We start from the raw sequence: 279627 nt of genomic DNA, 5'->3' as shown, positions 1-279627 counted from the left end.
GATGGCGCCAGTCCAGCATCAAACAAAAACTCACTTCGTCCTCCTCTTTCATGCAGCCGTGTTTAGCGGCTGTTATGTATCATAACCCCCGGCGGTAAAAGAACCGTCCCGGTGAGAAATCTACGCAGATGATGTCGAAGGGGGTAATAGGGCTTTAGCCGAGCCACGTGAACGGTGTCGCTCAGAGCTGACGATGACTTTGTTGGATCGGTTGGAACAATCTCGTACGTGACGTCTGTCACTTGGCGAACGATACGGAACGGTCCAGTGTAGGGCGACAGCAGTTTTTCAGGCAGTCCCACACGCCGAGGGGGTGACCAGAGGAGCACGAGAGAACCCGGGGAAAAGTGCATGTCCCTGTGGTGAGAATTGTAGAGCTGTTGTTAGTGCGCCTAGCTGTGAAGCCTGTAGACGGTTACGGGCGACTTGGCGCGCGTTGTCGGCGCGGGAAATGGCTTCCCCGGCATATTCAGTGGCCGCAGGTAGCAAAGTGTCTAAGGGTAGTGTTGTGTCCCGGCCATATAGGATGTAGCGGCGAGAGAAGAGAGACGTGAGATGACGTCGAAGGCGGCCGATGGGGCCGTGCCGATTGCGCCACTTTATTCCAGGCCTGAAGCAGAGCCACGTCGTCTACCAGCGTCCGCCACGCCAGGCGTGTGAGCTCGTTCTAATCCTCGCGCAGCTCGAGCTAGCATCAACTGCGCGAGAGGCGCGGCGCGGTGATTGAGAAATGATGATGGTGATGATGGCACTACAAGGCTCTCCCCCTAGCGCTTTGCGCGATTTGAAGGCATATGAAAAAAAGAAAGATAGTGACAAAAGCTATATACATGAACGACAATCCATAAAGTGTTCATTTGGAAAGTCCAGGTTGTCAACGTTGATGGGCCATCGGTAAGCAGCGGGTCTCTGGCGGGCGACACTGGGAGAAGCGCAAGGGACGAAGAAGGAAGTGCCGGGTCGCTGTGTTCATAGACACGTCCATCCCACAATTACGCGGCGGGACTATTCGAATGTGCACCCGCCATTTCGAGTAGACGCGGCTGACAAACGTGTCCACAGCTGGAACTGTGTACAGGCGCTGAAGAGCTCGCGCCGGCAATGTGGGCGAAATAGTGTGAAGGATCGGAACGCACCCATGATGACCGAGCACTGAAGTTTCACAGCCACAGCGGAGTCTCGGACAGCGCCCAGGGTGCCGAGCATGCTGTCGACAAGGAGCAGCGTCGCGGTTGTGTGGGTGCGGACGTCTCTGTCGATGAAACACCGGCCTCCGTGTAGCACTGCGACCGGCATGCCGGGGCGTGTGGCCGAGTCGACGGGTGCGGAAACGCCGTGCATTGCGGCTAGTCATGTGCACGGCAAGTGGTTGGCCCTTGCGTCGGGAAAACCTCGTAGGTGTTTGCGCCGTCTTGAAGGCCAAGGCTGCAACACATGACTGTTTGGCAAGAGGCTTGAAAAAGGGCCTCTCTGTATTGTGCCGAACGTGATGATTTCGTTGGCATACTATCAAGGGCGGCAGATATGCAGTTGGACCGCACGTCGTCGCTGTTGTTACCAACGAGCCTGTGTGGCGGACTGCATCCGGCACCAAATGCTCTGGGGAATAGTTGTGAAGCTCAGAAGACGTGAGCTTTGATGGAGGATCGGGTGGCACACCTGAAAGACCATCGGTTCTCCGCGCATGAGGGTTGGTGTGCAGGTCTGCATGATCGATGACAACCTCTACAGCATGTGTGGCATATGTAGTCTGCAGTGCCATAGGCGCGCCAGGTACGTCGTCTTCAGCTGCGTCAGTCGTAGTCGCAGCCTCTCGGAAGTTTGGCTGTGGTTGACGGCTTATGACTTTAACTTCGGCTGCGGGAGACTGCGGGGCTGAAGATGGTCGCTGCTGGCAGGACGCAGAGAGCGTCGAGGTGGTTGGGGAGGCGCCTTCGGACATCGTCGACGCTGAAGTCTCCGCGACCAAGGGGCGAATAGTGAGCGTGAGGATATTCGTAGTCTTGGCAGACTCCGGGGCATGCGGCGATGAAGCCGTCGTGGAGTCTGACATGTCTGAGAAATCGTGGTCTGTGTAGGCCGGAGAAGACATGCGGGTGGCGAGAGTGCCCGAGGGACAATCGGCCGAGGACTTCGAAAAAATGCACCTCGTGGCGACCCGGTCGTTGGCTACAGGAACGTATTGAAGAAGCTCGTCGGATTTCGTGGCTGACTGGTCGCGTGCAGAACGAATGTTCTGAACCTCGTCGGATGGGCATTCGTACGCGGGACTCGCGTTGATAGTGGCTGGACGAGATGATGTAGGAGACGTAGTCGGGGAAGTTAGGTCCCGGTCAGTGAAGACTTTCGGGCCGGAGGGTACCGCACGCTGCGACGCAGACGAAACCTGTAAGTCGCGGGTGAACGGCAGCGGGTGGTAGGTGAGGCCATAGCTGGCAAGCACCGCAGAGCAGAGGTCATCGTAAGGCTGCTGGCTGGAGGTTGAAGTGCCAGAGAGATGACGCAACTCTACCGGAAGGGCGTCTTGAAGAATGGCGTGCATCAGCGGCTGGTCCGTGACGCCATTCAACGCCAGAACGGCATCGAGCTGCATGAACCATACCTTGGGGTAGGTCGATTGGAACGGCGGCACTGGCGGGCAGAGTTGCGGGAACATGGCCGCGGGCCGGTCGGCGAAGGGCGTGTTCTCCGGGTCACCAATGTAGCGGCGAGAGAAGAGAGACGTGAGATGACGTCGAAGGCGGCCGATGGGGCCGTGCCGATCGCGCCACTTTATTCCAGGCCTGAAGCGGAGCCACGTCGACTACCAGCGTCCGCCACGCCAGGCGTGTGAGCTCGTTCTAATCCTCGCGCAGCTCGAGCTAGCATCAGCTGCGCGAGAGGCGCGGCGCGGTGATTGAGAAATGATGATGGTGATGATGGCACTACAAGGAGATAGAAGGGCGAATAGCCGGCAGTGTTGTGACGAGATGAATTGTAGGCGAACGTCACATACGGCAAATGAATGTCCCAATCTTGGTGGTCTGGCGCAACGTATTTGGCAAGCATATCGGTTAGGGTCCTGTTGAGGCGCTCCGTGAGGCCATTTGACTGGGGATGGTAGGAAGTAGTAAATTTGTGCTTTGTATGGCAAGACCTCAGGATTTCATGAACGACAGCTAATAAGAACGTGCAGCCACGGTCGGTGAGAAGTTGTCGGGGAGCACCGTGCACTAATATTATGTCGTACAGCAGAAAGTCCGCAACGTCGGTAGCGCAACTGGTCGAGAGTGCTCGTGTGATTTTAAACCGCGTCGCGTAGTCTGTGGTAACAGCAATCCATTTATTTCCGGCTGGGGAGAGTAGAAAAGGGCCCAACAGGTCGAGACCAACTTGAAAGAAAGGTTCTGTGGGAACGGCGATCGGCTGAAGGTAGCCGGCCGGTAGGGCAGACGGCGTTTTGCGACGCTGACAGAGCTCACAAGCGGTGGCATAGCGTCGAATAGAGCGGGCAAGTCCAGGCCAAAAAAACCGACGCCGTACCCGATCGTATGTGCGAGAAACGCCCAAATGTCCCGTCATGGGAGCGTCATGAAGTTTATGCAGAACAGTAGAACGCAGGTGTGCTGGGATGACATATGTTCGATAACGGCGAAAAGAACGACAGTGCTTCTCTCCCCAATAGACACTCGCTCAGAGCACATGCCGAGAATTGCGGCAGTTTCTCCATCGGCGACTCGTACAGCTCGGTTAAGGGCGGGCGTGACAACTTTTTAAAGTCGGCGGCGAAGATTAGCACTCATAATGGACACATGCGCGCCAGTATCTATCAATGCACTGACACGAACATTGTCGACAGTAACGTCCAAAAGGTTCCGGTTGGTCGTTAACGTTAAGCGAGGACTTCTTACGAAGGTCGTCAATGCAGCTCCACCTCCAGAAGCTGCACGGCCTAGTTTTCCTGTCGGAGGTGCTGCGAATATGTCGAGGAGGTAGCACGGCGTTGTGGGGGCGACCGGGACTGACGACGAGCAGGTACGGTGACCGGTCGTAGCGAGGTCTGCTCAGAGGTGCTGCAGGAGCGGAAAATGTGGTTGGCGTTGATGGAGAAAGTGATGGGGACGACTGGTGGACAGAAGTGGCGTGATACTGAGGTGCATAATGGTACGGTGCAGCCCAGCGGCTGCGGCAGCGGCACTGACGAGCGATATGACCAACGCGTCGACAGTTCAAACATATAGGCCTAGCTGTCATCAAGAGTACGCCATTCGGACAATTACATTGTATGCGATGAGCAGAAGGGGGACGATAAGAAGGCTCAGCAGAGTATACGGCAAGAACAGGATGTAAGCCGACATTCGATAGCTCTTGACGAACGACGGCTTGTATCAAAGAGATCGTGGTCGGGGAAGGCGCAGGCGTCGGTAATGGCGTGGCTACCGGTTGTGCTGCCTCAACCTCTCAACGGATGATGCGTGTGAGGTTATCACATCTAAGGGCCTGGTGGCAGGCGTCGTCACACGAAGAAGTGGCCGCCATGTTCGGAAAGCGCACGATGCTTTGGGCTACGCGGCGGGCTTTAGCTTGTTCGAGACGTCGGCATTCTTTAAGGATGGTGTCGATTCTCGAGACGTTGTTACCAGCAGGTTGAAAGCATCGTCGGCAATGCCTTTCAAGACGTGGTTAACCTTTTCGTCTTCCGACATGCACTGGTCGGCCTTGGAACAAAGGGCCAAGACGTCAAGAATGTAGGAGACGTAGGATTCGGTAGAAGACTGGGCCCGTGTGGCAAGAGTCTTCTTCGCAGCGAGCTGACGACCAGATAAATTGCCAAACAGGTCGCGTATCTTTTCTTTTAAGAGATCTCAGCTCGTTATGTCGGCTTCGTGGCTTTCAAACCATGTTCGGGGAGTGCCGTCTAGGTTTAAAAGCACGTTGGCGAGCGTGAGCGTGGGATCCCAGCGGTGAGTAGCACTGACGCGCTCGTACCGGTTCAGCCAAGTGTCAAGATCGATCGTATCATTACCGGAGAAAGTGCCGGGATCCCGAAGGTGCGAGAGTGTGACGTAGGTGGTGGCTTGGACTGATGAGGGCGGCGTAGAGGAAGTACCAGCAGTCGAAAGGTCGCCGATAGTGTGACCACTGCGCGTCTCCATCGAGGTACGGGGGTCGTCCACCTCCACCAATAATGTTACGAGTAACTTCTTTAATAATCTATTTACAACGCGCAGAACTTAAGTGGATACCTAAGGGCTTGTTTTTCCGTGTTTTAACACAATATTAATGGGATATAACAGACAATAACGCCAAGGAAAGTATAGAAGAAGTTATTAGACCAAATTGTAAGGTGAATGTGAAGAATGAAAAGCGGTTGAAAAGATAACTTGCCGTGGGCAGGAACCGAGCCTGCGACCTTCGAATAACGCGTTTGATGGTCTACCACTGAGCTGCCACGGCGGCTATCCTCCCAGCCACTTTATTGGGTATATATGTGGATTTAAACGTGGGAGTGTCAGTCAGCGCCATCTGTAGCCATGGCGGCGAGTGTGGCACACTCTTTTATGAGCCTGTGCGGCGTCACGTAGCACGTGAACTTATTACAAGCTGGCAGCTGACCAATAGTCCCTCGTATACAACCTAAGGCACCAAGTCTGCCAGTACGAGACCCTCATTGATGAATAAGGAAAAGAAGTGGATACTTAAGGGCTCGTTTTTCCGTGTTTTGACACAATATTAATGAGATATAACAGACAATAATGCTAAGGAAAGTATAGGGGAGGTTATTAGACCAAATTGTAAGGTAAATTTGAAGAAAGCAAAGTGGTTGAAAAGATAACTTGCCGTGGGCAGGAACCGAACCTGCGACCTGTGTGTGTGTGTGTGTGCGTGCGTGCGTGCGTGTGTGTGTGTGTGTGTGTGTGTGTGTGTGTGTGTGTGTGTGTGTGTGTGTGTGTGTGTGTGTGTGTGTGTGTGTGTGTGTGTGTGTGTGTGTGTGTTACTCGTTTTAGGTTTCTCGACACCAGTACACTTAGCTACTCGTTCACACAAAAATCTTGACATGAGTAAATTTGATCAGTGCTCCTTTAACAATCCGAAAATTTTTAAAGTGCGTGTCAGTGCTCCTTTAAGTTCACTATTATCGCCACGGTGACCTAGTGGCTAAGACCCACAGGTCGCGGGATCGAATCCGAGCCGCGGTGGCCGCATTTTCGACGGAAGCGAAGATGCTTGAGGCCCGTGATCTTCGATTTAGGTGCACGTCAAAGAACCCCACGTGGTCGAAATTTCTGGAGCCCTCTACGTGTCACTCACATAATCATAAGGTGGTTTGGGGACGCTAAATTCCGACAATTATTGGTATCTTATTTAACTCACTACGTATTACGGCTATAGGTGGCGTGGGCCGTCACTGTCTCATACATCCATCTATTCCCTTTCTTTCAAAGTATATCTTTCTTATTTCATTGTTCATTGTGTGTAACAGCTCACCGTATACCTTTAATCTTTGCCTGACTGTTATTTTCTGCCTACTTCTCCTTCGACTGTTGCTGCTATATTTGTTGTCATTTAAATGCGAGCTGCCAGACTATTTCCCAGTTTCATATCCCATTCGCAGTGTTGTGTGTTAAGCCCCCATTTCTCAATTTATCATGAACTCCTTCTGTCATAAGACAATAAACAATATTCGATCGCCTGCTTTAAACTTTCCATGTCACACTTAAACCCCATGTCACAAGACTATGTTGCCCTCAGAGATCTATGAATAACTAGGTATACCCATCAATATCGCGTATATGTGTGCATTCATGCCTCTGAACAGGCACTGTTACTAGCTTTCTTAATTCAATCTCTCGATATTTTTCCCCACTTGCTGTGCTGGAGGCGCTCTTCAAAATGGTTGGTCTATTTTGAGGCACACAAGAAGGAGCGGGTACGCCTTATGCAGTGTTAAAATGAATCAATACCAAACTTTGGGGCCCTGTCTGGCGACGAATATTCCAGGTTGGTGCCATGGCTGGCTACATGAAACTTCTGCTTTGGCACATTTAGTAGCCAATAATTATTATTATTTGCAGGTCAAGTAAAACCAGCCTCTGCTTTCAACTTCGCATATGTATGTCGGCAAATGCATGGCCTTGGCTGATATTGTCACGGGGTTGTGACGTGAACGAAGGGAGCAGACTCCACGTGGAAGAAGAAACTGTTTATTCGGGCAGTACTTGTGGCCACACAAAAGGAAAGTAAGACACTGGCACTGATAGTGGCGAACGGAGCGTCGGCCGTCGATCAACTGACAAGCGACGAAGCGTGTTATACACCTGCCATCGAACATTTTAGCGTTATCGCTAGCGGCTACGTACGTTCCACAATAATCTGAAAGGTTCACGAGGTGGGTGTAATCTTAACAAAACGATCTACTACAGCCTCCGAGCTTCTCTAACACCGTAGGCGCGGATTGCGCTGAAACAAGGCGATAACTAAACTTGAGGAAAGGAACGTGGCAATATTTATTCTGACATAATTTCTAGTGCACAGCACAATTTCTCGTACTTGATAAAGATCCGCCCCAAATGTATTATTTTTCAATGAAATCAATTCCGGTGAGAGGCTTCAAGAAAATATTTCCTCCGTCTCAAAAGTTAGTCTGTCTCTGGCAAGAGCTCTGCCCTGCATCACTGTGTACTGAACTTATGCACACAAATCTGCTGCGCCACGAGCTGGTGCAAAATATGGTTTGTGGAACTAATTGTCAGACAGAAAATTCAGGATTATTCGTGCCTCCCAAAACAGTCCGCTCATGATTAAAACCCGTCACGAATATGTAAGAGCGTAATATTTCAACTAACAGCCACGCCCTTCCTCCGTCTTCAACAGCGCCGCGTGCATCTGAGTATGTCACGCGCGACGGATTTATTTTATCACTGCTTTATTTATTGCTATGAGGTAGGCACTCCATTTCATAGTAAAACATGAAGCTTTTATACCGCGCATATATATCCCAGGTAGCACCGACGGTATATAATCCGTCTTGTTAAGGTATATATCGTCTAAATGGCTGCATGCCAGAGTAAAGAAGTCAACTTCAAGACGGACTTAATGAAGACGAAATACCCTGCTACGAGACGGACTTTAGGCTTATATATAGCTTGTGTTTCTACAAATATATATCCTTATCCGTCACTAATTCGGATATTACAAGTCGACTTCAGTAAGAATATAAGAACTTGAAGTACCACTTTAGGCCATTTTTCAAAAGACTTTTTTTTTTTTTTCACTGTTACCGATCGGCGGCGTCAGTTGCGCTTCCGCTGGGAGGCGGCATTCACCAGCGACGAGTTGGCCGACCAGCTTCCGGCCGTCCGGCAAGCTGAAGATGCCGCCCGGAAAGTGAGCTAGAATAGGGTAGTGGGCTCACTCGCCGGCCGGCGCCATGTATTGCGGTGACGCCGCCAATGTCACACAAACGTGCTTCGGCGCGCCTCCGTGGCGTGGCGCTACCGCCGCATTAAATGTAGCGAGCGTTGGTGCTGGGGCAGTTGGAGTGGTGGTCGGTGTGTGCGAGTTTTATTACTTTGAGAACTCGTCGCGCTTTGCATCCTCAATCCCCTAGCTTCTTCGGCGAACAGTGATGTGGCCTGACAAGCAGTGACCGTCAAACGAGGTTAAAATGCTTCCGCGGCGGCAAAACCACTGTTTTGCGCCAGGCTGTCGTACAGGTTACGTCCACGGGAAGGGCAGCAAGAAGCCGTCTTTGTTGGGCGTTCTGAAGGATGCAGCCCCGAAGAAGCAACGGGAAAGAAATTTCCATCGAGCGGACAAAGCCCTGGACGACAAATCTGCCGTGTGTGACCTTCATTTTCAGCCGAAGTACGTGCTACGGGACTACGTGCATATAATCGACGTGACTGGACTGCGTGTGACTATAACCAGTGTGCTAGAAATGCTTTCTTATTTGACAGGGAAAGTAGCATTTAAATACATAATGACACCAAAGACCAGCCAAGACCCATAAGAAAATTTATTCGGTATTACACGTCAGTCATCCGCCAGCAACGGCCACCCCACGCCAACTCAGTTTTTGCTAACGATTATTTGTCTGTCATTCTATGGTCTCGTGAAAACAGTTAGCCAGGGAAATTTCGACCAAGGCGAGCTAGCATCATTGCTGGAGATCAATGCCGCTACTGACACACTGCCACAAGACGATTCAGTTGGCAGTGCAAGCACTGTGAATGAGCCTATAGTGCCAGCACCTATTGACCACAACCAGCATATTGCTAGAAGTGATTCCAGGCTGATCTTTTATGTTGCTGGCTATATTGCGCGAAAGTGTGTCATTAAAACAAACTGCGAAGTTTGCATAACACTACTCACGATGCCAGCTCAATGAGAAGATTTTCACCTCACTCATCTATAACCACCTTTCGTGACAAAGGTGGACTGTTGTATTCATCTAGCCACCTGTACAGTTTTGTGAGCAAGCTAGAAAACATGTTTACGGAGTGCTTTTCTTTCCACAAGTTGCATTCTGACAGCATTTTGGATGTATTGACAATCGCGAAAGAAAAGTTTTCTCAAGAAGTTGGGGGCGCACAACATGCCCCTGGCCTCTCAAAAGACGTAATCAGCTTTTATATTGTTACGCGGTTTTGTGAAAGGCATTAATTCTGATAGAACCGAGAAGCGGGAAAAGGCAAATCATCTAAAGTTGAGCCGCTGCTCCTGAAGAAGAAATATCCAGTAAGCAACTGTGCCCAATATATATCTGATGAATAAATTTTCATGTACTTGTGCCCAGTACTTGGGGAGAGTGGCTTCCTGTTTTTCTTATCTGTGGATTTTTACAGTCTTTGCATAGGAATATTCAGTGGAAAAATAGCGAAATTACACAGCCAAGATAGTGGAGATCTGCAGAAAGAATGAGCAGCTGAAAATTTTTAAATGCTGTGAAATGTATAACATTAAGAGCTCGTGGTAACCTCCCGAGTGTGTGCCAAGGTCAGCATCGCTAATAATTTCACACGCTCGTAAAAGGCGTGCGTGACGAAAGTAGGGCGCGAGAAATGCAAAGAATCTAGTTTACAATTGATAGCCGCGCAACGTAAGCTTTGAAAAGTTCGCCATCGCTGCTTATCACTTGTAAGAGAATTTAAATGCATTTCATGTTTGCACAGAATTCCTTGCATGCATCGAGTTCTGCATGCAGTTTAATCGCGGGAGTTACGCCGACAGAGTTTGTGAAAAGAATGCTTTCTACAGCTTTATTCGCACGAGTACTGACGGTATTCGGTGTGTTTCATTTAACATCAAATAACGAGCTAACAGTATAGCTGCATACACCGTGCTACAGTGTTGTAGATGGTTACCTACGCGCACATGTAGGCCAACGGCCTACGCACCTAGCTCCACGCTAGTTTTCTTTATTTATTTTTATTGTCTTAGCCACATCAGCATCACCGTTTACACTGCCGAAATTCGCGTGCATTTCTGTCCAGTGCATGGGATAACAGCGCACAAAAAGCATGATTTCAGTTGCGCACCAACGCCTCCGTCAGGCAGTGCCCTACATCAAAGTCACTGGTGGCGCCACCACACGTGTGACATCATACCCGGCGTCAAGCAGGGGACTCCAGCAAGCCCACTACCCTATTCTAGCTCACTTTACCCGGGTGCAAGGACTTCGAGCGGTTACAGTGGCTAGAATAGCCACTGTAGAGCAGTCACCTGAGGCACCGCCATCATAATCGACGGAGAGTGGCAAGGGACAAGGGTTAATCCCCTCTTCACCCACCTCGCCTGGTGAAAACTGCCAGACTTCAAATAAAGCTTATTCATTCATTTTGCCAAGCAGAAGAACGGCGTGATTTGATGAATGCTTGCACGGGCAAACATGAACCGCCGTGAATAGGAATTTGAACTGGAGCCTGCGCACGCCGTCGCTCACTGCGATAAAAAAATGTAACACGTGAAATGATATATCCGTGTGGTGTTGACATTGCTTGAGCAATCTCGAAGGCTTCAACTTTACGCAACATGCTGCCAGCGATAACCGTCCACCTTAATAGGTGACCAGTAAAAGAGCGAGGGATTGTGGGATGCACCGTCTGCTACCGGCTTGCGGTTCGAGAAGAGTAGACGACGGTGAACCGTTTCGCCGCAAGCCTCGGATTATTCGGGATTAGCGCGCGCGGTTTCACGTTTGTCTTCGCCCTGATAAACCATGGTCGGTTGTTGAGCCGTTGGCTGCTCCAACTCGAGCGTGAAAGGCAAACGCATGAATCGATTGCCACGAAACGAAGAAAGAAAAATGAGGTGGGCCGCGGCTGTGAAGAGAGCCACGGCGACTGGTAGCCTTTGAGCATACACGGAACGTTAAATCCAGAGTGTGCAAAAAGAATTTTATCACAGATACATGTGTATTACACAATGAAAAAAGCTTACGTATGAATTTGCTGTGAATATTATATTGAGAAATAAACTGTCGCGCAGGCGCGCCTAGCAAAGATATTATGGGAACGTGCTGGTGAAATCTACCCGCCATACGAGATGAGCGCCGGCCATTGCACCCGTATATATGGTAAAAAAAAGGGCAAAAGCTTCACTCAAGAGTAAGTTTGCACGAAGCGCTGGACGAGTGCATTTGCGTTTATCTTGGTCAAACTGTGCGCCAGGACGGCAATCAAAGGAAGAAGTGCGTTAAACAAGCGCAGGGTTTAGATTATTCGGCACCGTCTATGTCCGACTGTATTGTTTATGTGCCGCCATGCCGCGCAGGTTAATCAAGATCAGCGTTTTTATAAGTATCTGGCTTCGACCGAGAAATGCATCTTATAGCGCTCAGAAGAAAAAAAAGAGATATCTCAATTCGCTCAATAAGTGCTGCGCTTCATGCCAATCGACCGACGATGTCGGCCGAAGCAGCGACCCCGAAATGAACTTTTAGCACACTGCTACAGTCATCCCCATCCCCCAAGATCTTTAAAATAGTGATTTTTTATCTGCAGTAACCTATTATACAATGAAAACTGTTTTCTGTATAGACTGATCTGCTAGCCAAACTGACAGCATACCCCCGAGCAGCATAAATGCATTGCAGATCATCTTAGTGCGATAAAAAGTTTCCCTACTGTTCATAGCTTTCGTAGCTTGTCATTGTCAAAATTACGGTTAGCAAAAACAAAAAAAAACAACTTCTAAAGCACTGAAATTACACGCAGAGGTTTTTTTTTTCTTTTTTTTTTTCAATCGAGTGGTACAAAAATGCGCGCGTGCCGCTGCTAACCAGCGCGGTGCGTCGAACCGGAAGCCGTCGTATCCCAGAAATTCCCTGCGATTGCCCATATCACCGGTCACCTATTCCTCCCGATCGTTGATCTTATGCTTCTGCGATGCCAGCTCGTCGATTCAGCGGTCGCGCCCGTCATCCTGCTTTGCGTTACTTTGTGTCGTGACTTTTGAGAGGTAGCTGTGAAAAAGTTGTACTTCACTGCACGTACAACTTGTGGGCCCGATTGAATGCAAGTATGTTTCGGTGGAGTTGCGCCGACGGATGCCCACCAAAGAAGTGCACGCGTCGTCTTGTGAGTCAGAACTTCCTTTCTTCTATGCCGTGATTACGTTTCTTTTGATTCGGTATAAACGACAGGCTACTCTGAAGGTAAGCAACTTTCGTTGCGTTGTACTCGCTATTCGAGTCCCCAAAAACGATAAAATAAGAACCAAATAAATGGGTGGCGTTGTATCAAGTATTGCTAGTGCGACATGTTTCAGCAGTGTGTAACAGATTCATTTGTGCAGAGAAAATAATTTGGCTGGTGAAACATAAATGTACGCCATAGTTTTCATTCGTCTTTGAACGCACATGAACAAAACTATTTTTACTATAGCTGACCTGCATTCACTAAATTGACCGCATCTAATCTCATTAGCCACTTGATGGAGCTATTTTAGATCTGTAAATCAGCTTTAGCTGTTTGTGCCACGTAAGAAATTTCAAGTTACACATCACGTGCTCTTCGTGTCCCTGCTACAAATTTGCGGATAAGAGAACCTTGATAACGACAAGAGTGGAAGCTTGGGCTAGTTGGTGCGTAGTCATATTTGCAAGATTGTTTCAGCGCGCGAACAAAGAAAAAGACAGGGTAGACAGAAAGTCCTTCTGTAGACTTTCTGTCTACCCTGTCCTTTTTCCTTTGTTCGCGCGCTGAAACAATCTTGCAAATTCGATAACGACGTTCCTGGCACAGGTATTTGACGAGGGCCTGGGTGCGCTTTTCAATTTCGAATATTTCAGGACATTATATTTAAAGGCGCTTTTTAAGAGGAGGAGTTGTGTGTTTTTTCTCAATGTTGTGATGAGACTTCGCCGTCTCGACGCGCGCGTTGAATCCTGTGGCATATATTTTTCCATCTTTGTTGACCTCTTCCTTTCTTCTTCAAACCTGCCACTTCATGCAGAATCAAAATATTTTCTAACACGACGCTCACTCCCGGTTACTTGCTCTGTCGTCGTTTCGCCTTTTCACGCGGCCATCTAATGGTAGATATAACAAATGAAAATTCTCCTTCCTCCTATTTTTAGCACTTTTTAGTTACCGGCGTGCAACAGCCGAAATTTTTGGACCAGCAAAATCCAAATTTCGAGCAGGTTACGGGGAAAAAATCATACATCATTTTTATTTTGAAGTACTAAATTTGAAGCGGTATAAATAACAAGGCTTAAATTTAAAACATTATGTATCACCCACTCAACACCACCGAAATCATGCAGTGTAACATGAGCACTACTATTTAAATTAATGTTGTATTTTTAACCATGCCACTGAGCAAACGGTGATAAAGTTCATATTAGTATTTGCTGGGCCTGTCAAATCATTCAACAGAGTCTGCAAATTTAAAGATGGATCTGTCAAGCTCGCTACGCTGAAATTTGGGAGATCTGTAGAACCGAGGAGTAGGGGCGCTGAAAAAAAAAACTGGTGCACAACTTAGTTCTTTTAAAGAAGCATAAATGTCATACACATGATTGCCAGTAGCTTATTAAGACGTACCCGGAATCATGCGGCGTACAAAAGCATGTGTAACCTAACAAAATGTACACAGCTAACAGCCCCTTCGAAATGTTACTACACTCTTCCGCTGGGCGCCAGCGTACTGCGGCGATTGGCGGCTTAAGCAGCATTTTCTGCACGGGTTTTAACCAAAGCCAAAAAATATTCTAACCACTACTACAGTGGCTAGATTAGGGAAGTGTGATGAACGCGCCGGCTAGCGCGTAACGCCTTGGGAGGGCCCCGCCAAGTAGCGCTGGCACACGTTTGCACGTTCGGTTCGGGCTGTCACGGTGGATGGACGTGTTTTTGAGCGCTCCCGAACGACTGCGCAGATAAGTGTTTTTGCATGTTTTGAGCTTGTTTTTATAATTATAAGGCAGCAATTGAAATATTCGTAGCACTTATTTTATGGTACGGCTTTTTCGGGAGCCAGTCACCAGGTATTTATTAGTTAGTGCGTGTGTGTATGTTTGAATTTTTTTGTTTTTTTCTTTTGCCACCCCGTGGGGGAGGTGTGCGTACATTGAACACGCAATTTTTTGTAGTAGAGCTTAGACTTTCTTTTTTTTTTTTCGTAGGGCAGGGATCGAGTTTAGTAATTATCGAGTTAAGGAACAATTGGTGTCAGAAAGACATGGTTAAAAAGACTGTAAAGTGCTCAGGATGTGGAGTGGGTTTGAAAGTGAACCCAAGTGCAGAAGCAGATGGAGAAGAGGCTGACGCGAAATTTAGGCAATGTGAGGTCGAGGCAAAAATGGAGAAAATGATGGTTGCCCAGAGTGAACTGTTGATGAAAATCGCCGAGCTCGAGACTGCGTTGGCGACAGAGCAAGAGAAAACGAGGGCAATGGGAGAAAGACTGAAGTTCGCCGAGGAAGCACTAGCGAAGCTGAACAAAGAAGCGGCCTACGGAGAGAACAGTGGGGAACCGGCAACCAGAACGGTAGAGAAGGAAGAGCAAGCAAGTTTGGAAAAAACAGGTTTAGCCGGTTCAACTGTCGCAAGGCCCAGCTTCAGCGAGGTAGTGGTGGGGCTGGGAGGGGACAAAGCAGCCGGCGTCACAGGTGCAAGTAGCCCCCAGGTGCAGGACACTCCAGCTGAAAAGTCACAGCATGTGATAATCGCCGGGGACTCGAATTTAAATCGATGCACAGAAGCCATCAAAGAGAGGGTAAGAGGTGACAAGAGGGTTGCAGTAGGGACGTTCCCAGGACGCAAGCTTGAAGCAGTCATGAGGCAAGCGAGCGCAAAACTCAAAACTACAGCTGATAGACGAAACCTCGTGATAATTTCAGGCGGTTTAAACGATGTCTTAAATGAAGATATAGCAGGACTAGCAGCGACACTGGCGAAAGGCGTCGATGACATGCGTGCCACTTCTCCTCAGGTACAAGTAGCGATATGCACAATACCTGAGGTACCGGTGCGTGATAGCAACCTGCAAAGAGCGGTTGTCAACGCAAACCAAGAAATATGGCGGATGAGTCGAGAGAAAGGCTTTGAGGTGGCGGAAATAAACAGAGAGGTGCATAGGTGGGGTGGTTTTCGACGAGACAGAATTCACTTTGATGGGCGGCTAGGTCATGAGGTGGGTTGGCGACCTGCAGGACGCGCAGTAGCTTTTTTTTGGGGGCAAGCGGGCCCTTCGGGGTGCAGGATAGCTAGTAAAGAGGAACACAACCAGGGAGACTCTTTGACAGGTGGTATGAACAGATACGATTCCAAAGTGGCACCAGTATCTAAGATAGGTAGAGTCCGGGGCAGAAATAAAGGTAGCCACGAGCGCCGAGCCATTTCAGACATGGCGTATATTAACATGCAGGGTGGCAGGAACAGGCTGAAGTGGGAAGAGATAGAACAGCTAAGAGAAGAGAGGCCGATGGTATACGGTTTTGTAGAAACACATCTCGGGGTCATGGAACAACCTCCGAACAATCCGGACTACGCGTGGGAATATTGTATTAGAACACAAGGCAGCAGAAAGGGGGGTGGTATTGGGGCATTCATTCATAAAAGTACAGACTGGCAAAGGGTCAAGCAGGAGTGCAAGGAACATTTATGGCTAAAAGGGAAAGTGGCAGGTCAAATGACACTCCTTCGTTTCGTGTACTTGTGGACGGGAGCAAAGGCCAGAGAAGAAAACCAGGCAATGGTAGAGTGTATATGAAGGGACATTCAGGAGTGGGGAAGAGAGTGCGAGATAATTATACTAGGAGATATGAATGCGCACATGGAAGATATAGATGGGTATACCGACCCAACAGGCAAAATGATCATGGATATGTGCGAAAGGCTTGATTTGATCATTTGCAACAGTACCGAGAAGTGTGAAGGGCAAATAACATGGGAGGTAGGAAGGCTGCAGTGGATGATAGATTATGCACTGATGTCACATAGGATGTATGATAAGCTCAGGGGAATCCACAGAGATGAAGGTGGCTCCAGAAGTCTGGGTAGTGATCACAAATGTATCAAGCTAATTTTTGGAAGAGCAGTGAAAGTGGGAAGGAGACATGATGAGCAACTACAGGAAAATTTTTATCCAGAAAGGCAAATTGAAATAGCCACTAAACAAATTGAGAAAGTAATCACGGAGGATAATAAGACAGTGTGGACATACACGAATCTAATTAGACTCTTTGAGCTATAGCTTGCTAAGACGCGTGACAAGTCACCCCGGAAAAGAAGACACAAACCCAAAAGTTGGTGGAATGAGGAAGTCAAGAGAGCCATAGCAAAACGTCAGGAAGCCTATAGGGAACACAGACATGCTAAGCAGCGGGGTGAACCAACAGATGATGTTGAAAGAAAATGGGAAACTTTCTAAGCTGTAAATGGAATGCATCCCTTCTGATCAATGAAAAGATCAGAAGAAAGGGAGCTCAGTGGCTGGCAGAAGTACATAAGAAAGATAGAAAGGCAGCTGCGAAATTTTGGAACCATCTAAACTACCTAAGCAATGAGACGAGCCTAGAGCAGAGGTTTACAACTACAGCCCAAGGTGCTAGGCTAGAAGGGGATGAAGATATTGAATATATAAGAACAAGGGTGACAGAAAAATTTCAACAAAGAAGTGCTTTATGCACCACAATAGACAAGGATGAATCAAGTGCACAATGGCTCCATTTTCACAACGAGAGTGGGAAAGGGCTGAGAAAGGGGTTCCTAGTAGTATATTAACAGGCCCAGATGGCATTCCAATTATGCTGATAAAGACATTAGGTCCAAACTCTAAGCAGGCTTTGAGAGAGGCAGTGAGCACAATAATAATCGATGGTGAAGTTCCCGATGGATGGAAACTTAGCAGGATGAGCATGATCTATAAAGGAAAGGGGGACAAAGCTGACATAAACAACTACCGTCCTATAACAGTGACATCACTGGTCTACAGGCTGGCGATGCAGATTATAAAGGAAAGACTGCAGGCGTGGATAGAGGATGAGGGGGTGCTGGGGGAACTGCAGAATGGGTTTCAGAAACACAGGAGGTTGGAAGACAATCTGTTCTCACTGACGCAGTGCATCGAAATAGCAGAAAAGGAACACATGCCCCTGTGGCTAGCATTTTTGGATATCAAGGAAGCGTACGATAGTGTGGTTCAAGAGGAATTGTGGGGAATACTGGACACACTAGGCGTGGAACATGTAATCACTAATCTTTTAAAGGATATCTATAAAGGTAACAAGGTAGTTATAAAGTGGGAAAAACAGGCATCCAAGCCTGCAGAGGTCAAACGGGGCTTAGGCAGGGGTGTCCCCTGTCACCCTTATTATTCATGATGTACCTACAAGGATTAGAGGCCAAATTAGAGGGAAGTTGATTGGACTTCAACCTTTCTTTCGTCAAACAAGGAAAACTCGTTGAAGGGGCACTACCAGCATTGATGTACGCAGATGATATAGTGCTAATGGCCGACAACAAGGAAGATTTGCAGAGATTGGTGGACATCTGCGGTAATGAGGGAGATAGGTTAGATTTCAGATTCAGTTAGGAAAAATCGGCAGTCATGATTTTTAATGACAATGAAGGTATTGAGCTTAGAATACAGGAGGTCACGCTAGAGATAACAGATAAATACAAATATCTGTGCGTATGGATAAGCAATGGGGCCGAGTACCTAAGGGAACATGAAATATACGTGACGACTAAAGGTAACAGGAGTGCAGCGGTGATGAAAAACAGGGCACTGTGGAATTACAATAGGTATGATGTTGTCAGAGGAATATGGAAAGGGGTCATGGTTCCTGGTCTGACGTTCGGCAATGCGGTCTTGTGCATGAAATCAGAAGTTCAAGCAAGATTAGAAATTAAGCAACGTGTAATAGGTAGGCTTGCCTGAGGAGCTCACGGAAATACACCAAATCGGGGAGTACAAGGTGGTATGGGATGGACATCATTTGAGGGCAGGGAAGCTAGCAGCAAGATAAAATTTGAGAAGCAATTGAGAGAAATGGGGGAGGAGCGTTGGGCTAGACAGGTATTCAGCTACTTGTACATGAAGAATGTCGATACAAAATGGAGGAAGCGAACCAGAAAATTGACTGGTAAATACTTAGAAAACAGCAGGGGGCCAAACCAAAAAGAATTATCAGTTAAGAAGAAGGTGAAGGAAGCCAAGACCGATATGTGGAGAATTGGCATGATTAAGAAGTCTGCACTAGAGGTCTATCGAACTTTTAAGCAGAAAATTGCCAAGAAAAGGGTCTATGATAATACTCGGGGTAGTTCTCTTCTGTTTGAGGCCAAGACGGGAGTATTGCGAACGAAGACATATCGGGCCAAAAACGAAGGGGTAGACACGGTATGCAGTGCGTGTGGAGAAGAAGAAGAAACTGCTGAACACTTGATAATGTTCTGTAAAGGGCTTCACCCTATAGTTCAGGATGATGGCGCAGAGTTTTTCAAAGCAGTTGGGTTTAGGGACAGGGAGGGCAAAATAGACTTTAAGCGGGTAGAATCAACTAGAAGGAGGTGATATGATTGGTGGCTAAAGTCAAGGCACGAGTGAAAATAAACGCTTCACTGCAAAGTACGAATCCTCAACCTCACTTCTTAAAAGAAAAAAAAAGTAAATCTAGTTTTTGGTTCATTAAGTATTACGGCCTGGTGGCGCTAGCCACCGCCTGATCTACATGGTAAAGCCATATCCATCCACCCATCCATCCATCCACCCATCCATACGACACCTAAGGCGGCATGCGCTGCGCAGAGACGAGAATCAACCACGGGCGTGGGCAATGTGAAACATTTAAAGTATATTTTGTTGCTCGTGCATGGCTTCAAATGGCAACTGGTAAAATACGTTAATTAGGTTCGTGAATAAGAGGTTGCCTACGCGGGTGCGCGACTGAACTGAAGTATTGACAGGGTGCCGAAAGTAAGTGCATGACGGCACTGAAACATTTTACCAATGTGAAGTGGTGGAAGATTGGAATGATGAACTCCGTTTTGAGCCATTGCTTGCAACACCTTTCACGGCGAACCATCATTACCTCAAGCACGAATCTGTAAATAAAGCTCCACCATTCGTAACGTCAAACTCAGAGACGAGAATTATGAGCGATATCTGAATGAAAACCTTTCATTTTCTACACACAGGCCATACAACTCGTTTCCGAATAGTGACTCACTATCTGTTTACAACAATGCATTATTCATAATTGGTCGCGCACCTTTTTTTTATCCCCAAGAAAAAAAAAAGTTTTATAGTGCGCTAGCGCCCAACAGAACATTGGGCTGCAAGCCTGAGTGACGCGCCTAGGCTTCAGGTACTTCCTCTGTTCACGTTAAGACGCTCGCTCCTTGTGCAGTGCCTTATGTAAAAATGCAAATGGGTGAGCACAGAAAACTTGGTCATTTGATTGGTGAGGCTCAGGCTATGTTGTGCGCAGCCCAGTGTGACTTGACTTCTTTTCTTTAAGAAAAAAACAACTTTTCAAGTTCTTCCTGTGAAGCTCGTTGTAGCTCTAAACCACTTTGAAAAGTGATTTCAAGGGCGTCTACAAATGTGAAGAGCTTCTCCGAAAAAGGCCTACCGAGAGGCGTCCGCACAAAGGGGGAAATGGGGTGGGCGGCCCCCCCTAGTCACCTGGGAGGAGGGCGCTAAAGCTGCTCTATACATTGACTAAGTGGCGGGGCACTTCTTTAGTTATCTAAGGGGGGGGGGGGGCGCAAAATCTGTCTCATACTTAGAAGTACTTGTTGTTGGGCTAGTTGGTTCATCATACTGAGGGGTAATTCTAGACGTCTAAAGCACCACAGGAAGAAAATAATCACAGAGATAGAGCGTCAACTCGCAACTGATTTATTTGCAGGAGAAACGCAGGAAATATATAACCGCACACGCATGTGAAGAGCACACTACTTCACCTAGTCACATGACCACAGACATAAACTGAGGACGTTCAATCGGCATATCTAATCAAGCAACGAAGCCCAAAAATCAGACTCAGACTTGCGTAAGACGACTGACGTGTCACTTATGCACAAGTCACCTTTTTTCTTTATCTAGAACGCTTCCATTATTTCACGGGCCAGAGCATCTGGGCTTTCGGCGAGGACAGAAACGCTTGAAAACCTCGCCTCGCAAGAACAGGAACGGCAATGCGCAGGCAAATGTGCTCCGGAATTATTTCGAATTGAAAGCTCATGTTCCTTATTTCTCACGTTCAAACACCGTCCAGTTTGGCCGATGTAAACACGGCCATAACTAAGTGCGATTAAGTACACCACACCCACTACGCAAACTACATACATCCAAGCATGTATTTTTCCACAGGTGGAGGCGCTCGGTGTTTTAGAAATACGTGGGCATAGGCCAGCCAGCTTTCGTGGCGCAGAAAAAACAACAGACACATTGTACCTGCTCACCACATTCTTAAGGTTGTGCGTTACTTTATGAACATATGGAACAACCATAGGTCGTTTATCCCTCGGCTGCCTGCATTTTCGTTTGCCCTTGAACTTTTGAAGGAGGGTTTCCGAAATGGATACAATGACAGAGTTAGGATAGCCAGCTGAATGCAGCCGTCTAACCTGATTCAAGTAGCTACCCTGCATCCAGTGATGGCAAAATTTCACTAGCGCTCCCTCAAAACACATGGTTGCAATGGCTCTTTTTACAAGTTTAGAATGAGCTGCATCAAAAGGTAAAAGCTCTTTGCGGGAACGTGGATGATACGCCCAGCACACGTGTCGCTCCGAGAACATGATGCTCAAGTCTAAAAACTGCAATTTATTGTCAGCGGGAAGCTCATGCGTAAACGAAAGGTCATTGGCATGTTGTCTGAAAAGTGCTAAAATATCATCCACTGAACTAGTGGTGGTCGTCAGAGGATTAGCGTTTAAAATGACTAAAAAGTCGTCCACGTAACGAAAGACTTTCAGCACCTTTGCATCGTCAATTGCTTGAGCTAAAGCAGTGTCTAAGGAGGATAAGAACATGTTACACAGCAATGGAGCGACACAAGAGCCAATGCAGATCCCTTGTCGCTGAACGTAAAGATTGCCATCATGTGATACAAAGGTTGAGATAAGATAAAATTCCAACAACATCATAAAGTTATCTAGAGATACGCCTGCGGCCCTCTTGAACGTCCGTTCGTTTCAATACAGGTTCTAACGATTTTGAATAGCTCCGAGTGCGGCACAGAATAGAAAAAGTCTTCAACTACAACTGAAAAGCCAGGGTGGTGCGTATGAAGATTATTGGTCTATTGCTTTATGCAGTGTTCTCCCATGCGACTGAATGGGTAGGATACACTACCTTTTCGAGGAACAGTTCAATAGGTACGATGTAACTAAAGCAGCTTTACTGCGGTGCTTCAGCATCAGAGTTGAGAGAAAGCGAATTGCTCACGAACGCTCCCGTGAAGAACGCGCGACGGTGTGCTGGTAGTAAAACCAAGCCTGAGAGAGGTCCGCGTGTCGCTTATAGCACTAAGGTGGATAGTGAGCGAAAATGGGAGAGAGAGAAACGGGAGCGAAGTGAAGAGCGTGAGCGAGCACTCAGCCTAGAGATTGAACTATCGGAACAGAAAGTCGAGGCAATGCGGCGGAAGATTCAGCCATCCGTAAGTGTAGCACACGAGAAGTGTGAGAAAAACACCAGTGAGGTGCAGTTGATAGCCGTAGATAAGGCTAGCACGTTTAAAGACAGCAGCATGTTCGATGAAGAACCAAATTTGAGTGCTGCTAAAGATGCTACGCTGCGTAGAGAGGCCGACGAAGGCCAGAGCGAGTGCGACGAGGTGCTGTGCCAGTTTAATGCTAGCAAAACAGCTAGGATAGCTGTAGAAAAGCTGGGACAGACCTCAACTGTGGTTGTCGCAACGGTGAAACTGGCGAACGACGTCAAAAAAGTCAAGAACACCGGAAAAAGCTCAGGAGAAGCAACAAAAGTAGAGAATGAGAATAGTGCGGTTGCAGACAGCTCCCAAGAATGCGAGCGAGATTGTTCTGTGAGAAACAGTGGCATTGTTCTTCAGTGTGTTACCCTGTCCGCCAGTCTAGAATGTGAAACAGATGAAAATAATTTAGACAGCTGACAAATGCTGTGAGCGAGTTTGAGATGCGAGCCGGAAGCTCCGAAACGAGTCGCAAGAGACGTCGGAGAGCCGCGAGACCCTGTTGAAGGAAGCTCAAAACATCTGAGTGTAGCAGGCAAAACGAGGTGTTTCGCATCGGCGTTAAAGCCGGTTTGCATGGGCCGCCGGACGAAAAGAGAAAGAACAGCAGGTTCTTCGCGAATGGAATCGCGTGGAGAGCACCGGTCTTCCCATTGTGCTATCCACAGAACGTTGAGGGGCGAGCGTGAGTACAGGGTTAGCAAAAATGAGTCGGCCCCACATGGCATCAATGCTAAGAAATCAAGGTTGGAAAGTTGGTTATGAGTTTGCTGCTGGAGGGTCCAAGCCAGGCCATCGTGCTCGCCACCAGCCATTCTCTTCGTGCCCAGCGGTTGGAAGCACTGGCCAGCCGAGATTCTCCGGGCGGTGGAGGAGCTGTTACGTTTGGCCCGGAAATTCGTCTGGGCAGACGCCATTGTGCGTAAGCCGGTCTACTAGGGAGGCTTTCAACCTCATCGGCGCCCAGTCCGCAAGTCGCTGTCCAGTAGATGTTCCAGGAAACAGTCAGGTCTCAACGGAAGCTGAACGGGTTCGTACAGCCGGGGAACAGCGCCACTGTGGCGGGTCTCATTAAGTCAATCTCTTGACTCGTCTTTTGTCATCTACGCGAGGCCACCTCAACGCACCAACAGCCCGGAAGTGTGGGAACGCGTCGAAGAAGCCGTTCACCGGATTCAAGCGTTTGGACTGCCTGAAGCTGAAAGTAGCGTGGACCGCTGCTGACGTCGGGTTAGCGGCCATCTCCTCGGAGGAGCTCAACTTTCCCTCTCCGGACTCTACCTCCTCGCCCTGCGATGCCTTCAAGGTGTGGGCCGGGTGCGTCTTTGTGTGGTGCATTCCTGTTACCATTGGACCGTTTCGCTCAGCCGAGTGGTGAAATATCTGCACCCTTTCTGGCAACGTTACTAGATCTTTAACGTTGCTTTCTGGTGGGTGGACCACAAAGACTTCGTTCCCTGCTGTGTGGCAAGAGCGATCAGCTCCTCCTTCGGACAGCGGGCTATAAAAGCCGAAGCATTTTTGTAAATAGAGCGGAATCTTGTACAGAATCATGAGCTGAACCTCTGTTGTGCATAATGCGGGATCTTCTGGATCCCTGTAGAGTTCCTATCCTTCTTCAATATTGTAAATAAACCTTCGTTCTACCTCTTACGAGCGGGTCTCCTCACTGGCGAAGATCAGCAATGCCGACGATGGTGGGAAGCCCGTTACCCTAAAGAGAACCCGCCGTACCTACCATGCCATCATCAACCTCCTATTCTTAACAACTGCTGGCAGCGGTAGGATGCCATCAACTTCCTTCACCCGTAACAGCCGGCGTGGCGGGACGAAACGAACGCCGGCACACATGCTCGCCCTGTCATGTCGAAGTGTATTGGCGCCTTGACTGTGGCATGTGGTCATGTTTTCACATGGCACTCATCTCATCATTATCATGTTTGCACTAGTCACATACCTTCGTCATCCATTGACGTCCCGTAATATCAAATTTGGCATGAGTGAAGCTAGCGAATTGGCCACAAGTGCATCATGAGCGTAGCATGTAGTCATGTTGTTACATGACACACATCTCATGATTATCATGTTTGCACCAGTCAAATACCTTCGTCATACATTCACGAACCACAATACCAAATTCTGTGCATGCGACACTAGCGATATGGCCGCGAGCGCATCATGAGCGTCATGTTGCATGTCATGTTGTCACATGACACGCATGTCATAATTTTCATGTTAGGGTCTGTCGCTTGCGTTCGCCACGCAATGATGTCATACCATACCAGTTTTGCAACATGTCATGTGAACGAAACCACTGCAAGAGCAGCAAGACCATGAAACGTAAATCATGACATACATGTCGTGATTTTCATGTTATGACTAGTCAAATATGATCGTCATAGTCATGCCATACCAAGTTTGGTATTGATACCATTATCCTAATGGCCAGGAGAGCTAAAAGTCATAGGCGGCTAGATAGATAGATAGATAGATAGATAGATAGATAGATAGATAGATAGATAGATAGATAGATAGATAGGTAGGTAGGTAGGTAGATAGATAGATAGATAGATAGATAGATAGATAGATAGATAGATAGATAGATAGATACGCTCAGTCGCCTAAGTTCGCTAAGAAATGCTTCGCATTTAAAACATTAGCACATTTTACTTCCAAGCATATACACGACACTCCCGCTATAATATAATTGTGACGTTTGCCTGTATTTAAAATTTTTGTTCCTTTTTTCAAGGTACCATGGCTTAAGGTGAAAACCAGAGCAAAAAAGTCGGCAGATCCCACATACCTGGGAATCGACGTTATGCGAAGCATGCGGAGGGAAAGAGACCGTGTTGCAATTTTTATTATTGAGCGAAACGTCATGAATTGATGCTAAATATTTGCACAAATGTTACACACATATGTTGAAGAGTTGCAGATGTTTATATAACCAGTTGTTTGCACTTGCAAAACGATGTCAACTGGAACATACGTAATAGGAACACCAGAAGCTGATATGAAGCGGTGATGCTCGCGAAGATGCTGGCCCTGGACACTGCTACAAACATCAACTTCAGCGCATGGCACCTAACAACAATTTACGATAACCCGACGTGACGGCTGTATTAAACGAGTACATATGTAACGTTTATAAAATTCGGTAGGCAGCACTGCAGTATTAACGTTTCACGAAGATTGGCATCTATTTTAAAAGTTTACAAGACATGGCGTAACTCTGTGGTAGAATGCTTGACTGCCATGCTTAGGTTCGATTCCAGCTGGGACCCTGAAATTCATTATTTGCATTCGTCGGGGGTCAAAGCTGCCTACATCAGGTTTTTCTTAACACTGACATTTATTCTAGGCGTTCATTGGATAGACGCTACCGATATCGGGTATTGGTTAACGCTCATGCCTTAAAATTGCGCACGTGTGTTCTCTTCGTTTCTGGGTAGATGCTAAGTGTCAATCACCTGTGGCACACACCCACATACCAGTGGCACATACCTGCCCATCAGTATGTGACATTGTCTTGTGAGAAGTGTTTGACGACATACACGACAGGATTGTGACATAATTCATGTCTTGACCATCGCGTCATATTCGTCAAACCATCTTACTTTCCCATGCTAATTTTGGTTCACGCCAAGTTAAGGGGGTGACTACGACGGCACCCAAACGTAAGCGGCTAGATAGATAGATGGATAGACGGATGGATAGATAGATACGCTCAAAGTCACCGAAGTTCACTAAGAAACGCTTCACAATTAAAAACGCTTCATTTTAAGTACATTGTAGGCGTAGCTAAGGGTCAGCGCGCTTCGACAGATGGCGCAAACTGCAGGTGGCCGAGGTGGCCTGCATTTCTCGCCGAAATTAGCGCACCTGAGAAAATTTGAGACTGACTGGGCATTTTGGCACAGCGTGGCGCATTTTCAGCAAGTTTCACGGTTTTGGCGCAGCTGTTGCACCCCTGGTAGTTACCCTAGATGTTTATAAACAAGCGCCACACCAACCAAAGTATGACATCTCTTGATGAGGTTATTTGCCGTATGACTAAAGATAAATGCCAAAACATTCTAGCCTTTGTATTTTTCTTGGGGACCTTTAAGCAAACGAAAGGTCACTCTACATTAATAAGTTGTGTGGTCTACAACAATAGTCTCAAGCAGTTGTGGAATTCTTTGAGTCTCTGCGGGCAACGTCGACAAATCACACCGCAATGCGCCCTGGTGAGCCGTTTTGACCAATTATCGGTGCGTTTTGTAATTTGTCGTAGATGCTATGCGTCATTCATTAAGATGTATTCACGTAACGTCATCCGCAAGGGGTGCTGGCGAGGTGGCTATATCTGTGCTAGCCGGCTTCAATGTGTGCAAGATTTCTTTTGTTGAATGTTGGGACATGTGCTTTACGGCCATACAATAAAGCATTTGTCACTTATTTGCCCCATCGTTCTTTCGTTTAATGTTTCTACATAGCTACGTTTCCACTGCTACTATTTCTGTGGGAACAGCATCGAAATTGCTGTTGTGTATTTTGCTTTAATGTTCTATTGATAGATTATGAAGGCTGTGCTTGTGCAACATGATTTCTCGTTGTGCGCATTTGGTGTGTGTGAACAATGCAGCTGTGCACGAACAGTGAGCTTATATCATTCTCCCTTGAGTCGCATCAATTTTGTGCAACATTCTCCACACGAGCTCATTACAGTATATACAAATCCAGGCAGATCGACTGTCCTTTTCCTGCAGTGAAAAGTGGCCCCACAACGAGTTTTTCATGGTCATTCTTGTAATTTCATTTGTGAAGTAACAAAAATATTGTCGCTGTGCCTCTCACATCATTTAATTTCTTACAAACAGGCATCATTTATTTAGCTGCGAATAACCTGCCAGCAGTCACTCATTCTCCTATACCCTGAATATGTACTAGAAAGAAAGGGTTCTCCTGTACCCTGAATATGTACTAGAAAGAGAGGGAATGTTCAGGAAGCGACAAAACTATAGAAGCATGGTGAATAAGGATGTTGGTGCCACCACTTCTGCGGGAAACCATGGCGATAGCAGCAATAAGTCGAGCACTAGCAAGCCCCATGAACGCACCGAATTACATAATCGAACTTTACTGGATATGGATGTGGCCGCGTCCTTACCTTGGTGTAGCCAGCGTTAGTAGTTCACTATAGTAACTATAGTGTTGGTGTAGCCAACGCTCAATGTTACTCAGTAAACAATAATAATCGGATAAATTTGGCTGTTTGCACTTCCGCAGGTCAAATTGGCGCAGCACTTCCACTGGCTTATTTCAAGTCTACCTGACGGGAACCTGTTCTTCACACATTTGGTTCCTGCACTCACGCAAAGCCTTCTGTCGCACAAACACAAAGTTTACAATACTTGGTGGCCCAAGCAGTGTTTCATTGATCACCACGTAAACACTCATACGTTTTTTTTTCTTTTGGTTTTTTAAAGGGACCCTGAAACGGTTATGACGATTTTTTTAAAAACACATGTGGCCGGTAGACCAAGTCCCAAGGGTAATTTAGAGACCGATTTGAGCTCTCTGCGTAAATTGTGTAATTTATTACAACACTTTAAAGATGCGAATCGCTCCAGATTGCTTCGACTCGGCCAAACGCGTTTTCAACCGCCCATACACCAAGCGACACGCTCTGCGCCACTGACGTCATTGTTTACAGCTGATCTGATTGGCTGTGGAACACGCAGCACAGACTGCCGGTATCGAATCGGCGGCAGGATTTAAGTGTGTGTGATTTCACGCCACATCGCGACGCAGGCGCCGTGAAGGCAAAGCTTAGCCCTAAGCGCTCGAAAGAAGAGTTGAGGGCAGTTGAGGTTGACAGGCGGAGTAGGGGAGGACGGTATTTTTTTAGTACTCGTAGCTCCGTTAATAATGGCCGTTTGGATTGAATCGGGCAATGATTTGTACCAGTAGTGGTTTAATCAAAAACGAAATGAGGGGCCATGACACGGTCACCAAACAATTAGTGGTTTTTGGTGAAAACTACAAGTAAAGGGTGTGTTATGACTATACATATATAACAATTGGGCTGTAAAAATTATTTAAGTGCAAAAGAGGCCCTAGAAGCCGCCGGCTGTAAATCTCGCCCACCACCGGGGACCGCCATTTTGCCATTGTACCTGTGACGTCACGTACCGCAAAGGTGACACTATAGTGGCTAGAAAGGTTTCCTTTCATTTTTTTGTTGTTGTTGCGAGCCTGGGGACACACATGTCACCGCCCCATCATAAAGGGGACACTTATAGCATCCACCCATTCATCCACCCACCCATTCATCCATCCATCCATTTATCCACCCATTCATCCAGGATTACTTAGTGTCGTGAACGCGCGCTTTCTCCCAACATTTATAGATTACGTTGCTTTGTCCAGCGGCAGAGGAGAAACCGGAATCCATGCACGGCGCGATGGCGCTGTTCGTTGCTGGCGAGTGGAGGTTGACGGCAAGGTGCAGCAGGTGGCAACGCAATGCCATTTTCCCAGAAATGCTACCGAAAACATGTACCTTTTCAGAATGCTCACTGTTAGCTCTGATACCTATGCACGAGAGAGACAGTGACAATTCTATTTTTGAGAGTTATATTAAATGTCATCTATCGCTACGCTTATGCAGGCGCTAGCAGACCAACGTATTTTTCGCTGTGTGTACGTAATTTTAGCTGTCTTGACATGACGTTTTATTCACAATGCAGTTTTAAATGCGCAGAATTTTTTTGAAGAGCTTGAATTGCGAACAAACGTGCTTGGAGTGTTTCCATCTATCATCTAGCCGCTTACGTACGCCTGGGTGTTATAGTTGTCTTCTTCTTAACCTGGATAAACCAAAATTATCATATAGGTATGTGAATGTATGACGAATTCAAGTGACAGATCGTGAAATGTATAGCATGATATTCTTGTTGCGTACGTTGTTAAATCCTTTTCTTCGATCACGTGCGGCACATACCCGCATGCTACGGGCCATAGAATGCTAGATATGTGCGCCACACACACATTTGAAGGATAACACTAGATGCCAGTTTTTCGGAAGATGTTTATACGCAAAAAATGAAAATTATGTATCCACCCGGAGTGTAAACCAGGCATTCTGCTGGGGACGCCTGGAAAATTGCAATCACCAGCTTGGACCAGGAGGTCCAGAGGGCCCGCAATTTGGGGGAGGGGCATGCCTTTCGTGTCCCAATGTAGGTGCGGCCCGAAGCCAACCTGCCCTCTTGGAGGCATCGGCTCCTCATGACAATTTGTGAATAAAATTCGTTGACTGACTGCTTGGGCAGTGAGCTATCACAGAGCCCCACCGATGCTTGAAGGTTCTGTGGAAAAAAAGAGTTTAGTAGTGATGTATGAGATGTATGAAAAAGAGTTTAGTAGTGATGTACTTCAATTGTCCTTGCGGTGTTGGCTAACCGCCTTGATAACAATTGAATAAGCATTACACGTGCACTGCGATGACTCAACTTAAGCGTTGCAAGTACCATAGCATGCAGTTCATTCGATGATACTTGCATATGTGCTCTAACGTTCGTAGCGTTCGTACCGTTCACTGACACATAGGATCATGCGCCAGTGAACTCCACGTACCTTGTCAGCGCTCGATGGGCCAAACTACTCAACGTGCTCGTAGCGCTTCGCTCAAAGCACAAAAGTTCATCGTCTCTGACTGCTTCGCAAGTACTTGATTGATTCCCGCTATGCGTAAAATCTACCAAAAGTTTTTTCTACCGCTTTCTTTACTCGCCTACGATCTACCTCCCCCCTCCTCCTGCAAACACGCCCTCCTATGAAGGCGGTTGTTTTCAGTTTGTAATTAAAGGCTGGTATGCCCGAGTGCCGGAGGGATATAGCAGCGAAAATGAAAAAAAAAAAAAGCAGATGAGAAACATGCCCCACCTATTTTGCGCACTTGAAAGCTGTCTGTATATTTGTTAATTTGGAGAGGGACCCGCCTCATTATATCCCTGCTAATAGTATTTGAGGTTTTACGTCCCCAAGCCACGAAACATTATAGGAACGCCGTGCTCCAAAAATTTTGGTCATCTGATGTCATACATCGCACAGGCCCTCTAGCATTTCACCTCCATCCTCCCACGTCCAGCAGCGTAACTGCTACGCATCGTATCCCTACACAGAACTAACCACGCAGCGACAAAGTTCTTTATGCCTCTCAAGTGAGCTCATAACTAAATGCGTGGGGTAGAAAATGGGGGAGGAGTTGTGGGTCCCCTGTTGAGCTTGGATATTTTGGTAACTGTTGCAATTTTATTCCGAGCTGCGTCGAGAAATTCGTGTTACACTCGCGTGCAACAACTAAACATTTTTTTAACCACTCCAACGCACACAATACCTAAGAAAATAGCGTGTTTTGAGCCGTTAAGCAAAGGAAGTTGTGCAAAAAAATTAAAGATTCTTTGCACGACTCTTCAGAACTCCTATACAGAGCTCTTACGAAGCCAGTAGACTTGCAAGAGTGGGCGTAGAACATCAAATGAGGTTCTGAATAATTACATAAACTACCGGTAGATTTCATTTTTTCATTCTTAATTTTTGTTTAATTTTTAATTTATATATGTCTCTTTTCTTTTTCCACTGTTTACTCACGTCTGTGCCAAAATGTCTGTTTTTTCATCTGTTTCACGGGTTACTGTGTTTTATATTCTTGATGTAACCACTATAGCTGTCTGTGAGTATGATGTTAAGAAACAGCAAACTGGAACCCCACATATCCTACATATGTTCTGTGCGCGCTGTATATGCCGTCGGCATGTGGTGTTCTGAAGACACTAACCTGCCCGCATATAGTCCCCAGACCACTTTTTACTTGTTTGAAATTTATCGGCGCCATGTGGGGGTGAACACAACGCGCTTATACTGCTACCACAATAGGGGGCTTGCGTGAACCGTGGCCACGCTATGCACTCTGGGTAGGCAACCATTTTTTTGTCAAAGGCGGCCGGGGAGTGTAGAAGCATGAAGAAAAAATATAGAAGAGGCCATGATTTCATATTCATGAAGCCGCCACATTGCAAACACCCGCACTACCTCCTAGCGGAGAGGCAGATACATCGCGATTTCCGGCGAGCAGCCGCCGCAGCGGCCTTGGAAGCGGTGTTCTCTGCTGGCAGCCAGTCAATCCACGAGGTCGCAGGCGTGATCAAGAGCGACGAAAATTTATCTCCAAGCAGTGTCGTGAACGATGTCGGCCTCACTGGAAGCCTACACCGCAACGCTGTTCCAGAAAGACCTCGAACGGTACGAAGAAGAGACGAGAATTCGCTCTGAGTGGACCCATTCACGCTTCGTCCTCCGGAGGCTGTATCGTAAACATTTAGTCTCGCCGTCTCGTTCGGACACTAGGAAAGCCTTTCTAGCCACAGTTTCAGCCGCTGCAAATTGGTTATCTTCAGTGCAAGCAGAAGAAAGCTTATCTCAATTTCACGCACAGCCGACAACGGGACAATATCGCTCGCCGGAACGCTCATACAGCTAGCTGCTTCACGGCTAGCCAATGTGGCTCGACTCTCGGGCTGCTCAAGGGTTCGTAAAAATATTCAATTGTAATTAAGTGCACGACCAAGTGCGCTAAAATTACGCCAGCTTATTTGTGAATGCTTGAGAATTAACCCACAATACAAAGATTATGATTGAAAATAGGTGTCATGGCCCCTTTTACTGTAGAGCGCCACGTGTTAACAATGCTATGCATGCTGACCTTTCTTGTGCATGAAAATGAAGCCACTTATTTCAGCTGCCACTGTTTTACTTTCCCACTACTTCACACGCGGTGCAAGCAATGAGGAAAGCCACCGGACCGCCCTGCTTTTAACTAAATGTATTTGAGGAAACAAAAGCCAGCTTTTTTAACTGTTCCAATCTTCCCTTATTTGATTTGCCATACATTCAATTCAGATATGGACATTTTTTTTTTGTACAGATGAATGTCATGCATGCGAAAAAGGGTGTACATTTATTTATCAGTGCTAGTACGTGGATGGCTTGAAGGGACACTAGACAACTATTAATTCAACGTTGATTGTGGAAGTAGCGGTCCAGAAACATCGTAGTGTTACTTTTGTGCCAAGGAAGGGCCTATTTTAAATAAAATCAGGTTTTAGTGGTTTGCATCGGGTTAGCGCTCTTCGAATTACTCGCCTCAAGAAGCGGACCAATTCAAGTCGCACACTGTTGCCGTGCACAATGTTGCCCAGCTTACTGCGCTAGTAGCAGCACACCGAAAGCAGCGGGAGCCACAGCAGCAACAACCATGACCTACGAGATGGCGGGTGTGTGCGCCTGCTGTCTCGGAGGCCATAGCAAACGTTTTTTTGGTTTAACTGCACCCTCCTAGATGGCATTACCTGTCCAATGTAACTACGCGAAAATTGAATTTTTGAGTTGCTTGCACCATTCTCCATAGTAATGCCCGGCGGTTCTTTTTTCCTGGAGTCAAGCAAAAAAGAACAGGCAGCATGTTATTGCATCTCTTGATGAACGGAAGGTTCTTTATTTAGTGCAGCTAAATCAATTACTAGTGATTAATTGTAGGCGGTCCGTCTGATGTCAACGCGATAATTTTGAGAATGTCCTACTGCGGCGCTTGTGTTCTTGTGCGTTTACCTTAATTTCTCAGTAAGTAGGGCACTGTTTTTGATAACATTGTCGTTTTAGATGTTGTCATACATTGAGCTATCACTCCCACGTAAATTTTTATTTGACTTTAGTGTCCCTTTAAAAGCAGCAGCACGTAAATTAACAAACAGTGGTGAAATGATCAGACTGGGCTCGGCAAGTAACTTGTGCTGCAAGCTGAAAACCATATGAGTCAAGCTTTTGTGAGACATGTTCACTGCTAAGCAAACCAAAGCGCTTAGAAGAGATTTGCCAGAGAGAGAATCGAGTATTTTAGTGACTTGTATTCTTTAAAATCCAAGTTTCAAAATTTGTTGCCTGATGGGGAAAAAAGCATCCATCCAGATTGTCTACTGTTGTTGAGGCATAAAATAATTACAACTTTACATTGATGGGCACATTATAGCCTTCGCATCACCTAAGCAAACTGAAAACGCATTTCAAGCCCTGGCACATGTAACACCGCCCCGTAAAGATCTTAACAGGGTCTCTCTTGTTTGCCAGTGTGTAATCAACATTGCGCCCGACTACATCGGCACTGTGCATCATGAAATTTTGATAAAAGATGTCGCATAATGCATTGCCATTTCATGACCAGATGAACAGTGCATGAACCTGGGACCAGTGCTTTAACAAGCAATCTCTTCTTCAAGGCTGCCCACCTGCCTGCATGCAGTACTGAAGGAGACAAAGGTGCTTGTCAAAATGATGGCGTCAGCAATTCATAAACTATTCATCTCTTCAGTCTTCCATCGTCCCTAGAACTTCTGCATTTCTTGCATACTTTTGCAGTAGACTGGTGTCATAAATGCTTGTCAGTCTAGTCACCTTAAAACTGAAGAAACTTGCAGAACTTTAATGCAAATCAATTTTAAAGAGATTTGCTTAAGACAGGATGTCTCCTGCATTTGCGACAGTCTTCAATGCCCATCCTAAATGAGTGTGCATTGAAAAGATATGTCTCCAGCAGCTCTAGTTGCATGCAGATGTAATGTGAAATGGTAGAGTTTCCTGTCTCTTTACAGGACATGTAGTTTCAATATCTAGTTCACAATTGCAATAATAAATCATTGCTATATTGTGATGCCAGAACATTTTAGATGTTTCACACTTCTCCTCGACAATGAATTCCTTGACACCTTGCTTAAGTTTCGAGTCCAGGCTGCTTTCGTAAAATGGTTCGGCAGAGATTTTAGGTGGCAAAAAGGCATGCTTTCTACAGCTGCCATCCGGATGAGTTTTAAAGGGGCACTGCAACCCTTTATGAGCGTGGTCTAAAAATGCTGCCGTCTCAGTTGTAGAGGCTCCCGATAACACGCGAGTCAAATATTATAGCAAAGCATGCAGGCTGGAATTCATAATAAATTATCAGTCAGCTAAAAATTGCTTTCCCTTCTCTCGACAAATCACCGAATATGCTAAAAAATCACACGCAGCAAGCCCATCTATCAGCCATTGGCTGATTTGAATGTGCCACGCGCGGTCTTTACAGAGATGGCTGAGAGAGGCCGCTACTTATCCACGCGTGTGCGCAATTACACTGAAAAAGCTGCACATTCGAAGAAAAAAAGATGCTCAAGGTCACGAGGTGCGCGTGACATTTTTATGTGGCCCTGCCATCCTTCCTTGCTTAGCTTGCAATGATTTCGTCGGGACGAGAGAAAAGAAAATGCAATTGCAGCACCCGACAAACCTCTGTAACTCCACTGGCACTGGACGGATTCTTAAAATTTTTGCGGCATTGAATTCGTGAGGCAATAAGCTCTTCCAGTGAATTCATTCCATGGTTGGTTGAAAAAGTGTTTCAGAACCCCCTTAAGTTTGCATAGAAGTTTTGACAGTGAAGTGCGCGAATCCCTCGCTTCTGAAAGGAACAGCTGCATTTTTTTAAACTGACATCACTACTAACGACTTCCACTTAGCGTTGCTTTTTCATCTCCTTATTGCAGCAATAAGGAGATGAAATAAATAAGGAGCAATGCCCGGCAAGAAAAAAAAGTTGGTGCTGCCTATGCTGAAAGCACCCTATCATGCGCATAGTGTAGGAAAGCACGCTATGCGCACGATCCAACAGCTCACATTGATATGTAAGGGGTGCATAGGATTTGTATAAAGGATGTAATTTTCACCAGTCATCAAGTGAAGAGCAGTCTTCATTATGAAAGTTGGCAACCAAGCCAGCAAAAAGGAGGCTTTAAAGCATTCTGTAGACCAAAGTGTGTACTTACAAACTAACCACTCATGGAAAATTGTTTTCTTTTGCAGATTTTCAAGTAAGAAGGGACAAAGTTTGAACATTTGCAAGTGTTCAGACACTCTGCTTTATTGCCGTAGTTGTTCCTTTCAAACTTTTTCCTGGCATCAAATCCACAGCAAAACTAAGTACATTATGTCCGCAGAGCAATAAAAAGGTCACTGTAAACACTACACGAATGACAGTTGTGTGCTGGAATTGTGTGCGGCTTTTATGCCGTTGCACACGGCAAGTGAGGTTGAATCCGAGAATAAGGGCTCTTGTTTCAGGTGATGCAAGTTCAGTGGTGATTAAAATTCATGGGAATACTTTTTCAAGAGGTAGCTGGATTTAGTTTATATGCACCTGTGCAAATACACACACTCGGAACTATCTATTTATCTACAGGCTTTTGCAATGAATTTTTCCTTTTGAGGTGTGAGCTGCAGTGGAAGTGAAGGATGATCTTGTTATTAGCTGAAAATTTCACAGGGTGTCTCTGTTATAAACAAACTTGAGAATCCTTATCATATGAACGTCCAAGATAAAGGAAGTTTTCGCCTAGATTACATGAGTAGTAATGTGATGAGGGCACTTAAATAAGTATGTATAAATAAATAATGGCGACACAAGGCGACATTCAAATCGCACCATTTTGCTCAGAGTTCGAGCTAGGCAGTATTCCACAATGTGTGCATAGGAATGTACATCACAGTCCAGTTCTGCTCATCGTAGTCTTTCAAAGCAAACACTAAGCGGATGCTATATTACACGTGTATGTACATGACCACCCCTACCCAATTTGTCACCACCAGTGAGTACAAAACGAAAAGTTCGTTGAAGATGCTTTTTTTTACCTGCGACTTGACTTAGATGAAGGGGGCCATCGGGGTAATCCATGAGGCACACGCACACACTTTGCTGTAGTACACACACTCACACACACAGCGGCGGCGTCAAATGTGCACGCTGGCGACATCGCTGCGCGCGGCTACCTTGCGATGCCGCGTGTCCGGCATGGCGTAGCGCAACTTGTCCCAGAACCTCTTCTCGCCCCAGCGCAGGAAGGTGCTAGACTTGAGCCAAAGCCTGATGTCCGGGTCCAGCTCCTTGAAGGAGACCCGACCAAGGAAGATGACGACAAGGTTTCTTCGCCGCACCCCGTGGTGGTGGGTGGACTTGAACTCGTAGCGGCACCACTCGCTCTTCAGGAAGTGCTCCGAGAGGATCACAATAGTCCGCCGGCTGCTCTCCACGGCCTCGCTGATGGCATCCGTCAGGTACCCGCCGGCCATGGGCAGGTCACGATAGTGAAGGCACAGTCGGTATGCCGGGATGCCGCACTCCAACTCGGGCGCCAGAATCTGCGCGACAAACGACTCGTCCTTCTTGCTGTAAGAGACAAATGCATCGAACAGCTTTTCCTCCTCAGCCTCGGCGCGCAGGCACACGCGCACTCCACACCGGGTGTACAGCCACACGCTGACAGGGCGACGGTACGCCATGGCCAGACTCACTGTGCACACCAGCACGAGCAGCAGCACGCCCGCCACCACCAGCGCAGGCAGCAGCAGTGGCTGGCGCTCGTGGCCGCTCACCTCGTCGGAAGATGACGCGTTGGTGCACAGGGTGGCGTTGTTCCACAGGAGGGGCACCACCGTCGTTTCGTTGTGCATGCAGTGAACACTAAACAGGTCACGCACCCGATGATCCCCGCCGGCCGCGGCGACGAAGTCCGCCAGCTCATGCGCAAAGTGGCACTCGCACGTCCACGGGTTGTCGGCCAGCCGCATGTCGCTCAGTTCGGCCAGCTGCGCTGGCAGGGCCATGTGGACAATGTAGTTGTGGTCCAGGTGCAGCACCCGCAGAGACCTTAGTGGCACGAACGTGGCATTGTTGACGCTCGTGAGCTGGTTGTACGAGAGGTAGAGCTCCCTTAGCTCTCCAAGCCCATCAAACTCGAATCCATGCAGTGCGGCCAGTCGGTTGCGGTCAAGCCGCAGCACTCTGAGCGTGCGCAGGCCGCTGAACGTCCGGTTGTGGATGGTGTGCACGTTACTGGCGTTCAGGTGGAGCACCTTCATGTTCTTGCGGCCGATGTAGGTATGGCTGGACAACGCGGGTATGTCATTACCGTCCAGGTACAGCTCGGTCACGTCCATCGGCAGCTGCTTCGGGACGGCACCGTTTGCTCGGCCGCCGCTGCAGTCCACGATGTTCGTGTTCCAGCTCTGGTCGTAGTAGCAGGTGCAGTTGTCTGGGCATACCATCTCACAGTCGCATGCGTCGAAGTCGCAGCAGTGGCAGAGCGCGAAGCAGTGGTTGCGGTAGCGGCATAGAAACTCTGACGAGTGCGCCTGCACTAGCGGCAGGGCGCGGCGGCGTCCGAAGCTGAGCCGGCACACCACGTCAGCCAGGTCGACCACACGCGGGTACTGCCTCGAGTCATCCAGGAGGCTGCTGCCTAGCCGCTGCAGCCACTCCATGCGGCAGTCACACAGGTACGGGTTGTCGGCCACCATGAACTGTGGCAGGGGCCGCCCGGATGGCACCTCGCTCAGCCGAAACATGGTCATGTCAAGCGTGTCCAATCGGTTGTCAGTCAGGTCGACGCGCGTCAAGTTCTGCTTTCCGAGGAATGTGAAGGGCTGGATGCGACGCAGCTGGTTTCCTTTCAGGAAGACGATCTCGATGCCGTTTGGCAGCGAGGACGAGTCAAGCTCGGTGAGCCGGTTGTGCGACACGTCCAGCGTCCTCAGCTTCAGAATAGACTCCAGCTCAAAGTAGTTCCCCAACGCCTCCACCTGATTATCGTGGATGTCGAGCCACTGCAGGCCGATGGGAATGAGCGCGTAGTCGAACCATCGGACGCGGTTGGCCGATATGTTGAGCATGATGAGGTCGTGCAGGTTACTAAAAAGGCCATTCACGTCATCCAAGAAGTTTGAATCCAAGCGCAGCGCATGCAGGTCCGGGATGTCGTCGAATGTGCCTTGTTCAATGGACTGGATTCCGTTGCGAGCCAGGTTGAGGATGCGCAGAGACGGCAGCTCGCGGAAGACGCCTTGGCTCAGGTTGCCGATGTGGTTGCCCATCAGGTTCAGGCCATACAGCTGGCGCAGCCCCTGGTACGAGGCATTGTGGATGTCTGTGATGACGTTGTCGGCCACGTCAAGCGAGCGAAGCGACTGCAGTGTTTGCACCACGGGGGGCACGGCCGGCAGCCGGTTTCCGGCCAGGATAATCTCCTGCAGGTTGGATGCGTTGTGGAAGGCGTCCGCCGCCAGGGACTCGAGCCGGTTGTGGTCCACATACAGCCCGCCGAGCGCCGACAGCCCGGAGAAGGTGTGGCCTCCCACGCGCGTGAGCCGGTTGTGGCTGAGGACGAGCGTGTGCAAATTGTAGAGCGAGCCGAAAGCCGAGTCAGCCACGGACTCGATCAGGTTGTGCTGCAGGTCGAGCGTCTGCAGGTTGTGCAGAGAGCGGAACGAGGCCCCGTCCAGCCGGGTGAGGCGATTGTGCGACAGGTCGAGCGCCGCGAGGCGCGTCAGGTCGGCCAGGGTTCGGGGCTGCGCGAGCCAGGCGGAGGTGAGCTGGTTGTGCGCCAGGTCGAGCATGGTCAGTTGGTGCAGGCCCGCGAACAGGGTCGGCGGCAGAGCGCTTAGCGAGTTGTTTCGCAGGTAGAGCTCGGAGAGCGAAGCCTCGGCCGGCTGCAGGAAACGCGGCGGCAGGCTGACCATCGCGTTGTGCGCCAGGTCGAGGCTCTGCAGCCGCGCCAAGCCTGACAGGGCCCCCTGCTCGGCGCGCGCGATCAGGTTATGGTCGAGCCTGAGGTGGCGCAATTGGCGCAGCGGGGAGAACGCCTTTTCGGGCAGCAGGCGCAGCTCGTTGTGCGCCGCGTCCAGCCTATGCAAGGGCGGAGAACACTCGGCGAACCCCATCTGGCTGGCGTCCGCGAAACGGTTGCGCGTCAGGTTGAGCAGCGCGAGTTGGACGAGCGGACAGAGGATCGATGGCGGCAAGTAGTCCATGTTGTTGCGGCTCAGGTCTAGCGCGACGAGCTGCCGCAGGGGCGTCAGGCTGTCGGGCGCGAGGCGCAGCGTCCTCGTCCCCCACTCGTCGTTGTGCGTGCGCAGGCTCAGGTTGTGCAGCTCGGCGAGGCCGGAGAAGGCGAGCGCAGGCAGGCTGTCCATCTTGCAGCGCTCGATGGCCAGCGAGCGCAGTCCGCTCAGGTGGCCGAACGAGCCGTTGCTCAGCTCGCTCGGCACGAGCAGGTCGTCGCATCGCACCGTGAGCCGCGCCGTGTGTCCCGGCTGGATCAGGCTGAAGTTTGTCGGCTCGGGCCCGCCGCTGAGGGAGCGCACGGCGCAGGTGAGCGCAACTCCGGCGGCGTCCAGCGGCTCCCAGCGGCAGTCCTCGGGGGCGACGTAGCGAGCCGCGACACCGGGCCGCACGGCGCCCAGCCACCCGAGCAGCAGTAGCAGCGGGGGGGCCAGCACGGGCCGCCTCCTCATCGCGTCGGCCGCATAGTCACCCGGCGGCGGCACATCACACTCCTCGGCTGGCCTCCTCCGCGACGACTGGAATGACCGGTTGGCGCGTCGCCGGGGTGCTGGGTCGACCTCACTGCGCCCGCCCGGGGGGAGGCCGCCGCCGGCTCAGCCCGCCACCGCGCACCCCTCGTCGACCTGCGAGAATTTCTTTGTTCACCTCTGTGACCACCGATCCCCATTTGCTCCATTGTGCGACTCGCTCCTCCTGCAAACGTCTGGTCGTGGTTATACGATCGAAAAAATGGGGGCTCGGGCGAGAAATCCCGCTTCAGAAATATCATCTATGGGTCACACCGCAGACTCCAGCCCACACGTCACAATTATTACGAGAAACATTTAAACACGGAACGGGTCAAAGCAGGTGACTGTAAAAGAAAATCGAAGAACAGTGTTAATCGGTATCTGTGCGTGGGAAAACGCGAGCTCACGGCTAGCTTTGTCAAAGGACGTTTTATAAACTCCCAGTTCGAGTCGGTGAAAGATAATTTCAATAAGGAAAGATGGATTGAGTAATTTCAATTGCTTTCAAAAGCTTCTTTGTATTTTTGCATTGAATAAAGCTTCATGTTTGGCCTAATGAACACTCTTTTATTCGTGGAAACAACATAAATAGAATGAACGGCTCTTATCCATAATAAGGTTTACGCTGCGTTAGCGTTGCATACATTGAAAGGCGTGTTTGCGTTGCTGTGAGTTATGGAATTTGACGAAGGACTCCCAAAAACAAGAGGTAGCAAGGCTCATGCAATGTTGTAAATATTAACAGTGTGTTAGTTTCATAAGGAAACTATCGTCGGCAACAAGGTGCATTAAAATCTTTCTCATTACAGCGATAACGTCACAGAATACAAAATGTAGTCATTTCGATGTATTTATTTACTTTAATGTATCTTACATGGGCATTGAGTAACGGGTGCTAGACAGAAATCGTACAAGTCAATAGTTGCTAATTGACCTTATTTATACTGTGGACCATTCTTCTGGTCCAAGAAGGAGGGGCAAAAGAAACATGACAGCAAGAAAACATGAATTCGTTGCAAAAAAAAAAAAAACATGTATCTATACGAGCTCACACTATTGTGCAACAGTGATGAGATTTATAATACATTTCAACACTAAACACCAAAGAGATCATTTTCCAGTGATGTAACAAAATTGTCGGTCGAAAAAATCTTCCGGGGCAGTGAATTCCAGTCATTAACTGTTGTGGGAAAACAACTGTGTTTGTAAGCATTAAAACTGATTGATATGTGGTGTTGAAAGTCCCAAAACCACCACATGATTATGAGAGACGCTGTTGGGGAGGGCTCCGGAAATTTAGACCACCTGGAGCACCCAAATATGAGCCCATGGCCCTACAGCAGTTTCGCCTCCATCGAAAATGCAGACGCCGCAGCTGGGATTCGATCCCGCGATCGGCGGGCCAGCAGCCGAGTACCCACACCAACGCGGCAGGGTGGTTCGTAAGCATTAGTTCATGCAAATATGGGTGCTAAAAATTGATCATGTTTACGGTGGGTTAACATAGCAGTGGCTGGTTGGACACTACGAGGTACATTTAAGGCAACTTTCCCGGACATAATTTTGTATGAGAACGTTAAACAAGTCACCTTTCTTCTTGTTTCTAACAAACGTATTTCATTAATTTCATTAACATGCTCAGTGAGTTCAGTCTTCGATACTTGTTAAAAATAACTCTACTTGCCTTTCATTTTATTTTTTAAAAAGACATAACATCTTTTTTTTTTTTGTAAAAGGGTCCCATATGACTGCAGCATAATCTAGTTTAGATAGAATGACAGTTTTGTTAGCCAAAACCTTTATGCTAGAAGGAGCACATTTTAACTTCCTTCTTAGGAACCATAATTTACGAAGCGCCTTTGTGCAAGAATCTGTTATGTGTGGTGTCCAGGTAAATTGCTGCTGAGAGTATTTATAATTATTTACAAGCAATACTAAACTACCATAAAGGATATATGGAAAAGCTACGGTAAGTTTTTTTCCTCGTCACGCGTTACAAAACAGTTTTTTTCCCCTGAATTTAGCACTATATATATTCCACTTACTACACCAGTCATCAATAGCCATAAAAGCGTTCTGCAATACATTCTGATCAGCTGTATTGACATAGGCGTACCAGCCGGGGGGGGGGGGCAAAAAAAAACGCAAGCCCCCCACCCCCCCACCCATCCCACTGAGAAAAAATAGTCGCCACACTTTCAACAGTCCATGGTCTCTGTTGGCTAGGGAAAGCAACAATTAAGGCGAAGTTTTTCTTCACCTCCGTAATCACTCAAATATGTTGTTACGAGGGAATATTGCAACAGAGTGAAATTTCTCGCAACATTTTTGCTGTGATGATTTTCCTTGTATACGCTCTTGCGGTGCGGGCCGCCTATGCGGCTCTTTCGCGCCTTGTGCATTGCAGAGCAGGCCAGCGCTGAACAGGGGCCATTGCATAACCTGTCCACGCTTTCATTCTGCTGTGACTGGCCGATGCAGTTACGGATGCGAACGAGCAAACATTTTATGGACTGGTAAAACCATCTGCTGCTTCAGGAAAATTATTTTCTTTGATCGAAAATGAATGTCATCACCGATGCTTTGTCGAAGCTGATGTGAGCTGATGAGTGTTACGATTCTTCTTTATTGTTCTAGTGTTATCTGGAAGCGCGAAAAAAGGGTTTTTGCTTTAGTTTCCGATAAACCTGATCAGCCTTACTTATGGTAACTTGGAGCGATGGTGGCAGCTTGCAAAGTGGCGACGAATAAAGCGGTTGACTCGAGCACAGTGGGGAGCTCAGCTTTTAAGCTTGCCCCTTTGCTTGACCCACCGGGCCAAGGAAGGTGAAAAACTATGGTTTCCAGCACCATGTAGGCTTAATTGAGAGTGGGGCTAGTAAATTTCCATTCAACTTGAATTGTCTTTCGCAGCTCAAAATACAACTTGGGCAGCCAAGAAGCACACACGTTCAACGCTGTTTATTTCTCCGTCTGTCTCTCAACAAAGACGAGCTCAGAGATGTGTGCGCGCACAAACTACTAAACGTATTGATGCGGCAAGTAAAAATATTTTATTATACTCATATTATTTCATCTCGCCAGCTGCTATAAGTAGCCGTTGATAATGTGACCAGCGGCCAGTCTACTTGAATAATATTTAGAAGATGCTCTCCGACTACCTTCAAAAGTTTTAGGTATTGTTCAGCACATGAATGCCCTGTTTAATATGCATGTGCTGTAATGAACACCACGACATTTCACAGATTCGTGACGTCATATAACAAGCAGGTGATCTTATGGCACACAGACAATTTTAAATGCCGAAGAACCAATGGCAAACAATATGCCGTATTATGTAAAAATAGTTGATTCTCTTATTTTTTACGTGGTCGTTTATAAGTGGACCTTGTATATGTATTCACAGTGCTCCATGTTTGCTCTGGTATTCCCCAGTAAAGTGTCCTGAGTGCATTGTTTTTTCTAATCTATGTGAATGAATTGGTCAATATCGCGCCCCAGGAAATTTCGGTGCCTTCATTTTGAGACATCGCCAGAGAGATGTATTTGATGCGATGTGTAATTTCATTCAAGCCACTAAACGTATTTCAACATACTACCCACTTTAACAAATGCTCAAAAAAAGTAGCCGGGAAGTGATTTTTAATATGTGGATAAATACTAGACATACGTCGCAAATCATTCGTGTTTGGCAAACTCAGCTGTCTGGTCGGCTCCAAAAACCAAGTTATGGTTATTATATTAGTGATGTTAGTACGCCTTTATCAGTGAGCTGAAGACTCTTTTATTGGGGGAAACGCAGAGGTAAAGCCGACCAGCTGTCAAGCGGAGCGAGCAGCAACAACACTCTCCCTTCTCTTCTTTCACTGGTGCTCCTGCCTGTGCCATATATCAATGCTACAGTGATTATTTTCTCACATTTTAAAAAATTTCCCACTCTCTAGATTTTCAGTTTTTTGTCTTCCTTTTTGTACGTAATTTTTTGTGGGGTAAGCAATAGTACACGTAACGTCCATAGGATGCTAAATGTTTTCTTGGCCTATTCCCCAGAGTGGGCATGTGCCATGGATTCCAGGCTAAAACAAACAAACAAGCTCGGCCGCTTCTTAACCGGTGACGCCGCAACTTCTGCTTATAATATATTTCCTACACAGCCTCGTCAAACAGTCTCTATTGGCCCGGTAGAAGGGCCAGCGCCTTAATCGGAGGTTACGCAAACGCATATCTCAGCTGAACAAGACCATGATGGACCACTGCCGCATCCTTTCAAAACAGCAGTGGGACGAAATTTGTAATTCGATTGATGGTCAGGTTCGAAATGGCAAAACGTGGAACTTACTCAAAGACCTCCTCAATGAAACCAACACCCGCACAAATCAGCGTCATTCGATCGTGAAGATACTTCATCAGGCTAAACGGACAGTGTCACCAGAAGATGTTGTCAAGAACCTCGTGGGAAAATATCTCCCGCTTCCCACGGGCCCTGTGACCCCTCACCCTGATTACTCTGGCAGCGACAACACTAACTTAGACGCCGACTTCTCTATTGAAGATGTGCGCCGAGCTCTCCATGAGCTCAATGGCCGCTCAGCCCCTGGCCCCGATGGCATCACCAACAAGCTGCTACGCAACCAGGACGATTCCTCCGTCACTTACCTCACTGACACTATCAACGAGATATGGAAAAAGGGTGAGATACCCGATGCTTGGAAACTAGCTCACACGGTTCTCATACCCAAACCGGGAAAGGCGCCGAGCCTAGATAACCTACGCCCCCATATCTCTCACGTCGTGCGTAGGCAAAGTGGCTGAGCACGTCGTCCTCAACAGGGTTGGTCGATACCTCGAAGATAACGACTGCATCTCGCACCACATGATTGGCTTCCGACCAGGGTTATCCACTCAAGACGCCATGTTACTCCTAAAGCATCAAATTCTAGATGGCGGAAACACTCGGGACACTCGTGCAATACTCGGTCTCGATTTAGAAAAGGCCTTCGATACAATAACGCACTCGTCAATCTTGAAAGCGATCGCAGCCCTCGGCCTAGGTCACCGATTTTACTACTTTATCCGCTCTTTTCTCACTCGACGCAGAGCCGTCCTCCGCGTAGGAGACCTAGTGTCGGAAGAAGTGGAGCTCGGACAGTGGGGCACTCCTCAGGGATCCGTCCTTTCACCCACGCTCTTCAACCTCGTGATGATCGGCCTTTCCGAACGACTTTCAAAAATAGACGGGCTAAATCACACTATCTATGCGGATGATGTAACCATATGGTGCTCCACAGGGTCGGATGGCTTCATTGAGTCCGCCCTGCAAGAGGCTATCGACACCACCGAGTCTTACCTCGACCACACCGGTCTTAGGTGCTCACCTGCGAAGTCGGAGCTGTTGATATATTTGCCCAAACGCCGGGGTGCCAAGCCCAAAGGGTGGAAACCTCCGGCGGAACGCAATATCACCCTCCACACCAGAGATGGTCGTACTATACCCAGGGTAGACCATCAAGGTCCTCGGCATGATCATCGAGTCCCGCGGAACCAACACCCAAACAGTACACAAGCTCAGGACTAAGACTGAGAATGCCATACGACTCGTACGTAGAGTAGCCAACAGGCACCATGGCCTCAAAGAAGACAACCTGCTGCGTCTCGTACACGCGTTTTTGTGCCATTTTACCTACGTCGCTGCTATACACAAGTGGCTACGTGCTGAGCGCGATCAACTCAATGCGCTTATTCGCAAGGTGGTCAAACTAGCCCTTGGCCTCCCTATCACCACTCCAACGTACAAACTCCTCGAGCTTGGCGTACATAACACGCTAGAAGAGATTGCCGAAGCTCAGGAACGTGTGCAATTGACCCGACTCACTACCACCAAGGCGGGCCGCCATATTCTGAGCGATCTCGGCTTCTTCTCCTCGAGGGCCAGGGACCCCCCAGAGTTGACTCTAATTCCCCGTGAAATCCGCGACCTTATCACGATCGCTCCCATACCACGAAATGTACACCCCGAATACAACAGAGTCAGGCGCCTTGCGCGGGCGACCGCCATTCTCAAGCGCATAGACATGGAAGCGGACAACGTCTCGTTCGTGGACGCCGCTGCCTATCGCAACAACCAAGCCTTCGCCGCGGTCGCGGTATCATCCGCGCAGCAGACTCTTAACTCAGCCACAATCCTCACCCGAAAACCCGAAGTAGCGGAGCAAGTAGCTATAGCTATAGCTATGCTCGACAGCAAACGGGAATTCATCTACAGCGATTCCAGGCCGGCCATCAAAGCCTTCGAACGCGGAGTCATCTCCGACCAGGCGTTACGTATCCTGCGCAATGCGGACCCGAGTGCCCTGAAGCACCACACTGTCATCTGGTTCCCCACCCATCTCGGCCAGGTGCCGGGTGCCCTATCCAACCTCAACGAGATCGCCCATGATGCAGCGCGCGCACTTACCGACCGCACTGCCACAGGGCAACCTCATCTTGCTGGGTTAGATACCAATCGGGATGCACCAATTACGTACAGTACAATGAAATTACAAAGCACTTTTACTTGGAACGCCGCATTTTTCTACCCCCACATCCGAAACTTAACCGACCGCAGGCATTAACCCTACGCCTATTACAGACACACACGTACCCAAACTTTGCAACGCTTCGCGTTTATTATCCCGATGCATACCCCAGCGACACATGCCCATCATGTGGACACACAGCGACACTCGCACACATGCTCTGGGAGTGTAGAACAACTCCTCCCGACTCTACCTCAAGCAAGTGGGAGAGGTCCCTCAGGAGCTCACTTCTCGCCGACCAGCAATGGGCCGTCCAGCAGGCCCACGAAGCGGCCGCCAGGTACTCCCTGTCGGTCCCTACGTGGGAGACGCCCGCTACGCGCTAAGCGCGTCCTGCAGGACTGAAATAAAGTTTTTTCATTCCATTCCTCGTCGATCGTCTCTTCTTACACGTAATACATTTGGCGGAAGTGAAACGTTCTCCGACCTCGCTACGAAGGTTTGCACTGTTCGCACCGTTCAGCCTCCGGCCATGACTACCCATGACAAAAAACCGTCTCCGGAGCGCCAGCCACTACATACCTAATGATGTCCCACCCCCGTGATCCCGGTGCATTCTCAGCACAATCTGGCCTTGACGTTGACTACTGGATCCGCATGTACGAGCGTGTTAGCCAGAATCACTGATAGGACCCTAACATAATGCTCGTAATCTTTTCTTGTGTGTATGCTGTACATTTATTTATTCTACAAGGGTTCCAAGCCTACCGCTTGGTACACTGGTATGCTGTGACTTGTTTTGTATGTTGTTGGTATCCACTCTGCTCTCTTCTTGTCTCTTAAGGTTACACTTACCATTTTTCTTTCCATAACTCGCTGCGTCGTCCTCAATTTAAGCTGAACCCTCTTTGTAAGTCTCCAGGTTTCCGCTCCATAGCTAAGTACTGGCAAGATACAGCTGTTATATACGTTCCTCTTGAGGGATAGTGGCAATCTACCTGTCATAATTTGAGAGTTCTTGCCTAATGTGCTCCATCCCATTCTTATTCTTCTACTTACTTCAATCTCGTGGTTCGGCTCCGCAGTTATTACCTGCCCTAAGTAGACATAGTGTTTTACAACTTGAAGTGGACTATTACCTATCTCGAAGCGCTGCTCTCTTCCGAGGTTGTTGTACATTACTTTCGTTTTCCGCAGATTAATTTTAAAACCCACCTTTTTGCTCTCCTTGCCTAACTCCGTAATCATGAGTTGCAATTCGTCCCCTGAGTTATTCAGCAATGCAATGTCATCGGCGAAGCGCAGGTTACTAAGGTACTCTCCATGAACTCTTATCCCTAACTGTTCCCATTCTAGGCTTCTGAAAACCTCCTGTAAGCATGCGGTAAATAGCATTGGAGAGATTGTGTCCCCCTGCCTTACACCCTTCCTGATAGGTATTCTATTGCTTTCTTTATGAAGCACTATGGTAGCAGTTGATCCCCTGTAGATTTCTTCAAGGATGTTTATATATACTACATGACGGCTGATATTTCTACTGAATCAAACGCCTTCTCGTAATCCATAAAGGCTATGTATAGTGGCTGGCTATATTCTGAGCATTTCTCTGTTACCTGATTGATAGTATGAATGTGGTCGTTTGTTGAGTAGCCTGTTCGAAATCCCGCTTGTTTTGTTGGTTGACTAAATTCTAATGTTTTCTTAACTCTGTCAGCAATTACCTTTGTAAATAGCTTGTATACTACGGAGAGCAAGCTGATCGGCCTGTAATTCTTCAAGTTCTTGTCATCTCCTTTCTTATGTATTAGGATGATGTTAGCATTTTTCCAAGACTCTGGTACTCGTCCAGTCAGGAGACACCTCGTAAACATGGTGGCTAGTTTTTATAACACAATCTGTCCTGCATCTTTAAGCAGATATGATTTTACCTGATCTTCACCAGCAGCTTTACCTCTGTGCATGCTCTCCAAGGGTTTTCTGACTTCTCCTATCATTACTGGTGGTGTGTCATCTGGTTACTGCTATTAAAGTCGTGGTTGTCCTGGCTACTGTACAGTGCTCTGTAAAACTCATCTGCTATTTTAACTGTCCTATCCACATTGGTAGTTATTTTGCCTACTTTGTTCTTTAGTGCATACATCCGATTTTCGCCTATCCCAAGTTTCCTTTTCCCTGCTTTGATGCTTCCTTCGTTTTTCAGAGTGTGTTCGATTCTCTCCATGTTATACCTTTTTACATCGGATACCTTACGCTTATTAATCAACTTCGAAAGCTCTGCCAGTTCTATTTTGTCTGTTGTACTTGAGATTTTCATGCTTTGATGCTTCTTAATGAAATTCTTCGTTTCCTGGGAAACCTTGCCAGTGTCCTGTCTAAATGCCGTGCCTCCAACTTCCACTGCACACTCCGTAATGATACTCGTCAGATTATCATTCACTATATCTACGCTAAGGTTGGTTTCCTCAATAAGAACCGAGTACCTGTTCTGAAGCGAGACTCTGAATTTCTGTACTTTCCCTCTCAGTGCTAGCTCATTGATTGGCTTCTTGCGTATTAGTCTTTGTCGTTCCTTTTTCAAGTCTAAGTGAATTCGAGACCGTACCATTATTCTATGGTCACTGCATCGTACCTTGCCAACCACTTCCACATTCTGCACGATGTCTGGGTGTGCACTCATTATAAAATCTATTTCGTTCTTGTTTTCGCCATTAGGGCTCCTCCATTAGGGCTCCTCCTACAGTTTCCGCGTTTTTTGTAGAAGGTATTCAAAATCCGTAAATTATTGCGTTCTGCGAGTTCTACTAGTAGCTCTCCTCTGGCATTTCTAGTACCGATGCCACATTCTCCTACTACCAGGACTCTAGCCTGCTTCTTACCTACCTTTGCATTAAAGTCTCCCATCAGTATAGTATACTGTGTTTTTACCTTGCTCATTGCCGATTCCACGTCTTCATAGAAGCTTTCAACTGAAGCGTCATCATGGCTGGATGTAGGCGCGTAAGCCTGTACCACCTTCATCTTGTATTTTTTATTCAGTTTAATTACGATACCTACCACCCTTTCATTAATGCTATAGTATTCCTCTATGTTGTCAGCTATGTTTCTGTGTATTAGAAACCCCAATCCCAGTTGTCTTCTGTCAGCAAAGTTCCGATAGCAAAGGACGTGCCCATTCTGTAGTACCGTATAGGCCTCATCTGCCCTCCTAACCTCCCTGAGCCCTATTATATTTCATTTAACACCCTTTAGCTCCTCGAATAGTACAGCAAGACTTGCCTCGCTAGATGAGGTTCTAGCGGTAAACGTTACCAAGTTCAGGTTCCAGGTTAAGGTTAAGGATTCAGGTTAAAGATATCATAGTTGAAATCAAGAAGAGGAAATGAACATGGGCCGGACATGTAGCGCGTAGACAGAATAACCACTAATTAATTAGGGTAACTAACTGGATTCCCAGAGAAGGCGAGCGGGTTAGGGGGAGACAGAAGGTTAGGTGGGCAGATGGGATTAAGTTTGCGGGTATACATTGGCAGCAGAAAGCACAGGACCGAGTTAACTGGCGGAACATTGGAGAGCCCTTTGTTCTGCCGTGGACGCAGTCAGGCTGATGATGCTGCTGCTGCTGATGATGATTATATAAGCGCTTTCAGGCATGGTGCGCTGTGTACATAGCTATATTTTTTCTCCTTCTTATGCAGCTTCTATCTTCTTCAATTAGTTACTTTACGACGAAAGGAGAGGGATGTTAAAGGGGTATTAACAGAAAAAATTTGGCCTCGAGTTTTTCTGCTGCAATGTGTTGTTGGGGGCCTGTTAGTCATGACATGACACATCGTTTGCTGCAGCACGGGACAGATAATAAATTACAGGCCCCTAATTATCAATCAGTCTTAGTTTCAGTTTAAGAGAGTTCCAAAAACTGGGTGCAACTGTCACCACCTAGCGTGTGCAACTCTTGACACGTCAGCACACAGAACTGTAACGCACTTCTGCAGAATCCGCATCAAGAATTAATTTCGAATAGGAAACGGGACTGGAATGTCGCCAAACACAAAACTTTCCAAGTGTGCGCCACGGCCACGCACTCGCAACCAGCCGCCGAGAAATATAGACTACGAGAACTAACGCGGCAAAGGAAAAATGACGGCTATGATGTCATCATAACTTGTTTTGTTGACCACAGCGTGGTGACGTGAGGGAAGTAGGGGGTCACCTGGGGGTCACCTCCATGGGTGTCTATAGCGCTATGAAATCAGTTGCTCGCGCGAACTTCAAAATTAATTTAAAGTACCGTCCAAGCTATATTCGCTCTTCATATCTTGCAGATGATATACGAATGTTCACGAGAATGGACCCCGCAGGCTATCTCGGCCCCTAAATATTGTGTCAGTACCCCTTTAAAGTTGTAAATAAAGTAGTTTTAAGGTTGTACAAGTTCTATGTGTCATAACACTCTTCTAAAATTGTACAAGGTCATAAAAGGTGTTTATGTGCCCTTTTCATTGTAAGAAGGAGATGATGTAGTGTGTTTATGTTTCGGTTTCACGCAAAGCTAGTTTCGGTTTCATGTAAAGTATTTTCGCCTTTGGGGAGCACTACCCTGTGTACATATGCACGGCATTGTATATAATAGAAGGGTTCCTGCTTGGCTACCGGCTGCTGCGTACTTCTTGTCGGCCGGTGCTTCAGCGCCGTGCCCTGTGTTCTTCGTGCGGCGCGTCTGCCGCACGATACTACATTTTGGCGAATTTCTCGATGGTGCGTCTGGCTGTTTTAATATAACTATTCCATGCAATATTCCCTGCTTTTCTGTACAATAGAAATTTCCTGTACAATAGCACAGGCGCCGGAAGAAGAGCTATTTTTTAGCTGCATGCTTAAATAAGGACGATTTACAGGCAGCCACTGCTAAAGATGGTGCCTTCCAGCAGCTCATTCAATACATTGCTGAAGGTTGGCCTCCAAAGAAGCATTTGAATTTCAGTATCTTCAGTATCTGTACCCTACTTTGTAGTGAAAGACGAACTGTCTTATGCCGATGGGCTCATTTTCTGAGGGGAACGTGTTACAGTTCCAGAAGCTTGCAGGGGGCAATTAGGTAATTCAATTAGCCCACAAAATTATCCAAGCCTAATTTATACAAAGCAGCTGCTTCGTGACAGATATAGGCAGCCGTGCCTTGACAAACAAGTGGACAGTACGGTTCGGAACTGTTACATCTGTCAGGCTGCCGACGAATCAGCGAAACCTGTCTTTTCACCCCTACAACCAGTTTCTTTTCCTGAGACACCGTGGCAGAAGGTGGGCATGGACATTACTGGTCCTCTTTCAAGTGTTCCCCCAGATTGTCGCTTTGCAGTCACTTTGATTGACTGTTACTCCAAATGGCATGAGGTTTGTTTCGTTCTAGACGTTGCGTCTGATGCAGTCATCAGCTTCCTGACTTCAGTCTTCTGCCGTGAAGGTTTTCAGCATGCTTAGTAACATACCCGGTCACCAGTTTAAGTTTCGTCAGTTTGAAACTTTTCTTTTCGAACGAGGTATTCAACACCTCTGTTCTTTCAACCATTATCCTCAAGCGAATGGGCAGGTTGAGCGGTTCAACAGGGTCCTCAAAGAGTACATTCAACTAGTCCAACTAGAACAACGTCCTTTAAAGAAGGCAATTACGGAGTGCTTGGGTACTTACCGTTTTTCTGCTCAGGCAACTACGGGATCGTCTCCCGCGATGTTGCTCCATAAGCGTCAAACTCGCACAGCGGTTGACTATAACTGATCTGCCGTTGCCTTCTACTTTGCAGTCATTTTCGGACAATACCATAAGGACGCGAGTTTTTCATAGGCAGAAGTACACGAAAAATTATGTCAATCTGAAGCAAAGAGTCAAACCTTCAGTCATTAAGGTTGGCCAAAGAGTCAAAGTACGTGTTCCAGGGAGAAAAAAAAACACAAGTATAGAGGTCCGATTACCGTTATGTCTGCAATGGGATCCCAAGCATTTAAGCTCAGTGATGTATCGGTTTGATTTGCTTCTAAACTTGTAATAATGCATTCCGAACGGGAACCACCTTCACGCTTGCACCCTTCAATACCTTTGCAGAACCAGTCGCAATAATCTGCCTCGGTTCAACGATTGGTTTTTATCCCTATTCCTGCAGCATCACCGTTTTTCCGGGGGGGAAATGGTATTCAGGCACCGGTTGCAAGTCCGGCTGTGGTGCCGAGCCACCATGAAGTTTAATCGTGCACCGAGCACACTTCAGAGTGCTCGGACTCTTCTCAGGCTCCGTCTCAATACTTGACTGACGAGCCCAGTCCTCATGCCAGTATACTTCAGGTTCCCATGTTTGACCATGTAAACTTCAGGTTCCCGTGTTTAACCTAGTAACCTTCATGTTCCCATGTTTCGCGTCAGGGTTCTCCGTCCCCAGCTACAACTGAGGGACGCTTAAGCGAGTCGTCGGACTCCTCAATACTCTCAGCTGTGCCTGAGCAGCCCGTAAGCGAGCCAGTAGGCTCACACTCATATACCGAACTTGCTGCTCCGCAAGGGAGCACTTCAGAGCGCCGTGCCCTGAGTTCTCCGTGCGCGATACTACACTTTTACTTGAACGGCACCCCGCGTGTTTGGTTCGACGCCCATGCTCACCAGCTGGGATATCTTCAAGGAGCTATTACGCGGCGGACCCGTCCGGTCGCCAAATGGTCACTCGTGTGCAGTCCTCAACCGAGTCGCACACACAGGACGTGCTCGCGTTGTGCCGGACAGTGGACGACAGAGAGTGACAAGGTGGGTCACATACTCACGGGCATCGCGGATGACGCCTTCAACTTACACCAACGTCATGACCATTGATATCAATAATAAGGAAATCCGCCGCTTCGAAATGATCAAAAGCCGCCGTGTTCTGCTTCAATTTTCGCGGCTACCAAACACGACTGTCCCATCAACCTGCACCAACGTCGGTGCCGCACCACCCCTGCAGGAGAACGTCTAGCGACTATAGGCGGCGCAGCGGTAGGTTAAAATGGCGGACGAGACGGTGATGAGGCGATCTCGCAAGTGTGCGCGTCTGGACAAGCAAAGTACGTCGGGCCCTCTAGTTTCTCTTCGCCACATACCATACTTTCTCTCGATGAAGAGACGCTGACATGTTTGAATGAAGGAAAAGCAATCAGTCACATCCTCTGCCCGGCTGCTAGATTAAAAAAAATGGTGTGGCTTGTTGTGTGCCGCCGAAGCGAGCGGTGTCTCAGGCCAATAGTTCACCTAGGGCTCGCTCTGTATCACACAAACTTGCACACTTGGCAGGTATCCATTGCAATTTACAACATCACTTAGAGGGTATTTTAAAAAAACGCGAACGAGCTTACCACGCTACAAATACAATCACATATATTACAGACAGCTTCGAGGCTGTAGAAACTGAACACACGCAGGTTCAGTTTCTACAAGCTGCAAGTTATCTTTTCGTCCGCTTTTCTTTCTTCACACTTACAATACTACTAACGGCACCCGCTATATACTTTCCCTGATATCATTGTCTGTTAGTTCTAATTAACATCAGGTAATGACACAGGCACTGAGCGGCCAACTCCAAATCACCACATTTCGGTGGGGGCGATATGCAAGAACACTTGTGTAATCATATCTATACTCGGCGACAACTTTCTGTGGCAGCACAGCCAAGGCTACGACGCCCAAGCACGCCCTTTTTTACTACGCTTCTGCACGTAGTCCACGAACGCTAACTTATGCATACTTCGCATAATGTAAAACGTAAAAAGAAAATATGTAAATAATATGTTGAACATTTTTCGCATTATTATTAAAAATCATCACCCGTGTATGTTTTTTTTTTTTGCTGTTTCTAGTTTTCTGATTTCCTGGTGCCGCTTAACCTTTTCCCTGCCCCGGTAAACAACGATGGCGTCGCTCGTCGGTTGTAGCAAGTTCACATCGAAGCTTATGAGCGAGCATCAGTGCGTCGAGCAGGGAGAAACGAAGACAGCGCTCCGTCGTGAAACACTTTGCTTCCTGCACATGCAATTACCGAGAAGTTGCGTGCCAGTGATATAATCAGCGAAAGTGGGACTGTACTCTCTATAGCCGCCTTGAAAGTGACGCCGGTGACCTGCCAGTCTTCAGCAACATCAGTTGCTTGGAAGAAAAATTGCGATTGGAAATTGTACGTAAAACCAATGACATTAATTGCGTTGTATACGAGATTGTTTCGGCTGCCTAAGATTGTTGATGCGATAACGCTGAAGATCGCGTACCGTAACACCGCTCCCGTCGGCGTTTACAGAGGGAGTCGTTCCTTGCGCTTTGCCTGGGTAACAGACGCGTTTATGTATGTTACCCTGCTGACTTTGCAAAAACACCGTTCTTAGCCGAGTAAAGATAATGTTTCGCCCATTTGGATATACGAACGTCAGACGCACACTCATGACTGATCGGCACCAAGATTTCTGCTTGCAATCGCTGCCTTCACGTCCCATAAAAGAATAATGTGAGCGTCTTAAGAAATTTTTTGCCTCTCTAAAGGAAGGAAAACAATGATGCTGACCAAGTCTGCACTGAAATTTAGGAAATGGTTTCTTTTTTTTGCGTTTTTCCAACTGCCCAGTACCTTTTTTTTTCTGAAATAAATCTCAGCGCTTTAAACAACCGTCGTGTTCTTTCCCATAAAACATTAACATTTTATACAGTTTTCCCAAATAACAGTAAGATATATTGCGTGGTGGTTGTACAAAAATACATCTTGGATGCGCTTGTGAAACCAAAATCACACAAAAACGGACTACTTGACGTAGTATAGTACATGTGCAGAAGCTGTGCCCACGTAGCTTTGGCTGTGTTTCTACAAGAAGTTGTCATTAGAGAACACCTCGAGGCCTTGAATATTCATCACATGTGTGTAACCCACAATTCTGATTCATTTATTGATTGGTATGTGGGGTTTAACGTCCCAAAACCACCATATTATTATAAGAGACGCCGTATTGGAGCACTCCGGAAGTTTCGACCACCCGAGGTTCTTTAACTCGCACCCAAATCTGAGCACACGGGCCTACAGCATTTTCGCTTCCATCAAAAATGCAGCCGGGATTCGATCCCGTCACCTGCGGGTCGGCAGCCGAGTATCTTAGCCACTGGCCACCGTGACAGCAGCCCACAATTATCCGAACGCTTCTCAAGTATTTCTGATCCAGGAAACACTCAAACAAACGACAGCGCTGATCGTCATCTCGGCGACTCTCTTCAAAACAGTGCACGGACGGTGTCATCACTCGATTCTTCAAGACCGACTGACCGCACTACACTACTCACTCGAACCGCTCGAACATCTAAACTTATTGGTCGAGTTCACCACTCGCCCTGCCCTCTGTCACCTCTCCTTCCTGATTTATATGTAGGGTTTAACGTGTCAAAACCACCATATGATTATGAAAGACGCTGTAGTGAAGGTCTCCGGAAGTTTCGACCATTTGGGGTTCTTTAACGTGCACCCAAATCTGAGCACACGGGCCTGCAGCATTTTCGCCTCCATCAAAAATGCAGCCGGGATTCGATCCCGTCACCTGCGGGTCGGCAGCCGAGTATCTTAGCCACTGGCCACCGTGACAGCAGCCCACAATTATCCGAACGCTTCTCAAGTATTTCTGATCCAGGAAACACTCAAACAAACGACAGCGCTGATCGTCATCTCGGCGACTCTCTTCAAAACAGTGCACGGACGGTGTCATCACTCGATTCTTCAAGACCGACTGACCGCACTACACTACTAACTCGAACCGCTCGAACATCTAAACTTATTGGTCGAGTTCACCACTCGCCCTGCCCTCTGTCACCTCTCCTTCCTGATTTATATGTAGGGTTTAACGTGTCAAAACCACCATATGATTATGAAAGACGCTGTAGTGAAGGTCTCCGGAAGTTTCGACCATTTGGGGTTCTTTAACGTGCACCCAAATCTGAGCACACGGGCCTGCAGCATTTTCGCCTCCATCAAAAATGCAGCCGGGATTCGATCCCGTCACCTGCGGGTCGGCAGCCGAGTATCTTAGCCACTGGCCACCGTGACAGCAGCCCACAATTATCCGAACGCTTCTCAAGTATTTCTGATCCAGGAAACACTCAAACAAACGACAGCGCTGATCGTCATCTCGGCGACTCTCTTCAAAACAGTGCACGGACGGTGTCATCACTCGATTCTTCAAGACCGACTGACCGCACTACACTACTCACTCGAACCGCTCGAACATCTAAACTTATTGGTCGAGTTCACCACTCGCCCTGCCCTCTGTCACCTCTCCTTCCTGATTTATATGTAGGGTTTAACGTGTCAAAACCACCATATGATTATGAAAGACGCTGTAGTGAAGGTCTCCGGAAGTTTCGACCATTTGGGGTTCTTTAACGTGCACCCAAATCTGAGCACACGGGCCTGCAGCATTTTCGCCTCCATCAAAAATGCAGCCGGGATTCGATCCCGTGACCTGCAGGGTCAGCAGCCGACTACCTTAGCCACCGCGGCGGGGCTTGAATCCTTCCTGGTTTCACGAATATAATAAATGATTGCTCGGCGCGTAGCACGTACCACAGTGACAGCTATATAGGAAAAAGGAATTCTTCTCGGTAGTTGGTCTTCTGAAGCGGTCGGCCCGCCCAACTATATCTCGAATTCTCCCGATCTGCGTGGGCGCCTGTCGCGTGTGTAGAGGGCATGGTGTACGGTATAAACAATTGTTTGTATCTTACACCGTGCTAGAAAGTAAAGGTACGCCCTGAACGCCTTTTTGTTTTCGTTGCGAACGCTCGTTCAGGGGGAACGGTCAACGTGGTGGCTTGATGATATATCGTCTGGATACGGCGAAGCTCGCCTGTGTTAGGGCTTGTTTGTGAGAGAAAAAAAAGCCTCTATTACGAATTATACGATTGATTTTCCGACAATGTATGTCGCAAAGGAATACGTGGTCGTGGGCCCTCCACAATGACTTACACTAGACTGAACCACACCGAACCGCGTTGCAGATCTGCCCCGCCATGATGGTCTAGTGGCTAAGGTACTCGGCTGCTGACCCGCAGGTCGCGGGATCAAATCCCGGCTGTGGCGGCTGCATTTCCGATGGAGGCGGAATGTTGTAGACCCGTGTACTCAGATTTGGGTGCACGTTAAAGAACCCCAGGTGGTCAAAATTTCCGGAGCCCTCCACTACGGCGTCTCTCATAATCAAATGGTGGTTTTGGGACGTTAAACCCCACAAATCAATCATCGCGTTGCAGATCGTTATCAACTTATCACCGTGTGTGAGCTTCGAAGGCGGGCCATGTGGCGCCGCCTGCGTCGCTGGACTGACCAGGCGTCAAGTCCGGCGCTGTTTCATTCACTTCCATTCGACCATATGGCACCATCCAAGCGCCTCCGGTGGTCTTCTTTATTCAAGCCGTCGTGAGAAGATAGATAGATAGATAGATAGATAGATAGATAGATAGATAGATAGATAGATAGATAGATAGATAGATAGATAGATAGATAGATAGATAGATAGATAGATAGATACGCTCAAAGTCACCGAAATTCGCTAAGAAATGCTTCGCATTTAAAAAGGACGGCTGCTGCGATTAAAGCCTTCCGGGTCGCTGATGGTGCAACTGTGGCTATCACTGGAACGTGTACCGCCCATGAGGGCATTGCCGGTTGCCATGCTCCCGTTTTATTTTCGGTGCTCGAAAATTGTCCTCACGACCTGATCTTCGGCATTGACTTCCTATCCACGCATTCTGAACTGATCGATTGTGTGTGTGTCACCGGTACTCTCTGCCTTCCGCTTCTTCCGGATTCTAGCCCCGAACAGTCTCTGCATCACTGACTTCTTCCGGATACTGCTCTCACATTCGTCGATTGGCAACAACATTCCCCCCCCCCCCCCCCGTGCTTGACGGTGATGATCATATCGTGACGCCCATTGACATCACTGAGCCCGTCGTAACCATGGCCTCTAACCGAACATATTTACCTGTTTCGGTTTCACAAAGCAAGTGCTACCTCAAGGAATCTCGGTCGCCTCGCTTAGGCCTTTGGTAGGCGACCACGTCACCAGTTTTACGGCAGGTAAATTTCTCGATCTCCCATGTCACCCGCAAGATGCCACGTGCCTAAATGTGGCTTTACACCATCGTCTGCTCTCCGGAGAAATCAGAAGTCCTGAGAGTCTACAGACGAGGATACGATCTGCAAAACTCCATAGACTTCTATATGGGGGGAAGACGATTCCAGAAGATCGCCGCGGACCTCGAACCTGAGCAGTCAGCCGCTCTATGCCGCCTTCTGGCTTCTATACCGTCACATATTCGACATCGACAGCCGTACACTCGGCCGGACTTCAACATCAGCTTAGCTCGCAACCTCGAAAACATTGAAGGATTCAGACATGCCATATACGCAGACGATGTTACAATCTGGGTGACTAGAGGATTTCTATGACAAAAACAAGATCTTCTGCAATGCGCAGCTGATACAGTTCACGACTACGTGCGTCAATGCGGCCTCGTCTGCTCTCCGGAGAAATCAGAAGTCATGAGAGTCTATAGACGAGGTACGATCTGCAAAACTCCATAGACGTCTATATAGGGGGAAAAGATTCCAGAAGTGCCCGCATTAAGATTCCCGGCATGTGGATACAAAGCATCTGTAGTATAGACCACACCATCACACAGCTCTCAAACACTACAGCACAGATCACGAGGATGATCACCAGAATCTCTAACAGAAGACGGGGTATGAAGGAGGAGGGCACTTGTAGGCTCGAACAGGCCCTCGTGGTCAGTAGGATTGTATACAGTGTCCCCTACCAAACACCACTCCCACAGGAAAAAGAATAATGAGAGACAATCCTTAGAAAAACCTAAAAGTGCGTCCTTGGTCTACGTGTCAGCACCTCGACAGAGAAATGCCGTAAACTCGGGATAAACAACACAGTGCAGAAACACATCGAGGCGCGTCTTCTTGCACAGAAAACGAGACTACTGCTGACTGCTACGGGCAGGTACACGTTGCAGACGTTGGGCATGAGGGATGCTTGCGGAGAAATCAATAACACGGCGAGCATACCAAATGACATTCGCCAGATCATTGAAGTCAGCCCAATACCTCGAAACATGCGTCCAGAAATCCATAAGGCTCGAAGAAAAGCCAGATCAGTAGCACAAGAAAAAAACTTCAAGACGAGAACCAGCGTATCGTACGTTGACGCGACCACATACAGAGAACACTCCGGGACAGTTGTAAGCGTTGTTGATCACCAACTTAGGGAAGTCAACAGCACTTCGCTCAAAAGCAACAACATCCTCGAGGCTGAGAAAGTAGCGATCACGCTCGCCATCACACACCAGAGCGAAGAGTCTACTACAGAAATAGTTACTGACTCGCAAGAAGCGTGTCGACGGTACAGCAGTGGACGCATATCCAGTGCTCCCATCCGCATACTCAAGGGAAGAAAAATCAACTTCTCGAGCTGCTCCATTACGTGGACACTATGCCATGAAACTGTGACAGGGAACCAGCGTGCCGACACCATTGCCCGAAAATACGCCGACCGGGGGGCGCACAACAACGAGGAACCAGCCACAGTTACTAGACGCTATGGATTAATTTTAGAACACCAGAGAGCCCTGAGAAGGATATACACCCTCCCCACAAAGACCTCAGCAGAGAGCAGTCGGTTGCCTGCAGACAGCTGCAGACTAATACGTACCCCAATCTCTGTCTTCTGAGTAAAATCTATTCGGGAATATACGCCAACAAATGCCCGCTATGCAGAGAACACCCCACACTTTACCACGTGACATGAGCCTACCTACACACACAGGTAGTGCCAAGAAAGTGTACACCAACACCGGAGCAGTGGGAGGCTGCGCTGTCCTGCTCTAAGCCTGAAGAACAGCTCAAGCTGATCGACAGAGCTTGCAAGATGGCAAATGCCACAGGATCCCTGGACTGAGGGCTGCACCTTCACCGGAAAAAAATATTTGTAATAAAGTTTTGCATTCATTCATTCATTCATTCGGCCAGACTTGACTGGTCAAGCACCACATTAACACGGGTGATTTTCTTCCCAATCATCGCCGATCATATGGGGTGTCTGCCACCTAGCGTAAGGTAATTCAGCAAGAAGTCAGCCAAAGGGATTATTGATCCTTCTTGGAGCCCTTGGGCGTCCCCCGTTGTGCTCGTTAGAAAGAAAGATGACATGAGGCGCTTGTGCGTTTTTCCTGTGCCCCGCATTGATGACGCTCTCGGTTGTCTCCATGGTGCCCGATAGTGTTCTTCAATAGACCTTCTCTCCGGCTATGCGGATTGCTGTCGCCAAAAAAGACCAACAGAAGACGGCGTTTGTAACCTATACCAGTTCAAGGTTATGCCGTTTAGGCTATGCAACGCCCCAGCCACGTACTAGCGCATGATGGGCTCTATACGCTACAAGCTTGGTTCAAATGGTCAACATGCCTTTGTTGCCTGGACGATGTCCTTGTATATTCGCATACATTTGAGACCCACCTTTAGCCTGTGTTAGCTATTCTCGACACCTTCTGCACTGCTGGCGTTCAAATAATCTCGAAGTGTCACTTCGGACGCCGGCAGTTTGCAGTGTTGGGCCACCTTGTCAACGCATTAGGTGTGCAGCCGGACCCTGATAAAATTCGTGCATTCATTAGTTTTCCTGCACCCTAGTCAGTCAAAGACTTTCTCACTATTTTACAAGGTTCGGGAAAAATTTGCAACCATCGCTCGACCCCTCACTGTCTTTCCGAAGAAAGACGTGACATTTACGTAGGGTACCACACAAGCTGTCGCTTTTCCCCATCTCATCACACTGGTGACGACTCCACCTATATTGGCTCACTTTGACCCATCCGCTCCGACAGAAGTACGAACCGATGCTAGTGGTCATATAATCGAAGCTGTCCTAGTCCAACGCCAACGGGGACACGACCGAGTTATCGCCTATATATGTATACGCTAGCCGCGTCCTCATAGTTGCTGAGCGTGACTGTGCCGTTACAGAGTGTGAATGTATCGCTCTTGTTTAGGTAGTCTCAAAGTTCCGCCCATATTTACATGGCACAAATTTCACCAATAACATGCGCTATGTTAGCTTTCGTCACGGAAGGATCCTGCTGATCGGCTCGGGCACTGGGCTGTGCGGCTGCACCTACACGGTGACTACAAGCCGGAACGCCTACATCAGGACGGAGACTGCCTGCCCCGCAACCCCGTCGATGAATCGAACACCATCCCTGACACCGACATTTGCGTCTTTTTCTTTTTCGCTAATGACCCGGATCGGTGGCGAGCGACGCCGTGATGCATCCTTACGTGCTATCGTCGAGCGTCTCGAATCACCATCTTCCGCCAACGTTCACTCGTCCTCCACGATGGTGTATTATACCGCCAAAATTTTGAGCCGGAAGGACCGGCCCTGCTGCTTGTCATTCCGAAACACCTTCGCTCGGCAGTTCCACATGAACTTCATGATCTTCCAACTACCAGTCACAATGGTGTGTCACTCAATTACAACCGCATACATCGACGCTTCTTTGGCCAGGGCTTGCATGCTCAGTCAAAAGATACGTTGCGACTTGTGAGAAATGTGGACGCCTTCAACCACTTGACAATTCAAGAGCCGCCCTTTCACGTTGGCTTAGACCTACTTACCCTTTCCCATTGTCTTCTTCTGGCAACAGGTGGATAGGTGTGGCCACATACTGCGCCACTCGCTACGCCATCACACGACCACTTCCAACAAGCTGCGCCACAGATGCTGCCGACTTTTTCCCACACGGCGTGATTTTGCAACACGGAGCTCCACGCCAGCTGCTTACAGACCACGGCCGTTCCTTTCTATCGAAGGTCATAGCCGACATTTCACAGTCCCGTGATTGATTGGTTGATTTGTGGGGTTTAACGTCCCAAAACCACTATATGACTATGAGAGACGCCGTGGTGGAGGGCTCCGGAAATTTTGACCACCTGGGGTTCTTTAACGTGTTCACAGTCCCGTGAAACAAGGCACAAGCTCACTATGCCATACCATCCGCAGACCAATGGTCTCACGGAGCGTCTGAATCGAACACTTGCAGACATGCTCGCTTTTTTCAACCACTCCGACTGGGATCTTGCTTTGCCGTACGTGACATTTCTTCGCGACATGGCACTGCCGGTTACTCTCTGTTTTTCTGTTTGTTTGGCTATGAACCAACATTGCCTCTAGACAACGTCATCCCGTCCCCTGCAGTACCCACCAGCGAATATGCCATGCCATGGACGCTATCACTCGGGCCGCCCACGCACGCAAAATCACCCGTACTCGTTGAAGCAACGGCAGATCAATGCCACCGCGACCTACACCTTTCACCCGGTTCTTTGGTCTTGCTGTGGTCTCCGACCCGTCTAGTTGGCTTGTCGGAAATCCGCTTTCTCGCTACAAGGTCCACATCGAGTCCGGTTATTCCTGTCACATATAAAATAGGCCCTGTCGCCCCGCCGCCTTGATCTGCCCAGCAGGCTACCGATATTGTACATGTGGGGCGCTTGAAGCCCTACCACTCTCCCAGTAATGTTGACATTTAGATGCGCCGAGACGGCGCTTCTGCCTTCGCTCGTGCACGCATATTGACATTTTATGCGGCTACGCGCGTGTGTGCCTGAACTGCTGCTTATAATTCTTATATACAGCCTCGTCGATCCTCTCTTCTCGCATGTAACTATATAATTAGCTACCACATATTCAAGCAGTTTACAGCAGAAACAAGTAATAGAAACTGGTCTATAGTTCGAGACCAGTAATTACCCGAACTCCTTTTCTGTGTATAAGGACAACCCTATAGCTTTAAAGCTAAACCCCACAAACGCGAAAATGCACGCGACAGCGACGAGCGATGTTATGAGCGACGAAACATGGCGTTCGCTCGACGTGTCGCGTGGTAGTTTTCGCGTGATCACTCGGTTCTCCAGATTCGGAAACCGTGGCCCATCGCCCGGAAGTGCTGTGCTAAAAACGCCGGAACGGGATGTATATGACTGACGTACTGCCGGTTCTCTCTATGTGCCGGGAAACCACCACCTTCTCTCATGCTCCTCTTCGCCCAATTCACGTGTGCACAACGAAGAATTAACACATTGTTTATGCACGTTCATGTAAAAGAAGTGCTGCAAGGTAATAATAAACCCCTCCCGTTCTATTATACAACAACACATTTTATTTCTACATTGGATACTGCCGACTACGCGGAATTATTGGCACGAGTAGGCGGCCTCACGCCAGCCACAGTGGAGCTCGCTCGCCGAAGCCGTCGCGTGAATGAGGTTTGCCTGCGCTAGCGACAGCTCGCGCGAAGGCAATCTACGTCGCGTCGCTCGTCGCTGTCGCGAGCATTTTCGCGGTTATAGGGCTTGGCCTTTAAGCCAATCAGCCGGAGCCTCACCAGTAGTAGTAGACTGGCTAAATAGATAATCCAGCGACCGCGATAGCTGTTCGGCGTAACGTCTTAGAAATGCATTGGGAGTTACATTGGTCCCTACCAATTTTTATCACTGAAATTAAGCAGCATGCTCATTACACCCTCACGATTTACTAATTAAGTCATAGTCAGAGTCGGAAACGCACCAAGTGGGTCCATTTCTATTGGGTTCAGAGAAAACCGACTGAAACTAATTATTAAAGGTATTGGAGATAGCCGTGGGTTTTGTTATAACATTAATGCACACTTCTATATTTTGTCAATCTCTTCATTTCAATCAGTTAAGTGACGTAGACTTTTTTCGGATCAAATTGAATGAATTTGGCAAGTTGACTACTGAAGAAGTTTTGCCTTAGTGTAATCAACTTTGTCGAGAAATTCTGTTTAAGTTGAGCGAGCTCGGGTAAATGAGTTATGGGCTTCTTTAGTCCTAAGCCTTTTAATTCCACGCTTCAAATGGATTATTCCACAGATTGGCACGCTCCTTGTGAATTTTCTGTACAGGAATGTGACTTTAAATGCAATAATTGACCACCGCCAAGGACCGCTGCCATGATGCTTCTATATTGTTTTTAACTTAGTGTCAAGGTGTCTGTCCAAGTAATCAATGACTACAACATCGTCTGTCTTCCCAATACGCCTGTCACACGGCAACCACCAAACTCTGCTGAATTCCGTCAACGTAAATCTCCCCTAGAGAGTTCAACGCAGATAGAGTTGTGGCAGTGTCACACGGCAATGACAAAGTTGTAATAGTTGCCGCGAGAAGCTCAGCCGGCACTGCTTGGTTTTCAAAGATATATACTAATTTATCCTCTAGTTGATTTTCTCGTGAACATTCGTTATGCGGTCTTCTCAAAAACACGAACAAGGCGCGAACAAAGGATTAAAGTTCTTTGAAATTAAACCGCATTGGCTAAATGTAGCAATGCTGGCAACGACGCTGTCCACCTTGCGTCTAAAATGTCTTGCACGAAAGTTTTTGTTTTTCCTTTCTTCGTGAGCGCTGATAAACTTTCGCGATCTGAGACGAACGTAAGGATTTCTTTCATCACTGGCGTTTACGCGCCGACGTTAGAATTACAGCCAGAAGTGATCACATTGTCTATGACGCATCTCTCGCACATATGTCGGGCCCGTAGCCAAGGTTGTTGAATTAGGCCTCGACTATTTGAAGAGATTCTCGCGATTTGTTTTCGGTGGAACACCCTCCTCCATGAAAATTTCGAGAGTGGTAGATGGGACTTTTAACCCACCGTCCCTGACTGATTGTAATGATGTGGGTTATGAAAGTAATAACAATAAAAGAAATGACCATTCGCGTCAAAAATGCACGTGCGCAATGATAGTATTCAAGCAAGTCTAAAACAGTTTCGTTGGTCGAAAGCAGAGATTTGCAGTATCGTGATACAAGAGTATGGCGATAGTATTTTAGAGATACTTTTGAGTATCGGTATTGCTGTATCGAGATACTTTTCAAAAATATGTTTGTATCTCAGTAGTGAAATACTTTTACGATGTATCGCCCGTATCGCGATACTATCCAGGACACGGGTATCCCGTAACTTTTTTTTTCGAAAATGAGAGGAGACGTGTTTACAATGGGGAGATTTTTTTTTTCCTGCTGTGACCTTGGCAGTCCGCGGCGAAATATGCACCCACCATTGTTGCCAACAATGTTATACTGCCATTTTGAATTCCGGCAGTGGTGTTTTCATTGTGAGGGGCATTGCATACTGCACAATGGGCGCCAACCAACAGCGTCGTTTTTAAAACATATTTCCTCATGCCAATCGAATGAGCAGTGCTTTTTTTTCTCTCGTTTTTGTTTCCTTTTTTTTTCGGCGCTCGTTTGAAAAACCAGAGCTTACCAGGGAAGCCACAAACCAACCAAAGAATTTAGTATGTGGTGCCGTGTGCCATCAACGATACTTCATTCTCCAAAACATTTCTGGAAGACTCCAGCGTGGCCACTTGGTGATTGTAAGGAGGTCTTTTTGCGTTTCCGTTCGCATTTCTTGTTTTGTTTGCTCCTCTTTCTGCTTTTTCTATGTTTCTAGGAAACACTAAGCCTTCAACTGGCGCTCGTCTTCATTGTTTATGTGTTCACCTCCCGCTTCGCGCTAGGCCACTTCAGCAAAACTGGAAGCCAACTGGCCTGAACCTGTTGTCTACTAAGTAGTAGATTGTTGAAGTAAGCGCCGCCATTACAGCGGCAGCAAGGAATTCAGGAGCCTTCATTTTTTTAGTCGGAGACATGCGCTGACCACCGTGAATAAAAGCATACCTTTTCACAATTCGTTTGTTTACGGTTCTAGCGCTTTGCTTGAAGAATGCTACTTCTAGCATAGCTAGTAGTGTTGCGCCAAGTATCCCGAATTCGGTATACAGTGCGTGTGACTCTTGTTCTCATACAGCATAGTTTTTATTGCAACTGATATCTGTAAGTATGTCGTTATGAACAATTATTTGCAGTGTAAGTGTCCTTTGCAATGTCCTAATGGCACTCAGAGTACGGTGATGAAAGAATGAATCAATTTAATAGCAAGTTTCAATGCGCTGCAGATTTTGAATATTATATATGCTGCACATATAACAAATGTCTGTACGGAGTATGACTATCTCCGACATATAGAGAAACGTATTTCAGTATCTGCATTGCTGTATCTGTATTCCGGTATACTTTTTTCGTATTTTTGCAAAACTATCTCGGAAATATCCCGTTAGGACAATTACAAATGTACCTCAGTATCTGTATTTTAGACTTCCAAACCGTGCATTTCGATATCTGTATTCCGGAATACTTTTTCGGGTATCTCTGCCCAGCCCTGGTCGAAGGTGCGCCTAAACGGTCATAAAGACTGCACAAAATGCTTCTCACAAAAGCATCGTGTGTTAAGGAAGTGAATAAATAAGGCAATATAATACAATAACAAAACAACTTATTCAATAGGCATAACAATATACCACGGAACCATAACAAAGGAAGGATGGCATCAGATCCTGTGTTTTATGTACATGGTGTTCGAAACATTCACTTCTGCACTGTGCGATTCTCCACTTTTGCTTGCAGATTAACGAACACTTTCTGTCACACAGATTTAATGCGGGCGTGTTCGCTTTCGAACGCCCGCAACTGCCGTTTTGCCTATTCTCTCTTGCTGCTGTTGTTTGTCATCTTTCTTCGCTGAGGCAGTGGCCATTTTCTTGTTATACAACTCTAGCTATTTTATCAGATTGAACGTCTACACAATCAGCGAGCACACCCGAAAAAGTCTGGTCCGAGCGACAAGTGAATGTGATTGTTTTGCGACGGCACTGGCACCGTACGTGAGATTGCGCAGCCATCCGCGAACAAACTAGAGGTCACATGAGTCGCTTACGTAAACGTGACAATGCTGAGAAAGCTGCTCCACCTGATCAGTGAGGTTACATGATGTGACATGTTTTAAGACAGCTGCTCGTTTTGACGATGAATCGGGCAACGAATGAGTATACCCCGTTAGCTGATCAGAATCGTTTCAGTCTCACGTCCAATCCAGTTGATTTGTGCTCATACAATATGACCGCAATATGTGCATGCTGTAGATGCTGGAGGTGGATTAACGATCGGCGGAAATAATGGAATGATCTTGGCTATTCGCAAGTCGCTAGAAGTATTTTAATTATACTTGTATTGCGCAACATACACTATAGAAATTCGTTCCCATGCGTCTGAATGAGATTTTTGTACTGCATTTGCGAAACTATGGATCTCTACTTCACAAGTAACTACCGCAGACATCTTCGTCACTGAATTCCGGAATAAATGTGCAATTTGACGAACGCAAACTGCGAAATACAACACCAGGACGAGAAAGATGCGGTGCTTCATCATCTTCATTCTCGCAACATTCAATTCATAGGCACTTATTTTCTTTGCTCGTTAGTTACTGCAATAAAGCTCGTTTTCCAGATATGACTGCAGCTGAAAAAAAGTGTCAGCGAATAAGCATTGTTTATAATAGCATATTAGGCAGGAGAAGACTTTCTTTTTGTTTTCGCATGGTTGTTTTGAAGAAAAGTAATACCCGAGCAAAAGGAGAGGTCAGGAACTTCGTCTTATGTGCGTACGAGCTCTGTATTTAAAAAAAAATACCTTGATCAGCAGCAGATGCTGCAATCTGAAGAATTACCATTGTCAAAAGGGGGTACGGCCAATTATTGACAACCTGAACAAACTTAATATGTGCAAATTTGCTTATCGGGTCGTAAGAAACCATAGCTTCCTAAAATTTGTGCTCATTGCTTATTTGAACATCACCCGCTTTTCCTCTAATGACTTTTGCTTTTCAAACTCATATTGTTCACAATCAATAGCTTTTGTTTTAATAAAATTTCGGAATCCTTTGCCGTGTAACATCAACTACGCCTTTTTCTGTATCTTCTTTCAAAGTTCACCTTCACAGCTTCATCTTTAACCAATAGCACGCTTTAGTTGATGTTCAACAAGCCCCGCCACGGTGTTCTAGTGGCTGTTCTAGTCGCTGCTGAACCGCAGGTCGCGGGTTTAAATCCCGGATGTGGCGGCTGCATTTCCGATGGAGGCGGAAATGTTGTAGGGCCGTGTACTCAGATTTGGGTGCACGTTAAAGAATCCCAGGTGGTCGAAATTTCCGGAGCCCTCCACTACGGCGTCTCTCATAATCATATGGTGGTTTTGGGACGTCAAACCCCACAAATCAATCATTGATGTTCAACAAACAGAACTACGACTCTGTTGTTCTGGTTAATACTTGCTTTGTATTCTGATACTGCTATTATTGTTAGATGTTTTGCATGTGTATTACTTTTTGCTTAAATATTTGAGTGGCCTTTGCATGCCTCTTATTTTTTTTTACTTTGTAATCTGGTTAGTTTGCTGTTATTTTAATTTTTTTATTTCTTGCTTTTTAAGTTGTGTTTTTCATACATTATAAGGCCTCCCTACAGTGTTTACACTATGGGACTTTCTTGCCTACTAAAATGTCTATATTTTGTATATGTACTCAATAGCGAATAAACTTCAAAGTAAACCTAACGCATTGAAATTGGTCATTCGGTGGAGCGACGACAACTTGTGCAACGCCGATCAAGAGTAAGAAAAATATAGGACAATTCCAACGTGAGAAGCTGCCACCTGGCGATCACCACAAAATGTCGGTAGTACTCTAGAGCGCATGTTAATCAAAGCAGGTAACGCAAGACAACAACGACGCGATCGAGATACTGGAAATGATTGGAATGAGAAGCTCTCGTACGGTGACACACGTGTATGCGACTAAATCAATTGATATGTATCTGCCTCGGGCAAACAGCAGCTGGACTAGTGTCCAGCTCCAATTATCGTGTTTAAAATGCCTCATAAAAAGCGACAATTCAGTGGCTCGCGATTGTAAGGACCACCGTCAAGCAGGAGAAGCAGCTCGAAATGTCTCCATTTCTGAGAAAAAGCTTCCTCGATGAAGCATCGCCGCTTTCCTTCTGCTGAGTTTGTTTTGTGCTCTCTCGATGAACGTGGACATTACTGGTCAAAAGCAAGTAGCTGGAGACACAAACAGAATCGATAAAAGAAGCAGGACACAGTACCATGTCTCCTCGTTGTTATCCGAGCAGTGGCGGAAAGAATCCAAAACGAGCCGTGGACGGAAGCATTGCTGCGGCGCTCTCACTGCTGGCGTCGGGGGATACCGATAACATCGAAGCGGCTCTTTGTCCGAGCGACCAGTTTTTCCAGTTTACCGCTTCGTACGCCGCCGGGGTCGACGGATCGCGCCAGCCGGCTTGCAGGTCGCCGATGGTCACCGAGGAGTGGCATTTCTGCTAGTTACTATATAACGTATAAATGGGGGATGAACAACTTTTCTTTTGTTTTTATGGTTACCTTCTGACACGTCACCAAACTTAGAATTAGAAACATAATGTTATTGGCAGCGATACAAGAATATTACACGCGTTCGTATACATGTAGGACTTCCCAAAGCCTAATAATGTACCCCATATTAAAGTCAGATTATGGCAATAATGTTTAAAGCATCGCAAGGATAAATATACACGAATGCGCAGCAGAGCAGTACAAAAACGTAATGATACTATCATAAACAAAAATACCGCATGAAACAAAATGAAGCTATGAATAATGCTACACACATCGCTCTCGCTTGGTGGATTCCGTGCTAAAAAATTGAGTCGTCCACGATTTTCGACGCCAACGTGGCTCTCGCCGAGCGGTCCCTCGTCCTCGGACTCGATCCTCCGACCATGCCCCAATTTCACTCTTTCTGAATTTTCACATCTCTCTCTATTCCTTTTAATCATTCTTCATATCCAATTCCATCGTGAGCTATTAGCTGCAGACATATGTGGGGCTCACTGGTCTTCTATTTCGAAACTGCGCCCCTCCCCCCACGCACAATAATCAGAAGAGCAGTGCAAAATACAAAGTAAAACTATAAATTATAAACAAAATATGCTAACCCCTAATCCATACAAAATGAAATTATAATTAAGAACAGTATCAGTAAATATATATGTGTAATCTGTCACTTTGGTTTCAAAGGGTATACTAACAAAAAAACTTTGACCACACGTTTTTTTTTTGTTGTTGTTGTTGTTGCAAAGTGCTTCTGGGAGCCTGTTAGCCACATTTGCTTCAGTGCGCGACTCCTAGTGCCAGTTTCGGTTTCAAGAACGACGAACCTTCGATAGAGTTGATAGTTATATAGCGCAAGAACAGTACGACGACAAGGGGACAAGAACTAGCCCAAACTGCCCAAGGAGGATTTAAAAAAAAAGTTCTGGAGTGGAAGCTTCCACAATGTTTTGCCAGCAGAAGTGGAGCCAGCTTTTGCCACTGCCAAGATGTCGGAAACATGTTCTTTTTTGATTGTGCCCACTTAGAGATCGAATGTGTTTTGATATGTAAGTGTAAATTCTGCGTTAGCTCTATTTAAAAGATAGTTGTTCTCGACGAAACAACACACAGAAACAAGTATAAGTGACTGAATCGCCAAAGAACTTGGCAGAGACTGCTGCGCCGCGCGGCGCACAAACCACCCCCACACAAAAACGGCTGCTGCACCGCACGGAAGTGACGTCACGCAATTTTTGGTTAAGCGCTTTGTTTTATTAGTTGGGAGTGTCTAGCGGTAGGTCTAGACATAACGATAAAAGCCGTTAAAATTACGCCCAAACAAAAAAGTGAACAAAAAACGTTAGTTAGGTTTAGCGTGACAACAATACATAGTCGGCTTGTTTGCCACCTCAAACTATCGGCAGCTGTGGCGTAGTTTGTTAAAGCAACACATCAACTAGTGAAGTCGGTGGTTCAAGTTCCATTGCAATTTATCTTTTTTTAGTTTCTCTTTTTTTTTGCTCACGCATGTAGTGTTTTAACATTTGCTCCTTCTCATCAGCCCGACTTGCTGCTGCTGGTGGTCCAAGGAGGATGAAAAAAATTGCTGGAGTGGAAATCATTGCCTAGGAGTGAAGCCGTACCTCTGGCAAGATGGCGGCTGCAGCGGTCATCTTACTAGGGGCATGATAAATTGTCACCGTTCAGCGATTAGGAACGGAGCGTTTCTCTCAAACGCTCGACGAGTGTAACGGGAAAATTTTTTCGGGTCACATAGTGCTCCAAGTGCGTCTTAGTGTTACTAGTTTTCCTTACTGAGCCTCCGATTGGGGGCAAAGTATTAGGGAAATTTCATCACCCATACTCGTTTCTGTGTGTTATCTCATCGAGAACAACTGTCTTTTAATATAAAACTATCGTAGAATTCGCACTAACATATCAAATCACCTGATCTCTAAGTGAACACTATCAGAAAAGAGCATGTTTCCGCCATCTTGGCAGTGGCAAAAGGTGGCTTCACTTCTGCTGGCAAGGCATTGCGGGAGCTTCAACTCCAGAAATATTTTTTAATCCTCCTTGTGGTGGTCCCGTCCGCGACATTACATTCCAGCACCATTGCAGACAGTGACTGCAGCGCCACGGCGAGTCATGGCGCGAACTATTACGAGTGGCCGCGCCCTAGGTGCTTTTCTGGCGACTGCACGCTGCTTAGGCCAACGCCTCCTTTAGAAAGATGCCTGAGGAATGGCTCGCGCTCCCAGCGGAGTTGGCCTGCCTTCAGTTTTAAACAAGCTCCGCGCGGTGGCGCTCGCGACCGACACTATTATCACGGCGACAGGCGGTACCAGCTAAGCGTTTTTCATCTGCAGCCCATAGGGGCGCGTCAGTCGAGAGTTGTTCAAGACCTGCAACTGTGCACTACTGTTTCGCAGGCTGTGCAAAGTGTTGCGTTGTTGCACCGTCTGCCACAGGTGACGCTAGCGACTGAGAACAATTTCAAAATGAAGGAGAGAAAGGGTATGGCAGCTGTTTTTTTTTCTCATGCGGCAGGCATCTTCCTAGAGGAGGCGTTGCCTAGGCACCCAAATCACGCGAACATCTCTAGGCGCTCTAGTCTCTAGCGGTGCGCCGACGTCGACTGTCAGCGTTTCCACTAGTTTGGTAAAGGTTGATTTTGGTGTTGTACGGCGGTGTGTATGAATTGCGGTATTATTCCTTGCGAATCTGGTGATGTGGCAGTGATTCTCAGCCGACCGATCCTTCAAAGGGGGAGATCGAGCGCCGTGGGTGTTTCGAGCAAGCGGTAGCGTTGAATGACCAACATCCCGCGTCGATGTGATATGCTCAAGTGCTGGCTGTCTTGTGTGTTCTGTGTGGTGGTTTGTTTGACATATTTAGTTTCCTGCTCATTTGATGATACGTAAGTGTTGGCTGGTTTATGCGAGCCGTAGCGTTGAATTACACCCGCGTAGGCGTGATCATGTTTGTGCAGACATATTTCTAAATGAGATTTAAGGTTTGTGTTACGTCTGTACAGCCGCTTGTGACTGTAGACGATTTATTAAAGGACAGGAAACGTGAACAAGTTCAAAAGCGTAGCCCAGGCGTTGGAGTCACTCCTGGCCAGCGTTCGACGCCAGGCTCGCGCTCGTGCCACAGCGCCAGTGCCCCGCGCGTACTTCGTTAATGTCGTCTTCTAAGGCGACATGTCACTCTTCCTCCCTTAGACGAAGTCTCCATAGCGGTCTGGAGGTCGCCTAACCTCTGGTGGTCGCAGTTGCCGAGTGGCCACTGCCTGTGACGTCGACGGTTGTGAGGGAGTGTGATCTTGCATCTCGGGCGATTCAGGCGGTTGAGCAGCTGAGCTCGATGGCGTCTCTTCTGGCGTTGCGTCCAAGAGATCGTCAGCTGCGCTCCAATCTGTCCGCGATTGGGTTGTTTGTCTGGTCTGACTCGTTTTCCTCATGTGATTGAGGTGACGCCGAACCTTTCCTTGGTCGCTTTTTACAAGCCAGGATCGTGGTCCGACGCGGCGCAGTATTTCGCCTTCAATCCAATCTGGCTTTTTCAAAAACTGCCGGATAAGCACTCTATCCCCTATAGCGAAGCGGCGTGATTTTTGCAATGCCTCCTGGCTCTCAGGACTTCGCTTATCCGTCTCCCGCTTAAGAAGATCGAGAGGGCAGAGCAATTCTCGTCCGAACATCGCTCTCGCCGGTGTCATACCTGTGGTAGTGTGTATTGTCGTGTGTTGCCGATACAGAAATCTTGCAAGTCGGCACTGTATGGACTTGTCTGCATCTTTCAACAGCGCTCTTTTCAGCTCCGCCACATAGCGTTCTGCCTGGCCGTTTGTTGCCGGATGATATGCTGGTGAGGTTGCAGCCTGTATGCCGTTCGACGCATAGAACTGCTTGATCTCGTTGGAGATGAATGCTTTTCCGTTGTCGGAGATGACCTTTCGGGGAATGCCGAACGTTGCAAAGAGGCTTCGGAGCACGTCGATTACAGCCGCGGATGTTGCTTGTGTCACGTGCCGGACTTCCACCCACTTTGTGTATGCGTCCACAACAACTAAGTAGGTGCGTCCGAGTAGTGGCCCCGCGAAGTCAACGTGCACCGTGTTCCATGCTGTCTGGGGACGGTCCCACGTAGGAATAGGAGCTTTGGGTGGGCTCTTTTGCGTTGCTTGGCATTCACGGCACTGTCGCACCGTTTCCTCGATCACCTTGTCCATTCCGGGCCACCATACGTAGCTCCTTGCGCACTTCTTCATGGCTACCATGCCTCTGTGACCCGCATGCAGAAGTGCCAGAACACGGGATCGTGCTGAGCTCGGTATGATCACTCGGGATCCAAGTGTGATGCACTCGCGCTGTAGTGCTAGTGCGGTCGCTCGTCGTCGGTAAGGAGCAAACTCATCTCCAGTGAGTTTCTCCACTGTACCATCCTGCACTGCCTTGTACAACCTCTGCATGATGCTGTCTTGTTGTGTCAGGCGTGCTATCTCGGCAGCAGTCAACGGAGGTCTCGATAACGCTTCGAACAATAGTACGTCACCTGGAGGCCAGGGTTCATCGAGACGTTCTTGTAATGGCAAACGGCTCAACGCATCCGCGTTTTGATGGTTCTTGCCACGCCTGTAGATTATGCTGTAGTCATACGCCGATAACTTGATGCACCATCTGGTCATCCGTGGAGAAAGGACTTGAGCCGTTGGCTTTTGTGGACCCAGTATGCCGAGCAGTGGTTGGTGGTCAGTGACGAAAGTCACCTTTCTTCCCGCAATATACTTGTGGAACTTGTGGGCTGCAAACACCACAGCAAGGCCTTCTCTGTCCAATTGAGCATATTTGCGTTCTGCCGGCCCTAGCGTCCGAGATGCAAAAGCGATTGGCGCCTCTCTATTCTGGTCATCACGTTGAGACAGAACAGCTCCTATGCCATATGGTGAAGCATCACAAGAGACAAGAAGCTCCTTCTGTTCGTCGTAGTGTGCCAGTACGGTCTGACTGAGCAGCAATGCCTTAAGCTTGTCAAAGGCTTCTTGATGCTTTGTCTCCCATCTCCACGTGGCGTCCTTCTGAAGAAGCTGGTATAGGCAGCTGGCAACTGTTGCCCTGTTCTTCAAGAATCTGTCGTAGAAAGCCAGCATTCCGAGAAATGATTGAAGCGCTTGTTTGCAGTTTGGTGCTGGAGCGTCCGTTATGGCTCGAACTTTCTCTTCGTTTGTGTGGACGCCTGTCTCGTCGATTCGGTGTCCCAGAAAGAAAACTTGTCGCACCGCAAAGCAGCACTTGTTTTTTCCGAGGCGCAGATTGTAGTTTCGTAGCCTCTTCAGCACTTCTTCCAGTCTCTCGGCGTGTTCCGTGGCGTCTTTCCCACTGATGATCACGTCATCTAGGTATGCGCACACGCCTGTGATGCCTGACAGCATTGTCTCCATAAAACGTTGAAAAATGGCTGGGGCTGCAGAAATTCCGAAAGGCAATCTCTTGACCCTGTATAGTCCCTTCAGCGTGTTCAGGGTCAATATCTCTGCTGTCTCTGGCGTCACGTGAAGTTGCTGGTACGCTTGTGCTAAATCCAGGGTGCTGAAGACCTTGCCTCCCCTCAAGTGGCTGAGCACTTCATCAGTTGAGGGAAGTGGGTAGTCTGCCTTCTTTGATACCTGGTTCACTGTGCAACGGTAGTCGCCGCATATTCGCAACGAGCCATTCTTCTTTCGAACCAGTACGAGAGGCGTTGCCCAATCCGAATGCTGTGCTGGCTCGATTATGCCTTGACTTTGCAGTCGATCCAATTCTGCTTCTACAGCTGACCGGAGCGCGAAAGGAACCGGCCGTGCTTTTAGGAACTTTGGTTTCGCTCCTTCCACGAGGTCTAGTTGTACCGCTGGACCGATGTGTCCTGATATGTCCTCGTCGAATACAGATTGGTACTTGTCGAGAAGCTTCGAAACAAGTTCATCGCCGGATACATCATTGATGCCCGTGATCTGTATACCCAGGTGAGGAAACCAGTTTCGTCCAAGGAGGTTACAACCTGCTCCCTTGATGACAACAAGTGGTAGTGTCATGGTTTTGTTTCCGTGCGTAACAATCACCGTTGCACATCCGAGAACTCGAAGAGACTGTCCTGACCATGTGCGTAGGAGCATGTTGTCGGTCTGAAGCCGTGGTCGATCATCTGTCCACGTAGCTTTGAACGTGACCTCACTGATGAGTGTGCAGGCTGCACCCGAGTCGACTTCAAAATCCAAGAACTTGCCATGTACGCGTAGCCGAGTCATGACCTTCTGTGTGCTGAACGCGTTGGTTACGGTGTTGAGCTCGTAAAGGGCCACGTCTGATGAGTCCTGCTGAGTCGACACTGGTGCTGAGGCAGCTGTCGAAGTTCCTTGTTGGGGATATTCGATGCTGTTGCTCGTTTTTGCTTCTTTCCGCTTTTTCAGACAGGCTTTTTCAATGTGTCCGCGTTTCTTGCAGTAGTTGCAGGAGACTGTCTGGAACTTGCAAGTGTCCGGATTATGTAGCGCGTTACAACGCCAACAGCGTTGTTTCTTCTTTTGGGCAGAGGCACTAGAGTGACCTTGGTTGTCTATCTTGCATGTGCTTATGCAGGATTCGTGAAACTCTTTAAATTCGGTTTTCACGCGTTTCTGGTCTTCGATGGCGTTTTCAACTCGCAGTGCAAGGTCGAAAGCTTTCTTGAACGTCAAGTCCTTTTCTGCGAAGAGCCGTTGCTGGACCTGCTCGTTCCGAAGACCGCAAACGAAACGATCACGCAGCATGACGTCCATAGGCAGCATTGTCGGATTCGCTGCAGTGTCTGCGCTTGTCCCGAAATTGCAATCTGCTGCTAGCTTCTTGAGCGCCGTGACGTAATCACTGACCGTTTCGTCGTGCTTTTGGTCACGTCGCTGGAATCGTGCCCTGCAGAAGACCTCAGACGGTTGTGGATCGAAGTGAGCCTTGAGCATCTTGACTATGTCCTCGTAGCTCACTTGGTTGGGCTGCTTGGGTTGAACGAGGGCGCAGACGATGTCATAAGTCTGTTCCCCGCACAGCGTTAGCAGATGAGCACGTTTCTTCGATGCGTCCGTAATCTCGTTAGCCTCGAAGAAGAACTGTAGCCTCCCATACCAGGATCTCCAGGAGCTGGGGCTGCCGCTGAATTCGGGTAGCCGACCGAAGTCGGGCGTCGCCATGTTATTTCCTTGACGTCGGTGGAGTGCCGATGCGTCGATCCAGTCTTCCTCGTCGCCAACTGTTACGTCTGTACAGCCGCTTGTGACTGTAGACGATTTATTAAAGGACAGGAAACGTGAACAAGTTCAAAAGCGTAGCCCAGGCGTTGGAGTCACTCCTGGCCAGCGTTCGACGCCAGGCTCGCGCTCGTGCCACAGCGCCAGTGCCCCGCGCGCACTTCGTTAATGTCGTCTTCTAAGGCGACATGTCAGTTTGACACACTGTACTGACAACACCACTGTCACACGGGTTCTTGTATGCTATGTCGTACCCTTTTATTTCGCAGTTAGATGACGGCCGCACCGTATTTGATCCGATTAGTTTGGGCAGTTAGCGGTGACTAATACTGGTGTCACTCGAATACTTCTGATCGAGATCGACAGGTCTGTCGCTGCTGCGCCGGATCGATTTGGCGCAGACGCCCTTGCTGATTGCAATCAAAAGTGCCCGTGCGACACCGGTATGATCGCACGTGCGAATGCTCAAACCCTTTCTGTGCGCTCTTGTGTCTCTAGCTTCTTGGCTGCTGGTTGCGTCACTAGACGAGCATGCAAGAAAAACAGTTTACTACATATACAAAGCTCTTCTATCAGAGTTATGCAGAAAAGGTGCATTATACTGGGTAGCTAGGTATGTAATAATGGGACGTCCGCAAATAAGCACATGTACACAGAAGGACTGAAAGCTGGACCAGTTGGTGACGGTACTTTAACATGTTTTAACACAGCGCAGCACTATGCGGGCACAAGAGCGATTTGTCCCTTCTCTAGTGTCTGTGTAGTCCTGCCCTGTGTTACAATATGTTCAAGCACATGTATGTGTTCGGTCTTGCTAAATCAAGTATCACATGTAAAATTGAAGGACATTTTATTCTTTAGGAAGTACAATGTCATTTTGGGTCTTATTACTAGTTTTCCTGCTTGTTATTTTTTAACCAAAAGGATGTGATGTTTACTTCACTATCAGATTAGCACATTTGTCCCCGCTTAGTAGTCAGTGCACGATACAAGCTTTTGGTCTTCGTTGGTGCGTGTGCGCAATATTAAATAGCGTCAAGTTACATTTCTCGGCTCCTCTATATTATAAATAACTTCATTTCTTGGGATAGGCACAATAATAAAGTAATATGGTTTTTGTATTGAACGAAATTTCTCAAAATTTTGTTGAGCCTTGTAAGAGACAAGTCCACTTGTCAAAACGTCGTCTCCAGCACCCACCCCCCGTTTACAAAATTTTCATGGCTCCCCAATGTGTAATTTTTACTAATAAATACTAATAAAACTCTATCTAGCAAACCATCTTACGAAGTTTCTAATTTAGTGAAGAATTTCCATTCACCAGCTAAAATATGTAGAATGTAATGTTGTCTTCAGACCGATTTAAAGTTTTTTTAAAATGACTATGTAAAAGAGCAGTGATTTTTTTGATAATTTTTCTGCAACAGATTTGAGTATGCGCTCTGACACTACCACATTGAAGCAGTTATGTGCCCTCGCTTTACTTTTATGGAGCTGCATGCCGTAAGCCTGTGCAGAAGAACAATGAATGCAGGCTTTGGTAGTGCTTTTACGTTCCAGATGGTTGCAGAGGTGACGGTGGTTGCTTTTGTTATTTCAAGGCTTATGCCACAGAAGGCACTAGTCACTCTTAGCCTTTTTCTAGCTTGGAATGCTGGCACAATCACTGCATTCATTCTCCTTGTCATTGCATATCGGTAACTTGTCATAGCCTCATGTCTTCCTAGTCTGCATCAACCAGACACGGTGTCCCTCTATGTGAAATTCGCCCCTACGGATTTTTAAGACACAAAGGTCAGGCTATAAGTACTCTTTGCTATTCTAATCGGTCCATGTTCTTGTAGAAGCCACAAAGATATGGCTGTTTTTAATGACCAAATAATGACAAAAGGGTCTAGGGGAGCTCAAAGTTTTGACAGTTTATTCATCATATCCTGCATCAAAAATTATAGGCACACATGTGTGGAGTAAGCTAGGCTCACATTGAGAGCATACTAACTAATCACAATCTGTGAACTTGTTCTCTACCTACCAGAAAGACAAAGTATCACTGATACCTAATGAACCTCGTGATTTTATACATAATGCATCCATGCATTCTCGAGTAGTTGTGTCCCTGCTTCTGCCAATAATCCAAACCTTATCCAGGTACGGCTCACACTTATGAGAATCGCAATGTGTCAGTAAATGTGCCCCATCTTTATCTTTTAACGAAAGCTCACGTTTCTGTGCATGCTCATTCATACATATTCTTGCCCGGCCAACGTTCATCTTTTGCCATAGGATAGTGCAAATTCATAAACAACCACGTTGACACATTTTGTGCAGGATTGGCGTGCCTTTGTTGCTTCGATCATATAGTATACATGAGAAAGCTGAGATGATTTTCGTGGCGCAGAAAAAAGAATCGGCATACCATCTCTGTTTGCAACCATATTTAGGTCGTGTGCAGCTCGGTGCATACACGGTACAACCTCAGGTCTCGCTGTTCTGCGCTCTTGCTCTACCCCAGTGCCGTGGTGTTCTTTCTTGATAGTCTGGTGGAGCAACTCAGCTACAGCGTTAAGGAGCATGCGAAGGAAACCAACCACAGACAACCTGTTCAATCGGTTTTGAAAAGTCTTCTGCATAACTTGTGAGCACAACCCTGCACATGCATACTCTGGGCATTGTTCAGCTATGGCCCTTTTCACAGTTTTGGAATGCGTCAACTCGTATGGAAGCAATTTTTCAGCACACCTAGACAAAAAAGCCAACAGCCGTGACGACTCTGTAAGGTAATGCGCTAAGCCAAGAACTGTAAAAAGACACAAGCCTTCAACTCGTGTGTAAACACCAATCCTTTTTCAGTCTGCAAAAGCCTGCTAGAACATTGTTAACAATGGACTAATATGTGACGGTGGTTAGTTTCTTCAAAATAATAAAAAAATTATCATCATACGTAAGAACTTCAAAACCTCCCACAAATTAAAATGTTGGTGGAATGTAATAAAAGCAGTTAAGGTCAAACATAAGAAATTTAACAACACAGGAGCAACATACGAGATACCTTTAACATAAAACTTGAGAAGGGCCATAAAAGCTTATACTGCCATGCCCGCGGCATTTCTGAAGGCAACCACACCACTCTTGTCTGCACAACTTATGTAGAAAAACAATTCACCGTGCAGGACAGAATAAAATGAGTCCTCTACATCTACCAAGAACAAGTACCCATCGAAAGATTCTTTGAAGAAAGAGGACGATGCATGAGAAATTCTCAGTTTAAAACGGGTCTCTCATGGCAACTGAGTCTAGCCGCTTCATTAAAAGCTGACTAATCATGTTCTGCCAGATACTTCAATCACTCACAATTGTCCTGAATGAAACACCCGGCTTATGCGTCTTGGCCGTAGCAAACACAGAAAGGGTGTTCTTTTTGCTAGCTGCAGTATGCAATAGACTCCGCTAGTTGTGCAAGTTCCAAGTCCTTACTCAGAGCCACTGCCTCGCTTTTCAAAACTCTTGTTTTGATGACATTTAACTTGACGAAGTTCATGTAGACTGCTTGTCTTGCCTTGAAAGTTACACAAATCTACATTCATTACTACGAAGCCACTACTTTTATCCACTTGAAATGGGCACAAATTGTTGCACTTGAAGAATGACAACACCCACCAACGTCTCCTACTGACGAAGAGGGTTTCGAAGAACGCTGACAGGGCATCGAAGAACGCTACATAAACATACTGGAAGAAATCTACTGTGGATGCACAGCCACCATAAAGAAAGCGGCAGAATTCCAATAAAGAAGAGTGTAAGGCAGATAGATACAATCTCTCCAGTGCTATTCATCTCGTGCTTACAGAAGGTTTTCAGAACCCTAGCTGGGGAAGAGTTAGGAATTAGAGTTAATAGAAAGTATCTTAGTAACCTGCGATTTGCTGATGACATTGCCTCGATGAGTAACTTAGGAGATGAATTACAGCTCACGATTACAGAACTGAACATGGAAAGCAGAAAAGTAGATCTGAAAATGAATGTCCACAAAACTAAAGTAATGTGCTACAGTCTCGGCAGAAAACAGCACTTTCACTTTTACGATAGGTGGAGAGACGCTGGAAGTTGTAAAGAAATATGTCTACTTAGGACAGGTAGAAGCCGCGAAGCCGAACCATGAGAGTGAAGTAACTAGAAGAATAAAGATGGTGTTGATCACATTCAGCAAGCATTCTCTAATCATGAATGGTAAACTGCCACTAACCCTCAAGAGGAAGGTATACAACAACTGCATCTTGCCAGTATTTACCTACAGAGCAGAAACCTGGAGGCTTACAAAGAGGGTTGAGCTTAAATTGAGGATGACCCAGTGAGCAAAGGAAAGGAAAATGATAGGTGTAACTTTAAAAGACAAGAAGAGAGCAGAGTGGGTCAGCGAACAAACCAGGGTTCAGGATATCAGAGTTGTAATCAAGAATAAGAAATGGACATGGGCCGGGCACATTGCGCATAGGAAGGATAACCGCTGGTCATTAAGGGTAATTGACTGGATTCCCAGCGAAGGCAAACATACGAAGGGGAGACAGAAAGTTAGGTGGGTCCATGTGATTAAAAAGATTGCAGGTATAACATGGCAACGAAAAGCACAAGACCGGGTGCATTGGCAGATCATGGGAGATGCCTTTGCCCTGCAGTGGGCGTAGTCAGGCTGATGATGATGACACCTTCAATGTACGAGGAGGTTTAGATTTAGGTGTTAAGCAAAAAGTGAGCATGCCAAAGTTGCGCTGAAGGCAAAGCACTTGCTTTTTATGCAGATCCCGATTTACAGGTGACCACTTGACACACCAATTATACAATATATGTATAATGCGGTAGCACACTGCGGCTCATGTCAGCAGAACCCTAACAACAAAATTTGCCAAAAGCATGACCAATAAGCTTGTTTGCAAGACCGAACATCTACATGGGCTTCTTTGCAGACGTTTTATATTTTCTAGAGACTTGCCTAAGTGTGATGGACCGTTTCTGAGTGATTTTGATGTAATTAGTAGACTGCTTTTTTCTTGCATTGTCATGTAAGCAGCAGCCAAAGTAGAGGCCACAAAAGTGTACAGAACTGAACGGTTGAACTTGGTATAAGCATTCACGTGCGATCACCGACAGGGGATATTGCAGTCACAGCTTTTTTTTTTTCTCTATGCTACTTGGACTACCTGTGCGAGTAGTGGAAATAATGCGATATTCATACCGCCGGTGTCACACAGACACTTGTTATCGCGGTCAGGGCATCTGCGCCAAACTCGATGCTGTACAGCGCAGCAGCGAAAAAGTTGTTGCGCGCAATCAAAATTTCTCAAGGAAAACCGTCATTAGTCACCGCTACACGGTCCGGATCAAATACAGTGCAGCGCGACCACATGCAGCAAGTACCGTGTGACAGCGTTCACTAAAGCGCGTCAGAGCGCACCGCGCATTCTGAACTAACGTCCATACAGAACAGTCAGCACTCAAGCATCACCATATTCGCAAGGAATAATATCGCAATAATACAAACCGCCGCACAACACCGAAATAGAGGAAGCGCTGACACACATAACACAGCCGGCGGCGCCTTTACATACCCGCACCTCAGAACACCCCGCACCGCTCCAGCCATCGCGGGCGAACCGCTAAGGACTAAAGTGCCTAGGGATGTTCGCGCAATTTGGCACCTAGACCGCGCGCGGTCGTGAGAAAAGCACCTAGGGCGCGGCCACTCGTATTAGTTCGCGTCATGGCTCGCCGTGGCGCTGCAGTCACCTGTCTAATGACTGCAGCGGATCGGAGCGGACATTCGGATCAGACCGTCACGGTGGATGGACGTGTTTTTTTAGCGCTCCCGATCGACTGCGCAGATAAGTTGCTCTGCATGTTTTGGGCTTGTCTTTATAATTATAAGGCAGCAGTTAAAATCCCTGTAGCACTTAGTTTATTGTACGGCTTTTTCGGCGGTCAGTCACAAGGTATTTATTAGTTTGTGCGTGTTGAATTTTTTGTTTTTTTTCTTTTGCCACCCCGCGGGGGAGGTGCACGTGCATTGAACACGCAAAGTTTTGTAGGAGAGTTTAGACTTTCTCTTTTTCGTAGGGCAGGGCTCGAGTTTTGTAATTATCGATTGAGACAAGTCATAGGGACAATTGGTGTCGGAAAGACATAGTTAAAAAGACTGTAAAATGTTCAGGATGTGGGGTGGCTTTGAAAGTGGACCCAAGCGTAGAAGCGGAAGGAGAAGAGGCTGACGCGAAGTGTAGGCAATGTGAGGTCGAGGAAAAAAATGGAGAAAATGATGGTTGTCCAGAGTGACCTGCTGATGAGAATCACCGAACTCGAGATTGCGTTGGCGACAGAGCAAGAGAATACGAGGGCTACGGGAGAAAGGCTGAAGTCCGCCAAGGAAGCACTAGCCAAGGGTGACAGAGAAGCGGCCTACGGAGAGAACAGTGGGAAACCGGCAACCAGAACTGCGGAGAAGAAAGATCAAGCAAGTTTGGACAAAACAGGTTCAGCCGGTTCAATTGTAGCAAGCCCAGCTTCAGCGAAGTAGTGGTGGGGCTGGGAGGAGCCAAAGCAGTCGGCGTCACAGGTGCAAGTAACCCCCAGGTGTAGGACGCTCCAGCTGAAAAATCACAGCATGTGCTAATCACAGGGGACCAGAATTTAAATCGATGCGCAGAAGCAATCAAAGAGAGGGTAAGAGGTGACAAGAGGGTTGCAGTAAGGACGTTCCCAGGACACAAGCTGGATGCAGTCATGAGGCAAGCGAGCGCAAAACTCAAAACTACATGAAACCTCGTAATAATTTCAGGCGGTTTAAACGATGTCCTAAATGAAGATACGGCAGGACTAGCGACCACACTGGCGAAAGGGGTCGATGACATGCACGCCACTTCTCCTCAGGTACAGGTAGTGATATGCATGATACCTGAGGTACCGATGCGTGACGGCAACCTGCAAAGAGCGGTTGTCAACGCAAACCAAGAGATATGGCGGATGAGTCGAGAAAAAGGCTTTGATGTGGTGGAAATAAACAAAGAGGTGCTTAGGTGGGGTGGTTTTCAACGAGATAGAACTCACTTCGATGAGCGGCTAGGTCATCAGGTGGGTTGGCGACTAGCAGGATCAATGAAAAGATTCTGATCAATCAAAAGATTAGAAGAAAGAGAGCTCAGTAGCTGACAGAAGTACATAAAAAAGATAGAAAGCCAGCTGCAAAATTTTGGAACCATCTAAACTCGCTAAGAAATGAGACGAGTCTAGAGCAGAGGCTTATAACTACAGCTCAAGGTGCTAGGCTAGAAGGGGACGAAGCTATTGAATATATAAGAACAAGGGTGAGAGAAAAATTTCAACAAAAAAGTGCTTTATGCACCACAATAGACAAGGATGAATCAAGTGGCGCAATGGCTCCATTTTCACAACGAGAGTGGGAAAGAGCTGAGAAGAGGATTCCTAGTAGTACATCAACAGGCCCAGATGGCATTCCAATTATGGTGATAAAGAAATTAGGTCCGAAGTCTAAGCAGGCTTTGAGAGAGGCAGTGAGCAAAATAGTAATCGATGGTGAAGTCCCCGATGAATGGAAACTTAGCAGGATGAGCATGATCTATAAAGGAAAGGGGGACAAAGCTGACATAAACAACTACCGTCTTATAACAGTGACATCAGTGGTCTACAGGCTGGCGATGCAGATTATAAAGGAAAGACTGCAGGCATGGATAGAGGATGACGGGGTGCTGGGGGAACTGCAGAATGGGTTTCGGAAACACAGAAGGTTGGAAGACAATCTGTTCTCACTGACGCAGTGCATCGAAATAGCAGAAAAGGAACACAGGCCCCTGTGGCTAGCATTTTTGGATATCAAGGGAGCACACGATAGAGGACTTGTGGGGAATACTGGACACACTAGGTGTGGAAGATGGAGTCACTAATCTTTTAAAGGATATTCATAAAGGCAACAAGGCAGTTATAAAGTGGAAAAAACAAGTATACAAGCCTACAGAAGTTATACGGGGGCTTAGGCAGGGATGTCCTCTGTCACCCTTGTTATTCATGATGTACCTACAAGGATTAGAGGCCAAATTAAAGGGAAGTGGACTGGGCTTCAACCTCTCTTTCGTCAAAGAAGGAAAAATAATTGAACAGGCACTACCAGCATTGATGTACGCAGATGATATAGTGCTAATGGCCAACAACAAGGAAGATTTGCAGAGATTGATGGACATATGTGGTAATGAGGGAGATAGGTTTGATTTCAGATTAAGTAAAGAAAAATCAGCAGTCATGATTTTTAATGACAATGAAGGTAGTGAGCTTAGAATACAGGAGGTCACGCTAGAGATAACGGATAAATACAAATATCTGGGCGTATGAATAAGCAATGGGGTTGAGTACCTAAGGGAACACGAAATATATGTGACGAATAAAGGTAACATGAATGCAGCGTTGATGAAAAACAGGGCACTGTAGAATTACAATAGGTATGAGGTTGTGAGAGGAATATGGAAAGGGGTCATGGTTCCTGGTCTGACATTCGGCAATGCGGTCTTGTGCATGAGATCAGAAGTTCAAGCAAGATTATAAATTAAGCAACGTGGAATAGATAGGCTTGCCCTAGGAGCTCACGGGAATACACCAAATCAGGAAGTACAAGGTGATATGGAATGGACATCATTTGAGAGCAGGGGAGCTAGCAGCGTGATAAAAGTTGAGAAGCGATTGAGAGAAATGGGGAGGAGCGTTGGGCTAGCGAGGTATTCAGCTACTTGTACATGGAGAATGTCGATACAAAATGGAGGAAACGAACCAGAAAATTGACTGGTAAATACTTAGAAAACAGCAGGGCACCAAACCAAAAAGAATTATCGGTTAAGAAGGTGAAGGAAGCTGAGACCCAAATGTGGAGAATCTGCATGATTAAAAAATCTGCACTCGAGATCTATCGAACTTTTAAGCAGGAAATTGCCAAGGAAAGGATCTACGATAATACTCGGGGTAGTTCTCTACTATTTGAGGCCTGGACGGGAGTATTGCGAACCAAGACATATCGGGCCAAATGCGAAGGGGTAGACACGGTATGCAGTGCGTATGGAGAGGAAGAGTAAACTGCCGAACACTTGATAATGTTCTGTAAAGGGCTTCACCCTATAGTTTAGGATGATGGCGCAGAGTTTTTCAAAGCACTGGGGTTTAGCGACAGAAAGGGCAAAATAATCTTTAAGGGGGTAGAATTAACTAGAAGGATGTTATATGATTGGTGGCTAAAGTCAAGGCACGAGTGAAAATATTAAACCCTTCACTGCAAAGTACCAGTCCTGAACATCACTACTTAAACGAAAAAAAAAATAAATCTAGTTTTTGGTTCACTAAGTATTACGGCTTGGTGGCGTCAGCCACCGCCCGATCTAAAGGGTGCAGCCACATCAATCCATCCATCCATCGTCATTGAGCTGAAGCAACATGGCGGCTGCTCTGGTAGCGGGTACAGGGGGGTCGCGATGCGTGCCCGCAGGTTTATGGGTGTTTATTCGCTGCTATTGCGGGGTGGTATTAGCAGACATGGCACCCTAAAGTTACTATAAATATTTCTGCTATGCCGCCAGGTCACCGAGAGGCCTCAACTGGCAAAAAACAAGCCAAGCAAGTAAGCTTACATTGTCTATTGACAATCGTGAATGCAGCGGTATACATGTAAAGAAGGAACACTATATCTCACAGAGTTGAACAATACATGCAAAAAAAAACAGTGATATATGTTCAATAAGATTACCCGCTGAAATTGTGCAACTTTGTCTCTTGGCTTGTTCAGTCAGACAACGATATTTACACTGGACACCTCTTGCACTGTGCTTGGTACTATGCAGCCCATTGGCTTTCTCACCACACATGCTCTCAAAAAGTGCAGTGTCAGTACAATTAGCCTGAGCCGCAATATGATATTTGACAACGAATTGGTGAGAAGCACATCGCGTTGAATAAAAAGAAATGACCTCTTGCTGTTGTGCTAGGTATCCCTGCATATAACATTGTTCTCGATATTGTGTTTAGAATCTGTGTTTTTACCTGCATGTCCGATCTTTTTACGACTAACTAGATCAACTTACAGTTTTCGTAAGCAAGTGCATCCTGGGAAAACAACATTTACAGGATAATGTTGAAAAGGAAACTTGGTTTACGATTCAAAAGAGGTAAAAGGGTTACAGTGACAGGCACTTTGATTGAGTAACAGTTGGCGAATAATGAAAGCCTGAGTAAAAAAATTTCAGCAAGTCAACATTCCTGTTAAAGTTCTCGAGGTTGACAAGAGAATTAGCTACCCGTGCCCTTACTCGCCTACTGTAGATCAGCTCACACACGAGATGTAAGATGCCTGTTGGTGCTCCCAAAAGCACTCATTCGTAAAAAAGAAATTATGCACCAGTGAATAGCACTCGCAATACACTGCACATGACATATACACATACAATAGGAACATTTGGAACACTAGTAACAATAGACAGCTGAGAAGTGCTGGAAGTCATGGTAGCAATGTTAGAAAAATAGGCAGTGAATAATCACTGCAGTCAAATCTGCATAATGAAATTTTCTATAATGTTTATTCACAAAGTAAGGGCCATTTCTTAATCTTTAAGTATTTGCACATCAGACTGAAGAGTTATGTGCACAGCAGAATCTGCCACTTCTCAGAGAAAGTACTAAAGTGATTGTTCTGGCTCAGTAGTCATCTGCTCGATGGGGAACGCAGATACCAATGTTGGCGAATATTGTTGTTCCCGCCTGTTGTGGGCTGCACACTGTATTTACATTTTCGCATGCAAAAGAATCAATAGCTTTTCCAATTTAGGAGGAGTTGTGCACAGTTCACGGACCAACTGTGAGAGGAGAAACAAGTGTCGGAACACGGTCTTGAGACTTCCGAAATGACTGTACAAATGCGTACGAAAAAGAGCGGAGCACCACGCCAGGCATCCAAACTGTTCAAGTGGACAGGATATCGCAATAGATTGAGGATTAACACTTACTGGTCTGTAAAACAAAGTTCCCCTTGTTGGCCTCACTACAATTTGCACAATTGTAGCCTATATGCCCAGATATCACAAAGCTAGGTTCTAAAAATGCTTACCGACCAATTCAAACACTAAAAGACATCAAGTAGATAAGCGTTTTCGGACTGCTACCGACAAAACAGGGATGATTTGTTTTCGCACATTGTTGCACAGGTGACGACGCTTCATAGTTTCCGCAATTGCAGAAAATACACAGCGGTGCCACCACTCCTTCTTTACAAAAACTGAAAAAAAATTGACGCAATCAGCTTACTCCAGTTTTAGAAAATGTTGACTACCATTTTCGAAGTCAAAAATGGAATTTTTAATGTTTAAATTCATAAAATATAGGCCACACTTACAGTTGACATATACTGTGAAACACTCACTACAGTAATAAGTACGATAAACATTGACGTCACGAGTTTTCATCCGAAATTGGCCTCCTACATGACAACATGCATCCTTGCACCACAATCAGAACCGATGGGAAGATCAAATATTTTCGTAGGGAACACTAATTGCTTGCCCTGCTGTCTTGTGCCAGCACCGTGTGATTATTTTCTTTTCTTTCACTCGAAACAGTGGCTTGGGGTACCATTTGAAGACAGTGAGAAATTTAAGATCATCGTTCACAACAGGTTCTATTACCAAGCGGTGTGATCTTTTATTCAGATTAACTAAAGAAACTACTGCGACGGTACGAGAAGCACTAAGAAGTTAGCAGTGATTCTGTAGAAAAGTGAAGTAGGCTTTTGCTAAACTAAGCCCACTAATAAAAACTTTTGCTAATGAATATTTACTTGCTTGGAACCAAATGGCCCTTACTTTTTGAATGACCCTCAAAGTTTTCATGCTTTGCATTGACAGATGAATAAATTAGTTTTTTTTTCCTTTTTTGTGCCAATGGTGCATAGTCATCAAAGACACTGCTCAAACAATGAACAATGGCAGAAGCTGATATCACATTTTTATTCTTCACTACTTTCTAACTGTCTGCCTCACTTTTAACACGAGTATCATACAAAACTAGTCCTTTTGGCTACATATTTCACAGCAATATCAAGAAAATAGCTGTTAGTAGACATTCGAATTATCAACATGTACAAACACTGGCCAACTTTAATTATACCTACTGAGTGCACTCAGTCATTGTTCTGTTAAAAATTAACATACCTTTAAAAATGTCTTGTCATACGTCAGGTATTTTACACAGAACAACTAATATTACAGTAAAAGGTCGTTATTTGAACTCTGTTAAGTAAAAGCACATAGCCCTATGTATTTCTATTGGGAGAAATCTCTCGACAATTTGAACACATTGGTATCCACAACAGGTAATTCAAACTGGGAGCCCCTTGTTTTCGTTGCTGCTCGCACAAGTCTGTCCAGAGTGATCCCAACATTTTGCAAAATCAAACCAAACTAAATTTACTAGAGGAGGAAAACAACCCAACAGTAGCGTTTCTCAGCAGATGAGATTTCGGATGCTGAACTCGAGCCCTTGCACGAGCTAGGAATGATAGTCATGGAGTAACAGTGAAATAAATGCAAGAAAATGCAAATTATTGATTACTTTTTATTTTGATTGCATTAACTCTGTCATGTAAACAAACATGTTTTTGATGCATAAGTATTGGCATACGTTTCAACATTAGGGTTCACTGCTTGTGTGCATGTCGGTGCTTGTTTTTGGCGTATCATCAGCCTGCTTACACCCACTGCAGGACAAAGGCCTCTCCCATGATCGGCCAATCAACTTGGTCCTGTGCATTCTGCTGCCACGTTATACGTACAAAGTTTTTAATATCATTGGCCCACCTAACCTTCTGTTTTTACTTCATGCGTTTTCCTTCTCCGTGAAACCTTTAATGACCAGCGGTTATTCTGCCTGCGTACTATGTGCCCAGCCTATGTTCGTTTCTCCTTCTTGATTTAAACTACGATATCTTCAACACCGATTTGTTCCCTTACCCACTCCGCTCTCTTCTTGTGTCTTAACTTTACACCTATTATTTTCCTTTCCATCGCTTGCTGCGTCGTCATCAATTTAAGCTGAACCCTCTTTGTAAGCCTCCATAGGTAAGTACGGGCAAGACACAGCTGTTATATATGTTCAGCTTGAGAGTTAGTGACAGATTATCATTCGTGATTTGAGAATGCTTGCCAAATGTGATCCACCCATTTTTATTCTTCCTTATTCTTCTAGGTATTTTACTGTCATGGTTCGGCTCCGCGATTGCTACCTCTGCAGGGCATGTCTTGCTTAATGAAGGCACGAGTTCTTGCACAGTTTTTTTAAGTACTTTGATAGTGTGACTCCCAACATGCACGCGGTATCGGTAACTGTTTCAACACTACTATAGCTCTACCTACCACTGCCTTGCACAGTCGTTACATTCACAGCAATCTATACACAATGTGAAAAAGAAGTGCTGCTAAATATGCACTACTAGAAGCCCATTTGTTACCTAGTTATATGTGATACTCTATCGAAAGTGCGAAACGTAGCGTGAAATACTGTATGTGCACCCCATGACATGCACTGTCCAAGAATTTTTAAGCCTGCACGTTTCCGGTAAACTGAGTAGTTCATAAAGCAAGAAACAATAATCTGTGCACCCAATGTCGTACAGCTTGAACATACCGTACGCTATCACTGCTTTTCGGCAAATGGCTTCCATTTGTCCGCCTGGCATATTGGTGGCGCATAGGATTGTCACTATGGCAACTGTAGAGCTTCTTACGACTGGATGTGGGTAGCTTGGAAATCAATGGTCTCTCTTTAGTCCAGTTTTCTGAGAAGAAAAAAAAAAACAGACTCATGAGCAGGGCACGACAGAAATGATTGAACAAATTATGTTCAATGAAATGACAAAAACTGTTGCGAATGCAAAAATAAAGAACCATGTTCAGATGCAAAGCAGCGTATTTTCATTCACCGGCGAACACGCCCACACTGTGCAAGATTATTCCGTCTTTGTAGGTAGTCTTCGAGCGATTTGCCGGCGTTGAATTCTCACGCTGGAGGCTGCGCAGCCGGACGTCGGTGAAGCGCAGCAGCTGACATGGTTCACAGCCTCTAGACACCTTCGCTTCGTCGTAGCGGCCCGTAAAGTCTGACACACAAGCTCGCATTGATATATCAAAGCTGAATTAAAACGGAGCTTCGCGATGCCGATCGCCAAAAAGTACGCGGATACAGTGACTAGAATTCTAGCCACTGTGCCGCGGACAATTTGAACAAATTAATCGACAGAAACGCAATCGATGCCAATGGGCTGCTGCTTTTCGAGCGTTAGGATGGTCTCAGTACTTGCACTAAAACAAACACCGCTCCTATATTAATTATAAAAATAAAACAAAATATTTATTCAATTTTTTATGTAAAATGACGGAGTAATTGCTTTTTAACGGTGTTTTGATACATCTTAGAATAAAAATTTTAGCCGCGTTGAGAACAAGGAGGATATAAAAACCTGCTTTTTTATATATCCTCCTTGGTTGAGAACCCCTAACGTTTTTATATCCTCCTTGGTTGAGAACCCCTAACAGGAAAAATGCACACTAACTTATCTTATCGCTAAAAGAGGAGTTAGTAGTTACACTATGTGCGCAAATGACGAAACTTGCCGCGGTCGATTTTTTCGCCCTCTACTGCCATTGCGGTAACTTGAGAGTTTCCGGGACCTGGTGCGGTTTAGCCTGGTGGCCTGGTAGGAGTTCTGTGGGCTGTGGCCCAACTAGGTGCTGTGTGGTGCTGAGGACAGGTGTTCTGTACAAGGTGCTCGTTCTCTACCGCCGTGTCAGATCTCTCGTGTAGGTGTTCTGGTGCTGAGGGCTACTACTGCTTTTCGGTGCTTGCTCTGCTCACTTTTAGTTTGTGGTCAAATTTGGTAACTATAAGCCTGTACAAAAGTCACTTGCGTCGTTGCTTCTCAGAAATTGGGACAGCCCGCGTTCGACGTGTCCCCTGTCGTTTGGTGGGTGCGTACTCCTGTTCACATCATGAACGTTAGTATCGCAGACATATGCCAGAACACCCGCATGGGTCGTGAATGCGCTCTCTTGGGCAACTACGAGTCGGCGATCGTCTACTACCAGGGTGTCATACAGCAGATACACCGACTTGTGCAGACTGTCACGGGGGATCGCAAGGAGCGCTGGCAGCAGGTGCGTGCTTTTTTTCCCCTCCTCCCGCCGTTCATTTTCAAGCGCCTTTTTTTCACGGAATGTGTGGTTAAGCACAACTAGGAGGAACAAGCTACCAGATAAAGGGTGCAGTGCGGATGACACATAGTGAGTGGGTTATTCGTTGTGCAAGCACAAAAACACGCCAGGCCTGCCCGGAAATCGCAGCCAGTCACAGCGGAAGCTAGAAGAGCGGCCTTTCAGAGCTTTTTCGAAACACTCATTGGGTAACTGCTGCAAGGACTCTTGCTGGGTACCCACTACGGCATTAACAATAATGGCAAGGTTCTGTTTGGCGAATAATAATTTCTAGGTAGTAGGTAGGCATTCGCTATGTCATCCTTTGTCATTCTTTTGAGAATTGTTGTATCCGCTAAACATTTGAAAGGAATTTTGTGGCAATTCTTCATGCAGTGTCTGATAACGATGAGGAATTATGCCAAAAGTGGGCATGTGCCACAGTGAATAGGTGATTAAGAACAAGCTTCTGTAATGGGTTGGAGCATTGAACGACCGACTTGTTGCGCTACTCGCATTGTGTGACGCCTAATTGTTATTTTGCTGTTCTGAAACGCTCTATTACTCATTATAGCGAGATTTCTTTCCTGACATCAAGCCTGCATCAAGTTTGCGAACAAGTCCCAAGCACCGGCGTGGCACAGTTAAGTTGGCTAAAAGTGGGAGGTGTGATGAGCGCGGCGCTTTTCGCTTGCCGGAGGAGGCACTTTGGCGCGCCGATGACGTCAAGCAGGGATGCAGGGAACGATTATGGTTAAAAGGGAAAGTAGGTGGACACTTCTTGATTTGATGTACTTGTGGGTGGGAGCAAAGGCCAGAGAAGAAAACCAGGCAATAGTGGAATGCATCACAAGTGACATTGAGAAATTAGGAGGAGAGTGCGAGATAATTAGACTAGGAGATATGAATGCAGACATAGAAGATATATATAGGTATACGGACCCAACAGGCAAAATGATCATGCATATGTGTGAAAGGCATGATTTGATCATTTGCAATAGTGCTGAGAAGTGTGAAGGGCAGATAACATGGGAGGTAGCAAGGCTGCAGTCGATGATAGATTATGCACCCATGTCACATAGGATGTATAATAGGCTCAGGGGAATGCACATAGATGAAGGTGGCTCCAGAAGTCCGGGTAGTGATCACAAACATGTCAAGCAAAGTTTTGGAAGAGCAATGAAAGTGCGAAGGAGACAAGATGAGCAACTACAGGGGAATTTTTTATTCACAAAAGCAAATAGAAATAGCCACTAAACAAATTGAGGAAGTAATCACGGATGATAATAAAACAGTCTGGATGTACACGAATCTAATTAGACTGTTTGGGCTAGAGCTTGCTAAGGCACGTAACAAGTCACCCCGAAAAAGGAGACACAAGCCCAAGAGTTCGAGGGATGAGGAAGTTAAGAGAGCCATAGAAAAACGTCGAAAAGCCTCTAGGGAACAAAGACATGCTTAGCAGCGGGGTGAACCAACAGATTATGTTGAAAGAAAATGGGAAACTTTCTAAGCTGTAGAAGGGAAGCATCCCTTCTGATCAATGAAAAGATTAGAAGCAAGGGGTCTCAGTGCCTGGCAGAAGTACATAAAAAAAAATAGAAAGGCAGCTACAAAATTTTGGAACCATCTAAACTCCCTAATGAATGAGACAAGCCTAGAGCAGACGTCTATAACTACAGCTCAAGGTGTTAGGCTAGAACGGGACGAAGCTATTGAATATATAAGAACAAAGCTGACATAAAAATTTCAACAGAGAAGTGCCATATGCACCTTCATAGACAAGGATAAATCAAGTGGCACAGTGGCTCCATTTTCACAAAGAGAGTGGGAAAGGGCTGAGAAGAGGGTTCCTAGTAGTACATCAACAGGTCCTGACGGCATTCCAGTTATGCTGATAAAGGAATTGGGTCCCAAGTCTAAGCAGACTTTGAGAGAGATAGCGAGCAAAACAATAATAGATTGTGAAGTCCCTGATCAATGGATGGAAACTTAGCGGGATGAGCATGATCTATAAAGGAAAGGGGGACAAAGCTGACATAAACAACTACCTCCCTATAACAGTGACATCAGTGGTCTACAGGCTGGCAATGCAGATTATAAAGGAAGACTTGCAGGCATTAATAGAGGATGAGGAGGCGCAGGGGAACTGCAGAATGAGTTTCGGAAACATATGAGGTTGGAAGACAATCGGTTTTCACTGCCGCAGTGCATCGAAACAGCAGAAAAGGAACACAGGCCCCTGTGGCTAGGATTTTTGGATATCAAGGGAGCGTACAATAGCGTGGTTCAGGAGGACTTGCGGGGAATACTGGACGCAATAGGTGTGGAAGATGGAGTTACCAATCTTTTAAAGGATATCCATAAAGGCAACAAGGCAGTTATAAAGTGGAAAAAACAAGTATCCAAGCCTACAGAAGTTATACGGGGGCTTAGGCAGGGGTGTCCTCTGTCACCCTTGTTATTAATGATGTACCTACAAGGATTAGAGGCCAAACTAGAGGGAATTGGACTGGGCTTCAACCTCTCTTTTGTCAAACAAGAAAAAATCATTGAACAGGCACTACCAGCATTGATGTACGCAGATGATATAGTGCTAATGGCCAACAACAAGGAAGATTTGCAGAGATTGATGGACATCTGCGGTAATGAGGGAGATAGGTTAGATTTTAGATTCAGTAAGGAAAAATCAGCAGTCATGATTTTCAATGACAACGAAGGTAGTGAGCTTAGAATACTGGAGCTCACGCTAGAGATAACAGATAAATACAAATATCTGGGCGTATGGATAAGCAATGGGACCGAGTATCTGAGGGAACACGAAATATACGTGACGACTAAAGGTAACAGGAATGCAGCAGTCATGAAAAATAGGGCACTGTGGAATTACAATAGGTATGATGTTGTGAGAGGAATATAGAAAGGGGTCATGGTTCCGGGGCTGACGTTCGGCAATACGGTCTTGTGCATGAGATCAGAAGTTCAAGCAAGGTTAGAAATGAAGCAACGTGGAATAGGTAGGCTTGCCTTAAGAGCTCACGGGAATACACCAAATCAGGGAGTATAAGGTGATATTAGATGGCCATCATTTGAGGGCAGGGAAGCTGGCAGCAAAATAAAGTTAGAGAAGCGATTGAGAGAAATGGGGGAGGAGCGTTGAACTAGGAAGGTCTGCAGCTACATGTATATGAGGAATGTTGATACAAAATGGAGGAAGTGAAACACAAAATATACGGGCAAATACGTAGAAAAGTGTATGGGACTAAACCAAAAAGAACTACCGGTTAAGAAGGTGAAAAAAAAAAAAAAACGGAGAGCGAAATGTGGAAAATGGGTATGATTAAGAAGTCTGCACTAGAGATCTGTCCAACCTTTAAGTAGGAAATTGCCAAGGAAAGGATCTATGATAATACTCGCGGTAGTTCTTTTCTGTTTGAGGCCAGAATGGGAGTATTGCGAACCAAAACTTTTTGAGCCTAATACGAAGGGGTATATGCAGTGCTTGTGGAGAGGGAAAGCTCCTCTGGAGGGTGTGTGGAGAGGAGGAAACTGACGAACACTTAGTAATGTTCTGTATAGGGCTTCACCCTATAGTTTAGGATGATGGCGCTTAGTTTTTCAAAGCCCTGCGATTTAACTACAAGGAGGGCAAAATAGACTTTAAGTGGGTAGAAATAACTAGGAGGAGGTTATCTGATTGGTGACTAAAATAAAGGCACGAGTGAACATAAATCCTGCACTGCTAAGTACCAGTCCTCAACTTCGCAACTTCAGGGAAAAAAAAAGAAAGATAAATCCAATTTTGTGGTTTACTAAGTATTACGGCTAGGTGGCGTTAGCCGTTGCCCGATCATAATGGTATAGCTATATCAATCCATTCATCCATCAATGCTAGGGGCACTGATGGCAGTGGCGCACTTCGCAGGATCTTCCTCAGGTGTGCGACTTATTATTATTTTTTTTTCACAGCCGGTAGCTGCTTTACAAGTACTTCATCAACCGGTGCTTGCGCTCGATTTCTCTGAAATGCCTGAAGATGTCAACGCCAAAAAAAAAAAAGATGCAGTGTCGCTGAATCGAGCCTAGCTGCAACACTTGATTCCTCAGCTCAGCCTCTTAAAGGGGCCCTGAAACACTTTTTTGAGTAGCCATGGAATTAATTCAGTGGAAAAGCATATCGCCTCACAGATTCTCGGCCTCTTAAAGGGGCCCTGAAACACTTTTTTGAGTAACCATGGAATTAATTCAGAGGAAAAGCGTATCGCCTCACAGATTCTCGGCCTTTTAAAGGGGCCTTGAAACACTTTTTTTTAGTAACCATGGAATTAATTCAGTGGAAAAGCCTATCGCCTCACAGATTCAATGCCACAATGATATTAAAAATTCGTCCAGTACTAGCGGAGTTTAAGATTTTTCACACGCTGCAATTGCATTTTCTCTTCTCTTGTCCCGCGAAATCGCTGGATGTCAAGCAGGGAGGGTTGGGAGGGGCAAACCAAGAACGTCACTGCACCTCGTGACCTTGAGCACTTTTTCTTTGAATACGCAGCTTTTTCAGTGCAATCGTGCGCACATGCGTAGACAAGTGACGGCCTCTCATGACAATCTGTCAGAACCGAGCGCACCATGTTCAAATCAGTCATTGGCTGATAGATGGGCAATCTACGTGTGATTTTTGAGCGTCTTCCGTCATTTGTCGAGAGAAGAGAAAGCCATTTTTAGCTCACTTTGGTAATTACTTTTGAATTCCCGTCCGCGCGCTTTGCTATACCATTTCGCTCGCATGTTCTCGGGAGCCTCTACTACCGATTGGCAGCGTTTTCTGACCATGCTCAAGAAGTGTTGCAGGGCCCCATTAAAGAGCCCAAAGGGTGCCAACGTGGATGACTCAGTGAAGGAGTCTCTTCTGTCTGTAGAAGAAATGCTGCATGTGACGTAATATGACGAGGAGACTACGATCTGACGTAGAAATGTAACGCGATTCTTTATTATTAGCGTAGCGAGTAACCTATCTGGTTACTTCTTTTCGGTAATGCATACAATACTGCTTGTTTCTAAAGTAAATGCGCCAAGAAATTTCCCGGCCCAGGCTCAAGTGGTATATCGGCGGAACTTTGTAGATCTTTCGAATTCTCTTGGTGCGATGTTATTGACTCACTCGGTCCCACTTCTTTTTTGAAAGGCATGACCCAAACATAAGATGAAAAAAAAGTGCAAACAGTAAAGCTATGAGCGTTGTACTGCATGAACACCTGACATGCATGCAAATGAAGTGTTTTTGTAGAAAGTGTTCTCATGTCTGCTGCTGGAAACATAGTTATTGCGCTCTTTGTGCTTCAGTAATACGAGTTGATGAGTAACTGTACGCTGCTAAAATTGTTACATTCGGTGGCTGATAATTGAACGCTGAGTTTTCAAGTTTTGGTTTCCACAAGATTATGTTAGGAACAGCAAAACGGGGCTCTGGTACCAAAGATTATGTTCGTGGTGGCATAAATTTAGCTTGCTCAAATTAGATGAAGACGTCCAGTGATTAACGTCTCTCGGCACACCTCCAGCTCCGCCGCGAATAACCGCTATATCATTAGGTCCACGAAAGCTGGCGCCGAGTCTCGCTCGTAGGCTTTTTCGAGAATCGTTTTCAGAGATGAGACTTTAAAGAGCTTAGGTGCCATGTACTGCCCTACACTTGCTCGATCAAAACAATTTTACCGAGAACGGGGAATCATTACCTAGCCTAGGAGCGTTTTTTGCGAATAGCAGCGAGTGTTCACTCATTTGTTGCCCGCGCAAGGCTACATGCACCGGTGCGTGCAGCGCCCCATGTGGCATCGGCGCACTTTGGAAATCGGTTTTCGCGGGCGCTTTTCACACCTTCTCATTCTAGCCACCCTAGCTCACTGGTATAATTCTAGCCACCCTAGCTCACTGGTACAATACTGGGCTGGCACGCAGCGGACCCTGTTCAAGCCCCACTGTGTCTATGGTACTAGGTTTTTTTCTTATTTCATGCGAAGTCCGCATAGGGATTCATACGATAATACTTAGCGAGGCATCTGGCGCTGCGATCGTGTACCTCCATGGGAATCATGGGAAATACAGGCTTTTGATTGGATAGGGTTAGCTAGAGAACTGCCTGGCAGACTTTTTTCTAGAGTTTCAGTTTCATTCTTCGCGCAGTGCGGGTAGTGGCTTGTGGTAAAAAGATCTGAAGCAGTGCCTTTTTTGTTTGAAAAAGCTGAAGACTACTAGATCTCCTGACTTGCTGCTACGTAGAGCTTTGTATTTGACAGTTTAAACAAAGCGTCGTCCACTCACCGCTGCGCATGATGTAGCGTACCATGCCAGTGCAGGATATTACATCGAGTTCATGTTTTCTCATGGGCGCGTCCTGTCTAAACTCGTTTAAAATTTACTGTATAATGATGATGAAGCTAAGTAGATGCATCCTCACACTCCGCTGACTCAACATCGCAACAAAACCAGAGGTGCGTTAGGAGCAGACCACTTGGACAGATGCACCTAGCATCGCAGAAGACGAAACGATAAGTGTTTGACGTAATAGCATACTGTTACTTTCATAATTAGATAATGCATACTTTTGAGAGAAAAACAAGCATGTTTATTTTCATGTGTTATAAAAAAATAATTAAATCTTGATGCCAAATCTGGAACACAATGACAGAGCAATGCATACCCTAATGGGTGAATTTGCCCAGGTTTTACTTTTGCCGCCTGGTCACGAAACCACGAAACCTTTTTGTAGTAAAGTTTGCATACAAATAAATGAAGCAAGTTTCAATTGAATATAAGTTCATATTGCTTTGTTTTACACTCTGAAAAGAAGCGTCGCGAATCTCAAGAGTGTAATCCACCAGAAGCAGATCCGAAGCCTGTACTTTCCATAATTCTCATTGGGGTACAAGCCCCCACTGAAGGAGCTCGCTTAGACACTAGCGCCAGATTTTCTTCTAGGTATTATTCAAAGAAACTCTATGGAAGTCTATATGCACACGCACTTTGTGTGAAGTGGTTACGGACACCAGCAGTTGTGATCTCATAACAGCTTTCGCAGTATAACAACTATTCATGATGCCATGTGGCAGTAGTCATTACTGTTGTTTGGTGGATGGCCACGTTTCCAGCCCATGCCAGCATTCAGTCGGCCTCACTGTGGCGGTTTACTGGTGCTTTCTATTTATTCGCTGGAAATTCTTACTGCGGTTACTCTTAATTCGGTAGTGAATTACCAAAGCCGGACAGGCGCTGCGAGTCGTAGTAACAATGATTTACATTTTATTGTTTGCTCAGTGTAGCTACAGGTACAAGAATCGCGCCTTGCAGTGAAAGACGACGTTTCCTGCTTTGCTCAAGCAGTAACCCTACAAGAGAAGGGGAGAGAAAAAAAATTGTTTGTACTCGCGGCATTTCAGTCGAAGCATAAGCACGCGCAGGGTTCTCCTTCAGGAGGGGGCAAAGGCTCGTCGAAGTGCCCCACCTTTTTATTATGCCATAGTATGTAGAACACATTCTTAGGCTGAGTAGAAGTGAAGAAGCACTTCTCATCATGTTTTTATTTATTTATATTTATTTATTTTAATTTAGTTTGTACTCATTATATATTTTCATCTGCTTATTAATTGGTTTTTATTGCTTTACATACACGTAAACCATTATGTGGGGTGGCTGACAGCGATTAGTAAAGCAGCCTATTCGTTAAACCCCATATATCAATCAAAGCAGCCCATAAATCGATTTTTTCGTTCTTGTCCTTTACCTGTGAAACTATGTGTGATGCAAATAAATGTTTTATTTGAAATTGATATGTCTATGGTGATGTAATCAGCCTCCAAGCCATAGCGTCAGGTTGCTCTATACCTGTGCCACTTTTTCTTCTGTGCAAGATGCCTTGGACGCATTAAGCCTCTGAAAGGTGCAGCCATCCGCTCGCAGGACCTAGCTAAGAGTGAACGACTGTGTGCTAATACGTCGTGTTACACACATCAGCAGCAAGCGCTTCAATCGTGTGCAGCGTTTGGGCCTAGTGAGCAACAGGTGTTTCTGTACTACCTGCAGGTATAGAAAGAGGTAACTACACTTCCATAAATGCCTGTCACACACGCGAAGTCAGCGAGATTACCCCATCGAAGAAAGATGTGTTTCCTCCCCCTTACGACAGTAAATAATTCAGTGCAGTATGTGAACTCTCCGTCATCGTTTTGTTGTTACTTCTGAATTCGAACCACTGCTTATGCGGGTATCTCATAGTCGACAAGTCAGCAGGCACAATACTTAGAGTTCACAAAGTTGTATGTGCATTCTTTCACACCTCAGCAAACGATGTGCCCGGCATTCAAAACTTCTTTTCCTTCAATAATACATCGCGCATGCGTTTATCAACACGAAGTGTGGGATACAATATATGCTAGTCAATGACCTTCTAAGCAAAGCATTGACAACAGGGTGGCTGCAGACGATAATACTACGCAGTTTGAAGTGACGGGCACTTCGGTGGCGTTTGCTGGCTGCACGATCCCCCAAACGACAGCGATGTTGAACTTGCACTAGTGCCCTCTCTAGGCGGTGAAAGTTGTGAATACTAGGGCATACTTCGAAGCGGCTTCTTGGTGAGCCAGTTGGTGTCGGTTTGGGTGGAGCCCCAGCTACACGTGCATGATGAACAAAGCCAGCATATTTTGTACTTGATCGAGAAACTAATCTCATTCTTGAGCGCACACAATCTCTCATTTATGAACCTTCGAATAAGGGTCAACATTATTTGCAAGTTTCGCCGCCTATAGGGGGCACATAGGGTGGTTCTATGTGGCGACCACAGAGAGTATCGGAGCCGCTGAGCACATGTGTGGCCTGCACTTCAGTGTTTTTTTTTTTTTTTTTTTTGCTTCGCGATGGCTCTATCGTTCTTGCAGTCGGATGTTATGCGCAACCTAGACGCTTCAGAAACTCGAATACAATGCCTTATTGAAGGCGGAGATGTTCTGAATGCCAAACACATCACTTGTTGTGGCGTGAAGCCTGTAGCGCATCATCTGTCATTGTGCAAAGACTGTACCTGTATTCGTATCATGTCTGCTAGAAGCTACACGAGGTGGAATTCACGTATGACTGGGAATGTTCTGTAAAAGCTAGTCGTGCTGGTGCGCGAGATATGCCTTTCGTGCGCTGATGTGCGGCGACACAAAGTAATTTTACCGTTCTTCAATGCTCTATGCGTGTGCCGTGGTAGTGTGGTGGTTATGAGGCTCTGCTCTGACCCAATAGTCACGTGTTCGATCCCAGCCGCTGCGGTTGCTTTGCGATAGAAGTGGAATGCTAGAGGCCGTTCAATAACCGTGCACGTTGGCCTACATTTACGGTGTGCCTCACGATCATTTCATGGTTTGGCACGTAATACCCTAAATAGCGTAGCATTCTCTACTTCCTTTTACGTCCTCAGTTTTTGGCGTATATTTACCGATGTAGAATTTTGCTAAGTTATCACAATGTCGATATTTCTGGTGCATTTTTGAAAAAAAATTGTGTTCCACAATACCAGCATTCATTTATATTCACTAGTGCAGCTGTTTGTCATTTCATTCAATTCACAGCACTGCAAGCACATCGTCGCGATGTGCATGCAGCGACTACTCTTAAACAGGTGAGCTCAAAAGCTTTTACAATATAGTTATATTATTATTTTGCTGTATTATTATTTTTTGATTTGTGCATGCAGTCGAACAGTGCTCATATGCATGCCCAGGCAAAATTTAAATCAGTTCTTTTAGACCTAAGGCAAAGGTGCTGCATTTTTTAGTACTAAACCTGGAGCTTCTTCTCCACCACACCTCATGAATGTATGGTGGTTTACATAAAAGCTCTTAGCTGTTTTGTAATTTTCATGCAATAATCACAGCACAAAAATTCCAAAAAAACCTTTATTGTACATGTGCCACCTAATGAACTAAATATTGCACAGTAATGCCAGTAATTGATACAAACCTGGTGCTTGTCGTGAGGCCGCCGAGGCAAACATTCAGAAGGCATAGCTGATGATTTCTGAGGCTTCCTTATCTGCGGGTCTGCATGCAAAAACACAAATTGCAGCTTTACCAACGAATATTCCTTCTAGGAGTAGCTTTAAAAGATTAATTATTTTTTACATCAGATGACGTCAAGTGGGTCTTTCACAAACTGTTACGTACTTCTAAAATATATGGCATAACCTAAGCTGCTCGTTCCCGTTACTCTGACGACAACTGTGCAGCTTGAGTTCATTCCAGTGATGGCATACGGGTGCAGGGTTGTGACGAGGCGAGATGTAACGGCGACCATAAACTGGGGCTTGACTCAAGCAAAACCTTTAGAAATGTTATATGAAGACCATAGCAATGTTAGTGCTACTGCAACACGCTGTCGCAAGCTCTGCTTCATTTTTCAATGAACACTTCAATTGTCGTCAGAAAAATCAATGAAGGCATGCACACAAATGATATATTCCCATTTTCTTACCTACTTTGCTCCAGAGATAGTTGGTGCTGACAAAGTGCGTGCTGCACTCTTTCATCGGCGGTGGAGCGACTTGCCGAATCTCAACTTCACAATCTCTTCTTTTTTCTTTGCTGCATTTCTTGGGAAGGCGTGGAGGCTTACTCTTGGCGATGCTCTGTTTGTACACTGCGGCACGCCACACATACGATTGCTTTTGAAGATTTTAAATTTGGTCATTTCGTGCAAACTGCTGCAGTTAAGGGGGCCGCGATAATGACTCGAAAAATAAAAAAAGCAAACGCACCTCTTGAGCGCCGCTGCCCCACCGCTACTCCGATACTCTTTGAAAAAATTACGCCGGTGGCCTTGGGACGACGTGACAGTTTACAGGACTTGCAAATTCATTTGATGGTTTGCGTTCTTTGTTGTAATCATTTATTATTCTATGTTTGACAGATATTGCGGGTCTTCTATGGACGATGGCTAGTATGAGTGCTGTTATAAATGGATGCAAATGTCCTCGTTGACAGAGAATCACAAAGATTTGTGTAAATATATCCAGCTAGCTTTAGTGACATGATCCGAAAGTGTATATAAAAGGGTTCCTGATCACTTTTCAAAGTAATAATCGAACGACCTCAGTTCATTGCTTCACGAATTCATCCCTTCAAAAATTCTTCGAATTATTGAAGAACTGCTTTCGGTCGTCTCCCCTCGAGTGCATTGGAAGGAAAAGAAGCTTAGTCACACATGGGTCACAAAGTGCAATGGCTCTCTCCGGGGGGGTTGCACTTGCAAAATGCAAAATTTTGTCAACACGGCCTCTAGCAGCTATCGACCTCTAGCAGCAATTTGCTGTATGGCGGCCTTCCAAAGACAGGCTCCTTCATAAATTTAAGCTGTGTACTGTGTTTGGTCGCCAAGGACAAGGGGGTGGTTTACTTGAAATACAGAGTGGTGGGTGGTGTTTATCGGAATTGCAAATTCACCTCCTATCAAATATATGACAACACATACTCATTGACTGTATTGCCCAGCTCTGATATCGTGTGATGCTGAACAGGTTTATAATCAAGCTGCTCTGGTTAATTGAACCTGTAATACGTTAAGACACCACATATTTCTTGGATGTACCATTTAGCTAAATAACACCTTGCAGTTCAATTGGCTTTGTGTGTAACATATGCGCACCTATGGGTGATAATGTGCAAGGGACACACTGTGGAAAAAGACGATATGCAAATGAAAATTTATTTTGCACGATGCAATTTTGTACGCTTGCATGAAGCGAATGTCTTATGAAAATGAAGTTTCTGCTGCAAAAGGCTAACAATGATTCACTTTCAATGAAATTTTTCCTTCCAGTCTGCAATCTTGAAATATGCTCAGCCTCCATGATTTGTATTGGGAACTTATCATGTATGAAGCTTACAACAGTTCGATCCACAGGATTTTTTATTTCACCCAAAATAGATATTGTTACGACCTCAGTAGGCGTCTGGGGGTTTATTGATACACGGTTCGAGGGACGAGCCGTATCGGCGCAGGCAGATGATGATGATCTTCTTCTTCCACACCCCTTGCTTCTTTTTCCTTCTTCGTCCGGCACATACGTGGCGTAACATTTCCCCCCTCGCAGACAAAGCGCGCCGCGCGTTTCATGCAGTGTCGCGTTGACTGAAAGGCTTCAGGCGAGCGACATGCGTGACCTCTGTCTTTCTGGAACGTCTCCCGCTAGCTGTAAGACGTGCGATGCGGTAGTCGACTGCGCTCAGGCGGTCAAGGATAACAAAAGGTCCGATGTAGTGCGCGAGCAGTTTTTGGCACAAGCCACGTTTGCGTAAAGGCTTCCACACCAACACGAGATCTCCCGGAATATATGTGGCCTGCCGGTGCTTGCTGTCATAACGAACTTTCGATCTGTCTTGCGAGGCTATTGTACGTAAACGAGCAAGACGACGAGCTTCTTCGGCGAGACAAAGAGTTTCTGCTAGGGAGATTTCTGATTGGTCCCGATCAGAGAAGGAAAATATTGTATCCAGAGTATAACGGGGGGGTCGAACATAGAGGAGGAAGAACGGGCTGTAGCCGGTGGTCTCATGTTGGGAAGTATTAAACGCGTATGTGACGAACGGCAAGACATCGTCCCAGTTCTTGTGGTTCGAAGCAACGTACATAGAAAGCATATTCACCAGTGTTCGAATTGTTCGCTCGACGAGACCATTCGTCTGCGGGTGATAAGGCGTCGAGTGTCTGAGCTCTGAGCCACACATACGGAGAAGTTGTTCGACAACGTCTGCCGTGAATTGACGTCCACGGTCACTTATGATGACGCGAGGGGGCCCATGACGCAGTATGATAGAATGGAGAAGGAAGGACGACACTTGACCAGCAGTCGCGGATGGCAGGGCAGCAGTCTCGCAGTACCGAGTAAGATGGTCAGCACATACCACAATCCATCTGTTGCCTTTCGATGAACGCGGAAAAGGGCCCACCAGGTCAATGCCAATTTGTTCGAACGGAGAACTGGGAGGCGTCACAGGTTGTAGATGTCCGGCCGGAGCTGCTGAGAGAGATTTGTGCGCCTGGCATTGCGCACAACTGGCCACGTACAACTCAACTGACTGGCGCATACGTGGCCAGTAGAAGCGTTCCTGGGTACGATGAAGAGTGCGCGTCGTTCCGAGGTGACCTGAAGTGGCGTCATCATGCATGGCGTACAAAACAGATGACCGTAGTGCCTCTGGAACCACCAGCAGGAAGCGGGAACCGGTGCCGGAGATGGATTTCTTGTACAGTAGACCATCACGGACGCAAAAGCGGCTTTCCGGAGTGGATGCTTGTGCGATCACGAATAACGGATTCAAACTCACGTCCTTCCGCTGCTCAGTTTCAAAGGTGGCCTTATCCGGGAACGCTGGTGCTACGGACGCAATCAGATGATCGAAATCGTCAGCGTCGCAAACTGTAGCATCAACTGGCATCCTTGAAAGGCAGTCTGCGTCCGCGTGTTTCCTGCCGCTCTTGTACGATACCGTGAAGTTGTACTCTTGCAGCCGGAGGGCCCAGCGTGCTAGACGGCCTGACGGATCCCGAAGGTTGATAAGCCAGCACAAAGAATGATGATCCGTAACTACTTGGAAAGGACGACCGTATAGGTATGAGCGGAATCGCTGCACAGCGAAGACGAGTGCAAGGCATTCTTGTTCGGTCACAGTGTAATTGCGTTCCGGCTTACTTAAAGTACGACTGGCATATGCGATTACGTGTTCCACTTGATTACATCGCTGTATGAGGACTGCACCTATGCCAATGCCGCTTGCGTCGGTGTGAACTTCAGTCGCCGCAGAAGGATCGAAGTGCCGCAGGATAGGCTGCGACGTGAGCAAGAACTTCAGTTGGTTGAAAGAAGTTTCACAATCAGGAGTCCATTCAAAACTAGCACCTTGGCGGAGAAGACAGGTCAGTGGAAAGGCAACTTCTGCAAAGGCGGGAATAAATCGGCGAAAGTAAGAGCAGAGGCCCAAGAAGCTCCGAAGCTCCTTCACTGAGCCAGGTGGTTTAAAAGCTCTAACAGCCGCCGTCTTATTCGGGTCGGGCCTGATGCCATCCTTGTTGACGAGATGTCCCAGCACCAGTGTTTGTCGAGCTCCGAAATGACACTTCTTTGCATTAAGAACCAAGCCAGCATTTCGAATACATTTCAAAACCAGCTCTACCCTTTCGTTATGTTCACTGAATGTACGCCCGAAGATAACAACGTCGTCAAGATAACACATACAGATGTTCCACTTCAGGCCGCGCAGAATGGTGTCCATGAATCTTTCAAATGTAGCGGGCGCGTTACATAGACCAAAAGGCATCACGTTAAATTCATATAGTCCATCCGGAGTAACGAAAGCCGTCTTTTCTTTGTCCATTGAATGCACAGGTATTTGCCAATAGCCTGAGCGTAAGTCTATGGACGAAAAGTAGGATGCTGAATGGAGGCAGTCTAGAGTGTCATCAATGCGTGGGAGAGGGTAGACATCTCTCTTTGTGACGGAGTTTAGACGGCGATAGTCCACACAGAATCTCCAGGTACCATCCTTCTTTTTGACTAGAATCACGGGAGCCGCCCAAGGACTCGATGATTCTCGAATGACACCCTTCTGCAGCATATCACGCACTTGTTCATCAATTATCTTGCGCTCAGACGGCGACACTCGGTAGGGTTTCTGGCGGATGGGCTGTGCTGTTCCCGTGTTTATCCTGTGGAGAATCCGAGACGCGGGAATCGAGGGCGCATGGTCATGGGAAAAATCGAAAATCGCCACGTATTTCGACAAAACGTCCAGAAGCATGCGGCGTTTGTCAGTAGTAAGTGACTTGTCGATCATAGGTAAAAGTTTTGAATCGGCCGTAGAAGTATTGGCTGAGGCCCCACCTGGAGCATCACTGAGGGCAGCCACTGCCATCGGTGAGTATGTTTTGAACTTGGCAAGCTTCAGTCCTCCTGGTAGAACCACCGACTCAGCTGAACAGTTTACCGCCCATAGTCCTGTGCGTCCTTGAACGAGTGACACTATGCAATGCGGCACCAATGTGTTCTTCTTAATGCAACTGAGATGAAAGGGCTCCACTAATGCGTCGAACGCACTGTCACTGTTTTCAATGCGTGAAGAGTATACAGGAACACAGACTGCAGAGAATGCCGGCACAATGCTATCTTCACTGACCCGGAGCGCACCGTGCTCCCTGTCTGAATTCTCTAATAGTTCTCCAGGGGCAGCATCACATATGTACACCTCTCCATTTCTACAATCAACAGTGGCGCCACACATTCGAAGGAAGTCAATCCCCAGGATTATGTCGTGTGTGCTCCTTGGAAGAATCGTAAACTCTGTGACAAACACTTGATCACCCAAGCACACTTCTGCGGTACAGACACCAATGGGACACAGCGAGTTACCACCAACGCCACAGAATGTTATTGCCTTCTCCCACAAAAACATCACCTTTTGTCCTAAACGGTGTTTAAAAGCAGCACTCATAATCGAAACTGTAGCACCAGTATCCACCAAAGCCATCGTACACACACCATCAACAAAAACTTCTACCTTGTTCTTGAACATCAACACAGACGGGGGTATTTCGTTTTGCAGCAAGTCACCAGCGACCTCACCCCCATCGGCCGCACTGTTTAGTTTTCCTGATGTGGTGACGATGGGCGGCGCCGTGGCGATGGAGACCGGTGGGATCGAGGCGCAGGAGGTGGCGTCACACTTCGATCAGAGGCAGGGGAGTTGTTGCGCCAGTGTCCGTGCCAGAAGCTGCTGCCGGGTCTTGAGTCGGTGGGCCAGTGTCCTTGAAAAGGTGGGACAGCAGGTTTATCGGTCAAGCTTGTCCACTGATCATAGCGTGGTATGCGCGAACGATCGCAATACCTCGATATGTGACCAGTCAGACCACAGTTGTAGCACACAGGCGCAGGACGAGGTCGTCGCCGTTCTTCGAAGTGTTCACGTCTGCGAGCGTTCGCGTAAGCCCGAGATTCAATGAAATCAGTTGTCGGTGGGTGGTATGGGCGTACGGAACGGAAACGTTGAGGGTACTGTGATCGCTCGTAAAAAACCGGACTTGACTGCTGAATACGCCGAGGCCCTGCAACCTCCGTTGCGTTGACGGATGGATGTTCATAAACTGTAAGCTGTGGGGCAGTGGTGTCCTGCGGAAAATAGGATGGAGACGTGGCAGCTGCCCGTTCACGTGTCATTTCGCCATGTCTGAGTAACTCTTCCCGAACAATTTGGCGGATGGTTGCCGAAAGGTCACCAGTTGAGGCCGCTTCTATGCTGGCTACTGAGGTGACATTTGCCAGACGACCAAACTTAGGCGCTATTCTGCGCTGCTTCAGGGTTTCAAACGTGCGGCAGTGCCGTACAACGTCAGACACTGAAGTCAGGCTTTCCCTGCTAATAAGGAAGTTGTAAACATCTTCTGCAATTCCCTTCAGCAAATGCCCCACCTTGTCCTCTTCCGACATGCTGGAATCGACTTCCCTACACAGCCTCAAAATCTCTTCAGTATACACGGTGCAGGTCTCACCGGATAGCTGGGCCCTCTGTGCAAGACTCTGCTCGGCAAGCTTCTTTTTTGCAGCTGAGTTGCCGAAACACTTCTTGATTTCTTCAACAAAGCGTTCCCATGTTGTCAGAATATCTTCATGGTTCTCATACCAAACGAGGGCAACATCAGTGAGGTAGAAAACAACGCGTGACAGTTGGGAGGCAGCATCCCATTTGTTGCAGTTGCTTACTCGCTTGAAATGTTTGAGCCATGAGTCCACGTCGTCATTGGCCCTCCCGGAGAAGGTTCGTGGCTCTCTGTGATACGGCCAAGAACTGCTGGGGACTGGTTCCCGAGCTTCTGTTTCGTCAGGCATGATGGCCAAAGAAGGAGGCAGGCCGGCGAGGCGACGACTCCGGCGAAATCCGAGGGGTAGCGGTCCCGTCGTTGGTTCCTATACCCAGCACCTTCCACCACTCTGTTACGACCTCAGTAGGCGTCTGGGGGTTTATTGATACACGGTTCGAGGGACGAGCCGTATCGGCGCAGGCAGATGATGATGATCTTCTTCTTCCACACCCCTTGCTTCTTTTTCCTTCTTCGTCCGGCACATACGTGGCGTAACAATATTGTTATAAGGCACAACGAAGGAAAAGGAATGCTCCATTGAGGCAGTAAAGACGATATAGCACTCGCGTTGTTCGTGTGCCGGCGTTTTGGCTGAAGGACTCCCAGTGAACATTGTGAATACATTTCTTTCCTTTTTTCTTTATTTTGGATGTTCTCACTCCCGTGACCTTTTGGTGGAGTAGCGGGGTACTGGCATGGTATAACGAAGCTCTTTAGCGGCCAAGGCTTGATGCAGCCCATGATAGCAGAAGGTTCGGCCCCTGCAGTGGCAACCACATTGACGATAGTTGTCCTTCCACAACTGAAAGACCCTGGCACATTCTTTGGGACAGACAACATTGATATTGAAGAGGGGTTTCCAATGTACGAACGCATCAGTAAGAATTACCACTGGGGTGACACTATCAGGTTAGCGAACATTGTATTCTACATGAAAGGTACAGCCAACGTGTGGTTCAAAAATCACGAGGCTGAAATCAGCAGCTGGGAGGAGTGCAAAGAAAAAATGCGTGTTCGTTTGGTAAATTGACTGGTCGAAAGATAGCAGCCAAGAAGTAGCTGGTCTCTTGTGCTCAATCATCTAGAGAATCCTATGTCTTATATACAAAACGTGGTCACTATTTGCTGCGGAGCAGGCAACAGCATAGAGGAGTCTAAAAAAGGGACGCATATCTTGAAAGGGATTGCCGATGATACATTCAATCTCCTGATTTGCCAGGCCGGTGACATGGTAGACGTCATAGTCTGTGAGCGCCAGTATTTCGAGACTGCCAAAAGCAGACATATTGCTCATCCCTAACACGGCAGCAGCGTGGTCTTGAGAAGGGGCCTTTCTGGCACAAGCACTGCTGAGAGCGGAGGATGTGATTAAGATAGTGCGACATGAACTCGAAGGTATCTCTCCTGCTTCCACATGCTCTCGTTCGTGTGATTCCGGCTCGCAAATGGTACTGCATGCCATCGTCCGCCAATAGTTCTCCAATACTGGCCTAGACTCTGTGTGCACATATAAAATAGAATGCACAAAAGAATACGGAACAAAAAGAGATCAGGACAAGCACTCACTATCAACTGAAGCTTTATTTCAGCATATATGAGCACCGATAGTAGCCGGGATAAAGAGAAGTAAGAAAAGAAAAAAAAAACAAAAAAGAAAGATCATAACGAAAAGGACATGTGTCTATTCCGAGAAGTAATGCTCTTTTACAGATAAGATGGACGGGACACTAACACATCTGCTACCTGCCCTTACTACATCTGCTGCCTCTATGATTTCTCTAGTAGTTCTTGCCTGGTGGCAATACAGTGCTACTGTCTGAACGAACAATGGAACACACTGTGGCCTTGCATCACACTTCTTACAATGGCCGGCAAGGTGTTCATCAATGGCATGCTCCTGCAGGTGAATGTTGAGACATCTGCCAGATTGGTCTATGTAATGTCTGCCACATTAAATAGAAATTCTGTACACTACATTTTTTGTACGGGAAACAGGCTTTTTTGTGTCAGATGGAGCAAACAGGTTTCTGCTTTCTTGTCGGACTGCTCAACTTACACAAGCTTAAAAGCTTGTTAGATGTTGAAAACACAACCTTTACTCCGGGTGCTTGACAGCCTCTATCTCCTTGTGTTGCGTTTCTATGTTCAATCAGACAGTTGTACTGTGTCGGCACCAGGTAAGAACAACCACAGAAATCGTAGATGCGGCAAAAATAGCAAGGACAGGTAACAGGTGTGTTAGTGTCTCGTCCACCTTGTTGTGTAAAAGAGCGAAAATTCTTGGTATAGACGCGTATCCTGTTTGTTCTGGTCTTTATTTTTCATTTTTCTTTTTCTTTCTTTTTATTGCGACTTCAATGGGTGCTTATACAGGGTGTCCCACTTAACTTGAGCCAAGAATTAGAAAATGAGACACTTCAGTGGTGAATCGAACGAAACGCGTACTACTCGCACTAGCCTGTAGGTACTCAGGCTATTTTTTATTTCTTGCCATACTCAATAATTAATAATTCTTAATTACTTATTTTTAAATTATGGGCTGAAAACCCAAAATATGAACACTGAGATGTAGAGAACTTTCAGAAACCACCAACTAAATTGTTTCCTGTATGTGTTATTTTTTTCACGTTGTAAAGAAAGCCCGCGAAATGTGAAAAGAAGCCGTGTGACGGACCGCGAGCGCACTGCTATAGTGCTGCTATAGGCGGAAAATATAACAGTGCTAAACGTATCGTACAGGAAACAATTTAGTCGGTGGTTTCTATACATCTCAGTGTTCATATTTTGGGTTTACAACCCATAATTACAAAATTAGGTGTTAAAAATTAACTTATTAGTATGGGGAGAAATGTAAAATTGCCTGAGTACCTACAGGCTAGTGCGAGAAGTATGCATTTGGTTCAATTCGCTTTCTAAGTGCCTTTCACTTTCAAATTCTTGGCTCAAGTTATGTGGGACACCTTGTATATGCTCCGATTCTGCAATAAAACATCAGCTGATAGTGAGCGCTTGTCCTGATCTCTTCCTGTCCCACCTTCTTTTGTGTGCTTTGTTTTATGAAGGGAGGAATAACCAACACGCCCAAACCTTCTCCCGCTGCTGGGCAGCGGTGCTGTGTGTACCGCTGCCCCCTCACGACTGATTGACCGTGGGCCACCGCTTTCGCCCACTCAAAACTCGAGGTTCCCGACTTTCTCTCACAATCCCACCGAGTGTAGGACTGCTCACAACCGGCTTATTTGTTTCAACTGCCGTCGTATTGGCCACATTGTCCGATATTGCAATAGCAGGTAGTATTGGCGTCAGGCATCCTATGGGTCCAACCGTTGCCCAGAGACTAATGATGGTCAATTCCTGCCTCATCATGAATCGCCTCAATCTATCAGTGATGACAGCTTCTCCAAAGCCATATCGTTAGTCACCATCACCATATGGTCACCAGCCCTGCTCGCCGCTACCTCGTCGCTCATCGTCTCGCTCGCCCCAATTCTGCCGTCCTGCATCTCCAACTTCTTTACACTGTTGAGAAAACTAGACGATGCAGTTACCAGAGGGGATGCTGCATCGACGACTCGTCCGCTAAATCTTCTCACCACACTGCAGACTCTACGCAATCTTATCGACGTGAAAGTGGATGACGCACTTGTTGCTCTTGTGGACACCAGCGCCCACATATCAGTGATGAATTTCGGAGCTTCGTCAATGCCTAAAGAAAGTTTTAATGCCAACCACAGGGCCACTTATCCAGGTCATCGGCAGTGGAACCTTTCCTGTGCTTGGGATGGGCTCTGCGCGCATTAGTGTTACTGACCGCACCACCACTGTACTACTTGCCGCGCTTGAAAAGTGCTGCCATGACCTCATCTTCGGCATGGACTTTTTATCCATCCACTAACTCTGCCCTTGTTGACTGTAGAAGCCAATTGCTTCAGCTTGACCTGGCTTGTTGCTATGACAGTCCAGCAGCATCTCAACCATGTTTGTGTTCAGTTGAATATGCTCACTTTGCTCCTCAAGCCGTTACATATTTGACCTTGAGCTCTTGCCGTCCTATTGCCGATGGCGACTGTCTTGGCTCCAATCATTGACGGTTGATTGGCCCAAAAATGTTGCTGTTCCTCTCATGGTTTTAACGTTCATGAATAATCGAACCTCTCTACTTCTACTAAACTTCAGCTGGTGTGCTTAAGTTATCTTGAATGGCATGACTCTAGCCAACGTCTCTTCTCTCGCAGAACATTCTGTTTCTGTGTTCATTTCAGACTCTTCATTTTCCCCTGTTTCATGACATCTTTTTTCTCACAGAGCTTAGCTGACAGCGACATTGACAAAATGATCGCGGATGACCTTGTTCCAGCACAGAAATCTGATATCCAGCGTATCTTCGAATTCTCGCGGGACATCTTCGGCTTTCACGACCACCCTTTAGGTCAGACTTCAGTTATAACTCACAAGATCAACACCGGTGATGCCGGCGCAATTCGACGTCTTTATCGCGGGTCCAATGCTGAGAAACAGATAATGGAGCGTTGAGTTGATAAAAGGCTCATGAAAGACCTCATTTAACCATCCTGTAGTAGTCCATGGGAATCACCAGTCGTAGTCGTAAAAGAGAAGGATGCAAGGACGTCTACCCACTGCCAAGAATTGACAATGCTCTCGACTGATACACGGGTCTGCCTACTTCTTGTACTTCTCCTCTATTGACATGAAGTCATGATACTGGCAGACTTATGTCGATGACCGAGACCGTGAAAAAACAGCATTTGTGATGCCAAGTGTATTTTTTCATTTAAAGTAATCCCATTTGGTTTAGCAATGCTCTAGGTACATTTGAAAGGATGGACTCTCTGCTTCATGGGTACAAATAGTCCACGTGCCTTTGTTATCTTGATGATGTCATCATATTCTCACGAACGTTCCAAAGCTTCCTCAGCTGCTGTTAAAGTTTTCAGAAGCGCACGCCTCCAGCTAAACTCTTCCAAATGCCGTTTTGGCCACCGAAAAATCACTGTGCTTGGCCACCTCGTTAGTGCTCAAGGCGTCCAACTTGATCCTCACAAAATTCTGGTCATCAGAGATTTTCCTGTACCACGCTGTACGAAAGATGTACGCTGTTTTGTCAGTCTGTGTTCTTATTTTTGACGTTTTGTCAAGAACTTCGCTGACATCGCTCGACCTTTGACACAACTACTGAGGAAGGGTATGTCGTTTTCTCGGGGTCCCCAAGAAGCTGATGCATTTTGCAAACTTGCTGCTTTGCTTATCTCCCCTCTCACTTTAGCTCTTTTCGACCCATCAGCACCCACTGAAGTTCGCACAGACTCCAGCAGATATGGCATTGGCGCAGTTCTCGCCCAGTGGCAACGAAGACGAAGTCGCGTCATCGCCTATGCCAGTCAGCTCCTTTTCTCGTCCGAATGCAAGTTTTCGATCACTGAGCGCGAGCACCTCGCACTTATTTGGCTACCCATTTTCCGTAATCACAGATCACCCCGCTCTGTGCTGGTTGTCATCCCTCGAAGATCCTACTGGACGACTTGGTCGTTGGGCTATGAAGCTTCAAGAATACAGCTTTGACGTAACTTACGAAACTGGCTGAATGCACCTGGTGCTGACTATCTCATCATCCCGTAGATTACCCTGACCTTTCAGAGTATGATTCCTATGCCTGCTTTTTTGCCATATCTGACCTCACCAACAAATGCAGTGAACAGCTCAGAGTCCAAACTGCGATCCATAAACCGTGATCTACGTTCCCACGACCCTGACCCATCCCTACATTTGTTTGTGCTCTATGATGGCATTCTAAATCGATGTCACACGAGTTCCGAAGGCTCAGAGCTCTTACTAGTTGTTCCCACAACGCTCCACTTCATCGTTCTCGAACAGCTTCACGATGCCCCAACTGCCGGACACCTCAGAGCAATCCACACATATGATTGTATATGGTGGAAAGTCTACTGACAGGGCTTTACTGTTTTGTGCACTGGTATGTTCCATCCTGTGAGCCCTGCCAACGTCTTAAGCGTTCTTCGTTGTCGCCGCCCAACCCACTTCAACTTTTAGATCTTCCTGTCGACTTGTCTTACTCATTGGATCTCATCGATCTCATTGGACCATTTCTTACGTCGCTGACGGGGAATAAGTGGATTGCCGTCGCTGACTACGCGACACGATACGCTATCACCCGAGCAATACTGACAAGCTGTGCTACTGACATCACGTAGCAGACTTTTTTCTCATCGTCATTCATCTCATTCCCACTCATCGTCATTCACTTTGTGGGGATGGTGCAATTTTTTGCATATTTGCTGCTGTGCTTTGTCATCAGTGGTTTGTTGACAAGGTATCGTATTCCAATTGCATGATACATTATGAAGGCCTACGCGGACCCCCACTATACAAGTTACTGGATTATGTCATGTAGAAAGCTTGTAGCTTCAGGGTTGTTCACCTTGTCATGGACAATCCTAATGTAACCATGAATTGTATAAAACTGCTTGGGAATGGTCTGCTTCTTTTTAGCAGGCTTCTTTTTATTAGTTGGACCAATGTCATGTTCTCAAAAGCGTGACTTCAGTTTCTCTCGTGGAATCTTGCCTCATAAGATGAGATCTCAGCTCCACATGTAAAAGGCCTTTACAAACTGCAGAAAGCATGTTTATCCGAGCAACATGAAAAAGGTGTACATTGGAAGAGCCGTCCAACTAATATGTAATTCCTGCCTTGGAACACCTCAAGCATCAGGCAGGAGACACTTGTGCCCGTTGTTTTCAGTGAAGGCCCAGCAATTATGTTCGTGAAGAACATTTATCGATGGATCATACTGCACGATGTCGGCAACATGACGCAGCGTACACACCACAATTTTTCGGATGCCCGCTAATTCAATAACTGCTTATCCATGGCTTGGATGGCTCAAACTCGCCTTCCCGTTGTTCTTAGTGGCTTTAAAGAGAATGTCTGGACATGCTTGATTTCTAACAGCTTAAACGTCTCAACCAATTCTACCAACATGTTATTTGACAGAGGCATGCGTCAAATATTTGTTGACTGAAGGAAAAATTCTTTTTTGTGCTGACACGAAAATTGGGTAACGATTTAGTTAAATTCCTATTTGAAAGTTTGCTAATGACATTCGGGTGCAACAAATGCGTTGCATGTTTGGGCTGCGTTAAATGCAGCCTCCAGTATTGCTCACAAAGAACATGTTGAAATATCGGGACATGAGCTGGATGGTACATTTTCTTTCACACAACAAACTTCTGGACATTTTAAGAGTCTTTGCTGATAGTGCCCTACGGGAGGATCAGACCTGCAAAAGCCTCTGATTGCCTTATTGGAGTACGTCGTCCCAGCTCTTTGTTCTTGAAAGTTGCTTAAAGGGGCCCTGCGAAACGAGCTAAGCGTGTTGTTTTCCTAGCTGCTTCAATTTTAGAATTCACTGATATCATTGTGCAAGTCTAAATGCCAAAAACAAAAACTGTTATAAAAAATTGGCCTCGTATCTGCACATTTCACTGCAAATGTCGTCGAAAGGGGATAGTCTTGTGTCTGGAGAGAGTGAACAAAATGTTTATTTTATGTTCTGCGTGAGAAAAATCGGTGAATTGTATTCTGGAGGCACTGCTTTAGAGAGTTTAGGTTTATGCAGCGAAGACAAATGAACGCATTGAGGCACGTTAGACATGAGCTTATCTGGCAGTTATCTTCGAATACAAAGGAAGACATAGGCCCCTATCTCAGAGGCGATAAGGTGTAGAATGCAAAGCGATAGGCTGGTGGGCCACCACTGTGTCGTCTTACCAAAGCACTGACAACACTTGCCTTTTTGAGCATTGCTTTGCAGTCATCCCAGCGTAATAAACGTTATGTATGCCTTCTCTCGTATAAAGACACACATACAAAGTATTCACATGTTTTATGATGCCTCAGATATGTGCAATAATTGCTTTTTAATTGACAATCACACAAGCATGAACGCTGAAACTTGAGCAATATTGGTGGGCGCTGCGAATGGGGTTGGCCGTTTTGGGTATCGTTTGAGGCAGTTTGGGGTATTGTTACGGCAGACAGACAAATATACAGAGAGACAGAAAGACAGACCACAAAGTGTGGTTTCTACAAAGAAACCACACTGTTTTCGCACTAGAGCGACACATAGGGTCTATTCTTGTGATTGGAAGTGACACTTCACCACGTAGGAGTGATGACATAGGTCATGTGTTTTAATTGGTTTAATGCAACATGTCGCGCGTTATATGGTCCCAGATAATGCACACTATTATGCCCCCAAAACTATAAAAGCACACTTTATACTTCTTTAGATAAAAGAGGGTTTCTGTTTCTAAATGCGCAAGTGTGAAAACAATTGCAGAATGATTTTTGGAGCTTTTCTTATTGGCCCCCACGAGACAAGGTGTCCGATATGTCTCTGTAAGAGGTGCGCGATGATTTGAAATTGCCTTTGACGTCAGTGGGAGAGTGAATGCAACAGAAAACGTTTCTTCTGCTGGGGTTTTGAAGTTTGCAGGCTAATAACTTCCATTACTGTGTATCGATTTCAATAATTCTTTTTTGCGTATATACCAGTATTCGGCACTACACGAATTCCAGACAAAGAAGCATAGCAGGGCCCTTTAAATTTAAGGGCAGCAACGACCGCAGCTAAAGCTCATGAACCTTACATCAATTTGTTTCCTGGGGCTGCTTCTATGCTATTACGCATTGAACATTACCGATACTGCTAAACATTTTGAAAAAATTGTTCCTTTTGCGGAACCGTGAGAGCGGCGTACACTTGAATAACATGAGTTTCATTTAGTTTTTCTTTTGCCCCCCCTTCCCTTGCATTTTTCCCTCTAGCTAAGCTCTTGCGCTTTTCTGTTCTCTACAGTACTCCTGTTGGGGAACTGAAGAACAGTAGTAGAATACGAAAGGAAGGACAAACACTTTTTGTTGCTTTCTTTACTGGTAAAGCTGACCCTTTTTCCACCTACAGGCTAGGAATGAGGGCGATACCAGCTTTATGCGCTCATCTTTTTTTTTACACTTATCTCGCTTTCTCCTTCCACATCCCGATTCGCTTTGAGTATTTGTGCCAGGCAATTTTTTTTCCCTTTTACTTTCTCGTGTTCTGTTGAATGCCCCCATTAGGACGTTGCACAGAATCCCCATTGTAGTTGGTAGCTGCGAGATTTCGTCTTAACAGAAGGAGTCCAGTTACGCAGTTCATCTGAAGCAGATATTTTATGCATTGAGTTTATAGGAAACGAAATAAACATTCTCGTGTTGAATGTAATCATTCCCGTGTTGTTCTTCTTAAGCGAAATTTCGTCTTAACAGAGTTCGTCTTCATGGGAGTTTACTAAAACAAGAAACATGAAGGTCTGCATCTACCAGTCTGTCTATACCCAGTGGTCCTCACTAGGGACATCATGGGAAAGTCACACCTCAGAATTTGTGTAAATAGGAAAAAGCACCAGGATAAATGATTAAGCACTTTTAAACAATGTGAAGCATACACTGCATACATTGTTCTTACAGAGAAGAGCCTGCCTAGCAACTGATATCACTCATGATGTGACGGCACTGTGGGGAAGCCACACACAAGACTTCTTAGGAGTAAGGAATTTAAAAAATACTTTTGTATTGATTTTGGGTAGATAATGGTGGTTTGTCACATATACCACCACCACCTTCATAGTCGGAAGGGAGCCCATGATTGTTCATATGCACATGTACGAGGACTTTGATGGGCTATAGAAGAAAACTTCATTAGTACAGGCTTTAATCTTTTTCTCCAATAAAATCGTGCTTTGTACTAGTAAAATGTTTAATATCAAATTTTAAAGAAAGGGAGAAACTTCTAGGTAAAAAAACTCTGAAAAAGCTGGGGGACCCTTGAGCTTAGCCTTTTAAAGGGACTGTCTACCGTTCGGCAAAATTTTTCTGATTGTGGTGAAAAAGAAAAGATCGTCCCTCACATTGGCGGCAACGAGCATGCCTTCGGGCCAGAAAAAAAGGAATTATAATTTCAACTTGATGTTGAAAGTCGATAAAAGGTGACCACTAGCGTCACCCGACAGTGAAAGGGGTCAATCTTGACAGTCTATCGGTAGGGCAAGAAATCCTCGCAGTAAAACTTAGTTTGTCTAAAAACAAACACGTATAACTTGAAATTGTACTTTATGCACTTGAGGCTGTTTTAGGTTGCGCCAGAGTGTAATGCTTGCTTTTTTTTTTCTTGCACGTTCAAATAGCTGCTTGGTGACGCTACTGGTGGTGTGTTCGCTTGGTTGTACGTCTGCCTGCAAGCGGTAGAAAAACGCGAGCGCGGCGCCTGCTGCCGCTCATGAGAAAAACAAAAATGTGTGTGCGTGCCGAAAACGACCACTGAGGTATTTGTTTTATAATAACCAAACAATGATGAAGCCTGCGAAAACAGCATGTGGTTTCAGTTTCCGACTTTCGCCAACACAGACAAGTGTTGTGGGCCTTCATCCCACCAATGGAAGAAGATACAACGTGGACAGAAAAAATCAATTTTGACAATTTCTAGGCACCTTCCTGAGAAACCGCTGCAAAGTTAGACACTTCGCTTAATACGTCTTTTATTGCGACACAAAACAGGAGAGCGATGAAGACCGGTAGACAGTCCCTTTTAGAGTTGAACGTGATAGCGAAATTCTGTTCGTAGTGCGTGCTTAGCGCATACGTGAATACTGCAACACTTGGTGCATACTCTTGTTTGTAGGATGTTACTCACGAAATTTAAATTGTAACATCAATATAGTTGAAAATGGCTTGTGTCAGTGAAGCTTCCGTGTATGGCTGCATTCTGTGTAATGAGTAGCATGCATTAAACGGTAAGCAATGATGTGTGTGAAATGTTTTCGAAGTTGCTATGCACCCACTACCTGGTCTTAAAGGGCCAATGAACAGGCACGAACATTTTTTTTACACCCAGCAAACAAGCTCGCCAGCTTGTACAATAGACCGTGGAAATTTCATTCTCCGAATATTACAGCGAGCACTCCGGGCACTTTCCATTTCGAAAAACAATCCCATGGCTGTTTCCTTTGCCTGACCAATCCTCCTTGTCGCGCACAGTGAGGAAAGCTTGGCCAGGAGCAACTTTACGTACCACTGAGCTCTTCAACTGATGCTTTGCCCTGCTGCTTTGCCCTGACCAGGTGGCATACTTGTCACATTGCCACCTGGTCAAAGCCTGACCCCCCCCTCCCTAAAGGCTCTCCTGTGACCCTAGTCATCTTGGTGTTCAAGCTCACATCTGTCAATCCGCCGTTCTGATTGGATTTAATTTTCCTCACCCCGCCACTACGCAAGTCATACCCGCTAGTTATAGCAAGCTGCAAGCGAATAAAGAAACGAGACGACCATCTGCGCACCTCGCGCTTCCAGCAGTAGCGGCTAGGGCCTCGTCAGCTCACGCCCCAAATGAGTCCGTCACCATGGAGTCTGCCTGTGTCTGCTCTTCCACCACGATGGATGTTGTCCCAGTCTTCTCAGCAGGACATTTTGTCGACTGCGCCAGTGAAGTTCGTGTGTGTGTCCGTTTCTTCATTGCAAATCGAGAAAGCCAGCTCTCGTATGCACTGCTGAGGTTAGACTCAGACTGGTTATATGCACTTGATGTATTCACAATGTGCACTCAGCGCGTTCCATTATTCGTCTCTCCAAACCTTCCTCGTGCGTCTGTTGTAAACACTGCTGCACGAGTTCTTCATAAGTTCATGCATGGTGTTCTTGAGCATTGGTCACGTTTTACGGTTCAGGCGCAATGCTCGAATGCCTCTGATGGTCAAAGTCTGCAACGCCATAGTCGTCGGGCCATTTAGCGCAGCACAGTCGCAGTTCGTGGTGAGCACTAGCAGTCGTAAATTGGAACCCCGAGCTCGTTGTGTAGACGCTCGTTGTGTAGACGCTCGTTGTGTAGACGCTCGCTGCCATCGCTGTCAGAGACCCCCGCAATGGCCTGCGCCCACAGCTCCATTGTGCACTCCGCTGACAGAGATGTTCCAGCCCACATCACTACGCCTTCCTGAAGGCGCGCTCCCCGGAAAACACCACCGTAGCCAGTCGATGTAGGTGTCGAGCATTGGCACTTGCCGGTTGCTCGTTTTTGTTTATCCAAGCTGCAGGCGCTTCGCCCGCCAGGGTTGTTTACTGGCCCCTTTAAGAGAATACACACGGTAACGTGCATGCTTTTTGTAATGGGTGGCTGGCTCTAAACCACGAAGTCATTATGATAATCACATATTCTGAAGCCCGATGGCATTGTGCATTTGTACCGCGTAATATTAACGTGATGGTTGTTATGGGAAGTATTTAATAATAAGTTGATCGGGTAAACACTGCACACAGCGCATAGGAATCGGGACAATGGGGCAGCTCAGACAGTTATTTTTGTGCCCGTGCCTGAGGTACCTTTCTATGATACCTGTGACATTACGGGGGAAATATCAGCAGAGCAGCAGAAATCTATGGACTTCCTGTGGGAATTCGCGTACAGCATGGACTTTATCAGGGTCTGCTTGGACGTCAGTAGCGTCAACAAGGTCGCCAAGTAGTTTGATCTGATGGCTTCCAAAGGTGCACCTCAACGCGTTAAGGTGGAGGCCAGCACAGTGAAAAACATCGAAAATGGTCGTCAGACATGGAAGATGACTTTCAAAAGGTGGCGAGAAAATTGTTTAGGTAGCGCAGGCATGTAGACCATCTGGAACCGCAAAGGAGAGAGTCGATCTTACGTTCAAAAGTTGCAGGTGCATTGCACAATCCAAAAGGCATGACCTTAACGGATTAGGTATAAGCGTTCTATATGGTCACGCTCTTTCTGACGAAAAATTGTAATTTATGCAGCTTTAGAAAACCTCTCCAGAGCACCAGTAGTATACCTGGCAATAGCCCAGGGTATCCGTTACAGATAAAATGTGGCCGAAGTTTTCTATGTTTATTGGGGACGTGCTAAAACAGGCGGGAAGTAGTGGTTCTGCATTTCACTGCACATGCAACTCACCTTCGTGTTAATGGCTTTTTCTTTTATCAGTTTTTCAGTAGCGTGGTGCACATGATCCTGAAGTTCACCTGCACTGGGGGATTTCCAATGAAAATTTTAAACAGATTAAGCAATGTCTCCTTTGCGAATAAGCATGTGATTTTACGGGTTACCATGTGGCCATGCAAGGTTCCTTATTTTGTACAAGTCTGTACATCGTTTCACGCTCCTTGTAGTGTGATTCTGCGGCTCTCATGCGCCAATTTATTGTATTTCCACATTTACTGTAAAGGATACAGCTAGAATACCCCAAGATAAATATGTGTGACGTATGAAGCGATGGTTGGTAGAGGCAGAGAAGGAAGAAGTGCAAAATGGAATAAACATGGCGTATGAGCCCAGCCACGTCGCCGAGTCGTCATAGCGTCGCACGAGTTGACAGGATGGAGACCTGCCTGCCCATTCATCAATCGCTCAGCATCGACGCAGTTCTCCGCAAGACACCCTGACCATACATGGACTACCGTACAAGCCCCTAGCATTACGCGTCGACCAGCATCATGTCAGAAACATCTGCTCATCTTGACATCCCCAAGTACACCGGATCAGCTGACGACAGATCCATAGAAGACTGGTTCAACCTCTTCGAGCTCCACGTTACCGCTGCGTCTTGGTCAGAACGGGAAATGGTTACAAACTTCAGCGACTACGTCACCGGTGAGGCATTTAAATTTTATCTTACCCACATCTTCGAGAATGACGAGTCATGGCTAAAGATCAAAGAGGATATGATTACTCGTTTTAACGACTCTGACCCAGACCTACTTATTGCCAATCATCCCAAAAAAATCCGACACTATCGTTAATTCCCTAAGCAGTCATCAAGCATTCGAAAGCCCAACGTGAATCGACAACTGCCACAAGACGAAGTCGCACATGAGTTTACTTGCAGAAGACCATGCGTATTTTGGGAAAAACCCAACCGTCAAGCACACCTCCCTTCTGCACGAAAGTCGGAATTTCCAAAGTCCTCGCTCCAGCTTATGACACGAGGCGTTGCTCACCCACCTGATGGCCTTCATTCTTCGTCTTGCATACGTGATCCATCACGCGGTTTTTCATCACGCGGCTTTTCAAGCGCTACTATCACTCACCATTTGCCTCATAAGGACGCCGCGATCACGGTAGACGACCTGACGCTTCGCGAAAATACCCTGTCAAGCCATGCTCTTTCAGGACAGGTTCATTCATCACCGTCCGGCGCACACACCCTCGACAGTCGAAGCAAAGCACCAGGCTCAGACGTATCGAACATCGCACACTGCCAGGCGCAAGAGCTCTTCGTAGTGAACAGTGTAGAAAAAGCTTCTAAAGAGCTTTCTCTCAACTCTGAAGCATTATCTTCACTGCCCGAACAGAATTACAACAACCCACAGACTACCAGCTGCCGTCTGGACTCTACATCAATTTGTAAAGAAAACCGACATGATGTTGAAGAAGCGCTCCCACCGCATTGCGTTCCATAGCAACATTAGCAGTGCCATCAAGAACTCAAAGAACTCCGGAAACTACTGCAGTTACATCAAGCACTACGACGAACTAAAATAATGTCACAAGCAGATTTGCAACTTAAGGATGGTTGTCATGAACGACACGAACTAAAGGAAAGACCAAGTCAACATCTGAGACATATTCGTTGAAGGAAACGTCAAGGAAGTCTTCTGCATTAGATATCAAGGCATCATGTACAATCCTACCGACAGAGATAGCACCACAGGAAACCATGAAACAGACTGAACGCTATCATTTGCAAAATGCAGAAACACAGACATCGTATCATCAACTTCGGTTCTCGCAAACGCAAGCTGGAAGCATTGCTTCTGTCTCAGCTACGACACAGAATACAGCGCCCGTGACAGAAAATTTGGCGCCTACGACGTCCGACCTTCAAAGGCTACAAGGACGTCCAACCTCGTTCGCTTTTCGCAGCTGCTGAAGCAGTGTCATAGTCAGTGCAATTGCGCAAGACGCGGTTATCTTTTCCAGAACGCCACAGTCAGCCTCGCCCTCCATAACTCCTGCGCTAACCGGACTGCTGCACTCTCTCCTGAAGTTTTCGAAAGTTTATGGAACTCCTCTGGAGTGCAGAACCAATTGTGAATTTTGACATTTATGACTTTTCAACATCTCCTTGTTTACTTTTTTTGTTCGTAATTCATGCCTTCTTTCAAGGGGAGGGGGAATCGTGTGACGTATGAAGCGATGGTTGGTAGAGGCCAAGAAGGAAGAAGTGTAGAATGGAATAAACATAGCCTATGAGCCAAGCCACGTTACCCAGTCATCATAGCGTCACATATGTATTGGTTATCTACATTTACTGGAAATCGGAGGCTACCACCGAGTTATACGAATATCTAGCAGATGACGATTTCGGTTGTTTCTTTTGAAACTAGAATATAATAACTCTTTGATTTTAACATCACAAAACCACAATATGATTATGAGGGATGCCATAGTAGAGGGCTACGAAAATTTCGTTGCTCGGCGTTCTGTGCACCTAAATTGTGGACAGCCTTATAGGCAGCTTAGAGCAGGCCCTGAACATGTACTTGCTGATGGCCGTCGCAATGTTAGATGCGACTGGGATGACAATGAAGCAGAGTATGGAGAACGAAACGAGGGATCACCAATCCAACTATTTTCTCAGGTGTAGAAGATGAAAGCCTTGATCCGAAGTTACCTTCAAGTGCGCAGAAAAGACAAGTTCCTCGCTCTAATGCAGTTACCCGATATAACTGCTTCACAAGAGTACTGAACAGGTGGATGCTAAGGTAGGCACCTACTGGATTGCAACAATTAAGAAAAAAAAAAAACCCTACTGGATAGCAATTTATCGGAAAAATGGTGATGAGTGACATTTACTTTTCAAGGTAGCCATAAGATACGTGGGGTGCTTATTCGCAACACAAGATCCAATGTCACTGAACTTGAATTCCAGATGTAAATCACTCAAAGCTGCCAGATAAGGTGAGATAACAAGCCAAATGGAACTGGCCGTCAAACAACATGGATGCTTGCTGAAAGTGCGTCCTGTGGGGTGCATTTTGAATAAAAAAAAACAGTCCACTTCATTGCAACTGTGCCTAATGGCAAAAGGCGCAGGTGCAATGGAGAGAACTGCAACAGCACAGTGATTACCCAGTGGAGTAAATGTGACGTTGACATATGTGTGCAATGCTTCATACCATTCCCCATTAAGTGCCCAAGGAATCCAGGTTCCTTGAAGGACCAGTAAACGACCCCAAGGTCCAAATATTGTTGTAACGAGAAATATGTGCACTTTTACTTCATGAATGTGCTGCCGCAAGAATTTTGCGAATACGCGCTGTATTAAAGAAGTTACAGGGGCTAGAACATCGCGTCCAGCATCTGGTTTCAAATTTTCACGCGGCCTCGCCAGCCTTCTCCTTCAGACGGAGGGGAAGGCTTGGACCGTCACGACTCTGCCTACTTCGGCAATGTGAGAAGACGTCGGCCATTGACGTAATCAGCGAATTCGATCAGTCGCAATGCACTTCCGCTTCCTGTGAAGCTTCGTTTTTTTACTGTTTACCCGCTGCCGATGCTTCTCTGGAGCTCAGTCGCTCGTTTGCAGCTGACAATAATTTGCAGCAAAACTGCTCTCCAAAATCTAGACATGAAGCCGGTTCGATTTTTCTGAAGTTTCATTTTGTGAGAACAGACTGTCGCACCATCTGAGAGTAGCAACACAACACACAAGTAATGCGGTTAATAGTGGGTGTGCTGATCAACAGGTGGCCCGACAATCTGCTCACTCCCAAAAACTGTATCGGTGAAGTGTCTCGATATCGATGCATGAAGCCTGTGAGGATTTTGTAACTCGTATAATTGAATAGCTCAGTCGTAGCTGTGGGTGGGGACAGGAACTGTTGTTGACTTCACTACCATTTATTGAGACCTGGTTCAGACCACAATCGACGAGCTGCATGCTGCGTCACATCGTCGAGTTGTTGTTACTGCGTGTGCAAGGAGCATTAATCAGGTGTAGGAAAGGAGTGCGGCAATTGTTTTTCGAAATGGAGGCTCTGCTTAGGGCGCATCTCTAATATTCAGAAAACGTGATCGCTGCGGTCTACTTTATGAATTACCGAGTTTGTTTGGGGGGGGCCCCGCCGCGGTGGTCTAGTGGCTAAGGTACTCGGCTGCTGACCCGCAGGTCGCTGGTTCGAATCCCGGCTGCGGCGGCTGCATTTCCGATGGAGGCGGAAATGTTGTAGGCCCGTGTACTCGGATTTGGGTGCACGTTAAAGAACCCCAGGTGGTCTAAATTTCCGGAGCCCGCCACTACGGCGTCTCTCATAATCATATGGTGGTTTTGGGACGTTAAACACCACAAATCAATCATCGAGTTTGTTTGGGGGGTGTAAAAAAAAAAAGTCTGAGCCTGTTGACTGGCTCTTTAAATTTATTTTTTGCAATGTGTCAAGGCCCAAGATATAATTTAATATTTTTAAATTTTTGCTGTAGCCTAAGAGCCCAATATGGCCAAACAGTCACGGGCCATACTAAAAGCTCGTTCACAATGAAATTTTCAGTCTGATGTATGCAGACACAGATACGATTAAAAATTGCATCTGTTTTCAGGATGGATACCCATAAAAAAAGAAACGGGTACCAAATGGGTTAACTTGATAAAAGCAATCGATTGTGATGAATGCTGTCTTCTCACTGTCACCGACAGAAATTCGCCAATATCCATAGTAGAGGCAGTCGAGCGCATCATCAATTTGAGGTAGCGGAAAGATGTCCTTCTTGGTGATTCGATTAAGATGCTTATAGTCGATGCAGAGCCACCAGCTATTGTCCTTCTTTTCAATATGCACAACAGGTGATGCCCAACGACTTGAGGAAGGCTCTATGACGTTTTTGGTGAGAATTTCTCTTACCTCCTGTATAATATGGTGCTCAGAGTGATCCACACGGTTAGAGTGCTTATGAAGAGGACTGGCGTCGCCAGTGTCGATACAGTGGGCTACGACGCTTGTGCAGCTTAGGAGACTCGTCGATATCAAAAATGTAGAGGTCAGAAAAAAGAAGACCATGGAGCACTTCAACTTGGGATGGTGACAGGTCATTTGATATCATTTTGTCCAGGAATGCTTCATTTTGCGCGGCTGCGACAGATTCGGCTGTGGTCTTGGTCGGGGGTGAAAGATGAAATTGTACATTGCTCCAGAGGACAGCTTTGCTAGGGCAATTCGCGGCGAGATCGTGCTATAAGTGGCAGCATCGTTCCCGCACATGTGTGGATAGGCAGTTGGCGGCTCGTATACAAATACACGCAGTGGCGCTTTGTTGCGTGCGGTTTGGGCCGATTGTCGGTAGATAAAATGCGTTGACTACAGTTTACTATTAATATCTACGCTCTTCTCTACTGAATTGGTGCACGACACTTATGCAACGTTAACATTACCCGCCACAAGTAAAGCGCATTCTGCCTTATATAGGGATGCTCGTCCTTGGTGACTCTCTTGAAGCTTTCGCACTAAATCACGCCTTTGCTGTGTTGTTTGTATGTGGCTAGCTTGTGTTCCCTTTGCTTTGCACTGCTGTAGCGTGACTGAACTACTTATTTACATCTCTGTCATTTGGATACTATAAAAAAGAGAGAAAGAAAGATCGTACAAAACCTGCACATCTGTGCGATTCATTCAGTACCGCTGTTCAACCCAGAATATGCCTGTGACATAGAGCAGTGGTGTTGAGAGGGGAGCGTGGCCGGCGACCCTGAGGTGAAGGTGAATGGCTCGCAGTGTAGCGTAGAATGGCTATGTGGGAGGTTCTCAAGGTGGTCATTGGTAAAACGAGGTGGCAAATACTGCCCTTGGTACTGTCGGTGGTTATTTCGAAAAAGGTGCCGGAAAGGCCATTTGATGCGGCAGTGGTGAGAAATGGGGCGAGCAAAAGAAGCATATCAGTTAATTGTGTGTGTGCACCACTCAGATGGATTTCGGTAGTGTAAGGGCAAATGCAGAACCGACGTTGCAGTAACAACAAGGGGGCTGGTGTGGTATTCGGCATTATGGGCTGGGATGTGTGTCTGGTGGTTTGGGGAAATAGGATTCCCATGTTGGCAAACTCGTCTCATAACGACTTGAATAAGAGAGATTGTTGCCAAGTTGTCTTGCACGGGGGCTTATAAATGGAGAAAGTCATGGCTTCCAGCCCCTGGCGAACAATCCTTATGATATTGGCAGAATTTACGAATGGACGCAGCGCCACAGGATCTTCGTAGAAAGAATTCGCAGTGGTGTTTGAAAGTCTAGTGAAGCATTGAGTGATTCGCCTGCTTTTGGCTTGTTCAAACTGTGGACGTTCAGTGATAATTGAGTCAACAGATTGTAGTGAAGAAGAGGAGCTTCAGCGGCATTTCTCGGCGCATCAGGGGCATCGCCATCAGCATAAGCTCGTGCTTGCTGCGCTTGGCCGGACGCTGCTGACTGCTTCGCTTTCTGCGTTCTGCGCTGCAAATAAACCCCGTTACAAGTGGTGGAGGTGCTGGAGGGGGACGAAAGCCGAGGCTAACTACTCCGTGACCGAGAAAGAGTGTTTAGCTATTATTTGGGCCCTTGGAAAATTTCGCCCCTACCTGTATGGTCACGCATTCGACGTCGTCACTGACCACCACGCCCTTTGTTGGCTATCCACACTTAAAGACCCTTCCGGACGACTTGCTCGCTGGGCGCTCAAACTTCAGGAATACGACATCCGCGTTATTTACAGATCTGGTCGTAAGCACACGGACGCCGACGCCCTTTCTCGCTCACCCATATCGGATGAAGATGTTTGCCTCTCTTCCCTCGAGCCTGCACTTGCGTCATTTGCCTTGCGCAACATGACAGTGGAACAACGAAAGGATCCCTGGATCGGTGGCCTCATAAGCATTCTTTCTGATCCTCTCACTCCTTCGCCGTCTCGCGCTCTCCGCCGCCAGGCTAGCAACTTTTGCCTAAGGGATGATCTTCTTTATCGACGCAACTACCTTTCTGACGGTCGCAAGTGTCTCCTTGTGATACCCCGCCATCTTCGAGCTGCCATCTGCGAAGCTTTTCACGCGGACCCACAGTGCGCCCACCCAGGCCTCTTCAAGACATACGCTAGGCTTCGACTCAGATTTTATTGGCGTGGCATGTATAACTACGTGCGAAAATTCATTCGCTCGTGTGCTCAGTGCCAACGACAAAAGTTACCTCCCGGGCAAGTCTACCCGTCACAACCTCTTCCTTGTCCTAGTCGACCTTTTGATCGCGTCGGCATTGACATTTACGGACCACTACCATCAACTCTAGCTGGTAATCGCTGGATTATTGTTGCGATAGACCATCTGACACGCTATGCCGAAACAGCCGCGCTGCCGACTGCCACATCCCGTGACGTTGGAACGTTTCTGTTGCAACGTTTCATTTTGCGTCATGGTGCCCCTCGCGAGCTCTTAAGTGACAAAGGCCGTGCCTTCCTTTCTGACGCCTTGAAGGCATTACTCAACGAATGCCGAATCGTGCACCGCACAAGTACAGCGTACCACCCTCAAACAAATGGCATGACGGAGCGCTTCAACCGTACTCTTGGCAGTGCTGTCGATGTACGTCGCCTCTGATCATTCAAATTGGGACCAAGTTCTCCCGTTCGTCACCTACGCGTATAATACTGCCGTACAAGCTACTACTGGGTTTTCGCCATACTTTCTTTTGTACGGACGAGAACCTTCAAGTACAGTAGATACTATTCTTCCATATAAACCTTATGAGTCCGAAAGTACAACTCTGTTCGAAGCTGCCCGACATGCTGAAGAATGCCACCAGCTTGCCCGCTCTTTTTCTACCGAGGACCAGTGGAAGCAGCAATCCCGCCAGACTGGGGACCGTTCGGCTCCAAACTTTCCACCTGGTTCATTAGTATGGCTTCGGGCACCTGCTACCGCGCCTGGCCGCTCCGCAAAACTTCTTCCCAAATACATCGGGCCATACCGCGTTGTAGAACAAACGTCACTCGTCAACTATATCGTGGAGCCCATCATCCCATCCACAGACCTACGCTACCGCAGCCGCGACACTGTCCACGTCTCTCGTCTCAAGCCATATTACGTCCCATTAGTCGTTTCTTCTCCCTAATCCGCCAGGATGGCGTCTTTTTGTGCGGAGGGCGATTGTAGTGAAGAAGAGGAGCTTCAGCGGCATTTCTCGGCGCATCAGGGGCATCGCCATCAGCATAAGCTCGTGCTTGCTGCGCTTGGCCGGACGCTGCTGACTGCTTCGCTTTCTGCGTTCTGCGCTGCAAATAAACCCCGTTACAAGTGGTACAGTTCCTGCAGATTAGAATATTGAAAGCATCATCAGCTGTGCCCTTCAATACATTGCTGGCCTTGTCTACCTCTGTCATGTCTTTTTCGGTTTTATGGCACGAGGTGAGCACGTCCTGAGTGTAAGCGACATACGACTTGGTGGAAGATTGAACTTGCGACGCCAGTTATTGCCTGGCTGCCATTTGTTGAGCAATTGACCGGTCAAACAAGTTGTGGAGCTTCTGCTTGGACACGTCCAAGCTCGTGAGTTCTTTCTCACGCGTATCATACCAGGCACCTGCGGTACCTTCCCTGCAGGGGCGCCTGCGCGAGTAGGCGTTTGGTGTGTAGCGACACCATGGACCCGAGCTAACGGGGAGTTTTGACTCCCTCCCACGCCTAGCCGTGCGTGGCTTTGCCGTGTCCGGGGAAAAGGGGATCCTGGGGGTTGAGCTGACGCTGGGTGATTGGACCTTTAAGGCCCCCCGGCAGAGGTAACACACCCCTTTTGCCTTGGCTTCACGTAGACGGCACCCCTGGGCTGACCCACCCAGGGGAAATCGGCAGTCGCCTTTTCCTATCTCTCTCCTCTCTCATCTTCGTCTATCCTGTCATCTCCTATCTTCCGTTTACTTCCAAATTTCCTGGCGGCAAGGGTTAACCTTCTGTAGTTACCCAACCTTGGGTCGTTATATCTGGTTATAGCGGCGATGTATGACTGGTGCCTTCAAGTGTTCTACCTTGTAGCGTCCCCCTGTTGGGCTCGGTGGTGGGTGGTCACCATCGCCGCCGAACATGAAATGCACCACATGGCAAAATCTTTCCCCCCTTCTTAATGATCGGTCCCTGTAAAGGAACCGCACCGATGAAAGCTCCAAACGAACCGGAAGCGATTGTGACCACTCCCCACGCTTTCTAGTCATACACTCTCTGGAAGATAACGTCTCTGTTGCAGGACGGTCGGTTTTCCTGATAGCTAAAACCCTTGCTAACCCAATAGACAAAAAGTATGACGCAAAGAAACTGTCATCCGGTGATCTTCTTGTTGAAGTAAGCCAGAAACAGCATGCAAACACTCTATTTAAACAGAAGCAGTTCACCCACCTGGACATGTCCATCACCCCCATCGCAGTCTTAACACTGTTCAAGGCGTCATTTCACAACGTGATCTGATGCGAGAAACTGAAGCTGACATCCTTGAAGGCTTTCGAGAGCAAGGCATAGTCGCCATCCGTCGGATAAACATCAGACAAAACAATGAAGAAGTGGTGACGCCTCATATAGTACTAACATTTAACCGCTCCATCCTGCCAGAATCCGTGAAAGCTGCGTTCCTTCACTGCAAAGTCCGCCCCTACATACCCAACCCTAGAAGGTGCTATAAATGCCAGAAATACGGACATGGGTCGAACACCTGTCACGGAAAACAAACATGTGCAAAATGTGGCGATCATGAGCTCCCAACGGAGAGCTGTACTTCCACGCAAACAGAGTGCTTTAACTGTCACGGGCCGCGCGCAGCGTACTCGCGGACAAGTGAAATTTTCAAAAAGGAAAAGGAAATCATCCAGATAAAAGTAATGGAAAACATCACATTCTCTGAAGCCCGCAAAAAGGTGTCGCTCTTCTCCGGAAGAACGTACGCTGACGCAGCGCGCCGGGGGGCCGGGCTGCGTCTAGCAACGGTGGGCACGCAGTACAGCTTTGCTGATGCGTGCACATCTCGGCCCCCCACCAAGCAGCCGCAGGCTGCACCATCGTTCGAAGTCTCGCAGGTCTACCTCCATCAGACTTCGGAGACAAAACTGACAATCCAAACCCCGCAGGTCAACCTCCGTGAGACCTCGGGAACGACGCAGACAACTGAGAGGGCACCTGTCCCTCTTGAGAAACCTCCGTCAGCCACCGAGTGTTCACAGGGGGCAATGGATGTGACACCGGCGTCCTCAGCGTCTCCGATGCTCACGGAATCCATCCTAGTGAAGCGGAGCCCAACAGAACGCCTCAGAAGGAAGAAACACCCTACAGTCCAGGCGCCTGACAAACGCGGCGAAGTCTGAATAACCCTCCTACCTTTCTTCCTTCTTAAAAATGGCTGCCGAGGGTATCATCTACTGGAACTGCCGAGGTCTACTGAAGAACCTGGATGACATTTATGAAATACTTGCGCAACACCAACCTAACATACTTTTCCTGCAGGAGACACACTTAAACTCAACACACACTAACTTTTTAAGAAGATATGCGGTATACTGAAAGGACAGGCATGGCACTGCCCATTCATCCGGCTGTGTCGCTATCGTGGTGCAGAAAGCACTCCCGTCTCAAAACCTCGCTCTGGTTACTGACTTAGAGGCAGTGGCAATACGAACCCTTATCTTTGGACGAATGACAACTGTGTGCTCATTATATATCCCTCCTGACTACCACCTGTCTACTAAAGAGTTTGAAACTCTAGTCAACCAGCTCCTGCACCCATTCCTCTTGGTTGGAGATTTTAATGCGCACAACCCCCTATGGGGATGAAGAAGAACAGATTCTCGAGGCTCCTTAATCGAAAAATTCCTCTTGTATATTTAACAAAAAAGAACCAACATACTTTAACGCAGCGTGCAACTCATACACAGCCATAGATCTTGCTATCGGCTCCCCTTCACTCATGGCAACCACAGAATGGTCTGTTATTCATAACCTCTATGGAAGTGATCATTTTCCTGTCTGCCTAAAACACACAGGAAGTACAAGTAAGACAACTACAAATGTATTCAGGTTTAGAGAACAGGATGCTGACTGGACAAAATTCCGAGAACTTACAGAACTGTCGCGTTCTTCTATTGAAAACCTAGACATTGATGACTGTGAAGCAACGGTCGTACTTCATATCGTACAGGCCGCAGAGCGATCGATCCCACAGACATTGACAAGACGCGAAACAAACGATGGCCCTGGTGGAATGCGGAGTGCAAAAAAGCTCGCGAGAACCAAAACAAAGCTTGGTCGAAATTTCGCAGGTACCTGACAGCTGACAACCTGATGAATTTCAAGCGTGCAAAAGCAAATGGCAGGCGTATCCGACGAGAATCAAAGAGGCAGAGCTGGCAGTCCTTTCTCTCGTCAGTTAACTCCTACACTGATACGCATAGGGTGTACAACAGAGTAAGAGCACTTCAAGGGCACAACACTCATCCGGTCCCTCTCGTCAGTACTGCTGGTGATACGCTGGAACACCAGACGGATGCCATAGGCCAACACTTTGAGTATATCTTCAGCTCAGCACATTATACAGACTCCTTTAAACGACACAAGCTTGCTGAGGAACGTAAGCCTATACGCGATAGAAGGCCATCTGCTGGAGGCTACAATACTCTGTTTACCATCGACGAATTGAAGGCACTGCTGGCAATATGTGGCAATTCAGCTGCAGGCCAAGACAAGATTACATATGGCATGCTGAAACACTTACACGAACACACTCTTGATGTCATTCTCTTACTGTTCAACAGCGTATGGTCCTCCGGGCGTCTATCCAAGGCCTGGAAAGAGGCAGTTATAATACCCATCCTCAAACAAGGAAAAGAAGCCACACTTGTCGCTAGTTATAGGCCTATCGCCCTGACTAGCTGCTTGTGCAAGGTATTTGAAAAAATGGTAAACCGCCGCCTCATGTATTACCTTGAATATAATGGCCTCCTTGACCGTCGTCAAGCTGGATTCAGATCAGGCCGGTCGACAGCTGACCAACTCGTAGCATTCGAATCCTACGTCAGGGATGCCCTCATTCACTAACAACACTGCCTTTCTGTATTTTTCGACTTGGAGAAGGCTTATGACACGACATGGCGTTATGGCATTCTCCGTGACTTGCAATCTCTTGGAGTGTCAGGGAACATGCTGAATACAATTGAAAGCTACCTCTCTTAACGTACGTTCGTGGTTCGTGTTGGAAATGTCCTTTCAAGGCGGTTTACGAGGAAAATTGTGTCCCCCAAGGTGGCGTACTTAGTTGCACACTATTCATCGTAAAAATAAACTCCATAAGCACTATAGTGCCTAAAACGATTTCCTACTCTGTATATGTGGATGACATTCAGATCAGCTTCAAATCGTGCAACCTAGCCATCTGGGAACGTCAGATTCAGTTGGCAGTAAATAAGCTCTCAAGCTGTGCAGACAAAAATGGTTTTAAGTTCAACTGTGACAAGACTGTCTGCCTACTCTTTTCAAAACTACGTGGCATAAGGCCGTCCCCCAACATTTCAATGAACGAACACACCATTGCTACTAAGAAGGATCATAAATTTCTAGGTGTTGTGATGGATGAAAAGCTCAGCTTTGTCCCACACATCAAGCAGCTGCGACTGAAATGCTTGAAAGCCTTGAACTTGCTCAAGATTCTCTCGCATCAGTCATGGGGTACAGATAGTGACTGTCTATTAAACCTTCTCAGGAGTGCAGTGCTCTCAAGTTGATTATGGCTCGGTTGTGTACGAATCAGCATCGAGATCCGCACTTAAGATGCTCGACCCAGTGCATCACCATGGGCTTCGTCTGGCTAGTGGCGCTTTCCGAACCAGCCCAATAGCCAGCCTGTATGTTGAGACAGATCAGTGGTCATTAGAACGACGACGGCAGTTTAAAAGCATCAAGTATGCAACCAAGGTGCTCTCTCATGTCGACCACCCATCGCGCGAGCTATTGCAGGATACATGAAACGCCCACCTGTTTACGAGGCGACCTTTAGCTACGCCAACGTATCCCATCAGAGTGGCCTCACACTTTGAAAATCTTAATATACCCGTCTCCAATCTTCAACTAAGTTCCCACAAGGACACTGTGGCACCATGGGAAATGTGAGCTATCAATTGCGACTTGTCATTCCTAGAGGTAGGAAAGCATGACCTCCCAGTCGCAATCGAGCAGCATTTTATGTACTTGCAGGCAAAATACAGGTGTGCTGAGTACTACACTGATGCTTCCAATTCCTCGGCCGTCGCACGTGCTGCATACGACCCGGCGTACTCTGAATCTGCAACAATGAATGAACATACCAGCACATTTACTGCTGAGTGCTATGGCATACTGCTAGCTATAAGGCACATCTTAAAGAAGAAAGAGCCAGCCTCCATCATATACACAGATTCCCTCAGTGCAGTGACTGCGTTGTCTTCCGCAAAGACACAAAAAAATCCAGTGACTAATACCCTTCTAAACTGCCTCATGTCAGCCTACAGATCCAAGCTTAAAACCACGCTATGCTGGATTCCGGGACACTGCAACATAGCTGGCAATGAGGCAGCGGACCGACTTGCGAAGTCCGCTGCACTCCGCCCAACAGTAGACGTAGTCGTCATCCCATATGAGGACTTGAGGCCGCTAACCAGTAACCGAATGCGTAAGCCATGGCAAGAGGAATGGAACGCAGCAATTGAAAACAAATTGCACACAGTAAAGCCAGGAATAGGTAGATATGCTCCTGAAAAACGTAACAGGCATCAAGAGGTTGCACTGAGCAGACTCAGGATCGGTCATACACATGCAACACACTCGCACCTTTTAAGCAACTCTCCTGCACCGTGTTGTGAAAAATGTGGTGATGTGCTATCTGTGGTTCACGTTTTAATTATGTGTCCGTACCTTGAACCACAAAGACTGCATCATTTCCCAAAGCTATACAAATGCCACATACCGCCTCACCCTTTATTTTTTCTTGCGGACGATCCCATGTTTCCCATAAAAGTAGTTTTAAAGTTCTTAGCTGATGTTGGATTCGTGCACTTATTACATATTCTCAATAATCTCAGCCCGCTCTCAATCCTCAGAGAACCGCTGAGACCTCTTTACCAAATGTCATGCAGTACGCACTCCTTGTCCTGACAAGGACCACTGCCGCCACTGCGTGACTTTTTAAAACCCATAGGTTTAGACCGTTACATTTTAAACTCATCACTCATAGTCATTACACTTAAGTTTAATCCCTATGCCCCACTCTTTTATTCTTGCCACCCTGAGATTTTTTTCTATAATTGAACCAACAAAAAACCCTATGTTTAGCGCTGTTTGGCCTGAGTTTCCCTTGCGCCACTAAAATCTACCACCATCATCATCATCACCTGCGGTACCTCGTAAGTAAAAAAATGATGTTGGCAAGCATAAGCATCTCATCCCGTCTGTATTGTTTACCGACGCGCTCGTATAATACGAGCCACTTGTCAATGTCAGTTGTGTTGGTGCCGCAAAATGTACCAGGATCAAGAAGGTGGGAAGGAATCACAGGTGACGGAGTAAGTGTGGGATGGACAGCCAGGGTGCTGTCTTCAGGCATTGTGGCTGGACGAAGGTCGGGGTGCTGGAAGACCCGCAACCTCCACCAAAAATATGTTATGGGAAGTATTTATTAAGTTAATGCTGGTCGGTTTGATACTGCAGGACAATAGGGCAGCTCAGGGTCGGCCCCAAAACAACAGCATCGTCGTCTTCATCCATTTGGTGTCATTTCGGCGCCCGTGCCTTAGGTACCTTTCTGTATTCATGACATTATGGTGGAAATGTGAGCAGAGCCCCAGAAAGCTTCACATTTTCTGTGGAAATTCGCGTGCAGTTTGGGCTTTGTCAGGGTCTGGTTGGACACAAGTAGCGTTAACAAGGTAGCCAAGTAGTTTGATCTGATGCCATCTAAAAATGCACTTAGACGCGTTAATGAAGCTGGAGGCCAGCACAGTGAAAAACATCAAGAACACTGACACCATTTTTCGGAGGTAAGGTAACTCTGCCATACAAATCTACTGTATGTAAAAACTGCTCTGAGCAAGTATAAAACTCTACTTGCTCTGCTATGAGCAAGTAAGAATTAGTCATTTTTCTTGTGGTGCATCTATACTACCATCACAACTAGTTTAACCTGAGGCTACAGTACTAATCCTGGTGACTTCACATAGCAGTCTGGCTAGTTGTGGCAACGTCAGGTTTTAAACTTCCGAAATGGCCTTGTGCATCACAAAACATAAAAAATGGCTGCTTCTATGCCATAGATGGAGCCATCATACATAAGTGCTGTGGAAACGTCATGACATCTTGCGCAAGCGCTCACCGTGTTTTGATGTTGGAGTGTGGTAGGAATCGAAACTATCTTTCAAATGCATAAAGTCATTGCTTATTCAGAGTGCACTCACAGTTAGCAGTAAGTTTTCTAGGCTTTTGAAGGCTTGACCTTTCATTTGACGCAGATAAATGACAATTTACAACTTTTGTGTCAGTACTCTTTAAAGATGAATGCGCTTCACTTCTGCTTGACCGAGTTCTCACTGACAGCCCTCTCATGCACCATCGTAGCAATCACCGTAGCGCCAAACAGTGTGCAGTCTGGTTCATCGTGGTGGCGTTCATGGTGTACACACCCCTTGTCGTGCAGCTGCACTTCACTGTGATGATCATGACTGGGGCAAGTACCTGGGACGAAGCCTGCAGCCCACAGCTCCATGAACTAGTCGTCTTCGCCTACATACATGTATCCAAAGTTTTCTTTGTACGGCAACAGCATTCTTTCCTTTCAGATTCAGCAAGAGCTGGCACAGGAATACGAGTACATCAAGGACATCCAGGTGGTGCTGACTGGATTTCGCTCGGACAGCCATCTTGAACGCATTCCCACAAGTCGAATTAACTATGAGGATGACCTTGAGCCGGACTCTTGGTTCACACCACGAGACCCCGAAGTCTGGCCAGCACCCAACCCTGTGGAGCACAAGTAGGACATATTGGCTTGTACATTTTTTACTAAAACTGCTAAGGCTTTGTAATGTAGTGCCATGCTTTGAAGAAAGCTGCCATCTTTCGTGCTCATGCATGTTTTGTTTTTTGTTTTTTTATTCCCTGAATTCTCGAGTTGCTTTTTTTTTACTGTAGAATCTCAATGATACGAGTCTCGCATGGTCACAAAAAATATTCGTAATAGCCCAAATTCCTATCATCGGGACACGTGCAAAACTACCCAACTTAACACCGAGTCAGAGGCAAACTACTTTTAGGCACTCAAAAAAAATTAATTTTTTGGAGAAAAAATCTCTGTTTTTAATTTTTTGGAGAAAAAATCTCTGATGTCTTTCTGCTTCTTTTTTTTTCGTGAAGTCACGAAGCAGACCTCTCTGGAATCCATAAAGGCCCGCCAAAAGAAGATACGGGGAAGCAATACAACGAGTTAATCTCGTTGATTAAGGGGCTGCACTCTAAGATAGACGCAAAACACGAAGAACTTATGGAATCCATTAACGAAGTTAGATAGGCGCAAGTGTCTCTTGAACAAAAAGTGGCAGAATTAGACAACCGATTATGCGCAGTTGAGGAATGTGTCCGGGTCTCAGACAGCGAGCCGAATCGTCAACGGGTACCAGAGGTACTTTCGGTCAACAAGCGCCTTGACGAATTTGAAGATCGCTCTCGCCGAGAAAACTTGATTTTTTATGGAATAGAAGATTGCGATTCGGAAACGTGGGCGCAATCAGAAGAAAAAGTTTGCCAAATCCTCAATGAAGCTCTGAAGCTAAACTTGGGAAGTAGCGACGACCGCATATCCCGCGCGCACAGGCTAGGCAGATTCGTAGTTGGCAAATCTCGACCAGTGATCGTAAAATCTGCTTCTTTTAAGTTCCGAGAAAGCATACTGCAGTCTAGAAGTAGTTTTCGCGAGTCTCATGTGTCAATCAGCGAGGATTTCTGCCGCGCAACAAGAAGCGTGCGCAAGAAGCTTTTTGAATTCGGCAAGGCGAGTGGCGAGAAGTATACCGTCAAGTACAATAAGCTTTACATCAACAAAAAGTGTTTTGTGTACTCTCCGGTGACCAACAGCGTTTGTGAGCCGCATACACATGCGCAGAACTCATCAGAAGCTTCGTCCTCCGCTACGCATGCCGACGAAGATACGCTCTTATCCTAACAAAGTTCACCCCTCGGCCACTTATCGTAACTACTCAGTTTTATATTCTAACGTACGAAGTGTTCTTAACAAACGGGATGCATTATCTTCAATTTTTGATGACTGCGCCGCCAATGTTGTAGTGTTAACGAAAACTTGGCTTACCCCTAACATTGCAAGTGTAGAGCTGTTCGATTGTGAAAATAATTATACCATTTACAGATGTGATAGAGAAGAATCGCCAGGAGGTGGTGTACTTATAGCCGTAGCTGATTATATAGTTTCTAGCCAAGTAGTAATAGCATCACCTTTAGAATTTGTCTGTGTTTCCCTCCATGTCAACTATCAAAATGTCATAATTTGTGGCTGTTACCGCCCTCCGAGTGCGACGCCAGTGTTTTGCGAGCAACTGCATGATGCTTTGAATGATATTGTCAAAAGGCACCCGCATACACCTGTTTTTCTTTTAGGCGATTTTAACTACCCGAAAATAAACTGGTCACTTCCTTCTTGTTCATTAAGCTCACTTTCAGCCGACAGTTTACATTTCGTGGAACTGTGCGAAGACTTTAACCTTACCCAACTCGTAACACAGCCAACAAGAATGGGCCCCACTTCATCAAATGTTCTTGATCTGATTCTCACCACTGTACCAGACCTTGTCCATTCTATTTCATATATCCCAGGCATAAGTGACCATTGTTTCGTGCACTTCAATCTAACAGGTTCTTTAAGGCATCGGTCAAACAATCGGAAAACAATAAGAGACTACTCACGCGGCGATTATGACTCAATCAACAGTGAACTCGAATCGAATTTTGAGAGCTTTGCTAATGGCTTCTTTGATCGCAGTGTTCAACAAAACTGGAACTTGTTCAAAATGAAAGTTGAATCTTTAATCACGCGATACATTCCCACATACGTTATCAAGGGTCGCCAACGCCCCCCTTGGTTCTCAACTGACATAAAAAAATTGCGGAATAAAAAGAAATGGTTGTTCCGTCAGGCAAAGCAGACTAATTCGTTCGCCCGTTGGCACGTGTACAAATCTGTCCTTTCCGAATACAGAGCAGCTATCAACGAAGCCAAGCGCGTTTTTCTTAATAATACCCTTCCCTCAATTCTTGTAACCAACCCTTCTAAGTTTTGGAAAACTGTTAAACCTAGGGAAAAGAAAAACATTTCGCTTACGAACTCAGACGGGCAGCCAGTTCGCTGTGAAGAGTGTTGCATTGCATTAAATGATTTTTTTGTTACTTCTTTTTCAAGTTGTTCTGCTTCTGCGTTGCCACAAATGCCTAGTCGTGATTTTTTACCCATGTATCCTGTTACCGTTGATGCTGTTGGAGTGCAAAATTTAATTCACAAGCTTAAGTTATCCTCTTCTTGTGGCGTAGATGAAATCAACTCAAAGTTTCTAAAAAACACTGCATTGTATTCATCAATTTACTTGTCCCTAATCTTTTCGCAATCTATTCAGACCTCCACTTTGCCGCTTGACTGGAAAGTGGGGAAGGTGGTCCCTCTGCACAAGTCTGGTAACACACAGTCCCCTCTCAATTACAGACCAATTTCCCTAACCAGTGTTCCTTGTAAAATGTTAGAACATATAATTTACTCCAACCTTGTCTCATTCCTAGAATCAAACTCTTTTTTTACTCCCTACCAGCACGGATTCCGAAAAAGTTACTCATGTGAAACCCAACTTCTTTATTTTACTAATGACATAGCATCGGCTTTAGATCGAGGCTCACTTGTGCATTGCATTTTTCTTGACTTTCAAAAAGCTTTCGATAAAGTACCTCACCAATTACTCCTCCTGAAAATTAGTGCCTTAAACATTGACCCGAACATTCTTAAATGGATTGAATGCTTTCTGACTAATCGCACTCAGTTTGTAACAACTAATGACTATAACTCACCTCTTTCTAAAGTAACATCCGGCGTACCCCAAGGTTCCGTATTAGGCCCTTTACTTTTCCTTATATATATTAATGATCTCCCCGACAGCATTAACTCCACTATAAGGCTATTTGCAGACAATTGTGTAATTTACCGCGAAATAAACAATGAATCAGATAACCAATTTCTACAGTCAGACCTTGACACTGTCTCAACCTGGTGCAATAAATGGCTTATGACTCTCAACTCTAACAAATCTAAATGCATGTCAATAACCCGGCGATCTATTTCTCCCCCTTGTACCTACAGAATTAATGCAGTTCCCCTCCAGCATGTCTCTTCATATAAGTACCTCGGCGTTTACATTACCAACAATCTATCTTGGCACGCGCATGTTACCTACATCTGTAATAACGCTAACCGAACGCAAGGATACTTACGCCGCAACTTTTCTCGCGCTCCGCTGTCCCTCAAAATTCTACTATACCGATCACTAATTCGCCCAAAGCTTGAGTACGCGTCCGCTATATGGGATCCCGTGCAGCAAAATTTAATCAACGCGTTAGAATCTGTTCAGAACCGCTCAGCTCGGTTCACTTGTTCTAATTATTCCCGTACTGCTAGCATGTCAGAAATGAAATCTAACCTTGACCTGCCCAATTTAACTGTCCGGAGGAAACTGGTGCGACTGCATTTTTTTCATAAGATATTTTTTCACAATCCATCAATGAAGCGAGACCTCATTTCACAACCGTCATACCACTGATCGCGCATTGATCACCAGCATAAGGTTGCCATTCCGTTTTGCCGCACCAAATTCTTTTCAGCAGCCTTCTTACCGAAAACAGCCGCCGATTGGAACCACCTTCCCTCTTCCGTTGTAACAATAACAGACCCTTTGTTATTCAAGACTGCAATTTCTCAGCAATGTTTGTAACTATACGCAGTTTCCATTATCTATCTTTGTCTTGTATGTGCTTGAATTCTTACTTATATATTTTTAGTTGATTTATGTTGCCTTCGTGATTTGCGCATCTGACACTTGTTTCTTTTTTTTGTCTTTTTTTTCTTGTGTGTTATAAAATGTTGTACCCACCCCCTCTGTAATGCCCTATGGGCCCTGAGGGTATTCTAATAAATAAATAAATAAATGCGCGTGTCGTCACTGATTCATTCAGCGGCCATAGCACGCCTCAGGACATCAAGTGTGCACAGAGTTTTAGCCGCCGGTGGTGGTCCTTCGCCGTTGCCCTCGTCTACTTCGCCGCTGGAATCTGCAACCTGACATGTGCCGTCGTTGCCACCACAAGTGGCAAAGTTGTCATCCTCTGTGCAAAAGTCGTCAACTGAACACCCGGCATCAAGGCATTCCCAACCTTCAATGGGCTCCTCCGACTGTGAAGGGACCTCTGGCACCTTTTCAGGGATCCTAAAAAAGCCGCATTTACCAAAGCAGTTCGCAATGGTAGTCTTCTTTACTCGGTCCCAAGCCATTGCGTTGAAATGGATGGTGTCCAGGAGGCTTATTCACAGGCCACCTTTGTCTTTTTTTGTCGATTTTGGCAAGGAGGCGGCGCACAAGAAGGCTCTTGAAATGGTGCTTGACGTTTTTTATAATCCCAGCATCAAGCTGTTGCAAGTGTGTCGTCGTGTTTGCGGGCGAAAAAACCAGCTAGACGTTTTGTCACTTGGTTTAGGTGGGCGGTGCACTGGTCAAGAATCAGAACAATCTTTCGATTCTTGCAGGCCATTTATCTGCCAAGGAGAGACGGAAATTTTTATAATGGGGCTGCCGGCATCCACGCTTTTTGTTTGCGTGATAGACGCATGGCAAATGGCGCTCACGATTGAAACACTGAGACTTCTTGCCAACTATGGTCAGCTTAAGTTTCTCCGACTCGTCGGCGTTACAGTGCAAAAAAAATGTTATTCGTTCTTTGCTTTTCTTGCCTTTTTGGCACGCTAAGCAAAGGCACTTCTCGGGCTGAAGGTTGCAAAACAGGCCCGCCTCATTTCTGTTAAAAACATCATGAGTCTCATACACGAGATGAGTGACTCCAGCTTCGCGAGCCATTCGCTAACAACGGTCTCGTCAGCATTATTAGCTTCCCCGCAGACACTTTTGTAAAGGAGATTGTGTCTCATCTTGAAACGGTGCAGCCACCCACCTGAGGCTTGAAATTCATTGATGTGCAGAGAAAGTGTGATCTCGTCGGCTTTCTCACGCAAAACTTTGCCGTCAATGTTCACATTGGCAGCAGTAACCTCTTTGAACCAGGTCGAAAGAGCTTGTTCAAGCTTCATGTGTTGGGCTGTCTTCGCTTGTTTTGTGTTGACGCTGAACGAAAGTACATTTTTCATTATTGTGCCCCGCTGTCCAACAATTCTACTCAATGTCGACGTTGCGAGGCCTAGCTCCTTAGCCAACACCGTGCGTTTCCTTTTGGGGCACTGATCGACCTTTCGAAGAATGTCCAGTTACTTTTAAAGCAAGAGAGCCCTCGACTTGCGACACATAGCTTGCAGCGGCTCCGAAAAAAGGCACAATCACAACAAACCAAGTACGTGTGCTCGACTGGGCAAGACGGTGTCGACAGCCTTTGCACTACAGTACCCATTGTATCAGCACCAGAGAACACCTACCACCAGGCAGAACAGAGATTAGATAGGGTTAGATTTGTGTCCCCACCGTGTCCAGCACCATCTGTAGCCTTCAAGTGAAAGCAAAAGGTGCACTGGCGCACCTCAGGCGTCCGAGATCGCACAGATATTAGTCAGTCGCCCGCCGCTTGACGGCGACACTGGCAACGTGCCAGACCAGCAGTGCAGCACGCATTGCAGTGCGTGCTTCATGCTGCTTACTTCCGCGGCCGTCATTGGGGCGGCATTTATTTGTATCGAACAACTCGGGTAAAAAGTCGGTTCATAGCAAGCGTACTCCAGCACATTGTAAATTAATGGGCCTCGGCTGAGGCCACAGAAAAATTCGTATAACCCCGAATTTCTTATCAGCCGTGATCGTATCATCGAGATTCTACTGTATTCTTCTTTGGCGATGGCCAAATTTTGATGCGGGCTGTTGCACACAAAAAAACAAGCACACAAAAAGGAACTCAAAAAGACAGACGAAGTACAAACAAGAGTTTTTTGGCAAGAAATGGGACCTTAATTATACCAACTTCTAGCACCCATTGTATATTATAAAGCCAAGTAACGACAAAATGAGCACGCAAGTGTCTTACCAGTGAGATACATAATTTCTTTGGTTGATAAAGAGATGAATGTCATGCTGATGCATTGGTTTTTGAGACGTGAGATCTTGTGAGCTTCGTTGATTAGGCGAGTTGTTTCACTTCTGCAACCTTGAAATTCAGGTTTGCAGTCACATTTTTTGCAAAAAAGGGCCATTTTGTTTCTCTTGTTGTTATAACATACTGTATACTGCAGGTATATGGGTCAAACAGATTGTTTCTCAGCAATCTGTTTGACCGATATACCTGCAGTTACATGCTAATGAATGCAATTATCAACACCCTCAATTCCGTTTACATAGCTGCCTTGGTGGTCCTTTTTACAAGATGTTCTTCTTTACAGTTTGGGTTCGTCTTTTCGCACGCTGACGCAAATTTGCCTGGCTGCAAAACAAAAAAAAATCTTTCCATCAGCTTTTTGCACAATCTTCTTGATGTTGTGCGTCAATTGATGAATGTACGGATTGCAACAATTTTTTTTTTATTCTCCTGAAGATCGGGGGGGGGGGGGGGGGGCATGTTTGAAGCAGAAGCTTTAACATTCCTAAGCACCTCCTTGGCTCCTTGTTTCACTGATGAGCTTGGAATAATTATAATACATTTAGTATCTGAATTGTGATTCGTGCCGTAAAATGATATGTTCCACTAACAAAGGTACTTTGTCGTGTTTTTATTCATTTGCACAAGGAACTTTAGGCCTTTATACAGCTGGTCTTCACACCCATTGGCCACATTTTTTGTAATATGTATTGGCGCTCTTTGGCCATCAGATGGCCCTTGCACCAATAAACACCACATATCATCATGAAAACACTGCACATCACGCACGACACAGCACAGCACGAAGAGGTTGAGTCCTACGTGGAAATAAACTCTGTAGTCTGTCGCAGTGATCAGTGTGCGGTACTGGGTAGGGCCACGTTATTTTGTGGAAATTGCAGCATGGCCACGCCACGGAGAACGTGAGAACGCACAAAAACACTGATTTCAGTCGCTTGGCTTATTGTCCGCAGTGCTTGGACGACAAAGCAAGCTGTTTGGGCGGGCAACAGCTCTTCCTAATCCGTCAGTCGGTCAGGCGTGTCCAAAAGGCTTTACGAGGGGCGCCGATGGTCGTGGAAAACTAGAACGGCTTTCATGTTGTTGCCACTTTTGGTGCATCTCTGGGAGCGCTGACCCGGAAGAAATCACTGTAGGCTCAGCCACGTCTCCTGCATCCAAGCAGCGCCAAGCAGGCAGGCCGATCATAATACAAGGCCACTATAGACAATTATATTTATACCCTCCTCACCCCTGCCTTGCCTCTTCAACTCACAAGACACGCTGGAATCCCTGGCCACCGCAGTGCTCTCATAAGCACACTTGGCGATTGAGCTTCGCCTAGTCATGGCCTCCAAGATTGGCCGCCGACAGGCTGCACGCTAGCTTGGAGGCCATCACGCGGTGCGCCCGGCAGCATGCACACCGTCTGGCAACAAAGACGAAGATTGGGAATGGTTGATATCTGCTTCGATAGGTGCCACCACACTACCAGCCGATATTATTTGGTTATCTTGTATGGTGACAACTTGTAAAGGAATGCAAACAAACATAAAGAATTGGAGAATAATCAATAAGCGTAATTTTGGCAATGTGGTTGTGTCTTCATGAGTGAAGTTATAGTCGCAGACACATGGATTGTAGCGTTCACCGGACAGTGAGAGCGCAATGCTCATTGCAGCGACGAGCTGAAGGGATCCCACTTGCCAGATGCCTCACAAACGTTACAAGATGTCGCAGCTTTACCAGTCACTGATTGCTAGATATGCAGTACACAGCACAGCTAGGACAATTAATTGCGTCCAAGAGAAGAAACCTTGAGGGCAATTCATTGTGTTCAAGAAAAGAAACCTGGAGGTAAACACTGTTGCTCAGCTCACGTAAACAAAGAGCACGTTGTGTGGGATTTGGTATGAAGCGGGAATGAAAGAACTGGATCCCATGGAAGTAGTTAAGAAAGGGTAACAACTCTGACTGAGGTGAATAAATTGGTACTGACACCTTTTTTCTCTGCCATACGAATCTTCTATACAGAGACGGCTATGAGGAAGTGCTCAGCGAATGCTGATAAGATACGTTCAAACACTGATATATCGAAGGGGATCGCGAATTAGTTCGATATAAAAAAAAATACAAGCCCCGAGAGCTTACATGTAGTGGATCATTACCTACAGCAGGTGCATTCAATAATGGTTTATTTGCGTGATAAAAATCACTTATATTGGCCTGCTTCTTCGTTTTTGAAATTAAGTTGAAGACGCTAGTCTCGATCTTATCAAAGCTGTCCAGGTGTGACAGCCCGGTACGCTTCATGTGGCCGGTACAATGGCGAATGACGCCGAACACTGCCACCACTTCAGCGACAGAGTACGCGCATATCGCCAGCGCCTCGTCCAGACAATCCTCCTCGTCGAGAGTTGTCGGCCTGGGCATCCTGAGTCCCTGTGATCGCAGCTACTACTCGTCAGCAAGGCTCGCAACGGCCTGTACATTGCAGTCCACTTCCACCAAATCCTCCGCAGACACTTAGTGTGGAACTGCTGCCAGGAAGCGAGACGACAACTTGCGAAATGTGTCGTCTATGCGCTTGTCGTCCTCAGCGGTTTCCGCGAATTCTGCTGTCTTGAAGCCTGCCTTGCAGAAGCAGTTGACCTCCGAGTCTGTCTTCTTGTCTCACCAGAAGTTGAAGATCTTCGCGGGAGAAGACTTAGCGGAAATTCCCGGCCACTTTGTCATTCACTGCTGGATGTCCTGGCTGCTGACAGCTTCGCTTTCGCCAGAATTGGTTTTGCCAACAATGTTGTAGCGCTGCCTAAATCAGTGAAGCGACCAGCTGTTGTCGGAGAAGTTTTTTCTCCGAGTGCAGTAGCAGACCATTTGGCTTTGGCGATCAGTATCGGGCTATCCACCAAAATATTCTTCGCGCGCACTTCTAAAGACCAAGCATAGAGTGCCTTTTCTACATTCCTGTGGGCAGGAACGCGCACATGACAGGCTCCCGATGTTAGCTGCTCTGCCGCATTTGCCTTGATATCTGCTTTGTTCTTCAACAAGGTACTCGTGGTATCCTGAAGTCGTCCGCGACAGACGAACATTTCTCTCAATATGCTGAATAACTTTCCACTTCGTCACAAAGTCAGGGGTCTTGCGCTTCTTGACACTGGCGATAGCTACACGAAAAGTCGGCAATTCAAGGAGTCTGCAGCGACTTTGCACTCCACACACGCATAAGAGAAATGCTACACATGCGGTGGTGCGTAAGCGACGTGCATACGGAGGCAACACAGCACTCGGGAAGCAATGGCCACCTCCGAAGGTAACAGCAAAAACGTGCAAGCTGGGGTTGGCTGACCAAAACTCGCTTAACAGTAACAAAACAAGGAAAGGGAAAGTAGGAGGACGTCGGCTCCTTCGTTCCTCCCGACGGGTATGCGGAGAAAGCATGAAAGAGTGAAAAAGAAATGAAAAAAAAAGGACATTCTGCAAGTTAAAGCTACGCCTCCTCTAGAGGAGGCGTTGGTTAGAGATTGTGCACTCCGAGCCCTCTCGCGTTTACTTTTTTTCGAGCGTTTCGGGTTTTGCCAGAGGCGTGGTGCCGCGCGAAGGTCGCCGTGTGCTGCAAGTGCCAAAGCTCACCCTTCAACTCGCGCTCGTGAGTGTAGTTCCGCTGCCGCAGATATCGCGGGGCGCGGCAAGTGCCGTAGCGCATCTTTCAAATTGCGCGGCGTTCAATATTGACACGTGCGGTTCTTTTGGTTTACGAAGGAAGACGCTATCACTTTCTGTTAAGCGCAACGCAGGCCGCGTTTATCTTGTATGCCACTCTGGAACGCGTTACGACGCGTGTATAAAAGACTGACACGTGCGGTTCTTTTCGTTTGCGAAGGAAGACGCTATCAACGCCAAGTATTTTTCGTCGATGGATCTCAAAACCGGCTACTGGCAAATCGAAGTAGACGAGAGAGACCGAGAGAAGACTGCCTTCATAACACCAGACGGCCTATTCGAGTTTAAGGTCATGCCCTTTGGTCTTTGCTCGGCGCCTGCGACGTTACTTTGGACCCTACAAGGTAGTCCGACGTCGTGGTGAACTGGACTATGAGGTCGTGCCCGATGGCTTAACGTCATCCCAACGACGCCGTGCACGACCCGAAGTCGTACACGTGGTGCGACTTAAACCTTATTACGCGCGCTGATTAGCTGTGACGCATTGTTAATGTAATTTATTGCATGTACTCTCTCTTATGTTCTGTCTTTAGCATCGGGACGATGCTTTTTCAGAGGGGGGTAGTGACACGTGCGGATCTTTTGGTTTACGAAGGAAGACGCTATCACTTTCTGTTAAGCGCAACGCAGGCCGCGTTTATCTTGTATGCCACTCTGGAACGCGTTACGACGCGTGTATAAAAGACTGACACGGCTGGACGGGGGCGTACGGTACATGGACCGAGAAGCACCTCCACCAGATGTCACGAGGTTGTGAAACACGCAGCACTTGAGAGGAAGCACGCAGGAGTCAGGGCGGTGTCAGGCGAACTGTTTATTGGGCGAACTTGTGCCCAGCAAAACGGGGCCAAACACAACTCATAGCAACAGCGGCGTGAACAGTCGTCGGCCGACGGAAAAAAAAAAGAAAAGACCCCCAGTGGCGCACTGCGGCGGCTTTTTATACACGCGTCGTAACGCGTTCCAAAGTGGCATACAAGATAAACGGGGCCTGCGTTGCGCTTAACAGAAAGTGATAGCGTCTTCCTTCGCAAACGAAAAGAACCGCACGTGTCAGTCTTTTATACACGCGTCGTAACGCGTTCCAGAGTGGCATACAAGATAAACGCGGCCTGCGTTGTGCTTAACAGAAAGTGATAGCGTCTTCCTTCGTAAACCAAAAGAACCGCACGTGTCAATATATCTGAAGGGGGGCAAAAATATCATTAGACATAAACGCGTGAATTTCTGTACTTTTACTAAGGAATTTCAAAGGGATAACTTACAAGTTCGATATACCCGAAAATTCGATGTGTGGCTTCGATATATCCATGTTCCATTGAATTTTATTTTGATATTAAAATAATTTTTTTTTGTGATGCACCTACCAACATCGACACTAAATTGATGTCAAACTACAGTACTAATCCTAGTGAGTCAGTGTATTTGCAAGCAGCTGTATCTTCGAAAGGCTGCCAGCATCTCGCGCGGCAAGTAAGCTTCTTTGTCAATTAATCCACACAAAGGAACTCATGCACAACGCATCGTAACATCACCCCCGGCAGGCGATGCGCTGTATGAGCATTGTCACGGCACTTTCTAAGTCAGTCAGGACTGGCAGTATAATAGTGTGGTTGAACAAGAATGATGAGGTAGTTATCAGCGGTGACCTTGAGGTGAACTTTATAACGCCCTGTGTAATGAGGCAGGAGTTTCTCGCACAAGCCTTCACGTCGATACGGCGTTCAGAGGAGGACTAGAGATTCAGGAGGGTATTTGATGTCGCAGTGCGGGACATCATAGTGCACTTTGTGTGAGGCCTGAAAAGCGCAGAGCCTAGTGTGGGTGATTCGGCGAGCAACGTTTGTTCGAGAAGTGATCTCTTGAGCATACGTTCGTATGACGGTACCCGAAAAGAAGTATTTTGAATGGCAACGCAGGGTTGCAGTTGTGCAGAAGAAAGAACGGTGAATTGCCGACAGTGTTGACGCAGTGTTGATGGCAGGAATCTTAAACTATGATAAAATATTTAAAGAGCACTCTTAATAGACACTGTAAGCTTTGCGGTTACCGCTTACTGCTATGCAACTTGTGCGCTGCCATCATCGCTACATATCAGTATACCGAGGATGCACAAGTAGACACCCTACAAATATACATTCAATGAGAGGACAAACCAATTAGGTAACAATTCACAAAAGTTGTAGGCTGATTTTTTTTTTCCTTCCCAGCACTTGCGAAGAACCAGCGTTCTTGCCTCTGACCTGCTTCTATGTAACGTGGTGCCTTGTCGATGCTGCCGAGATGCAAGGGCTAGTGTTCAACCATGAAATCGTTGCCCAGGTGCCTAGCTAGGTAGTACACAAAATGCAACGTTTCTCTTGCTTGATATTCATTTGTTCTTCAGTGGTACAAATATTCATGCATCCGGCTCGGGGTGTCCCTTGCTGTGCTTCTACTTGGGGGTTCATGCCCTGTGTCACAGGCTTGAGTGGCTGTGGATAATGAAGTGAGACAAGTCTCAGTTAACAAAACAACCCATTTGATAACCACACTCACAGCACTCTAAAAAAATATACAAAGATTACAAAAAATATATAAATCCTTGCAAGCAATCTTACGCCACTGCTACCTAAATTGTTCTAATCCTAGGCGAGTTCTGCTATTCTAGACATTTGTACTAATGTGTTCATTCGCTCTTACTGTTTATAGGTTCGCTCTTACTGTTTATAGCTGAAGTCCATGATTAGTCGGTTTGCGTCTCTGTTGGCGATTTCAACACTCTCGGCGAACGCCCCATTCCTCGCCAGTGCTGCAGTAGTTGGCCGTCATTGTCATCGCCTGGTGTTTCTGACGTATTGTAGGCCTTCGAGGTTAGGCCTAGTGGTGGCAGGTGATACCCAGTGCTGCTGCAAGCTGATGTGGCCCACTAGAGACTGTCTTCAGTGGCTTGCTTAAAAGGGGGCTTGCGCCAGGAATGTTAGCGATTGCAGTGCGCGGCTGCTACATCCCGTGCAGTCCCACTCGAAACAGGTCAAGGTCTCCAGCCACCTCCTGGGACGCCTGCTTCACAGGTTGCAGAGTCGATTTCTTGCCGCCCCAGTTACCAATGCCAGCTCGTCGTTGCATGCGCCCCAATTACAGCTCGAGTCACGCACCTTGGTCTTTGCGTTACGGTACTTGCTCAGGTTGTTTAGAATCTTGTTCGCTCTTCATCGTCTTCTTTTTTCTGTGGGCTCTTGCTCGTGACATTCTTCTTCCCTGACCCTTGCTCTTGTGGGTCTATTTCAAGAAAGTTCAAAGGCACTCGTTTTAAACTGAGCCCCTGAATAATCGTGCCAAAGTGTTTCGGTAAACATTGTATTATACGATTATGCATCACAGCCATGTTTATAAAGTCATTTTCTTTATGTTGTAGCTACCACTGTTTTTAAGCATAGTAATGTATTAAAACATTTCCTCTTTCTAAATACTCCTGATTTGTATTTTTATAGATATCACGTCTGTAAGTATTATTCTGCTTGTTCCTTTTTTTTTCAATTCCATTATAATTGTGAATTTTTTTTCCTGGATATATACTTAAAAAAACATGTATGAATGCTAATTTTGATGTTACTGCTGCCATGTGAGGGCCTTTAGGCACATTCAAGCTGTATGATGCAGCTTTTTGCCTAACGAACCCCCAACAATTTCGTTGGAAAATTAGAACTTTTCTGATTCATACTTGTCTGGCTCGGCCTTAGCATGCCTCCTCCTGGCATGCTTTTGTGGAAGACCGAAGCTTTTGGCTAGTCGGCAGTACCGTGGTTTGTAATTTTCTCACTTTTTGCATTCTCTCTTATTTTCATGAATAGCCTCTTGTATCTCTGAAAGAAGCTTCTTTCCTTAATGTCGCAATCACTTTCGCTCATGGTCATGTTCACACATGTATTCAAGCTCAAAATTAATCCTATCCCTTCCTCCTCAAGGTCTTTTTGCAGCATTCACTTGCGTGAATCGAGAGCGCCCTCCTACTGGGCACCTCGTTCCCCAGCTGCCGCGCGCGCGCCGACGGCGTAGCTCGGGCGTGCATAAGCACCGGCATCCGCCAAGATGGCTGCCAGGGCGCCTCTTGGTCTGGGCCAGCCAACCATTGGCTCCTTCCCGCGCTGGCATGTCCGGGAACGCTACGCTGGCGCGCTGCACGGGCTACGTCACAACGCAGCGCTATTTCCCTTTGGGTGCGCGTGACATTCTCCTCTCCTACGAGCTGTGTTGCGCCCGACGATTCGCTCGTCGCACCAGATGCTCTCAGGCCTTCACGAGGGGTTGACGCGCTGCTAAGCAGGTGGCTTCTCGTTTGGACTTGCTACAGTTTGCATACCAGCCACCTTCCTGCTCTCTACATGTACTACCTTCGCACCACCGGAGAGTCCCGTACTCTTCATAGGCGCAATTTTACTAACAACGACCTGTTGCTCTTTTCTCTCCGCCGAAGGATCACTTTGCATGTCACACTGATAGAGATGCGTAACTTTCTTGGTTGGTACCTCGCAAACAGCGGCTTTCTCTCACACTGCACCGTACTCGCCACTACATCGCACCTTTCGGGCTCTACACATACTGAACATATACACGACCAAAAATGCTTCCGATGCTGTGCCCTAGTTATACGATTCATCTTTGCAATGTCTTCGTCTAAAGCTCGTATTTTAGCCTCGTGTATACGTATCCTTTCGGCTTCTTCTGCCTCTTTTCTCTGGGCCTCTACCTCTTCTCTCTGGGCTTCTGCCTCTTTTCGTGTGGTTTCTGCCTGTTGAATGCTCTCGACATACTCTGAGAGGTCCTCATTGCTTGTCCCTGTCCCGACGATCCGCTCGATCAGTTCTGTTCTGTTTGAGGAGTCCGACACATACAGTTTCAACTCCACTGCGATCACTAGTAATACGGGTTTTCGCAGGGCTTTCAGATTCATGACTGCTTCTGGTACCGTTCTCTGTTCCACAAATGATTCCTGTCTTGCAGCTAATTAACCCTGACAACAACGACAGCTCTAGCTTTCTGCCTTGCCTCAAGTTACCTGTTAACTTAGCCTGCCAAAGCTTCCTTAAGCTCTTACACGAAATCCTGTTCTGTCACTGTTAATCTTGCCGTCACCCACAGACTATAGCTTAAACAAGCTATCTCACAATTATCTGCCCGACGCAAGTTATCTGTTAACCCAATGACTAAAACAGTCCTGCCACCGTTAACCTTGTCATCTTCCACAGACTATAGCTCAAACAAGCTATCTCACAATTATCTGCCTGACGCAAGTTATTTGTTAACTTGATGACTACAATAGCTCTGTCACTGTTAATCTTGTCGTCACCCACAGACTATAGCTTAATCAAGCTATCTCACAATCTGCCTGATGCCAGGTACACAATGACCAAAAAAGCTATGCTCCTTACCATCTTTTACTCGCACATTAGTAAATGCCTGGTTAAGTTTAACAGAGAAAGTCGGCACTCACCCGGCTCGCAGTAATGCCTCCAGCGTCGTGCATCTCAGCAGTGCCTTCCGGTTGCCTCTCGCATTCGGTGAGCTCATGTCATCCCAGAAGTGCCGTTTGGCTGCCTTTCAAGTCGATGAGCTCGGATCATCCGACCGTCGTCGTCCAATCGCCTCTTGAAGTCGATAGGGTCGTAGCATCTGGCTGCTGTCGTCGAGTCGTTGCTACCTGCATTGACGCCATCTCTGCGCTGAATCCAGTGGTTGCGACTTGGGTTGATGCGATCCCACCGCTGCCATCCAGTTGTTGCGTCCTGGGTTGACGCTGTCCCACCGCTGCCACCAGTTGTTGCGACTCCGGGTTCGGCGGGTCTCAGTTTGGTAGCGGGCCCCCGTCCTAGGCCCGCTGCCTCCTTGTATGGCCCAGCTGCCTCCTTGTCTGCCTCGAAAGCCTTGCTCGCAGCAAACACAATGGCCTTTCTTGAGTCGAGCTCACGATGGCCTCTCTTGGCTCGTGCGTTTCCTTTGCGCGTACCAGTCCCGAACCCCTCGTTCAGGTTTTGCCGAGAGGAAATTAATCCCTCTTGACGGCACACCCTTGCTTGAAATGCGTCGAAATATTTTAGTCCCGTTCACATAGGCCGAAAAACTTCAATAATGATGACGGTCGTAACACTGTGATTCTCGGTCGCGACTTTGTCGCGTGCACAGGTATCGTGATTGGCGTCGCAAGCGGACGCCAGTCACGATACCTGTGCAGGGATGGCCCTTCCGGCGCCCTTCGGCCTTTCGCTGCACATCTCGTGGTCTCGGCTGCCAGTAAGTTGCCGGACGCCACGAGGAAGGAGGAAAGGAGACCAAGTGTTGCCCCCGTGGCCCGCGTCTTCCCCTCCGACGCCAAGAATGGGCCTTTGGCCGGCGCGGCGGAAAACGGTCCGTGCGTACAGCTTTCCCTCAAGCATAACGCTGCTGCGGTGAACAAGGTCCCGGCTATGCCGGTGACCCCCCCCCTCCCCCGCTAAGCAGCAGTTCGGATGGCTCGCTGCCGCCTTTGCCGGACAGCTTGTCGAAACACGAAAAAGCACGCCTGTCGTCGCTGTTGACACATTTCAGCGATACGTTCGCGGAACGCCCGGGTTGCACCTCTCTGGTGAGGCACCGGATTGACACAGGCGACGCACAGCCGTGGAAATGCAATCATCTCCCCGTTAGTGCGGCAAAAAGGAAAGCAATTGACCAGACACTGGATGAGTTGATTGAGACCGGAGTTGTGCAACGCTCAAACAGACCTTGGGGTTCACCGGTGGTAAGGGTCCCCAAAAGAGACTGCTTTCACCGACTCTGTGTGGACTACCGCCGGCTGAACGAGGTCACAAAGAAGGATGCTTATCCTATGCCTAACATTGACTCGATCGTGGCTGCTCTAGGCGGTGCTTGCTACTTCAGCACCTTGGACGCTGGCCGCGGTTACCTACAGGTTCAGATGGAGCAGGCTGACGCGGAGAAAGCTGTGTTCACCTCTCACAGAGGTTTGTACGAGTTTACCCGCATGCCGTTTGGCTGTTCTGGAGCTGCAGCTACGTTCCAGAGATTGATAGACCGCGTTCTAGGGAATGCTAAATGGCAACACGCCATGGCGTACTTCAACGACATCGTCATCTTCTCTCGAACGTTTGAGGAACACCTTCACCACTTGAAGGATGTCCTCGGGAGATTGCGTGCCGCCGGGTTGACTTTGAACCCGAAGAAAGCTCAAATAGCTGAGACTCGCATGTCACTATTAAGCTTTATCATTCAGAGCGGTCGTGTTGTGCCGTGCGACGAGAAGGTACGCGCCATTGTGGAGTACCCGACGCCGGCAAACATTCAGGGCCTGAGGCGTTTTTTGGGCATGGTGAACTACTATCGACAGTTCATCCCAAACTGTGCGGCCCTCCAAGCGCCCTTGACTGCACTCTTGAAAAAGTCGGCACGATGGAGCTGGGGGCCAGAACAAGAGTGAGCCTTCAAGGCGCTTTCCGAAGCTCTAGTGGCCACAGCCGAGTTAAAGCTGCCCGGCCTGAACAGGGAGTTTGTTGTCCAAGCGGACTTGAGCGACCTGGGTCTCGGCGCGGTACTCCTTCAGGAGCACGACGCCGTCCTCCGGCCAGTTGCCTTTGCGAGTCGGTCACTTAACGCCGCCGAGCGTAACTATAGCGTCACAGAAAGGGAATGTCTCGCTATAGTTTTTGCTCTCCGGAAGTTCGACTGCTATGTCGACGGCGCGCCATTCGTGGTGGAAACGGACCACATGGCACTCACCTGGCTTAAGCGCTTGCGCGAGCCCTCGGGCCACCTCGCGTGCTGGGCATTGACCTTGCAGCGGTACAACTTTGTTGTGCGCTACCAGAAAGGGAGTTCGAATGTCGTGGCTGACGCTTTGTCGCATGCCCCCGTTTTGGCGTCCGGCACTTGTGTCTGCCACTCCCGAGAGCAGTCGCATCAAGTAGACCCCGGGCCTTCTGGCTCCAAAGGGTCGAAAGGCGCGAACCCCGATGGCGAAGTGACTTTCGAGTCGACAGCCTTGGGTGAGGACGCATACCTGGTAGACCCTGTCATGTCCTCCGGTATCGTCTTTAGCAGAGAGGAGCAGCTCAAGGCACAGCAGGACGATCTGTTTTGTCAACACATCGTTGACGAGCTCAAAGAGCTGAGCTCCCAAGCGGAGCGGGGCGGTCAAGCCGCCGGGCGCGAACAGACAGCTGGTATTGCTGCGGGCACGTTAGACTCGTACCTGCTTGATGCCGACGGCGTTCTCCTGCGCTACGTCTCATCTGAAGAAGCTCCCCTGGAGTCTTTCAACGTGGTGATACCCCGCAGTGTAAGGAAAGCCACCCTAGGTTATTTCCACAACTCGCGGTTGGCCGGACACGCGAGTGGCCTTAAGACTTTTCAAAAGTTGTGCCGCTGCGCTTCCTGGCCTGGGATGAAGCACGACGCCCTTCTCTACGCCCGCTCATGCCGTGTGTGCCAATGCGTGAAGCCTCGCGAGGGCAAGCCTCCCGGGCTCATGTAGCCGATCGACAGCCATCAACCTTGGCAGGTCGCGGCCTGTGACATTATGGGACCTTTCCCAAGAAGCCGGAGAGGCCATGTTTTTCTCCTGGTGGTCACAGATCACTTCACGAAGTGGGTTGAACTGTTTCCCCTTCGGAGGTTAACGGCACGTGTAATCTGGGACGAGTTGACCGGGGTCTTTACCCGCTTTGGCTTTCCGGCGGAGTTGATCACGGACAATGTCTCCTATTTCACGGCCAAGGTGTTTGTGGATGCATGTGCTGCCTTTGGCATTAAGCACCATAAAACTACCACGTATCACCCACAGGCCAACCCGACCGAGCGGATCAACCGGAACCTCAAGCCCTTGCTGACAGCCTTTGTGCAGCAACAGAGGGACTGGGATGCTTGTCTTAACGAGATCGGCTTCTCCTTGCGGTCTATGGTCAATCGCTCGACAGGGTACACGGCCACTTTCCTCAACTTTGGGAAAGAGCTGCCTAACCCCATGCACCGCGTCCTACGGTGTGGCGGCGGAGCAAGTGCCGCGAAGGTCAGCCCATCTGGCTACGCGGCGGAACTGCGCTCACGGATGGACGCGGCCCTCGACCTTGCGCGTTCCAACCTAGCAAAAGTGCGAGTTGGTCAGAAGTCTCAATACGACCGATCGCATCGGGTGTCCGTTACGATGTCGGCGATCTTGTCCTCAGGCGCAATCACGTCTTGAGTGACGCCGCCAAAGGCATCTCAGCCTCCCTTTCGGCCAAGTGGTTGGGCCCACACTGAGTGCACACCAAAGTGTCACCCCTGGTATACAAGCTGGCTGACTCCCAAGGGAGACCAGTTGGCGGTTCAGTTAACGTCTCCGACCTCAAACCTTTCGCTGCCGGCAGCAACGACTTCAGGGAGGGGGAGGCGGTCACCGAACCGCAGGGAAACCGGGATAAGGCTGGTTACAAACCACGGCACCGGTACAACCTGCGAAAACGCACTTAGGCTGATTTTTGCCTCCGGCATGTAGCGGGACGTTATCCCCTCCATGTAAGGGAGCGGAGATTTATAGCTGCTGTGCGAGAGCTTATCCAGCAGCAACAGTAACGGCTACCTGGCGAGCTTTCTCCCTGGGAACACCATTGCATGCGCTGCGCGCGGAATATCCACCCAGTTCCCAGCACTCCTGGCTGCTCGAGAGGGAAAAGCCCTTTCCCCGGTGGCTCACTCTCTCACTGGGTATCTTCCGCGTAGTCGGCGGCAGAAGGGAAGCGTGCACCCTAATGGCTGACGCAACCTTCAATCCACGGAGTAGGCTCTCCTTATTGGGCCAGCCTGTAGCGCCTCCGGGGCGCACATACAGTTGCGTTTCGGCTTTTCACCGACACCCCAGCTTTCGTTATGTCCTCCTCGATGACCCGTTCTTCCAAGAAAAAGCCCGAGAGACCAACTGTGCGCTCGGTCGTTCCGCAGGCACTGGCCGCGTCCATGCCGCCTCCGTCGACTGCTGCCTCTTGGTCTGTGCCAGTCAGCCGTCGTCTCCTTCCTGCGCTGGCATGTCCGAGCACGCTACGCTGGCGCGCTGCGCGGGCTACGTCTCAACGCAGCGCTATTTCCCTTTGGACGCGCGTGACATCCTCCTCTCTTACGAGCTGTGTTGCGCCCGACGATTCGCTCATCGCGGCAGATGCTCTCAGGCCTTCACAAGGGGTTGACGCGCTGCTAAGCAGGCGGCTTCTCGTTCGTGCGTTCGACTTCGGCCCTTGTGCGGGAGTCGTCGCGCCCTAGGCAAGCGTACTTGCTCGGTCTTGCGGAGTTTTCTATACGGCCTGCAAGCCCGTGAGTGTCGCACTGTGCTGCATCTTGGGCTAATAAACTCATTGTTGTTGTTATCCTGCCTCGTGCGTTGTTTTTTGCGCCGTGCCGAAGAAATAGACGAACCCGGCCGCAGCGGCAGTGGAGGACGTCGCATCCCTACACGGTTGCGCTTAGTAGGTAAGCCTTGTGCAAACCTATCTCCACACACTCTATGTTTGAGCAAGACAACTGTACCTCTTCTGCAATAAAATGAAGTCTTTGCATGTTAACAGGCATCCTGTGTGAGACTAATTTTTGACTTGAAGATGGTAAGTCCCGATCCCGGCAGGCTTGCCTATTGTAATATGTAAGTTTACTCAATGGGTTAAGGTGATAGCACTGATAGGACACATTCAAAACGGCCTTATAAGTACAAAGGCAGGATTTATATAGGATAAGGAGTGCATGACACATGAAGGAGCATTACAATATGTGATTCACAAAATTGAAAGTCTGCAATAAAGTTCATTCCACGTTATACGAAAGTCTGTCTTAATAATCAACGCGCTTCACTCCCACTCTACCAAGTTCTCGGAGATACTGTATTTTCGCGCGTATAACCCGCACCAAAAACCCAAAAATTTCAGTGAAGGTGCAGATAATACGCGGGATTTTTCCTATAGTGCTGCTTCACAGCATTGCGTGTCTTGCTGTGAAGCCCCTTAACAGTGTAGCGAAGGCTACGGAGGCGGTTTCTGCACATTCGTGTTGCTCTGCAAGTAGTATGGCAATCTTGCGGCCGATTTTTGTTTCGCTTGCTTGCATCGTTGAAGCGTTTAGAAAAACATTTGGGGAGAAACAATTCAATTGTTCAGTGTAAAATCTCACTGTCACACCACAAGTATATTTTTTTGACGTTAGCGGCCGCTCAGTGACCCTCCACATGTCCCTACGTCACGGACGCCATGTTTACTTTTGGAAAGGGCTTGCCGAAAAGGTGGTGCTGTCTAAGAAAGTTCCATAATAAATAAAGCAGTATTTATTTCAGCAAGACAAATGAGATATTACAGTGCCTATAGAGATATTATCAGTAAATTAATGTACTACTTTTTGACGCGGTAGCAGGCATGCATTTCGGTTCTGTTGTTTCCAGGGTGCTGTTACAGTGTACTAGAAGGAGTAGTGCTGTCAAGTTGTCGCCGAGTGTGAGCGCTCTTCACCTCGCTGATACCGCTAGTTCTCCACATCTCGACCCGTTCGTCAAGCCTAAGTCGATCTGTTTTGTCACCCTGAGTAGCGTACGCCGGCAGGCCTTCACGGCACAGCAAAAGCTTAAGATCATCGCCGTCGCCGAGAAATTCGGAAATCGCGAAGCGGGAAGATGGCACGATGTAAACGAGTCCTGCGTGCGACTGTGGAGAAAGAAGAAAGAGAGCCTACAAGCCGCGCACCGCGACTGTAGGTCGTTCCGTGGCCCCAAGACCGGTGCCTACCCTGAGCTGGAGGCGGAGCTAGTAAAGTTCATCGAAGATGTGAGAAGCCGGGGTCACGCCGTATCCACCGAGATGGCCCAAGAGGAAGCGCGGCGACATTCGAGGGAGCTGGGCCTACCTCACGAGTTCTGTGCGAGCCGCGGATGGCTGCACCGCTTTATGAAGCGGCAAGGGCTCTCAATCAGACGGCGGACTACAATATGTCAACGCTTGCCGGCTTCTTATGAGGAGAAGCTGCTCAAGTACCAGAGATATGTAATTGGCCTGCGAAAGCAGCACAATTACATTTTCTTGCAAATCGGCAATGCGGATGAAACTCCTGTTTATTTTGAAACGCTGTTGGACGCAACGATTGAGAAGATGGGCAGCAGTTCGGTGAGCGTGCTGACCGGCAAGAACACGAAACTGCGCATCACAGTCTTGCTTTGTGCCCTCGCCGACGGCACGCAATTGCGACCGTACGTCATCTTGAAAAGGAAAACTCTACCAAAGGTTCATTTTCCTGCCGGTGTGGTGGTGCGTGCACACAAGAACGCGTGTATGAACAGTGACTGGTTCGTAGACTGGATCAAGACGGTATGGGAGAAGAGGCCTAGTGCGATGCTCGCAAAGAGGTGCATGCTCGTTCTTGACTCGTTCCGCGGCCACACAACTGAGAAAGTGAAGGACCGCCTTTCACGCAACGGCACCGACTTAGTTGTTATACCCGGTGGAATGACGTCAATGTTGCAGCCTCTAGATGTGTCGCTTAACAAGCCCTTCAAAGCGCATGTCAAGCGCTATTACGCCGAGTAGATGGCTGAAGGCTGCTACGACTTGACGCCGACAGGACGAGTCCGAAGGCCTGATATTGCCCTATTCTGCAAGTGGATTGTCGAGGCATGGAAGGCCATTCCAGGTGAGATGGTGCGAAGAAGTTTCAAGAAATGCTGCATCACAAACAACATGGATGGAACCGAAGATGATTTTGTGCATAATAGTGAGAACTGCGGCTCAAGTGATAGCTCTAGCGAGAGCAGCGACAGTGATTGAATTGTGACTGGCCTTGCAGACAGCGTATTCTGCTTGCTAAATAAAGCTTTTTTTGTCTACATATGTGCTATGTTTCTTGAGCAGTAGCTTTTGTACAGCCTTTCCTGTATATCAAATGTGCGGACAATACGCGAGGATTTTTTTTTTCTTTCTCGGTGAGCTGAAAGTGGGGGTGCGGATTATATGCAGGGGCGGGTTATACGCGCAAAAATACGGTAGTAGTATGTCACGAACTTATCTCGAGAATGCTTGCATCGAATGGAATTGAGAGAGTAGGAAGACGGGCGTGGCACTAACAATACACACTTTATAACCCAAAAGATAAAAGTAAAAAAATAGAAAGCGAATGGAAACCAACACTCGCGGGCACAAAAATTACCCCAATAACAGTACAAGCAAAATAGTCTGCAAACCAGTCTAAATCCATTCTTAGCTCCAGCCACTCTTACTAATCCAATGTGGCGTCTCCGAAATCAAACAATCTTACGGTTCACGTCGGCTTCTCTACGACGCTGTGTAGAGGTTTGTCACGTATGTCGTTGACTTTCTCCTCAACCTCCTCACTGTCGCCGTCAATTGGAGGTTCCGAACGAGCTGCGTGTCGTCGTCGCCAACGTCCCGGACTACGTCTTCTTCAACTTCGCTTCTTCAACTTCGCTTCTTCAACTTCGCTTCTTCAACCTAGTCTCGTCATAGACTCTCAGGGTGTCCACCAACCTAGAAAAGTTAGGGAATTCAGTTCCTTCTGTGAAAGTCGGGGAATTTTAGAAAAACCTGGCCAGGTCATGGAAGCTGGTGGCAGTCTGTGCGATCATCACAAAAATAAGCACTATCATTGATCAAAGCTTAAAAAGTCGCACCTTTAGCTGCAACTACTCTATTTTGAATTAATAAAGTAAACTGAACTTAACTGAACTGCTAGAAGAGGCCTGAAATTTAAAAAAAAATTAGTGCATAACTGTTGCTCCTTAGTATAAACACCAAAGTATACACCTACCAAAAGAAGACAAATTTTACTGACGTTTTGCTTCTTGATACGGGAGCCTTGTTCACAATAAAAGCCATAGGGAAGGCACAGCATATTTTGTTACGCCTAAGTATGTGACGTAAGCTTTGAGAGTACATTGTTAAAAGCGTCTCATCACTCCTGTTTTGTGTATGTGCAGGGATTCGAGGTTCAGGCACCGTGCAACATTTTATTTGGCTAGAACACGTGCGCTTGACCAGTCAATTCGGTGGCTTGTAAATTTCACATGTCTAGCGAGGGCATTATAGGCCATGCGTTGTTTCGTGACATCATATTCGTGACGTTTAGCCCTTTTCATGAAATCGTTGGTCTCACCGATGTACTGGTTGTCACAATCGTGGCAGCTTATGGGCGTAAACAAGACAGGGAAAATTTCCGCTCAGCAACTTGTCTTTCATATTGACCAAAGCATTCCTTAGCTTACATCTTGGTACATGCACTATTTTAATGTCTGTTGTTTCTACATATCACACATCATATCTGACTTTCGAACCACAACAATACTCACTAGTTGGTAAACTTGTGCACGTTAGTCTTGGCCACGATTTTGGCGTGGCTCGGGTTAGGCCGGAATCGCCATCAGCAGAGGCTTGCTTTTAATATTAGTAGTACTACTGTTGTTATTATTGGCAGAGTAACAGAAAACGTCTTCAGCTATGCACATATTGCCAGTAGCTCGCGTTTTAAATGCAGCATTTGGTAACATCAGGTAAAGTACTAATCTATGTTTCTGAAGAAGGTGTTATTAAATTTGTGATTATTTTATGTGTCATGTTTTAAAAGAGCATGTAAACGAAGGTAACATGCTAGCAACCGTAATTAATTTATGGAATTGAGTAAGCTATTGCAACCTGACAAATTCCTTCTTGCCACCACATATTCAAACCTCGGCGCTTTAAACGCTGTCCTCAGCTTTCGTAGCAGGCATCTGAGGACTTTTGTTGCTCTCAAAGCGTCAAAGCCCAGCGAAATAAAACACCAACATCAATCTGCTTGTTGTAAAAAAAAAAAAAATCGCAGTACGCCTTTGTTCTTGTGACATTGTCATTTGTTGTTGTCAGAATACGCGTCTTCAGATAGTAAATAGAGCAATTCAGGGCGGATCAGACCAAATTCAATCCACATCGTGAATAGTAAAATCATTGCAGTAAATACAGTAGTTCAGGCCCACATCCTAAGCGGTCTGAGCATTTACTCCCATGGCGGAATCGGTCACGAGCTTTCGCGTCCTTTTTTACACAGATGGCATGAGATTTATTTATTTATTACTACCTCAGCCTCGTGAGGGGTATGACATTAGGGGTGGGTATAACTATTATTACATGATGGTTTCTATAGATGCTTTGAAGGACGTATGGCTGGAGTGGTGCACCACGTCGGAAGGAAGACGATTCCAGTCTTTAGCTGTCTGAACGAAAAATGAGTTCATGTGGGCGGTAGTGCGGGCTGTTGGGGCCCCCCATTAACTGCTTTAAAGATGGTCATAACGTGATAATGAAAGATGCAACGGTTCGATATTAGCGTGCTGACGTAAAAGGTGATAGAACTTATAAAAAAGACATAATCTGGCATTTTTGTGGTGCTGCTCTAGAGTTCGAAATTGAAGACATGATTTGAGTTCGGTGACACTGGCGTGATAAGATAGTCCGAAAGAACAAACCTAGCTGGACAATTTTGTGTGGATTCCAGCGCGATTGAGAGGTTAGTTTGATGTGGGTGTTAAACTGAGCAAGCGGCACTTCTAAAACCTCTGACCACATGTGCGTCTTGCAGCCCGTATGGCTTATCGATGCCATGCTACGGACCTGCCACAGTGGTCCAGTGGCTAAGGTACTAAACTGCTGACCCTCAGGTCGCGGGATTGAATTCCGGCTGTGGCGGCTGCATTTTTTATGGTGGCGAAAATGCTGTAGCCCTGCGTGCTCGGATTTGGGTGCACGTTAAAGAACTCCAGGTGGTCGAAATGTCTGAAGCCCTCTTCACGGGGTCTCTCATAATCATATGGTAGTTCTGGGATCTCCACATGTCGATCGATGCGGCACTGCGTTTTATCCAGTGAAGAAAGATGGGAGCACAGCTTCGCATAGCCACGTGCTCTTTTTCTCTGTATAAGGAGAAGGCGCAGCACGACGTCAAAAATCCATGAGCTGAAATGCAACGCGCATGAGGGGTCCGGCCTCAAGTTTCTTACCAGCTTTGACTGCGTTGCTGAATGGTCATTGGCTCCCTCAGACTTTCAGCTGCGGTTAATTTCAACTCGTGTGGTTTCTTACTAGTTCTTCCAAACAGCCGACTTGCTCACTTCCTGCCTCAGAGGTTTTATTTTGGTCAGATACACATATTTTTTCGTACTTACCGCACATGCCGAGTACAGTCCGAGTGCGTGTGGTGAACATGTTATATTATATGAGCGCCTGATTTCTTTTTGCCACTCAAGGATTTGTTTACAGTGCACAGAGTTTTCCCAAGCAGATGCAATGGTCATGGAATTCACTTTTAATCATCATGGAAAACCTCGAAAAGTCTGGGAATTTAGAAAAGTCAAATTGGTAGACACCACCCTGACTCTCTTGATGACAAATCCACTCTGCTGAGTGGTGTCGGCTGTCGCAGTTCGGCCGGGATGTGGGAGAGCTGCAAGTCGACCAGGAACTGCTGGACAAGGTGCAGCAAGTTCAGGCAGCTTCACTCGGGACCTCCGAGATCAACAGCCACTCCCCGAGCGTCTCACACTGACATCCTCAGAACCAGGTGTTCGTGCTGCTTGTTCCCCACTTCTTCGCGCAGTGCCAGCTCTGGGATTTTTTCTCCTGGCCCGGCTCGCGTGCCTTTCTGCGACCAATCTCATGCGTCGCAGCGCTTCCACGTTCCGCACACACCTCGTGCCTCTCCTTTACTCATGACATAGTACTCCTGCACACGTAGCTCTGAGAAACGTGGCATGCAGTTCATCGTGTCAGCGTATAATGCGAACACGCCTTGTCTTGTGTCTGCTTGAGCTTGAAGACACGGTGCCGCACCATGACGTCTTGCTAGTGTCACACTCGTCTGAAGCGACCGCCCTGGGTCCAGAGCCCCAATGGCAACCGAAGTCTTTTTTCTCCTCTTTACAGTTGCGTACTCATCATATTCATCACAATACATTCACACTTACACGACTCACAAGCCACACACCATCAAACCACTAATTTTACGTTTTCATGAGCACTGCTGGACCACAAAAATACTGAGGCTGCCACCGTGATCTGACCTGATTCAACTTTGCCATCTCTCATTGATCCACTTGAAGAAAAAAAACGCACCACACCGGATCACATACTTCAGGAACAAAGACTATACTGAAGTTTAGACAGATGGCTAGAATACTAGAAGCCATATTGGCGTCAAAATTGTGATGGAGGAAAGTGCTAATAATGCCTCAGCTCGTGTCCATTTTTAGCACCCAAGTGGGCGCCTTGTGGGAAACAGTGCAAGAAACCATTACTGGCAAATGCAAAAAAAAGCTGTCATGTACACTGATTTATTAAGTTCACGAAAAGCGCTACACCTAAAATCTGACTGCGAACCGCTATTTGGTGTTATTCTAACTAAACTCGATTGTTTTAAACAGTGACAGTGTGACCGTCCGTTTTTGCTGGGTACCAAGTAATGTACGGATTCTAGGCAACAAAGAGGCAGATGAAATTGCCTCTCTAGCAGCACATAAGGCCAATAAACCAACTAATATACCCTTGAATGTGGCGGTTCCACTGCCACTATCTTGCCAATAGTTGGAAAGAAGACACCAAGTTTGCCACTCATCCATGTTTGCAAAAAGGGAGAAAAATTGGGCGCGCAAGTACGATTAAGGTTGCCTCGTGCGTCTCTTGCATATGACTGAAATGGGCAAATGAAAGCTAGGAGCAAAAAAGGGGATGCTGTCTTTCATCTACAATCGGCCAACTGTTGGTGTCATTTCAACGACACTACAAAAGATGCCCCAGCGACAGCTGGCAGATTGAAAATGGCATTTCACTCAAGTGTAAACGCACAGGCACACACACTCACTCTCTCACTCATTCACGTCCATGAAATAACGATTGAACATAACATCAGTCAAACGCTTTGAAGCGTGTAAGTGCACTGGCATGGCCTCCAACCTTCTTTTTGATGTAGAGACCGTAGCACTGGCTTGACATAGCATCGTGTTTCGCGTCTAGGGAAAATAATTACAGTGGCCCAGCTCGGCTATGCCAGTATGTACGTAGCTTGATCCATGGACGAACAAATAGATGGATGAATTATCGAGCGAGTGATCTCACGCGAGTCATGCGCTAGCCACTAGTGACACTACACTCCAGCAACTTCCAGACCTTCGACACGCCAGCTGTGCATGGTGTGACGTCGCTACTCCTCACGCTTGCGCAGAACTGCTCGCCGTAAGCCAGGCGAAACTGCTCAACCTCGGTCAATGTAGCTTACCCTACAAAAACAGCCCAGCAGATTTCAGCACAAGATAACGTTAGGATTCTGGGGTTATTGCTTAAATTTCACCCTCTCTAGCTACAATGAAAGGGTTACCTGCATCAAGTGCATCTTGTTGACGATTACTTTTAACACATGACTATCACTAATATACAGGGGTTATAACCTGCTAGGGCTCATGGTTTTTCTAAAACAATTTATCAGAATTAGGTGGAACGCCTAGTATATGTGATCACGTGGGATAATCCATAAGTTGGTACGCGTGGTTTCTCGTCTTGCTTTCAGCACCATTGTGCTACTGTCTGTCTAAGTTATGGTGAAATAAGCTCCCATAAAATGTTTGCTTCAGGAAAATCTTAATTTACGCCGACAGGCATTTTCGAGATGCAACAGAAGCGCACGAACACTCAAATTAGTGAGTAGCAGTACCATTGGGCTCAGCATCGCACTTAGTGGGAGAGCGGGAGGGGAGGTTATGCATATTGATACTTCATAGGGAATTATAATGGCACCCAGTGAGCCTTCACGGAAAATGTACAAAAGAGCGACACGTCATGTCCATGTGTTCTACGATTGTCTTTTCCTATACTCCATTTCATACATCAAAAGCAACGCTGTGGAGGCTTCTTGCAATGAATGTGTTCGCACTAGGAAACAGTACGTTGATTTTCGCATCTGAAACATGATTTTTCTCTTTAGGCTTAGTAATAGATTAAGATGATTTGTGCATCGGACATAAAGCCGCGCCGGCTGTGTATAAGTTGTTCCACTTAGCGTCTCTGCATTCTCATTTCTTAGTGTTCAATTTGTAGCCTTTCACGACGCTGTGCGGGCGGGTTCGTGCTCGTCTTGCACGAGCGTTTACAACTACGAAAGTCAAGTGCGCGCAGAACTTTTTGCATAGCTACCACATCATTGCATCTGATGTATGAAACGGAGTATAGGTACATCTGCCGGCATAGGTGTGCACATGAGGTGGGCAGGGCGGGTGCCCCCGCCCTAGTCCCTTAAATGTCGGTGCGCGAAGTCTACCCGATACTATGGTACCTAGAATATGCTAGGCACTGTACCCACACAATGAATGATAGGGACGGGGGTGCTGCAATTAATTGTTGCTTCCCCACCTAGAAGGGGAACCCTGCACATGCATATGTCCGCCAGACGCCGCCGGTGATTCTAAGATGGTGGCTGCATAAAGTATGGTTACTTGCTAAATTTTTTTGTTGTATAATTTATCAAGTTCGTGTAGCGTAAATTGTGCACGTGTTTTAACATTTACATGCCATCGAAAATTTATTCTCTGCAAGATCTATCACCATCCACTGCAAAAAGCAAAATTCACTTCGATCTATGTTTTTTGAATGTATGAGGAACACTCAAAACAAGTTTCATTCTTAGGTGAGGTGGTTAGGGTCAAATGAAATGAATAATGGGTAATTTAACCATATTGGATGCGGCGCAACATGCTAAAAAGTGTTTTCATGAGACATTTTTTGAAACATGGCAGTGTTTGATGGTTCTCCATAACGATACAAACAATGAAAAACCCGGCCTCCTCAACAGCTTTCAGTACATTGAACGTCAGGCTGCGCAGGCGGTCATGTTTAAGGTTTCTGGTAAAAAAAATACCCCACGAGAATCACGTAAGCAGTAGAAAGCCCTCGCAAATTGGCCATTTCAGTGGCACCACCAGCTTGACTTTTGTAGTCGGTATCAACGAACCCAAAAATTCTATCAACTTGACAATCATAGGTCACTTTATGCTGTATTGACATTTCCTCAATGATAAGGCGGCAGTATGGCTGTTTTTGCGACCGCAAGCCTTGTCTCTCTACTCGGAGCCTTCCCCTTATGAAGCTGGTTATACCAGTCTTTTCGGTGGAAGATTCAACAAATGCTTGTAGGGTGCTTCGACACGGAAGCTTTTGCAGCTTCCTCCTTCATACATGATCGTAATTTTTGCAAGATGTTGGTGCGTGGGCTTCTGCCATGTTGGTCACGTCTATTGAAGTTCATAATTGGTTCCATGACAAAGTTCGCAGTCCTGTTCCCCTGCACGGCTGTCAAAAGAGATTTTAGAGCTTGCACAGCATGGTTCTTTTTATGTTGCTCAACTTTTTCTCAGAATTCATCGCAGTTCTTTTGAAGTTCTTGCAAGCAGTCGTTTAGTCTTTACATTTTCACTTCCAGGTGCTGTGCATTTCGTATCGTCTCTGCTATATATCTAGCCAGGTGAAATGTCGTCTGGCATTTTTCATGTTTGAGTCCGCTTTTAACGCCCTGCAGACTCACCCGAACATTCGTTCTCTTGTATCTGGAATGGGGAGATCGAGCGGCCGTGCATCTGGTACTCACTGGCTGTGCTTTCAGCATCAAATTCTTCTGAATGGGGACATTTAGTTTTTTTTTTTTTTTTTTTTTGTCGATAACGCCGGTTTTTCTGAAATTCTCGCTTCCTCACGATCGCCACGTGGCCCACGAAGAGGGGTTTTGCGCTCCTTGGAACAAGAAGGTATCATGTAGATTGGGTAGGACGGAAACTGAGTTGGGACGGCTGTTGGCAGCAGCAACTTATGTTTCATTGCTACCTTGTAGTGGTCTGATGTGAAATGAAGCGAACACACAGCAGTCCTGGAACTGGGCTACTAATAGCTGCCCTTATCAGTTCCTTCTCGCATATGTTCCGCAGCCGGGCGTTCTGGAGGTTTTCATTGGACAGCAGCTCGTGATAGCACAGTTCCGGGCTTCATGACGCATTCGACTTCCAAAGCAGTACACAACAGTTTTTACGCATTGTTTGCATTGCAATCCATCCACAGACTTCTAAGCCTAAATGCAGTCTATAGAAGAAAAAAAAACATAAAAAAACATCGCATGCTGACCGTACGAGGACAGAATATGACTGTGACAAAATAGGGAAGAGCGAGGCAATGCAAGCAGGTGCTCTGTCGATAAGCAGCGCCCCGCCCCCATCCACCGCCGTGGCAAGTCAGTCAACTTTCATGCGCGCTCTTTTGTTTGGGGAACGACTCGGCAGGCCGCACCAAAGGAGAAAATCGAGCGACTGTGACTGAGACATGGTATCTTCAGTTTCATCAAAACAGTTATAGTTGCAGTTTCGTCAACACTGTGATTGTTCAACAGCTGCTGTGAACTTTCCCCATCACTAGTGCACGCAATATCTGGGCAGGCATCAGCGAAATAGCTCGTGAGCCCTTTCACAGGCTGTGCTCTTAACGTGAAGAGACCATGCTAACATAGCATCCTTCCAGTGAGTGGTAGCGTTACGCTCTATCAATCACTGTATCGATCCAACAGTAAATTGCCAGCTTTACTTCGTATAACATAATGTGTTGCTGTTGCATTCATTCATTCACCTTTGCGATGTAGCTTATTTTTTCTACAGTCGTATCTCGATAATTCGAACTAGAAGAGGCCCGAAAATTTGTTCGAATTAAAAGAAGTTCTAATTAATGAAAGCTAAATAAACAGAGGGCTCTCCATGCAGTGGCGCATGTGCATTTGAGCTATCACACGAGGGGGAAGTTTCAGAAGACTTACATTTATTCTCAACTCACAGGGCATCCGTTAATAATTGAAGTAATTGGTGATACGGGTCTGCACACGTTTGCCTTGCAGCGAGTCAATCAATTTCGCACGCAGCTTGCAAAGCATTTCTACTTTGGCTTCAGCATTATCCTGGCAAGTTGCGTCCGGAAATGTCCAGCGCCGACACTTTCTAAAGACGACGACAACAGCATGTGACGAGGAAGGAGGAGCTTTTCCACGCGGAGAGAAGCAGATCGGCATTTGAGAAAAAACCAACACTCCACTGCAGCTTTTTTTTTTTTTTTTGCTCTCTTCGCGCGGGTAATTGGAAGAAGGATTATGTGGCAGGGACGGGAAAGGGGGAAGCGTGGCACTCGCGCGTAAGAAACCCCCCCCCCCCCCCCTCCTCAAGGCGCTGAGCTGTGCTCCTACAAGGGGCAAGGGCTGCAAAAGATAATGCCTTTTTTCTTTCCATCAACCACACATTCATTCAACCCAGCGACAGCTTTCTTTTTTCTCTCTCTCTCTCTCTTTCTCTCTTTTCGCGCGCAGCGTTGGAAGGAGAAGGGTCTTTATGGGGCAAGGACGGAAAAGGTGGTGGTGGTGGTTAGAAAATGAGAAAAGGCACCCAATTTCTGCAACCCGGTCGGGAGCACGGCGCAGTGCCTCGGAAAAGGGAGAAGTGTGGCACGGGCGCGTCGCAGATCAGCATTTGAGAGAGAGCAAACATTCCACTGCAGCCTTTTCTTTCCTTTTCATTTTCTTCGCGCGCAGCGTTGAGGGGTCGCAGGTGCCGCCGCGGGATTGGGCGGGGTGCTGAGAGCATTTTCGGAACGCGGTATGTTTGAATTAACCGTCGCAAGTGCTTGTGCGTTCGAATTACCTGGCGTTTTCGCCCATCGGAATACACATAGCTTTGACGGGACCTCATCGTGAGTTCGAATCAACCGGAAGTTTGAACTAAGCGTGTTCGAATTAATGAGATTCGACTGTATTATTTGATGGCAGCATTTAGAAAAGAAGAAAAAAAATTATGGTAGTGATTTAAAGGTGAACATATTCGACAGAGCTCTGTCTGGCTGGGTGAAATTTTATATAAATAACATAAACTCTCCAGCCAACTTATAGCTGAAAGTTTTGAAGGTAAAATTTAAAAACTGTAAACTGACCCGACGTGTCGAGACCGCTTCGGTGTCTTCTTCAGGGGCGACTGTTCGGCCGGCTCCGAAGCTAGTGGCCAGTGGTAAGAACACTGCATCAACAATGATAGCAGAAAGAAGGATGGTGGAGAATGTGACATCACCAGGAAAATCACTAGCTTCAGAGCCAGCCGAACAGTCACCCCTGAAGAAGGGACTGAAACGTCAGGTCAGTTTACAGTTTTTTTAATTTTAACTTAAGAAACTTTGGACTATAAGTTGGTTGGAGAGTTAATGTTATTCGTATGATCGTAACGGTAACCAAGGGAAGTGGGGTGGTGTCAGGCTTCTAAAACAGCCTAGTAAAGACAGGTGCACAGGACTGCTCATCTAACGCATGCACATATATCATTCATTTCACCACTGTGCTGCGTGAAGTCCAAGGTGCTTATGGATTTGACAGTTGATATTTGCACATTCAGGTTAAAAAATGGGCAGCTGTGCATAGCTAAAGAAATCGCAGTTGCACTGCAAGTGGTAGTAACGAAAGCAGTTTGCTTTCAGCCATTTTATTTATATTCCTGCTGGCCCCTTCTACTTTTTCCTCTAGCCTATTCTTTTTTGCCTTCTCCAACCGATTATTTTGGCTAAGTACACAAATCATAAGGTTAAACGAAGTGAGCCTGGCAGCTAACTTTTTTGGATTCGCTATCACATTACTCAACAAATGCTGGTATAAGAAATTCAGGCGAAGCGAGGAAGAGCAAATTGTTTTGCACAGCCTCTTTGCAATGACAGCACAGCACGTCCAAGTGCATTAGAATCTTTGCTGATGGCTGCCCAGCTAACGGCTTGCCAGCGATAGTGACCATGCCCTTCGACGCAAAGTTCTCAGTTGCTGCTCGAGCGACACCTCTCCTTCCTTGCGTCTTTTCAGGCTCCATCAAGGCGGGAGTGGGGTTTCCTCTTTGTTCGACCAGAGGCCTCCTGAACAACATGCTGTTATTGCATGTGCCTTTAGAGTGATGGAGATGGACTGGCTCGTTTAATTTTGATGAACATGATTTTATTGCAATAATAATACTATTGCATAAATTTAGCTTAGTGTTTGAAAAATGTGGCATTAAAGCGATGTTGCTTCACAAGTGCTGTGAAATGGGGCAACGTCTAACCAGATCGTTTGCTCTCACTGCTCTAAACTTGCTTGAAGATGCCTTTCTAGCTGCTTCAAGCCTGCTTCTTGTGGATGCTCAAAGCCTGCTACAAAAGCCACTTTTGTCTGCTCCCGAGCCCATCTACCCTGTTCCAACCCTGTGTTCGCTATCTGTAGATGTGTTTTTTTACTGCGAAAGCTGTTATGAGATCAGGTGCGGCGCTGTAGTTTTCTGCTGCTGCCGTCAGTGTCTGTAACCAATATCGCACGGAATAAGAAAAAATTCAAACACCAAAGACATGTGGTGAGTTAGGGAGTTTTGAACCCGGGTACAGTGCGTGCCAGCCAAGTATCCTACCGCTGAGCTACGTCGGTGCTTGGGACTCGATCACAAACTTGCCTTAGGCCGGCTTGACACTCGGAAATGGATCGCGTTAATGTGAGTAATAAAGCGTTTTATAACACTGAAGGAACAACCAGGTGTCGCAATGCGAATCGCGTAACGAGTGGGTAACAAGCTTTTGTAACACATTACAAAAGCTTGTTCTTCATGATCGATTAACTGTGGCACATACCCACTTCAGGCGTGATTCTTCATCGTCATAAGCCACTAAAATGCAACACAAAGTTCACACAAAATTGGCACAAAATTCGTTGCAAGTGTTTAGCGGATTCCACGCTTCTCCGAAGAATGGCAGAGGATAGCATGGTAAATGCTGGCCTACTGCACAGATTTTATGATTGTTTATGGCATAGTGGCTACCCAGCAAGCATGCTTCTAGCATTTACCCTAAGAGTGTTTACAAAATGCTCTGAAAGGCCACTCTTCATGCTTGCGCTGTGAGTGTGCTGCACGTCATTTTTTTTTTTTTGTTCCACCGAATTTCAGGATTAGTTGAGACCGCTTTAAAGTAGGCAAGACACTGTCACATCAATTCACCCAATGAAATAGAGTACCTCAAGGAGGTGTAATAAAAAGGAACTTCAATAAAACTTCATTTGGGCCTAGTTGATGCATATTTCTGAACTAAAATTAACAGTGCTAACACAAAACACTCCGCACAGAGAAAAGAAATGACTCGCACTGTGTCTGCACTATCAATTGATGTTTGTTTTCTATTGTTAAGATAAACTTGCTAGATGTGTCATTATTAGAGACCGGATTATGGGCAAATGCCTATTTTGTTCTTATCGTGCCACTTTGGTATATGAGCAGGAATTAAAGGTTATGAATGACCTTCAAAGTGTTTTTATAGTGCCAAGGCATTTGTGCCTAAATATGTGTAATGGCCTATAAATGCCCATTTAACACTGGATTTAAGGAACTCTCTGGGGTTCAACCTAGCCTTCTATAGTCGACACTACTTAAGAAATCACGAGAGGCTCCGGGCCGACAACCAGAGCGCAGTAGCCGACCGCCTCTGCGACTAATTAAATATTTCTGCTGATGCACGCACCAATGTTCTTCGAATGCAGAGTCCGTCCAGTTCATGATGTCATTCTAGAGCATTGTGTTGATAAACTTTTCAATGGGACTTCTACTAAAGTTGTATCCGGGTAACCAACTTTCGGAACTCTACCACTACTAGAGCTGAAATGTGACACACTGGCCAGCGTCGTTTTGACGTGGCACGAGCGGTTGGAGGAGTGAAAAAGACACTATTTTTCAACATGGAGAGTGAGGAGAGGGACATAAAGCAGGGAAGAAGAGGAGAATGGCATTGATGGTCGAAGACACAGCAGGTGGCTTCTACAGCCGGTTGTCCTGTCTAGTCTGCCTAAAAAATTGAAGAACTGCCTTGAAGGCCTGGTTGTGGTGGTGTGTAGAAAACGGGAACCAAGAGTGAAGATGCAAAAGTTGGTGGGGATAGAAACTTGCGCCTTGAATTTTGAAAATAAAAAATAAAATAAAAATTCTGTCTTCTGTAAGTGTGCAGCGGTCAACGTGGTTGCAACATGTCTTAATCCTTATTATTTGTTTACGAATTCTGCTGTCTCAGTTTTTGAGATATAGCAGGTGTAAATACAAATGTTTAACACCTTTATTATAGTATACTTTAACAAAATACATGTTTACGCAATTCTTTCTTCTAATTGCTCAGCATTGAGTCTGCAGAGACACCAATCAAGCTCATTCCAAAAATGCACGTTCCAAAGAAAAGGAAAAAACGAAAAAAAAAACAAAGAATTCTGAAGTGATCTAACGGGCACAATATTTAGAAAATCAAACCACCGGATACGATGTGTAGAAGATGCAATGAAGAGTATGGTTGCTAGAACACTCGAACCAGTGTGAAATATCCTGGCACGGTTTTAAGTGCGCCCATGTTCGAGAGGGACTGCAGCAATAAAACATGTGCATGCGAAGTAGGCGAGCAACGCTGGTTATAGCCTCGAAATTCAAGCAGTATTGCTTAAAAAAAAGAGAGATTCTATCATAGGCATGTCACGTTTGTGGTGAGGCAACAAAACAGCCAACACATATTTCTGTCTGACTAAAGTCTTATGCGCTCTCAGTCAGCATGCTTTTATCGTGCTGATTAACATGCTTCGGAGACACCATAGTTCCCGAAGTGCTTGTTGCACATTGTTTCAACGTACGTGTTCCTTTATAAATTTGGTGTAAGAGTTGCGTCAATGTGCTTAACCACATCACACCTACTGCGCTTACACCATCATTAATATATGTAAAATCAAAAGTCTGTTTCTTATTTGAAAAAATCGTCACTGCAGTCTTTTTGATGTTTGCCATGTTTCACTCCTGCTACATACAACAAAAAAAGCACTATTCAGTGCATCCTGGTCTTCAGTATTAGAGATGGTTAAACAATAACGCATTCACCTGCATGTATAAATTCTAAGTTTATTTTGAGTATCACCGATAATTTGTTATCCTTCATTTATTTTACTAATAACCAAAGTGGACCAAACACCGAGCCTTGAGTGAGGCCCCTACCTGATGTGATATCTACGTCAGACGACTTCGCGTGGTTAAACGCGAGAAATTGTGAGCGCGATAGTAAGTAATCTGCTCCAATAAACCAGCTTGTTGTCGCCAAAACATTTTGTGAAAAAGCTAAAAGTTTGCCATGGCAAACCATGTCAAAGAACTTTGAATAGTCAATAAAAATGACATCAACATATTTTCACTCGTTAAGCAAAGAAACAATGTCGTGCATAAACTAGAGGAACTACATGCATAACAGTAGAATAGCCAGCACGAAAGCCATGCTATGATCATGAAAGTATGTTGTGAGTGTTGAGGTATTCTATAATGCATTTGTTAATGATATGCTTCAAAAGTATGATGGTGGCAGAAAGCAAAACTATTCACCATTATTTGGTATTATTTGCTCATTCCAGACTTTAATTCGTGCACGTTTCCTCATTTCTAGAGCTGGAAAACTACTGCAGAGATTATTGATTTTTACAATATTACAATAAGGTAGTGAGAACACCATTCTGAATAGCACTTCAGAAACATATTTGAAATACTGTCTGGGCCGGATTGTTTCGAAACCTCAACATTTAGTACAAGCTTATCTATCTAGAGAAGCTGAATTCATGATTACAAAGAGCAGGTAGTTTGCTGCATGAGTAAAATGAATTGATGTCGTTATGTGTAGGGAAAGACAGATTTGAAGTAACTAATAAAGGCATTTCATATACGTAGCTTCACGATTTGTGGATTGGCAACCAAGAAGAAACGATGAGGCTATAGACGATGCAGGACTATTCAACCACTAGAACCTGGGTCAATTTTGTTATAAATGTAGCGAATGCACTGCTTAAGTAGCATTTGTTGGCCTGTTTAGTTTAGCTTCAAATTCAGCTTCAATTAATTAAATGAATAGGCATTATCATTACTGTTCGAATAGCGATTCTTACGTAAGTGCTTTATTAGACGATTGAGATGAATTATAGTTGAGCCCGCTTATAACGTACCTGAGCGTGACGCGGCATCCGTTCGCTGTATCCTGAAGTTAGTAATAAATGAAACACAGCTTTTAAAAAAAGTTGCGAGTGAGTGAGTGAGTGAGTAAAAACTTTATTGAACATGTCCGGCGTCATTGAGCGGGGTGGGTCTACAAGCACCCCGGCTTAGGTGACGGCCTCGAGTCCTTGGACGACCCGGGCGGCATCCTGGGCTTGCCGGACGGCCCACAGTTGATTGGCAAGGCCGTGGCTGAGCAGAGCCGCCTCCCATCGCGCCTCGTTCAAGACTGCCATGTCTACCGGGTTCGTAGAGGACTGCTGCACGTTACCGGTACACTTCCACAGCATGTGCTGCAGCGTCGCTCTGGCTCCGCACGCCTTACACGCGTCGGACGTATAAATGCCTGGGTAGCAGAGGCAAAGGATCACCGGATTCGGGTACGTGTGTGTCTGTAGTTGTCTCCAGGCAACCTGCTGTTTCTTGTTTAGTTTGGCGTGGGGTGGTGGATATTTGCATCTGTTCAGTCTGTAGTGTTGCGTGATATCTCTGAAAGTGGTCATGCGATCCCCCCACGTCCATTCCCCCATCGCTGTCGAAGTGTGCGAGACATCGGGACTGTCTGCAGGCGTCGCAGCTCGGTGTGTAAGTCCTCGAGCCACGGCATGGGCAGTCGCGTTGCCCGCAAGCGGAGGGTCCGTGTGGGCAGGGGTCCATACGAGGAAACTGTCGTTTTTGCGGCAGATGTTGCGTTCGTGAATTTGGAGAATGCGGACCGCTTCGCGGGAGATCCGGCCGCTGGCGTAGTTGTGTATCGCCGCCTGCGAGTCGCCTATTATCACCTCGGCGTCCGTGGTGGCTATCGCGAGGGCTATGGCAGCTTCTTCGGCAGCCTCCGTCTCTTCCGTGCCTATCCTCGCACTCGTGACGCAAGTTCCTACATGATCCGTGATCGCGACCGCGAAGCCGCGGTGGCAGTCGTAACGGGCCGCGTCCACGTAAACTGTGTCTTTGCTATTGCCGAATTTCTTTTCAAGGTCTTGGGCGTGCCTGTTGCGCCGACCGATGTGATGTGTCGGGTGCATGTTCTTAGGCAACGGCAGAACGACGATGTGCTCGCGAATACGTCTGGGTATCCCGACCTTTTCGCCGCGCTGCGTATGGTAGTTGATACCCAATGTCTCGAGGATGTGTCGACCAGTTCTGGTCTTCGCGAGACGTTCGTACTGGGCGATGTTGTGTGCTTCGATTATCTCATTTAGAGTATTGTGTAACCCCAGCTCGAGAAATTTTTCCGTGCTGGTATTGGCCGGTAATCCGATTGCGCGTTTGTATGCCTTGCAGATGAGACAATCTAGTTTGGTGCGTTCAGTCGCCTGCCACTTGAGGTAGGAGGCGACATACGTTATATGGTTCATAACGAAAGCATGTACCAGGCGAATGGTATTGCTTTCCTTCATTCCGCTATGCCGATTTGTTATTCGTTTCAGCAACCGGATTGTTTTATTGACCGCGCCCTCTAGTCTGCGAATGGTTTCGCCGTTGTGGCCGTTGGCAGACAGGCGCAAGCCCAGTACCCTAATGGTGTTAACTTGTCGGATGACACCGCCGTCTGATGTGCATACATTAATTTCTCTATATGCGCACTCGAATGCGGAATCGGCGTTCTTGGGTTTACGGCCCCTGCGCGAGGGTCTATAGAGCAGGAGCTCCGATTTAGCGGCGGAACATTCGAGGCCAGTGTCGCGAAGATAGTCCTGCACCACGTCGACGGCTTCCTGCAGCGTTTGCTCTACGTGGCCGTCATTTCCCTTGGCAACCCAGAGGGTGATATCATCAGCGTACAAGCTATGGTGGAGGCCTTCTATCTCAGCGAGTTTTCGTGGTAATCCGACAAGCACGAGGTTAAAGAGCATGGGCGAGATTACGGAGCCCTGGGGCGTGCCCGTACAACCCATGTATATGTCTTGCGATTCTAGTCCGCCGATCGCTAATCGGGCCCAGCGGCCCGTAAGAAAATCCCGTACGTAGTGGTACGCTCTCGCCCAGTCCCAACGCTCGTATACTTTCAAGTATCGCAGCATGGCTAACGTTGTCGAACGCCTTTTTGAGGTCGAGTCCGAGTATCGCTTTGGTGGATCGTGTGGGATTGTCTACGATATCGTGCTTGAGTTGAAGCATGACGTCCTGCGTGAAAGGTTACGACGGAACCCCAGCATCGTGTGTGGGAGCATGTTTCGGTCCTCGAGGTAGTTGGTAAGGCGAGCGAGAACCACATGTTCCATGACCTTACCAACGCAGGACGTCAGGGATATCGGTCGAAGGTTGTCAATCTGTACTCGTTTGCCCGGTTTGGGGATCATAATTATGTGCGCCGTTTTCCACGAGTTCGGTATAGCGCCCGCATTCCAGCACTCGTTCATGTAAGCCATCAGTTGTTCTATCGACTCATCGTCCAAGTTACGTAACGCTTTGTTGGTTATCCCGTCCGGGCCTGGCGCCGACTTCGTGTTGAGCCTGTGCAGCACCGCCCTCACCTCTGCAACGCTGAAGTCCTCATCTAGCTTCGCGTTACCCTCACCATCCCAGGCGTATGCCGAGTGCGCGAGGGGGCTACGTGACTGAAAGTAACGGCTTCGCACGTCATCTAGAAAGTCCGCGTGGGTGCCTTTATAGTCGTGCAGCAACTTGTTGAGCTTATGTGCGTGCAATGTTTTCGTGTCCTCCGGATCCAAGAGGTGCCGGAGGAGATGCCACGTCTTGGCTCGTCCCGGCTGGTTCTCCATCCCATTGCAGATCTCTTCCCATTGCGTTTTGCATACCTGTAACGCATGCTCTTCCATGTCCCTGCTTAGCCGTGCTATGCGTCTGCGCAGCGTTCGATTGTGGCATTGACGCTTCCACCTGTCTTGCAGGCTGCGCTTGGCTTCCCACATGTGTAGGAGTTTGCTGTCTGTCACTTCGAGTTGTGCTTCTGGCGGAACCTCCCGCGCCACCGTTTCTAAATCCCCCTTGAGCGTCGCAGTCCTGCTATCTATATTCTCAATAGCCGCACTGCCACGATTCTGCTCTTTCCGGACTTTGCGAAACGTGTCCCAATCCACCAGCTGGTGGTTCTTGCCCTTGGTACCTTCCCGATGAACGTGGTGGTGAGGTTCAGCGTCGACCTGGATCTCGATCACTGAGTGAACGCTACCCAGGTCCTCCTGTGTATTGTGCCATCGTTCGCCAGCAACGTTCTTGGTAAATGTGAGGTCGGGCGAGGTGTCTGCACATACGCTGTTGCCTCTGCGCGTAGGCGCGGAAGGGTCTGTGATGAGCTTGAGGCCCTCATTCTGCGCATCGTCCCAAAGGCGCTTACCTTTTGGCGTTTCGTAGCCGTACCCCACGCCGCGCGGGGCGCGTTGAAGCCGCCCGCGATGAGCAAGGGCCCGTCAGCAGCTGCCTCGCGCGCCTCTCGCAGTAACGTGCTAAAGCGGTGTCTGGCTTTGGGTCTGCTATACACGTTCAGCACAAACAGGCCGGGGCCGCGCCCTTTCGTCGGGATGAGCTCTATGAGTACATGCGGTATGCTAACGTTCATAAGTTCGCGTTGCGCCACGGTGAGGTTGCGTCGCACTAGCGTTGCAGCGGCCGGTGGGGCTTTCGCGGTCACAGCTTCGTCTATAAATTTGTACCCCGCCAGCTTGACCGGGTCATTGGTTTCCTGCAATAGTATTATGTCCGGTCGTTGCCGGCTACGTAAGAATTGTTGGAGAAGCGCCCGTTTCCTCCTGTACCCCCTGCAGTTCCACTGCCAGATAGTGAACGTGTTCCATGTGTTATGCTGTTGTGGGCGTTGTGTTTGTGTGGTTTCGTGTCGAGCCATGGTGACTGTACGTGTTATGATTTGCCGTCCGGCTGATCCTGCGCCTCTTCGTCGGGTAACGGCCTAAAGTACGGTTTCCCAGTCGTTCGTACTGGGCGACCCACTGCGCCCGGAAGTCGCATTTCGATATTGTCTATGCGCGTTTGCAGCGTCGCGACCATTTTTGTCAGCTGAGATATTGCAATGCTCAACTGTTCGGTTTGTGCGTTTTGCTGAGCAATTGCGTTGTTAAGTTGCGCGGTTTGCTGCGCGTGTTGGGTCATCATCGCGTCTACCTTGTCGTCGAGTCTATCGACTCGTTCGCGGAGTTTCTTCTCGCGTTTCTGCGATTTGACGTCGAATTGTTCCTGGTCAAGTGCCTTACGTTTAGTGGGTGTGGGGTGCGCGCCTTGAGCCCCCATGACTTCCTCCACACTCTCGGCTGTACTAGCAGCCGCGTCCGACGGGTTTAATTGGAGAAGGAGAAGGAAAGGGAACTGTCGGGGCCTCCCCCTTCAACGTGGCAATTTCGTTTCTTAACCTTGCATTTTCCTGCTGTAGTTTTTGGATTATTGATTCGAATTGATCCAATCGTTTCTGCATTAGACTTTCTGGGTCGCTGTTGTGTTTGCAAGCAGAGCTGCCGCGTCTGTCTACATCTGGGTTTCTATCAATGGCAGTCTCGGTTCGCGTTAGCGGTGCGCTGGGCGCGCGTCCGGAGGCGACGTTCACCCACCTCAATTTATGGGGGTCAACCTCTCCTCCACCTTTGGCTGCAGCTGTGTGGTTGGCTCGGGCCATCGACGTGCTGCGAGGCTTCGCTGAACGGGATCGGGAGACGCTGCGAGAGCGGGCTCGAGAACGAGTACGGGAGCGAGTGCGGCTCCGCGCGCGGGTCTCCCTCGAGGTTGTTCGACTGTTGCCGCTACGTCGTCTCGGTGCGTGGCGTCGTCCGTAGCCCTCCTCCCCGTCGTTGACGTGCTGTTACTGCTGTAGGCGGCCTCAGCCTCCTCGCGCATTCTGCGTTCCCACTGTCGGCGCTTGACTAGGTAGGGTGTCTTGTACTTAGCTTTGCACTTGCGGTCTCCGGTGAGGTGACCCTTTCCGCACAGTTGGCACACCGGCTCGCACCGATGATCGTCGGGCGGGTTGCCGCATCCGCACCCACTGCACTTCTTGTCGTTCGGGTTGGGGCACACGTCGGCCCTGTGTCCCAGACGACCACACTCGTAGCACATATCGATATGTTTCTTGTAAAGAGTGCACCTTATCACCATCCCGCCGTAGTTCACGTAACGAGGCACGTAGTAGCCGTTGAAAAGGATTATCACGTTGGTCGTGTTTCCCATGCGCTTGGCATGCAGGACGTTCGGGTTGCGGTGGTTAACCAGACTTCTCACGACATCCGCCGCCGGCTTTTCGTCTAGCGATATGCCCCTGATGAGGTCTTTGGACGTGTTCTCCGGAGCCGCTCTGTAGGCACTCGCTTCGAACTCACGGTCGCCAATTCGCAGCTTGCAAATGCCTCCCTATCGTCTAGCGCGATCTTCTGACGGCGTGCTTACCACAATAACGTTTTTGTCGCTCATTGAGACAGACGCTGTCCTCCTCGGCTACCTCGCGCCCCACCCCTGCAGCGTTGCGTATGCAGCAGTGGACACGGTCCTTCTGGTAGTGGGATACGTTGAAGCCATCCTGGGGTCGCACGATGATCTTGTAGTCATCCGACGGCAGGTTGGGCACTCGTCTCGTCATGGTGATCTTCCGCATGTACTGCGTCGCTTTCTGTATAAACGCCGCCTTCTCGGTAGACGCTGGCGTTGCTTGCTGGTTCTTTGCCGGGTCGGCGTCTCCACCCGACTTCTTGGTGTTTCGTTTGATCTTGCACCATCCCTGCTCTTTTCCGAACTCTGTCGGCAATATCTCCTCCCTTTCGACTTGCACGAATTCCATTTCGGGCGCCGGCGCAGCGGATGGGGCACCCGCTTGCTCCGACGACTTGTCAGGCCTACCGTGCCTTGTCTACTGGCTTGACTGTCGTGCCAGCGTGGCAGTATGGGCAATCTTCGAAAAGTGACCGAAACATGGGCTCACCTGCACAAATGGTATCGGGAGAGACCGCAGGACTTTCGCAGTCACTTGGGAATACTCTGAACTGAATGGCTGGAAAGAAATCGCCGAAAACCATAGAAAATTTGCGGAGCCGATGCGACGCGCGTCCGCACACCGTGGCCCCCTAGCGATCTCCTTGCGAGTGAAAACACAAAATTTTTTTGCCCCATAAAGCCCGTGATGCACGTGTTTCGAAGAGCAGAAGTGATAAGGGCGATCTCGAGTTCATTTAAAACCGCCGGGTGCTCGTTCGCCAAAACGAGTGGCATAAGCTGCATTAGGCCCTGGCTCCAAAGTTTCGTCGTTCTCGCAATCCGATTCATCCAAATCGTTCTCGCCACGTACTTCATTCACAATTCTCCAATTTGTGCACGGTTCCACAGTGTCAGCTTCAGCATCGGTCGTAATTAAACCATCGCAACAGATGTCTCACTCGCTCTCCCAGGTCGGACGGAGTCCACGACGTGCTGCCACAAATCGCTACCGGAGTGATCCTGTTCGGAAGCTTCAGGTTCGGCATCGGGCCAGAGGTCGTCACCGCCGCCCACGAAATATTCACCATCTCCACAGCTGAATACCGGAATGCCCGAAGTGGCAAATTGGCTGCCAGGTGGTCAACAGCTATGAGCAAGCGCTCCGCAAAGCGGCACCTAACGTGCGGATTACACTCAAGCCAAGCGGTCACACTTTTGATGTTTTGTTGAGCAGCAAGAAAAAGCGTGCAAGTCCTCCCGTCTGCCATCCTGACCACTCACGGACACCAAAAGCGAGCAAGACGCGCACATCCGACATGCATGCCAGAACGCGTGGAATAGCTCTGGGCCTGTTTCTAGTTGGAAAACGAAACTAATTCGAGCCAGCGTGGCTGGCATCGCCACGCTGGTGTTGCGGAGCGGTTGAGATGGGCAAAGAAGTTATGATTAAGAGAGGAGAACAGATTTGCGAGAGAAGGGCAACGAGTTGCGATAGAGAGGGAAGGATGCGGTGGGAGGGCGACCTTGAAAACCAGAGCACACGGGAAAGGAGGCTGGTTTGATAGCTTGCTTGAAAGGTCCATGAAACTGGTGCGTAGAAAACTTGAAAAAGTGCCTGCGCGGGCAGCAGTCAAAGCGCGGCCGCCTGGATCGGTGCGTGCGACAGTGTTCGAAGAATCAGCGGCCGTGGTCAAAAAATCGTTTCGTTGCACCGGCGGGTTTGCATGGCCTCACGAACTTCGATATTTCGCAATTTGTTTGGTGCAAATTAGCAGCCGTTTTCGCGCTTCCGCACGGGCGTGGAAGGCATGCTGAGCGGAGTGCGAAGTGAGCAAGAACAAGTCTTAAACACGAAACGAATCGCAAATTATCAGAGTTGGTGGGGTTGCGTACGCGCGTGCTCTAGACGCAGACTATTGGATACAGTCGGTGGCCGACAATGTTGGAAAATGGTCTGGTCACTCCAGGCCGGCGACGCCAACGACAGTACCAGCTATCAAAAACAGGGCAAATGGCCGACTGGTCTTCCAAAGAATGGTGGCAGTGTGAAAACACGGGCCTCGTCTGGCGATGCGGTGTGCTCAGAGTTGTAGGGGGACAAAGGGGTGCGTAACAAAAAGCAGTCGGGGCACGGAGGAAGGAAACAGCTTTCCTTCCTCCATGGGTCGGGGAGAGCGGCAACTAGAGGGTCGCGGAGGCAGGGTCGGCGTTTAACAATAAGAATGTATGGGCACCTCGCCGGTGCCTTATCGGTGGTCAAAAGTGGTTTCCTGGGAAGTCGGCAGACCGCCGACTCCGTTCGCTGTAACCGATCAGCGGCGCTAGGAGATGTTGGTTGTAAGTGCTATTTTGAGCCATTTAACCAATGTATATTTTCACGGTCGTGCGCATATTGTTCGTTTTAAGTGAAAGTTTGTTTTAAGTGGGGCCGCTATATGTGGGCTCGACTGTATATTTTTATGGCAATATGGATATTTTGGGTTTCATTTAATATATCTTTGAGACTTGCAGTTTGATTGGCATTCATGCACAATGTTACGAAACTTAAGAATAAGCACATCAACATTGCTAAATTTGCTAAAACATTCAAATTCTTCAAAATGTGAGACTAAAGTACCCAGTACGCAATTGTCATCAACTTTAAGAAAGATCAAAACAGTTTTAATCTCAGGTCTTTGAGGAAAACACGCTAAGCCTGAGGCAACTTCAATAGTTTTATGGTCAGAAAACCCTTCACGACTTCGCATTTTACACCGTGCGATAGGAGCACGCAGCCCCATAGTGACCTTAGGCTGCAGCTCTTCTTTTCTGATCTTGTGAAACTACAAAACACTGGTGTATGGGAATATGGCCACTTCCGTAAAAAGAGCAGTGTTTGTGCAGTAATATCACAGCGCGTAGAAGGGTACACAAACCGTTCGCTGATGCCTGCTGAAATATCGCGCGCGAACACTCGTGGCCACGCCCCTATATTCAAAGTTCACAGTTGCGGGTCAAGCCCCACAGCCTCCTACCGGACTTTCCAGTTGAGTAGCAATCGATGACAGGCATTGCACGCGAAGTGATATTATCGCACGGGCCGGGCCGTCCGTGCTGTGGAGATGGGCAACTTGTTTCACCTATGCTTCGGGAGTGTTCCTCGTTAGCGATCACGAGATTTCATCTGCAAGTTTAGCATACTGTGTGGGGACAAAAGCTGTTGATTTGTTCTTTACACGAAACATGAATGTGACGAAAAAAGCCTGTAGAGAGTGTCTATATAATTCTCACAATCAAATTATCTACAAAAATCGTCTAAGCGTGCTGATCTTTTTATAGAGAGCTGCGTCTTCTTCGCTGTAACAAATTTGTTGGGAAATTAAATAATTTGCGAGCCTCTTCCTTTGATTTTGTTATTCATTACATCCACTACACTGCATTCACTACAATTTTTACAGGCTGTCTTTCTTCCAAAATTATGTCTTCATAAAGCAAGTGTGCAATCTGAGCGCTAAGCGTTGAGCCAATCAGAAATTTGAGCTTGTGGACTACTATCTGTTATTTCCTCTTGTGCAATCGGAAACTGGCAAAATGCAGTGAAATCACAAGTTTATCGCGCATGATATTCACATGAGACGCGAGAAAGAGAGGGGGGGGGGGGCACATGCATGGCAAATCAGGGCAGAAACATTTTACAACTGCAATTTCTCGTATACGATTCATTCGAGAGTATGTGGCTTATTATAACAAAAATCATTTTTTGTTGTCACAAAGTGCTAAAAAAAAAACGAGAAACACTAAGAGAGAATAACACGCTTGATTGTGTATCTTCAAAAGCCGTAATAGTGTGCTTATTAGACAGAGCATGCAAACACTGAAACAACAGAGCAGGCAAGACACCTCAAAAGCCACTCACCAAAGGCTGAAAGCTACAGAAAATAAGGTGAAGTGATTTATTTTGTGCCAAGATTCTCCACTGAAGTTAAAATAAAACAAACGGTGGCGCGCCAGAATTATTGCGCGGCGGCGCGAACGGCCTGAGCAAAAATGGGCGGTGGCCCAGCGGCGCACAGCTCTAAAACGATGTTATTGCCTGCCTTTTTTGGGGGCCTAAAACACATTTTTGTAGTGCCTAAAAATTCGGCCTCTAGTCATTATAAGTAGGCTGCCATGATTACTATATTCATCAATATGTAAAAAGGTTTCAAGATGTGATAACTCATAGTGAGTGATTGGGTCATGAAAAAGAGATTTAAGTTGCCCGTAAGAAAAGTTTGTTTTATCTTCTTCACAACTTGATCAAAGTGCACGGAGCAGTATCCCATTTGTTCATCTGTTTTATAGATAGGCCTGCGTGCACATCTCCTAGAAGGTGCAGCTTAGGCCGTCATTTTCATTCGTCTTGATACTGTACTCATTTTGAGTGTGGCCCTTCCTCTTGGTAAGCTTTCATTGTCAGCGAGTCTTCTGCTCAAGCAGCTAACAGAGCTGTGCTACCTTTCTAGCTTCCTTTCCAGAGGCTTTTTGTCTCGATCTTCTGTGGTGCAGGCCTGGCCCGTCTGTCCGCCAAGTGAGTCGCAGCCGGAGAATAGAGACGTCGCGGACAACTAGCAATCGCAGTTCGTCTAGTGGCAAGGGTAGTGGAAGCAGCACTGTCAAGCGAGGCGCCGACACAAAGGCCTCTCGGAAAGAGGACAGCAAGCCACGCAGCAAAGATGCTAAAAAGGATGAACCTGCAAACAAGGTGCTGCCTTCTTTTCATTAGTACTATTCTGCATAGTAATAATTTCTGTGGCCAAATTGAAATGTCAGTAGTTTTATATTTCGTACAATAAAATCAGTTGCAATGCTTGAGGTTCTTCATTCGTGGGTTAGCACTACATGCATTGTAGCGCTCATTGTGTGTCTTCATCAAGAAACTAAAATAATGCCATAACAAGCTAGCATGCATAGAAACTGCACCACGCCGCCCCGCCGCGGTGGTCCAGTGGCTAAGGTACTCGGCTGCTGACCTGCAGGTTGCGGGATCGAGTCCCGGCTGTGGCGACTTCATATGGAGGCAGAAATGTTATAAGCCTGTGTACTCAGATTTGAATGCACGTTAAAGAATCTCAGGTGGTCGGAATTTCTGGAGTCCTCTACTACGGCGTCTCTCGTAATCATATGGTGGTTTTGGGACGTTAAACCCCACATATCAATCAATCAATAAACTGCACCATGCAGACAACAACAGCTAGAAAAATTGCCTGATTTCTATCACCTAATACTGCGATCAATGGAGGGAAAGGGAAGGGCAGAGCAATTGCTTTCAGCCTGAAAAGTCCTACTCATGGACTTCTTACAAACTACATTTGCAAATGGGCTGTGTGCGACTGCTGTATGCCCGCTAACCACACTATTCAGTGTGCTAAGAAATCTAGAGCGCCATTGTCACATGAGCTTCTCAGGCATCAGAAGTGGGAATGTGATTTGAAGTCGGCAGTGCAATACGAAATTGTTTCTTTATATATAATTCACTGTGTGAACTAATGGGAAGTAAATAGCATATAGTTGAAGTAGATGTCAGCACTCACAGTGCCCCACTGCTGCTTTCACAGGAGCTAGCTTTAGCACTGCTAGTGGCCTAGAGGACATATCATGGCGCCACCTGCATTGTGACGTCAGTCATGAAATGCCGTTTTGTGTCATCCGCTACAGCACCTTATTTCCCGTGCTTTTCCCACCACGCCCTCTTATTGTGGACATTTGCTTCCCCTTCGTTTGAAGCTCATTACTTATTAAGAAGTGGTATGAACTTATAATCCGAGCAAACAAATCATGAATTGGTGTCCTCGGTAGAATCCTCGTGTCTAATTTTAATGGTGAAATTGTGACCAAGAGCCGGTACAGCTGGTGCCATGGGGGATGATACAAATGATATTGCGAAAGCTAAGCTGCCAATATATCATGAAATATTTTCCCCGTAAGAATGAGCCGACCTTGTACAAAGAAAACAAGTGACCTTGCAACAATGAGGGAAACATGCCACCGAATAGTAATACTCGCCACACATGCAGTGCACATGCTCTGTTATCTATCTACAAGCTCGTGCAAATGGTGGAGTGGAGTGAATCGTATCACATGCTTAAAAGTGCTGGTGGGTTTTGTAAATGGCTGACTGACGATCCACTGCTCATTTTAGTGGTGCTCCGGTCTGATTGACGATCATCGTCATTTTATTTGTTTTTTTTTTTTTTTTTTTTACTGCTCACATGTACATGCACTTTTTGCCTTGGTTTGCACTTATCAGCAACGTATCAATGTTAGTTTTCAGTGCTTTTGACGCGAGTGTAAATGTGACGAAATGTCTGTTTCATAAGGACTGATTTCCCACTCATCTTTAGTTCGGCTTCAATCTGAATGAACATCTTGAGCACATCGTTTTTGTTTTTTTTTACTACTGATATGTTTGCGTTTCGTCTTGGCTTACACTCATCAGCAACGTATCGATGGTATTTTTCACCGTGAGAGATATTTAAGATGAGGGCAGTTTTATTTTTACTATTGTCGCTTATTTACACCAGGGGTCTCTAACTCGCCTCAGTTAGCAGGCGGCAGTGAATGCGTTTGACCTATTTCGAGTGACACTGATGTCCGCCTTAGGAGAAAACTCAGCTCTCTGAGACACTTGAGAACTACTTGGTATCAAGATAAGAACTGTTGAACTTCCTTTTTGGGAGGTACAGTGATGGCTGTGGATGTAACACCTATTTCAACCTCCACAAACTTGCCAGCTCTCGCTAACATTATGGCTTTCTTTGTCCACACTAGTGCCACCAGGATGGTGCCAACAACATTGATGACACCAGTGGGGCAATTTGAAGGACTTCGTGATAATGTGTAGTTGCTGTAGAAGTTACTTGCCAAGCTTTAGAGCTTTTATGTGAGGGCTTGCATTTCTATTGGATACTCATACCTGCCAAGTCTCCCAGATTGGTGGCTGGGAGACTCCCGGATTTTGACAATTTTTGCCGGTTGTATGGTTGTCATGAAAATCTCCCGGAAATCGAAATTTCTGTGCGTGATCTGGCCGCATTGACAAAAAAAGCAGCTCAATCCGCTCCAGGCTTTTCGAACCTTCCCCACTTTATTATAAATGAGTTTAATAGGCCTTCATGCAAACATACAGTACAATCTCAGTGATGTGAAACTGCGGCAGATACGAATTCTTGAAATTCCCCAGCCAAATTTTACTATGTTCATTGTGCCTCAATTCAAATGTACTGAACACATTTCTTAACCGTGGCAGCTGATATTAACTTTAGTACGGAAACCGTCGAACGAAGGCCGAGAGCAGCGTACTCGAAGCTTCGGAAAAGCGCGTCCAACCGGCGAACGCACTGTCTTCTTCAGTGCGTGTGATTGTCGTTGCCACAACCGCTGTGGACAAAACTGCGATCGCTCTTGACACGATCATGTATGGCAACGACGTAACTGACAGAACCCCGAAAGTGCGCACTCAACCAGTCAAAGCAACGCTGCTTTCTGCAAACTCTGCAGACCAAACTGCGGCAGATGCTATCATAGATGGCATAGAACGACTTAGTTTTGAAGGCGCGTGCGCAGCCAAGCTCATGGGGATTGTAAAATGAACTACTGCTTGCCGCAATCGCTGCGCACTATACCGTGGTAGGTTAAAGGCAGTAAATACGTAAAAAATAAAAAAGTTAGTTTCACTGCAAGGGCGAAGCAATAGATGCAATGGCAACAATTTTGAGTGTAACGCTGAGAATGGCAAGCAGATCAAAGCGCGCAGCGCGCTGCTCACACACAAATGATGCACGAAAACGATACACGATGACAGCGAGCTAACAACATTTACCGCTCGACACGTAGTGCACTGTTTAAACAAAAACGATGCACGATACGTAATCAGAGGTACAAATGAGTACAAACTAACAAGTGTCCCTGTTGTTATGCCTTGCTGTGTATGAAAAGCGCGCCTATTTTCGCAAAAGGGACCTGTGCAGAGACCAAATTGACCTTTGTGGGGCCGGCAACTAATGCTTTCGTTTCAGTGAAAGCTGAAGGCACACAATTCCCCCACCAAAGGATAAGCGCGCGCGCACAGGCATCCATCCATGGGGCAGAGTACACATGAGAGAAGCTTGCGTCGGCACATCACAACAGAGCTCGGCGCCGAGCACGGTGGGCTTTTTTTATTTGAGTGTTCATATATATAGATACGTATACTGCGATGCAACAGTGAAGGCAACCTTTACTAGGCCCAGAAGACACGACACAACAAGCGACCACAGCCAAGGCACAGAACTCAGGCAAGCCAAGTCCCGACAACAGATGAAGATGACGACCACTCTTGATGATGAACATGTGTGAAGAAAGTAGATGTGCTTAATGAATGCCTACACTAACTTCTCCCCCACGTGAAAGCGGCCATCCTGACCGCAGTTCTCGGCCGCAGTTTAAAGCGAAGATGACCGCCGTGTGAAAGCCTTCATGCAAGATATGCGGACTATTTCTGCTGCCTGGCAGCGGTAGTTCATTGGAAGAAGAACGGGTGCCACGCGATAATTTACAGGAGACGTTTGCTCCAAGACAGTGTATGGGCCAATGAAAAGTAGTTGAAACTTCTCGCACAGGCCAGGAGTGCGAATGGGTGTAAGAAGGAGGACTTCGTCACCAGGGCTGAAGGACACGGCACGATGAGAGGCATCATATTCAAACTTGCGATCCTGTTGCTTGGCTTCAGTGTTGACGCGAGCCAGCTGGGGGCAATGAAGTAGACGAGACACGTATTCTTCACTTGAGGATGAACGTGGTTTAACAGGCGCAGAGAATAATGAAACATAGAGAAAAAAAACAGGGGAAGAGACCGTGGACGAGGTAGAACGGCGAGTAACCGATTGTGCGCTGTACAGAGGTATTATAGGCAAAAGTGACAAATGGCAAAATGGTGTCCCAGTTTCTATGGTCCGGTTGATATACATGGCTATCATATCTGACAGTGTGCGATGAAAGTGCTCAGTCAGGCTGTTCGTTTAAGGATGGTAACTGGAGCTTGTTTTGTGTGTAGCGCCGGATGCCTTGAGCACTTCTTCGACGAGTTCTGAAAAAAAATACTCTTTCACAGTCGCTCAGGATGACACGAGGAGCTCCGTGACAAAGGATTATTGCTCGAAGGATGAAGTCAGCCACTTTCGAAGCGGATGCAGAAGGCACGGGAGCTGTTTCGGCGTATCGGGTTAGGTGGTCGACAGCTGTAACTATCCATCATTTGCCCATGACAGTTATAGGAAGCGGACCATACAGGTCAACGCCAACTACCTCAAATGGTTGCAGGGGACACGGGAGCGGTTGTAATTATCCACATCGAGTTGATGTAGGTAGCTTGCGACACTGACAAAGGGCGTATGAGGCAGCATACTTCGTGGCACAGGTGGACAAGCCCGGACAGTAGTATTGACATCTTATGCGGTTGTGCATTTTCTGGAAGCCCATGTGTCCAGCAGACATGTCGTCGTGATATGTCTTGAGGACTTGAGCCCGAAGAGAGCGAGGTAGAACGGGCACCCAGCGTTGACCATCAGGGTTGTAGATATGACGGTACAGGACGTGGTTGTCGAGCTTGAATTGCGTCAGCTGTTGGCGAAGACGGGCCTTAGGGGGCCGGCAAGTCCCGTCAAGATGGTCCATGATGCAGCGACAGTAAGGTTCAGCGCGTTGGTGGGATAACAACAAACCACACTCGCTTGGAGAAGTCGGGTCCACAGTAACTAAGGACAAAACATGTAGGGAAGATACGGCCGAAAGCTCCTCGAGTGCAGCAGGGGCGAGTTTGTTAAGTGGCTCCAAACAGAGCGGGCAACGCGAAAGTGCGTCGGCCTCTTGATATTTGTTTCCCGACTTGTATGTAATCGTGAAGTCGTATCCTTGTAAGCGAAGAATCGAGCGACAAAGGCGGCCGGACAAGTTCTTGATTGTCGAGAGCCAACACAAGGCGTGATGGTCCGTAACCACAGTAAAGTCGCGGCCGTGGAGATAAGGTCGAAACTTTTGTATTGACCATACGACCGCGAGGCACTCCTGTTCGTTGATGGTATAATTCTTTTCAGCAGGGGTCAGTGCACAGCTCGCGTATGCGATTACCTTCTCACGTGAAGATTTGTCTCGCTGTAGGAGAATTCCACCAATGCCTTGACCACTAGCATCTGTATGCAGGAGCGTAGGCACGGTTTCGTCGAAATGACAGAGCACTGGTTCGGATGTGAGTGCACATTTCAGTTGGGCAAACGCCGCTTCACATTCAGGAGACCACACAAAGGCGAAGCCTGATCCAAGCAACTTGTGCAATGGTGAAGCTATTGAGGTGAAGTCTGGAATGAATCGGCGAAAATAAGAAGCGAGGCCGAGGAAACTGTGCAAATCTTTGACTTTTTCAGGACGCGAAAAGTGTTGGACAGCGGAAATCTTGTCTGGATCGGGACGAATACCGTCCTTACTTACGATGTGGCCTAACACTTTAATTGTCTTGCACGCAAAACGGCACTTCTTGGTGTTCAGCTGAAGGCCTGCATTTGCAAGGCACGTGAGAACTTTGTCAAGTCGTTGCAAATGCTGAGGGAAGGTTGACGAGAAAGTAATGATGTCGTCTAAGTAGCACAAGCAAGTCTTCCATTTCAAGCCTCGTAAAACTGTGTCGATCATCCGCTCGAATGTTGCTGGAGCATCGCAAAGGCGGAATGGCATGACGTTGAATTCGTACAGCCCATCTGGTGTTGAAAACGCTGTCTTTTCTCTGTCATCCTCGTGCATGGGTATTTGCCAGTAACCCAAACGCAGGTCCAGCTTGAGCAGTACTTGGCACCCTGCAGTGAATTTAAAGCATCGTCTATGCGCGGCATCTGGTAAACATCCTTGTGGGTAATCTTATTAAGCGCTCTGTAGTCCATGCAAAATCGTACGGAGCCATCTTTTTTCCTAACTAGAACAACAGAGGATGACCAAGGACTCGCGGAGGGACGTATAATGTTCCGTTGCAGCATACCGGCTACATTTTCTTCAATGACCTCACGCTCGGACGAAGAGACGCGATATGGTCGACGGCGTACGATGGAAGTGCCATCGGTCTAGATTCGATGAGTGATAATGGACGTCTGTCCCAGAGATGAGGAATGGGCATCAAACAATCTCCTATGCTTTTGTAGCAGGGCAAGCAACTCATCTGTCTGTGAAGAGATCAGCTCTGGACTAATAGTCGCAGCAAGAACAGAAACGCATGATGAACGTCCAACAGAAGGAAGGTCAGAACACGCTGGCATAAGCGGGACAACAGAGACAGGTTGGGATTCGGTAACACAAGCCATTGTGGTGCCTTTAGGAATGAGAACTTTCTCAGACGTTTGGTTTGTAGCAAAGAGAAGTCTGGAGCCTTTGTGGAACCGCGCTAGACCTGAAGCAAGAGCTATACCTCTTGCGAGACAGCATGCAGATGGTTGAACAAACACGTCACCAGAGTCTATCACATTTGAAGTGATGGTAACTATGCGCTGATGACCAGGTGGTAGCTCGGTATCTTCCGCAGCGAGCAAGCGAATGGGCTTGTCATCTGCATAAAGGGCATAGTCAGTTTCCATCATATCAACAACATTTTCTCGACAGCAGATGGAAGCGTTCGCGGTAGACAGAAAATCCCAGCCTAATATAAGCTGGTGGGTACACGAACTCAGCACGGCAAATTGCACAAAATGGAGAAGGCCAGCTATGAAAACACGAGCGGTGCACATAGCGGCAGGTCTAATGGCGTCCCCTTGAGCAGCGAGCAATGCAGGTTCATCATAAGGGTTGGTGACTTTTCGCAGACATGAGCACAAGGAACGATCAATCACAGACAAACAAGCACCTGTGTTTTAAAATGTCCACGTACACACCTACTAATAAAACAGACATCGTATTATGTGGACGCACTGGAGAAATTTCTGTCTTTTTGTTCAATGCACCTTTCCTCCAAAAAGCTGCAGAGGTTAGTTTTCCGGGCGTTGGTTGGTGAATTGCAAGATAGGTCGCAATGGAGACGTGGAGCGGCGGAGGGGTGATGGTGAGCGGCGTCTAGTAGAACGGTAAGGAGGGGTTGGCTCAGATGTGGCAGTTGGAGACGGTGAGCAACGTAGCGGCGGATCATAAGGACGGCGGTGGAAAGAGGACCTGCTTATCCCATCAGTCCGTCCGTAGGGGTCGAATCCATGTTGCTCGTCCTGCTGACGCTTCCGTCAGAAGCCTGCAATGTGGCCCCGTTAGCCGCAGTAATAACAGATCGGACAAGATGACCGCCATGGTGGGTGAAAGGGCTGACTAAGTGCACTCGGAGTTAACGAAGCCAGTGGGACAGGCGTCTAGTGTGCGGGCATCGGTTGTACGGCGGGTGGTGAACCGGCGAGGACTTGTGCGTTCGTCGGCTGGAGTCAAGGTACCGGAGAGTCTACATACGCTGGCCCGGTCATGGACGCCAACTCCTCTTTGATAACGTCGCGCAAAGAGTATTGGAGGGGGAGGTGGACTTGGGTGTCGTTGAGAGGCTGAAAGATTGCAGCTCTTCCCATATAATCGCCCGGATCATAGCACGCAATGAGGAATCAGTCGTGGTGGTGTTTTCAGCGCTGTCCAGCAGTAACCGTTGGGACTCAAGTTTCTCTATGCATTGGCACGTAGCAACAACGACAGCGACTGTGGTCGGGTTTTGTATGATCAAGGCATTGAACGCGACCATGCCGATCCCTTTGAATAGATGACGAACTCTCTCTGATTCAGACATGGACGTGCTGAAACGGTGACATAGAGGAAGCACATTCTCTATGTACAAGGTATAAGACTCACCGCATTGTTGCTTGCAAGCATCCAGTGTCTTCTTCGCGAGAGCTGAACGAACCGCCGGGGTTCCGAAAATTTGTTGCTTGAAATGTGTCCAGTTCGTGATGTCCGTTTCATTACTGAAATACCATATTTTCGCTATGCTTGTCGGATAAAAAGAAACGCGACGAAGCTTGGTAGGATCATCCTAGTTGTTAGTGGAACTCGCTCGATTGAACTGGTTCAACTAATCCTCCACATCTTCACCTCGAAGTCCGGCGAACGGGGGTGGCTCACCTGGTGCGCGGTGATAATCCACGATGGATAGGTCGCGGTAGCCGGGGCCGTGGATGTAGATGCAGAAGCGCCGGTTGGCTCGTCCTGAGGCATGTTACAGGACACCTGGCACAGACGACCTGAGCGGAGCTCCAGGAGGTAGAGCGGGGGCTGGGAGAGGACGGAAGATCGCAGAGCACACTCCACCACTAGTGATGCAACGGTGAAGGCAACCTTTACTAGGCCCACAAGACGCGATGAAGCAACCACAGCCAAGGCACAGAACTCAGGCAAGCCAACTCCCCACAGCAGATGAAGAAGACGACCACTCATGATGATGAAGATGTGTGAAGAAAGTAGATGTGCTTAATGAATGCCTACAATACATATACAGTGAAAGACGGTGGCGGTGGCGATGGCAAAAAACAGCGTGGACTGTCCATATAATTGATATCGCAATAAAAAGGGGCCAGGTGCGTTTTGGCATTCCTGTCAAAAGAATCTAGTAGTGAGCAAAGCTTTGACCAGTGCTTTCGCGGCAGCCAGCTGCGCTGTCCCGTCCGTTCACGTGTGTCCCAGGGAGACACACGTGAGTTGTTTTGACTGAAGTAGATTCTGCTAGTTGTGTTAATTCTGTGAGACTCTCACCTTAGTAAAAAACTCTACAATCGTGTGTTTGGCCACTCCTAGCCACTATAAGACCGCAACGCTGATGTTGAGCTTGCGATTGAGACCCCCCTCCCCCGTCCCTTTGTTTTTCCCAATGTTTTTTGTTTGTTTTTGTTTTATTTTGTGCCCCCCCCCTGTTCCGGAAATCTCCAGAGTAGGTATGGATATTGCATCTGATAGCGTCATCACTACCGCTTTGCATAGAAGTGTATGGCACCACGTCACCAGTCTTTTTGACTGCTGGGATGTGTTTGGTGACGACTTCATCAAAAGATTGCTTCTGCTGATGGCAAGTTGCAATTTGAAAAGTGTGTCCGTCTGGCAGCACCCCTAGCTGACCCTAAAAAGACTCGTCGATATGATGGCTGTCCAGTCCAGTGTGACCAGTAATAAAGAGGTGCTTGAATTGGTGAAGGTTGGCCATATCGTACGCAACTAGCTGCAGGATTTGGCAGCCAACTCAGCTTTGCCATGTCTAAGCTGTGGACACTGGTGACTGCGACCATAACCTAATGGCTTAGTACTGGCCTCTGGTACTAAAAACAGGCCTGGTCGTGTGCAACCTGGCGTACTAATTTAGTGGCAGTGATGTCACGACAGTCTTCTTTGTACAACATGTGCCAGTGCCTTTGACCACCCGAGTGCCTTGGGTGCACATGGCTTCTTTCCGCTGCTGTGCAACCTGTGTACCAGCGGCACCAGTGGCCTATCATTGCCATTCCGCATATCAGAATGTCATTTCGTGAATGATGACAGTGCTGATCATCAGGCCGGATGATTCGCCAAGGATGTTGTGCCACATTCCAATGATGCCAGCAGGTGTAACTGGCCAGGGCACCTTTGAGTTCATTGTTTGGGATACAGCCACTTGTCAGTTCTTGCCCTGTGTCAATTCGTGAATGATGACGGTGCTGATCATCAGGCCGGATGATTTGCCAAGAATGTTGTGCCACATTGCAATGATGCCAGCAGGTGTAGCTGGCCAGGGCACCTTTGAGTTCATTGTTTGGGATACAGCCACTTGTCAGTTCTTGCCCTGTGGTTGCCTGCAATGTCTCTTGCCGCCACAGCATGGTGGAAGAAGCTCCTCCGAATGAAAAGCAAGCCATTCTCATGGGCATAGGTTTAGTGCGAGCCTGCTCTCTCTACCTGCAGCCAATACTACCATGGAGGAGCAAAAAAGAATATTCAGGGTATCTCGAGGAAAACTCAGGGAATTTGGGCTTCTCTCGGGGAAAATCAGCTGAAATTTTATTTAGGGACAGAAAGTCACGGTAATGCTGGCTCTAACTATGTACCTTGTTAACGAAGACTGCCGGAGCGCTGCTAAAATTTGCTTTGCGTTGGTACCGTAGGGCGTGCGTAACGAAAAAAACAACCATTGAAGACAGCGCGAAAATGCGTCAGACACCAAGCGGTGGCGCGTCAACCTCCTTGCCACCTGAAAGCAGTTGCTGGCATCGCCTAGAAAGACGGAAAAAGATCGAGAAAGAAGGAATGACTGCGCGGCTTGGGACGCCACCATCAGTGAAAAGTACCTAAGAAAACTGTAAGTGTCCGTAGCCTCCGCTGTGCTGCACGCAAGCGAAGGCCCTTGAACCGCCTGGTGCGAGGCTATAAAAGCATGCAGCGGTGGGGAGCTGTCAGTCTCGGACAGATGCTTCGCTTGCATGCAGCACAGCGAAAGCTACGGGCACTTTCAGTCTTCTCTGGGACATCCCGCTTACCGTGGCGTTGCAAGCCGCACCATCATTTCTTCTCTATCGATCCTTCTCTGTCTTCCTAGGCAATGCCGGCGGCTGCTTCCAGGTGGTAGAAGTTAACACGCCGCCGCTCAATGTCTGATGTGTTGTCGCGCTGTCTTTAATGGTTGTTTTTTTTATTGCACGCACATTGAAGGCGAACCCGCTTTTGGCGCTCGAACCTAGCTGAGTGTTGTTTTGTGACAATATGACAACTAAGGTGCTTGGCTGCGCAGCGGCGTCCCCAGCACTAGTTGTTGTGATACCTTTTCTCATCTCTTGATATGAAATCGGAACATCTCACAATAAATCGCTGAACGACCACGGCAATGTTGGCCGGAGATAGGTAAAGATGTAAACTTCCGCTGGTGCACAGGGCTGAACTTCTTGAGCACCGCCTATGATACATTTTGCAGTTATAAATGATGCTGACGCCAAAATACTGTTCCTGATTTTTTAATATATATTTTTCTCAACTTAACACATTTCGTAGATTCAAAATCCACATTAATCTAATGTGACCTAATGGAAAGCTTAGAAAAATTGACTCGTAAAGTGTTACACTTGCTTACTAGACAGTGACAGCACTGGGTGGCATGGTGTCATCTTTGCAGAAAGCGTTGCAGACATTGCAGAAAGTTATGTGCCACTTTCGCAACAATGCTCAGGGGATACCTGGAACTCTCGGGAAACATTGAAATGCTGATGCGACGCTTTACCTTGAATCATCATGGTTCCTAAATGCAGAATACTTCTGAGAGCAGAGACATGATGCTTGTGCGTTTTTTTTCTGGTGGTAAGCACAGTTCTTGTTTGGTTCAGGAGGCTGAGCAGCAGGAGAAGAAGTTTGACAGCATTGGCTACGACCATGAGCTGGTGGAGCTGCTGGAGCGAGACATTCTCCAGCGAAACCCAAGTGTGCGCTGGGACGACATAGCCGACCTGCATGAGGCAAAGAAGCTGCTGGAGGAGGCGGTCGTGCTGCCCATGTGGATGCCCGACTTCTTCAAGGGCATCCGCCGCCCTTGGAAGGTCTTTTCCCTGTTTGAATACCCACAATACTTCGTCCTGTGCTATCTTGGATAGCCATGAGAGCATGTCAAGTGGCATTTCATGTGAGCCACAGCACACATGTAAAACACGTGCACGTGTTGGTCATAAATAATGTTTGGTTTGCCCCTGTTTCTAGCTTACATTAATACCAAATGAAAAAAAAAATTCACAAGTGCATTGGATTATGAAGGACGGCCTAACAAAAGGAGGCAGGTGTTATGGGCAAATGAGCAATAGCAGTGAAGGAAAAGGATCTCGAAAATAACTATGAATGAAAATACCTAAAAAAATACCTAAGATAAGGTTGGCTTTGCCCCTTCCCGTATATGTGCTACAATACCTGGTATTCATGCTGTTATGTTTGGACATGACCCAGCTAAGCTGTCGAATCTTATGCCTTGATTCATTTCCTGGGCTCACCACACCTGGTGGCCTCTTGTCCTGCATTATTTCAACTATGCGTGCAGCCTCATGTGGTTTCCATTTCATTGTTGTATGTACTGTTTGCTACAAGTTTTCACATATTAGGACCTCTTTCTTGACTCTCGATGTGCCATCACTACTGGCCAGTACACTGTGGAGTCCTGTGAATACAGTCAGACTGAAGGCGTGTTCTCCTGACAGGGTGTGCTGATGGTTGGCCCACCGGGCACTGGCAAAACCATGCTGGCCAAGGCAGTGGCCACAGAGTGCAGCACAACATTCTTCAATGTCTCCTCGTCTACTCTCACCTCCAAGTACCGGGGCGAGAGTGAAAAGTTGGTGCGCCTGCTCTTCGAAATGGTGAGCTCCGCTTGGTCATTTGCCACCGTAGTTAAACTCTCAATGCAAACGAGAATTCATGGGATTGTGTCGCACTCTTGGGCAGACATAGCATGTTGACTGCAAAGGACTGAAACAGCCTTTGATGAATTAAGACGAATGCCTGGTGCAGCAGGCACTCCTAGGGTGACCACCTCTCAACCAACAAAATCTGGGGCGAGCTAACTGGACAGCAAGTTTGGGGTGCTGCCTTTGGTGGCCCATGAAATGTTTTATCATCTCTTAAACAGAAATTAGAGTAACTGATTGAAGTCCACGTCTGAAGAGGCAAAACTATTTTACCAATCGCTGTGGCCTTCTTTAAGACAAAACAAAGTATTAATAATGTTATGGGTAGGTTACTTAAATAATCGAAGTACTGGGTGAACAAGATGGTACCAGTCGAACAACAACCAGCAATCGTCGTCTTTCTCTTCAAGGCTGCGGCGGCTCTTCTGTATCATGACCCCCCGGCGGTAAAAGTATTGTCTCGGTGCTTGTTCTACACGCATGCGGTGGAAGGAGGGTGATAAGACTCGAGTCAAGCTATGTGCACGATGTCATTCAAAAATTACGATGACGACATCGGATCAGCTGAAACGATTTCATATGCAGGTATCCCACTCCTGTGCCAACTGCGACAAAGTGCGCCAAACAAGATTTGCTGCTCCAACCTGATAAAATCGATGCAAATTGCGCCAAACTGTGCCAAACCGTGCCAAACCGTCTATATCAGGGGTCCGCAACCTGTGGCCCGACGGCCGCATGTGGCTCGCAGGGCGATTTTATGCGGCTCTTGGAACGACGCCGGGTATCTTGAAATTGCTTGACACTGTGATATTGGCAGTATTCAAGCCAAAAGTAATCCAAGTCAAAAGTCTTGTTTCACGTCTGTAGTTTTTTTTAGTATTCTCTTAATGACCTGTACTCCTTTTTTTGTGAGGCCATTTAACTGTAGATACCTCGGGTTTGAATTGACATGTTTTAAATCGTACAGCTGGGAAAATGCAGTGAAGTCATGGCTTAAAACTGCGACCCATTATCGGTACAAAGTTCAACAGCTATGCCATATCTGGCGAAGATGGCACTTGCTGCTTCTATGACCGCTCTCGAAGATATGTTTTTGAGCAACTCTATCTCGGGAAAGTTGGAGAGCGCGTCATAAAAGCATAAGTATGTTCTACCGCCATATTGGAAAAGGTCCGCCCCTACATGGTACCAAGGCTGGGGTGGTACTGGGCGCATCTTAAAAGGCTCTGCCGGCTCTTTATATGCGTACTTTCTGCATTATGCAGAAAGTACGCATATGGCAGATTGATTCGATATCTTGATTTATTCCAGGCCACAAAACAAGCTGTCTTGCCCTTCCTTGGTTTGCAGTTGTTGACACCTAAATGACTTTGGTGAACGCGATCTAGCATTTCACATCTCGTGGAAGCCGGTATTACCACCTTACAGCCTTTCAAAAGTACGCCTTTAACTTGAGATAGTTCTGCTTAAAATTGCCTCCATTGGCCCCTCATATCCTCTCCGGATTCTAGATTTTTCAGAACGTCTTTAAGCTCTTGGTCCTTTTCCGTTTCTGCTGCCAACCACTTTCATGTTCGGTCGTTCACTAATGAAGACATCACACCGCATGGACTTCTACACCGTCGCTGTCAATGTCACCCGACTGCTTGCTTGTGGTTCTTGTGCGCACGTCGGCAAGGACGAGCTGCTTCCCTGGAATTATAAGTTAAGGTCATAACGCAGCAAACTGAGGAAAAAACGCTATAGCCTTGGGGGCATATCGCCTTCTGGTTTTCGAGCAACGGCAGGGATTTCATTCCTGCGCCAACTGTGCCTAAGTGCGCCAAACGAGATTGGCTGCGCCAACCTGATAAAATCGACGTCAATTGCACCAAACTGCGCCATTTTTGGCACATTCTATCTCTAGGGTCTGCAACCTGTGGCCCACGGGCCGCATGCGGCTCGCAGATCAGTTTTATGCGGCTCCCGGAACGACGCCAGAAATCTTGAAATCTCTAGACACTGTAATTGCGGCAGTGCTTAAATAACATTAATTAATATTTTAATTACTGCAGAAAGTGGTCGAGTCTTATGAGATAATTATTTTCCTTGTTGTGAACAGGCCGTTGCCGCTTTCAAAAATTGGCTGCCAGTACTTCTGTGGAACAATGAAATTCAACCTCATTGAAGACCACAACCAAAGCTCCGATGAGTGCAACTATAGCTGAAGGTTAGAGATATATCAATCACGATGGGGATTGCAGTGGTGTTAGTTCTGCATTGCTTTACTCACATACGCCAACGCCATATATATGGACTCTAATCGCAAACGATACGCGGTTGCAGTAAAAAAATACTGTATTTACTCAAGTAATGAACGTAGTTTTTTTATAGAAAAATCGGGGCAAAGTTTGGGATGCGTTTATTCTGCAAGGAAGATTCTAAAAAACTTTTCTGGCATGAGCTAAAATGCTGTAATGAAAAAAAAAAAAGTTAGGTCACTTAGCTTTTCGCATACGTGTAAACTGTTCGGAAACAGGTTCTTTGTTGTACTTTACTCATCTCCTGTGGTTGATGGCGCTACTTCTGCAAGCTGTGTTCATGCCGCCCACGCACGCCATTAAAGCGCTGTGCGGCTATCTTTTCTCGCAATCGTTTAACCGCAACAGTAGTATCGGCTGTGATCTCGAGGGGCATTCAAAAGTGTGTGCTACGACGTACTTTACCAACTTCGCGGCAATCTCGCAAGACGGCGCTGTTGTCATTGTAGCAAGTAACGAACATTGCAGCAAGCTACCACTGAAACAATAAAACAATCTGTTGATAACAAGATTAACGACAAAATATTGTTACCACATGTGTAATTTAGGTATGTGCACCTGTGTAGCGGGGAACATGGTGGTGGCAGAACAAGAGGACGTTCGGTTGGTGGCAAGAGCTCGCTGGTGCGCGTTCACTGCTGTATACCGTCGAGTCGACCGTTACGTCGGCTCTGAATAAACCCCTCTCATAGACGTAACAATATGGCAACTGCCTCACTTCCACATGAGAAGTTTCTGTACGTGCGGCGAACAAGCAAGGCGAGTATAGGGGGTGGTACCATGTTGTGGAAATTGTCACAATTTTTTCTGGGTGACAAGAAATTTTTTTTTCTGGTTTTCTAGAAACCTGAGAAGCGATAAACACAAAGGACCCTTCGCGACAGCAAATCTTGTCGTCGTTGCTTGAAAATAGCATGCACGTCGTTAGGCCTTAAAGTTTTGTATTTGCAGAAAGTGATTGTCGGTCCGCGCGGTCGGATTCGTAATCTTCGCTCGCTCTCGCTTGCCGCGTGCTTATCAGCTGCGATGTCGCTACACTCGCATTCATGAACCCCGCTGTTGCGCACAGATACAGAAGACTGGGAACATGCTGCGCACAGATAATATATATATATATATATATATATATATCAATCCTCTTCATCTGTACATTATCATCATTATCATGTATTGCTCATGCATCCTCATCGTTGTCACGTATCATCATCATCTTGGTTCGTGCATCTCCGCTGTCGGCTGCCGGTTCCTCGGGCCTAATAAAGGTCTTCCAAACCAAGACTTCATACGTGGTGGAGCGTGCTGTTAGATCCCTCGTCATCCTCTCGACCACTCTACCCCCTGGAGCTACGTTCAGGTCGCCGCTTGGGCTAGGTGTCTGGAAATATGTCGCACCAAGAAGAGGTCGATGCTGCAACCGTTCCCCCTCCGCCATTGCGTGCCGCGCCTTTTCACGTCATTAACAGCCTCCAGCGTGAGCCCCATCCCTTCGCCGGTGTGCGCGGGGAAGATGTGGAGGAATGGCTGGACGATTTCGAACGTGTCGGCACTGCTAACCGGTGGGATAACACCTACAAACTCGCTTACGTGTCATTCTGCCTCACGGGTGTCGCGAAGACGTGGTTCCTCAACCACTTCATCGACATCCCCGACTGGTCAGCCTTCAAAGATCAGCTTCGCCATGTCTTTGGCACACCGACTGTTCGTTCGGCTCTCGCAAAGAAAGCTCTCGCGGCTCGGAATTAGCACATTGGGGAGTCGTATACATCCTACATCGAGGATGTCCTTTCACTTTGCTGGCGGGTTGAAACCCCAATGACTGAGTCAGACAAGGTACGCCAGCTTCTTAAGGGGATTGCACCCGTCGCATTCAATGCCCTTGCAATCCAGAATCCAGCTACTATTGCTGACGTTGCAACAACCTGTCAGCGCCTCGAAGAACTCGAGTCTATGCGCCTACAACCGGACAGTGACGCGGCCCGTATCACGGCAGATCCAAACCTACGAGACACAATAAGGGTGATTATATGCGAAGAATTAGAATCAATGGGATTCACACTACCTTCAGTGTGTCCCATTCAGTCTTCTTCAGCGTCATTGCGGGCTGTCATCAGGGAGGAGCTCACGTCCATGACCCACATGGTTCACCTGCAGCCCACTGTCGCTCGTACTCTCCCATCGTTCTCGCATGCCGTCGCCGCACCATCAGGCACCGTCAGCTCGACGTCGCCGCCACCAACGTACGCGTCGGTTGTTGCCGCACCTCCCAGAAGCTTTCCCATGCGCTTTCCATCACCACCGCCTGAGCCATCATCTGTCCCTCTCACTGCTCTCTCTCCCGGTGCATCTAACACAAGCTACTGCCCTCCTTATCGATCGACTCGCCCTACGTGCTAATATTGCGGCTATCGTGATCACATTTCACGCTTTTGCCGCAAGCACCAGCAAGATGAGCGCCGAGGGTACGACATACGCGAACGAGACTATACCGCAGGAGCCTTGTACCAGGGCCGTTGTTATTCGTCACCGCCGCGTCGGTCTCCATCTCCGCCAGCGTCCGGTGAACTGCGCAGTAGTCATCGATCAACCAGACGCCGTTCACCATCGCCCTACCGTCGCTCCTCTTCTCCTCTTCAGCCTACTTCCCTCGCTTCTGATCGGCGTCCGGAAAACTAAGCGATGCAGTTTTTGGAGGACAAACTGCATTCCAACACAGTACTCCAATTCCTTCTGCGCGCCCTTACAATATGATTGCAGTCTCAGTTGAGGGAGTGGACGTTGATGCTTTGGTGGACACTGGGGCTGGGTTTTCTATTATTCGTGCTGATTTGTGTACCCGTCTTCGAAAAGTCACGACGCCTTATGATGGACCAACACCGGTTACAGCCCAGGGAACAATGATTCGCCCTTCCGCTCTCTGTACTGCCCGTGTGCTAATCGACGACATTCTTCGTCATATACAATTCGCTGTGCTATCCCCGTGCTCCCACGAACTCATTTTAGGCTGGGACTTTCTTTCATCTGCTTCCGCGGCTATTTGTTGTGCACAACGTGTCGTCCATCTTACTGACACAGACCACTTGCTTAGTGACGAAACCTACAGGCCACTTCGACTCGTCGCAGCTGTATACATCGAGTTACCCCCAAATAAACATCAATTAGTCACTGTTTTGTCCAACGACGTTGACTCTGGTGACATTTTGGTCACTCTATCGCCCCATTGCCTTAATAAAGGCATAGCTCTCGCATCAGGTGTGGCTCGCTTCAACAATGGATCAGCTGTCCTCGCTGCTACGAACACCACACCAGATAAAATTTTACTGCCGCGGGGCACTACTGTCGCCTGCGTTGCCGATCTGGAGCCTGTGTGCGTCGTGCCTCTTACCCCTGCCTCCCCTAAAGGCCATCCTGGAGATCATGCTGCTTTCTCTGCCTTTACAGCAGCCATCAACAAGGACTTGACAGACTCACAGAAGCAGCAGCTGCTTGATTTGTTGCAGAAGCATGCAAACTCTTTTGACGTTCATTCATCCAGCCTGGGTCAGACAACTGCTACAGCACATCTTATTCAGACCGACGGAACATCCATTGTGCATCGTCGTCCGTACCGCGTCTCCCTAGCCGAACGGAAAATCATTGAGGAAAACGTAGACGATATGCTGCAACGGGAGATAATCCGACCCTCAAGCAGTCCTTGGTCATCTCCAGTGGTTCTGGTGCGTAAAAAAGACGGTTCCGTACGATTTTGCGTCGATTACCGAGCACTCAATAAGATCACTAGGAAGGACGTATACCCCATGCCACGTATCGACGATGCCCTTGATTCCTCACAAGGTGCTGAATTCTTTTCAAGCCTTGACTTGCGTTCCGGCTATTGGCAAATCCCCATGCACGAAGATGACAAAGAAAAAACGGCGTTTCCAACCCCGGACGGCCTATACGAATTCAATGTTATGCCGTTTGGTCTATGCAATGCGCCTGCAACTTTTGAGCGCTTGATTGACACCGTTCTGCGTGGTCTGAAATTGAAGACTTGCCTATGTTACCTCGATGACATTGTTGTCTTTTCATCGACGTTTCCTCAACATCTGCAACGCTTGGACGAGATCCTGACTTGCCTTGCGGGCGCTGGTCTTCAAATTAACACCAAGAAGTGCCATTTCGCCAGCAGATCTATCAAGGTCCTCGGTCATGTTGTGAGCAAGGACGGAATTCGTCCAGACCCTGAGAAAACTGCTGCGGTGCTTCGCTTCCCTCGCCCTGAGAAGCCGAAAGATTTGCGAAGTTTCCTTGGTCTCGCCTCTTACTTTCGGCGATTAATACAAAACTTTGCCTCCATAGCCGCACCACTCCATAAGCTACTTGCTTCTGGTACGCCCTTTCAGTGGTCTCAGGAATGTGAATCGGCTTTCGACAGGTTGAAGAGTGCCCTCACGACCGATCCTGTACTTTCTCATTTTCACGATGGTGCACCGACCTTCCTCTATACAGACGCTAGCGGCCACGGTTTAGGAGCCGTGCTCCTCCAGCGCGACAACTCTTCGCGAGAGCGAGTCGTTGCGTACGCCAGCCGCGTCCTCTCCGCAGCCGAGAGGAACTACACGATCACCGAGAAGGAGTGCCTCGCCGTCGTTTGGTCAGTGCAGAAATTTCGTCCCTATCTTCACGGCCGCCATTTCACCATTGTGACCGACCACCATGCTCTATGTTGGCTTTCGACACTCAAGAACTTGTCGGGACGCCTCGGCTGCTGGATTCTACGCCTACAAGAGTATGATTTTGCCATCGTATACAAGTGTGGCAGGAAGCATAGTGACGCCGACGCTCTTTCTCGCTGCCCACTACCAGCGACGCCACTCGGGGTTTCCGCAATCAATTTGCACAACACGCCCTCGGAGTCCACGTCTACGGCGGTTTCCTCTCTAGCCTCTATGGGCCAGCTGCCTTCGGACGACCCGCACGATTTTTCTTCTCGATTGCTGGCTGACCCATACTGTCGACGTATTATAGGCTACCTCACTGGCAGTTCCCGTCCACCTAATGCGAGGCTCCGTCGCCAACTCTCGCAGTTTAAGCTGGACAACTCGGTGCTGTACCGCAAAATTTACCATCCTGACGGTCAGCGCTGGGTTCCCGTTCTACCCCGATTGCTTCGGTCCGAAGTCCTCAGAGCACTGCATGACCATTTGACGGCTGGTCACCGTGGTTACCACAAAACCTACGATCGCCTTCGAAGTCGGTTTTATTGGCCAGGTATTACCACTAGTGTAGCTCGGTACGTTGGGTCTTGCACTACCTGCCAATGTAGAAAACTACCCACATCTGCTCCAGCCGGTACACTACAGCCTCTTCCATGCCCAGCCACACCCTTCGAAGTTGTAGGCATCAATCTTTATGGCCCCCTTCCAGTCAGTGCTGCTGGAAACCGATGGATAGTAACAGCCGTTGACCATTTGACGCGCTACGCCAAGACGGCATCTGTCATTACCGGTTCAGCTTCTGAAATTGCCAACTTCATCCTCCGAGCCATTATACTGCGTCATGGTGCTCCACGTGTATTGCTCAGCGACCGTGGAAGGGCCTTCCTTTCACAACTAGTGAACGAACTTCTTCGCGCCTCTGGCACAACTCACAAGACTGCCTCTAGTTATCATCCCCAAACTAACGGCCTCACTGAGCGATTCCACCGCACTCTTGCTGACATGATCGCCGCCTACATTCAACCAGACCACAAGAACTGGGATGTAGTTCTACCATTCGTCACTTTTGCCTACAATACGGCTATTCAGCGGACAACCGGCTACTCACCATTTTACCTAGTTTATGGACGCTCCCCTACTTTTTTGCTGGATGTCTCTTTCTTTACCTGCCATGCGGATTCATCTCCATACACTTCAGAGGAATACGTTTTGCGGCTCGCAGAGAGCCGATAACGTGCTCGTATAAACACTGAAGCCCGACAGCAAGACAGAAAACTGGTTTATGATGAATCGCATTGTGCTGTATCCTTTCAACCTGGAGACGAAGTGCTCCTTTTGACGCCTATTCGCACACCTGGTTTGTGCGACAAGTTCCAGCCACGATTTATCGGGCCGTACACAGTTCTTGAAGAAACTTCACCAGTAAATTATCGCGTGACGCCACTTGTAGCCCCAGCAGATCGCCGTTATCGAACTACTGAAGTCGTCCATGTCTCCCGTATGAAGCCCTTCATGCGACGTTCTTTGTCCCCTTGACTTGCCGCGGCCAGGCTGGCTGGCCGCTTTCACGTGAGGGGAATCAGTGTGGGCATTTAGTATACCAATCCTCTTCATCTGTACATTATCATCATTATCATGTATTGTTCATGCATCCTCATCGTTGTCACGTATCATCATCATCTTGGTTCGTGCATCTCCGCTGTCGGCTGCCGGTTCCTTGGGCCTAATAAAGGTCTTCCAAACCAAGACTTCATAATATATATATATATATATATATATATATATATATATATATATATATATATATATATATATATATATATAGAGAGAGAGAGAGAGAGAGAGAGAGAGAGAGAGAGACAATACAGCATGCAGCAGGGCAAAGGGTAGAAGGGAATGAGCCGAGGTAGCTGAGGGGGGTCGGCTTAATAATTAAAAAACGGAAAGGGTAAGTAGGCGCCAGGTGTTGGTTTGCGGGACTGCAGGGGGTTAATGTAGGGGGTGCATTTATCGTGCGGGAAAAAAAATCCAAATTTTGACGACTGAAGTTGGGGGTGCATTTATTATGCGAGTGCGCTCATTACGTGAGTAAATACGGTATTATACGTAGGAAAAAAAACCTACATGCAATAAGCACATATTGTTTATTTTGTAAAATAAAAGGGTGAGAGACTGCAAAGGGCCTCAAGTACTGGTTTAATAACCAGATTTTTCGCGTTCCAAGGACATCACGGTGCTGTTGAAGTTAGAATCCCATACAACAACTATATCTAAAGCATCCAATCAAGTGCACACGCGTGTGCACTTGATCTCATGTTAGAAGTGCCTCTGTCGAGCAGCGGTAGTGCCCATGTTCATTTCTCGTGCTGCTTCGTGTTAAGTAGAACCTCGTTATAACAAAGCAGGATATGACGAACTAATGGATATAACAAAGCAATTGTAATTCACCTTAATATTCTCATAGACGCCCATGTATTTAAAATCATCGTTTTAAAGAAATGGAAATTTCCTCCCAATGGATATAACGAACCATCCTTTGTCTGTCACAAGCATTTGCTGATCGTTTTGGTATACGTCAATTCAATATCTTATAGCGTGCGATGGTTTATGTATCTCACGGCTGCAGTTATTCATAAGTCACGCCTTGTGCTCGCCAGGAGCTGCCTGCCAACACGCGTGTGGCTTTGTTTCCCTGCCTCCTCTTTCCTCAGAAACTAATGGACTTGCCCGTGCAGCAACTCGCGCGAGTGTTCGCGTCACCCGGATTCCCCTCTCCTGTAGAACTCACTGAGTTTCCCGCGCATTTGACCTCCTCCTCCCTTCAACTCCACACTAGGACAATGAAAATTGGCGCTATATTCCTTGTCATTCGCTGTGGAAGAGCAACAGCACCTCTATTAGTTTCGCCGCCCGACACGAGATGGACAACAGGAGCGGTAAACGTAAGCACAAAAATGTAAAAATCGAGCAGAAGCTGGCAATGTTGAAAGCAGTTGAGTCGGGCGTCGAGAAAACAAAGTAGTAGAAGATTTTGGCAATGTCGTTGCCAGTGAGGGTGCCGAGGGCAACTAGGCTCAGACGTCGTGGGACGCTCTCTTTAACGCCGGCGTTGTGCTTAACTTACGTCGTGCACGTACGTCGGTACTGATGCTGACGCAATCACAATGAAAAAGTTATCAGATGCGAAAATAGTGCGCGCGGTGACGGGGGTTCTTGACGACAGTGACGAATGTGTCGACACCCTGGAGCCTAATGTTAGCAAACCTGACGTACCAACGCCCGGGCAAGCGCTGGATGTGACAGACTTGCTGCGATGCTTCTTTGGTGCTTACAATGACCACGAGGACGGACTCTAAGTAGCTGCTGAAGCTTGAAGGCAGTCATCCACGTGAGGAAGAGTCAGTAAATGTCTATTATGGACTATTTTCTTCCAAGTGATCTTCGAGCTGGTGTGGCGAATTCGGTGGAAATAAAGGTACATTGTTCTTCATTATTTTGCTAGTTTTTTGCCTTCCAACGGCTGTTCTTCTCTGTATGGTGGGCTGCTGTGATATTTGGTACTGAGTACATTCTCTCTTGTTGAGTAATTGTCGGTAGAAATGGATAATGGCTATAACGAACTAATGGTTATAATGAAGTTATTACAACTCCCCATCAACTTCGTTATAATAAAGATTGATTGTATACCTATGCCGAAGTGCTCTTAATGGTGAGATTATCTGCTCCAGAAGTCAATTTTTACTGCTGTAAAATGCGTGTTATAACAAAATTACCTGCTCCAAGTGCTCTAGAGCTAAAATTTTACTGCTCCAAAGCGCTCCTAATTGCAAGACTACCTGCTTCAAAATGCTCCAAAGTAATGTTCTAATGCTACAAGATGCTCCTAATCGCAAGACTGCTTGCTCTAAAATGCTCCAAAACTAAAATTGAACTGCTCCAAAGTGCTCCAAAACTAACATTTTACTGCTTCAAAAATTGCTCCAAGTCGGCAGTCCCCATTGGGACCACTGCATATGTAATCTCTGTCACCTGCCGAACAACACAATATTGCCGCGACCTAGTGCCTGCATTCAAACAACGCGCCCATCACCGCACGCACAGGGACATACATGCGCGCCATCTAGTGTTGCGCAGAGACGATGATGATAGCACGAGAACCCAGCTGGCCCCTGCTGATGTGCGCCACGCGCTTGGGACTCTTCTTGAAGAAGTAAAAGAAGGAGACATCTCTGGTGTTCTGCTGTAACGTGCTACGACCATAGTCCCTTTGAATTGTGGGCACAGGTTCGCGCTTTAATAAATACGTTTTATTACACCCCGAGTCCTTCAACATCGGTACATTTCTGGTGGAGGTGCTGGGTAATGAATCAAAGCGCTACGAACGCAAGACAGCGTAGCCCGGACCGCCAGCGAGTTGATCCTGGGGAGCTGACACCTGTGCATCAGAGGACCAGTCGCCGTCTTCGAGGGGATTCACCAGAATTCAGTCCACTCCACTTCATGCCAAGGGGAACTCAGTCAATGGACGCCGCCACCATGACAAGTCATGTAACACCAGCCCAAGTGGTGATAAATCAGCCTCACCAGCCACCAGTATTTCATGGGGACTCGTATGAAGACGTAGAAGATTGGCTGAACCTCTTTGAGAGAGTGGCACGTTTGAACGGTTGGGACGAGAGAGAGAAGCTCCGCCGCGTATACTTTGCTTTGGAGGACTTTGCAAAGACGTGGTATGAGAACCATGAAACCTCCTTTACGACCTGGGATGAATTTCGGCGACAAGCTCTGGCGACCTATGCCAGCGCGGATCGCAAAGAAAAGGCGCAGGCTGCGCTCGAATTTAGGAACCAACTCACCAACGAAAGTGTCGCAATGTATATCGAGGACATGATCCGCCTGTTCAAGCGCGCAGATTCCCATATGACTGAAGACAAGAAGCTACGCCACCTCATGCGTGGGGTGAAGCAAGAGCTATTCGCTGTTCTCGTCCGCAACCCACCACGAACAGTTGCGGAGCTTCATACGGAAGCGACAGCCATCGAGAAAACGCTAGAACAGCGGGCTCGACAGTACAATCGAGACATAAACTACGCACCTGCCAATGTCTTCTCTGGACACCAGCGAAGTGACATGGACGCCCTGCGAGAACTCATCAGGTCGGTGATCTGGGAAGAGCTCAGCAAGTTGCAAGCGCCTCACACTACAGCAACACTGTCTGTCGTGAAAAAGGATGGGACCCTACGTTTCTGCGTCGATTATCGCCGCCTGAACAAAATCACAAGAAAGGACGTGTATCCTCTCGCACGAATAGACGACGCACTTGATCGGCTTCATAACGCCAAGTACTTTTCGTCAATGGACCTCAAGACTGGCTATTGGCAAATCGAAGTCGACGAAAGAGACCGAGAGAAGACGACATTTATAACATCAGACGGCCTCTTCGAGTTTAAGGTGACGCCCTTCGGCCTTTGCTCAGCGCCTGCAACTTTTCAACGCGTTATGGATACAGTACTGGCAGGATTAAAGTGGCAGACTTGCCTTGTGTACTTGAACGACGCCGTCGTGTTTTCCTCGAGTTTCGACGAGCATCTTCGGCGCCTTGAAGCTGTACTTCAAGCCATCAAGACGTCCGGACTCACACTGAAGCCAGAAAAGTGCAAATTTGCGTATGAGGAGCTCTTGTTTCTGGGGCACGTTATCAGCAAGTCTGGAGTTCGTCCCGATCCACGGAAAACAGCCGCCATCGCCGACTTCCCGCCGCCCACTGACAAGAAGGCCGTGCGCCGATTTCTGGGCCTCTGCGCCTATTATAGGCGGTTCGTGAAAAACTTCGCCTACATCGCCGATCCTCTCACTAACCTTACCAAAGCCGACGTGGAGTTCAAGTGGGAAATGCCACAGGAACACGCTTTCCAGGAGCTTAAACATCGCCTACAGACGCCTCTGTTACTTGCCCATTTCTACGAATTCGCCGAGACAGAAATACACACTGACGCAAACAGTGTAGGTCTTGGCGCCGTTCTTGTGCAGAGGGCTCACGGACTTGAAAGGGTTATTAGTTACGCCAGCCGATCACTATCCAAAGCAGAAGCCAATTATTCCACAACAGAAAAGGAGTGCCTCGCCATCATCTGTTACGTCCAAATTTCGCCCCTACTTCTACGGCAGACCCTTCAAAGTTGTGAGCGACCACCACGCCTTGCGTTGGCTAGCCACTTTGAAGGACCCTTCAGGTCGCCTCGCACAATGGAGCCTGAGACTTCAAGAACATGACATTAGTGTCATTTACAAGTCCGGCAAGAAACACTCCGACGCGGACTGTCTCTCTCGTGCGCCTGTCGACCAATCACCACCCGACGACCCGGATGACGACTACTTCTTGGGAACGATAACTACCGACGACTTCGCTGAACGACAGCGGGCCGGTCGGGAACTTAAGGCCCTAATAGAATACCTCGAAGGCAGGACCGCCGAAGTCCCGAAGGTATTCAAGCGCGCACTTGCGTCGTTCTTCCTGCGAAACTGTCTTCTCCAAAAGAAAAACTTTTCACCGCTTCGAGCTAAGTACCTCCTTGTGGTGCCTTCAGCTCTGCGACCAGAACTCCTGCAGGCCCTGCACGACGATCCGACAGCAGGGCACCTCGGTGTTTCTCGCTCGCTCGCGACGATACAAGAAAGGTACTACTGGCCATGTCTTACCAACGACGTCACTCATTATGTGAGGACATGCCGGGACTGTCAGCGACGCAAGACACCGCCGACAAGGCCAGCGGGACTTCTGCAGCCAATCGATCCACCTTGCCGACCTTTCCAGCAGATTGGTATGGACCTACTAGGGCCGTTCCCGACGTCGGCTTTCGGAAACAAGTGGATCGTGGTAGCTACCAACTACCTCACCCGCTACGCCGAGACAAAAGCCCTGCCAAAAGGCAGTGCATCCAAGGTAGCTAAGTGCTTCGTCGAAAATATCGTCCTACGTCACGGCGCCCCGGAGGTCCTTATCACGGACAGAGGAACGTCATTCACTGCCGACTTAACTCAAGCGATCTTGGCATACAGCCAAACAAACCACCGCCGGACGACAGCGTACCACCCACAGACCAACGGCCTCACCGAGCGGCTTAACAAGACGATCGCCGACATGCTGTCAATGTACGTCGATGTCGAACACAAGACATGGGACGCCATTCTTCCGTATGTGACCTTCGCATACAACACGGCGGTGCAGGAGACGACACAGATATCTCCATACAAATTGGTCTACGGAAGGAGCCCGGCAACGACGCTTGATGCCATGTTACCCAACGTCACCAACGAAGAAAACCTAGATGTGAGCGAGTACCTTCAACGCGCCGAAGAAGCCCGACAACTTGCGCGTCTCCGTATCAAGAATCATCGGACGACCGACAGCCACCGTTACAACCTTCGACGACGCTTCGTGGAATACCAGCCCGGTGAACGTGTTTGGGTGTGGACGCCGACGTGGACTAAGTGAAAAGCTTCTGCGACGGTACTTCGGACCGTACAGGGTGGTTCGACGCCTCGGCCCACTTGATTCCGAGGTTGTCTCCGACGGCATCACGAACTCTCAATGACGCCGATGGCGACCTGAAGTCATCCATGTCGCGCGCCTCAAGCCGTTTCATGTGCGTTAACAAACTGAAACAGTGTTTTTTTTTAGTATAATTGTTGCATCGTAATTTATTCATTGTACTTTCTTGCATTATTATTGTACCTTCATCTTTAGTTAAAGCATCAGGACGGTGCTTTTTTTTCAAAGGGGGGCAATGCCACGTTTCATTTCCCAAGTTTTTGTTATCGTCCCAAAACACCACACGATTCTCAGCGCAAACCGCGCCTGCAGTTTTCGAGAAGGTTCCGTACTGTAGTAGATCATTTCGATAAGATCACATTCACTGTCCGAACGGTACAGATTGTTCTGGAACCTACGCCACCGCCAGCGATAACGCTAGAACATTCGACGGCAAGAGTATAAATGCCGACGCGCTTCGCCACTTGTCAGTTGTTGATCGAAGGCCGACGCTCCGTTCGCCGCTATCAGTCCGAGACTGCTATCTGTGCGAGACTGCTGCTGTAATTGAACTTTCCGTTTACCGGGCACAGGTTCGCCCAAATAAACAGTTAAATCCCAACACGAAGTCTCCTGTCTTCGGCCACGTCACAACCCCGTGACAATATCAATATCGCCTTTTTTACATGAATAACGGCTTCACACCACGCTCAAAAACAATGCTTAGGCTTGAATAGCGCTCATATATGCGCTCATTTGGAAAACAAGCATTTATAGGCACGAACGTCCAAAATAGGCATTTGTAGGCACCATAAAAACACCATAAAAGCCCTTTTTAACCTCTAATTCATGCTCATATATCAAAATGGCATGATAGGAACGCAAGGAACAAAATAGGCATTTGCCTGTTATCCGGTCTCTAATCATAACATACCATGGAAGCCTTGAGGAATGAGCCGTGGTATTTTCACCATGGACCTCTCCCAAGAGCCAATCATCTACAAATGAAGCTTGGAGAAATGCTCTTGTGTTCAACAAAGCCCATTTGTTGCCTGCACTACCAATGTAGTTTTATCGTATTCCACTGCTACATGGTAAACATTAGACGCTCATACCTCAATGTAACAAAAATATTGGTTATAACAAAGCTAATGAAAAATAGTCATGCAGTGAATACTCTTGTTATGAATAAACCTTGAAAACAAATTTTCATATATAACCAGCCTATTTTCGTGTAAGATGCAACTATGTTATTATGAAGTTGGAGTGTATAGGACAGAATATGTCCGAATGAATGGCTGAAAGAGCATGCACAAAATGTAACCAAGGCGGCACATGATGGTTGGTAGGCAATGTACTGCTGGTCTCTTGGCTGTGAAACTCCTTTTTCTGTATACTGTTGTCAGCAGAAGTGGCAACAGGCTCACTGGTGAGATTATAGAGGCATAGATGTTGTCTCCTTGGGATTTAGCCTGTGTCAGCACCCCTTTAAGAAAAAGAGCTGCTTTCTGAGGAAGTGGTGTGCAAATGTGTGACGGTGATTAGCACAGCATAGTAATACATTCAATAAGCCTTCATTGGTCATCTGGTGTCATACTTTGTTCCGGTTTTCCTGCTCTTAAAAGTGTTTCAGCTGCTGATGCAGTCACTGTATTTGTTCTCTGCGTTATTGCATATCGGTCGGTGGTCGCAGCTGTATGGTGACCCTTATGTCTGGTCGCCCCTGTGGATTTTTCTGACAGAAGCAATGCTTGTGGGCCCTGCTATGTTAAAATTTGAGATTTTTTTGAAGGAGCAAGCAAAATTTTCTTCTTAATTTCAGCAACTAGTTTGAGCATCCCCATCACATTGTTAAATTGAGTTTCAGTTGTACATAACTTGTCACGATTAAGGTTATACAAAGAATGAACCTGGACTACATAGAAAACAGTACTTCAGAAGATACTAGGTGCACCGTAATGTGTGTTGTATTGCAGGCTCGGTTCCATGCCCCCAGCACCATCTTCATTGACGAAATCGATTCCCTGTGTTCACGGAGAGGCTCTGACTCGGAGCACGAGGCCAGCCGGCGTGTGAAATCAGAGCTGCTCATTCAGATGGACGGTGGGTGGCTGCTCTGGAGGTAGTGCCATCTACTGCAGGGGTGGTGTTTTGCTGCAGGCATCACTAACAATGAGGACCCAGCCAAGGTGGTGATGGTGCTGGCAGCCACCAACTTTCCCTGGGACATTGATGAGGCACTGCGCCGGAGGCTCGAGAAGCGCATCTACATTCCTCTGCCCAACAGTGTGAGGGTACTCTGGTTTTATCCCAAGCGAGATTTCATTTCACGATGGGACCTGACTTCACTTGCTTAAGATTGACTCTGAGAATGCCTAATATTTCACAAGTTCATTATTAGCAGACAATGTTTCGTTTTTAAATATTGTGCCAAAATCTCTGCACGTGACGTAAAAAGCTTTAAAATTTATCTTGAATATTTTCGTGGCATTGGCTTGATGAAACTGTATGCTAAGTCTAGAGCACCCACAAACTACCTTGTATTTTATTTTTATTGATTGGAAGATACGTAGGACCCAGTAGATGCCTTTGAAATTTTTTGTGTCAATGTAATGGTGCATAGAATGTTAATTTTCTTTTCGTGCATTTTCTCACGTACTAAGCATTGTGTCACGGTTAGAGTGGTGTTTTTGATTTTGCTCTTTAGTGTCCCTTAGAATATTTTCATCGTTTAAAGAAGTGATTTTGCAATTCATTGAGGGTAGCTCATTTTGGATTTGAAAACACCATTACTCGTATCATTTTATCAATAGACATTGCAAAGTCGATCCATATTGCAGCATTGAGGTATTCTTCTTTTGTTAGATTTGGAGAACTTAGGAGTTGCGTGTGCACTAAATACAGTGCTGCAATTCATTTACCCTTCAACAAAGTGTGGCTTGCTCCATAGTTGTTTTTCCAAAGAGTCTGTCATGTTTAATCCCCACAGATCAAGAAGTGATTTTATTGAAACATTTCTCAAGAATATTTATTTTACTACAGTTGAGCCTGCTTATATTAAACCTGAGCATGACGAGTCATCCGTTAGCTGTATCCCGAAGTTCGTAGTAAATGAAACACAGCTTTTAAAGAAAGTTGCAAGTGAAAACACAAACTTTTTTTGCCCCAAAAAGTCCGTGATGCGCGTGTTTAGGAGAGCAGAAGCGATAATGGCAGTCTCGAGTTCATTTAAAACGGCAGGGTGCTCGTTCGCCGAGGCCCGTGACATAAGCTGCATAAGGCACTGGCTTCAAAGTTGTTGTCTTTCTCGCAATCCAATTCTTCCAAATCACTCTCGCCACGTACTTCATTCACAATGCCCTAATCCCTGCACGGTTCCGCAGTGTCGGCATCATCATCGGCCGTAATTAAACCATCACAACAGATGTCCCACTCGCTTTCCAGGTCGGAGTCGACGACGCGCTGCCACAAATCGCCGCCGCAGTGGTCCTGTTCGGAAGCTTCAGGCTCGGCATCGGGCCCGACGTCGACGAGGTCGGCCTCGTGAAAACAGTTTCGCACGCATGTAGCCGTCACCGCCGCCCACGAAATAGTCACCGTCTCCACAGCTGAATACCGGTACGCCCAAAGTGGCAAGTTGGCTGCCAGGTGGTCAACAGCGATGAGCAAGCGCTCCGCAACGCAGCACTTAACGCGCGGATTACGCTCAAGCCAAGCGGTTACACTTTCGACGTTTTGTTGAGCGGCACGAAAAAGGGTGCTAGTCCTCGCGTCGGCCATCATGACCACACACGCACACGCGACACACATGCCAGAATGCGTGGAACAGCTCTGGGCCCGTTTCCAGTCAGAAAACGAAACCTATTAGAGCCAGCATGGCGGGCGTCTAGGAGCGGTGAAGACGGGCGAAGGGGTTGTGATCAAGAGAGGAGAGCAGACTTGCGAGAGAAGGACAAAGAGTTGCAGTAAAGAGAAGGGAGGATGCGGCGGGAGGGCGACCTTGAAAACCAAAACACACAGGAAAGAGGCAGGTTGGGTAGCTTGCTTGAAAGGTACGCGAAACTTGCACGTAGAAAAAATTGGCCCCATATCTGCATGTAATCTGCAAATGTCATCGAAAGACGATGGTCTTGCATGTGCAGAGAGTGAACAAGACATTTATTTGGTGTTCTGCGCAAGAAAATCGATGAATGGTATTTTAGAGGCGCTGCGTTAGAGTGCCTCGAGCATGCAGCGGAGGTGAACGAGCACATCAAGTCACGTCGCACGTGAGACATAAGTGTCATCTGGCATAGAGTTTACTAAAATGAACTAGAGGGGACTCTGGCGCTGTGATCATTCAGCGACCATGGGAATGATGGGTAGTAAACACATTTGCCTAGTCTTCGTACTTGCAAGCGGCGAATCGTACTTGTGGCTTCGTTAATTGCTGGTTACGGTTTTGTTTCGAAGGAAAGAACGAATACTTTTGAACTTTGTGACCCGATTCGAAATGGTAAGCCTAAAAAAATAAGGTTGTGAAGCGCAAACGCTGAACATTCGCTAACTTTTTTTTTTTTCTTTGGAAAAAAAAAAGAGCTCCAAGCCACACGAACACACACGGAGGCAGAAGCAGGCCAGAAGTACGAAAATTAGACAAATGTGTGTACTACCCTCATTCTCATGCTCGCTGAAGTGCCGTGCGTTGCAGCTCGCATAGACACTAGCGCCAGAGTTCTCTTTAGTGTATATTAGGAAACTCTATGCCATCTCGCAGTTGTCTTAGAAAACAAAGCGCGTGGCTCCGAGATGGGTGTGCGCACCCATCTCAGAGGGGATAAGGTGTAGAACACATGACGACGGGTATGTTCCACCACCGTTTCGTTTTAGCAAAGCGTTGGAAACACTCGCCTTTCCATGCAAGCGTTGCATGGTCAGCGCAGCGTCATAAGTGTTGCGGTTTTTTAAACTTCTTATGTGTGCCTTTTCTTGTAAAAGACGCACATGCAGAATATATACGTGTTGTTATGGTGCCCCAGACATGTGCAATAATTGCTTTTTAATTGACAATTGCACAGGCATGAACGCTCAACCTTGAGCAACATAGGAGGCCGCTGCGGCTGGGGTCGGCCATTTCAAGTACCCGATGCCGTTAAGAGTGGACAAACAGACAAATGTACAGACACACAGACGGACCAAAATTTCTGCGTCCAAGGTCCCCAAGAAAGTCTTTAAAACTTCGAAAGAGTGCATGGCCGCCTGAATCGGTGCGCGCTTCGGTGTTCGAAGAATCGGCGGCCGCGGTGAAAAAATCGTTTTGTTGCGTCGGTGGGTTTGCGTGGCCTCATGAAGTTCGATATTTCGCGATTCGTTCCACGAAAATTGACAGCCGTTTTCGCGCTTCTGCCCGCGCGCGGAAGACATGCTGAGTTGAGTGCGAAGTGAGCGAGAACAAGTCCTAAACACGAAACGAATTGCAAATTATCAGTCGGTGGGATAGCGTACGCGCATGCACTAGACGCAGACGATCGGATACAGGTGGTGGCCGACGATGTTGGCAAATGGTCTGGTCACTCCAGGCCAGCAACGCCAACTACAGTACCAGCGATCAAAAACAGTGTAGATGGCCGAACAGTCTTCGAAAGATCGGTGACAGTGTGAAAACACGGGCCTCGTCTGGCGATGCGGGGTGCTCAGAGTAGCGGGGGCACAAAGGACGGACGGGTGCGTAACAAAAAGCGGTCGGGAAGAGCGGCAACTAGAGGGGCATGGAGGCAGGGTCGGCGTTTAACAATAAAAATGTATAGGCACCGCGCCAATGCTTGATCGGTAGTGGAAATTGGTTTTTCCCGGGAAGTTGGCAGACCGCTTACTCGGTTCGCTGTAACCGATCAGCGGCGCTCGGAGACGTTGGTTGTAAGTGCAATTTTGTGCCATTGAACTAATGTATATTTTCATGGTCACACGGATATTGTTTGTTTTAATCGAAAGTTCATTTTAAGTGGGGCCGTTATATGTGGGTTCGACTGTGTAATGTAGAAAGCATAGCTTTGAAATAGATGGTGCACATATAAAACCTGCATTTTTCTGCAATGAGAGCACTTTAAACTGACTTGCCCATTGGAAATTCATAATAAAAACACTGGACATCAACTGTTCATCAAAGTGTGCTGTGCTTGCAGTTAAGTGTTGAAAAAATGAGCAACTGCTGCTACATGTGGTAAACAGATAGAAATTTAGTGACAAGCTATTGTCATGCATTTTTGTGACTGATGTTTTCCTATCCTGTTGAGAAAAATTCTTTACAACACTTTGAACAAGACTTCTCAAGGAAGATGTGCATCCCACAATGTACAAGGTCTTCCATAGATGTCTTACGAAGCTTTTTAAAGTGGCAGGAATATGCAAGCTTGCGATGAAAAAACAGGGTGTGTGTGTGAGCTCGTGCCAACATTGGACAAGTGTACCTGTCTTCTGGAATCGGCTTGAAAGGCATTTGCAGCCCTGAAGAAGGCAAGTGCATTGGTTGAAAGGTTCTGTGTCTTTAGCAGTGTACATGACGACAGCATCATATGCAAACGAGTTTTTGCAATTTGTGTGAAGCTCTGCACTAAAGCATAGCCAGCTCAAACCTTCCTTTAGGGCACTGTGGTGCTACAAAAACAAATTATGTGTGGGGCTTTGGAGGCAACCTGTATGTTCTTGCGTTTCTCGAGGTGCTGGGAGGGAGGCGCTGCTGAGGATCAACTTGAAGGATGTCGAGGTCTGCCCCGAGCTTGACGTCAACGTCATTGCGGAGCAACTAGAAGGCTATTCCGGAGCTGACATCACCAATGTCTGCAGGTTGGTATGCAAGTTGTCATTTTATTATTAGTACATGGGCAGTAGTGGTTCTCATTGGCATGATGCTACATCATGAAAAGTAAATGAAGTGCTACAAGGCAAACCTTGTTGCATCGTAACTCCTATTGACCCCACCACCCTGAAAGCAGCCCTCTGATTTGTATATTTCATGACATCTGTGTCACATCTGCTGAAATGGGGGCAGTCTGCATTCTGTGACCATAATCAGGTTGAGCACCTTCACTGGAATTCAGCAGTTTGTTGAATTCGCTCACATAAGCTGCAGGAGAATTGTCAATTTGGGTAGCATCGCTTCTGAGCTGCTTTCCATGTCCGGGTGTGTTCAAGTGGGAAGTGAAGGTTGCACAAGGTGTCATTTGGGCAAAGTGCTGTTACTGGCTATCATGCTTGCTGCTCTATGGTTACTTGAATGCTTCATTATATTGGTAACCGTAAGAGAACTAGTTGATTGCTCATTTCCAAAAACACTGCACACCCTGGCACCAAACATGTACAGAGTGCTGTGCGTGTTTAGTACAAAAAATTCACCTTCAAATCTGACATCACATGCAGAGATATTCGGCACAAAATTTAAAAGTGAAACTTCGACTTTGATTTCTCCTCTATTGATGAACGTATGACGGGGAAATTAATCTCAATTCATCACTTGTTTCTGTTAAGTGTCCTTTTAAAAGAGGCTACTGTGTTCTTGTGCCCTATGTCAGGAAATATGTCCTCTGCACACTTCAACAACATATTCCTCTAGCCTGGTAGCTATGAGACATTTGTGATGTGCAAGATTATTATGAATAAGGATTGGTGCCAGATAGCATTTTATGTAAATTCTATTTTTGGGTATTATTGCATTAATTTTACGTGATAAAAGTCAATTTCAGCTCTGTGATGATGGCAAGTTTATTTGATTCGTATGTTGTTGAGACAGGACAGTCCCAGGTTTAAATACCCATATATATATCGAAATGTAGGCGATGGGATGTTTCAGTTAGAAGAGCATCGGACGCATTATTCGAAGGTTTGTTCCCTGCCAGCAGCAGCAAGTTATTTTTTCATCCACTTTTCTTTCTTCAAGTTTACATTACTACAATAAAATAACATTCCCTATAGTTTCTTTGCCACCGTTGTTGATTAAAAACAGGCCCTCAATATGTCTACAGGCTTCCTTTATGCACTAATGTAGGCATTTGCAGTCACTGAGATATAACTGGTCGTCTGCAGGGATGCTTCAATGATGGCAATGCGACGAAGAATACACGGTCTCACTCCAGAGGAAATTCGCAACCTCACCAAGGAAGAGCTCGAGCTTCCGGTCAGCCGAGAGGACTTCGAGGAGGCCATACGCAAGATCAACAAATCAGTCAGTCGGGAGGATCTGGAGAAGTACGAGAAGTGGATGACCGAATTTGGCTCAACCTAATCGTCTTTTTGTGCACGCTTATGTTTATGCCCCGTGATCCTCTTACAGGTCTCGAGTGTGCTATGGATTATTCTTTCAAGACCTTCACTTGACAGCTTAGCCAAGAAGTGTTTTGACACTGTGCGCGATGATTCCGGTGCACTGCTCGTGTTTGAGCATCGCAGCCATTGAGACCTGTTCCTAATAGATGTCGTTGCTCATATTCAAGATACTGTCGCCTGCTTTTGGCAACTGACCATACAGTTTCCAATAGGGTCATCGTCTGCCTGTCGCACATCAGAAAAGACAACATTCAGTTCTAGCCATAATCAGACTAAAGCACCTTGTGTGATTCTTCAAGCATCTTTGGAAACAAAACTCTATGGGCATCCTATTGCACAGAGTCACGTGTGCTACTATGCAAATGCTACCGTATAGCACCAAGCATCACACCATGTGAAAGCTTAACCAGTGGAGGCTTTAACATCTATCATATAGCCACAATCACTGCAGCATCATTCTGAGCAACAACGTAGATAAAAGTGTTGCTTTGCAATCACATAGCAAATCAGTGTTATTCGTGTGATCTGTGTAATAGGTCGTAGTTCACATATGGTGGTTTTGGGACGTTAAACCCCACATATCAATCAATCAATTAGGTCGTAGCTCAACACTCGATTGCCCATCGTGTGCCCACTATCGATAATTTCCAACGCATATTTTGCCCTGCACTAGCATCATCAATCGTGTGTAGAAGGCGTCACTTGTTTCGCTTTATAGTTCACCTTTTCCACCTTGCAGGGAGTTTACTGCGAGCAAACGCTCATTGCTTCAAAGGTTGTATTGACATTGCACACACCAGCCTCTAAGAAATGGCAAATTTTGGTAGATTTCAGCAAGGCTGAATCATCATTTTTTGACAATGGAAGATGATTGCGACTTATCGGACATCAGCGCTGATAGCGACAATGTGTCACACAGCCGTGTTTTGTTATCTCCTAAGTGAGTCATCGCTACCGCGCTCTGTTCTAAAGATATCCAGCATGTTATAAAGGTCACAGCTGTTGTCTCGAGAATGTCATTCTCGTCTAGGTGGGACTGCTTCCCAGCATCTGCTCAACGAGTGGAGTTTAGCGCGAGAAGGCGACATGTAGTGGTTCTTCACAGAGCTCTGTAGCGCCGCATGGTGTTTCATCGGTTTGTTCATGCTGTTTTTTACCTTACAAATAATTGCCGAGACATGAAACACAGCTAATACCGTCCGTATTTACTCGCATATTTTGCGTTCCCAAGCGCGCCCGAGCCAGCTCAGGTGGGGCGGGGAACTTGCCTGCTCGGCCTGCCACTCGCTGAGCAGGCAAGCTTTCAAATGGGGCAAGTTTTTTGTTCCAACAAAGCTTTCCCCGAACTAGGGTCCCTAGAATACCGTACCCTAACACTTAAACCTCTTGAGAGGTCACCAGAACTGCTCAAGCGTTCACCCCACTCTATCTACCTATCTCTACTAACGTGAGAATGCTCGGTCGGGTCACGGCTCGGACAACTTTTTGCATCGGAGGTGTGCGAGGGCGTGTTGCCTGCGAACTGTTCTACTTGTCCTCGGTGTCCGCGCTTGTAGGGGGTCCGTCCTATGTACGGCTGACGAAGAAGCTTAGCTAATGTTTCAGCCGCACACAGTAGTACCGTGAACGATTAACGTCCCCTATACCTAGCTGGTCTCATTGCAGCTACATAGGTTCGGGCGAATAAAGCAACAGGCTAGGTCAACAGGAACACTTTATTGGTAGGCTTTAGCAATAGCAGGCAAGTGTCGCGTGGAGATAGTACAGAAACATGAGGAGACGCTTACTCCTTGGTCATTGACATCCTCTGCTCGTAGGAGGTTGCGGGCTCAACCTCCTTCGTTCCTGGCCGGTGTCGGAGAGTGTGCGGCTGTCCGCACACTAGCTTTGTTCACTGACCCGGTTCTCCTTTTGTTGGCGAGAATAATACCTTCTGGCTAAGAGAGGGGAAACCCGTTCCGCGCGCCCTAAAAGGGGGAATCGCGAGTGCTGGCCGCGAGGGTGTTCCATCCTCTCGCAAGAGGCTTTATTGACTCTTGAGCGGACAGTCTATGCAACCAGGCTTTCACGCTGCCGTAAAAGGGAAAAGGAGGCTAGGTGCACGTGCTCCCCCACATCCTTCCCCCCTTAAGAAGACTCCCGAACGACAGAGACTGCAAGGCAATAATTATTTCATTCGTCCTCCAGGAAAGCCATCACCGCCTGGTCGACATCTATGCCTTTCGATCAACTCGTCTTTGCCGCGGGCACCGCCGGAGCCCCCACCACTCTCTCACCAGCCCCCTGCGTCAGTGGTGCCACCTCTGGCGTCGACGTGGTCGCCGCCTCTGCCTCTCTTGGCATCACCGCCTCCTCCCCCAAGGTAGACACCACCGGTAGCCGCTCAGGCGGACTCGCACCGGCCGCATAGCTTGAGGCAACTCTCAGCAGCCACTGCGCGAAGTTTGCCTCCCGGGCCGCCCGCTGCAGCATGGCCTAAGCTGCGACTGTTGGGCGCTCTTGTTGTAGGGAGATGGTCTCCACTCCTAGTTGTTCCGGCGGTACTCTTTTCCCCAATGGCGCTCCATCTGTTCGGTGAGAGTTGACACAGAAAGAAAGAAAGGTTAACAATTGCACATGCGTTGTGCGCGAACACTTGCACCTCGCGTCGGACATATCAAATGCAGCCTACCGTGCATAGTTGTCTCCGCTTGTTACGCAGGAAGTAACGCGGTTCTGGGCTCCTCACTCGGTGTCGAGAGATCTCACCCGCCGTGCGCGGCTTAGAGGGGGACTGGTTGTAGTCCTCGTGCTCCTCCCGCGACATGTAGCGTTTCAAGTCACATACGTGCACTGGCTCGCCGCTTGGTTTGCCTTTCATGTCCGCGAGCCAATAAACGAGCCAGGAAACTTTCTCTTGCACTTGGTACGGCCCGGACCATTTTGGTGCCAGCGAGGCAGCAAACTGTTTGCTAGCATCGCTGAGAACATGATGGCGCCGCAGCACCAGATTACCCACTTTATAGTGTACATTCCGATGCGTGCGGTCGTACTGCGCATTCTGCTGTGCCTTAGCAGTGCTGAAATTATACCGAGCTTTATGTAAAGCTTCCGCTAGCTTCTCGCGCAGCTGCGTTGCACATTCAGCGCATGCTGATGTGGCCACTGGCACTCCACTGCGATCCGCAAGTACGGTCTCCATCGGATTCGGCAGTTCTCTCCCCAGGTTCAGAGAAGAAGGTGCATACCCAGTCTATCGGTTCACGGTCCTCGTAATGCAAAACCAATCTCTGGAAGGTAGTTATCCCAGTCTCTATGTCTCTCGGAGAATGCAACAAGCGTGTGCTTGATGTTGCAATTGACTCGCTCCGGGGGGTTCGGCTAAGCATGGTAGGTGGTTTTTTCTTGCGCTTAATGCCCAACGTGGCGCACGTGTCAAAAAACACCTTTGCAGTGAAATAAGACGTGTTGTCTGTAATCAACTGCTCAGGGAATCTGAACCTGGTGAAAACTTCTATGAACTTTTCTAAGATCACTCGAGCCGTCAACTTCCTAAGGAGGAAAAGTTACACTTGTTTAGTGAAGGGATTCGTGATCGCCTGCAAGAACTTGTTTCTGCTAGGAGTTGTGGGCTATGGGCCCATTATGTCGCGTGCCGCGATTTGCCAGGGAGTCTGACTGTTAATTGGCTGCATGAAGTCGGGCTTATGGCTTGACACTTTGGCACACTCAACATGAACGGGCGCAGCGAATTACATCCCGCTTTATGCTTGGCCAGGTAGCGAGGCGACACAACTTAGCATAAGTCTTAGGGCTGCTCGCATGCCCGGCAATGCACAAGTCATGAAAGTAGCGAAGAAGTGCTCCCTTTAATGAGCGGGGTATCACGACTTTGAATGACTCACTTGTGTCATCATCGAATTGGTTATACCTCAGCAGGACGCCGTCAGAATCAAGCAGATATGAATCCAGTGCGCTCACAGCACTACCAGCTGTTGCAGAGCGCTCCGCACCAACAGCAATACCAACTGCGCGCATGTGCCCAGTGGCCTCATTACCACACGGCTTCCGGAGCCCGTCAAACACCTTTAGACAAACTGGATCTTTCTGCTGAGCTTCTAACAGTTCCCTTCTGCTGAAAACAATCCCTGCACTAACGACAGCCTCTGAAGTCGTTCACGCTCTTACCTCGAACTACCGGTAACATTTGCTCCGCTGTTTCCATTAGCACGAGTGTCTCACTCTCGGTTCGTTCCGAGTAAATCGCGTGACTTGCCTCATGTCGAGCTAGAGCATGCGATAGTGCGTCGGCCGCGGCATTGTTCTTACCCTTGTGGTAGCGAACGGTGAAGTCGTAACGCTGCAGCAGCAATGCCTAACGGGCCAGGCGGCCACTTGGTTCATTCAAGCGCCTCAATCATGTGAGCGCCATGTGGTCAGTCTCAATTGCAAACGCAACTCCGTCGATGTAAAAGTCACTTACGGAGTGCGAAAACTATCGCAAGACACTCTTTTTCGGTTACCGAGTAGTTCCTATCCACCGGCGTCAACGTACGGCTCGTGAACGCATTCGGTCAGAGGAAAACTCCGTGCTCCTGATGCAGAATTGCTTGTAAGCCCAGGTCACCTGCGTCTGTGTGAATCACAAACTCTCTGTTCAAATCGGATAGCTGCAGCTGAGCAGTGTTGGCCAACAACTTCGTGAGGCGATGCAGTGCCGCCTCCTGTTCTTGGCTCCAAGCCCAACCCTCCCCATTCCTTAAGAGCTTCGTCAAAGGTGCCTGCACTGCCGCGCCATCCGGAATGAGCTGGCGATAAAAGTTCACCATCCACAGAAAGCGCCTCAGCTCACTGATATTGTTCGGCGATGGAGAGCTATCGCTTCAAGCTTACCCTTATCTGGTAATATGAGATCGTCGTCAAGCGTGAATCCCAATAATGTTATTCGGGTCGCCGCTGTCTGAGCTTTGTTCAGGTTCAGAGTGATGTCCGCAGACCTCAGCCTTTCTAGAACGTCTTTCAAGTGGCGCAAGGGCTCCTCGAACGTCTTCGAGTAAACCACTATGTCGTCTTGATATTCGAGTGCGTGCGGCCACTTCATCTCCCAAAACATGGTCCGTTAACCTCTATACGTAGCGGGAGCTCTCTCCAACCTAAAGACATTCTCCTGAATTGGAACAGTCCCCTGTGGCATGTGAAGCCGATTTCTCTTTATCCCGCTCGTTCATATCAACCTGAAAATACCCACGGCTAGCATTGGAGCGTAGTAAAGTACTTCGCTCCGCCTAAGTTGGATACTAATGATGAAATGGAGGGAAGAGGGTAAGCGTCCTTCTTCGCAACTTCATTCAGCCTGCGGTAGTCTACACAAAGGTGATATGTATCATCTTTCTTTGGAACTAGAACTACCAAAAAACCCCATGGTCTTATTGACCTCTCAACTACGCCTGTGTCGATAAGTTCGTCCAAGGTGGCGTTGAGTGCTTTCGGCTTAGCCAAGCTGATCGTTTGAGGATTGCATTTCCAAGGTCGTGCATCACCCGTGTCAATTCTATGCTTTACCAGCGTAGTGGTGCAAGGACGGTCAGTAAACATTGCATCATACTCGTACAACAGCAACGACAGGCTGCGCTTGTTCTGCTTCTAGTAAGCTCTGTGTCGCTACCAAAAGCAGGTGGACTGCCTTTCGCTGCAGCGCAGCACATTGTTCCGGCAGGGTGGTTACTTGCTTTCTCGGTGCGCTTTCCTCACCGCGTACTCGCGCCTCTCCCTGCGATTGGCATGCTTTTGTTGATGCGGGGGTCCTCAAGAAAAGCTTTAGCGTGTCTCCGTCACGCTAGCGGTAAGTACCGTTTGCAATGTCAATGACGATACTTGGCTTGGCGAGGAAGTCTCGACCCAGGATTAGAGACATTGACAGCCTAGGGAGATGCACGAAACGGTGTTGTCTCTTGCGTCTATCCCAGCGGATCACTAGCTTAGCCGTGCCGCTCGATTGTGTTGTGCCCGTAGCAATGCTCCATCATAAGTTGCCTCGATCAGGTGGCCCTCGACTCGCTCGCTGGATTCTGTGCCGACCGGTTGGGCCCTCGCGATCTCCAACGTCAGCATAGCTCTGGCCTACTGGGCTGGCCCTACGTCATCTCCTGACGCCGATCTCCGACGGCAGCATAGCTCTGACCTACAGGACTTGCCCTACGCCACCTTTTTGACGCCGACAAGAGCTCTTACAAGTGGTGCCCCGTCCTCGGACTCCTGTGATCGTGTTTCCATCTTTCCTATCTCTCCTATCTCCTCATATGTTCTCGCTCGCTGTCCCAGCGCATTCCTCTCTATATATATACTGTTAATCCTATCCTTTTAATTCCTCCTCACCCCATTCCTTGTGAGCTACTGTTGAAGTGTCGCACCCTGATGCAGACAGTTACGGGGCTCACTTTTCTCTTCTTTTCCCTCTTATAACCACTCCCCCCCCCCCCCCCCCCCCCAGGTAGCCCTCGCTCAGGGTTGCACCGCTCGTTAGGCCTCATGTCAACCGCGCGCTCCTGCCGTAGAATGTCACACCCGGGGACGGCGTGGGTTGTACAGAGCACATAAGCGTAGGGGTCCATAGTGCGGTCTAACAGCTCTCAACCGCGTGGTACCTACTCATCAGCGAACGATGCTGACACGTTACCCCTAAATGCTTCTGAAACTACCGCGCCGCCATTCCACACACAGCGAGGTTCAATTGACTGTGCTGCGGGCGGAGGTGGGCAATACGATCGCGCAGCGAGTATGTCTCCTTATATGCACTTCGCCTCGGTGGTGAGCTCTTCTAGGTTTGCGAACTTGCATCCCATGAAGTGCGCTGCAAAATCTGGGTGCGCTTGTCCCATAACGCGCTCGACTTTTTCTGCGTTGGTGGTGTGAGGGTTAGCGAGTACAGTTCGTCCATCACTTGTACATACTCCAGCTAGGATTTGTCCGGATACTGGGTGCGTAGCTCCAGTTTTCTTCGCAAACGTCTCTCATAATTAGCCAGTAGGAATTTGCCGCGGAAGCTGTCGCGGAACTCTTCTACCGTGCGGGCGCAATGGCCGATTAGTCGGAACCTTCAGGCCGCTTGCTCCGTGAGTGACATCAGGACTATGCGCTCGAAAAGTTCGGCGTCAGAAAGCCCCGTTGCCTGCTGATAATGAAACAACCAGTCAAGATACTCGTTGGCGGTCTTGCAGTCGTGGTAACCCATGTAAGTAGGTATGTCTACCTTCACACATGGTCGCAAAGTTTGGACGGGGGCCTGCGCTGTGTTTTGCAGGGCGCTCACGAGGCCCTGGAGGCATAACTGACAGCGCATTCTGCAAGAGTACCTCGCTCAAGGGCAAACTCTTGCCTGCAGACTCTCCGACATTTGCGGCGCGTGTAGAAGCAACTGGTGGCGGCGCCTTCCTATTCGCATCGTCAGATATCGGAGCGCCATGCGTGACGCTTTACGTCGTAGGCCTAATCTCTGCTAATGCGGTCTCTGCACCTTCTTTGTTATCTCGCTTGAAACGGCCAAAATCTATGCTGTCGGAAAGTCCTAACAGCGCCCCCACGTTAGCCAAGAGATCGCCACTCTGTGACGCAACATCAGACAACATTGACAAATCTTGAAATTCTGACATGTCTGTTGTCCTATGTGTGGAGGAGCGTCGGTAGCTTCTCGCGTCCACAAAAATAGCCGCGTTGCCAAATTCGTTACGTTGCACGGCAGATGTACCGGGTCCGTCCTATGTACGGCTGACGCAGAAGCCTAGCTAATGTTTCAGCCCCACACAGTCGTACCGTGCAAGATTAACGTCCTCTATCCGTAGCTAGTCTCATTGCAGCTACGCGGGTTCGGGCAAATAAGGCAACTAGCTAAGTCAACAACAGCACCTTATTACTAGGTGTTAGCAATAGCGTGCAAATGTCGCGAGGAGATAGTACAGAAACAAGAGTAGACGCTTGCTCCTTGGTCGTTCACGTCCTTGGCTCGCAGGGGGTCGCGGGTTCGACCTTCTTTGTTCCTGGCCGGTGTCAGAGAGCCGGTGTCGGAGAATGGTGGCGACGATAGAAAATGCCGGCTGATCATGGCAATTCAAAACGTGTTTGGTGGATGGCTTGGTTAACAAGCTGGATGACGGTGGTATGATGGAAGCTTGATGAATGATGGTGGCATGATGAAAAAGCAGATGGTAGTATGTGAAACCACTTAATTATTCATAGTGTTTCACTCTGGATTGCTCAGAGTATATATTTACGGTCGAAAGAATCCAACGCCGCTCACTACGCTTTCTAACATGTTTCTTTTTTTTTTTTTTTTCTGTGTCAACAATGCTTCAATTTTCGTGCAGTGAAGAATGTGGCCGTGATTGTTTACATTTGATGCACGTATACATCAGTTTGAAATGCGCGATGTGATGCTTTGCTGTGATGTTTAGAAGATAGGTATACTGTGAACAATGACAGTAAATGTGTTACATCGCCGTGCAGTTATCGAGAATAAAGAGCTCCAGTTCGCAATTATCTCTTTCAACAGTAGACCAGAATACTGCGGTCGCTTGGTGTCGCCAAGCTAGAAACGCAACTCTGGCAATTCTTGCAAACCCAGTTACATGATTTTTAAGTTAACAAAGTGCGTGCACAATAAAATGCACCAACTTCTACCTTCGACATACGTCGAGACGAGCCTCAGCAAGTTTGACTTTCACCCTTCTGCTCTACCACCCCGATTTCCACCAAAGGTTAGGCCGACCGACCGAGCTCGTACAAGTGTTATCGGCGCTTCTGGGTTTCAGAATACGCGATTTCGACGAGTGAGAACCACAATAGAGCACAGCCATGGCTTAATTTAACCTAAATGAAGCATTTTTGTAGTGTACAGTGTCCGCGCAAAAAGCGACAAACATCGATGCGACGCAGTACCAGCACTTCCAGCAGCGTACGCCTCCCGTCATCGACAGCCACCTGTTGCACTCGCCAGCACTTCTCTGGCTTTTATGCGAGAATACAGACTTGTCCATTCGTATGCTTACTTAACCAATATGATAGCGTGTTTCCTGCACACTGCATTCGTTTTGGCCGAGTCGTTATGTAGTTGTTGCTAACGATAGAGCTACAGCAGTGCGCTGGCACGACTGTGCTCTACATTGCCCGAAAACATTGCTTTACTCAATCACTTGTATGGACATATCTATCAAATGAGCCTAGAGGCGTCATAAAGCGTGAGCAGATGTTGCCCTTTAGTACAAACGAGAAACTAATAATAAACTTGACAGTAACCACCGGTAAACTGTACCTGGTCCTTATCCACTTGGGTTTTTTTTTCTTGCGGTTGTCAATTGTAAGAAAAACATAGCGCTGCTGCCATTATCACAGCGGAAATCGTTCTAGGCAGCAGTTTTTTGTGTTCAATGAATGTGGCAGCTTTAGTAGCAGGTGCAGATCCAGTCTATCTGGAGTAAGCAACAAACCAAACGGAAGTTGACCGGTCGGTTCATAACTTCAGTTGTGACTTAGCAACAAGCTTTCCACAAGTCAGCGTGGCCTAGTGGTTAGCATCTTCAGTCGGAGATCTGAAGGTTGCACGTTCAAATCCTCGTGGTAGGGTTTTTTGTTTTTTGTTTTTTTTTCACGGGTGCTTTTTGGATTGTTTTCTGTGCAGTTATTTTTTTTTTTCATTTTCTTTAGTGGCAGCTCGTCACGGTGATTTCCGCCCTCCAACATTTCCGCCCTCCAACATCCACCATGTGCCGCCAATGTTTCCAGCACTATAATCCACCAAAATGGTGCATGGTGGAATCCACCATTCTTATGGTGGCTGCTATCCTCCCAGCAGCTTAATTGGGCATATACAGTAGAATCTCGATGATACGAATCTCACGGGGTCACGAAAAATATTCGTATTAGCCGAAATTCGTATCATCAAAACAAATAAAACTAGCTAAATTAACAAAGAGTCGGACATGAATTCCTCCAGGCACAAGTACATAAAAAGCATTTATTTCTTGATGAAAAAGTCTCCGATGTTCTTCTGCCTCTTTCTTCACCAGGTCATCTAGCAGACTGTTCGAAAGCATAAAAACGCGTGCACGTGTGGTCGCTGACTTCATCCGCGGCCACAGCGCACCTCAGAACGTCGAGCGCGTGCAGCGTTTCAGCCGCCGGTGGTGGTCCTTCGCCGTTGCCCACGTCTATGTCGTCGCCATCATCGCTGGAATCTGCAGCCTTGCACGTGGCCTCCTCAACAATATCTTCGACCGTGTGCGCACCACAGGTGGCGAGATTGTCATTTGCCGTGCCAAAATGATCAGATGTGCACTCGACGTTGAGCTGTTCACAGTCCTCAATTGTAGGATCTTCCGGCTCTGGGGGCACCTCTTCTGGACTCCCGAAGAAGCCGCATCTGCCGAAGCAGTTCGCTACGGTAGTTAGAGTTACCCAATCCCATGCCATAGCTATAAAATGGATGGCATCGAAAAGGCTTACACCCAAATGCAGAGATGTTACTTGACTCGTACTTGACTCAAGACAGTCTTGCCGGTCACCATAAATCGTTTTCGAACTTGCAGACGACTTGAAGGCGACTTGGCTCAGTCGAAGTCAGGTCAAGTTTCAAGTCAGCTGCGGGGCTAGCTTGAACTTAGAAGTGTGGCAGCTTGGGCTAGTTGGTATTGCATGATGATAGTTATAGCGCGAGAACAAAACGACGACACAGAGACAAGAGGGACACGAAAGACACGAGCGCTCGTGTCTTTCGTGTCCTTCTTGTCTCTGTGTCGTCGTTTTATTCTCGCGCTATAACTATCCTCAGCTAGCTTGAAAGCGACTTCACCCGTTATTCCAACAAGGCCACCTCTCGAATGGACGTCGCGAGGAAGGTGGCCGCTTTTGAGTTTGCTTGCCTCGCCATAAGCGTAGCATTTTCTGAGGCGCACTGCCTGCCGAAGATTCTTGGACCCGCTTTACATGATCGAGGAAATCTGATGGAGTTGTACAACGAGGAACAATTCCACGCTCAATACAGATTCACGAAAAACTCCGTGCGGCAGCTGCTGGGTATGGTGCCGCTCCGGAAAAGTGGGGACAACCGAGGACAGCCTGTGCCTCCAGTGTTACAGCTACTGATGGCTCTCGGATTTTACGGTGCTGGCACATTCCAAACAGTCACCGGGAATCTCATCCGCATTCCGTAGTTGACAGTTTGCCGTGCAGTAGGAAAAGTTACGCTACTCATCGCAAAGCACCTGTACGCAATGCTGGTGCGCTTTCCGCAGCCGGCAGCACTTTCTATTGTTATGCGGGACTTTATGAAGTGGCTGAATACCCTTGTGTTACAGGCTGTGTCGACTACACACACGTGCGTATTAATAGCTTCGGTCGGGTAGTGTTCTGTAACTGCAACGGTCATTTCTGTTTTTCTTTAAAAAAAAACACTACAATTTCCGCCTCTTTCGGTACAAAACTGACTTGACGCTGTGTCTGTGTGCTTCGTCTATCCTTTCGTCCCGTCTAGGGCGCTGTTTCTCGCTCAGAAACGCATCGCTTGCACAATGCCACGTGAAATTCCACACACATACAAAAGAGGTGCCCCTATCACGGGTTTTTTTATCCGCTTCACCATCATGCAGCGATACACTACTGCACCCTGCGAGACAGAATTCTGCTGAGGGCAATGTCCTGACCCCCCCTTTTTCTCTTGATTACCAAGCTCAACAAAAAGATACGAATCACATTTGTTCCCATAACTTTTTTTTGTTTTCATAACTGCGACCTAGCCCACTACAGGCATGCACACAGGCAAACAGAAAGGCAAATACCGTGAAAATTGCGTCACCTCGTAAGCCAGGTCAGCACAAGTACATGCCGAGGCGTTCGATTGAAAAAAAAAAAAAAAACGACGAAAGAACTCAACGCGATGCTTGTTTCGCCTCCAAACAAGCAACCGTGAAGAAACGCACTGCATTTGGGTGGCCACTAAAACCAGCGAGCAACGGACGCTTTACAGAAGCAACACTGCGCATTGCTGTGGCGGCAGGTACCACGTGCCACTCTTTAGCCGTAAAATGGCAAGAATATGCTTGTGGCCCTTCGTTCTTATAGTTTTTTCAAAACGTATGGTCTTTTTTTGCTGTAATGCATGCCTTACACGAACAGCTTCATTATTACCCTCGTTAGCAGGCGAGCAGCGTGTTTCTGCTTTGAAGCTCGTTCTTGACTTGACCAAGCAAGACAGCCTGAGCATCTATGAAACCCGAAGGCTGACTTGGGCGTTTTGAAATCCGCTGCTTGCTTCACGCCGACTTGAACAAGTTAAGTTGAAGTCGCAAGCCAAGTAACATCTCTGCATTCGGGGGTTATTGTCACCTTCGTCCTTTCGGTCAATTTTAGCGAATAGGCGATGCACAAGAAGGCTCTTAAAATGGTGCTTCACATTCTTAATAATCCCAGCGTCAAGGGGTTGCAGGTGCGTCGTCGCGTTTGCGGGTAAAAAGACGAGTTTGACGTTCTGAAGCATTACTTGCCTCGGGTGGGCGGCGCACTGGCCAAGAAAAAAAAGAATCCTCCGATTCTTACAAGCCATCCTCCTGTCAAGGAGTGACAGAAACTCTTCAAACAACGCCGCCGTCATCCACGCCTTTTTGTTTGCGCGATAGACGCACGGCAAATGACTCTCGCGCTTGAAGCACCGGGACTTTTGGAACTTTCCAACTACGGTCAGCTTAAGCTTTTCCGATACGTCGTCGTTACAGCACAAGAGCACAGTAATATGCTCTTTGCTTTTTGTGCCTCCTCTGCATGCTTCGCCTTTTAAACAGAGGCTCTTTTCGGGTTGCAGGTTAAAAAACAGACCTGCCTCATCAGCATTAAAAACATCACGATGCTCATACTCTGCAATGAGTGACGGCAGCTTCTCTAACCAGTTGCTGACAACTGCCTCGTCAGTTCGCCGCAGACGCTTTTGTAAACGAGAGCGTGCCTAGTCTTAAAGCGCTGCAGCCACCCACATGAGGCCTGAAATCCGTCGATGTGCAGAGCAAGTGCAAACTCGTCGGCTTGCTCCCGCAAAACTTTGCCATCGATATTTACGCCAGCTGCGGTTACTTCTTTAAACCAAGTCAGGAAGAGTCTCTTCAAGTTTGACGTGCTGAGCGGTCTTCGCTTGCTTTGCGTTGACGTTGAACGAAAGCATGTTTTTCATTATGGTCTCTCGCTGTCCAACAACTGTGCTCAGTGTTGACGTTGCAAGGCCTAGCTTCTTAGCCAACTCTGTCTGCTTTCTCTTAGGATCCTCATCGACCTTTCGAAGGATGTCTAATTTCTTCTTAAAGGAGAGCGCTTTTCGCTTGCGAGACGTGGCTCGTTGCGACAAGGCAAAATGGCGCAAACAAAAAGAACGCGGCCCGAAGCACAGCACTGCAGCCACTCCGTCCAACGCCGCCACGCAGAGAAAGAGGAAAAGCACAAGAGCAACAAAAGCGTCACCGCTCCAAACTCGTTGTGCCTTGCCCCACGCAGTCCGCCGTGTCGTCGTGTCCGCCGCACCCAAAAAGAGAGGGAGAAAGGAAACCGTGGCCAGCGCCATCTCTAAACCTAAACCGAAATCAAAGGGTGCAAGCGGTCTCTGAGGCCTCAGATATTGCGCACGTTGCGCGCCGATGTTGGAGACCGCCACGCGCTTCTGGCAGGCACCGTTGGCAAAATGCCAAACCGGCGGTGCAGCGCGCATTTCGGCGCGCGACTGAGCGCTGTTCTATTTCGCGGCCGTCAGTGGGGCGGCGTTCATTCGTATCAAACGACGCGGGCAGAAAATCGATTCGTAACAAACGTAATCTAGCGCATTGCAAAGTAATGGGGCTCGGCAGGGACCACAGAAAAATTCGTATCATCCGGAAATTCATATTAGCCATGATCGTATCATCCAGATTCCACTGTATGTGAATTTAAACGTGGTAGTGTCAGTCAGCACCATCTGTAGTCATGGCGGCGAGTGTGGCACACTCTTTTATGAGCCTGTGTGGCGTCACGTAGCACGTGAACTTATTACGAGCTGGCAGCTGACCAATAGTCCCTCATACAACCTAAGGCACCAAGTCTGCCAGTACGAGACCCTTGATAATAAATTAGGGAAAGAAGTGGGTACTTAAGTGCCCGTTTTTCCGTGTTTGAGACAATAATAATGAAATCTAACAGACAATAATGCCAAAGAAAGTATAGGGGAGGTTCATTCATTCATTCATTCACTGTTTATTTCCACAAAAACAATTGATTTCCTAGGTTGAAGGGACTAAAGGCAGATTACCTCTGCCTGACTAAGGTCCCTCCACCCATACATTTGCTCAGGTGAAGTGGAACAAAGGATACAAGTTTCATTCTGATTTTGAATGTGGGGACACAAAATTCAAATTCAACAAGTATAACAGATGTCGACACATACGTTTTAAAATAACACATTACAGTCATCACCAATTTGCAGTACCAATATATATATATATATATATATATATATATATATATATATATATATATATATATATATATATATATAAATGCAACGAAGAGAAATTTCTGACAGAATTACTAAGTACCATAGAGAAATACATTCGAAAAGAAAGAAATTGAGCAATTTTCATCTGATATGCAAAAGAACGAACGACACAAAAGAAATATTTATAAAGGTTATTAGACCAAATTGTAAATAAATGTGAAAAAAGAAAAGTGGGTGAAAAGATAACTTGCCGTGGGCAGGAACCCACCGCAAGTTATGTTTTCACCCACTTTTCTTTGTTCACATTTACTTAAAGTTTGGTTCCATTTGGTGACATAGTGCAGTTCAGACTGGTACGGTAGATGGACATGTTTTTTGAGTGCTCCAGATCGACTGCACAGATAAGTTGTTTTGCATGTTTCTAGCTTGCCTTTGTAAATAATAAGACAGCAGTTAAAACCTTTGTAGCACAACATTGTACGGCTTTTTCGAGGGTCAAGCACCAGGTAATTACTAGTTTGTGTGTGTGTGTGTGTATGTTTGTTTCTTTGTGTTTTTTTCTTGCCGCAGCTGTGCATGCTAATGTCGCCTCTACCGAGGCCACACACAAAAAAGTATAGTAGTAGGAGAAACGTATGACTAGCTAAACTGAGATTACGAAGCACTACAAGCTCGGTAGGCGTAAATACCCACCACCACATAGCAAATTAACTAAGAAGCAGTCAGTTGCACGAAGACAACTCCAAACAGACACTTTTCCAAATTGAGTGATCTTTCGCCTCTGTTACCCTGACCTGTATTCAACAGATAAATGCAAAGCATGCGATTTCTGGGCAACCCTGAGGCATATGTTATGGGAGTGCTCAAGTCTCAATCACGCAGTCAGCAGTACAAACGAGGAAGCAGTCTTGAACCGCAGGGCGCGATAGGAGGTGGCTCTGCTTAGCTCCGCATTAGAACAGCTATGGGTCATCCAGCCAGCCGAGGAAGCCGCCCGAGCCCAAGGGCTCGCGGCCGATGCCTAGGCCGGGGTGCAAGCCCCCCCCCGAATTATCATCCCCGGACTCTTAATAAGTGTTGTTTCTCTCTCTACCCGTGGAGGAGGTGCACGTACATTGAACACGCAAAATTTTGTAGTAGAGCTTAGACTTTTTCTTCTTCGTAGGACAGGGTTTGTGTTTTGTAATTATCGAGTGAGACAATTCATAAGTACAATTGCTGTCAGAAAGACATGGCTAAAAAAAGCTGTAAAGTGTTCAGGATGTAGGGTGGCTTTGAAAATCGACCCAAGTGCAGAAGCGAATGGAGAGAAGGCTGACGCCAAGTGCGGGCAATGTGAGATCGAGAAAAAAAAAATGGAGAAAATAACGGTTGCCTAGAGTGAACTGCTGATGAGAATCACCGAGCTGGAGACTGCAATGGCGACAGAGCAAGAGAAAATGAGGGCTATGGGAGAAAGGCTGAAGTCCGCCGAGGAGACACTAGCGCAGGTGAATAAAGGAGCGGCCGACGGAGAGAACAGCAGGGCACCGGCAACCAGAACGGCGGAGACGAAAAAGCAGGCAAGTTTGGAAAAAACAGGTTCAACCGGTTCAATGGTCACAAGACCCAGCTTCAGCGAAGTAGTGGTGGGGCTGGGAGGGGACAAAGCAGCTGGCGTCACAGGTGCAAGTAAACCCCAGGTGCAGGACGCTCCAGCTGAAAAGTCACAGCATGTGATAATCGCCGGGGTTTCGCATTTAAATCGATGCGCAGAAGCAATCAAAGAGAGGGTACGAGGTGACAAGAAGGTTGCAGTAGGGACGTTCCCAGGATGCAAGCTGGAGGCAGTCATCAGGCAAGCGAGCACAAAACTCAGAACTGCAGCTGATGGAGGAAACCTCGTGATAACTTCAGGCGGTTTAAACGATGTCTTAAATCAAGATACGGCAGGACTAGTTACCACACTGGAAAAAGGGGTCAATGACATGTGCGCCACTTCTCCTCAGGTACAAGTAGCGATATGCACAATACCTGAGGTACCGGTGCGTGACAGCAACCTGCAAAGAGCGGTTGTCAACGCAAACCAAGAAATATGGCGGATGAGTCGAGACAAAGGCTTTGAGGTGGATGAAATAAACAGAGAGGTGCATAGGTGGGGTGGTTTTCAACGAGACAGAATTCACTTCGATGGGCGGCTAGGTCATGAAGTAGGTTGAGGACTTGCAGGGCGCGCAGTAGCTTTTTGGGGGGGGGGGGGGGGGGGGCACGCGGGCCCTTCGGGGTGCAGGATAGCTAGTAAAAAAAAACCAGGGAGACTCTTTGACAGGTGGTATGGGCAGATATGATTCCAAAGTGGCACCGGTATCTAAGATAGGTAGAGTCCGGGGCAGAAATAGACGTACCCATGAGGGCCAAGCCGATTCAGACATAGGGTATATTAACATGCGTGGCGGTAGGAACAGGCTGAAGTGGGAAGAGATAGAAGAACAGCTAAGGGAGGAGAGGCCGATGGTATACGGTTTTGTGGAAACGCATCTTAGGGACATGGCACAACCTCCCAACAATCCGGACTTCGCATGGGAATATTGTAATAGCACAGAAGGCGGCAGAAACGAGGGTGGTATTGGGGCATTCATTCATAAATGTACAGGCTGGCAAAGGGTCAAGCAGCACTGCAAGGAACATTTATGGCTAAAAGGGAAAGTGGCAGGGCAAATAACACTCCTTGGTTTCGTGTACTTGTGGACGGGAGCAAAGGCCAGAGAAGAAAACCAGGCAATGGTAGACTGTATCAAGGGATATTCAGGAGTGGGGAAGAGAGTGCGAGATAATTATACCAGGCGATATGAATGCGCACATAGAAGATATAGATGGGTATACTGACTCAACAGGCAGAATAATCATGGATATGTATGTGAGGCATGATTTGATCATTCGCAACAGTACTGAGAAGTGTGAAGGGAAATAACATGGAAGGTAGGAAGGCTGTAATCGACGATAGATTACGCACTGATGTCACATAGATGAATGCGGCTCCAGAAGTCTGGGTAGTGATCACAAACGTGTCAAGCTAAGTTTTGCAAGAGCAGTGAAAGTGGGAAGGAGACTAGATGAGCAACTACAGGAACATTTTTATTCAATAGGCAAATAGAAATAGCTACTAAAGAAATTGAGAAAGTAATCACGGAGAATAATAAGACAGTGTGGACATACACGAATCTAATTAGACTCTGAGCTAGAGCTTGCTAAGACGCGTGACAAGTCACCCCGGAAAAGAAGACACAAACCCAAAAGTTGGTGGGATGAGGAAGTTAAGAGAGCCATAGCAAAACGTCAGGAAGCCTCTAGGGAACACAGACATGCTAAGCAGCGGGGTGAACCGACGAGATCAATTTTCGGGTCACGTGCAGTTGTCCACCGCCGCCACTGCCGGTGTCCATAACCACATCGCGCGAATTTAGAAAAAAAGAACTTTGCAATAATGACACAGTAGGGCTCGAACCCTGGTGCACTGGGTGCAAGCCCAGTATTCTACCACTAAGCTACACCGGTGCTTGTGACTTGCTGTCAAACTTGCCTTAAGCAGGCTTGCTGTCGGGAAAGCAGTCGTATTTATATGACTTATAAAGCATTTTGCAACAGTGACAGAACAATCATGCAGTCGTCGCACAATGCGAATAGCGTAACGAGTGGGCCATCCAATGCTCCAAACCATCACAAAAGCTTGTTCTTGTTCCCCTATTAACTGTGGCGCATACCCACTTCAGCCACAATTCCTCGTCATCAGCCACTGCATGGACAATTGGCACAAAATTTCTTGCAAATGTTTAGCGAATATTACCATGCTTATCGAAACAATGACGAATAGTAGCATAGTGAATGCCGGCCTACTACCCCAAAAAATTTATTATTAATGCCCTAGTGGGTATCAAGCAAGCGTTCTTACAGTAGGGAGCCTTTATGTGCGTGGTCTCTGTGTTTTAGAGTGGTGACAACTTCGATCATGGTTGCTTACAACTGGCTAAAACGGCCGCCATACTTGACAGGCCGCAATGTGGGTTCTCGGCGGTCGCTCATTTGCATTAAAGGCAGAGTGGGTTTCAGCAAGAAGGGGAGAATTTTTTTTTTACAAAGCAAGTTCTTGAAGCTGAAGGATTGTTTTTTTGAAGTTAGAACAGGATAAATGTGTTAGTGAATCGAGTTTGCATAAAATGTCGTTCAAACAGTTCATTTCTCCCATCTAGTAGACCCACCGCATTGGCGGAGTGAGGATCTTGAGGGAGCCTATACTCGTGAGGGGGGAGAACCTCGACGTCACTGTGAGCAGACTTCAATGTCTGCAGGCCATTCTTAAAGCAAAATCACCTAATCACTGCAGACACGTACCTCAAAGGCCTTCCAGTGTAGGTCTCGAGACCATGCTGTATTATATCATGGTACCCATAACGACAAAGATGGTAGATCAAACAACTGAGTAGCTCGCAATTTATTAATTTACAGTATTCTGTAAATAAATTAATAAAATAAATAAATAAATATTGTCTGTAAACCACACAACTCCACTAGCCTGTTTCTCATACCCTAAGTATTACTTTTGTCTGTAATATTACTTCCTGCAGCAAGTTTAGTTCCTGCGAACGAATCTGTACAATGAACTGCTTAAAAACCTTACAGGCTGTAAGCATTGTAGGACACTCAATCATATTAATGTCGACCCTCCCCCTCCCCCCACAAGACTATATATTAGGCTAGAAGAAAAGGAAAGGGGAACTACAAGGGACAAACGAAGTTTTTCGAGGTCTGACGTTATTGCAACAGCATCCAAACAGCATCTGATTTTAGTCTCCTCAAATCGTCCTCCCTCCTTTGCTGGAAGCTTGTGTCCTCGCAGTGGGCCTACAATAAAGCAATAAGGCGAAAAGTCATACACAGCACCAGCCATATATACAAAGTCTATACATAATTTCTTTACAAGCACTAAATAAAAACTGAGTTCATGATATCAAATCATCTTTGTTGCTGGTTATGAAACAAAAGGACGACAAAACTAAGGATGCAGCACCAATCTCCAATAGGGCATATTTGAGTTATGGGCCAACAACCGACTTGCTTAGTGCACATGTACTGCACCGTTCAGGACCGACAGACATACAGAAGGACAGACGGGTACGAACAGTAAATCTGTCACATCCTATATTATCAAAGCAAAATCTTTTTTTACACTGTGGAGTGAGTTCGGGTGTAGTTCAGTGTGTCATGAAGGGAAGTGCGAGTATACCCCATGGCAAGCCGTACAAAATTTAAGTTGTGTTGCAATTGTGCAAGAAGAGCCCACAGGGAACGCGTTCGTCGGCTCGTCTCTCTAACTCTCTAAATGCCCTTCCAGAGCGACCGAGGTAAAAGCGCAGCGACGCGTACATCTATACCAGCAAAGGAAGACGGCAACACGAGCGTCTGTTGGTGGTTTACGGGCTTGGCGTTTTCCGCGGCGAATGCAGCGGCGGCTTTGTAAACCAATAAAGTGCAGATGGTGAATGCATGCAGGACCACACGTTGGACTAGTCATATGATTTGATTGGTGAACTGCGCTTCGACTTCGCGGATAAACAAGCACACTCAAATTAACCAGCTTTCGCTCGGATAACCCGGCATAGCCAAACGAAGCTTGATCCATCTTTTTACTGTGCATGTTGTCTTGTTTACTTTGCTCAAACTGCTTTTCGTCACTTGACTAAGTCAATGATTTCACAAAATATGCGACGATATGCTCAGTCTACTCGCAATAGAACGGGTACTCACCTCACAAAAAGGGAGAGTAGTAGTCGGCTCCAGGTCATCTCGCTTCACTTGTGTAGTCAAGCGTTTCTGTCGGCTAGAGCAAGTCGGGAAGCGGGTTAGTCTCCAGATGGTTTTGCATCGCAGCACGCAGCACCCTGGCATTCACACTCCAAATTTCTTGTTGTTGCGCTTAGCGCGGAGATGGTGTCGTAGCGGAATCTAGGTCTACGGTGGAGTCAAATGCAGCGCAGCTTGCATACTCGCGCCAAAATGCAGCTGGTGCACTGTGGCGGACAAGAACCAACATGGTGCTTGTTGCCATGGAAACCAAGACTGGCAACATTGTCTTTTAGCGGGACGTGGCAAGTGGTGGGTCAAAAGCTGACACCACCCTAAAACACGGAGACGCACGCACACTTGTACATGAAGAATGTCGATACAAAATGGCGGAAGCGAACCAGAAAATTGACTGGTATTATACTAGGAAAACAGCAGGGGGCCAAACCAAAAAGAATTATCGGTTAAGAAGAAGGTGAAGGAAGCTGAGACCGATATGTGGAGAATTCACATGATTAAGAAGTCCGCACCAGAGATCTATCGAACATTTAAGCAGGAAATAGCCAAGGAAAGGATCTATGATAATACTCGGGGTAGTTCTCTACTGTTTGAGGCTAGGACGGGAGTATTGCGAACAGACATATCGGGCCAACTACGAAGGGGTAGACACAGTATGCAGTGCGTGTGGAGAGAAAGAAGAAACTGCCGAACACTTGATAATGTTCTGTAAAGGGCTTCACCCTGTAGTTCAGGTTGATGGTGCAGAGTTTTTCAAATCACTGGGGTTTAGGGACAGTGAAGGCAGAATAGACTTTAAGTGGGTAGAATTAACTAGAAGGTTATCTGATTGGTGGCTAAAGTCAAGGCACGAGTGAAAATTGAACCCTTCGCTGCAAAGTACGAATCCTCAACCACACTATTTAAGGGAAAAAAAAAAGTAAATCTAGTTTTTGATTCATTAAGTATTACGGCTTGGTGGCGCTAGCCACCACCCGATCTAAAGGGTACAGCCATATTCATCCATCCATCTATTCTAGCCCATAGAATTCCCAAAATTAACTAGAGGGCACTCTGGCACTGCAATCGTTTAGCGACCATGGGAATGATGGGTAGTACACACATTTGCCTAGTCTTCGTACTTGCGCCCCGCCGCGGTGGTCTAGTGGCTAAGGTACTCGGCTGCTGGCCCGCAGGGCACGGGTTCGAATCCCGGCTGCGGCGGCTGCATTTCCGATGGAGGCGGAAATGTTGTAGGCCCGTGTGCTCAGATTTGGGTGCACGTTAAAGAACCCCAGGTGGTCAAAATTTCCGGAGCCCTCCACTACGGCGTCTCTCATAATCATATCGTGGTTTTGGGACGTTAAACCCCACAAATTAAGTCTTCGTACTTGCGGGCGGCGAATCGTACTTGCGGCTCTGTTTATTACTGGTTACGGTTTTGTTTTGAAAGAAAGAACGAACCCTTTTGAACTTAGGAACTTGATTCAAAATAGTAAGCTTAAAAAAATAAACTTAAAAAAACAGCTCCAAGCCACTCGAACACACACGGAGCCAGAAGTACGAAATTTAGACAAATGTGTGTACTACCCATCATTCCCATGCTCGCTGAAGCGCCGTCTTACACTGCACTAGAGGGCTTTTGGGTAGTGTGCTCAGTAAAGGTTGTCGGCTGACGCGTTGGCGGCGGCCGACCTCAGGCGGCTATGCGAACCGCGGCAAATTTGCGCAGCAATTACTATTCAACTGATTTTCGTTAAGAATGGCTCTTCCCGGCTGGGGGAAGAAAACTCCGACCAGCTACCGCTAAGCAATTAACTATTAAACCCCGCAAACAAAAGTTAGCTGTTGGGGCGACTACAAGCTGAGATGGCGCAAAAAAAAGCAAGGTCCTCGTAACCAATGCGAACTTTTTATTTCACAGGTAAAGCAATACACTCATGAGCAACGACTGATCTTCCCGTGCAGTTTCTTCTTCCTGCGATCTGCTCGTGACTGATTCAGTCCTGTCACATAAATATGAAGTCTTGTCAGAACATAAAACTTGATTAGTTCAGTTGTGAGGTCATCTTCATGCTGCAAGCAGCCGATACTGTCTCCAAACTGCGATTTGACTAGTGACAACACATCAAGAATGCTATCACTGCACAGCTTCTCTTGACTGAAATGCACAGTGAAGATATCTTCTAACTGCTTCACTGCCTCAAACACTGCCTGTGAGGGGTACACCAATCCTCCCTTGTCACACATTACCGTAAACTGGCATGCTTCGTCTTTGTTGTTGACAGAGCTGTCCAAAAGACTACCTCTGCACTCCTCGCAATTGCTACGGTAAAGGAACTTGCGAGCGACATACCCTGCCATATAATGTACGAGTCGGCTGTCACTCCTTTGTTCAATGCACGCTTTGTGATCAACAGGAACCCTGTGGAGTAGGCGTTCAGCTGAAGCCAAGTCTCCTGACTCGATGAACTTATCAAGCGTGCTAACACTAGTCTCTGGAACACCAACATCACGTGCGCTCAGAAGAGAACTTAAATCCTCACTACCTTGCACTTGCTCGGCATTACCTGCACCAACTACCTTAGCAAGATTGTAAAAAGAAAGACAGTTGACGACAATGAGGAATTGTGTCGGTGTGGGGTGGTTGTTGGAACCGAATGATTGCCTGATAATTCCAAAACAGTTTTCCAAGGGGTCCTGACTCAACCGAGATGTCATAATGTACTTGTATCCATGCACTTCAAGGTAATCCAATAAGTGAAGGGTGCTCGCTATTGTCACCTTCAAACCGTCGGCAGTTGATTTACTTAAAAATCCACTGGCTTCTTTTGCCTTTTCAACGTTCACTGCACCGTGCATGCATTTCTTTTCTGCTTTAACATGAGTTTCCCACTGAGACAAGAAATCCAGAAAGTCCTTCAGCAGTTGCACACCCTTGGAGCCTGGACGAAGAGCTTTTTCAGGGAAGCGTGAAGTCATAGTTGTGATCAGGCTGTTGATGAGTCTGAAAGATAATAAGTACATAGCTGCAATGTTTATTTTTTTCTTTTATGTGAACAGCAAGAACAACAAGAATGATAAAATCAACACATAAGGTCTAATTGTCATCCTTACCTGAAAAATGACAACGTTGCGTCAATCTTGTCCCATGGAGGCTCGAATCTGCCTTTGTAAAACTGGAGGCCAGTGATCACACGGTCACCGAAAAGCTGAAAGGCGTAGTTCACTCTCATCTTTTCAAAATTGTTAGGATTTAGGTGCACAGATGTAAGGCCAGGCATAGCTTTCAGGGTGACGTTGTTGCAATCCATTTCGTACGCTTTCGTTACAGGCTCGATGGAAACCTGAAATAGAAGCACTGTATATCAAGACGCGGATTTACATTCTTCAATTGTACTTAATAAACATGGCTTTAGAGAGCAAAATGTTTCTTCAAGTTGCTTTTTGTCAAAAAGCCCCCCAAAAATCCCATGTGTCACACAATTACTATACAAAATCATGCCACATACCTTGCCATTTGGAGTACTGAGAGGGCCTCTGAGGAGTGTGTTCCTTACACATTTCAGCAGATGGGGAAAATCCGACATGAAGTGAAGGTAACGGGAAGAATCAACGGGGTGCTGAAGCTTGCTGGTGATCTTGCCCGACTTCACGCCAATTCCCAGGATGTCCCACATTTTCTTGTTCCACGCGGCTCCATCGCACGTTACAAAATCAACAAATAGTCCGCTGGCTTCTGCAAGTATTGTTGCTTCAATCAAAATTTTTGCAAGCATCTCTCCTTTGACAGTGGAGCTCGTTGCAAAGGCGCCAATAACCTGATTCCATTTTCCTGTCAACGGAACGAACATGACAATCATGCCGTGGTCACAGGGCACGTTTTGACCATCAGTCGTGAAGGGGCCCATGTCGACAAACCCTTTGATATGTCCAGTAGAAGTTACTGTCAAATGTTCGGAGAGCTTAATTTCATCAACCAAGAGCCCACCACGTCTTCTGAAACTACTGATGTGTGTTGTCTTTTCTTTTAGTTCAGCACCTTCTCATTAAATCCAAATCCGCTTTTGAACAGTCTGAGGTATCGCTTCAAGGTACTTTTACTTGGAAGGGAAATAATGTTGTGTTTGCGAAGGTGCTCATAGAGTTTCGCACTCTTCATTTCATGAGAGTACGCTCTAAAATCCAGTCTTTGGAGTAGACATTTCCCTTGGAGCTCCTTTTCTTCGCAGCTGAAAAACACTGCATGACGCACTGTTGCTGTTTTAGTGGCAAAGTGTCAATCTGAGCATGAAGTATGCCTTCTGGTTTCGAGGCGTTTACCTCCTGCATTCTGCGGAGCTCGTCCTTGAGGTTAGCTGATCAAGACGACAGCCTCTTGATCTTTTGCCTGGCTGAACGGAGCTTCTGAGAAGTGCTTACGACATGCCTCCTGACTGACCTCTTGAGCCTTGACTGCCTCGTCAAAAGGGCCTTTCTGAGATATTTGCAAGAGATGCATGCTTGACCTGAAAAACACAGTAACAAAATGAGACATTGCTGACGTAGTGTACACTCATCTAGACTAACATATTTGATGCTGAAAGCTTAAGCAATTAATCAATAATTCACAGAACCAATTAGCAACAATGAATCGTACCTTCTGATGGCCCTTTTCCTATGCAGCGCTTGCTGAAATAGGTGCCTTCGTGGGTAGTCACTTGCTTCTGCAGTCCTCTTGTCAGGTCACACTTTTGCATGCTTTTTGTTGACAAGGCACCTTTGCAGGCAGCGTACGAGTCAACGTTTCGTAGAACATCCCCGGCTTTTCCAGGTTCAGCGACGTGTCCCTTTTGTACCATTCGACCCCAGAGGTAGGCAGTGTAGGCGACGCCGGGCTGGTTATCCTCACCGTCGTGTGAAAAGATAACTACTCTCTCTGATGCAATTTCATTTCTATCTATTTTCAGCTTGCAGTAGAGAGGAAATGTGCGATCAGCCACACGATGGCAACTCCAATATATGGAGGGCACATTAAGGGCCAGTAGATATTCGGGAGCGGATGATGCCCCGCAAACAGTGGGCACAGGTTCTGACTCCGACACCAGTCGAGCATAGGTTCTGACACCAGTCGAGCAGACACTACTTAAATCCAAATTGCCGGCTTCTTCATGGGCGCAAATTCTGGATCTCTTCGTGGCGACTGGGGAAGGGGCGTCATTGTTCAACCTTTTTCTAGGCGGTCGCGGCTGCGTTGCTTTTTTTTGACAAATACGCCGGAGCGTTTGCAATACTGTGGGTACCGCGTCAGGGGCGAGCTCCGGTTTCCCACACGGGATCCGCAATTCTTCTCCATTCACAACGTGCACATATTATGTGATAATACACGACGGCTCAAAATGAAGCTCACACACGGCACATGTTTCGTCCAGGCCCTTGTCTTGCCCGTGCAAGTTGCGCTCCCACAGTTTTCGCTTCTCTTCGTCTTTTGGCACAGAAAACGGGGACGGCTGCCGACCTTTCGTCCACTTGTACCCTGTCTGGCACCCCTGGGCAAAGCAGTGTCGTTGCCGTTCCCGCTTCGCCATTTCTGCTCAAACTTCAAAAAACCAAATGACACCCATGCACACCGAGAGCTGTTTACGCGCAGAGGAAGCCGCTGCCTCCGTTCCGCGGCTAGCCGCTACTGCCAGCCCACGTGACTGCAGCGCCGCCGCCTGCATCCGAGACTTTCTACATTCGCCGCTTCGTTGCTATGCATGGCGCGCGCGGCTCCTGAACACACTACCCAAAGCCCCCTTCTAGTGCACTGTAGCCGTGTGTTGCAACTCCCTTAGACACTAGCGCCAGTTATGCCCCTGACACACGGGCACCCTGAAGTCCTTTAGACAAGGGGACATCTTTCGGAAAGGCGTTTGGGCGCAGTGACCCACGACAAAGGAGTAACTCCTTTCCGGCAAAGATCCTTTTCGCAAAAGCAGATTCCGCATCTACTTTTCTGGCAGGAAGGGAGTGCTCTCGCATACAGTGCGCATAATTTATTAATAGAAGAAAACGTGTCGCAACATTGTGGTGCCCTGTCAATATTTTTTTGCGCTGAGAAAATGTTTTCATTTTCAGCAGCAGTGCGATTTGTTGAAAAGTGAAGGCCTATACTCAGTCCATACTCTCATACCCCTGTGACACGGCCACCACTAAACTCCGTTGAACACCGTCAACGTAAATCTCCCCTAGGTGGTTCAACGGAGAAGGAGTTGTGGCAGTGTCACACGGCAATGAAAAGGTTGTAACAGTTGGCGCGAGGGGGCTCAGCTGGCGCTGTTTGATGTTCAAAAAAGTATTCTAACTTCATCTCTATTGATTTTTTTTTTGAATCCTCGTTCTCTGGTTTTTACAAAAAACACTATTAAGGTAAGAGGGTAACAAACCATAAAAATACTTTCAAATAAAATCGAATTCGCTAAATGTAGCGATGCTGCTAGTGACGCTGGCCACATTGTGCTTTTAGTTTTGTTGCATGTGTTCATGTTTGTGTAGGAAAGTATTTGTGCTTCCTTGCCTTGTGAGCGCACATTTTGTGTTCTTCAGCCATGAGTGACACAGCGACGACCACAACCACACGCGTGGACGAAATATTTTTCAATGGCGCCGGCCGGCCCGACTCGCGAGGCACCACGTGCGAGGCACGGAGTGTAGAGCATCGGTGTTGAGAGTAGTGAACTCTGGCGGGCGTAAATATATGTAAACAAACACGCGTTGTGAATGAGTACTACAACGAAAGAACGTTTAAGATTGCCAATATGTATTATTCTTTCACTGCGGCCACTTAGTGCTCGAAATTTTTCTCTGGCCTCTAGACTGCTGGAGACGAGAGTACCTCATTTCGCTGCGAAGGGAGATTGTTGAACGTCCTTTGCGAAACGCTCCGTTTACCTTCGTTTGGGTAAGGGTTTGGGTCATGATCACGTCACTAGCGCGATCATGTTACGGTTGGCAGCGGCAGTTGCTGTGTCGGCGACGTAGTATCTTGTAACAATGGAGTCGGCTCAGTCGGTGAAGAAAAAACCGCGCGTCCAGTGGACTGAAAAGGAGACCTGGGCGCTGATAAAGCTATGGGAGGACCATTTGGACGCCTTGCGAGGGCAAAAGCACAACGGTGGAGTGTACCAGGCGATTGCCGAGAGCCTCACCGACGCCGGTATTCCCCGTACACGGGCGCAAGTTCATCTTCGATGGAGCCGAGGGCGACAAGAGTCAGGCCCACCTCAACTGTTGCTTTATCTCTGTCTCTGCGCTGAGACATCGCTGGACCACGATGAAACGCCGCACGCCGTCACTGACCCAGCTAAACGCAGCCATGTAAAAAGCACAAAAAAAAACAAAAATAGCAAAACACCGATTGTTCATAGTTGCCAGACGAACTTAAATTGCTGCTAAAAACACAAAAAAGCGAAAGAAAATTACAGGTATGCGCATTATAAGCCACCAGACAATAAAAAAAAACGGTTTTTGTGCTTCGGCGTCGCTGAATGTGATGTATATGCGCAGATTCTTTTTAATATTTCTAAGCTTGCTGCTTCCACAAACAGCGCCATTTTTTCTACAGCGTTCTTCTGAGGCACCGCCTAAAGCAGTAGTCCGGTGCCGTGTGTCATCAGCGCCACTCCTTTCTGCAAATGGTCCCCTTAGGTGACAAAAGGGGTTTCCTTCAAAGTACTTTACTTTTGCCCGTGTGTCACGGGTATTACCTCTAGTTAGTATTGTGGGAAACTCTATATTCTAGCCATTGTAGTACCAGCCAACGCCTCCTCTAGAAAGATGCCTGCCGCATGAGAAGAAAAACAGCTGGCACACTCTTTCCCTCTTTCATTTTAAAATGCTTTTGGTCGCCAGCGTCACTTGTGGCGGACGGTGCAACAACGCAACATTTTGCATAGCCTCCGAAACAGTGGTGCACAATTGCAGGTCTCGAACAACTCTCGGCTGACGCGCCCCTATGGGCCGCAGATGAAAAACTCTTAGCTGGTCAGCCTGGTACCCACCGCCGCCGTGGTGATAGTGTCGGTCGCGAGCGCCATTGTGCAGAGCTTGTTTAAAACTGAAGGCAGGCCAACTCCGCTGGGAGCGCGAGCTATTCCTCAGGCATCTTTCTAGAGAAGGCGTTGTACCAGCCAACGTTTCTGGACTAGTTAAGTTGCAAAACTCCCCGCGTCAGACTACTCGTCATACGGCGCCAGGACAGCTTCCGGTTTGGTGGCACTGGCGGCGCAACAAGCTTCCGCTAGCAGACGAAAACGCGTAGTCGTCGTGGCAAGACGCCGTGGCGGCCGTCCTGAAAGAGCTTTGCCAAAAATATATTATCGGTATTTGTTGTGCTGCCACAGAAACTTAATACTGCGTAATATTTAGCGATGTAAGGCAAATACAGTATAATTATGGTTTTCTGAACTGCCCAAAATAAACAATTCTTGATATATGTAGCATAACATACGAGTCTGTCGGTTAGTTGCTAGTTGGTGTACGTTCGCAATAAATTTTTAGACGCGAAAGACCCAATTTCAATATCTGGCATCCTCTTTTGTGGCTTTTGTGTTTTTAGGGCTTGAAAATAAATTACAACTATGTGGCGCAATCTCGTGGCTTTTGTCTGGCTATGTATTCAGCTTTTTTATTTCATGTCAGTCACATTCTTTAGCAACTTAGACTGTCGAAAAGCTACGCGTGCGGCCATTTTCTCGAGCATGTCTTCCCTCTGCTTCTTCTGGAGTTCCTCTAATGAAACCTTTTAACACAGCTGCAGCCAGAGCTTCGAGCAGAGACCGCACTTTGGGGTATCAATGAGCACTACGTAGTCATTACTCACGTTGCCAGGCGTCTTGGCTAAGCGATGGTGACGGCTGCTAATTGTGACTGTCATGTCTTCTGCGTTGACAACGCAGTTCTCCACAAATAGCGCTCTTTTTTTTTTTTTGAGCCCTAGAAATACCACAAGACGTCTTGTCTCGCCATTCTCAACAACTTTCCGCCAGCATGCAAACAAACGTTTTCTATGTCTTGAAGCGAAATGACGCCACTAGTTGACGGCATGTCGGGACTTAATTCACTGTCTTCGAGCTCAGTGCTCGAAGATAGTCTATATTCTTTCTCACCGATAATATTCTGGAAAACACCCAACTCCTATCGGGCAGCTTTCGCTTCTTTGTCGCGGGCCCCGCTACAAAGGTAAGCGGGCAAATTCGGGAATATTTGTGGAACGCATCCTTCGATGAGGTCCCACTTTCCTCTTGCGATTTGTACCTTCTTACCATATGACGTGAGTGAAAGTCTTCAGGATGTCCTTCTCATGAAAGTGCATATCACACATACGTGAGGTGCTGGGCAGTTTCTTATCCGCACGAGGAATAGCGTGGTCTCATACCTTTCGCTGCTCAGGTACACGTGGACACAAAAGAAATGTCGTGGTCTCTCATTTCCTATAGCTACTCTACAGCCGAGAACGCAACATCTGTGCATGATGAAAACACGCAACACATACAAAGCAGAAGAGGGCGCGCTGAAGCACAAAACTGTTCACGCAGAAAGAAGCCTCCACAGATATCGACGCACTGCAACATGCACAAGCGATGGAAGTTACGGGAATGACACGAGCGAGCTAGGTGTTCTGTGAGCAAACATGCAGTAAGTGAATCCGGATGCGACAGCAGCGCCACATTTATCACGGGCAGCGACGGCGCCGCGCAACATCGCTCAGTTTTGCAACTTACCTAGTCTAGAAACGTTGGTACCAGCTAAGCACTTTTCATCTGCGGCCCATAGGGACGCGTCAGTCGAGAGTTGTTCAAGACCTGCAACTGTACATCACTACTTCGGAGGCCATGCAAAGTGTTGCGTTGTTGCACCGTCCGCCACAAGTGACGCTAGCGACCGAGAACATATTCGTTCGACCGAGGAGCAAATATTCGTCACAGGATGAGACATGTGTTGGATGTGGCATAAATAAAGAAACAATCGACCACATAGTCATGGAATGCCAAAAGATTCAGCCGGATAGAAATGGGGGGAAAATCACACTTCCTGAGGCGCTGGGCTTCGCGGTTGATGGAAGCATTAACTGGTCAGCAGTAGGTATTACTAAGCAGCGGCTGGAGTATTGGTGGAGGAAAAGCAGAGAAGTCGATAAAATAACATCCCAGCCAAGAGTAGCGGCTGGGCAAAATTAAAAAGACATCCGAGTTGAGGGACAAAATTTAAACTCGAACTATTAAGGTAGGCTAAATGGCGCATGCCGTCACCCCGATTCAAAGAGGAGGCCTTTAATCATCATCATCATCATCATCATTTTAAAATGAAGGAAAGAAAGAGTGTGGCGGCTGTTTTTCTTCTCATGCGGCAGGCATCTAAATAGAGGAGGCGTTGACTCTACCCGAGGGTCGCCCGACGCTTCCAGGACAATTCTCCGGCGACACGCATGCCCTGTGGCATGGCATGTCTTGCGAGTGCGTGTGTTGTTTATTGAGGTGGTGTTCTCTACGAGCTTTGTGCGGACTGGATGAACGCCGAAACAATGTCCAGATTGTTGAAAATGTCGTGCGAATGCAACGGTGCCCACCGCAAACCGGCGAGTATCTTGTCGTTCCTGTCCCATGTGAAGCCGGGCCATCTGATTGCTGGAGTATGTGGTGGACTAGCTTCCACCTTGGCGGTACATCCGTTTGACTTGTTGAAGATAAGGCTCGCTGTGAATGATGGTGCGGTTTCAAGCAGACCCCATTATCGTGGGTTTCTCAACGCGGTCGCTACGATTTTCAGCCAAGAAGGCATCGTTGGATTTTACCGAGGTGTAACACCCAACTGCATCGGCGCTGGCGCCTCGTGGGGTTTTTATTTCTTCTTCTACAACGCCATCAAGTCGCAGTTGTCATTGAGTGCTCGCACCGAACATCTCGGGCCGGGGCGACACATGCAGGCCGCCGCAGAGGCTGGCATTCTGACGCTGCTGATGACGAATCCGATCTGGGTTGTGAAGACGAGGATGTGCCTTCAGTACAACACGTCGCAACTGTCAGATGAACTTCGATACAAGAGCACGTTGGACGCCCTCAGAAAAATATACCGCTACGATGGAGTGAGGGGCCTCTATCGAGGTTTCATACCAGGCGTCTTTGGAGTGTCGCACGGTGCGCTGCAGTTCATGGCTTACGAGGAAATGAAGAAGTTATACCACCACCACTTCGGTGCCGGCAGTCAGCTAGGCACGTTTGAGTATCTCGCCTTTGCCGCCCTCTCGAAACTTTTCGCGACCACGTTGACGTACCCTTATCAGGTAGTGAGGGCGAGACTGCAGGATCAGCACAAGAAGTACTCCAGCATCGCCGACTGCATATCAAGGACTTGGCGATTTGAAGGCTACGCGGGTTTTTACAAGGGCCTAGTTCCGAACTTACTCCGCGTCACTCCGGCTACTGCTATCACATTTGTGGTGTACGAGAACATCTCCAAGTGGCTTGTCAACACTTAAGTTACCATGCAAAAAAGTGCAAAAGTGCCAGACAGTTGTTTTACCATCACAGAGTAATATATATGCTGTTCACATTTGCATTGTTTCTAGGATGCCAGTAATAAGGTAAAATGCCTTAGCCAAAGAAAGAACATGTGGTACAGTGTGCACTTTTCTGTTGTCGTTAAAGCTAGTCGTACAACGAAGTACGAGAGTGCATTGTTGTCGTGTACCACTGTACTTACGCATATTGACAGCACGTTTTTTTCCATTGTTTTCAATAAATATTCTAAACGTGAAGAGTGACTTCAGAAACTTTTTTTTTGCCATACTTTGAGAGTGGAGTGTTGGTAGAAGTTGTCAAGCAGTAAGGAGTCTTGATAGATTCCGTAATGCTTTTGTTAGGGGCCAGTTGGATGAACAGGGCAACGCCAGCAAACCCAGACAAAGATCGCAATATCGGTGATTACTTCCTCCTTTATTGCAGAACTCCCAACAGAGGCTACATGAGTAGAAAACACAGAAACCTCGAGCAATTAAATTTATTATGATTTTATAAAAAGAAAAGTGTCTTCAAGCAAACACTTGAAAACTATTCTGATCTAAATGACGGGTAGTACACTAAACCAAAACGACAGAACACAGTGGGAAAAGTTAGCAAGCAACATAATGGAGGAACGTGCCACTACTCGGTTCCTTAGAAACAACCGCGCTGCCTCCCATCCAGTGCACGAGACAAAATACATTAGTTGCAATTTTGAACTTCAGACGACTGCACAAGATGGAGAGCTCTCGCGCATGGGTCACCAATGAGTCACACCCCAGAGAGAACAAAGAATTTTATACAGTGCGTCGTCAATAGCCTTGAAAGTCAAACAAGTATTCTGGGCATGTGTATCCGCATGCAACAAAAACCGTACCTTTGCGTTTGTGTCACGAAGTTATTGCTGCTGCAAGTAGATGAATGCATGCAATTTCGCAGCTGAATATAGGGAGCACAGGTTGTGACACATTGGTGACCCATTATCTCATGAGTATTACCGAGTCATGACCCATGACTCAGTAAAAGCATGGTGCAGTGCGCGGAAAATGCAGCTTAACAGGTCAAAGTGTTGTGTTGATAGGTTTACCAAGAAAAATCAGCCTTTTATCACAAATTACTTCATGGAAAGCATACCATTATCCATGGTAAATGAATACAAGTATCTTGGTGTTGTCTTCAACAGCACACTATCGTGGAATGATCATGTTCGCATGATATCAGTTAAAGCCAGTCGCGTGCTGAACTTCCTACGCCGCAATTTCAGAACCGCCCCCTCTGTTCTTAAACAAGTTCTTTACGTGTCAAATGTACGCCCGATTTTAGAATATGCTTGCACTGCCTGGGACCCGGTCACAAAGTTAAATATTGATGCATTGGAGTGCATTCAGAAACGTGCCGCCCGGTTTGTGATGGGTGATTACGACTTCACCAGAAGGTCTAGCGAAATTGTTAGTTCACTTGGTTGGCCATTACTCTCCTCAAGGTGTAAATATATCAGGCTATGTCTTTTCTACAACCTAATAAACGACAAAACTGGGATCGATAAAAACAATTACATCAGACCACCAACATACATATCATCACGACGGGACCATCCTTTGAAAGTGTGTGAATATATGTGCCGAACGTCAACGTATGCAAATACTTTTTTTCCTAAAACTATTCACGAATGGAACAGTCTTCCAAAAAACATTGTGACCGCCCCTTCCACAGCTATTTCCTTCCCTTTTAAAGGAGCATATGGTCACACAGAGATATTATATGCTGCGATTTAGGTATTATTGATTTGTTTTTATCACTGTAGGTATAAGTATAAATAAATTTTAAAAAATCTAGTGAACATGTAAATTTTAGGAGCTTGCTCACCAAGCTTCTTATGCTCGGGGCATCCCTTGGTGTGTACGCTAGAGGCGCAGCTGTGCAGTGTACCCACTACATGCCCACCTGTAACTTCCATGAAGTAGGGAAGCACCCTCTATGCTGTTAGTCATTCCTCTGATAAGCATGGTACTCACTACACATCTGTAAGGCATTATGTGCATTTTGTGCTACGAAGAAGGCTGGTCGACATGCAGACCCCGAAGTAAGAGCCTGTGAAGCTGAGGCGGCAAGAGAACTTCGACTTGGGGACCTGTATCAACATTGCCTTCTCCAACTTTCAACTGCAAACTCCAATTCAAGATCCCCTTGCCACATACTTTAAAGACACAAAAATTGTAATCATCAAAGGAAAAGGCACCCCACAGCTTTGTAATAAGTAGTGAAATCCCTGTATACAATTACATCTCTATGCAAATGATTACAACTTGTGTATATGTAAATGTATATACAATCACCCCTATAACGTGTCACGTCTTTAATGATGGTATGCTCGGGAACAACTTTCTGTGACAATCAAGGGAAAGCTACAAGGGCGGAGCTACTGCACATGTACTCCTCCACAAAGTGATCCGGTCCAGCTAGCTCGCATTTCGAAATGATGGCAGTGTTCGAATAATGCCACTGCATAGAATTTGCTACGTCACACAAAGACGAACGAGTGCAATTTCATGATCATGCATAATCAATGGGCCCGATTCAGAACCATTGTGAAGAAAATTAAGCAAAAAATGTAACATCGTGTGTCATCTTAAACGGAACCATCAAGAAACTGCACCGATTAAAGTAAAGGAAGGTATTTCTTAATGAATTTTCAGAATTTTTATTAATCAAATAAGCCTATGCAACTTTCTTGTGTAATTTGTTCTTTGATTTCAGTGATGTGATTGACCAAGGCATTTGGCGCAGCTTCTGGAGCTACTAAAATCTCCTTTTGGGGTAGCATAACAATCATTTGGAGCAGTTAGTCGCCACAGATCTTCGGACACCAATATTTAAATTAAGCCAGAGCAGTTGCGACACGTAGTAAATAAAATCCATTTATGCAAGCATGTTCATTGCAGTACTCCTAAACATCAAATTAACTTTTAACTTGAAATTCACGGCTTATCACTTTTAGGGGCGAAGCTCCTAAAGGCGTGGGTCTGTCCATCCCTAGTATGTATGTATGTGACCGCCCATACGAAGCCGAAGCAACGCATGGTAGCGCTGCGACTCTGGACAGGCAGCGCCATCATTGGCAGAAAAGTAGAAATTGGGGATGTATTTTGCGCGTTTTCTCTTCTCGCCAATGTTTTTGCTGCTCGCTTATCTGCTCTTGCAGAGCGCGCACGGTGCATTTGAGTCGCCTCAAAATGTACCGCTTGCAGTGCAGCTTCAAAAAGATCTCTGAGCTAGAGAAGCCCTTCCAAAAAACAAATTTAACGAAAGGAGAAAAGTTCGTTAGTCACGTATATGATGTGGAGCAGACCATTGAAGAAGAGGAGGCTCGAGTCACTGTGAAATGCGTTTCTCAGGCCCGGGACAATACCGTGTACAACGTATGCTTTGAGGTAAGTCTTATTATGTCGACATGAAGCCACGTACTTTATGTGCTGTGTGACGTTTATGAAAATCATATAACTGTTGTTTTGATTTGGTATATAATAGTACGAGTCGTGTACTGTCATGCGCAAATGTTTACAGTGTGCTTAAAAAATTAATAAAAACTGAGCTTATGCGGTTATGATATTAAAATGCCCGAGACATTTTAGAGTCAAGTTGAAGGGCTCGCCTCGTTTTTCTCTGGCTGTTGTGTCATGCTTGCTTTATCTTTCGTGAACGCGGCTCAGTGTGACTGGTGTCGAATGACAGGCGGGGTGGGGTATCGGTCGCGCGATGCGCAACTTGCGCACATGTAAACGCGCACTCGAAGCACTGTGCGGAGTTTAATTAACTTTCAAGCATGTCCTGTCACCTTAATTTTCGCTTTGTATGCACTTCTGAAAAATTTGGGCAGAGTTGCAAACCTGAGGTTAGCTTTGAAACGTGCGCTGTCATGTAACACACGCTACTGAATATATATAGGCAGACTAGTTGCGTGTGAAAAAAAGTGGCAATTGGCTATCAGGTTTTTGTTTTTTCTCCTATAGTTGGTCTGGTCATGCCAGGAAGAGCAGGATCTTTGTATTCGTGAAGGCACATGCAGCTGCAAAGCTGGCATTAAAGCACAGTGCAAGCATGTGGCCGTGGTATACATCTACATAAATAATGAAGAAGTGAATTCATGCACCAGTCAGCTTCTGAGTTGGGTCAAACAGAGCGGAAAACCGAAAAGACGCCTCGAAGAGGGCCTCTTAAAACTCTTCCCATGTCAGTAGGCAAAATACTCATGTGTTATTATCCACCTCTTCGGTGAAGCAAATGCTTCAGTACTGAGCATCTCATACAAGCTTTCTAGTAACATTCTTTATTGTGAGCTAAGAAAAACATATCCTCGGCCATAAAGTGCACAATGCGAATTAGAAAAGAAAAATGAACAAGGCAAAGCCAAGTAAAATTTTGAGGGGGAAGGATGTGCAGGACAAGCGGACTCCACCCCCCAGTTGAACCAGAAAAAAAAAAAGCTCTTAGTTTAGTGTATAATGTTCATCTTCCTGCTAAAATGATTGACCGAGTCAATCTTCAGTGACAAATTTTTAGATGCGCAGCTTAATCTGGCTGTCTTGGAGATCTTGCTTTCCTGTCGGTTGATAGAGTAGGAGTTGCCTGTTGATTTAAACTTCTTTTCCTAAATGAGTGCTATGTGAAAGTAAAAGACTCTTGATTACTGTCCCCCTCCCCCCACCCCGTAAGTGTCAAGTTGGTTTGCATATTGGTTTCAATAATTTTTTCTAGTAGCAGATGCAGAGTAGGTATGTAGAGTTGCAATTATTCTTAGATTTATGTTTCCTTTTTGATATATAATGATATTTAGTGGATTTAAAATGAGACAGAATGTCGAGTTGCTTATATTATTAGTGGTTATTAGACTTTTTCTTAAACCTCATAGATATAATTGCATAATTCTCGGGAAGAAAATATTGAATTGTGACAGACGGGCCTCAATAGTTGTTAGAATTTTACCCTTAATGAGTGCAATGCATATAGTTTTCGCAATTTTCACTTCAACTTCTTTTCTTTCTTTTTCTCTCTTTCTTTTTTAAGTCTTTTTTTTTCTTTTCCTGTCTTGATTTTTTTGCTTTCTTTCATTTTTTCTCTCTTTTTTTTCCTTTCTGTTCTCGCTCGGTTGTCTTTTACAGCAAAAGCTGTTATGATATCACAACTCGAGTCACGCCCAGTTGTCCATTTCCGCCAGTGTCCGTAACCACATCGCGCAAAATTAGAAAAAAAATCTAGCACTAATGACACAGTGGGGCAAGAACCTGAGTTCGCTGGGTGCCAGCCCAGTATTCTACCACTGAGCTATGCGGGTGCTTGTAACTTGGTGGCAAACTTGCCTTAGGCAGGCTTGATGTCGGGAAAGCAGTCGCGTTGATACTACTTATAAAACATTTTACAACCGTGAAACAAGAACCAGTGGTCGCACAGTGAGAATAAAATAATGAGTCGGTCGGGTCGTCCAATGATCCAACCCATTAAAAAAGCATCTTCTTGTTCCCCTATTAACCCTGGTGCATATCCACTTCAGCCATAATTTCTCATCGTCGTCAGCCACTGCATGAACAAATTGGCGCAAAATTCCTTGCAAGGGTTTAGTGGATACCACGTTTAGCGAGAAATAGCATAGTGAATGCCGGCCTACTAATAAAAAAAATTATTATTAATGCCCTAGTGGGTATGGAGCAAGTGTACTTGCAGTAGTTACCCAATGAATTTTTGAAAAGGCTTTGAAAGGCCACTCTTCTAACTCCCTTCTGCTTATGCCTGGCGTTTTTTGTTTTTTTCATAAAGCAAAATTCTCGTTTTTTTCCTGTTTTTTTAGTTTTCTTGTTTTTTCTTTATTTTCTTTCCCTTTTTATTTATTTCCCTTTTTTCTGCTTCTTTCTTCTCACTTTATTTTTATTTCATTCTCTTTCCTTTCATGCATTGTTTTTTTACATATTTTTTCTGCCACATTCATTTGACCAGTTTCACTTTAACAGTACCTGAGCATAGACAACCATTTCATAATAATCTGTCTATGTTATAAGAGATTAAGGTGCATGTGTCGTATCAGTTTAGGTCATCGTGCACAATGAATGCATGGATCCGATGTGAGCAAATCAACGCAATACAGGCATCACACATGAAGCAAGCACTTCAGCTCCTTAGTCAGACATATGATCGCAGCACTTCCAATCATGCCCTGGTCACCTCAATAGCGAGACGTGAGGACTTCGTAGATCATGTGAGTTTTTTGACAAAATTGTAGTGCTTTTGTAATCTAGCTGCTATATGCAACATTGAAAGAGGCTCTTGTGCAGTGCCAGGATTGCCAGCCTAATTTCGACTGTAGTAACATTGCCGTCACAGGTGAAATTAATGAATTAGTGTGGTTTTAATGTTGGGTGTTGCATCAACTAAATTGATGGCAACCTGTACAGTATGGCTAGTAATTCAAGTAGTAATGGGTTAGTCATTTTTATCTCATTTGTGAAGAAAGTTTGGATGAAAACAGATTGTATACCTTTCTCCTATGTTGATGACAATAACCTTTCTACTTGGAAAAGGTTTCTACATGCATAAGAAGCTGTAATAGTCAGCCCTGTCCATAGCCGTACAAAGTTTGCAAGTCCGACCTGCGAACCAATCGCTGCACTATAATGCGCTATAAAAATAAAAAAAAATAAACTAAGAGCACCTGCAAGTACTTTATATGGCAGTCTACTTGCGAACATATTCAACTCATACTTAGTGGAAGTGCAGCAGCACATCGTAGTCACATGAATTAAGATGTGTGACCCTGGGCATGAGGGAGGTCAAGCTGGTTTGCTTGGTGGTCCAGACACGACTACTTGGTCTAGAGGCACGGGCGAAAACATGGCCAACATTCCAGATTTCTTTAAAAGAAATAAGCGGACCATCTCTTCCTCAGAGTGTAAGCATGTAAGCATTTTAATATCTAGTGCAAGGGTATGGTTATCACAGAAGCTTAATGTGACACGCATAGCAAGTACATATATGGCTTTGTTAACTTTTTCATATAAAGCAATCAATAAAGTGCTGCATGGAAACTGAAACTTGCATACGCAAGTTGGAACGGATTCTTGATTTTAGCAGTGCATTGAAAGATCCTCGTCCCTTAGAGCGCTGCTGAAATCAATAACAATAATTTGCTGTCTGCGACACAAGTTAACAAGTTTCTCCTAAGCACATATTGGACTGATCTTCCTGAATGCCGCTTCCTCTGATTTCGAATGTTTGATTATCCTCACAGAATTGGACATTTATACACTTGTTCAACAATCGATGCACTTTCTTGCCTAGACGTACAAGGACACACAAAACTCCAGGTCCGTAAGCAAAAACGATGCAGCTGACTGCATCGTTTCTTCCACCACTGGGCAAGCAATGCTGTTCACGCTAATTATTGAGGCTCTGATGACAGAAAAACGGGCCGCAGTAGACGTGGTACCATAACAGCGTCACTGAACGCATAGATTTTGAAAACGAAAGGCAAGGATGCACATTAATTCGACACCAGACCACCGATTTCCTCTCGGTCTACCAAAGAAATACTCTAAAGGTTGCGATGCTTTCGCTTGAGCAGATTTATCACACAGTGTTCGGCGAATGCTGTTAACATGGCACATTGCGATGTAGAACATACACATGTACTTTACAATAATTTGGGTAGTCGTAGGATCAAGATACGCTCCAAACCGAAACCAGGGGCAAACCCGCTGCACCCTCGAGCACAGAACAAACAATCAACTTATTTTCCTTTCAATAATACTTATAAACCAACAAATGATTCATTTGGTTGTTAAACTGAGCAATATATACATACTAATATTACAAAAACACTATACAAAACAAACATTTTTATACAATGCGTTAATAATTTTTAAGTACATTAAAAACATGTTATAGATTTGTTTAATAACACTTTTATAAGTTTATTGCATTATAAAGTAATAATTTACATATTTGAATAGCTTTATGTTTACGTGAATAGCCCACTCTCGTTGTGAAAATGGAGCCATTGTGCCACTTGATTCATCCTTGTCTATTGTGGTGCATAAGGCACTTTTTTGTTGAAATTTTTTGTCACCTTTGCTCTTATATATTCAAACGCTTCGTAACCTTCTAGCCTAGCACCTTGAGCTGTAGTTATAAAACTCTGCTCTAGGCTCGTCTCATTCCTTAGGTAGTTTAGATGGTTCCAAAATTTCGCAGCTGTCTTTCTATCTTTTTTTATGTACTTCTGCCAGGCACTGAGACCCCTTGCTTCTAATCTTTTCATTGATCAGAAGGGATGCTTCCCTTCTACAGCTTAGAAAGTTTCCCATTTTCTTTCAACATAATCTGTTGGTTCACCCCGCTGCTAAGCATGTCTTTGTTCCCTAGAGGCTTTTCGACGTTTTTCTATGGCTCTCTTAACTTCCTCATCCCACCAACTCTTGGGTTTGTGTCTTCTTTTCTGGGGTGACTTGTCATGTGTCTTAGCAAGCTCTAGCTCAAACAGTCTAATTAGATTCGTTTATGTCCACACTGTTTTATTATCCCCAGTGATTACTTTCTCAATTTGTTTAGTGGCTATTTCAATTTGCCTTTCTGGATAAAAATTTTCCTGTAGTTGCTCATCTTGTCTCCTTCCCACTTTCACTGCTCTTCCAAAACTTAGCTTGATACGTTTGTGATCGCTACCCAGACTTCTGGAGCCACCTTCATCTATGTGCATTTCCCTGAGCTTATCATACATCCTATGTGACATCAGTGCATAATCTATCGTCGACTGAAGCCTTCCTACCTCACATGTTATTTGCCCTTCACACTTCTCGGTACTGTTGCAAATGATCAAATCGTGCCTTTCACACATATCCATGATCATTTTGCCTGTTGGGTCGGTATACCCATCCATATCTTCTATGTGTGCATTCATATCTCCTAGTATAATTATCTCGCACTCTCTTCCCCACTCCTGAATATCCCTTGATATACACTCTACCATTGCCTGGTTTTCTTCTCTGGCCTTTGCTCCCGTCCACAGGTACACGAAACGAAGAAGTGTCATTTGACCTGCCACTTTCCCTTTTAGCCATAAATGTACCTTGCACTCCTGCTTGACCCTTTGCCAGTCTGTACTTTTATGAATGAATGCCCCAATACCACCCCCCTTTCTGCTGCCTTCTGTTCTAATACAATATTCCCACGCATAGTCCGGATTGTTCGGAGGTTGTTCCATGACCCCGAGATGTGTTTCTACAAAACCGTATACCATCGGCCTCTCTTCTCTTAGCTGTTCTATCTCTTCCCACTTCAGCCTGTTCCTACCACCCTGCATGTTAATATACGCCATGTCTGAAATGGCTCGGCGCTCGTGGCTACCTTTATTTCTGCCCCGGGCTCTACCTATCTTAGGTACTGGTGCCAATTTGGAATCGTATCTGTCCATACCACCTGTAAAAGAGTCTCCCTGGCTGTTTTCCTCGTTACTAGCTATCCTGCACCCCAAAGGGCCCGCATGCCTCCCAAAAGAGCTACTGCGCATCCTGCAAGTCGCCAACCCACCTCATGACCTATCCGCTCACCGAAGTGAATTCCGTCTCACTGAAAACCACCCCACCTACGCAACTCTCTGTTTATTTCTACCACTTTAAAGCCGTTCTCTCGACTCATCCACCATATCTCTTGGTTGGCATTGACAACCGCTTTTTGCAGGTTGCCGTCACGCACAGGTACCTCCCGTATCGTGCATATCACTACCTGTACCTGAGGAGAAATGACGCGCATGTCATCGACCCCTTTCGCCAGTGTGGTCGCTTGTCCTGCGGTACCTTCATTTAAGACATCGTTTAAACTGCCTGAAATTATCACGAGGTTTCGTCTATCAGCTGTAGTTTTGAGTTTTGCGCTCGCTTGCCTCATGACTTCTTTCAGCTTGCGTCCTTGGAACGTCCCTACTGCAACCCTCTTGTCACCTCTTATCCACTCTTTGATTGCTTGAGCGCATCGATTTAAATTCAAGTCCCCGGCGATTATCCCATGCTGTGACTTTTCAGCTGGAGCGTCCTGCACCTGGGGGTTACTTGCACCTGTGAGGCCGGCTGCTTCGTCCCCTCCCAGTCCCACCACTACTTCGCTGAAGCTGGGCCTTGCGACAATTGAACCGGCTGAACCTGTTCTTTCCAAACTTGCTAGCTCTTTCTTCTCCACCGTTCTGGTGCTGGTGTCGTACTGTTCTCTCCATCGGCCGCTCCTTTGTTCACCTTGGCTAGTGCTTCCTCAGCAGACTTCAGCCTTTTTCCCATTGCCCTCGTTTTTTTTTTCTCTGTCACCAATGCAGTCTCCAGCTCGGCGATTCTCAACAGCAGTTCACTCTAGGCAACCATGGTATTCTCCATTTTTTCCTCGACCTCACATTGCCTACACTTCACGTCAGCCTCTTCTTTATTTGCTTCTGCACTTGAGTCCATTTTCAAACTCGCCCCGCATCCTGAACACTTTACAGCCTTTTCAACCATGTCTTTATGACACTAATTGTCCTTACCACTTGTCTCACTCGATAATTACAAAACATGACGCGATCCCTGCCCGACGAAAAAGAGAAAGTCTAAGCTCCACAACAAAATTTGCGTGTTCAATGTACGTGCTCCTCCCCCACGGGGTGGCACACACACACACACACACGCACAAACTAGTAAATACCTGGTGACTGGCCCCTGGAAAAGCCGTACAATGTAATAAGTACTACAAAGATTTTCACTGCTGCCTTAATAATTATAAGAGCAAGCTCAAAACATGCAAAACCACTTATCTGCGCAGTTGACCGGGAGGGCCCAAAAAACATGTCCATCCACCGTGCCAGCCCGAACCGAACGTGACGAGAAAGAAGGAGCGTCTCCAAGCGGAGAAAAGTTGATCGGCAATTGAGAGAAAAACAACACTCCATGGCAGCTTTTTTTTTTTTTTTTTTGCTCTCTTCATGTGCACTATTGAAAGGAGAAGGGTTCCGTGGCAGGGACGGGAAAGAGGGAAGCGTGGCACCGGCGCATGAGAGACCCCCTCCTCAAGGCGCAGAGCTGTGCTCCCGCAAGGGGCATGGACTACAGAAGATAGTGCATTTTCCCCTTCCTTCAACCACACATTTATTCAACCCAGTGACAGCTTTCTTTTTTTTTCCTCTCTCTGTTTGCCCGCGGCATTGGTAGGAGAAGGGTCTTTACGTGGCGGGGACGAAAAATGGAGAAGCGTGACACGGGCGCGTCGCAGATCGGCATTTGAGAGAGAGCAAACACTCCACCGCAGCCTCTTCATTCCTTTTCATTTCCTTCGCGCACACCATTGAGGTGTCGCAGGTGCCGCCGCAGGATCGAGCGGGGTGCTGAGAGCATTTTCGGAGCGCGGTATGTTCGAATTAACCGACGCAAGTGCTTGCGCGTTCGGATTACTGGGCGTTTTTGCCCATTGGAATACACATAGCTTTGACGGGACCTCTTCGTGAGTTCGAATTAACCGGAAGTTGGAATTAAGCATGTTCGAAACAATGAGATTCAACTGTAGTTACTTCAGTCTCGTGGTTCGGCTCTGGGGTTATTATCTGTCCGAAGTAGACATAGCCTTTTACAACTTGAAGTGCACTATTGCCTATCTCAAAGCACTGCTCTTTTCCTAGGTTTTTGTACATTACTTTCGTTTTCAGCAGATTAGTTTTAAGACCTACCTTTCTGCTCTCATTGTCTAACTCCGTAATCATGAGTTGCGATTCGTCCCCCGAGTTACTGAGCAATGCAATGTCATCGGCGAAGCGCAGGCCACTAAGGTACTCTCCATTAACTCTTATCCCTAACTGTTCCAATTCTAGGCCTCTGAAAACTTCCTGTAAGCACGCGGTATATAGCAATGGGGAGACTGTATCCCACTGCCTTACACCCTTCTTGATTGGTATTCTGTTACCTTCTTTATGAAGCACTATGGTAGCAGTTTTACCCCTGTGGATTTCTTCCAAAATGTTTATATATGCTTCGTTGACATCCCGATTCCACGGTGTCTGCATGACTGCTGATATTTCTACTGAATCAAACGCCTTCTTGTAATCTATGAAGGCTATGTATAGTGGTTGGCTATATTCTGAACACTTCTATATTACCCGATTGATAGTATGAATGTGGTTTATTGTTGAGGAGCCTGTTCGAAATCCTGCTTGTTCTTTTGATTGATTGAATTCTAATGTTGTCTTCATTCTGTTAGCAATTACCTTTGTAAATAGCTTATATACTACGGAGGCAAGCTGATCAGCCTGTAATTTTTCAAGCCCTTGTCATCTTCTTTCTTATGTATTAGGATTATGTTATTCTTCCAAGATTCTGGTACTCTTCCCATCAGGAAACATCTCATAAACAGGGTCACTAGTTTTTCTAACACAATCTGTCCTCCATCTTTCAGCAGATCTGATATTACCTGATCCTCACCAGCAGCTTTGCCTTTTTGCATGCTCTCCAATGATTTGACTTCTAACATTACTGGCGGTGTGTCATCTGGGTTACTGTTAGTTCTTATACTAGGGTCATGGTTGTGCGGGCTACTGTACAGATCTCTGTAAAACTCCTCCGCTAATTTTACTATCCTATTCATATTGGTAGTTACTTTGCTTTCCTTGTCCCTAATGCATACATCTGGTTTTTGCCTATCCCAAGTTTTCTCTTCACTGCTTTGACGCTACCTCCGTTCTTCAGAGCGCGTTCAATTCTCTGCATGTTATACCTTCTTACATCGGATATCTTACACTTATTAATCAACTTCGAAAGCACTACCAACTCTATTTTGACGTGTGTTGTACTTGAGGCTTTCATGCTTTGACGCTTCTTAATTAGATTCTTCGTTTCCTGGGACAGCTTGCCAGTGTCCTAACTACAGTACCTCACACTTCCACTGCACACTCCATAATGATACTCGTCAGTTTTCATTCATTGCATCAACGCTAAGGCCGTTTTCCTCGATAAGAGCCGAGTACCTGTTCTAAAGTGAGACTCTGAATTCCTGTACTTTCTCTCTCAGTGCTAGCTCACTGATTGGGTTCTTGCTTATCAGCTTCTGTAGTTTCTTCTTCAAGTCTAGGTGATTTCGCGACCGTACTATTCTATGGTCACTGCATCGTACCTTGCCAACCACTTCTACATCCTGCTTGATGCCTGGGTGTGCACTCAGTATAAAGTCTATTTGGTTCTTATATTCGCCATTAGGGCTCCTCCATGTCCACTTACGGTTCTCACGCTTTCGGTAGAAGGTATTCAAAATCCGTAAATTATTGCATTCTGCGAATTCTACTAATAGCTCCCCTCTGACATTTTTAGTACCAATGCCATAATCTCCCAGTGCCTAGTCTCCAGCCTGTTTCCTCCCTACTTTTCCATTGAAGTCTCCCATCAGTATAGTATACTGTGTTTTCAACTTACTCATTGTCGATTCCACATCTTCATAGAAGCTTTCAACTGACGTGTCATCATGATAGGCGCATAAGCTTCTACCACCTTCATCTTGTACCTGTTATTGGGTTTAATTACGATACCTACCATCCTTTCAATAATGCTATAGTAGTATTCCTCTATGTTGCCAGCTATGTTTCCGTGGATAAGGAACCCCACTCCCAGTTCTCTTCTGTCAGCAAAGTTCCGATAGCAAAGGACTTGCCCATTCTGTAGTACCGTATAGGCCTCATCTGTCCTCCTAACCTCACTGAGCCCTACTACATCCCATTTAATGCCCTTTAGCTCCTCAAATAGTGCAGCTAGACTTGCCTCACTAGATAAGGTTCTAGAGTTGAACGTTGCCAAGTTCAGGCTTCAATGGTGGCCTGTCCGGATCCAGAGATTCTTAGCACCCTCTGCTATGTTGCACATCTGGCCGCCGCCACGGTCAGTTGCTTCACAGCCACTGGGGACTGAGGGCCATGAGTTAATTGACGCATGCATGTGGGATGTAGTAACCAGATACTGCACCAGGGTGGCCGATCCTTTTTTGGTAAGGGAGTGTGTTACCGGCGGTGGTTACCAGTGAGGCCGCACCTCAGGCCTCTCAATGCAATTCTATCACCACGCGGACTTTTTTTTTTTAATCCCGTTGGGAACTGCGCGGCACCAGGATTCGAACAGCAGACCTCTTGCATGCGAGGCTGATGTTCTAACCACTATACCATCGCTGCTATTAACCTCAGTTCGATTCGACGCGATGATAGTAGTTCCCATCCTAGTTCGTTTTTCATATTGTTATAACCCTCATTTTTGAGTAGTGGCTTAAAACAAACCTTGAAACCTTGTTCTATATTTTTTCATGTTGGTGACCTAAAAACATATGACAAGGGATCTCGTGCAAAATAAACATATTCAAGCATACGCTGAATATATGCTAAATACACCATTGCTTGTAAACATGCCGGCGCCTGTCTCAGGCTTCTCTGTATAGAGTTTAACGATTTAGCGACCTTCACCCCCACTGAATCAACAAGAGAATTCCATAAGTGGCCCTCCATGATTTTTCATTCGTTCTCTAGCTACCCGCGGCTGCCCTGAAAAACCTGCTCTTCCTTTCCCACCGCAACACCCAGGTTTTCAGGGCAGTTCTTTAGTATCCCAGGGAACTGAACAGCTGTCTATAGAAGGCGGTCGCCGCGTCCTTAGCATAAGATGTCACTGTGATTTTCTCGCCCCATCTTTAATTCTCCCTCCTCCTACCCCTGCAGATGCTGAGACATGCTTCCACTTAGGGCTGCATAAATAGCGTCTTCACTCCTCATGCTCCTCCACCAATTGCTCACAACATGTCAGCTTTGTCTTTGTTGAACCTTATAGTGTTCGGAAATATCAATGTTGCCTTTTTGACATGAATAATGGCTTCACATCATGCTCGAAAACAAAATTTGGGCTTGAATAGCACTCATATAGGCACTCATTTGGAAAATAGGTATCTATAGGCACTTATAAGTATTTAGGCACGAACACCCAAAATATGCATTTATAGGCACTATAAAAACGCCATAAAAGCCCTTCTTAAACTCTAATTCATGCTCATATATCAAAATGGCTCGATAAGAATGGAAGGAACAAAATAGGCATTTGCCTATAATTCGGTCTCTACTAATATCATCGGGGTTCTTCGAGTCGTTTTTGTTAATTTGCGCCAGCCAAGCATGCCAGTGTTTTTCGGAAAATATCAATGAGCATTCTCAATTCTGGATAATAACTTTCGGCAAAGAGAGCACCCCGACGCTTTGCTCCCTCTTCGTGAGCTGCCTCCCCAGCAGCTTAATATTGCTCAAATTTACATCGTGAGGCAAAATTGAGCGAACGCAAGCACGAGGAAACAACACAGCAGCAGTCGGCAACGAAGTCAGTAGGTACACGGGCATGTCGGTGGCACATTCTAGAAGAGACGAAGGAGCGCTGCGTGACCCAAGCGCACACTATGTGTATTAAAGGAAAAGTGTCAACGCGTTCCCACCATTCACGTGCTGTTCTGTGGACGTGAAGCTCGAAAAATTAAATCCAGATGTCCAGAAGTAGATGTGACATCCTGGCAGCACGCGTGAAATTAGTCCGAATTGCTTTAATTACAGTCAACGTCCGATTTCCTGGACGCCCGAAATTCCAGACATGCCCGATTTCCTGGACTCATCTGTGGCACCGTCAAGTTCCCCATAGATTAGGAATTCCGAAATTCCAGACACTTATAGCCTTTGGCATCAGATTTCTCGGACTTTTTACTGTTAACCGCCGATCCAAGGTCACCACCGACACGGCAATTTCGGTTGTTTTCATATCCTCGAACCCGCCATCAGCACCGCCCCCAACCGCCGCAGCTGCCGTAACCTCGAAACCGCACGTGTCAATCCGTTCCCAGCCGTAGCTAGAAGATTAGCTAAGCCAAACCTCACTGCGTTCGTTCACGTGTAGTTTTGTCAGCTCTGCGGTCGTGTCTACTGTTGATCGTTTGCTACTGCGTGCTATTTTCAGTCATCACGTTTCCCGAACTTCAGAATACACTGAGTTCCCAGCTGTTTCGTGCAGCGCTTTTCGTCGAGCAGACTCGCCGTTTACAGCAATGACACAAACTGCTCCTTTGTCTTCCTCTGCACCTTCGAAACGCACAAAGCCCCATTGAAGGCTCACGATGGAGAAGAAAGCCACCATCATTGAACAGGTTCAACGCGGTGTGTCGCAAGCAGAGGTGGGGAGAGAGTTCGGAACTTCGAAGCAAACTGTTTCGGACTTCATCATAAACAAGGCGAAGATCTTAGAAGTGGTTGATAAATCAACCGGGGCTGGAAAGAATGTGAGCCAGGGTGTTTACCCGCAGCTTGAGGAGCGCTCTTCATGTGGCTCATACCATGATCGCTAAGAAAATGCCGGTGTCACACGACATCCTGAAGCAGAAGGCGGGGGTTTTCACGCTTCAGATGGGCGTGAAGGAGTTCAAGTTCAGCGATGAATGACTTCGCAAATTTAAGAGCCGCAATGACTTGAAGTTCAAGAAGATGTGCAGAGAAAGCGGCGCCATCGACGATTCCATTGTCGCCGGATATCGGGATGAAAAGCTGCAGTCCTTGCTTCAGCAGTTTCCACCTAATGATACTTTCAACTGCGATGAAACTGGACTGTTCTACAAGCTGCTTCCAGAAAAAATGCTTGCATTTGCTGGTGACCCCCGTCATGGCGGCAAGCACAGCAAGGAGCAGCTCACTGTCCTCGTTGGCAGCAACATGTAAGGCAGCGAGAAGCTTCCGTTACTAGTAATAGGCAAATCGAAGCACCGAAGATGTTTCAAGGGGGCAGTGACTCATCCTGTTCTCTATGAAGCTAACAAGAAGGTGTGGGTAACGCAGCAGTTATTCGAAGCGTACGTGCGCAAGCTAGACAGAAGTTTCGAGCAGCGAAATCGAGGGATTCTGCTGTTCGTGGATAACTGCGCTGCGCATGGCAACATCAAGGACCTAAAGGCTATACAGATAAAATTTATGCCACCGAACACCACAGCAATCCTACAGCCAATGAAGCAAGGCGTGATATGAAACTTGAAGCATCATTACAAATCGCGCGTGCTCTTCCGCATGGTGCTCTGCTCTGACAACAGAAAAACCTACAGAATCGTGGAAGGCGGTTATGCAAGAGATTCTGCGAAACTGTTTCCACCATGCAGGCTTCACACTCGATGCTGAGACGGCTATCTCACCCCAAGTGGATTGCGTGTGTGACGAACTGCCATCCGCGGATGTTGCCTTCGACAATCTGTGCACTGCCGGCGTGTCAATTCCAGCCGGGTGCGGACTTGACCGATAACGAAATCATTGGTTAAGTTAAGGAGGATCCTGACGACTCTGACAACGAGAATGAAGAGCCATCTGCGACTCAGCCAACGAGCTCAAAGTTGACACGACCACGGATGACACTGTCATTGGTGTACAGCGGCAACATGATGTTGACTGAAAGTGAGGCAGACATGATCGCAGGCAAGCGGAACGACGTTCAAAAGAAAATAGGCGACTTATTTATGCCCAAGTGCTGACCTATGAGGTAGAGCCAGCCACGTCTGATATTATTTTTAAAAACGGCTCTTTTCACAGCCACCTTAACGACGCGTTGGCTGAATTGTAATGAGAATCTTGTACTCCTGCCGTTACCCTCTCTGTCAGCGAAAAATACCTACAAAAAAAAGGTGCGCTTTCACTTGCATTCGTTTTTCTGGACTGTCCAATTTCCCAGATGTTTGCGCAGTCCCTTGAGGGTCCGGGAAATCATACGTCGACTGTATGTGCTACACAACTTTCAAGTGAGCTATCAGCAGCGTTCTTGGAATGGCCGATGTCTACCGATGAATCGCCGCCACAATTTCCCGCTACCGATTATACTAGACGCCACGAGCCCCAGCGGAGAGCGTATTTAGCAGTTAAGCGGACCTGCACAGCAGAAGTTGCGACGTCACCACACATAGCATCGCAGATTACTTCGGACGCACAGGCGAGACCGCTGTTAATTCAGCTGGATAATTCTACAAACGTGATTGTGACTTAGGTGGCCTCGAGAGGTGCACGTTTTGTTTTGACACGCCGGCATGGCTATCGACAGTTATAAGATGCTCCGAAATCCGACTTCGGCGCAGTTTGGCACAATTTTTGTTGATACTATGAGGATGGCGCATAAAGTCTGATTTGGCGCACCTAGGCTCAGGAGTGGGATCATTGTTTGTGTGACATTCCAATTTCTTGCTATTGCACTCATTTCTTTGCCCCAATAGTAAAACTGACTATTTTTTTATTTTCTTTGCGTCACATATGCTAATTTTTTGCTCACAATCAAGAACACTGACATTGGAATTTCTCTGAACAAAGCTTTTTAACACTATCGCTTCATACCGCCAGGTCTGTGCGGCACATGCAGCACACCCATGGAGAAAGCCGCAGGAGCAGGCTTTGTAGAGCCTGTCCTAGCGTCCTAACCTTCCTTATCAGGGAGCTACAACTAGAGCTGCAAGGTACTCACCATGCCATTGTACACATGATAACTTAGGTAAGCAGGGCAATGCCCACCATACCAAATGATTCATTATTCTACTGAGAAGCAAGGACATCCGTAAGGCATTATGTGTACTTTTCCGAAACTGTGCCTAAAAACTATTAATTGTGGCTGAATCATTCGTAATGGGTGAAAAGCTTTATATAAACCTTCCACTCGTTGAGGCCCTGCAACACAAATAAAGTGTTGTTGTCTGTAGAATACCCTGATATCGTTGCACAAATGACAATCCCCAAAACAAAGCTTCTATAATTTTCTTTCTACGAAAAAAAAACATTGTTTTGAAACTAGAGCGACATACAGCGGTTATTTTTGTAATGGGAAGTGACACTTTACCACGTGGCAACGATGACATAGGCCGTACGATTTGATTAATTCGATGTGACAAGGCACGCGTATTATTTATATGGTCTAAACAAATGACACTCTTATTCGCTAAAAAATTATAAAAAACATTCTTTATACTTCATCAGAGACAAAAATATTTCTTTTTAAAAATATGAAAACAATTTAAAAACGACGCTATAAGCGCTATAGTGACTCTAGTGACCACGAGGAGAGTCGTCCAGTTAGTCCCTGTAAAAGGTGTAGGGCGAGTGGAAACTGCCTTTGACATCAGCAAGAGAGTGAAATGCGAAAGCAGACTTTTTTCTCGTCTGCTGGCATTGTGAAGTTTGAAGGCTAATAACTTCCGTTACCCCATACTAATTTCGATAATTCTTTTTGCCTTCATCTCACTATTCAGACCTAGCACAGCAAATTACGGACGAAAAAGCATCGCACGGTGCCTTAGTGATTTTGATTGTGTTGTGCTTGGTTGTTATTTTAGTCTTTTCACCATGCTATATTACATCTATATGGCTCATGCATCCCTGGTGCTTGAAATGACGGAGTTCTAAGCACCAGCATGGCTCTGAGCTAGAATACCACGCAGAGGGCCAGAGTTTGAATGCCACTCGATTCTGGAGATTTTTTTTTATTATTATTGTGCACGAAAGTGGTTACAGACACTGGCAGCACCGACACTCATGGCAGTGGCAGACAACCAAAATCAGTTATTGTCATCTCATAACAGCTTTCACTGTAAAAGGAAGCAGTGCTTTAACTTGGTTCTTCGTCATATAACAACACTTTTACTCTAGTTTGTCCACCAACAGAGCACAGTGGGATTTCATATCACTTGGAAAGAGCTCAAGTGTTGTGCTATTGTGTGATTGGAGCAGGCTATAGCCATTAAAAGAGTGCACTCAACTGGCCATTTCACGAGTTCCAGAGCGCTCTGGTGGCTCGCATTACATTTGGTGAGTTGAAATAGAGCTCCCTAAATACTGGTACTTTCATCACGCTCTTACTCTCAGCTCTTCGAGTTGCTCCCACTTTGACATTGGAGCGCAACGAAAATCTGATCAAGTGAGTCCCATGCCTCATCTGTTTGCAACAAAAACACGCTCACAGGGGTGGAAGCAGGCTTTGGTGTTTTAGAGCAGCTTAGGGAGCATGAATAATACGGTTTTGGAGCAGCTTTGGAGCAGTAAAAAGGGAGCTTTGGAGCAGCTTTGGAGCAGCTCTGGAGCACCAGAAGGTGTGTTTTGTAGCACCAAAATTTTGTCTTGGAGCAAATTTTTTTGGTTACACATCACTCTTATTTAGAATTTTTGCTTCTGATAAACACAAAAAGCTTCAGTGGTTTTTATTAAGTATGCAATGCTGATCAAGCGACCAGACTTAACCCCAAATTGATATATACTAAGCCTTACAAAATCAAAGTTTAAAGCACAGCAACTCATGATGTTTGATGTTTTGTGGTGCAAGGGCCATTTCATGGCCAAAGAGCGCTAGTTCATTTTACTAGAGATATGAACAGTGATTGTGATAAGCGGCTGTATAAGGGCCATAAAATTCCTCGCACTAAAGCCGGTAAAAACGTAAAAGTAATAAAATTATGACCATGTCGTAAAAAGTGTGTGGTGTTAATAGATGACAAAAGTTTGTGGTAATAAAAACGACGGTGGACATGTATGGCATTAGCACAAGGGTCTCACTTGTTCACACCCTTGTGTCCAAGGGCCGTGAGGCAAGTGCTTCGTTGAGCGTGGCCACCGCAGCAGAGACCTCTCTGGAGAGGTCGTGCTACGGGATTCCCGGGTATATGGTATGAAAAGTGCGAAGCTCTCTTAAAAAAGCTAACAATGATATATGTGTAAAAAGTGGTTCCCTACCGACGAACATTGCAGGGTGAAGTGGTATCTGCTGTCGGTAGGGTAATGGAAAGCGTCTTCTTAGCGTGTCTAACTCCTTACACTGGATCAGAATAAGAAGTACGGTGAGCGTTTTTCCACATCCTTCACACAAAGGTGGATCGCCACCAGACAAAAGAAATGAATGTGTAGTGTATGTATGTCCTTTTCATAACTTTGTATTACTTCTGTGTGGCATGATTTTGATACTGGCGATGATTTTGATAAGCGACCGTGTGTGTGTCCCATGTGCTCTGCCAATAATCCCCGAGCTTTCGTTTTAGAAAGGCTTTCAAGTCGAGTGCAGGAACTGGTATCGATGTATTGCTAGCCGTTCTGTTGGCAGATCCAGCTAGCTGGTCCAGCAGTACGCTGCCTTGTATTTCGCGGTGTCCAGGCACCCAGCGGACTACAACATGCTGCTAAGATGAGTACACTGTGCACAGGAGTGAATAAAGTGAGACAAGGACACGATTTTTGTGCTTTTTAGGTGTTTTCAGAGTTTTTACCACACTTAGGGAATCTTATATATTATTACCTCCTGTAGTTTTATTTGTTTAATATGTTTAACAGCCGCAAATATTGCATAGGCTTCGCCAGTAAAAATGCTTGTATTTGTGTGGAGAACGCCGGCTTCCGAAAAGGATGGGCCAACGGCTGCATACGAAACAGAAGTGTTAGACTTTGAAGCATCCGTAAAGAATTCAGGACATGCGTATTTATGTTGTAGTTCTAAGAAGTATGTCTGAATATGTGCGATTGGCGTGTGCTTCATAACCTCTAAGAAAGACACATCGCAATCTATCGCCTGCCACTGCAACGGTGTCAGGCATATTGCGGGAGCCATTAAACGGTGTTTGAGTGGCACATCGATTTCCTTCGCTAGGCCCCTCACACGGAGTGAGTAAGGCTGTCTCATAGAAGGCCGTTTCTCAAAAACAGCAAGGCTTGACATGTCATTAATTGTGGAATGCGATGGGTGATTCCCGTCTGCGTTTGCATTAAGATAATATTTAAAAGACATGTAACATCTCTGTAGGTGGAGCGACCATTTGTTCAATTCCACGTACAGGCTTTCCACGGGACAAGTGCGAAAAGCACCCGTGGAGAGACGGATGCCCAGATGATGAATAGGATCAAGCATTTTAAGGGCAGTAGGTGTCGCAGACTGATATGCTATTGCCCCATAATCTAGGCGGGCGGGTACGACGAGGCTTTTATACAAATTCATTAAACACTTCTAGTCGCTTCCCCACATAGTGCGTGACAACACTTTTAGAATGTTCATAGCTTTTACGCACTTGTTTTTTAAATATTTGATGTGTGGTACGAAGGTTAGCTTGATGTCCAAGATTAGGCCTAAGAATTTGTGTTCAGTATTAACAGAAAGATGTTGCCCATGCAGCTGAATATCGGGTTCCGAGTGAATGCCGCTCTTTTTGGGGAACAAGACACACATGCTTTTCTCTGCATTCAGTGGGACCCAGTTTTCTTCTGCCTATTTGGATACTTTGTTCAAACCAAGCTGAACCTGCCGCTCGCACATGGCCAGATTACAAGATTTGAAACCAAGCTGGACGTCGTCGACATATGTACACTAAAACATATTGCGAGGAATGGACAAGCGCAAAGAATTCATTTTAATGATAAAAAGTGTGCAACTAAGTACACCACCTTGTGACACGCCTGTTTCTTGAACAAATGTTTGTGAAAGCACACTGCCTACTCGAACGCAGAATGTCCGGTTTGACAAGTAACTTTCGATAATAGTAAACATTCTGCCACGTACACCAAGGTGGGACAGGTCTCTTAATATTCCAAAGCGCCATGTTGTATTATATGCCTTTTCGATATCAAGGAACACAAAAAGTATTGCTTGTGAACGAAAGCATCTCTGACCTGTGCCTCAATACGAACATGGTGGTCGATGGTGGATCTCCACTCTTGAAACCCGCACTGTAACGGGTCAAGCATATTGTTTGTTTCAAAAAAACGTACAAGTCGGCAGTTTATCATTTTTTCGAAAAGTTTGCACAAGCAGCTTGTAAGTGCAATAGGCCTATAACTCGAAACTGAAGAAGGGTCCTTGCCCTCTTTCAAAATGGGAACAATAATAGCCTCTTTCCAGGAAGTAGGGATAACGCCAGAAAACCAGATAGCATTGTACAAACAAAGTAAGGTTTTTTGCGTTTCGATTGGCAGGTTTTTCAGCATATCGTACACCAGTTGATCAGAACCTGGGGCGGAAACACTGCAGGACTTTACTGATGTCTGGAACTCAGCTAAGCCGAAAGCCTGGTTGTATGCTTAGTGTTTTGTACATTTGTGTTCTAGTTTCTGCTTCTCAATTCTTGTTTTATTGGAAAGCGTCAGTATAGTTTGACGAGCTGGACACCCGTTCGAAGTGCGCACCGAGGAAGTTCGCCTGATCTTCCCAGCTGTCGCCATGTGTGTTTACGAGTGGGAGTGAGTAGTTGTCTTCCCGCTACCCTACTAACCATGTTCCAGACTTTAGCCTCCTGTGTATATGAGTTGATCCCTTTTTTCTTAAAGCTCTCAAGGTTTTCCGCTGTCAGCGAGTTCCACAGCAACCTCCATGGCCTGTTCTGCTCCTTTCGCGTATTCCGACACTCATATTCCACCATGGGACGCGTCGCTTGCCAGGTATACCAGATGTTTGTGGTATGCACTTGGCTGCTGCGTCAGTAAGAAAAGCTGTGAAGTACTGCACAGCTTCATCTATGTTTAACCTACATAGGTCAGTCCAAGTTAAACGAGTTGTCTTGTGCTACTGTTCCCAGTCCACTTTGTCTGTCTGCCATCTGGGAACACGTGGAGGACCTTTTTCTGGTGGTGCACTTAAAATGATCGGAAAGTGGTCACTTCCGAAAGGATTGTTGATCACTTTCCATTGAAGCAGGGGTACAATCGATGGGGACACAATGCTGAGATCTATGCATGAGTAGGTTTTGTTGGCGAGGCTAAAGTATGTTGGCTCTTTCCTATTCAACAGACACGCACCCGAAGAAAAGCGGAACTGTTCGATTAGGCAACCTCGTGCATCGCAGCGAGAGTTGCCCCAAAGACGGTATGTGCGTTCAGGTTCCCAAGGACCAGATAAAGTTCAGGCAGTTCGTCTATTAAGGACTGGAATTGAGTTTTTCAAGAAGCTATGTACAAAGAGCATATGGTGACGAGCTTGTTTAGAATAACTGCTCGGACAGCCACCGCCTCGAGAGAAGTTTGAAGGGGCAATTGTGTACATGCTATCCCTTGACTAGCTATAACCGCTACACCACCGGATGGTGGCATGGCATCATCTCTATCCTTTCGGAAGATTACATAGTTACGTAAAAAGTTTGTGTTTGTTCGTTTTAAGTGTGTTTCTTGTACACACAGCACTCTAGGATTGCGTTCATGGAGGAGTTCTTGTAAGTCATCGAGGTTTCGAAGAAGGCCTCGAATGTTCCACTGTAATATTTCTGTCTGCATATTAAAAAAAAAAAGATGCTGCTGTGTGTACAGAGAGCAGCCTGTGTTGAAGTGATTCAGGTGGCAGAACGATCGTCTGGCCCCGTTATTGGTTTTTTATTTTTCTTGGCGCGCTCCAAGGAGCCGCGCCGCTTTTTCAGCACCAAGAGTACCATTGTATCCATTGCCTGCTCGGAGGCACTGGATGCCCGCACATGTGAGCTGGTGGTTCGGATTTTAGTCAACAGGCGAGGCCTTGAGACCTGAGGATCCTGGAGTCTCCGGTCTCGATTCGCTAGGAAGCGGAGTAGACTGAACTATCCGCCTTGAGTGCAGGTGCCACAGCCGACGGCTCGCTCTGCGCTGGCCGAAGGAGCGGCGAGGGCTGGTGTGGCGTTGCCCCATGACGCGCCGCATCAGCATATGTAGCGCCGTAAAATGGCGACACTCTTCGTCTTGCGTCTTTGAATGTGATATTTTCTTTCATTTTCAATGTGATGATTTCTTTTTTCCATCATTTTCACTGGTATAGCGCACCACGACAAGGACACACACAAAGGAGAGATGCACACACACACAGCGCTTGTGTGTGTCCTTGTCGTGGTGCGCTATACCAGTGAAAATGATGAATCTCAACCAAATAGCCCGGCAACGTGCCTCAGCAAAGTTTTTTTCCAAAATGAACAAGGCCGTGAGTATGCGGCATGATTTCCGTCAAAGTTCACACAGTGTGATGGTTCTTCGTAGTTGTCAGAATTGTGGCCCGACACTCCACATTGTGCACAAGTTTGGTAACCACGACAGCTTTATGAGCCGTGGCCATACCTCTGGCATTTAAAACGACGTGGGTTAGGTATGTACGGTCCGATTGAAGTCTTCGTGTACCCAGTTTGAATAGTTTCTGGCAGATTACTGAAGGCAAATGTGAGTATAAGGTGTTTTGTTGGTGTTTGCTTGTTGTCTCTTCTGATGATAATCCTCTGTACATTGGTCACATTCTGACTCTTCCAACACTCCAGAAGTTCTGCTTCGGTTAGGCCAAGCAAATCAGTGTTTGATACCACTTCATGAGTTGTGTTCATTGATCTGTGTTGTGTTACAGTGATTGGAGTGTCACCAAAAGTTGAAAGATTCTGTAGCTTCTCAAACTGTTCTTTTTCTCGGACTTCAAGAAGGAGGTCTCCGCTGACCATTTTGGTAACCTTGTACCCGCCCCCAAGAATTTCTGTAAGACACCTGGCTGCTACAAAGGGGGATACAGTTCTGGCTTGCTTGCCGTTTATCTCACTATGTATAACATGAAAATGGGGGAAGTTTTCATTTGATCGGTTGAAAAAGCCCAAGTCTTCGGTGCGTACGCGCTTTAAGGCGGTACGATCACTTGATAAGAGAAAAGCTCTATGCATGCCAGTTTAATTTTCTTCAGAAGCATTGGCGGCCACCCACCACGAAGCCCAACGAGGGGACGCTGCAAGTTTGCGGATGCTGAAACCTGCAGACGCCAGCCGTCCGACGCTACTATAACCCAATGCGCCAAGACCAAGGCAGGCTATTTGCACAGGGTTAACCCTAGCCGCCAGGAAGTTTGGAAGTAAACAGAAGAGAGCAGAAGACAGGACAGATAAAAAGTGAGAGATAAAGACAAAGATGCAGAGGGAGAGAGATAGGAAAAGGAGACTGTCAATTTCTCCTGGTTGGGTCAGCCCAGAGGTGCCGTCTATGTGAAGCCGGGGCCAAAGGGGTGTGTTGCCTCTGCTGGAGGCCTTAAAGGTCCAAGCGCCCAGCGTCAACTCAACCCCCAGGATCCCCTTTTCCCCGGGCACGGCTCAGTCACGCACGGCTAGGCGTGGAAGAGAGTCGAACCC

General features: G+C 47.0%; 3 protein-coding genes and 1 long non-coding RNA gene across 4 annotated transcripts; 2 read left to right on the top strand and 2 right to left on the bottom strand.

Moving 5' to 3' along the window:
* Window positions 1-35119: 35119 nt before the first annotated feature.
* LOC119175114 (toll-like receptor 6) lies at window positions 35120-39735 on the bottom strand. Its single transcript, XM_037426356.2, has one exon. The coding sequence runs from the start codon at window positions 39575-39577 to the stop codon at window positions 36020-36022; it is 3558 nt and encodes a 1185-aa protein (XP_037282253.2). The 5' UTR covers window positions 39578-39735; the 3' UTR covers window positions 35120-36019.
* Window positions 39736-86477: 46742 nt separating this feature from the next.
* On the bottom strand, window positions 86478-90920 carry LOC142817641 (uncharacterized). The gene is made up of 2 exons (XR_012895266.1): window positions 90821-90920; window positions 86478-90676 (listed from the first exon to the last, which is right to left on the bottom strand). It is a non-coding gene; the product is annotated as an uncharacterized LOC142817641 (long non-coding RNA).
* Window positions 90921-91137: 217 nt separating this feature from the next.
* Window positions 91138-230190, top strand: Kat60 (katanin p60). The gene is made up of 9 exons (XM_037426357.2): window positions 91138-92051; window positions 137689-137882; window positions 185991-186186; window positions 197795-198004; window positions 198650-198808; window positions 215361-215487; window positions 215545-215670; window positions 220080-220206; window positions 221443-230190. The coding sequence occupies exons 1-9, from the start codon at window positions 91887-91889 to the stop codon at window positions 221639-221641; spliced, it is 1503 nt and encodes a 500-aa protein (XP_037282254.1). The 5' UTR covers window positions 91138-91886; the 3' UTR covers window positions 221642-230190.
* Window positions 230191-252314: 22124 nt separating this feature from the next.
* LOC119175119 (solute carrier family 25 member 32) lies at window positions 252315-253745 on the top strand. Its single transcript, XM_037426358.2, has one exon. It carries the CDS (start codon window positions 252498-252500, stop codon window positions 253464-253466), a length of 969 nt encoding a protein of 322 aa, XP_037282255.1. The 5' UTR covers window positions 252315-252497; the 3' UTR covers window positions 253467-253745.
* The last annotated feature ends 25882 nt before the right edge of the window (window positions 253746-279627 follow it).

The sequence above is a fragment of the Rhipicephalus microplus genome, chromosome 5 (genome assembly GCF_043290135.1).
Source record: "Rhipicephalus microplus isolate Deutch F79 chromosome 5, USDA_Rmic, whole genome shotgun sequence".
NCBI lineage: Eukaryota > Metazoa > Arthropoda > Arachnida > Ixodida > Ixodidae > Rhipicephalus > Rhipicephalus microplus.
Note: the sequence above shows the minus strand (reverse complement) of the source record. Positions and strands in the feature narration are given on the sequence as shown.

Bases quoted from the DNA above. Each gene is read 5' to 3' on its own strand.
- LOC119175114 (XM_037426356.2), bottom strand. From the start codon at position 39,577: ATGAGGAGGCGGCCCGTGCTGGCCCCCCCGCTGCTACTGCTGCTCGGG.
- Kat60 (XM_037426357.2), top strand. From the start codon at position 91,887: ATGAACGTTAGTATCGCAGACATATGCCAGAACACCCGCATGGGTCGT. The intron at 198,005-198,649 runs GTCTTTTCCCTG...TTCTCCTGACAG, and splicing joins GCATCCGCCGCCCTTGGAAG to GGTGTGCTGATGGTTGGCCC. The intron at 215,488-215,544 runs GTGGGTGGCTGC...GTTTTGCTGCAG, and splicing joins GCTGCTCATTCAGATGGACG to GCATCACTAACAATGAGGAC.
- LOC119175119 (XM_037426358.2), top strand. From the start codon at position 252,498: ATGAACGCCGAAACAATGTCCAGATTGTTGAAAATGTCGTGCGAATGC.